The sequence below is a fragment of the Mytilus californianus genome, unplaced genomic scaffold (genome assembly GCF_021869535.1).
Source record: "Mytilus californianus isolate M0D057914Y unplaced genomic scaffold, xbMytCali1.0.p SCAF_1, whole genome shotgun sequence".
NCBI classification, from domain to species: Eukaryota; Metazoa; Mollusca; class Bivalvia; order Mytilida; family Mytilidae; genus Mytilus; species Mytilus californianus.
The window spans coordinates 11,817,631-12,105,988 of NW_026262581.1; the positions used below are offsets into that span (position 1 = coordinate 11,817,631).

General features: G+C 31.5%; 5 protein-coding genes and 1 long non-coding RNA gene across 14 annotated transcripts in view; 2 read left to right on the forward strand and 4 right to left on the reverse strand.

The window, feature by feature from the left end:
* Nucleotides 1-769: 769 nt before the first annotated feature.
* Nucleotides 770-158,011, reverse strand: LOC127698932 (dynein axonemal heavy chain 3-like). 4 transcript variants are annotated; one of them, XM_052202798.1, is made up of 89 exons: nucleotides 157,753-158,011; nucleotides 148,484-148,579; nucleotides 124,045-124,213; nucleotides 115,819-115,924; nucleotides 114,573-114,751; nucleotides 105,880-106,038; nucleotides 105,069-105,258; nucleotides 104,470-104,608; nucleotides 103,818-103,922; nucleotides 102,643-102,773; nucleotides 101,638-101,836; nucleotides 99,374-99,580; nucleotides 98,520-98,537; nucleotides 97,554-97,807; nucleotides 96,734-96,938; nucleotides 96,053-96,256; nucleotides 95,497-95,627; nucleotides 94,230-94,425; nucleotides 93,314-93,508; nucleotides 92,534-92,722; nucleotides 91,411-91,539; nucleotides 90,671-90,871; nucleotides 89,666-89,805; nucleotides 88,951-89,041; nucleotides 88,313-88,380; nucleotides 87,873-88,101; nucleotides 87,358-87,510; nucleotides 86,709-86,847; nucleotides 86,289-86,487; nucleotides 85,607-85,715; nucleotides 85,091-85,210; nucleotides 84,352-84,522; nucleotides 83,493-83,774; nucleotides 83,068-83,232; nucleotides 82,332-82,466; nucleotides 81,393-81,480; nucleotides 80,487-80,617; nucleotides 79,794-79,894; nucleotides 79,303-79,417; nucleotides 78,179-78,312; nucleotides 77,521-77,787; nucleotides 76,019-76,036; nucleotides 74,320-74,464; nucleotides 71,043-71,078; nucleotides 56,733-56,971; nucleotides 56,069-56,218; nucleotides 55,217-55,433; nucleotides 54,680-54,793; nucleotides 53,966-54,115; nucleotides 53,297-53,476; nucleotides 52,691-52,832; nucleotides 52,001-52,191; nucleotides 51,575-51,670; nucleotides 51,004-51,195; nucleotides 50,565-50,716; nucleotides 49,628-49,790; nucleotides 48,742-48,924; nucleotides 48,066-48,224; nucleotides 47,348-47,419; nucleotides 46,617-46,817; nucleotides 45,873-46,028; nucleotides 44,815-44,910; nucleotides 44,323-44,427; nucleotides 43,903-44,036; nucleotides 43,118-43,289; nucleotides 42,763-42,849; nucleotides 41,883-41,999; nucleotides 41,425-41,610; nucleotides 40,481-40,618; nucleotides 40,067-40,171; nucleotides 39,269-39,429; nucleotides 37,163-37,334; nucleotides 36,453-36,578; nucleotides 36,115-36,292; nucleotides 35,336-35,377; nucleotides 29,585-29,661; nucleotides 28,448-28,534; nucleotides 27,281-27,487; nucleotides 26,169-26,306; nucleotides 24,036-24,296; nucleotides 18,510-18,602; nucleotides 14,093-14,119; nucleotides 12,270-12,368; nucleotides 11,488-11,670; nucleotides 10,374-10,466; nucleotides 9,624-9,797; nucleotides 6,894-7,004; nucleotides 6,273-6,333; nucleotides 770-3,255 (listed from the first exon to the last, which is right to left on the reverse strand). In XM_052202798.1, the coding sequence occupies exons 1-89, from the start codon at nucleotides 157,765-157,767 to the stop codon at nucleotides 3,110-3,112; spliced, it is 12,786 nt and encodes a 4,261-aa protein (XP_052058758.1). In that variant the 5' UTR covers nucleotides 157,768-158,011; the 3' UTR covers nucleotides 770-3,109. The 4 variants fall into 4 exon arrangements, with proteins under 4 accessions (XP_052058758.1, XP_052058680.1, XP_052058786.1 ...); XM_052202720.1 differs by lacking the exons at nucleotides 14,093-14,119; nucleotides 35,336-35,377 and adding an exon at nucleotides 34,485-34,592; XM_052202826.1 differs by lacking the exons at nucleotides 14,093-14,119; nucleotides 35,336-35,377 and having other exon boundaries at nucleotides 157,753-158,009.
* LOC127702962 (uncharacterized) lies at nucleotides 60,862-66,325 on the reverse strand. 2 transcript variants are annotated; one of them, XR_007982610.1, is made up of 3 exons: nucleotides 66,141-66,325; nucleotides 64,064-64,254; nucleotides 60,862-61,246 (listed from the first exon to the last, which is right to left on the reverse strand). It is a non-coding gene; the product is annotated as an uncharacterized LOC127702962 (long non-coding RNA). The 2 variants fall into 2 exon arrangements; XR_007982633.1 differs by lacking the exon at nucleotides 66,141-66,325 and adding an exon at nucleotides 65,730-66,080.
* Nucleotides 158,012-169,901: 11,890 nt separating the features above from the next.
* On the reverse strand, nucleotides 169,902-182,107 carry LOC127700762 (uncharacterized). 4 transcript variants are annotated; one of them, XM_052204604.1, is made up of 9 exons: nucleotides 181,967-182,107; nucleotides 181,517-181,544; nucleotides 180,587-180,766; nucleotides 177,448-177,644; nucleotides 176,446-176,493; nucleotides 175,958-176,021; nucleotides 173,650-174,207; nucleotides 172,727-172,816; nucleotides 169,902-171,061 (listed from the first exon to the last, which is right to left on the reverse strand). In XM_052204604.1, exons 4-9 carry the CDS (start codon nucleotides 177,631-177,633, stop codon nucleotides 169,989-169,991), a joined length of 2,019 nt encoding a protein of 672 aa, XP_052060564.1. In that variant the 5' UTR covers nucleotides 177,634-177,644; nucleotides 180,587-180,766; nucleotides 181,517-181,544; nucleotides 181,967-182,107; the 3' UTR covers nucleotides 169,902-169,988. The 4 variants fall into 4 exon arrangements, with proteins under 4 accessions (XP_052060564.1, XP_052060639.1, XP_052060408.1 ...); XM_052204679.1 differs by lacking the exon at nucleotides 181,517-181,544; XM_052204448.1 differs by lacking the exon at nucleotides 180,587-180,766.
* Nucleotides 182,108-190,684: 8,577 nt separating this feature from the next.
* Nucleotides 190,685-240,083, reverse strand: LOC127700559 (uncharacterized). 2 transcript variants are annotated; one of them, XM_052204211.1, is made up of 11 exons: nucleotides 239,919-240,083; nucleotides 224,593-224,632; nucleotides 215,225-215,401; nucleotides 213,182-213,297; nucleotides 212,387-212,531; nucleotides 211,585-211,775; nucleotides 209,394-209,441; nucleotides 208,544-208,652; nucleotides 206,804-207,046; nucleotides 205,390-205,500; nucleotides 190,685-198,149 (listed from the first exon to the last, which is right to left on the reverse strand). In XM_052204211.1, the coding sequence occupies exons 1-11, from the start codon at nucleotides 239,997-239,999 to the stop codon at nucleotides 197,083-197,085; spliced, it is 2,328 nt and encodes a 775-aa protein (XP_052060171.1). In that variant the 5' UTR covers nucleotides 240,000-240,083; the 3' UTR covers nucleotides 190,685-197,082. The 2 variants fall into 2 exon arrangements, with proteins under 2 accessions (XP_052060171.1, XP_052060099.1); XM_052204139.1 differs by having other exon boundaries at nucleotides 190,685-198,152.
* Nucleotides 240,084-251,343: 11,260 nt separating this feature from the next.
* On the forward strand, nucleotides 251,344-252,216 carry LOC127733438 (M-phase inducer phosphatase-like). The gene has a single exon (XM_052243118.1). It carries the CDS (start codon nucleotides 251,344-251,346, stop codon nucleotides 252,214-252,216), a length of 873 nt encoding a protein of 290 aa, XP_052099078.1.
* Nucleotides 252,217-270,395: 18,179 nt separating this feature from the next.
* Nucleotides 270,396-288,358, forward strand: part of LOC127701574 (G-patch domain and KOW motifs-containing protein-like) — a 24,050-nt gene continuing 6,087 nt past the window's right edge. The window contains exons 1-6 of the mRNA XM_052205559.1: nucleotides 270,396-270,592; nucleotides 277,143-277,255; nucleotides 284,984-285,123; nucleotides 285,723-285,826; nucleotides 286,814-287,003; nucleotides 287,989-288,121. Coding sequence (XP_052061519.1) covers nucleotides 270,450-270,592; nucleotides 277,143-277,255; nucleotides 284,984-285,123; nucleotides 285,723-285,826; nucleotides 286,814-287,003; nucleotides 287,989-288,121 — 823 coding nt within the window. The 5' untranslated portion in view covers nucleotides 270,396-270,449. The remainder of the gene's footprint in view (nucleotides 270,593-277,142; nucleotides 277,256-284,983; nucleotides 285,124-285,722; nucleotides 285,827-286,813; nucleotides 287,004-287,988; nucleotides 288,122-288,358) is intronic.

Genomic DNA, 288,358 nt, shown 5'->3' on the forward strand with positions numbered 1-288,358 from the left:
TTGTCATGAATCATATTTTCACCTTTGGCAAATATATTCTTCAGTTACTTCTCGTGTGTAGTACTACACCTTTTCTCTTTCAGTCTGTATGTTTAGCAAAATTGTTACATGTATTCAGATCAGACTTCCTGTTTGAATTTTTCAATATAATGAATAAACTTGTAATTTTTTTTTCTACTGAACAGATTGACTTGATATTTTATCAGCAGATTGACAGTTATATGTTGTAATATATCACTTTTAAGATTTGTCAGATAATTATTTGCTGTTTGCCTGTACTTTAAATATTTCAATATGTTGAATGAACTTAAAAGTTTTGTCACAGTCAGTAGCTTAGCAGTGATGAGTTATAATGTGGATATAGATTTTGTGTATAAGGGTAAACCACAAATTTAAATGTTCAATGAAGTACACATTTTCTGTATTCTTATATGCAGACTTTGGCAAAACCATGAAATCTAATATCCACACGAATACAACTTTTCCTCAAGCCTTAAAGAATTAGGACAGACCAAAATAAAAGAATCTACAGTATTTATTCTGGAGATAACTTCTATCATGTGTACTACATCACCTTTTTAGATCATTTGGATTTTTGTGGCCATTGTGAGATATTACCATCACTTATCAGACACCAAGGGACCATTTCAACCTAACTAAGTGGTTTAAAAAGGGAATTTATGATAACTGACTATGGATGCAATGTTATTGTATAGTATTTCACAAGCCCATTTTATACCGAGGTTCTCAAAATGAACATAACTATGTATAAATTATCTTCTACTTTTATTAAGAGTGAGTCATGTATGTAAAAATGTAAAAAATATATTATTTCTTTGTAAACAAAATTCTATATAAACATTTATCACAGAATACAATAGGACGGTACGATTAGAATCTTTACAACAAAGCTGTGAAAATTACTAAATAAATTATATTGTAATATTTACACTTATTTACAGCATAATACTTCATAAATCACCAAAACAACAAAGATTTAAAAAAACAAAACAAATGAAGTTAACAAAAATATAAATCTAATATGATTGATAACAATTGTTGAATAAAAGTTATACCATAGTTAACTGCATAATACAATTTTCATACTTAATTAAATATTTACTCAAACATGGTTTAAACATGATTGATTGTTTTATGAAATTTCAAACCCAGATTAAATTAAACCCAATGGAAAAGAAGTATGAGCCTTTAAGAGCAGAAACCTTTGAAACAGAATTAATTTCCAAAACTTTGTTAACAAGATATGACATTTGACCATCAAGTCTGGTAATTTTGTTTGTCCAAAATGGCATATCTTTGAATGAACAGACATACAGCCCAGCATTGTACATATATGTATGAGAAATATAATTAATTTACCTACCCTTAATCAAGGGTAAATAATTACTAACCTCCTTCACTTTATAATTAGCAACAGGGGCCTTAATCTTACTACATGAAATAAAATCTTAGATATAAAATAACAGCATTTTAATGTTATTAAAAATATAAAAGTTAACATGATCATTTGATCTAAATGTAACGCTATATGCCTACAAGCATGTAGATAGTCAAACTAGACTAGGAAAACTAAAATAATTACTCCAAATCATTGTCATGGCAACATGAAACTATAAACCAATCAAATTCACAAGAGAAATAAGCATTGATTTGTCTCAGATTGGTCTAAGAACATGTAAAACATGAGAAAAGTAATTGGTTTACAAAATACAACATTATTACATCAAGATCTTATGATTTCCCTCATTTATTAAAAAAAAATTATAAAAAATATTTACAGTGAATATACATTAGTTTGAAAGACTTTGATTTGGCATTAAAATGCTACAACTTATATACAAGATAGAACCATCTAAGTGACTAATAATACAATAAGCTAAACAAAGCTTTATAAATGCAATGATACAATACTAAGTTACAATATATCTGATACCATACTAAGTTACAAAGTATCTTATCACAGATAAGCTTATATAAACATGTCTGCCAATATGTTCTTGCATACTTTTACGTGCTGGTCTGCGTTTCAAAAAATTGTCTTAGGACTAAAATTGACTATTGAATAAAGTATACTGAATTGTTCATGATTTACGTTCAATGTTAGTCATAAGATTTTTATGATAAAGAGGTGATTTGTGGGAGCAGATCTTTTTGGTTATACTTGATTTTAAATTGCATGCACATAAACGAATATAAAACTTAACCAATATATCGCTAGGTGCTACCCAAATGAATCTGAAACTGTATTTTTACCCTAATTTTCCCGCTTTGAATACTGTAAATAATACTTGACACAAGGTTTACATACATTAAACTGAAGCAATTTACATTCAGATTAACATTTTGAAGCAAACTTGCACATAAGACTCTTTTTCTCCTATTGTTTCAATAAATACAAAATAAGCAAAGAAATAGCCGTACATGAAAAATTCCCACATCATCAATTCAATATAAAAACCTTACAACATAAATGTCTAGGAGTATACATTTTTCTGAATTAACTTTTCTCTAAAATACAACATATGATCATGCAATCTAATACAGATACAGAATTATCAGTTTTATACTGGAATTGATTGATTGTTCTATGGTTAACACCCAGTGGCAAATATTTCATGCATTTTACGACAAGATTTATATTTGGATATTGTAGCTCCCTTAAAATAAATGACATGCACCTCTTACTGTCATCCATGAAAGATTTACCTTCAGAATTTATTTTCAAACTCCAAAAAAATTTAATCTTTAATGAGCACTCTGTGAGTTTTTGAATGAATATAAAAATGTATAAAAATGAATGACTTATGATTCCCTCCATTTTCAACTCTTGCACCCATAACAATGTCAAAATGCAAAATGAAAAAAAAAACAACAATTAATGATTATTTGATGATGTCGCCTAATAAATTGTCAAATATATAATTGAAATAAAAACAGTTATTCAATTGTTCTACTGAATGTATGTGAATTCTAATAAATAATTTAGCTTAGGATTAGAAATGATAGCACTAAAATGTTTTCTAGGTATTTCATTTAGCTTCATAAATGTTAGCACTAAACATTTTAAGTGTTACAGTTGTTTTGTTTCTCAGTCATCAAGTTGACACAACAAAGCTACCCCTCTGTTGATCCAATGGTCCTCTGGTTCTGTTGATGGTATAAGAATGTTTAATACATAATTTGTTGAGTGACCAGTAGTTGATAATGTACCTCTTCTTGCACTTGTTTTATATACTGAAAACAGATTGACAAAAGACAATGAATATAAATTGTTGTAACAACTTCTAAAAAATGTAAATATTAAGTAAGCTTTTTTTCAAGCTAGATATCATCATACATTTTGTGTTCAAATAAAACTAAGAGGATAATATAATTTGCTACTTCAAAATTATGTTATACATGTATATGTTCTAAACATTAGTCTGTTAATTGGTTTAGAACTTAAACTGGCTTAACCCCATCACATTTTGAACCTGTACCAAGTCAGGCTACTTGGACCATTTGTTGTTCAATGCTGTTTGTACATCTACATGTGGATAATGATCCTGAGTTTGTGTTGCTCAGTCTTTAGTTTGCTATTTTGTATATAGTATTGTTTGTCTTTGGTCATTTTTTACATTTTTTTGCCATGGCATTTTCAGTTTGTTTTTGACTTATGAAATTGATTATCCATTTGGTATCTTTTCCACCTCTCTTCTATTTTATTGGAGGAGTCAAGTGTTCGTCGTTGTTGTGTTTTGTAGTACTGTTTAATATTTTTTTTTGTAATTCCTGTTGTCCTCGTTACTTATTATAAAACTAGATGTGTCGGAATGACACAAATTGCCCTGCTCACAAAAAAAGCTTGAAGCCATTTTTAGGAGTTGAAATTTGAGAATGAAAGTCCTTATAACTGTTATTTTCATGAAATTTTCAAAGTCCAAAAGCCCATAATTTCAACATAAATCAGTGGAGAGGAACCAGATGTAAACTCAATCTGCAACTCATCATAGTAGACTCACATAAAAAAATCAGCTCAATATGTGAAGGTGTTTAGAAAAAAAGTCAGTATACAGTGCAGTCCTGTGTATCCGTGCACCTAAGACTTTTGGCTTTACTTTGGTAATCTCATAAAACCAGTAATTGGATAATATTCTGTGAACAAATTCATGATATACTTTAATTTCATGAAATTTTCTTCATATATGGTTTCACCGTTAAGATTTTATGTAATGAGCATCCAAAATTAGGGAAACCCCTGTTTTTACAGTTCTTCAAATATCCGGTGATTTTGCACATGCCTTCTAAAAATGGCTAATTTTGAATACAGGAAAGATTTTATACTACGAAATATAGTTCAGTTTGAACCAAACAGACTGCCAAGGATGTGGAGCAAAATTTATTTCATTTTGATAAAACTTGACTTAAAAATGAATTCAATTTTATCTGATGATGTAATTTTTTTTATTGAAAATGACTTAATATGGTCAATCATGGGATTGCAATTATAAATTTATGCTTGAACTTATCAATTTTTATCTTTCTTGTCCCTTTGAAAGACTAAAACAATTACAAGAATGATTCTGTTTGTGTTACATTGCCAATATGATGAAATCAGGTAATGTGCGATATCACAGGCCACGTGGACACAGGGGATTCCACTGTAACTGTTATTTTCACAAAATTTTCAAAGTCCAAAGCCTGTTGTTTTAACAAAAATCAGCAGAGCAAAACCAAACACAAACTTGATCTGTAACTCATTATAGTAGACTCACATACTAAAAATCAGCTCAATATGTGAAGATGTTAAGAAAAAAAGTATGTATAACTGCTATTTTCATGAAATTTTCAAAGTCCAAAGCCTGTAAATTCAGCAAAATTCAGCAGAGTGGAACTAAAACTTGATCTGTAAGTAACAGTAACTCATCATAGTAGACTTACATACTAAAAATCAGCTCAATATGTGAAGACGTTAAGAAAAAAAGTATGTATAACTGCTATTTTCATGAAATTTTCAAAGTCCAAAGCCTGTAAATTCAGCAAAATTCAGCAGAGTGGAACTAAAACTTGATCTGTAAGTAACAGTAACTCATCATAGTAGACTTACATACTAAAAATCAGCTCAATATGTGAAGACGTTAAGAAAAAAAGTATGTATAACTGCTATTTTCATGAAATTTTCAAAGTCCAAAGCCTGTAAATTCGGCAAAATTCAGCAGAGTGGAACTAAAACTTGATCTGTAAGTAACAGTAACTCATCATAGTAGACTTACATACTAAAAATTAGCTCAATATGTGAAGGCTTTTAGAAAATAAACTGTTATCACAGAGAATTGTCTCGCCTTTTTGTAATTTTGATAATGCAAATGTTGAAATTAAAATAGCAATACTTTAACATGTAAGTTATGCAAATATTCAAAGTCGATGAACCATGACTGAAGGTACATGGCTAAACAATCCCCATGGAATGAGATGTGCCAATGCTAATACAACTGCATACCAAATACCATTGACTTATTATAAGTCGTTCCCTTTAAACAAACCTAAACACAAACATTAACTTGTAAACTATGTAAAAGTTTCAAAGTCAATGAACCATGATCAGGGTGGGGCTATATAATCTCCATGGAAACGATACTTGCAAATGCCAATACATTTGCATACCAAATATCATTGACTTAACATTAGCAGTTCATCTTAAACTGATCTAATCACAAACTAATACATGTAAACTAAGCAAAAGTTTCAAAGTCAATAGATCATGACTAAGGGGGCAGAGCCAAATATTCTCCATGGAAATGAGATGTGCTAATGCTTATACAACTGAACACCAATTAACATTGGCCTACCACTAATGGTTCCCCTTGAACTGACCTAATCACAAATTAATACATGTTAACTTAGCAAAATTTTCAAAGTCTATAGACCATGACTAAGGGGGCGGAGCCAAATAATCTCCATGGAAATGAGATATGCCAATGCTTATACAACTGCATACCAAATATCATTGACCTACCACTAGTGGTTCACCATGAACTAGACCTAATCACAAACTAATACATTGTTGACGCCGCCGCCGCCGCAGCCGCCGCCGAAAACAGCATACCTATGTCTCGCTTTTTGACTCCGTCAAGGCGAGACAAAAACTGTATAACTGTTCGTTGCAGAATGACGGATAAGGGTAAAATTATATGGCCTAGACAACGTTGTTGCTGGGCTATAAAAAAATTCAAACAGAATTTCATGTTTGTCTGTTTAATATGACAACTTACCTGGACATGAATATGTTTGCTTTTCCTCAAACTTATGTTTTTCTCCTGGTTTCAACTGTATCTACACAATGATTTAAGGAAGTAAATGGTCTATATGTTCATAATAACTTTTCTTTTTTGTTTACAAAAATGGTTGAGTAAAAAATTTACATCTTCCTCTGTTTATCACAAAAGTTTATCTAAATGTCTCCTGAATACAGACATTGGGTGTGTTGATTGATGCTTAATGTCCAGTGGCAAATATTACATACATATTCAGGATGATAACATATTGACGTGATATGATTATGCAGCATGCCTTTGAAAATGTTCAGGGCATGAATTAAAGTTCTACCATAGTTGTTATAGGCAGGAATATTAAAGTAGATGTAGATCAACTCCCTAGACGACTCACGCCACTGTATTTAATTACAGCCTTTCTGGCCACTGATTTGCTGTATTACAAACCTCAATCACACAGAAATACTTAACAATGATTACTGCTCATGAGCAAATAAAAGAGTTTATCTAAAATGTCATAAATAATTTTTCATATTACTTAAGTTACCAATTTCAATGTTTTTTTTTTTACATATACAGTAAGATGAAGGTATAATACTAGTTTGTGTAAACAAAGGATACAATAGGCATCAGATCATACAGTATCTTTGGTTCAGATTCCACTATTTTCCTCTTTGTCCTACACCAGCGAGCTCCTTCCATGAAAAGCCCTCTGATATAAGCACCATTTGTCTATGGAACAAAAATGTCATGGATCATTATTTTAAGGTAATATATCAATGAATAATACATAGTATAAATAGCACAACTTCAATAGCTTGTTCAAATTCCTTTAAAAAAACCTTCAATGAGTTTTATCAGACTATGCATTTATCATCATGACATGCCACAAATGCTCCCTGAACCATAAGAGAATAGCAACTATAACTACAAGCTTCCCTTTTAGCAAATGAATGATATTATCAAGAAACATCTAATTTTTCTATTTTGAGACAATTCAAAGGGCATATGATTTCTGGAATGTTAATGTTAACAGTTAAAAATGATTTTGACCAGAATTTCATTGTTGTTAGAAATAATGCAAAGTTATCCATTTCTAAGGCAAAGCTAACATTTTTCATTTTGAAACTGTTTTTTTTGCCCATTTGAGACAATTCTAGGAAAACAACTATGAAATGGTATTAGTAGCAACAGTGAAAATCAAATTTGACTTGCATTTTATGCAAGTAAAAATGTTGCATTATCAAAATTGTTATAAGAACTAAAATATCACAAAGCAAGTCTTTGTGATATGTTTATATAGTAAACTCAACCCTTCTTTGGGCCACAACAGAAATAAGGCTTAGAACTTCAAGCACATTTTAATAACTTGCTGCTTATGAGAATTGCAGACAAGACTTAGTGCAGGGGCCATGAAGAAGAAGACATCAGAACTAAGCACAAACAATTAGTTTGTTAGTTCTGTAAATTCTGTAAAATATTTATTTAGGACAGTAGAAGTGTTTCATCACCAGAACCTCATGTTCAGACACCCTTTTCTTCCTGTGTGATCAATATAATTATATATCTAAAACGAGTGCTAAGTGTGATCATTTACAATTGACCTTCAAACTGGATCCTTTTCCTTTTGCATGAACACATTATACATGTACTATATTATATATCACAAAAAATATACTATATCATCTATCCAGAGACCAATCACAAAATTATACTATATTTAACTATCCAGAGACCAATAACATATACATCACATTCAGATATTACTGTTTTAATTTCATCTGACTGGGTGTAGCTAATATTGCTATATAATTAAGGAATCTGAGTAAAACAGAGATATTTTATCATTTTCTAATCATGAGATTAAATTTTCCATTAAAATATATAATGTATTGAAAGCAAAGATTTACAGATTACTTTTCTAAATACAATTTCTATCAGAAATTTGTAACAGGTTTTTAAAAATTAAACCCCTTTCTGGATCAGATGAAATTAATTGATTTAATACATTTTTTTTTATGTAACAGTCATCTATTATCCTTTTGATCCATAATTATAAAATAGTTCAGTCATTAAAGTAAAATTGACACACAGTTTGGATTACACCACAAGGGATTTTATTATTCCATTATCAATAGTGGCAGAGAAGATTTCAAAAAGGGAAGTGGACCTTTTTTTTATACCCCCTCCAAAATAAAGTCTTTTTATTAATCAACAATATCTGCCTTTACATAAGGGGAATATGCCCCCTGTAAATCTGCCACTATTTAACTCTAAAAAAAAAGTGGTATAAATCCATTTTTAGGACTGTTACATTATTGTGCTGACTCATTTCTACAACATGAATAGTAAAGTTATACCAAAGTAGGCAAAATCTGCAATAAAATATTAGGTGTTTTAAAAAAAGTTCTCTGAAATAAGCATTACAGCAGTTGTATCAACCCAGTGCTAGTAAAAGCTGAAGAACTTTTTTTTTTAGTTTAATGGGAAATTCCAACTGTAAAAAGACAAATATTGCTTAGATGACACTTCTCACCATAGAAAACTTCCAGACCAATTATCAAACCATTCCTTAGTACAGAAGCTGAGTTCTATATAACAAAAGTTAGGGATAAATTAACAGACATGGTATTTGCAGTATACCACTGATAGTGGGGGTATAATAATAATGCAAATGAATATAATTATGAAACTTTATATCAAATAATGAAAGCCGGTTATGATTAGGATGGCAAAATTTAGACAGACATGTATACCTTATGATACTGTTAATGCGACATTTGATGTTTTACTTATAATAACTGGACGTTGTGACATGTATTAAAAAACAAAAACAAATAAAGTTAACCACAGGGGAAAAAAATCAGGTCAAAGTTAAGTGGTTCCTATCAGATATTCAAGTAAACCTTTAACTGATTCAATAAAGGGTGTAGAAATTCTGAGAAACTAGCCTTATCATGGTACTTTAAACAAAGCCACTTCAGCCATGAAAATGAAGTCAAGTAAACATTACAAAAGATTAAGATCATAAGGCAACACATACAAAATATGGATTGTCTAGCTTATGTACCATCTTATATTAAAGCTTTGTTCAAATTATAAACATAGTCATCAATGCCACTTGTATATCAAAACCTATTTTTTTCAGTACAGAAGTTTCTCAATTATAAGACCACCTTTTTGAATGTAAACAGTCAATGCAAGCGAAAATTTGTTCAGATTAGGAGAAGGTGGCTGTCTCAGGGAGGGTCTGTTTCATAGAGCTACTACTGTAGCAACATTTGTCACAAGATAGATAAAAAATAACAATAAAAATACAACAGTGTGTTTTCCTGAATAGTCACAACTTACAGGTTTAGTTGCCATGGAAGTTTCTGTTGTTGTTACTTCAAACTCATATCCTAAATGATCGATTGGAGTTTTGTATTTCCTGGCATAGTTCTGCAGTACACCTGTCAGGAAGGACTGCGTGAAATAAAATCCAGAAATCCAGAAAACTGGTGGGGTACCACTGTATATCCAGTCCTGAAATATACATTTTATTCCATAAATATATAGCCCACTCATTCAATAATTTAAAAGGATTGCTGTTCCTAGTAATAGCTGGTTTTTATAAAATTAGTACAGTGGTTCTAAAGGAAATTAAGTAAGTTCAATAGAATTCTTTTATCAGACTGTTACTAGTAAAATAAGTTAAAATAACCCTTTCAAATTATAAACATGTTTTCATCAACATTTTGCAATCTTTCAAACAACAATTTCAATAACAGTAAAATGTACAGTCTGCAAGTATTTCCCCATACTAAAATAATACTCTGATCAATTCAAAATAAGTGACAAATCCATTTACAAATTCTGAAGCCTTTATAACATATTCATATACTGTAAACCACCTTATTTTTGTGGATGCCTTTTTCTCGTTTATCCATTTCCAGCTGAATTGCAGCGATTTCAAACTTTTTTTTTAAGTTTGTTGTTGTAGATCCAACGTTGACAATGACAATTCATATTTACATTGTTTTTTTTTCCATTTGCAAAAGTTGTGTAAATAAATTACTTGTGATAATTAGTTGGTTTACAGTATTAATAATGTTACATTACCTTAAAAAACTGTAATCTGGCTATAAGATCTGTAATATATGACCCCAGTGGCTTCAGAGAGGGATATGATTTAGAAGCCCAGACAGATGGCACCTAAAACAAAATTTACTTGCAGTTTAAATTTCACATGCATAAAATACAAATACCAAACATTTTTTTAAATTCATCATTTACATCATCAAAGCAGTGTCAGTAGTACCTTTTTTTTTCTTTTTTTGAGAAGTCTAGTTAAAAAATAATTTACACTAAACATTTAATATTCTTTAACATAACAGAGGAAAACATTCCAGGTCACAGTTTAAAATTCGTCTCCAAAATAATTCATTGGGGAATAGTAAAGCATTGGATTCAGTGAGAGTAAAGTCCTTAAAAGCAATTTTTCTATTCTCCAAGTGTAATCAAAAGGGTTTTCATATTTTTATCTGATTGTGTAACAAGTGAGTTTTAAACTTTGAAATTATCATCTCATTTTTTACATCTGGAAAACTTTTTATTTATTAGCATAATGCAAGGTAAAAACCGATTTTATATATTTATACAAAAACTGATCTATTTTAAGGTAGTACTCAGCCATCTTGGATACAAAATGACAGCAAATGATCGGTCCATATTTTTAATAGTCAGCAAATTTAGATGTAGGAATAAGGGAAGACCATTTAGGACCTTCCAAAAATATAATTTTAATTTATAATCACGAATTGTATAATTCTTTATCACAGATCAAATTTGTGATAGCAAATTTGTGGAATTCGTTAATACAGATTTTGTAATTTCCTAATTACGAATTAAATTCCCTGACCTTTCCTACCATCATGCTATCAAACACATCCTCAAGGTCAGCTGACAAAGAGATTAAACTTACCTTTCCTACCATCATGCTATCAAACACATCCTCAAGGTCAGCTGGCATAGAGATTAAACTTACCTTTCCCACCATCATGCTATCAAATATGTCCTCAAGGTCAGCTGACATAGAGATTAAACTTACCTTTCCTACCATCATGCTATCAAATACGTCCTCAAGGTCAGCTGACATAGAGATTAAATTTACCTTTCCTACCATCATGCTATCAAATACGTCCTCAAGGTCAGCTGACATAGAGATTAAACTTACCTTTCCTACCATCATGCTATCAAATACATCCTCAAGATCAGCTGACATTACAACCAATCCTTTTATTGCTTTCTTAATATCCTGCAGTGAAGTTCTGACCACTTGTATCAATCTGTTAAATCTAATCAGTTCCTGTAGCAGTACAGTGTTCATGGACTCGTTGTATCTCACTGGGTAACGGTTCTGGGTGGAAAATTATAAATAACATTTTAAGTCCCCTTTTATATTAACCCTCTGTAGTTGATAAACACACATATTCAGCATTATTATTAACTACTCACATGTCAGAAGATGAGTAATAATTTGTGATGATTAAACCTCTCCTAAAAATGTCATTAAATCTTTTAATATCAGGGCATTTTTAGTAAAAAAAAAAACATCTGGAAGATAGGAACATGTAAGTGGTTAATCATTATCTTAATGTTTTTGTCATTTTGGGAATTTGGTGTGAATGGCAGATGTTTGGTCATCTCTGTTAAATTCATTTTTCATCTTTCACTGATTTTAGACAATTTAGAGCTTGACATAGTAAAAGTATAAACACTTGTCAACTGTTGAAGATTGTAAGCTCAGATCTCTCAACGTCTTCTTGATTTTGTTGTTAGGTTACCATTCCATTGACAGATACCTCTCATCACATTTATTCACAAGTGTTCGTCATATGATGGCACTGTCCTTGGTTCAGTCACGAAAAAAATAACCCTTCAAAACTTTTGTGTTAGCCAATCAAAATCACAGGAAATTATATTTTATTAATTACTGTTACACCTTTTTATTATTACCTGCACTTCATCCAAGTTAAAATCTGGTGGAATTTTTGACAAAATATCTGACGCCAATTCTTCAATAATTTCTTGAGATGACTTCCCACCACCTGCAGACTGTTAAAATGAAAGAAACATTTATTCAATTACTGCACTAGAAAACATTACAAATCTGTATGCTACCATAGCCTGAAAAAATATATACAATATTGTTTATAAATATGTTTAATTATATAAATGTGGTTTGGTGAGAAAATGAGAACAAAGATCTTAGCCTAAACTGAATATGCAATATTTTAAACAACTTTTCCAATCTAAAGTGTTGATATCAGGATTTTTCTTTTCCTAATATTTTGTAACAAAAAGAAAATTATGAATCAATAAATTGTACAGGTAACTAAAATCATAACATTACTTTTCAAATTTTAGCAATTTATACTGGTTCAATTACAAACCAAATCTACTTTTATTTTATGTTATGCAATTCTTTTTGTTCTCATTCAGGAACAGCAATGAAGCAAATAGTGTGAGAGTTGTGACAAAAAAATGCTTTTATGCAAATCTTTTTTTTAAATATTCACATAGATATATAATACATATATGTAATCCTTTAACATAATTACACAAATAACTAATATAGTACAGGCTATTTCATATAATATACAGGTGACATATAAATTAATACATATACATGCTAGATTTCTAAAATAACATTTTCTATAAATAACCTCATGGAATAAAATTTTGAAATTCCCTATTAAAAAAAATTCAAAGTATCAAAAATATATAAAGATTTCATCTCAATCAAGTGCACCTAAAATGAGGTAAAACTATTTTTAGGATAAGAATGGATTTAAAAATATCAGTGTTTCTGTTTGTACAAGGACTGTCCTGTCAGTTTACATGTTAAAGAAAACGGGTTAACTGATTGTGTTGGTACACATGAATGCCCACATCAAGCATTATATAGGAAGTTCTTCTAGGGTCAAGTTAAAAGTAAGGAAATATAAATGAAATTAACCTTTATGTAACAACACTGGAAAAATCGGCTTACAGACCTGCCAACTATCCTGATTTATGGGGATATCCCCCATGAGAGGTGTTGACCTGAATTTTGAAATTCTTTATAATAAACTGAACACCTCAAAACAGGCATACAAATGATTTAATAGGGTATTTAAGCACATATATACTCATCCAAACAATATAGAAGTAGATTAAAAACACTTATGACAGTATAAGAGGAGCATGAGGTCCTCTTGCTCTTAAAATCCCCCATGGAGATTTTGAATAGTTGAAAAAGTTTCAATTAAATTTTGAAAGAATGGAATGATTGTCAAGACTGTCTTGAGACCATTAAAAGTTACCAAAATCATGATAATTTACAGCAACTCATAACTGAAAACTTCAGTTAATTCAAATTCAATCTCTCATAATAAAGTCAGTCAACCATGAATTTTAGTATCAATATTGACTTATGTGACCACTGGTACATCAAAAAAAAGGTTAACACCATATAGCTTATATAAGACTGATATATATATCTCTCCCCAGTAATCCATGTACCAAATATTGAAAACTTATTACTAGCAAATTTGTTCCTTGGGTTAACCTATGAAATAGATGAACGATGGCACCTCAAACATACAAGCACTTCCCAAAAACAACGATTTACAACAATTGCCACTTTATTTTTATTTATTGGTTTTCTTCTGATCCAAACATGTTAGCAGGACAGTCCCTGTTGATGTGGGTTAAGAGTATTATTTTCAAACTTGTACACAACATTAATGAAAGGAAACAAAATGGATTTAGACAGGATTTTTCACCCACAGTCTTACTTTATCACCATGTTCATCTTCAAAATCCTGAAATTGTCAAGTGTTTTACTAAACTAATTCAGCTGACAGATACTCAAATATATTATTGAATATGAGTAGACAATTCAAATGTCTAAAATAAATCTGTGTATTACTAAAACTGACAAATAAAATGATTACTACTGAAACAAAAATAGTTATAACTGTGAAAAGAAGTCATCTATAGTGTAATACAATGCATACTGAATAAATATCAATAAAGTGTAATGTAGCTTAGAAATATTTAAGTGCCAAGTGAACATAATATCACTAAGAATCCAATCTGTAAAATTAGGATTTGGTGATAAATTCATACAAATACATGCATATAAATCTCTACATTTCATGCAATTATTATAGATATATTTTCCCTTCTATGTAAGATTAAAGATCATTTAGGATCTAGAGTTGTAATCAAAGAGAGCAATCAAGTAATAAATGAACAATGTTTTCAGCTACGGTGTCCCTACTCACCTTCACTATCTACAGAAACATAAACAGCAAATTCATTAATTAATATTTTGTCATTGATAGTTTTAGCCAACAGCTACTTGATTTTTCCTTTTTGACTTATTTCAACCACAATAAAATGTTATAACAAATTTTCTTTTCTTTTCAAAACAGTCATAATCAGGCTGTTGTTTTTTCTGTTGACTTGAGTCACATTTTGTTATTATTGGGCCTTACAGTATGGATTATGCTCATTGTTGAAGGCTGTATGGTGATCTGAAATACTTTACAACTTTGCCCTTTGGTGGATAGTTGTTTCATTGGCAATCATACACATTTCCCTAATTTTACAAAAGTAATAAGCAGCCAGGCAATTTGTCATGTTATTCATCAAATTTCTCAGAATAGTTTCCCGTTAACATTTTATTCATCTCACTACTTTCAGGAATAAGATTAGAGTGGTTTCTGGTTTCCTCCATCTTAGGTGAACCAAATCTCCAGTTTATTCAGGACTTAATTTAGAAGGTTTCTGGTATCTGCTTAGTAAGTGAGGCTAGTGGCTGGTTTGTTCAGGACTAAGTTAAAAGTGGTTTTTGGTTTCCTCTTTCAAAGATATGTCAAGTACTGTACCAACTTATTCAGGACTTAGTTTAGAGAGGGTTCTTGCTTCCTCTTACTACGATAAGGCAAGTGTCTGATTTATTCAGGTTAACAATACCAGTAAACTGATTTCTAATTTCTCAAGCTTAGACTTTGGTCATTGTAAATTAGAAAGCTAAATATACCAGTAATACCGACCATTAAATGTTTAGCCACTTTGTATGTTCTGTAATATCGGACACTGGATGTTAAGAAACCTGCACATAATATTGGTTATTTGACAGTTATCTAGCACTAGGTAACCATATTAAATGAAGCTTAAAAATTTGAAAGCAAAACTTCAAGGATGCAATCCAGTCACACTTAGTATAAATGTAATAAAGTGGATGAAATAGATTTGTAATGATGAAAAATCTTGAAAAAAGATTCCCAGATTCTCTTTCCAAACCATAAAAAAGCACTGTATAGAAGCAATAAAACTGCAAATAAAACAACTCAAAAAGGTAAAAATAGAAATAAAGAAATGGAGTCATCATAAAGGACAGTTAATTCCCTTTATTTAATTCAAGTTTTCATTTAAATTATCAATGAATGTCATTGTGACCTAATTTAGTGTGGACCTTTATCACTAAACATGATGTGTCAACTGACAAAAACCCCTAAGGGTTGAATGGGGTATAGAAATTAAGTCACCTGTACCTCACCAATCCAGCAGTAAAACCCATGCCCATGCTTAAGAGAGCCTTCTGTTTGACTGTCTTGGATAGGCAAAAACCCAGCCAAAAACTTAACCAAAGTAATTTATGACTAGAGTAAAGATCAATGTCACCTGATTTTTGCGGGGACCTTTTGTCACAAATATGATGTATGAATTGACAAAAGATCACCCCTCTATGAATATTTAATTGCATAGATATGAACCTTAATATAAAACTTAATACAAAATCAATTCACAAATAAAATGAATGTCATTGTCATTTTTTTTTAGTGTGAACCTTTGTCACTATATAGGATGGATCATGGACAAAACATGATTCCTCTGTGAGTTGTAGTTGTTTATATCTGGACCTTAGTACAGAACTTAACCAAAGTCATTCAAGCATAAAATCAAAGTTAGGTTCACCTAATTTAAGTATGGGCCTTCATCACTTAACATTATACATCAAATAAGAAAACATTATTTCTTTATGATTTGTAGTCGCTTTGATCTTAATTTAATACAAACCTTATTAGAAGCTATTCATGTATAAAATAAAGGTCAAGCTCACCTAATTTCAGTGTGGTTTTATGTTAATAAACATGATGCATCACTTGAATCACAGTGATAGTTTTTTGGGCAAAAAGATAAACAAAAGTTCATAAGCAAATAAAAATAAAAGTGAAGTAAAAAACCAATCAATACAGAAATTAGTACCGGGTCCTAGTCACACAAAAATCACACAAACACATACCATGCATGCAATATAAGGGTAAAAAAAACAAAAACAAATAAGTTTAAGGTAAACGATTTACAAGTAATGAAGTAAATAAAATGTTTGAAACAAAAGATTGAACAAAATGATAAACATAGAACAGAAAGAAAGTTCCTCTGTCTTTAACGGTAAAATCAAAAAGTTTAAACAGAAGAAATCTGACAGCGGAATCACCCATATTTTTCTTTTCTAATTTTTTGGCTTAAGAAAATGAGTATAGAACTTATTCTCTTTTTTCAAAAAATTGATTAAACTTTCCACAAATCTTATCATTCTAACAAATCTTTATTCAATTCCCTGTACATTTTTTTCATTTTCTGTGGATCAAATGCTACTGTTAAACTAAGTGATGCTTAACAGTAATATGATACATATATATTATAACATGAAATTATAATTCATCTCATTTAATGCTTCATAATATCTTTTGATTTTTACAAAAATTTTTGTCTAGCAAGAAATACAACTACAAACTGTTTGTACATATATAACTTTTTATAAACATTTTAAATTGAAAATCAATAGACCACTTTTGAGTTATGTCCTTCACCGGAAAAATGTTTGTCAATTATGCGCGCCTTTATGACTTCATTTACCAGATAGGGGGGACCGCCTGTATCCATGCACTATTAAAGTTCATCAAGTGTCTTCGTGATCGTCATTATGCAGGATGAACTAGAAATAATGTTTGTTCTGTAGGTACTTAATCACAATTCCCTAATGACAGCAGTGCTGATTATCAATTTATAAGAATTTAATTTGCCTAATAATTCGTGCAATATAGCATCATATTTTTTCAGCCTCTCGCTCAACATGGGAAGGAAGTGACGATCCCCGAATGGTGTTCACTAAAATCAAAGTTTTTGACGGAAATGCAAAATACCATAATACGTCCCGTAAACGGGCGTATAAAAACTCGAAATTGGTCTATTGAGACTACGCTAAAATGTCTCGCCTGCCAACAGCAATATTTGAATGCCTCTATAAAAGTTATAAAGGTCAATTGTTGACTTGGTTAATGCAAAAAGACACCCTCCTATAGATGCTTATGAAATACTTAAAGTACCAATGCTGTTTAAGAAATAGACATTTTAAAGACATTTACTTTACGATTGGAATACTGTAAATTCAGAAATGTTTGCGATGTTTTTTATTAATGAGAAAATGGCAACAAGATACCTCTGGTGTGGCAGTAATAAACACTCACATTTTAATATTTGATAGTATTATTTGTATGCATCATTTCCTGAAATTGCAATAATCAATCTGGGATTTGTATTGATTGCACAACAATAATAATTTCTGAATTTACAGTATCTAACTGAGTTCAAGGCAATATTGTTTATGTCATACTAATATCTCACCAGTAATTTATGTACCAAATATTACATGTACAGATCCTTCATGTATGGTTTATACCAAAAAGCAGATATCATCCAAAAATTTAACCTAGGTGAACAATTAATGACCTATAGTTGCTCAATTCTATGTCATTTGGTCTCTGGTGGAGAGTTTTCTCATTGGCAATTATACCACATCTTCTAATTTTTATAGAGAATGAAAATGAGATTAACAGTCACATCATTAGTTATTGCTTCTACATACATAATCTGTTTGACAAGATATGCAATAAAAGCATACTTATTTTTTTTTATGCTTGTGGAAAAGTAACATCTTTGTCTCATCTCACACTTAAGACTAATCATTTATTAGAAGGGATGAAAAGCATGTTCAAATTGGTTTTGGTTTCAGCAGATTTCGAATATTATTTCTAGCAATCAAGAATACAAGTTAAGTTCTATATATGGAAAACTTATATTTTTATACAAATAAATACGAGTACAACATTTGGTACAATTACTGGTATATTGCCTCACCTGACGTGGTAATGTAAGAAGAATTCCTTCAAACAACTGCTGAGTTTCTTGTTGGTCTTTAGATATATCTGCATTTTCATGTAAGCCAAACACCTGAAATAATGTATAACTAGAGGCTCTAAAGATCCTGTGTCGCTAACATAGGTCTATGTGCATATTTAAAAAAGGACACTCTCCAACATTGTAGACGAGAATAGAATTCAAGTTTTGTTGATCTTGTATTGCAGATCATTTAATCTGTTTAGTTTCTCTTTATCTTCTTTTAGTTTTTGTTCAAGACACAAAAGAAGGGAAAAAAATCCTCATTTAAGGGCAATCACTCCTAAAAAGAGTGACAGCCTACTAACTATTTTGGCAAAATTTGACTTGTTAGTAGATCTTGACTTGCTGATCATTTTTGTGATTTAAAGTGTCTATTAATCTTTTATAATTTTTATCATATAAGGCAAAACACAAAAAAAATGGTGAAAATCATCATTAAAGGGCAATAACTCCAATAAGGATTTCCTATATATTGTCTTAAATGTAGATCTTGTCTTGCTTATCATTTTTGCTAATCTAAGTATCTATCACTCTATAATAATATTTAAGATAGAAGGCAAAAACGCAAAAAATTGGTAAAAATCATCATCAAAGGGCAATAACTCTAATAAGGAGTCAACTGACGATTTCCATCATGTACTTATTTGTAGAACTTGTCTTGCTGATCATTTTTGCAGTTTAAAGTTTCTCTCTATCTATAATAGTTTTCAAGATAATAGGCAAAAGTGAAAAAAAAGGTAAAACTTGTCATTTAAGGGCAATAACTCCTATAGGAAGTCGTCTGACAGCTTTGACGTATATGGACAATTGGTAGAGCTCAACATTCTGAACATTTCTGCTCCCCATCAGATATTCTCTATTTTTAATGGTTTTCAAAATAATAGACAAAACTTGCATTATACCCCAATGTTCTATTTTTAGCAATGTTGGCCATCTTGGTTAGCAGACAGGGTCATCAGACACATTTTTTAAACTAGTTACCCAAATAATAATTGTGGCTAAGTTAGGTTAAATTTGGCCCAGTTGTTTCAGAGAAGAAAATTTTTGTAAAAGTTAACAGACGACGATGGACAACGGACACCAAGTGATGAGAAAGCTCACTTGGCCCTTTAGGCCAGGTGAGCTAAAAATGTAATCAATCATTACATTTCTTGCAAATTAAGCTCTTAAAGGGAAAATTCGCAAAAAAATGAAAAATTCATATTCTGTTCATTATGTATAAAAAAGCACAAATTCATAGATATTAAAGTTTTATTCTGCAAGTTAAGAGATCACCATCGATTTTAAATTTAGAGTATCAATTCTCCGCATGCGGCCATTTTGACATCCTCCCCGAATATTGACCACGATATTTCTATAAACCACAAAGGACCAAAACAAGCAGTAACCTAACGTAGCCGTAATTGAGTGTCGATATCTTGTCAAGCGTACGGTTGTTTTATCCGACAAGGAAAGCATAAACAGTTTCCCGGGTCACAAAAAAGATTATGAAAGACATGGTTGTGCAACCTTTCCTAACTAACTTGATACGGAAAATGTAATTTTATATATATTATTTTTTAAATAACTAGTACTAATAGTATGGTCTGTCGTTTTGAAACTGTTTTGTTTACGAAGTATTTAAAACAAGAAATTGAAATTAGTTAAAAAGTCAAAGTTATAAATAAGTGTTCCGTGTAAAATTGTTTTTGAAAATCTAGTTTGTTCATAATCGTTTTATGTAATAAACTTTTTAAAATAAATTCGGACCTTCCCTTATCTGATCACCAAAATGGCTAAAGGGATTGTTCACAGAGGTATTGTGAGGTGACACGTACAGGTATTCAAGCGATTTCCTGTCGGGCTTTTAAACTGTTATTACACAATTACATAAAACAAGTTCGTGCATCACTTCTTTTCTGGGGGTATTGATCAGTGTACACGGCCGATAACATGTAACTTCCATTTTGAATCTATCAGGTGTAATATACAACTTTGTATAGCGTATCCGATAGTGATATACTACTAGTCATTGCTAAACTCATACGCTTGTTTATAAATAACATTTTTGGTGTAAAGAATGATATTTATGAAAATTTAAATAATTAAAAAAAAAAAAGATTTGATGAAATAAAAATCTATTTACACATTTTCCAAGGGTAAATTGGGGAAAATGTAAGTATATACTCGTTGTCAATAATTATGGACATTTTGAAACATACAAATATTGATTTAACAAAATGTGCGGCACTTATCGATCATTGGTTTATACGCCTAGATGGAAGGTTTAATACGGAACTATGGATAGTCGCAATATAGAACTAATATCATACAAGTATATTGAATATACGAGAGAAACATCCAGAACCAATCTGATTTAAATACAGGTCGATATCTAACTTGCTTTGGTTCATCGAAGCTATAGACATAGTAAAATCACAGATTTATATTTCAATAAGATTATTTAGAACAGTTTAAGAAATTCGTCATCATCACATTTTCCTGGTCCGACATGCATGTTATATATATATATGCCACTGGACGTGCACTAATGATACCCAAAAGCCTATTTGAAGAAATAAAGAAACTTCACTCCGGATAGACTGATGGTAGTTGTATTAACGTCTGGTCAGCTAGAGGGTTGATTTATTTATTTAGTTAGCTTGTAGGGGATTTAACCACTCTTAATATTGCACTTATGCATTAGATATTGAATGACAGTACCGGTAATTACTATATATATATAAAAATATTAATTTTCGCGAACCATTTAGGTCACGAAAATTCCATTTTTTGCCATCAGTAAGGAGAGTTGTACAAATAATGTGAATACACAGAACCCCGATCCAATTCATCTTTTGCTAAAAATATTTATCATTTTCTGTTTTATATCTCCTAACATCATTCCATTTTTCTCTAATTTCGATTAAAATATGCCAAAACCTGCAGTAAAAATAGATGTATGCCCCAAATAAACATTCCCCGATTGGTTGAACTACTATGGCGTCGATGTAAAGCAACGCAAGCCTCGATGTAAAGCACACGCTTCCCAAGAGTAAGGAGAGTTGTACAAATAATGTGAATTCACAGACCCCCGATCCAATATCTTTTGCTAAAAGTGTTCATCATTTTCTGTTTTGTATCTACCAACAACATTTCATTTTTCTATAATCCCGATTTAATATAAGAGAAAATATAAATACGAAAAGTCGCATATCTGATAGAAAAGGACTCACCATGAACTATAGGATTGTACGTACGATTGTCATTCTAAATCACATAACGGACAGTCATTTAAATGCATGCATGTACGCTGTGATAAAAAGGGGTGTCGCAGTTGCAAAGTATTCATCATAAATCTATTTCAAGGTTATTATTTCCTGTTATTTTTATAAGTTAACGCAGAGACATGTATACACTAGATCTCTATTTAACGACAAGCAACTATATAAATATCTGAATCTGATGTGACTTACCGTTCATCTCTTTCTTTTTTCTCATTTTATTTTTATTTTTGCAGGAATATACACATTGTAAGATATACTGTTCCTCGATATGGGGGGTGGGAGGGGACATTTCCGGGTATAACAGAGCTACTTGTATATTACCTGAATGTGGTTAGGTGACGTCCCATGAGGTCTTACGTATACATGTTCATATTTATAATGGTTTCTGATATAACAATTAGGTTTTATAACATTCACATTTCTGCATGTTCTGTATACCAAATTCGTATCTTTTTTTCAGACCGAATGAGGATGTGAATATTTTCCAGGATCAAATTCATTTCGGGATTTTTTTTTATTTCTTTGTATTAAATCTCAGAAATTTACAGAATATACTGCTTGTCCGCTTTATGAGTTTTTTTTGTCAGTTTAAACAGACGTAGATATGTCTCTGGTTTAGAGTGGGGTTATGAATGAATGATAAGTCTTACAAAGGTACAAGATATCAAGCACATTGAAAATTGATTTCGACGTTCTGTCTCCATTTAAAAAAGGAAAGTTGACGTTAGATTGATTCTGTTAATTTTTTTAAACATCGTTGGTCAAATAGCTTAAGAATTATATAAATACGTTGTGAGATTTATAATATTTTAATAAGGGCATTCCTGATTAGGTAAATGAAGATCGCTTTGGACGACAAAACTATATTTTTGTAACTGATAATTTTCTCTGCACATTTAAATATTCAAGGTTACCGATGATAATTTAAAATAGTACTGTTTTGATTTATACGCTCGTTTTCGTGGGCCATTTATAATATTTATATAATTATTTTATTAAAAGTGATTCAGAATTTCGATGTTACAACAAAATACTCACCTATTTATTTAAAAACTGAGCAAATGCAAAATGTTAAAAAAATATATATATAATTAAGGTATTTTGCCACCATATTCCTCCCTTAATAATTAAAAAAAATCTGTCTCATACCTGCAACGGTGAACCCTTGAGGACAAACACCACTCTAGTGAAGATCAAAGGATTAAAATTACATAATGCTAATCTTTTAATTACCGTGAATTTAACCACGCCTTTACCAGGTGGTGTCAGCATAATACACATGCATTGTATTTACACAGTACTAGACTGAAGCAATGATTTGTATAGTAAGACAAATCCTCGACTGAAGTAATAGGGGAGAATACAAACGTGAATTTCTATTATACTATCAGTTATATATGTTGTTAAAAATATCCGTCGAAAAAAAAATCATAAAAAAATTCTATTGTATGATTTGCTTTTATTACTATAATCATATCAGAAATCCTTAAAATATAAATCGTAAATTTTAATTTAAAAAAATGCACGGCTGATCACTTTTCTTTCTGAATTGTTAGTTGGTTAATAGCTACACCAAAAGTCGTTGATGCGCTTTAAATCGCGTTATTAGATGATTAACGAACAAGACTTTAAATGAGATTAATCCACTCCCGGCATGCAAAAAGACTTAAACTACGTCACATAAGTCAGGAAGTTTGAATAAATAGAATTAATAATTCCCAATTTTCTTCTTTACTAGTTTTCATATCCAGATAAAACTTGGTGAATATGTTTTTAATGGTATTATGAACATAATAAGATGATAAGTAAAACATCGCGAATTTTCCCTTTAACAACTGTCATCTAATAATATAACTGCTTTTATCATATTTATCTTATTCTTGTAAAAATAGACAGATAACTGTACATCAAATTTCTTTCACAAGTGTTAATTTAATTGTGCATGGAAAAAAAACGTTAACATTTCACATTAAGGAAAATTTCCTTATATAGTTATAGTTATAAAGATATTTTAAATAAGGGAGATAAGATTTTGTCACACTTGACCTATTGACACTATACAACAGTCAATTTTGAAATGTGCATTCAAAAACTTTCCCTTGTGACATCAGGATTTTACAGAAACATCTGTGTGTCTTTTTATAGCAGACAATAGCAATAAGGTGTATACTAATGTATACCTCTAGGTGAACAGTAGATAAAGTGAACTCTTACATACCTCAGGATGTGGCATTAGTGGTAATTTCCTGATGTACTCAATATAATTATTGTACGTTCCTTTAGGAGGAGCATAGTACAATCCACTTGTAGAAAACTTATATTCATCATCTGAAATAATCTCTTCACAGTAAAATATTTTCAGCAGACTAAGAATTAACCTTCTGTCAAGGTCATCTGTAACTCTGCCACCATAGTTACACTCTCCTGTTAGATATGTCAGGGCTTCCAATGGTGGTTCATCATAATCATTTACAAACATCTGCAAAGAATAAAATGAGAATTTCTAATTTTTTGCCCTTTGAAAATTCTTGAGAATTAGCTGTTAATTTTTCTTTTATTTCAGTATTAGAGTTGATGGAATGTCAACAGTAATATTGAAATAAAAGGAAAAAATTTTTTATGTGAAAAATGTCATATATAACTAGTTAGTAGGAAAGTCAATAAACATGTACACACATATTTTTTTCTTTAAATACTAAAAGAGAGGTTAAGGATGTTCACTCCTCTTGTTTTTAACTTTTCGTCAGATATTCGGAATCCTCTTGCTTTATCTATATATGTAGTGCCATTAAAAAAATTTACCGCTAACCCCTACTTTTCTTTTCATAATAAAAAGCCATATTTGAAAATCTTATAAGCTCCTTGTTATTTTTCCATAGTTTTTGAAAGAAAAAAGGTGCAAATGTTAAAGGTAATGAAAAATCTAGAGAGATTCATTTACCGCCAAATTTTCAATGGCTTATATCTCGAAAACAAGGACACAGACCTTTAATTTTTTCTGCTTTATTAGTTCCTTTTTTTATATACTATCAATTAATACTTTTAAACGGCTTGTTTTTTTTAAAACAGAATAGCGAACATCCTTAAGTCTTTTACATTGGTATATTTTGTCTGTCAATTTTCATCAACTGTGCTTGAACTGAGGTTCCAAATCCAACAAGAAAAGTTTAACAGAAAACATTTTGGATAATTCAGTTTAAGCCCTTTATGTTTTTATGCACTCAATTGTTTTATATTTTTTGGCTAATCCAATCTTTTGGTCTCAAGAGGCTTTGATAAAGCTATTCCATAAAAATGGGGGACAAAGAGGTATCATATTATATGTATTTCAATAATGTTCCACAGTAATGTGATGTAGCACAGATCTAACTCTTACATTCTAAAATAAATGTGGATTGTGTCCACATGTGGACACAGATGATGATGCCCCCGCTTGCATATCATATAGTTATAAAGGGACATAACTGAAGAACGGTAAAAGTGACGCTACCCAAATTTGAACTTGATCTGAGTTTTGTGGTAATAAGCAGAGTATTTAAGTCTCATAACATTTAGTTGAGGCAAACTTAAGTTAGAAACAGAAACTAAAAATTTTGCAATTTTTCCATTTATAAAGGGGCATTACTCTAGAACGGTTTGAGTGACGCCACCAAAATTCAAACTTGATCTGTATTTTGTGGTAATAAGCATTATTTATAAGTTTCATAACATTTGGTTGAGGCAAACTTAAGTCAGAGAACGGAAACTAAAAATTTAGCAATTTTTCCATTATAAAGGGGCATAACTCTAGAACCGTTTAAGTGACGCGACCCAAATTCAATCTTGATCTGTGTTTTGTGGTAATAAGCATTTTGTATAAGTTTCATAACATTTGGTTGAGGCAAACTTAAGTTACAGAACGGAAACTACAAATTTTGCAATTTTTCCATTTATAAAGGGGCATAACTCTAGAATGGCTAAAGTGATGCTACCAAAATTCAAACTTGATCTGTATTTAGTGATAATAAGCATTGTGTATAAGTTTCATAATATTTGGTTGAGGCAAACTTAAGTTAGAGAACGGAAACTAAAAAATTAGCAATTTTTCCATTATAAAGGGCATAACTCTAGAACCATTTAAGTGACGCGACCCAAATTCAAACTTGATCTGTGTTTTGTGGTAATAAGCATTTTGTATAAGTTTCATAACATTTAGCTAAAACTAAAGTTAGAGAACGGAAACCAACTTTGGGACGTACGTACAGACGGACAAGAGTAAAACTTAATGCCCCCTCCGTTACGGCGGGGGCATAAAAATCCTCAGTAAACAAAGTTTAATATTAACAAGAAGCAAATTTGTTTTTATAAATACCTCAAGTTGTCTGACAGATATTCTGAGATCAGATTCATTAAATTCATATGGTATATTCCAACCTAATGGACCAAACTTCCTCCTCTCTTGTACCAAGCCATGGAAAAAACATAATCCAAATAACAGCTTCTCAAAAATCTGAAAGGATATAATCTATATAGGTAAATTCAATTCATTAAATTGACAACTTTTAAAAATTCCTCATTTGCTTATCTGCCAAAATTATATAAAAAATAAAGTACCCCATTATCAAACAAGTAAAACCTCTACATTTAGAGTATTAAACTACATATGCAATAACATTTTAAAGACTAAAATATGTTAATAGGGATATGTGTGACATAATGCATCAACAGCAATGGTATTTCTGTCATTTCAGTTGACATGCAACATACTGCATCAACAGCAAATGCCGTTTGGTCATTTCAGTTGACAAGTAACACATGTAACATGTATCATAGTCTCAGTACAGTTGTTCAAAAGATAGTTTCAATGGTAGCTCTGTCATTTCAGTTGACAAGTAACATGTATAACAGTCTCAGTACAGTTGTTGAAAAGATTATTTCAAAGGTAGCTCTGTCATTTCAGTTGACAAGTAACATGTATAGCAGTCTCAGTGCAGTTGTTCAAAAGATTGTTTCAATGGTCGCTCTGTCATTTCAGTTGACAAGTAACATGTATAGCAGTCTCAGTGCAGTTGGTCAAAAGATTATTTCAATTAATGCTTGAATCTCGTTTATTAATGAATGAATCATCCAGGGGATCAAAAGTTTAAACCAATAGTTTCTGTTGTTCTTGTTCCTGTGTCGACATTGGGATTGAAGAGCTTTCAGCAATGTTTCAAGATGTACAGTACATCATCATAAACTGATACTTTTTCTGGTCATTTAGCCTTATAGTTCACAGAGTTCTAAGCACCTACATTTTTCTAATGTTATTTTGCTTTCAAAATACAAGATAAAGGAATATCCTTCGTTGACAAAGTTAAATGTAAAAATTGAACTGAGTTAACTTTTTAGTACTAAAGACAAATGACTGTCCATCTTAGTATATTGGTTGAAAAAGAAATGTTCTTTTATTGTGACAATTCATAATATTATTACTTTACTTACCACAGGTTTATTGCACAAATTAAAGAATTCTGGGTCAGAGATAGGATCATTGAGGTACGATCTGAGCAGGTTTGCTCGTAGACCTTTTGGTGGTTCATTGGTCATTTTGACCCCATTCTGTAGTACAGATACTGGGAAGACAGGTGAAGGATAACTGGTCAGCCACAGTCTAAATGATGGTTTGGTTTTTGCTGGATCTGTTATTATCTGAACACAGAAAAGTTTACTTTATTTTGTATTTTCTCCTGATGTTATTTAAATTATCCTATATTTTAAGGTATTACATTATAAATTATGCTTCATCACTCATTTTGCTCTAGAACTGAGTTGATACTACTGCTAATTACTATATAATTGAGGATACCATCTTCCAAGTTACAAGTGCTCTGGAATTAATTTATAAATTATACTTCATCACTTAATTTGCTCTAAGTTGATACTTTTGCTAATAGGTTATATCATTGTGGATACTATCTTCCAAGTTACTAATACTCTGGTAAAGGCATGATCTAAATGATACATTTTCTCAAATTGTACTAAAACTAAAGTTGCAACTCACTCAGGCAAAGTTGACCTTAAAAAGTCATGGCTGTTCAGTTCAGCCCCTTTTGGCAAAAATGTTTTCAAAGTTCAAACCTATTAATTTTTGGTTTTATGAATTTTTGGTCTACTTGATGATAAGTTTTTTGGAAAAAGTTTTTTTCACATAGAAATCATATCATACAATTTTTACTTCTGTGTCATACATGCCTGCAACCAAATATTATTATACAAAGAGGAAGTGATCATAAAAGCCCATGTTCAGTGGAATGTTTGTCAGTGTAATTTATTCAATTAAATGCAAAGGAACTAGAATTGATAATAAATATCATTTTATCATCAAAACGTGGCACAATAATAATATAAAACAACAAAACTGAAATATTTCTTATTAAAAAAAGTTTGTGTAAAAAATATGGGAGTCTTTAAAACAATTTTAGACATGTGTTGCATGCTGTCTCCAAAATATAAGCAGAAATGGCTGCATCCATGTTTTAGTATGGGAAACCACAACAATCACTCAGATCAAAATTAAAACAGCAGGTGAACAATTGTATGTCCTGTAAAAGTGACCTGTATGTGTTGCTACACCTTTGATGTCTAGCTATCTGATAATTGTTTACGTACTGTTTCACAGATTCTCTCTAATTCTCCAAGCCATGATGCTGCTAAATGACAATTCTGTAACACCACCCATGTCCCCTCTTCAACAGCCTGAAAATAGGTCATAATTCTTCAGACCAGTTTATTAAGTTTGACCCTCTTTTACAAGTATTTATAATTTCTGTGCCAAATCAATTAAGTTTACTCAGAAAAATTAACACAACTTTATGTAATTAAAAATTATAGCAGCATACAATCAATGAATACCTGAAATATTTTGGTTGAATGATTATATTGTTTTATAATAAATCGTTATTTTAATCATAATCACTTTAAAATGGAGGCGGTATGAAGAGAGCTTTTAGTTGGCATCTGAAATTGCAAAAATAGTACAAGTCTTCAATCCTTTCAAAATTATGTTGGTTCCATCCATAAATGCATAGATTATATATACATGTATAATATTATATATATATGATTCTTTAAGATATATTTTGATAATCTACTGTTAGAGATTAAAAATGGGGAGGGTTGAGATCTAAAAAACTGGTTAAACCCCACCAACATTTTCATGTGCCCATGGCAAATCAAGAACATGTTAAGCAGTTGTTGTATGTCATATCTTTATGCTTTTTTATCTTTGGAGAATTGGGTATTAATGGCAGATGTTTGATTGTTTCTGTTTAATTTATTCACTTGTACTCAGGACGATTATAGAGCTTGACATATTGTACAGACACTGGTCTATTGTTGAAAACTACAAGTTGCCTTTTAGATGTCATTTGGTTATTTTTAATGTTGGGTTGCTGTTTCAATGAAGTATATCCCAAATCTATTTGTATTCATTCATATAATCTGGAAACAAAGTGGTTTACAGAAACATATCATTTCCCTTGAATGTTAAGTAAGTCAAATGATGGACTGGAACTGTGCCAGCACGGATTATTTCCCTGGTACCGACACAGAAGGAGGATTGGTTCAGTAGGACTCATTGTTGCTTATTTCTGCCAAATTCATACAATTCAGTGTTATTTTTTTTTGTTTTAAATAAATTGGCACAAACAGCCATTATCTAAAACATTAATTTGAACTTAATTGTCCTAAAATGATTTGTCCATCTCAATAGCAAGTTAATAGCCAAATCATAAAAACCTATCATACCTCCTGTATCATCTTCTCTGCTATAGGCCCTTGACCTTGACCTAAAGAAATTGTCTGCAAACCCTTACTGCCAGGAGCTGTAATATAAGGGATACAAGTTATTATGTGGAAATGGAAAGTTTTATTCATGCATTATATTATATAAAGAATAATTTGTATACATATGAATAATTTATGTTAAAAAATGATTGAGAGTTTTAGATTAAAATGCCTGACCCACAGAAAATAAATATTTCATGTTTGTATTTGTATTATATTATATAAATATTAATTTGTATACAAATGAATAATTTGTGTTAAAAAATGATTGAGAGTTTTAGATTAAAATGCCTGACCCACAGAAAATAAATATTTCATGTTTGTATTTGTATTATATTATATAAATATTAATTTGTATACAAATGAATAATTTGTGTTAAAAAATGATTGAGAGTTTTAGATTAAAATACCTTACCCACAGAAAATAAATATTTCATATACATATGTATTAATTTCAACAATAATCCTGAAACCTGATTAGCATTGACCAAATTTTCTGCAATATCTCTGAAATTCTTTAATGAAATCAGATATTATAAATTAAATTTACCACACACTTTAGTTCTTATACTACTTGATAAATAAAAGTCCAAAAAAGATTTTAAGAAAATCTTATTTACTGTATTGCAGCAAAGTGGTAAATTACTCATTATGAAAAGGAGGAAATTTATATAATAAAATAAAATGAACTATTTCCAAATAACAGAACACTTACAGAAATGATATGTTGCATAATAAATAAATTATAATAGTTTGTTGTTTTTGCAATAGCCACATACGCAATTTGGAAAGGCACTGATATAATACCTTGCTACATGTATTAACAAAATCAATATAAAAGGTGTCAATCAAACATCTAAGTTAAAATGACATGGCAAAAAAAAACCTGAAGTACTGTGAGTTTCATAAAACGATACCCTGCCCAATGTATTTATCATACTAAGTACTAATCTTGACCTTGCAGATAGACACTCCAACCATATTGGCAACAATATATTAATAAACTGTTTTCCAAAAAGTTTTAAGAACTGGATCATGCAACATATTATTTCTGCTTCAGTGTTGGTAATATTTGAATTGTAATGTCAGTAAATACTGAGTTTTAATGTCAGTAATATATGAACTGTAATTTCAAAAATATATAAATTGTAATGAACAGTTACAGAAGATATACAAGATTTATTTTGTTTACAAGAGAAATATTTTATACATTGAGTATTAACTCATTATAAAGCCGAGGCATCTATTGTGTATTTAGGTGTGAGAATATATAATGCAGCAGGCAAACATGCAGCATTAGGAATTTTCAACACCTGTGTGATTAATTTTAAAAGAAATATAAAGAACTCAGAATGAATCACTTTGATTTATTCACTAAATTTTATACCTTTGTCTTTAGTTTGATATATATTCTATTTTTAATTTTTTACTTATTAGTTGTTATCATGTTTGAACTAGCTTTCAGTAACTGCTTGTACTCTTAGATCGATACTTTGTTTCTTTTGTCTTTATGCTTGTTGTTTTTTGAGCTTCATGCCGATCTGATGAGTTTAACCATTTCCAACTGATTTTTATAGTTTGTTCTTATGTTGTGCTGTTACACCACTGTGCCCGCCATGTTATGAGAAGGAGGGTTGAGAGCTAACAGACATGTTTACTGTTTAATCCTGCCACATTCTGTATGTGACTGTCCTAAGTCAGAAGCCTGTAATTCAGTGGTTGTGGTTTGTTGCGGTCTGTCATGTTTTTGTTCTGCTTATTTTTTGTCATTGACAATCATACAACATCTTCATATTTCTATTTTCATCTTTCCATAGGGCAAGACCATTTTTTAGCTATGTAGAAAATACCTGCCATCATTTGTAAATAACTTCAATATACCACTATATTGATTGATTTTACATGCCAAAGACCAAATTTTGAGCAAATCTACAGATAAAATTGTTAAAGACTTGGAACTTGTTTCTGTTAATTTTCATGATAGAAAATAAAATGCAGAATATCAATAAAAAATATTTAAGAAAATTGTAAGAATAATATATTTTGTGTACTATGTCAGCAAATTTCACAACCGAACAAATCCACTTATTGAATAATGTTCTTTTATAAAGGAAAAATTTTCTTTAATATGAATGTTGCTAAAAATTAAGTTAAATTGGAGAACAATATCAGGTAAGACATACAAGGTCTACAGCAGTAACTATACTAGGAATAGTAACTATTTATACACATTAAATTTTAATATTGCTGAGCTATTATTATTTCTAGGAGACTAATTTTCAGGAATTTAGAAAAATTTACAATCCAAATATATTATTGCTTAGTATTATACCAACCTATCCACAAAAACTGCCATCAATTAATAAATTACTATTACAGTGTTGTAATTTTTAGAAACATCATGAAATTTTTAAAAGTAATCAAATTACTAGGAATGAAGAAAATTCCATAAACACACATGCAGTTAAATTTATATATGTATCATGCAATTGTTATTATTTTGAACAGAACATGCACTAATATTTATACACACTTTTTTTTTTTTTTTTTTTAAAGAGTTTTGGAGATCTTCTAAAACGACTGAAGTTTTAGTGTCCACTAATATGTATAGTATGTAATTGAAAGGCACTTGTGAATTCACAAATATAATTCAGATATAAGAGTATTCAATAAAATATTAATCTTTTATCTGAAAATATATTGAAGAGTAGATTTTGTGTTCTTTGCACAAAATTCATAACTGAAAATTTGAGTATTAAGTGTTAGATGAAAACTATGACTGCTACATAAATAATCCTTTGTAAGATTTGACTCAGTGTTGTAAAAATAGAAGAAATTAAAACTGACTATTATGACTTTTAGCATGAATCATTTGTGTGTTACCAAAGTATCTTCCTATGTCAGTCATATTTAGATTTAAAAAAAAACTAGAGGCTCTCAAGATCCTATGTCGCTCACCTGTATCTACTGTGGTTTTGGAAATCATGTTTTATTAATAAGGTTAAAATCATAATAAATAGTATTATATACCCTAATAATGATTGAGGCCAAGTTTGGTTTAATTTGGCCCAGTAGTTAAATTAAAACCAGAAGAGTTTTGAAAAAAGTTTACAATTATTACCAAAACATTGCAGAAAATGACTTCAAAGGACAATTACTCCAATAAGATATCAATCGACGATTTTGGTCATGTTGACTTATTTGTAGATCTTACTTTGCTGAACATTTTTGCTGTTTACAGTTTATCTCTATCTAAAATAATATTCAAAATAACCAAAAACTGCAAAATTTCCTTATAATTATCAATTCAGGGCAGCAACCCAACAATGGGTTGTCTGATTTGTCAGAAAATTTAATGGGCAGATAGATCTAAACCTGATGAACATATTTACCCCAAGTCATTTACCCCTATGTTCTATTTTTAGCCATGTTGGCCATGTCGGTTGGAAGGCAGGGTCATCGGACAAATTTTTTAAACAAGATACCCTAATGATGATTGTGGCCAAGTTTGGTAAAATTTGTCTCAGTAGTTTCAGAGGAGAAGATTTTTGTTAAAGATTACAAAAATTTACGAAAAATTGTTAAAAATTGACTTTAAAGGGCAATAACTCCTTAAGGGGTCAATTGACAATTTTGGTCATGTTAAACTTATTTGTAGATCTTACTTTGCTGAACATTTTTGCTGTTTACAGTTTATCTCTATCTAAAATAATATTCAAAATAACCAAAAACTGCAAAATTTCCTTATAATTATCAATTCAGGGCAGCAACCCAACAATGGGTTGTCTGATTTGTCAGAAAATTTAATGGGCAGATAGATCTAAACCTGATGAACATATTTACCCCAAGTCATTTACCCCTATGTTCTATTTTTAGCCATGTTGGCCATGTCGGTTGGAAGGCAGGGTCATCGGACAAATTTTTTAAACAAGATACCCTAATGATGATTGTGGCCAAGTTTGGTAAAATTTGTCTCAGTAGTTTCAGAGGAGAAGATTTTTGTAAAAGATTACAAAAATTTACGAAAAATTGTTAAAAATTGACTTTAAAGGGCAATAACTCCTTAAGGGGTCAATTGACAATTTTGGTCATGTTAAACTTATTTGTAGATCTTACTTTGCTGAACATTATTGCTGTTAACAGTTTAATTCTATCTATAATGATATTCAAGAGAATAACCAAAAACTGCAAAATTTCCTTAAAATTACCAATTCAGGGACAGCAACCCAACAACAGGTTGTCTGATTTGTCTGAAAATTTCAGTGCAGATAGATCTTAACCTGATGAACATTTTTACCCAGTCAGATTTGCTCTAAATGCTTTAGTTTCAGAGATAAAAGCCAAAAACTGCATTTTACCCCTATGTTCTATTTGTAGCCATGTTGGCCATGTTGGTTAGTTGGCAGGCAGGGTCATCTGACACATTGTTTAAACTAGATACCCTAATAATGATTGTGGCCAAATTTAGTTTACAACGACGAACGACAAGTGATGAGAAAAGCTCACCTGGCCCTTCAGGCCAGGTGAGCTAAAAAGTTGGGTATCAAAATCAAAACTGCTCAAGTGAAATGGCTTGATTCAGGCAGAAGATCCACATGAGCAACTTTACTTTCAATGCTGATCATTTATATACAATGCACCTATTCAACTTCAGTTCTCATAAATTGTGTTATGCAGTCTCAGTAATTGCATAAACAAGTGAGAACATAATAAATACATTTTTTAAACATGTAGCAATCATAAGATTCATCTAACTCTATATATATGTGATTATGTCATATAATGTGCATTCCCACCATGTGTGTGCATCTAATTTGGCATGCATGTTTGTAGACATGTATATATGATCTACGTGACATACTCTCACTTTCTATTTTTGGATTAAGTCCAATAATTGATGTAATAAGTCTCATTTTGGATTCGGCCTTGGTCATTGTGACCATTGGTTTAATGATCCTTGGGAGGAGACCTGTTAACGTTAGGATATGTGTTAATAATATGTAACAAATAAATCTTAAAACCATACAAGTGGAGAAAAGATAATAAAAATTAATTTCTATTTAAAATATAATTCTCTAAGTGAGAAATTTGTGCAATATAGGAGCATCTTCATTTTCCCAAAAATTCAATTTATCGATTTTTAATTAATTCATTGAAAATAAATAGTTTTTGATATACGCTTACCATAATTTCTATTTTGCATGAAATAATCCATATTTTATTTAAGAATAATCTTTTTTGCTTATACTCCAATACTACCAAATTTCTATCACTATTTGTTTAAAAATCCCACTTGTATGGCGTACAATGCAACTAAAATTACTAAAAAGCTTTCATGAATTATTTCAAATAACCTGTAAGTAATGTACTTCACTCAACCAAAAATCACCAAACTCAGTGAGCACAATAAAATCAAAATTCATGTATCCCTTAAACCTAAATTGAAATAATAAACCTTTTTAACTCAGTGAGCACAATACAATCAAAATCCATGTACCCTAAAACCTAAAGTGGAATAATGAATCTTTTTAACTCAGTGAGCACAATACAATCAAAATTCATGTACCCTAAAACCTAAAGTGGAATAATGAATCTTTTTAACTCAGTGAGCACAATACAATCAAAATCCATGTACCCTAAAACCTAAAACTTGTGGAATAATGAATCTTTTTTTTCAAAAACAACAGAACAAAAAACCCAAATGTAACTTACACTTAATTTCGTTAAATGTTTTGGGAACATGGTAAGAAACTCCTGTTTCAGATAAATGCAATTTTATTATCATTTGTAGGTATAATGCATTTCAAAAATTTGAACGTATAATAAAAGGATAAAAAAATATAGATTTGTTGAAACCAAACATAAATTTTAAAGTAAAAACAAAAGCATGATTTATTTTCTAACTAAAACAACATCTTCCTTAAAGAAAAGGTTTCAATTAAAAAATTTGAAAACAAATTTTGTGAATTTCAAATCAGCTAAAGGTTTACTTATAATTTAAAGAATTATCTAGTTTGTAACTGAATAATTAAAAAAAAAAACAACAACTAATTGAGAAATTTCATTCCTAAAGGTTCACTAGCTCAATTTTGTTAATCATAAACTATATAACTAGCATCATATAAATTGTGGTTCTATAACTAGCCAATCTTATATTAAAAAACATATTATCTATAGCCTATAATTCTTCAATTATGCAAAACTATATAGATTTAACTCATCACTGTGAACTACGTTGATTTTACAGTGATATGATTAATGAATCAAATAGAATAAATAAAACTAATCTGTACAAGCTTTGAAGCATTAACTGTAATAATTAACATTTAACTAAGGAAGTAAAACGAGGGAAAATTAAAATAAGGCTAACATTTCTGCAAAACTGACTAAATGTATCTTTACGTAAGCCACTCAATTATATTATCTTGAAAAATCACTTCAAAATTTAAATATAGTTCTACTTAGAAAAATTTACATGAATAAAAATATACCTTTCTCTTCTGCAAATCTGTAGAGGCCAGCCATTGGATCAGCACCAGGTGAGAGAACAAATATCAATGGAGTAAAATATGACGAATCACTAAAGCTGAGAGACAGGTCAAAGGTCGGTGGTTCAACATACTTATGTTCCATGGTATCCACAATGAAGTTCTGGATAGCAGGAACCATCTGTTGACAGAAATGACTGAGTTTAAATAAACTGTATTAAGTCTCAGATAAGTGCTTTCAACTTCTTTAAAAGACATACCTTATTTACCAAATTTAACAGGACCATTTGTTTTTATTTATACAAGCCTTATAAGAACTATGAGTTTCTGGAAGTACAAACCTTGTCAGGTCTTAGACAACGGAGGACTATTAGTTTCTGTAATTTATCCAGTCTTTCACACCAAGGCTTTGGCAAATCTTCAGTTTCAGGTGAGGGTGAATCATAGATTTTCTTCCATTGGGGCAACTAAAATAGAGATATTATGTATTACACTTTATTATCAATAAATGAATAAAAAAGTCTTTGAATACACATAATCCCATAGATCCCTGTCTAAATTTGGTTTGTCATTTAATGTAATTAAGAGAAATAGTTTAACATATCACGAATTAATTGAATAATTCTTCATAACAGGTCTACGTCATTTTCACAGACAATTTTTGATTCAAAGTCTTCAATATTTTATGTGAAAAGTGTCATCCTTACTAAATTTCAAAAATATTTAAAAAAGAGTTTTAAATACTAGACAACATTTGAAAATAACAAAAATATTTATAAAAGAGTTTCAAATAAAATAAAATAAAACATTGAGATAAGAGTTCGAAGTAATATGATTTTTTAAAAGGTGTCAGACCACAAATTTAAAATCCCTATATAATCAAATCCTCAAGTTTAACTTCATGAAAACCAGGTAAAAAAAGTGTATACCATAAATCTTATGCCAATTTAAAATATTGAAGTGCCACAAGGTGTTGCGGATTTCACCTACTACTTAAAATAGCACTCTGGTTTTCAAAAATCCTTAAATATGCACACTATGTAGAACATACCAGGCTCTTAAACTGGTCCATAAAACCTTTAAAAGCAGGCAAATCTGAGCATCGCACAATTTCACTCCATGACTTCTCAGGAAGCCATGCCGAAGCAGGATTAGGAAATGGATTCTCCAAAGCCACACCACCAGTCAGTAGGAACCGCCATTCTCTATCATCAACTGTCCCTCTGTGAAAAAATATTTGTTTAACATAAAGATAGGTCATCAGGCTGATAATAAATAACAATTAATTGACTGTCTCATTTCATGAACTTGTCTACTTGAAAAATTTCACATTTATCAAATTAATTAGATTTGTACTTGATCTGAGTTTTGTGGTAATAAGCATTGTGCTTAAGTTGCATAACATTTGGTTGAGGCAAACTAAAGTAAGAGAACAGAATCAAATATTTCAGGAATTTTTCCACATCTAAAGGGGAATAACTCTAGAACGGTAAAAGTGATGCCACCAAAATTCAAACTTGATCTGTGTTTTGTGGTAATAAGCATTGTGTATAAGTTTCATAACATTTGGTTGAGGCAAACTCAAGTTAGAGAACGGAAACCAAAAATTCAGCAATTTTTCCATTAAAGGGGCATAACTCTAGAATGGTATAAGTGACACAACCAAAATTGAAACTTGATCTGTGTTTTGTGGTAATAAGCATTGTGTATAAGTTTCATATCATTTGGTTGAGGCAAATTAAAGTTAGAGAACGGACACGAAAAATTCAGCATTTTTTTCATTTTTAAAGGGGCATAACTCTAGAATAGTAAAGGTGACGCCACCAAAATTCAAACTTGACCTATGTTTTTTGGTAATAAGCATTGTGTATAAGTTTCATAACATTTGGTTGAGGCAAACTAAATTTAAAGTTAGAGAAGGGAAATGAAAAATTCAGCAATTTTTCCATTTGTAAAGGGGCATTACTCTTGAACGGTATAATTTTTCCATTTGTAAAGGGACATAACTCTACAACGGTAAAAGGGACGCCACCAAAATTGAAACTTGATCAGTGATTTTTGCTAATAAGCATTGTGTATAAGTTTCATAACATTAGGTTGAGGCAAACTAAAGTTAGAGAACGGACACGAAAAATTCAGCAATTTTTCCATTTGTAAAGAGGCATCACTCTAGAACGATAAAAGTGATACCACCAAAATTCAAACTTGATCTGTGTTTTGTGGTAATAAGTATTGTGTATAAGTTTCATAACATTTGGTTGAGGCAAACTAAAGTTAGAGAACGGAAACGAAAAATTCAGCAATTTTTCCATTTGTAAAGGGGCATAACTCTAGAACGGTAAAAGTGATGCCACCAAAATTCAAACTTGATCTGTGTTTTGTGGTAATAAGTATTGTGTATAAGTTTCATAACAGTTAGCTGAGGCAAACTAAAGTTAGAGAACGGAAACCAATTTTGGGACGTACGGACGGATGGACGTACGTACAGACGGACAAGGGTAAAACTTAATGCCCCCTCCGCTACGGCAGGGGCATAAAAAAAATAAAATGTAACAATAATCACTGATTCAATCATTGGTTTCGTGAATTTTCATACCAAGTGGAAAAACCTATCACCTGAAATTAAGCAACTATGAATAAAGTTGACAGGGGCATATGTCAGTGAGGCAACAACCCAACAACAAAATGAACCAAATGACATCTTGATCTGTATATCTCGGAACTAATAGGTTTTACTTACAGGACTGAGAAAGTCCTAAAACTATCTTACTGTCCCAGTACAGCCTCAAAAAATGAAAACAACACTTTATAAATTTCATGCATCTTTAGTACTTTTCTGGATTTACTTTCATCAGGAACGCTCAAAGCAGAATATTTGAAAGACAAGGATGTATAACAATAAAAAATAGCCAAATCCATCTAAGGACAATTTTGCCTGAGGGAGTTAAACCTTAGTTTCTTAATAATTTTTAATTTTATAAACGAACAATTTACGAAAGGTTTGTTATAAATCATGTCAGTACCGAAGTACTGACTACTAAGCTGATGATAAAATCAAGAATTAATAGTCCACCAGCAGTGGTATGGACCCAGTACTGTAAAAAATGACGTAAACAACAGTTTATCATTGTTTTTTGTAGTCATTATTTATACTTACTCTTGTTTTTGTATTCCAATACATAACAGGAATGAAAACAGTAACTTGTCTTTCTCAAACAAGGATCGACATACATTGAGATAAATACTATAGGTAAAATGCTCATTCAGGTTGTCTATTCTTTCACTCAACTCTGATGTCTGTTTGCTGTTTAATATAGACTGAAATAAACAAAATTCCAAAATCATTTTATTTGTAATCTTAACAATAAAGAACAGTTTTACCATATACATAATGGAGTGATAACCATAGACCTTATCGCTATTTGGGAATCTGCGTCACTTGACCCGAAAATTTGTGACACTTGAACTAATGATGTCAAACAACAATCACTTTTCCTTTCTGGTGTCAGATGTTTTCTCTTGTGAGTTGTGAAGTCCGAATTTTACGGGAACCTCTGTGATGTCCAGTAACGGTGGACAATAGCGATAAGGTGTTTTTACATAGATCTAAAAATGGTAGATTTTAAAGACCTTATTACATACAGAAATTATGCTGCACACATTAACTCTTGAACATCCTTTATAGTAACTGAGCACCCCTGTCATAATTTCATTAACCCTTATTTGTTAAGCCACTTGTGTGTTCAATTATAAGTAGGGAAGAAGCCTAAAAAATATACCTATAAACTATTTTAATTCTAATATATTTAGCCCTATACAATTAATCTTTAACCTACCAAAGTTGTATTGTATATCCATCATATGGTTCAATAATGTACAAGATATAAATTTGGTTAATGTTGGATAGTTCTTGAAAGATATCCTAACCTAAAGATACCTTGAAAGACATCCTTACCTGGATATACAGATTAATAAACCATGATAGTGAATACTGATACATAGGGTCAATGTTGGCTAGGTCTTGAATCACAAAAAATAATATGCTGCCATGTTTTGCAACCTGCAAAAAGACAATAATATAAATTCAAATATTTTTGTTTATTTTTTTTCTCTGAAAAATATATTATTGGAAACAAATATTCCCTTTTTCTTGCTTCTTTACTTGCTATTAGTAAGTTCCAATGTACTTTGACCTATATGCTGTCAGTGATAATTATGAAGAGGTTTTTGGAAACCTTAGAAAAAATATTAAATACCACTACTTTTCTGGAATAAAGTCCATGCAAGATTTTTTCCACTGTAAGAAGTAATTTATCAATTTTTACAAAGGTCCAATTACCAAATGATTAACCTAATACTATTGACTTACAGGTTTATAACCATCTCTGACTTTGTCAATTTTTTCCTCGGTGACAGAGGCTACTTCCTGTTTCTCTGATATTTCTTGTGATAAGACTTTACTGGAAGACAATATCTCAATGGCACTTTCATCATCTAATATATTACCCTGAAAATACATACATAAAAATACTTAAATCTCAAAAAGGAGTTATCTGTTTACAGCATATTTCTAATTACTGAATGCAGACAAAAACCAATAATGACCACACTTTAAACTTTTTCTTCTTACTTGACCAAGTTGTTTCATTTGTTTTCAACTTTATGTGTTTTAGTTCCTCCATTCCTCAAAAAATTTGTGATGGAGAGGACTAAGAGCACTGACTATTTGATCTTACTATGATTAAAATTTAAAGGGAATTATACCCTGATTAAAAAAATCTACAACCATCCATCCAATTTAACTTGAATGGCCTTGGACCCTCCCTTTCCCTTCTTCCTATATGCTCAATTATTCCTGGAAGCAGCTATTAGGGACTGAGAAAATTCACACAACTAAATTTCAAATACAATCAGTGTTTAAAGACTGCTAGGACATGCTCATAAAGATTACTTATTATCCAAGTGCATGCTTTGGTTTTCCTGTTTGAATTGTTTTACACTAGTCATTTTGGGGCCCTTTATAGCTTGCTGTTCGGTGTGAGCCAAGGCTCTGTGTTGAAGGCCGTACTTTGACCTATAATAGTTAACATTTTATACATTGTGACTTGGATGGAGAGTTGTCTCATTGGCACTCATACCACATCTTCTTATTTATACTTGTGTTTAAGACTGTATATCAATAATTATATGTTCAATAATTTTTAAAAAGATTTACTCTCTCATGCTATGATATTAACTTCTTTCAATGCTTCACAATATAAATTGAACATTGAACTTAAAAAAAAAGAGAATAAGAATAGTATAAAATTATACCTCAGAGGATGAAAGTACTTCTAAAATTTTATCTTCAATTTCTTTGAGTTGTCTTTTATTTTTGGCACTTTCTATAATAAGTTCATTTTTCTTTTCTTCTAAGTCTGGTTTTTCTTTAGCAGCCACAATTCCTAATAGCTGATCTTCTAATCCTAACAGTGTTATCATGAAGTTGATTAATGTAACCTGTAAAATAGTAAAAATTTCACATATTTCCTAAATGAAATAACTGTTATACTGTTTACTCACAATCCTAGATGAAAGATGTTTTGTACTTATTTTTAAGATTCTCATTTCAAAACATCAGTAAAATTTCACCATTTCAAAATGGTGACCAATTATCATAAACAATAGGAAAACCTATAAAATGAAAGTGTTCTAATAGAGTTGCTTTAGCAAACCTTTATGTATACAGCTGTGAGAAGTTATAAAAAGTGCTACTACTGTTAATGTCCTACCTTGACTGAAACCTCTGGAAGATAATGTGGATTCCGTAACCTAGTTGTTATATAGAATTTAAAGTCTTTGCTGTATTCTATGATATTATCTCCAACTCTGATATAATCCATGTTATTCTGAAATGAATAAATTCTTGTATAAGAATCATAAAACCAGACTTTTGGGACAATGTCTGTACAGTGTATTGTCTATTTTTCTCTTCAAATGTTTTATTGTATAAACAGTTTGAGCATATTTCTTTATGCTTTTTATTGTATAAACAGGTTGAGCCTATTTCTTTATGCTTATTATTGTATAAACAGGTTGAGCATATTTCTTTATGCTTATTATTGTATAAACAGGTTGAGCATATTTCTTTATGCTTATTATTTTATAAACAGGTTGAGCATACTTCTCTATGCTTATTATTGTATAAACAGGTTGAGCATATTTCTTTATGCTTTTTATTGTATAAACAGGTTGAGCATGTTTCTTCATGCTTTTTATTGTATAAACAGGTTGAGCGTATTTCTTTGTGCTTATTATTGTCATAAAAGCATAACATAGCTTGTGACAAACATTTTAATTCATCTTGAAAAATAAAAAAACCATAAAAATGTTAGATATTTGTAAAAATTATGGAATGAAGATAATTTTCATGTTATGATAAAATATATAACCATTTCTTCATAAAAACTGAAAAATTTAATACAATTCATGCCAAATAAAATATTTGTTTCAAAAAGTTATTCAAGAGGAATGCGTTTCTAGATTTTTTATCATAAATTCAATTTCAATAACTGCATACACTCACATCAAAGACAAAATTGTCAAGAATATATCACTGCCTTAATAGCAGCATAGAAATCCAATAGTAAGATTAAATCAATGACTGTATACCTGTTTAAATGTTTGCTTTAATAAGACAGGATCCAGTATAGGATCTAATTCTTCTCCAACATTCTCCAATAGACAGGGGTTTCCAAACTGTAATAGTCAATAACAACATTAAGACATACAAATAGTTGCAAAACAGAAATGAGAATAAGTTGTCGTCATAGAACTAAATGTAGTATTTTCAATTTTACTGAATTCAGTTTTCCACATAATTAAGAAAAACATTTGGTTGTATCTGTTGGGTGCTATCTTTTTTATATTCATTATTTTAAGGTCCATTCTTTAGATTAACCTTCAGGTGTAGCATATTATCTGTTTTTTTGGCTATTTTCATTTCATACACCTATATATAATTTACCTGTACACAATTTTCTAATTGTCTGCTGTAGTTAGGATCTGACAATTTGATAACTTCTAATTTATTCAATTTCTCCATGTTTTTAATCCATTTATTGGCTTGGCCTTGTGGATCAATCATAAGAGGCCATCTGTTGGCATTCATTACTACCAGGGCATTCTCCAAAGAGTAACTAAAATGATTCAATAACTAATTATATTGTGTTCTGAAAACTAAGAAATAATTCTTTCATGTCTTGCAAATTCAATTTTGATATCAAGCACATATAACCTATGTTTTGTGGGAATTAGAACAGATATTTGTTTACAAGGTGAAATAAGATATTAATATTAGAACTACCAATAAAAGCCAGCATTTTTTTCTCATCTGTTACTTCTATCCAATGATTTGAAGAAGTCTTTTTTAAAAAGAGTTTTTAGACAAGTTATAAAATATTAAGAAGGTTTTAAAAAATTGAAAGAGGATTTGCTCTGTGTTGATCTTATACATACTTACCTATTGGAGCTTTATCAATCGTTTAGTCTAGTGTTGACAGGGATTTTAATTATAATAGTATGCTGATAGAAGTGTTCAAATTTAGTGAAGATAGGTTAATTCAACATGTTCCTATGTGTCTGTCATAACAAAACAACATGACAATCCCCTACGCTAAAATTCTTACATCACAAAAGCACTATTAAAACAGTGTAATAGTGGCTGTAATAAACGTTCAAGTTTCACAAAATCAAGGGTCAAATGTCAAAGACAGCCGCATAAAGCATTAGGTCTATATATGATGTACTTACTTGTCCACTGGCAGCCCAGCAATCTGCCAATCTCTGATTTTGACAGGGTTACCTAGATTAGCCTGCAGGGAGAAGTTTTCAGATACTGGAATGTTTCTCTCTTTACACATTCTATACCATTCTTTTAGACATTCCTATAAAATAAACAGTAAGTCAATATAAACAAACATACATAAGATCCCAGATGAAAAACTTGCAATCCTTGTCAAATTAGATGAGAGTCGAACACACCTCACCACGAACTCACTGTACATGAAATACTTTGACCACTTCATCACCAGGGCCCCTCAAGAAGATATGAACAATCTCTGTTATTCAAAGGAGACAAAGGATACATGTTAATGCAACAGCAAATATTTCTTTAAATCTGGCTTTAAAATTACTATCTATTATCAGATAACAGCTGGATATATTACATACTTGTCTATAGTCTAAGATGAAGGGACCTAGGTAAGCTACAATACTGGCTGACAATAACACATCTCCTACAATGTTGTCATAGGTCTCTGTTAAATCTTCTACATTCTGTAAAATAAATATGAAAAAAAGATTTAGAGAAAAATACTTTATCAATACAACATTACATCAATTCATGTACATGCTATTATTAAAATAGTCAGTTGGCAAGATATATGGACTTTTCTTTACCATATCAATAGCAATTGCTTACATATTAAAAAACATATAAAATTCATTATGAAAATTAGAATAAGAATTTTAGAAAACCAAATGCAATGAAACTCTGTTCCCAATGTTAAAAACAACCCAAATAACTTTTTTAAAAAATATTACCGGTAATATATGTGTCCATGCCTAGCACTATGACATGTCCATGTACTGTAAACAGTCAAAACCAGAATTTGGCATATTCAAGAATACACATAAGGACTTTAATTAATACAGAAACTCTACCTTTGTCCATCTTTCCTTCTCACCACCAAGTCCACTTATTAATTTTTCTGCTCTGTCTATTTTGACTTTTGTCAGTTCAATATTGGCTTCTAGGTTCTGGAAATAAAAATTTATTTTTATACACATGAAGAAATTTGCATGAAATCAAGTCTATTACAGTTAAAGGGTTTAAACTTCCACCTGCAGCAATCTAGATGAATGACAATTCTTATTCAGGTGTTAAATGGAAATAATAATGTAACCCTTAAACAATTTCCTTATATATTTGATGTTTTGGTTAGTTTCAAAACAGTTCATGCTGTGGTCTCTTTTCTTGTACGATACTGCTGATTTCAAAGATTTCAAGATTTTTTTAGAATTTGTTTTCTTTATAAGGATGTGTCATTTATAGAGAATATTATATAACTTTTCAATATCACATCCCTATCAACCCAAGACATCAATATAATTCCAAGAGCTCTGCTCGAGGGATAATATTTGTTGAGGGTTGATACGGTGTGTGATATTGAAAAAGCCATATCATATACACTTTATTATATACTCGAAGTAGATGTTTTTAGAAGTGACATGATGTAATATAGACTAGGGGTTTGATAAAACCTTTCCAACCGTGACTGATATCAAAGACGTGACGTCATATAGAATAGGGGTGTGATAAAGGCTTTGTAACCGTGACTGATATCGATATCATCACGGATGGCTGATACAGCACGATTGCCATTGATCGTATTACACATACAATTTACATGTATTTACTACTAAGTATATAATAAATACTAATATCAAATCTTTAATAGATTCATCCAAAATAACTGCAACAATATTATTGTGGTGACACAAAATGAAAATAATAATCATGCATCTCACTAAACATCCATTTAACTATCTACTGAATTATTTGCTAAAAATCATCAAGCAACTCTCCGGGATAAAATATAGCAATACAGAGCTCACTGGTTTATCACAAGAGTTTTGCTGCTTTCTGCACATCTACCACAAATCATCTTATTGAAGATATGAACACATGTTGAATATAAAAATTTTGAACATTTTATTACCTCTTTTTCATTTTGATTACTGGCCAGATTGTCTTCTAATTCATTGAGTTCATCAGTAACAGCCTTTAGTTCTGCTCTTTTCTCCTCTAGTTTTGCCATCTGTGTTGCTAATACTGCTTCAGCCGATTCTAAACTTCTCTTTTTAGGGGCAACAACCTGATCAAGTAAAAACTTAGAATTAAACTGAATCCTCCCCGCCAATAAATTTTTTACTAACTTTTATACAAAACGATTTATCTTGTTAATGAAAAATGAAAATCAGACCAAACAACATTCAAACTAAAATATTTCAACCTGATTTGAATAAGATTTCTTTTTGGTCACATAATCTTAGGAAATGACAAGGGACAAAGACGAAGAAAACATGTATGTGTAGCTTTAAAATAAGGCTTAGTCAGTTGTTGGTGTGGTCTGTTGAACTGCCTCATATTTTTGGTAATTCCTGTTAACCTTTTTTTGTGTTATTTTTTTTTTAACTAGTATATTATTGTATAAAACATCATATAGCACCATTATCTGTACAGTATACTTTCGTATAAAACATCTGAATATTCATTACATTAATCATTAGCACAAACATTAAAAATCCCATAATCCTTATCATTCTAATGTCACTTTGACCAGTACATCTATACCAATATTAGTTATTAGTCATACAGTAGACAGCTTTAATCATTTGAAATTATCAGGAGATAATACTTCTTCCAGTTTATATTATTCTTCTGTTACATTGTAATGACTAACCTTTATAACTTTATCATATTTTTCCATTGCTTTAACCCATTTACACAGACCCTCACAAGCAGAGGATACATTTTTGATGATTTGTGGGTCAAAATCTGGGTTGTTGATATAGCTGTCCCTTATTTTCTTGATCACTGGTGGTGGAATATCATCTTTGTCATAGTCTTTTAATGAATCAAGGAACTTCAAATCTCCCAGCATCTAGAAAAAAAGTAAGAATGTATTTATGCTTCTGTTGCATACTTTCAAACTAAAGAAATGTTTGTATTTGTGACCGTTAAATTATTTGGTCAGGAATATGACAGTTGTTTTTTATTCGTCCCTTCATATAGTCTAATGTTTGATTTTGTCACGTTTTATGGACTTCCCCCTTTCTGAATTTAAATAGGAGTTTGGTATTTTTGTTAATTACTTTTTGGGGAGTAAATGTCCTTGAGATCATCTACAGCAATGGGCAGTAACTGTTCTATAATTTTCTTTTTGTTTAGAAATTTTCTAATGTTTAGAAATAAGCTCACTCATAAAACTCTATTGAAGGATATTTTCCCAATTCTAAAATTTTAATACATGTTTCTTTGTTATGCTTTGAAAAAGACAAAATATGTACTAATAGATTGCTGATAACCTATCTAGCAAACTACATGTAATACTGAAAATTTTCCATGATCTTTGTACATATATCCTCAATGGAATATTTCAACTAAAAGGATGTCACGAAGAGGAAACCTTACCCTTTTTGCAGCAGGCCAATAATTTTCTACTGCTTTCCCACTTCCATCAACTTTTTTCTCTGGCTTTATTTGCTAAAAGAAAAGGAGTTTTTATAATTAATTGTGAAGAGGATACACAAAATGTATTTTTTTTTTAATAAAAGAGATAATATTCTTTCTTGACAGCAGGCAATAAATGCAAAAATATCTAAAGATCATTTTTAAAAAAAATAGAAAAAAAGAAAAGTACAATAGACCATGCTTCTATAACAAATATACTTTTAGAAAGACACTTACCACCCTCTCCCATAAGATGCAATACAATTTTCAAATTTCCTATATATTCAATACATTGCATTTGACTGTTTTGCTGCATTTACAAACATTTGAATAAATATATGTAAATCTTTACCATTCACGTAGAAGAAATTGTGTTTTAAAGCTAATATCAATATCACAATTTTACTACTAGGTCAAGGTATAAACTTTGTGTAAGTTGGCAGATAATTTTTTAGCAACTGTTCCATATTACCTTTGTAAATTCAGAAATTATTGTGATGTTTTTCTGGTGATCGTTTTTATTATTGCAAAAAAATTGCAACAGGATTGGTTTCGTTTGCAGTATTTGAATGAGGCATTTACTGAAATAGCAATAATTAATCTCACATTTTTTTCAATTGTTCAACATCGCCATAATAAGTGCATGCAATAATTATGAATTTACAGTATCAGTTCTCACCTTCATAATACAAATGGATTCCATGACCAGTCTAACACCCAGAGGAGGATTCGTAAAGTTTTTCACAATTGTAATGTCATTCTGTTTCAGTGTATCCAAGGCATTTACAGCAGCATTCAGTAAAGGCATGGCTATGTTCAATTGTTCTTCACACTCATCCTGGAAAGAAAAAAAATCATTGATTGATAAATTGTGTTAAATGCCTCTTTCAACACATTTGGCTTCATCATTAATGCCAACTTTTGTTGGTGGAGGAAGCTGGAGTACTCAGAGAAAACCAACATATACGACAGGAAAGCTGGAAAACCTTGTCAATTAAGATTGGAGTCTAACACACCTTGGGAGGAGCCGGTTCTAACTCACAACCTCAAGGTTAGCAGACAAGTGAACAATGTGGGTGAACTTTTTAAATCACTCAGCTATAGGAAAGTAATAAAATAAAACACTTTCTCCTAATGATTAAGCATTTCTGACTAACATTATTTTCTTACAATTGTTTTGAAGTCATTTTACCTTTGGTAATATAAAGCACCATTACTTTTTTCAAGCCAACTAGTAGGTGTGTGTAAGATACATTACATAACATCTTTGTATTTGCCTTCGTCATTAATAATACTTTAAAAAGCACCACAGGTCATTTAATATTTTAGTCACTGAAGATCCCAAAACTGTTTACCTTTATAGCTTTAGCTTCCATTGCTGCTTGGTTAGCCACTTTTTCGTCCTCTTCAACATTAATTTTTACAGCTTCAACTCTTTCCCTTTCCTTTCCAATGACTATTAGCAACTCAGCAACTTGTTTTCCTTTTTCTATCAACTCTGGTTTTAACTTGATCAACATCTCTTGCAAACTATTCACCTATAAGAATAAGAAATACTAATTAAAAAAGAACTCTAGTTGTAAGCATTTTAAAAGTTACCAGTCACCAAAGCAAAACTGATCAATAAATTTATAAAAAGTACTGTAAATTCAGAAATTATTGCGTGCATTTATTATTGCGATTTTTGAAGAATGGACAAAAATGCGAGATTAATTATTGCGATTTCAAGAAAATTATTATTCGCAATAATAAAAACCTCGCAATAATTTCTGAATTTACAGTAATATAGTTCAGTATTGAAGATTTAACCTGACAGGTCTTTGATAGTTTCTGATTAATTTATGCACAATTCTTAGATTCTTGATGATTCAGAGCATGACATATTGTACAAACACTTGTCTTTTTTTAAAGACAGTATATTGCCATTTAGTTATAACATTGGGTTGCTGTCTCACTGATATATGCACAATATCTCCTTTTATTCATAAACATCAGCATTTTTGTATGCATATATAATGCAGAATTACCCAAACTTATTGATGCTTTAAACACATCAGTTTTGTAATGACTGTACCAACCCAAGAAGTATATCAAAGAATTTAACCTACTGCTTACCATTTTTAGCATGTACTACCAACAACTATATATTAAGACAGTTATGAATGATAAATATGACAAAGAGACAAAAATTCTCATGAATGAAAAAAAACCCATAGTTTTTATATCAACTGTGTGTTTTACCTGTTGTTCAGAGTAGTCAAGCTTTTGGAGACCAACTATGTATCTCTCTTTCAGAGTAAGGATTTCCATTCTCTTTTGATCAAGTAATCTTTTAAATGTCTTAATCAACTCAAGGTAAGATGTTGGAGTCACATAGTTCCTCCTCCTCAGTGTGTCATAATACCTTCAAAGTAAAAACAGTCAGATTATATGTGAAATTTAACTTGTCTACACTGGACTCTTATAACAGGTTATTCAATTCGAGTGTTAGTATTGTAGACTCATATTTGTTGGAGAAAATAAATGGAGAATGTGTCTATGGGCCACAGATGCCACGGCTTGTTAATATTTATGAGTCAACTTCCACATACAGATGGAAGATTCACGTTGCTAAGACCGTTTTGTGATTATAAGCATTGTGTATAAGTTTCATAACATTTGGTTGAGGCAAACTAAAGTTAGAGAAAGGAAACGACAGATTAAGCAATGTTTCCATTTATAAAGGAGCATAACTCATGAACGGTAAAAGTGACGCCACCCAATTTCAAACTTGATCTGTGTTTTGTGGTAATAAACCATGTGTATACATTTCATAACATTTGGTTGAGGCAAACTAAAGTTAGAGAACAGAAACGAAAAATTCAGCAATTTTTATGTTTATGAAGGGGCATAACTCATGAACAGTAAAAGTGACGCCACCAAATTTCGAACTTGATCTGTGTTTTGTGGTAATAAGCATTGTGTATAAGTTTTATAATATTTGGTTGAGGCAGAGAATATAACCTACCTGTCAGACAGGGCTCTAACACTCTGATGAAAGTATTGACACATCTCTATTACCTACCTGTCAGACAGGGCTCTAACACTCTGATGAAAGTATTGACACATCTCTATAACCTACCTGTCAGACATGGCTCTAACACTCTGATGAAAGTGTTGACACATCTCTATAACTTACCTGTCAGACATGGCTCTAACACTCTGATGAAAGTGTTGACACATCTCTATTGTTTGATCCCGTACTTCTGTGTCTCTGACCTTATCTTGAGACATCTCTACATACTCCAGAAATTTGTTGGCTACCAATTCTAATGCATCTTGAGGCCATGCCTAATGTAATAAAACTCAATTATTTTATTTATTCTAAAAAAAGTGCATCAAAATGGAAAAAAAATAAGTTAGTACAAAGGTTATTATAATAAGCCTTTTTTTTTTTTTTTTTTTTTTTAAAAGTCACAATCTCGATATATTTTTCATGAAATATTTCTATAATCCATAAAATGAATATGTGTAAATGTAAAAAATAAAATTCTTGCACCGATCATAAAAACATTGAAATACTCTAATGCAAGCAAATTTAATGTGCCCAAAGATTGATACAAAATGCTAATACTTACCATAAACCAATCTATGGTACAACAGTTAATGAGTGAAGGAAACATCCTAATCCTAGCCCTGAAGGCATCTCCTATAGGACTGAAGGCAAGAACAACATGAAGATTTCTTCTTACTCTCTCTATAAACATGTTATACATGTTTAATGGTGTCATCTCCATCTGTAGATTTAACTGTTGGGCTTTTAATTGCATCTAAAATAATAAATTGCAATAAATAAAAGCATTGCTAAAAAGAAATTATTTTTAGATAATTAGCCTAATATATTTCAAAAGAATTTTTCTTAAAGCTAGTTCCTCTGTTCTGTTTTATTCATACAACTTTTTCTTTCATTCATAAAACTTGTTCCTATAAACTCATCATAGATACCAGGATTAGAATAGTGTATGCCAGACACCTGTTTCATCTACAATAAACAAATCGGTGAAAAGTTGAAGATCATTGAGGACCCAAAATTCCATAAGGTTTTGCCAAATACCTTTTTGATACCAACTCTGAAGTAAAGTTTCAATAAAATGTAATTTACAAAGTCAATATGCTAAACATGCAATAATAGATGCATTTTCATCATACCTTTTCAATAATTTCTAATCTTTCTTCATTTTCATACAGGTTAGGAATATCTCCTGTGTTTAATAACATGTTGACGTCTTCTAAAAATGATTCATCCTGTAAAAAAAGACATTTAAATTATAATGCAAGAAAATGAAGTTTTAATACTGATAAACTCACAACTTTTTATGATAAAGTTCATAACCATACTTCTATCTCAGTTCCTGCTGAACTTTTTTTTATTTCCACTAGGTTAATTACACAACAGCGATGCAGTTTGTTATGGTATATATATTTTTATATCTTGAAAAATGATTTAAAAAAAATATGTTCCTCTAATTCAAACATTAAGATAATGTAGCTTAGTAAATTGTAAAAATGCTTTTTGGAATCATACAAAAAAATCATTAGATTAAAGTTAAAAATAGACTCAAATGAAAAAATGACCTTTATCTGGTGATCTCCAAACAGGAATACAGTAGAAACTCCATCATCCCCTGCCTTCCTTATCATTCTTCTCAAGTCATCTCGCCATTCAGCAGCCATGTAATTTTTAGTGATCTCTATTTGAAAAAGTTCAAAATCAGACATAAAGGCAGCAAGCCTTGCAGCACTCTGTCTTCCACTGCCACCAATACCTGGTTGTAAAAGTATATATGTAAAAGGTGTACATGTGGTGAGATTCTTTCTCATAATATCATGTCATTCCTTTTAAAAATTAAAGCTTCACCATTTTCCCTCAAAAGAGTGAATGTAGCTATATCTATTTCATCATTTTAAATTTGGTACTTCTCCTTACCGAGAGTCACTTTTTTGGCTATCAATAATAAAAATATTAATTATATTGCCGTTTATTCACTGATTTTTTTTTCGCCTTTCCTCAGTGAAAAACTAAAATTTCAATATGATGTTACACATTAGGATGCTGCAATTTTTTCCATCAAATCCAGTAAATGAATGGTGGTATTTACATAACTATAAGCATCAGGTTTTCAATTAGATAATAAAGTTTTCCAGTACTATTTAATCCATTCAAAATTTATCCCAAATCAATAATAAAACATCATAATTATTGTAATGACCCTTATAAACTGAAAAAAATTGTATTGGCCTACAAGTAGATGACAAAAAACCTACCAACTAATAAACAGTGACCATTTGGTTGTTTGAGAACTCTGCTGATCCTTGATATATGTTCAATAGCAAATCTAAACATAACTAAGTCCATTGGAGCTTTGCTCATCTCATAATTATAGTCCTCTAAAGACCTTTCTATTGTCTGAAATAAAAAGTCATGATTTAATTTAATACAAAAATGCACCTTACTTCCTTTACAACAGGAATGATTTTTTTTACTCAATTATCCCTTTTAAAGTTGTCACATCTTTTAAATGCAACTAATATTTTTAAATTCATTCATAAAAGAATGATTAAATTGTCTGTAGTCATATAAATATAAAACAAATGACTTGCTGTTCACTTACAATATTTTAGCACTGCGATCTGTACATATTTGTCATTAATAGTATTAGGCAAAATGTTAATACAATTTTGACAGAATTTTTTTTCATCACACTAACAATTTTACCTCATCCTCATAATTAAAATACAGTTTCTTGGAATAGAATTTACTTCATTTACCTTGTTTTTCAAGAAATTGGAAAATCAGATGAACTTTCATGGTGGTAAACTGGTTCAGTCAATGAATCAGATTAATTTAATGGGGTCAATTTATGAATTTACCTCAGTTAATTCCTTTAAGTCCAAAATTTCATCATATAATTTCTCGTCCTTTGTTTTAGACAGATAATCCCCAAATATCAGACTTCTTAAATCATCATCTGTAACCTGGTCTCCTTTCTCTTTCACAAGGTGGCTAAATAAGTTGGAATATTTTTCCTTACAGTTAGTTTCAACACAGGACTGAAATGAGAAAATGTTTAAGTGCCAAAATTTATGTGAATAGCATTATTCCTAAAATACATCATTTTGGCTATAGAAAATGCATTTTCGTTTAAAAAAAAATAAATTCAAAATGTAAAGCATCGTGTGTTATCTTGTCAGATTATAAAAGATTGAAGCCGAGTTCTGTTTCTATTCACTTAGTCAATGCAATATATATATAGAAAGCTAAATATTAACAAGTTAAGTGTGGACTTAGATAGGCCACTCATACAAGTAAAGTCTGCGAATTACTATGTCTTTATCATAGATTAGAATTCCCTTTAAAGGAGTTTAGTTTCTGGTATTTATGACAAAGAGCTTTCTGTTATATTTGCAATAAAAAAGTTACCCCTTTGAAGTATCAACTACTTTACGATACTGATAAAACCAAATATTCTTTTTTGCAATGGAATTAAATCTGCAATCATGTACAATAGAATATTGTTTATTCCTATATTTTAAACTGACCTTGACCATCTGGAAGAACAGCTCTCTGTCACTTTCATTAATAAGTCTGTCATAGAAGACTCTGTAGACCTCATGTACCCACAGTCTTATGATCTTGTGTCCTCCTTCATTTCCCTCTGGGACAACCTCAGGTTTTAACAGTAATACACCCTACAGTAAAAATATTCAAAATATTAAAATATGATTATTGGTAGACTATATGACATGAAAAGAACATTCAAATTATGCTAATCATGCAATTATTTTTTTACTGTATTTCAAATAATTCAAGGAAATTCATTATAAGAATTCAATGAGGAAAAATGTGAGATTACAACTATATAAAAAAAATGTTCTGGACTCAAATATCATAAATTTGTCACACTATTTATTTCAATATTGTTAATCTATATGTTACATGCTATGTTTGTTGTTTGCTATATTCATCTATACAACTCAAGTAAAATCTAAAAAGTTGAAAACATTCTATAATCACCAACTCTTTTCACATAAAATCTTTCATAAATTAGAAATGTTCATAATTTACAAGTATAATTTTACCCGTAAGATTTAATTGCTGTGAAAAATGCCAATTGATGGTATTGTTCAGGGTTACTTGAATTAATTCCATCAGTTTCACAAGTTGTGATTTGGAAGATATTAGCCTGCACAAATCTTCCTTAGTCTAGTTAAATGAAGGCAAAATGTGATCTGAACAAATTTGTCAGGACTTACCTGTACAACTCTGGCAAAGTCCCTCAAGTTAAAGACATAATGTGATCTTGATGGTGTCGGCAGGAATTTGGATATGGCACTGTTGTAGATCTCCATTGTATTGGTTATGATTATCTATAAGTAAAAATAATAATGTTTATTTAAATGTCAAGAATCATATGAGCTTTTGACATCACTTTTTGTCTCCTTTTTCCATAATTAACACAATTTATTTCATTCAATGAATAGATTTACACCAAACTTTAAATAAATGATATTTTTTAAAAGTTTTTTACTCTTCAATAAGTTAGATAGTTTTATGCAAATTGAGCATTAAACAGAATGTCAGAATTGAACTTTTATTCCACCAGAAATTGCAATCTTTGTTTTTCAGGTAAAAGAAATCCATTCAATACCCAAGTCTCACAACACACATAAAGTCATATTACCATTTAAATGAAAAACCAGCACGGTTTTGTTTCCTCTCACACAAATTTCTAACTGAAAGTATTCAGCACATCTAAACTGTCAAAAGCAATTAAAGCAAAAATATCTTACTCTTGAGAATCTCCTGAGACTTGTCTCAAATGACTTAAAATGCCATTCTATGATAGGATTGAATATACTCTTCATGGTATCTTCATCAAAAGATTCAATGGCAATCACATTAAAATGTCTGATAAATCTAGGTGTGACATCATTCCTGCCCCCTCCTGGTGGCCCCATGGCAGATAATATGTTAATGTCTACCAGTTCTAGGATACTAGTGTCCTTTCTGTAACAAAGACATAACATGATTACAGGAAAGTAATATTTTCCAATTCAAATTCATAGAGTAAAATTGTGAAAGAAGATTGATTTGAGAAAGAATATATCCTATGGAATACACAAGAAATAACCATATATCAAAATACTGCATACTTTTTCATCAGAAGTTGATAAATAAATTTAGGTCTAATTTTGAAACGTTTATAGTGATAATGATAAATATAGATCCTACCACTGCACCGAGTGTGATATATTTCTCAACTCAAGACAATTATAGTTTCAAATTTAAAATGCTAGGCCTTGCCAGCACTTTTCTATGTGATGTCATCAGACATGGTCACCTTTTTTAGTGACGTCACAATTGGAAATTCAGAGGAAAGCAAGAAAATTTTAAGTCATAATTGAATTTTGACCAATGAAAAACTAAGACCAAATGAACCACTTGTTGATTAAAAGATAATAATCAAAAGGCCAGGGAATGTCTAAATAGGCTATGAATTAGAGAAAGAAAGATCTCCAATAGAACAGTAATAATTAAAACAATCAGTCGCCCATTCCCAGAGTGAGTCGGAGACTCATGCTTTAACTGAGATGGTTGGAAAAGTTAAATTCCTATGTAGTAGTATTTTCAATAAATGTTACCTGTCAAACCAATATCCATGATCAATCCACTGTCGTAATATCTCTATGGGTGGTTGTGCACCATATTTCTCTTTGGCTGGCATGTTTAAGTCATCCACAAATACCATTAACTTTTTACCAGGAGCTGGACCATGTACACCCTTCTTTCTCCTGACAATGAATTTCAATTTCCAAATTTATTTCATAATTTTTATTTGTAGGCAAAGATTTATCAGAAAAAGAATTGCAACTAAGGAAGGTCAGTTGGTGAAACTTTGTTCAAATAATTCTTTTATGCAAGGGATTAATCTTTCGTGAGCAAGCCCACATACACAAAGCTCCCACACTTTCCAATACAAGGGGAACCACTGTCATAGTTTTTTCTGTTTACTGTTAGACATGATTCTTTTCTGTTATAATTTCAGAGAGTAACATTGTCTAGATTGGTGAATGTATATCTTGTTGTTGTTTGGCTGGCCTCTGAGCTGACTGTTTTGATTCCTTCAAACTTATTTTTCATGTCAAGTTTGGAAAAAAGATATTTTGCATATGATTGGCTGAAATGAAAGCTAAAAAGCTGATACAAAAATTGTAATTACTTGTCAAGTTTGGAGAATATAATATTTTGCATATGATTGGCTGAGATGACGAGCTAAGTTAAGAAGCTCCAAAAAATTATAATTACCTGTCAAGTTTGGAGAATATGATATCTTGTGTTTGATTGGCTGATGTTTGAGCTGAGAAGTTGACATTGGTGATAATGAACTTTTCTTTGGGTAGCTGTATCAGGTAGTTATTACTGATGGCAGACTTTCCTGTTCCTGTAGGTCCAACAAACAACAATGGCTTTTCCTGCATAATTAGTTTCTCCAGGAAGTACTTTTGTCGCTCTGTCTCCACCGTGTTTATAATTAGCTCATTTATCTGGTAATATTGAAAATGGCAAACATTTACCAAACATATTTTAATTTTCTTAATTTCTGCACACTTTTTAATTAGAAAACTACAACATGTGTGATAAAACTAATACATTTGATTAGTAGCAGGAACAACAATGAATATGTGATGCTGGCCTTTACAATTAATGTGTGTAAAATGAACAATAAAAACTTTTTTTTTTTAAATGTCCTTGACACTTTTCCCCTAATAGATCCCCTATTCTGTCTTTCAGGGATAGTGAGAAAACAGAAAGTCTTTAAATCCTCTCAATGTTTACCTGCTGTGTTTTGCAAAGCAATATGGCTTTGTTCTTCATGGCAGTAATTTTTCAATTAGAAAAAACTTAGTACTTATTTTATTATTGTTCATTGTATAGTTACATAAACTGCATAAAAATTAACATAAATGAATCTGCACGCAATAAAAGAATCCTTATTTGAACTGATGTTTTTTACATGTTGTTCCTATCCATTTAAAGATAATCATTAATAATGAACAAAATATTTCATTTATAAAACAGGTTCTAAATAGACAAAATTATGAATGAACTCATGATGAACTTTCGTTCCATAATGAGTCTGACAAATCACAATCATGCTAGAAGCATTACACAAATAATCTTCTCTATCAAACAGACATTTATTCAGGGAAGTAATTTGCCATCTCAGCATACCGTTCTATGTATATTATGCATGCTTTGTAGTGGCATGGTGGCAATTGTGTCCAAGTAAAAATTATATTCAGCTATATTTTGAAAGGGAATTTAAAGAACATATTTGCAGATTTTTTACATACAGTATTTGGTGAGCTTTCTTGTGCAGAGCATTATGCTTATAAATAAATGCTTACTTTGATTTTTGATAAACAGTTTATCATTTTAGGCATTTTCAATAAATGAAAGAGATGCTTCAATACCTCAAGTTCAAAGATAGTAAGTTTCTAGTAAGGTTGGATTGCAATTTACCATCATCCTGTCACATGGTTATCTTAGACTTGTCGTCTGCATGAATTTTCAGCTTAGGGGTAATGTCACATGACTATCAGTAGGACAACCGGATGTGCCTTTTTGGCCAAAATGTGATTCGGCGGCGCTCAGTAGTCCTACGCCGAAAATTGGACTATTTTGCGTCGGCCGACGTCAACTGAAAAATGGCGCGCTTTTGTATTTTTTTTTCGTTCGTTTGCGGCAAAGTACCGACTATAAATACTGTTGATTGTAAGCAAATCTATATGAGAAAAATATATGAATTTACATATTATTTTCATTTTTGAACATTAAAATAAAAGGAAATCTCATTTTTTTATATCTGAACATAGAATTTCGGATATTGATTTTCTGCACTGTAGGATAAAATGCCTACATTAAAAATGGGAACAAAAAAATACCTATCCTTCGATTTAAAAAAAAATTCTACATCATATTCTCGCTAGTTTTTGGCATCGAAATTCGTAAAGAACGTGAGTGTTCAAGCCAGGGCAAAAATTTGTTCCCATTTTAATGTAGGAGTCGCAATTTTTTATAGGTTTTTCCTTGCATGGTCGGTAGATTTAGAAATAGGAAGAGTTTCTGTTTTTAAAGTAAATATTCATTAAATTCTCATGGAAAAGTAATACATAGATATTAAACCCCATTAAAAAATAACAATATGTGTCAATAAATTGTAAAATAATGGATTTTTTTCGAATTTGAAGAAGGCGCCCTTTTCGTCTTTTTATCTATTACGTCAATTGGTCTGCTATAATTATTAACTGTTTCTAAAAAATCTCCGCCTCGATTTTTTTTATACTTTCATATAATTATCTTTGATACATAATGTATATGTTATGAAAAAATTAGGCACTTCTATCGAGTAGAAATGGAGAACGGTCATTTTTATCTTGTATGTTCCCACCATGGGGGCGTGGTCCTCCCTAAATCTTGTTTCTGAAGTACACGATAGCTATTCTTCTCTCAAAAATAATTATCCACTAAAATTTAATGAAACATAACAAATATATTTTAAGACATCAATAAATTCTAACTGCAAGAGATTTTAAGAAGCAGAATTGCCGGAATCTACCTCAACCGATGTTGTGTCAGTATATATATATAGACCAACGTTGTCAATTTCCGGCGCCGAAAATGTCAACGTAAATGTCATTAAAAGTTGGATTCTTTACTTCTTTGTAGCAATTTTGTTTATCTGAATGCCAAGGAAGTCATGCGATATGTTGAATTCATATCAACGTTATACCAAAACAGGCCGAGCTTGGTAAATTAACAGTTTTAGGCCTACATCATCATGGGATTGATTTGTTGATATCGTACTTCGTTGATCAATCCATATTTATTTCGTGAATATTGTTAGTATGTTATCGGCCGGTGAGTTTTTAATGACCATCTAATCTGAATAGGCCATAGAAAAGCTATCGGTTTTTTCATAAGTTTCCTTTCGTTAATACAGTTATCGTTATGTGTTTTATTTTGTTTCTTTTTTAAAAAAAAGGGGGGGGGGGGGGTAATTTTGTCAAAGGCATGTGTCATTTTATTGATTCTTAATTTCTGGTTTGCAGTGTTGGTTTAAACTCTTCATGACTTTACTTTTTAAAAATTCAATGTGCAGTTTCTTAGGGCATTGGTATAACATGTACATGTATAATGACTATTAGACTAGTATTAATATATCTATGCATATGGGGAGGACCATTTGCTATGCCTATTCTAGGTAGGTGGTGGGAAGGGAATCCTGGTCTGTTCGCACTAATACTTGTTCGCTCTGGGTCCTTTCACCCTGTTCTTTTCTTTTATTTTGTCTTGTTTAATCACAAACATATATGGACAGATATACAGTACTGTTCCCAGGTTTAATGTAAATTAGTTGAATGAAGTATGTAAAAGTTTGTTGACAAAATAGTGAATAAACTGCATAAGCCATAATGTGTGAGGTAGTAGGATTTTTTTCTAGATTGACTTTTTATTTGCAGCCATTGGTACACATGCTTTTCTTTCTAAATATATTTTCACTTTTGCATACTCACTGATGCAGAATATTTATTTTCAGCCTCTATTGTGTCATGTTATTTAGGGACCTTTTATACATGTAGCTTACTATGCGTTATTGGTTCTGCTCATTGATGAAGGCTGTCAGAGACCTATACATATATTTATTAACCTTTTCGTCATAAGGTATCTGGTGGAGAGTTGTCTCATTGGCAATCATACCCCAACTTCTTATTTTTATATTGGAACTGTAATCAAGTCTTAAGCAGGCAAACTGAAAGGGAACTGTAGTACCTTTAATAAATAACTACTGACAAAAAATCAATGAAATATTCAAAGGATACAATGAAGCTAGCCATATGAAATATTTTTTTGTATGTTGTGCACCTCTTTTGTCCTTTCAGTGGCAGGGGCTATGTTATATGGTTGGCTGTATCATAACTTGTAATAGGATATAGTTATGCAGTGTTAAATGCCCGTCCCAATGGGACACAGATCCCCAGGCAACCCCAAATTGATAGGGATAAAATAATTAAATTATTTCACTCCAATCTCAACAACAGGGCAAAAGTGAAGGAAATTAATCTAAGCATACTAGATTATTTAAGTATGTGATATGTGATAAATATTCAAAAGTGAGATTATTTGATCAAATCTAGCCTTGTGATACAATTTCTTGAAAAAGTATTAAAGCAAAATTGAGTTCTTCTACAACATATGGGCAAATGTCTAATTTTCCATGAATAAAGTCCAATAATTCTGGAAAGGCAAAACTTGAATTCGCCAAAAGCAAAGTGAGCTTTCTGTAAATTACACTCATACAAAATAAAAGGGAAACACTTGAGGCCAGAGCTGAGGGAAGATATATTTGGTTGTCAAAAGTATACCAGTAAAATAAAACATATGGAATCTTATTAATTATATAACAGTGATATTGCTTTGATTAAAAATTTCATGAAAACAACTTGAGTCAATAATCTGAATGTTTTACTAAATATTGTAACATTTCACTTATGCACATTTTAATGTTTATGAGTCTGTCATATTTAAAAATCCTCTTTTTACTACACTTTGGAGCCCATAGTCTGCTAAAGCTTCATTTGTTTAATCCTGCATTAGTTAAACAAAAATGTCTGCTAATAATCACTTGAACCACCTGAGTTATTTGGTGGGGTTACCATTCTGTACATGAATATATCTCTCTTAATAAATTTCATATACATTTTGTAAATTGCTGATTCCAGGTATTAAATTTTTTATCCTCCAGTAAAATTATTCTTCTGAAAAAAGAAAATATTTTGTTATTAAATTAAGTTTGTTAATTCAATCAAAACGTAATGAAGAATGATAATTATAATATATTGTATTTCATTGTTAAGGCCATCTATGACCCCAATACAGTCTGCTTAAGTCATTCTCTTATCTGAAAATAAAATGCTCCGCTGGGCGCAGCTTGATACAATTGCAGAGGTCGAACCCTGAACAGTTGGGGCAAGTATGGACACAACATTCAAGCTTGATACAGCTCTGAATTTGGATTGTGATTAAATATTTGACACAGCATAGGTTTCTGACACAGAATGAATGTGGTCTATGAACTTAAATTTTTTTAATTTACCTATTATGGTCTGATATCCAAAATCTAAATACATGGTTAGATTCAGCATATCAAAGAATCCAAAGAATTCAATTTTTGATGAAATCAAACAAAGTTTAATTTTGGACCCTTTTGACCTCAATGAGGACCAATTTGATAACGGGGCCCAAAAATCAAAATACATGGTTAGATTCAGCATATCAAAGAACCCCATATATTCAATTTTTGTTGAAATCAAACAAAGTTTAATTTCGACCCCAACTTGGACCAACTTGAAAACTGGGCCCATAATCAAAAATCTAAACAAATGTTTAGATTCAGCATATCAAAGAACCCCAAGAATTCAATTTTTGTTAAAATCAAACTAAGTTTAATTTTGGACCCTTTGGACCTTAATGTAGTCCAATTCAAAAAACGGGACCCAAAATTAAAAATCTAAATACACGGTTAGATTTGGCATATCAAAGAACCCCAATAATTCAATTTTTGATGAAATCAAACAAAGTTTAATTTTGGACCCTTTTGACCTCAATATGAACCAATTTGATAGCGGGGCCCACAAATAAAATATCTAAATACATGGTAAGATTCAGCATATCAAATAACCCCATATATTCAATTTTTGTTGAAATCAAAGAAAGTTTAATTTTGGACCCCAATTTGGACCAACTTGAAAACTGGGCCCAAAATCAAAAATCTAAATACATGTTTAGATTCAGCATATCAAAGAACCCCATATATTCAATTTTTGTTGAAATCAAACAAAGTTTAATTTTGGACCCCAACTTGGACCAACTTGAAAACTGGGCCCATAATCAAAAATCTAAACAAATGTTTAGATTCAGCATATCAAAGAACCCCATATATTCAATTTTTGTTAAAATCAAACTAAGTTTAATTTTGGACCCTTTGGACCTTAATGTAGACCAATTTGAAAACTGGACCCAAAATTAAAAATCTAAATACACGGTCAGATTCGGCATAACAAATAATTTAATGTGGTCAAAGATTTTACAAATCTAATGGGCCATACTGTGCAATTAAAGATTACTTCTTGAAATTTTTCAATATTTGAAATTTGAAAAAAAAAATAATATTTGAAGAATAATTCTCTTTAATTTCTGAAATCTGAAATGAGAAAAAAATTGATCCCCCACAATTTCTTTTTACCCCCCCCCCCCCCTTTTTCCCCCAAAAAATTCTTTCCCTCACAAGATATGGTCATAATCTCAATTCAAATTTCCAATGGAATTTGCAACCATAATTACCCATTTAAATTTACCATAGTGCTAACTTAATCTATTTTATAATAGAATTTAAAATATGGTGTCAAATCTTTCATATGGATTTTTTTGTAAAAAAAAAAGATGCAACTTTGCAGATATTTTTACTGGTCTTCCTTTATAAATATGCATTTCTTTAAACATAATTTAAAAGCAGTGTAAGGGAAGTAATCAAAACGTTGTATTTGGATTACCTCCCTTACACTGTTTTAAATTTTCTTAATTGTTCATTAACCATTACTTAATACATAATTTAAAAGCAGTATAAGGGAGGTAATTCAAATGCTGTATTTGATTTATCTCCCTTACACTGCTTTAAATTATGTTTTGTACTAAAGTATTTGTCCATTAACCAGGACAACCTTGGTTTTCCCCCTTTTTTGCCCCTAATTCCTAAATGATTTGAGCCATAACCCCCCAAAGCAAATCCTAACCATCCCTTTGTGGTATGGAAACTTGTGGTATAATTTCAGAGAGATCCATAAACTGTTCCACAAGTTATTGTCTAGAAACTAGAAAATGCTTATTTTTGGCCCCTTTTTGGCCCCTTATTCCTTAACTATTGGTACCATAACCCCCAAAATCAATCCCAACCTTCCTTTTGTGGTATTTAACCTTATGGTAAAATTTCATAGAGATCCATCCTCTTAAACTAAAGTTATAGTGCGAAAACCAATGTGTCTTCGGACAACACCGGACGACAACGCCAACGTCATACCAATATACGACCGCAAAATTTTTTGCGGTCGTAAAAAAATGGACTAATTCATTACAAACACTTCATTAGGATATAATGCACATCTTGTAAGATTACTTCCCTTGTATTGTTTTAAATCATTTAAATTAATTTTAAATTACTGTACCCTTCATTCTTGAAAATAGGTTTTAAATCCAAATGAAACAATATTGACATTTATACAGCATAGATAATAGAATAAAATCTTTAAACTATTAAAAGTATACCATTTGGCCTTAAAGTCTGAATGATTCCTTGGCCTATATCCTATAAATTTTAAGTTCCAGGCCCAATTTATTACATTGGCAACGTTCATGTCTGACTGTTAAATGCAGAATATTTTTCAGTCTGTTTCCTTATGAAAACAGTTTAAATACCATGTATAATTTATTATGTTTTTGTTTCATATTTGGGGATTGAAATCATAGCACATTGTCAATTTTTGTAACCCTATTAAAACAGACAATTTTGGATTACTTACCCTTAATATATTGTAGTCCTATTGTTTTCTGTTAACAAAAATAATTTTGCTTTCAACATCACTGGACATTCCATTTGATTACTGTTTTCTTATTGTATGTACAGAATATCATAAATGTACAAGTATTTTTGTTTGAATAAAAAGATCCCCTGTTTTGAATTTTTGATCCAGAGTGAACATCTTTCTCCATCCTGTAAATATAAAGCAAATATACATACAATTACTATTAATGTTTATTTACTAAATTATTCAAAGCAAAATTAAACTTTGCATTGTTATTATCAACACATGAATACAAATTTGCCAAATAAATTACCAAGAAAATATATGTACATGTATTTATTAAGTATTATAGATAATTATGCCCCCAGCATTTTTGCTCAATACATGTACATAAAAGTTTCAGACAAAGAAAACATTTCAAAAGTCTTGAAAAATAATTTTTAGGTTTAACAAGGAGCAAATTTATGTTATACCAAACCTTTTGATAACATTTTTGTATTTAATAGTTTGCATAAACATCATAAGATCATAACATGTCTATTATACAATGCAAGCTGAAATTTTATACATTTTGGGGGCACTCACAACCCAGTTTTATTTTAATTTAAATCCTGGAACCACCACTGTCATGACTGTATTGTCACTAAATTGACACCTTGAACTTGACAATATAAATGAAGTTTGAGAAAGTAGTATTGTTAACGGATTATCATTTCTAATTAGATATATATAATCATTGGAAGAATATAACATGTCAGATATAACATGTATTAAGAAATTGTAAATTAATTAGTTTCTGGGGATTCATGTAATGCAAAGCAGCATGTGTACAAGCTTTTCAAATGGGTGGGTGATTGGTTAATTTCAATGTGTAAATTTCTTTTATAATTTCAGAGTTATGATTTAGAGGATGGCTATCTTAATTAATTTTTTTATGCGAAAGATCTGGTACATGTACATGTCCATGTAATCATGGTAATAACCGAACATAAAATAAACATTGCTCTGACAAGAGTGCTGACACAGGATGAACATGAATATTCTGTCCAATAAAAAGGAAAGAACAATTGTGTACAGATTGAAAAAAAATTAATAAGCCATAATAGTAAAATAAGAAGATGAATATAATTCCTCCTACCAACCCACCCACATAAAAATAAAAATTTTCGTATGAGTATGGATAGTGAACCCCCCATTGACAGAAACAAGTGCTTGTGATTGATTTCCCTTTGTATTATATGTTAATATAATAATGAAAGTTTTTTTAAATATTAAATTTTGGTGTATATGAAATGGGACGAATCTATTAATAATAGACCAGCTATAAAATAGCTAACAGTAGAAGTGAATATGTCTTACATTCTAATGATTTGCAGTGGCGGATCCAGAAATTTTAATAAGAGGGGGCCTATAGTCCAAATAATTATGACGTCTTGCAAGACGTCATAATTGTTTGGACTAGAGGGGGCCCGCTCCAGTCATGCATCAGTGATTCCCTATACAATCAACCAAATTTTTCCCACAAAAGGGGGGGGGGGGTGGTCCACCTGCCCCCCTAAATCCGCCTCTGATTTGATAATGGACTTTTGAGTTGAATTTAAGACGGTCCGCAAAATTCATGTGTATTTGGGGGAGAAATTACCCCCCTTTTTAGAGAACTTACAGTCGGCATTACACGTGATCAATCGTGCTTTCAAATTTGATTAATTTTGGTCCGTATTTGCTGTTAGAGGTTTACAACGTTCTATTATCTGAACACGAAATGATAGCGTGAATATTTTCCAGGGAGATTGTGAAGAACACTTTGAACAGTTTGAAAACGGATGTTGACAACTTGTGTGGGTATAATATTCCCGGAGACAAGGACGGATACCTAAGACCGAAATCCGAATATAATTCACCAGTGGTTGGTGTAAATAGTGTATTCAATATATGAAAAGGAAATGGTGAAAAATGGGATTTCATTTTCATGTTTCATATAATTTTACACTTTATTTTTGCCGTTTAAATCATTTTTTTGGGATCCCACTTATTTGAAAATAATTAACTCGGTATATCTGAAATTATCCTTTACCTTTTATGTTGTGTGGCATTAAGTTTTAGCATCCAAGAATGTCATAAATGCATCTTTACTGCGTGGAATGCCAAATCCAACGTCAAACAATGGCCGCCATTACGTGTTGACAACGTCGTCTAGTGAACCGTATCACTGAGCACCGAAATCAATACTCAGGCGCTTCCGGTTGTCCTACTGTATAGATTTGTAGCAGGGTTAGAGGTCCAAACAGAAAGGTGATTGATTAGTCTAAGTGGAAATCTGTTAAAATAATCCCTTATGATTTTATGTTGACTTTGAGGTAGATGCCTTGAAAAATGTCAAATTTGATCAACCTTCATAATGAAATGGCTTATATCTTGGTATTCCTCTACTGTTAAAGCAGACATAAAACTTAAGAAATCTTAACATAATCATAACATATTTCTTAACATATTTTGCACATGAAACAAAGATTCAGTAGAATTTCCAAAACGTATTAGAATATTCTTTTTAAAAAAAAACAATAATGAATTGATCAGTTGAAATCTTGATGCATGATAATTCCCTCATTTGATTCCCTGGGATCAGAAAGTTCAGTAGAAGTTTGCATGCATGAGAATTCCCGTTAGATTAATTAAGATCAGAAAGTTCAGTTGAATATTGCATGCATTTGTTTATCCCCGATTGATCCCCAAAATGAAAAGTTCAGTAGAAGTTTGCATGCATTAGAATTCCCAAGTTTTATCCCAAGAATTTAAGTGCATGTCTTACCATGATCCGTAGCTCATTGTCTTTCTGTAAAACACACAACGTGAAGTGTTAATAAAAATAATAAAAACAAACAAGTTAGTATAAATATTAGCTCGGAAGTGAATACCATTTTATCATATCTGGTACATGTACTATATAATTCTCAAATGACACCATATAACCATTGCAATAGCTTTATTTTTCTCAATAGTTTCTCACAGAATTTGAGAAAATGTGTAGGTATTTAAATTGAGGTCTTATAAGATAATATTTTTATGGATATCATTTTCATGTGCTTTTGTAGGTACCAAAAAATCAATTCGTTTCAAAGGTACAATGCAGATTTATATTTTTCACAGCAATGCCCAACTTGTACTTTGAGAGGTTACTAAATGATTTTCCAGTTCAACAATTCCAATACTTTTTTTTTTCTACAGAAAATTGTAAATGGTCATATGTTTTGTATAGAATTACAAACTAATGGATTAAACTTTGATTACATTGGAATTAAAATGGTATTCGACATTTCAAACAAAGTGATGTTATGTAAATCAATCACAGTACAACAATTTTGATTGATACTTTCACCAACCTGAATACTCTTTATCCACTTAAGGTTCATGAATACAAATTTGTATTTACTGATATTTCTTATTTACAACCATTCTGGTCTTATCCAATTTTCATGCAAGTGGTCATTTCTATATTATCAAAAACTATCTATTTTTTTTTTTCATGTTTAAACCAAAATTATTCAAGTGGAACTTTCTTGAATTTAGGGTAAAGTTATCTGAACCAAGTAGTTTCACCTGAGCAACATTTGATTTCAACATCTAACAATTTTTGAGTGTAGCCGAGTGGCCTAAGTAGTTCATCTAGAGTGATCACTAGCCTGTCAACACTGAGATTCAGAATTTGAATCCCTCTCCCGGCAAGGTGTGTTCAACTCTTGATTTTGAGTTACTAAGGATTGTCTGTTTTCCTGATAAAGTTTGGGTGGTTATTTTCAGGTACTCCAGCTTCTTCCACCAATAAAAACAGACCACCAAAGAGGCCAGAGAGTGACATTAAATGCCAATAATCAATCAATCAATCTAACAATTTTTTCTTCAGATAGACATTGATAATATTTGAAATCAAACTGACCACTTACTCTAAAGTGCCAAAAAATTTTAAAATAAAAATTTTGCATTGTACATGAGTTATAATTTTGGTATGTGTTTTTAAAAGTAAAAATATAATTTTGGATCATAACTTTCTTGTGTGATCCCTTAAATGAACATTTATGTATTCATAAGTATTACCCACTGACTACAAGTAAATAATATTTGGAAATCATTATTATTTGTTGGATACCAATTTTCGTGGATGGTGTGGCTACAGAGGAACCACAAATTTAAATGTTCTACAAATTTCAAATTTTCTGTAGGAATAAATGCTGACTTTAGAAAAACCATAAAATCAAATATCCACGATAATGCAAGTTTTCTCAATCCCTGAAAATTGGTATCCACTAAAATAAATCCACAGTAGTATATAACTTATTTAAAAATATATAGGTGTGGTAAAATAAATGGTAGTACATGTATAAACATTTAGTATGTGACAAACATCTTATAACAGCATAGGTCATGGTAAAGCCAGCATATTTTTTTTGCACTTTCTATTGGACAAGAGTTAACAAATCTTGAGTAAAGATTATATCTAGACAGGAATGCCACCAGACTGCTGCCAAAATCTAAGGACCATAATCAGAAAACATAAATATGCCATTTATCTTTTTGTTAAAGGAAAGTAAATATGAAGCAACAGACAAAAGACCACTTTTTTTACAATTAATATCCTACAACAATAGATTTTTATAGAACAAGAAAGCTTTAAAAAAAAAGTCTAAACAGCCTTGCTTGGGTATAATTGTACAAAACATGCTGACTTTATGAACCTGATGGTATTTAAACTCATTTAATATTAATTTAATACTGTATGATCTCTAACAATAATTATTAAATAAAAAAAATCAATATAACTTTAATCACTGTGTTTAGTAGGAACCTAGTCTTAAATGTAATAGTTAAACTTAACATATAAATTAGAAGTTATAAACAAAGTTAAATTTCAGCCAGTTGTTACCACAAGCATTCTAATTTCTATCATCCAATATGCTGTTTAAGAAAATAATAATAGAGAAAAATATTAGTTCAAATTCAAAAGATTACAAAAAAAAAATCTATATAAATATTTCTTTTTAAAAAAAATGGAAAGAAGTATTATTGATCATATTTTTGTGGTAATTTATTTTATTTTTCTTCAGTAAAATCTTGTAATACCAACCCTAGCAAGTCAAAACTAAGTGCTAGATAATTGCCTATAATTCTACAAAGAATGTACATTCATCCAAGGATTTGTATAGTGAGAAGGATTGGAATCTCGCGGTATATCGACACTTCTCGCATATCGTGAGATGTTGCGTACTCTCACTATACAAATCCTTGATTCATCCTCTATCATATATTTACCGAGTATAGATATTGTTTTATTCAATAATATATTAAAGAATTAAGGATATGGACATGTTAGTGGTTAAGGGTTATATATTTGTAGCAGAATACTATATGTTGTATATATATATATATATGGTGTATTTGACAGAGAGCTATTTCACCATTGTATCATGCATTCTATTTATAGATTGTTTAAGCATGCAATCAGAAGTTAAGGATTCCCATTATTCAAAAATAGTTCAGGGAAGCATTCTATTTATAGAATGTTCAAGCAGTTTTTATAGTCATGCACATGCAATATGTAAATTATATCATGCAGATATTCATTAATAATTGCAATATCTGAATAATTTTTCTGAAAGGTTAAAGTAATTGAAACAATATACATGTACGCCTCATATAGACCTCTAGCTATGTCTAATCATTTTTACAGGCTGAAAGTGAGGCACAAAAAATGTCCCATCTGAAATGTTCACTTGCAGTGAAGATAATAAACTTATTATGAAAGCAACATGATGCTTTTTCAAACTAAAGAGCAGAAAAATGTATGTTTTGTGATCTACTCATATTCTATACCAAGTTTTTACTTGTGATTTCGTACACCTAAGTATATGTAATTCATTTCATTGCAAATTTATAAAAGACATGCTATTGTTGCTATTATAATGAATTATGAGCTTTAACCCTTACCATGCGGTGACCATCATATGACGGGATTACCCAAACTACTGTTATTTGGCTCCAATGGCTCTCCATACTTTTAGAGGTAAACTTTATGACATTAATTTTGAAGTTGATGCATGTTCCCTCAACCTGAGGCTATTTATTGTCATGTTTCTCATGTTTAAGGTGCATTTTCAGCTCAAATATGAATTTGGAAAATTGAAATCGAATAAAACTGTTTTTTCTAGAGGGGTGGGCTTCCCTTCGGTGTCAGACACATGCAGTTAAGAGGCCTAAAACTTTAAGAAATAGTGTAAACCTGCAGGAATATAACTACTGATTGTGTTTATTATTGAAATCCACTTAGAGGAGGACTACTTCTGGTTGCAGGTCCAGTTGAAGCCAAAAATCAGGAAAAATCAAGAAATTCTGGATTTTTGGAGCAAATGACCTTCTTTACACTGCTGTACCAAGATCAGTTTGACTCCGACCTAAGCTTTGTTGTGATTAATGTGTTCACTGGGGTCCACTCTACATGCAGACTACATTAAGATACATCTATCAGCATGCCTCAGTCTGCCTGGTCAAGAAATAGGACGAAAAATTGTTAAAATTGACGCTTTTTGCACCTGATGACCAACTTTGGGGCAAATTCCCACCAAGCCACCACCACCTCCTCACTCCGACCACTCCAACCCATGATCCCATATCTTAGATTTAAAGGAATCAATATGCATCAGCAGCAGGGTAAAGCTCATTTGCATGTAATTTGCATATTTTTGCATATAAAAGAAAATTAAACATTTTCTGAAAACAATTCAGCATGGTAAGTGTTAATATGAATAACTATGCAAAACTGAGACTTCAAATATATCCAGTTCAATGTGCAAACTTTCCTCTTATACTCATCTAACTTTCCCCATGTAAAACTTTGATATAATTTGCAGTAATTGTGACAGTTATAAACACCACCATTCCCATTTTTACAAACCAATTTAAACCTATTCACACACACATCACCTACCGGTAGAGTGGTACTCTTTTCTAAGTTTAATGTTAACTAAAAATACACAATCTACATCTATAAATTCATATTCTCTTCTGTGAGAAAATGATACAGGATAAAAAAAAAAAAACAATTTTCAATCCAAAAAAATAAGGAAGATGGTTTAAACAGTTCATTTTATTTTGTTATTTCCTGAATAACGATACAAAAAATAAAAACATCTTATGATAAAACATATAATGTGATAAATGGTAATAAAATCCTACTGTTTTTGTCACCTCTAAAGTGAAAAAAAGATAAAAAGTGATCAATCTAAGTTCCACTATCAAATAAGATGTGATATGCTTTAGTCATTACAGAGTTTCTATCAAATAAGATAAGATATGCTTTAGCAATAGAGTTCCACTATCAAATAAGATGTGATGCTCTTTAGTCATAACAGTTTCAACACTATGCAAAGTGTTATTGAAATGTGAAATGATTATTTCAGTCCAACCATTTTATAAACATGCAAATTAAAAATACTAAAATCCTACTCATATCACACATAAAGTTGTCAAAGATGAGAGTAATGAGATGATTTTAGTCCTACCAATTCAAAACAACATGCAAAGAAATTTTGTTACAAACACGACTATTCTAAAAACAGGCCACATGTAAAACAGCAGAATAAACACATGCACAATATATTTATAAATACATGCGGTTATTTATTTGTAAATATGCATTGAAATGCATAACGTTACCATTTCTTGTCCTCCAAATGCATCCCTTGGTTTCATCTAATTGAAATTTAGGCAAAATCATAAGTCAATTCTATTTTATGCATATAATTTTTCATATAAACATGAATAAGATGAGTATTCCAAAGACGTGTACAAATATACAGCGCAACTAGAAACAAAAACAATCAGAGATCAATAAATAGCCAATTATTCTATAAATCGGTTCAATTGGTCATTGACCAGTATCCTTGGACATTATTGTTAAAACTCATTTAGTTTACAATTGTAAGAAGAATCAAAGTTCTGTCAACTAGATAGTCAAAAGGTCATTCATATATAATTATTTAGGCTAAGATTCTCAGACTTTTTTTCTATATATAAACCATCTATGATATTTCTTGCAATATATATAGGGATAATGTTTTGTAATAAGATAAATTAACTGGAATTTATGAAGGAGTATCAAGCAGTAGAAAAATACTATTTTCATGTAGTCTGACATTATAAGCTAAGAAACTAATTGTGTATGTATTATGGTAATTTAACAGTACATGCAATTAAAGATGATTTTTTTATTCTTCTTTACGATACAGAACAATGCATGATATATAGTTTCATATTAATTCTACTGCAGTTCACTAGTCCTCTAAATACCCATGCAAAAATATTAAACAGTGCAATATGCCTTTTGTTATATCTAATTTTATGTATAACCCCCTTGCCCATAAATAATAAAAAAAAAAACATTCTGATTATTAAAGTGATTTTTGCATAATTAAATCTGGAAATTATTTGATTTCAAGAAAAAAAGGGGATATTTCAAAATAAAACTGAAAGCTGGAATCCCCTTAAATTTTATGCTGATATATATTTTTGTTAAGCCAACAAAACTGGTACTTTGTATATGAAATACATGAAGATACCAATTAAAAGGGACTTCACTCTTATAGGTCTTGATTGAAAATATATCAACATAATTGCACCAAATTTCACATTTAACAAGATGTATAAATGCCATATGAATTCAATTGGTGACATTAAATACTTTAACCTTATATTTTTAAAAGAATTAGATAAACAGCGTTAATGCACATGTGCACAGGCATGCAATATGTATATAACTAATCTAAAATGATTAAATGTTGGAATATTTCTATATCTTATGTTTATTGTATTTAAATAAATTCCCAGTAGTTTTCAATATCAACAAATCAACGAATTGTTTTAATCAACATTCATTTTAATTCAAACTGGAACGTGTTGAATTTTAAATTATTACTAGTTCAACTTAATCCATACTTTTTTTGTCTTATGTCAGGGGAAAAACCAAAGTGTTATTTTATAAACTTCAGTATTAATGTTATATAAATCTTTTTTAAACAAAAATAAATTGAAAACCGACAATTTCATTTGAAAAATTCAACAAATCAACCAAATAAGTGTGACTATAAAATATTATCTTTTAGCTATTTCAGTCTAAGAATGGTGTTTAATACTTTAAATGTGACTGTTTGAAACACATCTCTTGTTGTTTCAATAATTTGATGTACAATGAAAACACACTTGGACCACTTTTATCTTTTCAAAAAAATATAGACCAGTCCCTCATTCATATGATAAGTCCTTACATCTTCCTGGACTACCCTCAGATTTAACCAATCAAAACATATGCTTTGGGAAAATAAAATGTCATGATGAAAAAAACCTGATACCTTAAAAAAAATTATATTCAGAATGAATATTTGTAATAAATTATATCTTGTACCTCTTCCCAAAGAATATTCTTGTTTTATATATTTATATTTTGACCCTTTCCAGACTCAATATTTAATTTTTTTAGTATTTTTCATTGTCCCTCACCAGAATAATACTTCATGTTTTTTTAATATTTTACATTTAGTTCCTTTCCGCAATCAATATTCCATGTTTTTTTAAATATTTTATATTGTCCCTTTCCAGAATGAATATTCTATATAAAGTACATGCAATATATGATCTAAATTTACCTGAATTGCCTGGAAAATAGACATTAAAAATAAGCAAACGAGCAAACATTTATGCAAATGAACACATAAGCAAATGAATACACATCTAGTCAAAATGAGCAAACATTTAAGCAAATGAAAATTTATAACTTAAGGAAATTACCCATGTGTCAGACATAATTCAGAATAACTGAATTATAAACAAATTAATACTGTGTACAAGTAACAATACAAGTTCTTGTGTTTAAGCATAACAAACAATTTTCAAATATGTAATATCAAAGTCATTGATGAGATGAAATTTTGGGAATATGAAGAAAGGATATATAGAAGAAAACTTTCATGATGTTCACTGAGGTTGTAAGTAATAAGTATCTGGTACTTTTTTAAAGAATAAGAAGAAATAAGTTACACTTATTGGAAATGTTTTTATTAATTTGGGTGCATCAGAAATAAAAAAATGAAGTTCATGTGGTCCAATAAGCATTGCATTGCAACAACAAAAGCTCTGCAAAACATAAAATACAAATTTTCCAGTGAATTTTGGACATTGTAAGAGAAATTGACATGTGTCTTCAATGTTACCTTTGCTTTTTCATCAATACTGAATGGAGTGATCATACTGCTCCACAGATTCCAGGATCCATATTGGCGCTTGATGTAAACATGATCATAAACTGTTCCTTTCTTTGGAATTAACAGGTTGCGTGCAAACTTTAAATCTTTTGGTCTATCATCAATTAAATATGAATTAGTATATCAAAATATGTACATTGCAAAACAAGAATACACTCTACTTGCTTTAATATCTTACTAACATGGAAATAACTGGAACATTATCACTTTGAAAAAAAGGAAATTGTTGATAAACTCATGATTTCTACAAAAGGTATCAGTCAAAAAAATTATTGCAAGTTAAATATTTGTCAATTTAAAATATTTTCTGAAGAGTGATTGTCAATAAAAAATGTTTTATGCGTCAAGTATACACAACCAAAAACGATAACTGTAACTTGTAATTCTCCATATTCTTTATTTCAGGGCTGTTGTGAGGTTTTAAAATTTAAACTTGCACATTTTTTTTTATATCAGATATACATTGCAAATATGGGATACAAAGAATCAATCCGGAAAATTCAAATGGTGAGAAAACAGAAAATTTGATGAATTATAGATTAACATTAAACCATCACAGTGTGGCCAATTAATTTCAGTCACTAAAAATAGAAGAATATAATTTTCTTAATTTTTGTTAATGATTTATTTAGAAAACAGAAATTTTCAAATCATGCAAGTTAGTCATGTTCACAAACAAAACATCCCATGTTAAAATCTAAATACTAAATGTTTGTTAATAAACCACTGATATAAACTGTCGCCAATATTGTTCAATTCATAATAGAACTAAAATGTATATAAGCAAACAATATTGAAATAAAATCTACCACCATCCCATACTTGTAGCTTGAGACAGATTGAGGGTAATATTCAATTATAGGGGATCTGTATTTATAAGCTCAACATTAATTTTAAGTTTCACAACCACTTATTTTACTATAGACATAACTATTTACTACAACACAAGAAGTAGATTTTGTGATTGAAGATACCCAACATTTTCAACTTGTAAACTTTAGAAATACTGTGACTGTGTATGTTTTAGGTCTTATTTTATCAGTAGGAGTCATGGCAACCAAAAGATTCATACACGTAGAAACCCATTTCATGACATCATGAGTATTAGTTCTTACATAACGAAATAATAAAAGTTAATCAAATTTTTTGTACATAACTTTCAGTAGAAATTTGCATCCACTGGATTACAATTTCTACATTCATCATTTGGAATCCAAAGACTTCTGAAATTTGTACATAAAGACAACAACTAAAATCTCAATGCTGACTTGTAGAGTTTTTTACTAGAATTGTTCTTCACAATTCTTAAAATTAAAATTATTCACACTTTGGGTTCTATCTAAGGTAAGTTCTGTTTTAGCTGAAGCATTTACAATTCTATATATCATAGGGATGAATTCATCCGACTTATGCATAAATGTATAAATCAAACTTTTCATCACCTTCTTCACATATTAGCATGTCTTGTGTTTGGACAGGATTTGAGCAGATTTATAGAGAAATGCTTTCTTGCAATAAAATACAAATATGATATCTAACAACTTAAACGCCAGCATTCTTGCCACATGAAGCTTGAACAGACATATGGGAGGATACTACTTATAGCTAATGGGAATTCCTCAATCTACCTCCTCACTGGGGTTCTTACCTAGTCATGCCTCTAACCCTATAACATTTAAATTACATTAAGCTGATTATATAGTGTAAGTGTTAAGTTCCATCATTCCAATGTGTGTCTTAATTTTCCAACTGTCAAAACTGAAATTTAGGACAACTAGATTCTAAAGATTTAGAGCAGAAATGTTCCAACCTTTGTACACATATTTTCTTGCATCTGGTCAAATGCTTTTAATTTTAGTAACAGCTGCTGTGAATTAATATTTATTTGTGAATTTTTGAGGTAAAGGTGAACATTCAATTTTAGCAGGCAACAAAATATAAATTTCCTATAGGCCTACTTAAAGAATTTGTTAAAACCACAAATTCAAGTATCTACAAAACCAATCGGCAAGATTTGATACTCAAAAGGAAATAATTGAATTCACAGCGAAATCATGTAAATATACCCATTGATTTATTGCACTTTATGTTTTGTATGAACAATTTATATATTCAACAGCTATCCCTTTTCAAAAAGCTTTCATTAATATCTGTTTATTTAACCAGTTGCATTTGTACGAGGTTGAAAATCTTCCACTCTAAAAGTTTGCCTTACTCCTTAAGGTGGTGTTACTGTTGTGAGAGCTTTAATATTTAACAGTGATTCAACATTTATGGACATGATATGACTCTGTCATAAATATTTTCAAATTATGTAAGACACAACTTGGAAATGACTAACAAATTTTTGCTACTGCTTTTCCAACAAACAATGCTATCACACTGTATCAAAACTTGTTTTTTTATCTAAATTTCTGCAGTGACCGATATATAAAACTAGATCAGTACAAAGTGACCTATTAATTTTGGTAAATTAAACTTACTAAATAATAAGAAAATGGCCTTTAAGCTGAGGTGACCCCTTCAAAGAGGTGTCCCCAATGGTGAGTTTGACTGTACAGGATTGACAGTATGATTTTAGTTTGTTGGTTAAGCAGTACAACTACAGTGACAATATTCGTGCAGGATAAGGATTTAATAAAGGAATTCAATTCTGTAATAAAAAAATATGTTCCACTAGAACTAACGTCATAGTATTTTGTATAAAAACAGGTATGGAATATATCTAATAAACTAATCACTTTGTAATATGTAATATCAAAATGGATTCTTTAACACATATAGTATTAAATCAAATTGTCTTCAATATAAAAACTAAACATGATTTCAGTTTTTGTGCACAGATAACTTTAGTAAGTCAAATTCTAAACATAGACTTAATTTCTTTATCAATTAACTTAAATGGTACTTTGTAAAGGAGAAGATCTTATTTATGGACCTAAAATAAAATCACTATATTTAATTTAATCCAAGAATTTAATTTAATTTAAAGGAAAAAAGATTATTAAAATAATAAAACTGGAAAGACATAAAACATAAAACTACAAATGTAAAATGTCAAATATGCAGAATTTTATATATGTGTATCAATACTAAACAGACAATTACTTTGGGTATTTGGATGTGTATCAATACTAAACAGACACTTACTTTGGGTATTTGGATGTGCTGGCATCCATCTCACACAAAGCACGGAAAAACTCATCAAACTTGATTCTTGAATTTAAGTCCAATATAGCACCAATAGACCAGACAATGGAAAAGAAGAAGTAACTAACAACCATATTGGTTCTTTCTTCTATCATTTTCCTCTCCTCTTCAGAAGCCTGAGGTTTTTCTTGTTCTGAATCTTCATCTAGATTTTCTTCATCACCTTCATCAATAAAATCATCTTCTTCTTCATCGTCACCGATTTTCCTTCAAAGTCAATATTTCTTAAAGTTTTTATAGTGCAATTCAAATTGAGACTGGGCGCATAAAAGTGTTGACATTATAGTAAATTTCTATTTACAAATCAGATTGCAACTTAAAATGCCATAAGACAATTGTCTATTTAAAGATAAGAAGATATGGTATGATTGCCAATGAGACAACTCTCCACCAGACTAAATGACATATGTTGAGGATCTTAGCATGACCTCTAGATATCTTTTGGCTTTTGGTTTTTGTGTTGTTGGTTGCTGTTTCATTGACCCATTTCCCACATTTCCTTTTATTCATATAAATAAAAGAATAAAATAATAGAAATCTAACTCTATCACCAAACATATCTAATATACATTTTTGAAAAAAATTAACTGATACTAACCTGACATCATCTAACATACATCCATATAATGTCAACATACTCTTTGTCAAATGTAATGGATGACATGTCAGTAAACAGCGACAATACTTTGACACAAAAGTCAAACATGGCGGCAACAACCAGTCAAAAAGTAGCTAGCAAAAACAAAACAGCAAACATTTTCTACATTATCTAGCATTACAACTACTGTAAATTCAGAATTTTTTGCTTGTTTTTTTTACTGCAATAATTGCAACAGGATAGGTTACACAAAAATAAAAACTCTTGAAAGCAGAATTTCCTGACATTGCAATGACTTATATCTCTTTTTTTTTCAACAATCACAATAATAAATGAACACAAAAAATTATGAATTTACAGTTATTATGATTATCAACACAATTACTATGACACAATTATTTTTTACTGTTACATGTACCAGTATTTTAAATCCCAAATATATAGAACTTACTTATTTAAAATATCTTAATTTTGACAAAGACCTTCAAATCTACATTCTATTAAAAAAATTATATTTTGTATGTATTTGTTGGAAAAGGACAAAGGGTACGGTTTCATTGAGATTTTAAGGAAACTTAAGGACTGTCATTGACATAACTTTTCTGATATCTGATCATAAGAGTGCTTGCCATAAACCAGTTAACTTTCCAGTTGCAATTTGATTGTATCAACTGTTATGTTTAGAAAGGCTTTAAGGGGAGTAGATAGTTTTACATACAATTTTCACCCTTGGATACAAAATATAAAATTGACTTGTTGCAAAATATAATGACCAGCCTACAATACATATACATTAAACTACTGACTTTCTCGATGTCTGTTCTTATTTGCAAATCTCTCTTTGTTTAAAATAATAATACAAACTTTCAATATCTATCAATTTTCTTGGATCCTTACCCGATTCAGAAACCAATTAAAATATACATCATGCATTTAGTTGTAATACCTGCATGGTAAAGGTGCTGTTGTTGGTGAAAAAGGCTTCAAATGGATTTTTCCAACCAAAAAAGTATATCAAATCAGGTTAAATTCAAACTTGGATTAAAGTCAAGGTTATTCAGGTAATCCAGGCCAAATCTAGCAAACAAAACCTACACCATCTATAATAAAGTCACATGCCAAACCTGTATTGTTTCTTTTTGTTCTTCATTCAAATTTGGTGGTAATTCATTTTCCATCCAGGATTTGATCAGTGGATCCCAGCCAAGCTGTAATGGATCTAGGTAGATCATACCAACCCTAAAAGCAATGCATAAAATAAATATATGTACTACCGGTATCCTTTTGACTTTATAAATATTGTTTTCATGGGAGAATCAATTCCGAAGGACTTGTGTTTTACATAATAAAAATATTATGAAACTTACTGATGTACACCCAAAAAGAACTTTGAATCTGCAGGGGACATATACTAAAAATTTTCAAAATCTCAAAATAATTGGCATCTTGAATGAAAGAAATTACATGTTTGATTGGGGAAGATTTCTTTTCTTCCAAATTAATCACTGTGGATAAAGAATGCCACTCTGCAGAATAAGTCACTGCTCTACCAACTAATCTACTGAATACTCCAACAGTGTAATTAATGAAGGATGATGCATCCCTGCTAACTTACCTGCTTACTGTAGCTGGAGAGGCCTGTTCTAAATCCTGAGCTTCAAATATCATATTCTGTTTGTTGTTCATCTGTATAATTTCTCCACTCATCAAGCAAAGCTGAAATTTAAATAATGAATCCCATTTGTGTAAAAAGACCAGAATTATTTAGTGATATGTTTTAACTTGAATAAAAATTCTTATACAAGCATATGTTTCCACCTAACATTCAAAACTTACTTCTTCTTTGGTATGAATTAGATCCAAAAGTAACAATTGAAAAAAATTGTAATCTGTAAGAGAACTATCAAAAAAATGTTGACTTCTTTTCTCAATGTGAAATAAGCATACAAGGCCTTACTATTAAGTCTAGAAATAGAAGAGCAATAATTCATCTATTCTAGGAATTAACCAATTTTTCTAGAAGTTAACTGGGCCAATTAACTCACAAACAGAATAAAAGTCCACAGGATGTTTTTGGAAAGTTTGAGATTCTGCTGCCTAGTTAACACATCATTATATTGTAAAATGGAATATTTTGTTTTAATTTTGCTAATTTACAAATTAAGATAAAATCAAGAAAATCTCCCTCATGTAAATTGACCTTTCAGGAAGGTCAGAATAATAGAACAAAAAAATAACATGACTGCCAAACAGGTTGGTCCAAGAACTAAAAATGTAAACTCTACTAAGGTAAACCACTTTGCAGTACCTTTTTATTATCATCCAATACTGTGTTCATGTTCTCAATCCACACTGCATCCACAGGTCCATCAAATATAATCCACTTCCTGTAATCTGACATGTCTGCTGCATGTTCACGGAATGTATTTGCTAATATACCTGTTAACATGGAAAATATTTATTTTCATTCTCAAAAACAAGGTTCTGAAAGAAGCTGACCCAAGCACTTAACATTGTCAGATTAATAAAAAACTTAAAATGGTTTATAGAGTGATCAATAAAGCAGAAGAAAACTGTATAAGCTATAAATGTCTGTAACCTCTGACACAAAACACTTTTTACACTACAATAATGTATGTTCACTTTTGGAACTACTACACAAGTATAAAATTTTATGAAAACAAATTTAAGAAAACATGTGGGCAGAGATTCTGCCAAATTAGATTTTTCAAATGTTCAGGTGTTGATTTCTATGTTAGATATCTTATTCATATAAATATTTGTGTGTTAGGTAAACTTCTTCATTGATACCATATGTAGTTTACTGATGTTGTATTGAGTCTTCTAAAGTTTTCTTAGTACCATACAAGTATACTGTAGTCAAAGAATAACCTATGGTGTCTAAGAAAGTTTTACAGGGGAATGGCTCACATTCTATCCTTATAATGCCACCACAATGCATGAATCATATAGATATAAGAAGATGTGGTATGAGTGCCAATGAGACAACTCTCCATCCAAGTCAAAATTTATAAAAGTAAACCATTATATGTCACAGTACGGTCTTCAACACAGAGCCTTGGCTCACACCGAACAGTAAGCTATAAAGGGATTTTACATTTTTACTAAAACTTATGTATACACTTTAAATATTCGAACTATAACCTGAACAATATATTTATATAATGCTTAATATAATGTTTAGAAAACTGACCATCAAACCATTCATGTGATACAGAATCAAATCTACCATACAGCTGACCCATGGTCACAGCCTTGGGGTTAATTACTCTGTACTTCACCTAAAGAAATAAAATAGAATAGAATAGTATAGAAATAGTAAAGACTGCATGGAATGATATGTCTATGTATTCTTCTGCATGAAATCTATGAGAACAATGTAATTATAGGGTAATACTGTGAGTATAATCCATCCCTAATATTAATATCCTTGACTTCAACCTTATAGTACGTACCTTAACACTAAACTCAAATCTTGCACTTGACTGAACCCTGATCCAAATAGTGTACAAGTTCCAAACTTAATTACTCTTTTTTACTACCGAGGTACTTTGCTAACTAGATATCATTGAGATGGGAGCCATCTCTGTGGGCCCCGTTGTGAATAATGTGTGATAAAAAATTTGTATCTTTATCATTGGACATGGGGTTGTCAACTGAAACCAAAGTTTTTGACCTTGACCTTTGACCTAAGAAGTTGTACATACATTTTGACTCACCCTCTGGTGTTGGTTAATATACATGTCAAGTATAAACTTTGAAATCATAACGGTTCTCTAGATATAGAGCGGACACAATTTGTTATGGATGGATGGACAGACGGACTGATCACTATAGGGCGTCCGCCATTCGGCTGCGCCCTAATTAAACCCTACAATTGAAAGTTATTTTTAGATATATAAACACTAGTTTGTTGCTTTTAAATTTCATTTATGCAAATAACATTTTGCATCATGCCTGAATTTATGACCTTTAAAAAAAATACTTGAAAACATATTGATCATCAAGTGCTCAAATCTACTAGGAGTAAAATCAACATTTGTTTATACTGCAAATGAAATCTGCATGAATTGTGTAACAGTACAACTAAAAAAAAGATTAAAATTTTGTAACATTTACAAAGGTGTCTTACACTGTATTCGTCCATCTCCCCACTTTTCTGGAGGTCACCAAGGGATTCTGCCAACACTTTAAATGCACTAGTTTTTCCTCCTAAAGGATCCCCAACTATCATCAAACCATGCCGCACCAATATCATATCATAAATCTGAAAAAAATAAATTTCAATTTAATATCACACATTTCTAGAAAAAAGTTTTTTTAACTAAGGAATCATAACGGATATACTAGGGCTGGAAGTCATCAAGATATTTGTTTATTTTCTTTTTTAGTAATGTGCAAAAGTGATAAATTTCAGCTGGTCATTGATGTTTTAGGGTATGGTATATTACACATATCTAACTAAAATAGCTGATAACATGCATACTTGTATAAGGGTAAGTTATAAATTCTTTCATCATATTTCCATTTGATCATTTACCCTTGGGAGTTTTAAATAACCATTTAAATTCATTTTAGTTTACTTGTTTTTCTTTTAAAAATTGGTACTTATACACTTCCATACAAAGTTAAAATCATAATTCTTCCATTTAAATGCTATGTCATTACTGGTAGCATTTTTTTTTCAAATTTTGTAATGCATGCAAAATGTGCATTAGATTTCAAGATGCTTGAAATTTAAAACTCTGCATTTCATTCTCAGACTAGATGATTAAAACTCTTGTCAAATCATAATAAGCAAATAATTAGAATTCATATTTCAATCCTTGTAATAACTTTTTTAAATAAAAGTTTTAATATACTCTTACTTGAATAATTTTCTCTATAAACCATGGTACACTTTGTAACTTTCGTTTATGGAGGTTTTCTTTCAGTCTTGTCTCCAAATGTCCATAATCTATCTGAGGTAGTTCTACTTGAGGGAATAAGTCAGATATAATACCCTCAAACAATGGTATGTCATGGGATAAAAACTGTAAAAGAAATGTAAATTAGTTTTTAACAAACTCTAACAAGGAAATGTCATTGGGTATAAGTATGAAAATAAAGAGAGAAGGTATGATTGCCAATAGGACAACTATCCACCATAGTTCAAATGATGTGGACATATAGGTCACTATTGTTAAATTTTACAATTATCATTATAAATAAAAAGATCTCATAACCAAGGCACTCTGGCTTCCTTCAACAATACACATTAAAATCAAAGAAAGGCAGAAAGAGGATAATTTACCTTTGGAAGATTAACATCATTTATAGATTTGAGCACCAATACATCCTCCTGATGTTCAGGATATTTCAGTTTAAGATTTCCGGCTGCTGTCAATACCGACTTGACAGCTCTCATTCCGTAATCGTAGTGAGACTGGGAAGACAATTGTTCTGAACACAGTTTATATGTATCTACTATCTTTGTAGCCATGCTTCGAGCATCAACAAAACCCATAGAATATAAAGATATCTCGGCAATCATTGCGTAGTCCGGTATCATCATTGCTACAGTTCGGAATAACACCTGAAAGGAAATAAATTTAGTGTCAATTACCATTTATATATTCAAATAAATCTATAGTTGACCAATCAGAAATTTTTATTTAATTGAACAGCTAAACTATAATTTCACATAACAATGTGAAAAAATTCTTATAATATAAATCTGAATTTACTAATTCTGCAATTATGGTAGTTGTTGTGTAGCTTTCTTACAGTGCTGAATCTATATTTAAAACAGTTTGATTGCTCATTATTATTCAAAACACACAAATGTTAATTCTATTCTTCAACCTGTCATTCTTTTTCTGTAATATTGTTTGTAGACCATTTTTGTTGCTTGTTTCAGTCAGTTATTGTATACTAAGATGTCTCTTGTTCTTTGTTATTTAAGAGATCTGTATTCATCAATTCTTTTTCTTTCAGTTTTTTGTTTTATGCTTTCCACAATATTTATGTGAAGGATGTATTTTAGAATTTCTATCTATAAACATTACATTTGAATGATTCATTTCATTGCAAAAATAAAGGTGAACAAATATGAACCCATATACAATATTAAAATTTTCTTTTTCATTTGTACACAATATGAATTTAATTACTTTCAAATTATCTGGAAGTTCCGCTCTACCAGCATAACCAGGATTCATTGTAATAAAAATAGTACAAGTTCTATCCAATGATATCTCAGTTCCCTCAAACACAAACATCTTCACTTGTTCTGCTACAGCCCTTTGTATAGTCTGTACTTGTTGTGCTATCACTGATAACACCTGAAATACAATATTTTTTTAATAAATATCAGATATGATGCAATGTCTATGCTCATGACAGAAGGGGTGTCCAAGATTGTGGGAAGGCAAAGGACACAATCTAAAAATGTTGGCATTTCTATTTTCACAATGCAATGTGAGATATTCTGATAAATCTCATATACAATAAATATTACTAATTTTTCAATTTTTTATATAAAATCAATGAGATATGAAACATAAAATTGATACCATGAATTACCAAAAACATTGGACAGGACAACACACCACACAAAACATCAACACATAACTTTTCTGAGAAAATAGACATATAAAGACAAACAATACATGGTCTAGATAGCCTGACTTAGTACAGACACAAAATGTAGTAGCACAAACATTCCCTTTTACCTATCTACGTCATGTGGTAAAAGTAAAAAATGTAAGAGTCTTTCAACTATCATGTGTTCTTTTGTATCCTATTGTAACAAGATGGTTCAGTGGTCAAGACTTTTTCTTTGTGTCTCAATAACTTAAAAAAAGTAATTTCCAATCAAAAGTAAACAAATGAGTTTTAATTTATACTCACTTCCAGTTCTATCCTGTTGAATTCATCAAAGCATGCCCATGCACCAGACTGGGCAAGCCCTTTAAAAAACTTTCCCATGGCTTGATAATCCAAACCATCAGAACAGTTGAACACAACACACTGTGAAAAAAATAATAAAATGCATATAAACACAAATTAAGACTTGAAGCAATACAACATCACAGATAAATAGTATGACTGATATTGATATCATTACTGGGTTTTATGAAACAAACCTTTTCTTTTCTATATTATATTTTAATTAAAATATTTCCATGAGGTCATGATTTCTGTACTGTTCATTACCTTGCTATTTAAAATTGAATTTGATTTCTTTTTCATGGTGTCTTTCAGCATCAAACTATATTTTGGCGGCCAATTTTTATTGGTGGAGGAAGCAACAATTTTGTTATTCCACTATAAGAGAAAAAAAACCAGGGGGTACTCAAATAATTAGTTTAACCCTATGGCATGTAAATATTACACCTTTACATAGTTGTAATTATTGACACCCACCTGTTTAGCCACTGCTTTGGCTAAATCTTTTGACGTTTCTGTTTTACCAGTACCTGCTGGGCCTTCTGGTGCACCTCCTAAGTTCAGCAACAAAGCTCCCATCAAGGTTCTAAAAGCATAAAAATAAAATGTTTTAATATTAATGTATAAAAACAGAATATGATTTTCTTTGCAAGTATTACCACTGTTGGGAAACATTCAGGCATCTTCTAAGGAGAAATAAAAAGCCTTATAGGGCTTACTGAACCTGTTTCCTCTGTTTCAAATACGAAATGAGAGATAACTTTAAAAACATCTGTACATGTCATATTCAATTTAACAATTGAGCTGGAATATCAAAAAAATATCCATTTAACAAAAAAAAAGAAAAAAAAGAGGAAGCAAAAAATGATGCCCTTTGTATAGAAATTGTATTTTGAGCACCTTACCACTTTTTATTTGCTAAAATTTGCTATACTAAACTTTAAGTATGATAGTTAAATAAAGAATAATTCAAAAACCTTCCAAAAAGACATGCAGAATACATTTGGATAACTTAAAATCTCTCAACAAATTACATGCAATAGAATGCATGGATAATTCAAATATATCTGTAATATTGGACTCTATTGTTAAAAACCAATAATTTATGGAATATAAAAATAAGTAGATGTGGTATAAGTCCATTTAAAACAATTTATACCTGTAACACCTATCTGTAAGTGGAGTAATGACAAGACGTCCTGTATTCCCAAGGTATTCGTAGGCATAGGCCACACAGGTTGTTATCATCCGTACCATTACAGACTCCTCCTCAAAGTAGTATCTTAACTGACTGATCCACGAGAAATCCTGTGGACTCCTGATTTCTTTTTCTTTTAAATTATTTACAACATCCCTTGCTGTAAAATTAAGAATATTAATGATCCCAATAATTATTTGGATACGATTACAGTCTACACTTCTAAAACAAAATAGAAAACAACAAATAGAAAATCAAATTTTAAATAAAAAAAGAAGTCTGTTAACTTCAATAAGCAGTTACTTTGTTAAATTTTAGGGTTGAAGGTCACTGTAAATTTATTCTAGAATAACAAAACAACAATTTATAACAAACACTTACCATGGACATCAATAACAATAAGAGCACCAAGTGTTATTCTAGCCATAGATGTCAGCTGACCTCGGACAAGTTTGACCACTTCTTCTATTTGTTTGTTACTTTTAGCTAAGTATGGACCTAGGTAACCACCAGTGATTGCCTGAAAAAAAAATTTAATCAGATATGACATCATTAAAAAATATTCTAATTCTGAACAAACTGAAATGTTTTACTCCTGTTTGCCTATACATAAATTCATTTTCACTAAATCATTATTTTGGTTTTTAACAACAGTCCCCCTCACAAGAAAAGGTTGGCTGTATTGTTTTTATAGAATTATCATTAGGCCACTTGTACAATGATTAAAATGTCAATTAAAAAAAAATCATTACTCTATAATGAGAACTGTCTTTTTGCAAATTTTGATAAAAGTTTGACATCATAGTAATGTACACTTGATAAAATGCATAAACAGCTTGAGTGACCTCTGGTATCTATTTTATTCAACTACACGTCTATACATGTGTATGCATGTATATATTTTTTCTACATCATCCTGATATAAAAGAATTAAAAAATTTGTCCTGACCATTTTTACCTGTTAGATTCAACTCTGACTTTCCCTGCAATTAACTAGTCATCAAATAAGGTTTGCTTTTGCTATTCCTACCTGAGTAACCTCTGATGTCCAGTGTATCTGACTAGCTGCCAAAACAATTTGCCCTGGCCATTCTAACACCCATTCACAACGTGGCTTCTTTGTATATGCTTGTACAGCTTTAGCTGATACTACTCGTAAACTTAGCTTCATCACTTCTTCAACCTATTAAAAAATGTTGTAAAAATGTCAATCTGTAGTGCTGGTCTGATATCAGCTGGTATTAAGATTGAAGATTATATAATAAAACTGAATCTTTGTAATTTTATTCATGTAGAGGACATTAAGTGCCTTGAAAGGTAATTCATCAAAGCCTAATGTGCGGCAGTCAATCTTTGTTCCACAACAATATATAGATATGGTTTTGTTCCTTTCAAGTGTCATATTTCAAGTTTTGCAAAGTTAACAGGAGGAAGAAAAATACCAAAATATTTATACATTTACATATCTTGAAATGGAGATAGGGGGAGGAGAGGTATCACACCTTCACATCTCCTCCCTGTAAGGAACTACTATTTCATACTGACCTGTGATAACCATCTTTCCACCAATCCATTAGCATCAGCTGGTATTATGACCTTACAGAATTCTACTTTCTCTTTCTCAGCAGACTCCATTGCAATGATGACCTTTGCTTCAGTGAAGGACAGTTGGTAAATGCCTTCAAAACATTTCTTGAGATGTGGTTGTACACGAAGAGGATCTTTTGTCTCTGACAATATCTCCAGCAATTCATCATTAGACAAGAAGAAAAACCTATTCATAAAAAATATATAACAATTCTTATGCAAAAAAGGAAAAATTTCAGAGAATTACTGACAATCTACATCTTCTTTTTGGTTTGGTTGTATTGTTTGGTTGCTGTCTCATTAATAAATAAATCAATTGAGTATATACTTCTTTATATATAAAATGAAACGTTCCTTATGTTTTAAAGAAAGATTGGAACCTTGAACTTAATACTAACCTTGGGAAAAACAGTCTCTTCTTTTCCAAATAATCATTCAGTCCCTTTTGGATATCATCTAACATAGACTAGAAAAAAGACAAAGATAAACATAAAATTAATATATAATTGATAGAAATGATTTTTATGTAATAATTCTAGTAAGTAAGTACTTTTTTTATTCTATCCTTACTTATAAATGGGGTACATTTGTGGTGATTAATTGTAAACACAGACTTGCTGATTGGGACTGTCAAAAACCATTATATATCAACTTTTTTTTATGGGAGGAGGGATTACACCATGGTTCTCTACAAACTTGTTGAAATGGTACTTTCAGTGATTTTCAAGCATATCGAATATATATGGATCCTTGCCAAAACTTAAGTTTTATATGGTACCATGTTTACATTCTTTTTCATAAAATTAAAAAGATTTTACCATAATCTTTCAAACTGATACAAGTTTTCTATACTTCCAAAGATTTGATTGCAAGCAGACAGAGATCCACTCAAATCAAAGGTCAAAGTCATCTAGCTGGATAGTCTTATTTTCATCTTATGCACTGCTTGTTGAAAACAGTGAGAGTGGAGGCTTAGCCAAATAAAGAAACGCAATTATGTTAAATGTTAGCAGGCTATCTATCTCATCGTTATTACCTCTGAGCGTTGTAATTTCTCTAACATCTCATCTTGAGAAGTGACCACCAAAGCTCTGCAGTCCTTGACAGCATTCTCCATTATTGTTCTCCTGTAATTGCATAACATTTTCATACTTAACCAAATAATGTTAAATACATTGTCAATATCTATAATCACTTTTATGCTTTTATCCCTATTCCCAAATAATTATCAACTTTAGTAAGCTGATGTTCTAACAACAACTGCTGTCTTTATTTCAAGCATGTTCACTAATGCATATCTATTTAAGAAAAGTTACAAAGTACTTGTAACAAAATCCGTACCTGTTTCTACTGTTTTCGATTAGCTTAGGGACTTTAAGGTAAATATTAAGGGTCTGTATTGCATACCTTACATGTTAATGTCTATATACCTGACTTTAGGCAACTTAATCTTTATTCTATTCAGCAAGTTGTGCTCTTTCAGCTGCAATTTTCTTCACCAGTAAATTATGCATCAATTTCCATTCATACACAATAGATTGTTAGTCATTTTATATCCTGTAGCAAAATCTCTCTTACAAAAAATACTGTAGCATTTATTCAGGACAACACTGAATATATTTTCAATCTAAGGTTTGTGTTATTAATTAATCAACTTATGCTATAATTGGACTATTTCATATTCTTAAATTCATGATCTACTCATTGATGACTAAAATGGTTGCTAAAAATAACAATAAAGTGTAACATACCAGTGTTCATCAACTTCTTCAAACATTTTCCCTTCTACTGGTATTTGATTTCTGATGTCCTGTGATCCAAATATAGGTTCCAGATACAACCAGGCTGCTTGCACCTTTAACCAGGAGTCTAATATATCCTTTATTCTATGCTATAAATACAAGAAATGTTACAACTAAAAACTCTAGTAAGGGATTCTTGTCACAATTTCTAAAAATGCTGACATGCCATCATTGTGAATATCTAAAATTAAAATTTTTTGGCAAGTGTACGTAGCATATTCAGCTAGGGAATTAGCAAGATCTATTTTCACATCAAACTACTTTGTGTTGTAAATGTATTCAGAATGAATCTCTCTACTAGCTGCTAAATACTTTCTGAACTACTCTGTGCAGATGATATCACATATAGATCCACACTTAATTCCTATTTACCTGAACCTTTTATTTTCCTCCATTTTAATATTATCATTATATGGGGCAAGAAAATTATTATAATTACTAAAATTGTGTGATAGATTTTGTTCTATTTTACCCTGTTAACAGCTTTGCTGATTTTGGTTGTTAATGAATTCTTGCATTAACAGACAGCTTGATCACTTTGAAAACCAGGATGTAAAAAGAACAAAATCAATCTATTTAAGTAAAATGGATGTTCTAAACAAACCGAAAAAGGGATCTAATTAGTATATTTTAGTACACTGTCTAAATATGAATCTGCAACAATTTTAATAAAAAAATCTTACAAGGAAAAATACTTGCAAGACATGTACATTTCAGTATGACTTTGTACAATTTTAATTGTCAATTTTTTTGTAAAAGGAGCACAGATTGTTATGCTTCGGTAGTATCCAACATTCTAGATATTCTCTTAAAACTATAAGCTTTGAATACATGTAAAACCTGAGACTTTGACTCTCACTAACTGCAGCAGTATTACTTAAATACTGATGAGTCTTTCATGGTTGACCTTTGACTTAAAAATCAAAAATGTAACACATGAAACTAATCACATACCAGTTTCAAATCCCATTCATTAATTTCTGTTTCAAATGGTGCAATGAAAGGTGAACCTTTCATGGTGGTTGTCTTGACGATATGGTCGTCAAGGAGAACCTGGATTTCATCTGGTGCTGACATGATATTTATCCCTGTATCCTTGTATGGAACAAAAGCAAACAACATAGACTCCCAGTCGTCTTTCATCTTTTGCAAGGCCTGTAAAATATTACAATGAATTAAAGATTTTGTCTCAATGAAAGCTGTGCATGGTGATAATCAGCTAATATATGGGATAGAATACCATATTATGCATTGTGAAGGGAAAATAAATATTTTACTCTGCTAATATTTTTTATGTTTTAATTATTATGAAAATGGAGATGGGATAGGTTTCGCAAAAATAAAAACTTGCACTTCAGTTTCTGAAATCATTATTTGTATGCAGCATTTTCTGGAATCCTTATTTGTATGCAGCATTTTCTGTAATTGTAACAATAAATCTTACATTTTTGTACTTTCTACAACAATCGCAATAATAAATGTATGTAAAAATTCCTGAATATACAATAGCCTATGTTTTATACATTGGTGTTATCTTTCTTGTATCCTTATCACTGATCACTGTTCTATTTTCTATGGCTTCTTCCTTATTTGTAAATAGCCTAAATTTTACTTTATTATGAAAAAAGTCAAAATCCTTTTCCTATAGCAAGAAATATTTTAGATATCCTGCACATAAATAACCAATATTTTACCTTTTCCAAAGCATATTCCTTGCTGGCTTGAGCACTGATGGCCTGTAGCTGTTCTACATATTTGTCTAGACCTAATGCCAGTTCTTCTTCTAGCGTAGTTTCTTCTGTAGGTGTCATATTAAACCCAACCTAAAGTTTACCAGAGGAAAAATTCATTATGATATAGCAAATAAAGATTCATAATATCAAATCTATATAAACCTTCTATATAAATGTATGCGTAGAGAAGCACCAATGTACCTAGTTCAAAAGTTTAAACTGAAATCAGATAATAATCCTTACTCCCTGAGAGGCGTCACTCAAGGTAATCTGATAGTTCCTAAGCCAAAAGCTGAGCTATTTAAGAAATCTTTTGTTTATTCTGGATCAGTGTTATGGAATGGACTACCAAACAAAATGCGTAAAGCTCAAAACACATATACTTTTAAACAAAGTATCAAGAAGTACTTAACACAGTCCTGATAAGATTATGTTTTCTACAATGTATTTGTATTTTCTTTTATTTATATTTGTATTTGATTTTTTGACTACATGTACATCTTGAACAGCCTTATATCTTATCATGTTAGTAATATTACATTGAACTAATTGACTGTAAATTAACTATGTGTAAATATCTGTTTTTTGATTGTATTGTAATTTGTATGTGAGGGCCTCAGGGAAGATTAGTTTATTGTAACTAACTGAGTTTACCCTCTTTAAATAAAGAATTTATAATCAAAACAAATTACAAGTCTAATTGCGTCCAGAATTTCCAATTAATATTTTAAGAATAAATAACTGAAAATGTTTTAAATTAACAGTTAGTACTTATTGTGGCCAAATACCATATCATATTAATTATAAATCTGACCTTTTTCTTATAGTAACTAGTAACTGAAAAAAATCACAAAACTTAACACTGATCAATGAACCATGAGGTCAAGATCAATAGACTACATTCAGATTCATACATTTTCTGGTACATTTCTGATGTCACAATACTGATGTTATTATGTCACAGTAAGAGTGGCTTGTTGAATGCTGTCATTTACAGTAATTGACCTTGAGGTCAATCAATGTAACTGATTCATAAAAAAAGAACTTGAATTGCTCAATTTCCTTTCAACAGTTATTAACTTACTTTCTCATTCATCATATCCCAATGTCTCTGTTTGATTCCAGGATTACAGATAGCATTAATTTTAGGCATGTTAATCCTAAAGTGCTCCAAAGAACTTTTGATACTACGTGATGCCTGGAATGCTCCTTTTGTAGAGGCTGTGTTGAACAGTTTGGTTAACTTGTATGAAGTCTTCCACAAGTTTTGTACCTAGAACAAATTGAAATTTATTTCATTAATACAGATTTATAAGAAACTTATCACATGAGTATATCTGTATACTGTAGTTTCATTCTTTTCTTGGTTCCATTTGTTGTGGATTCAGGTAAATTGTATTTGCATAGAAACTATATTTAGCTGTTTTAACAAATTCTGCAAACAAGCCTGTAGGAAATTTATATTTTTGATTAACCTAAATCTATGAAAATAAGTACCTGACATTTAATAAATGAATAAAACATATAACATATTACATATAACAAACAATTTTATCACCTAAAAGTCAATCAAAATATACACAATATATTTGCAGTACAGTACACTCCATATCTCAACAAATATCAAAACATCCTCATGTATGAAAATATCTTTATCTTGTACAACAAAGGAATGGTAGTTATGATTATACACAAAACAAAACATGGTATTGAAATGAGAACTCTTTTATGAGTAATAGTGTCAAAACTTTTTGGGTAAGTTTGATAGCCAGTGATGACCAGTGTTGGTTCCACAGACTGTGTTAAATCTGGTGTTCATTTATTAACAGAACTTTTTCTTTGTAATCATGGAGAATTTACATACCTCCTCCTCAACCTCCTCAGAATTGACTTTGATAACAGGAGATTTCATCCATGTTTTGTGTTGTGCTCTGAACTTGACAGCCGTGGACCATAACTTCTCATACGGTTCTTTGGCTGCAGCTATTTCCTGGATCTCATTATAAGGTGTTATGGCATCAAATTCAAGTAACAACTCCTCTCTGTTTATCCTGGCTTTCTGTGTAGTGAAGAAAAAAACATTTATTTATCTTACTGGTTTTAAAGTAAACCTGACCAAATGTTGGCTGTTTAAAAAGATTTGATATCCAACATGTTTTTTTGCAATATTCAAAACAAATTCAGATTAAACGTTTTAATGGTACTTACTGTCATGATCTCTACGGAATTTTTCAAGTAAACTGGTTACAGTACTTTTTAATCAAGTATAATACAAAAGCAATATTTCCCAAATCAGAGAGTACATGTCATTTTATGGTTTCACTTATTTGAGATACAACAATTCCTAATCTCCATAAATATTTTCCTTATTTTACCATGTTTCTCAAAAATCATCCAACAAGAAGGGATTCAACCACTATTTCAAAAGGTAAACCTCTTATATTGGGCTTATCTATTTTTTTTCCAATATTTTAAGAAAAGTAACACTATTAAAAATTTGTTGCATCTGAAGTGCTTTTCTGGATTTACCTTTATAAGGAACGCTCAAACCTAAAAATTTGAAAGCCATAGATGTAGAAAAAAAACCTGAATACGTAAGGAGCTTTATGATCAAGGGGACCTAAAAAGAATAGCCTTTATTGTCAATTTTGCCTGATGGAGTAAGAATCTTACTGTCTTAATAATTTCTTAATTCATCAATGGACAACTTTCAAAAAAAAAATTTTAAATAGAGAAATGTCATATCAAACATAATATTGTTGTCTAATTTATCAACAAACCTCCTCTGTGAATTCCTCAATATCTCTGCCAATTTGCTGTATTTCACCTAGGTATTTCTCATCCTCACTCATTTTATGTTTGACAGTGAATCCCTTGACCTTAGCTGCTGTGGAGTTCAATGATTCTTTAAATGCCTTCTTTCTGTCTTCTAGTCGTTTCTTGTAAATGTCACAGGTCTTTTGCAGTTCATTGTCACTAGAAATACAATATTCAAACATTTCAAAGCTGACTATGCGGTATGGGCTTTGCTTGTTGTTGAAGGCCGTACAGTGACCTATAGTTGTTAATTTCTGTGTCATTTGGACTCTTGTGGAGAGTTGTCTCATTGGCAATCATACCACATCTTCTTTTTATATTTTATCATTTAAAGACAATGATTTCATAAACTACTGTTAATTAAGAATTATTGCGAGGTTTTTATTAAAGGGAATAATGCGATTAAGTGAGTATCGCAATAATAAGAACTTGCATTCTGATATCTTATACACATATCTTTATGCAGATCATCCTGAAATCACAATGAATAATCTCGCAATTTTGCTATTCTTTAAAAATCGCAATAATAAATGCATGCAATGTTTTCTGAATTTACAGTGATTCAAATTCTTGGCATACTTATAGCTGTTAATGATAGATGAATGCAATCGAATATTGTTATCAAGTCTACTTACAAGAAACAAAATCTATACTATCATAAATCTCAATTCTAAATTCTTTTTTCTTAAAACCCTCTAGTAGTATTAGTAGCATAGTGAATATAAAGGTGCTATTAATACCGACATATTTTAGACAAAATAAACATATTTGTGATTTGTTCAAATTATTTTATTCGTTATTTTATGAATATTTGATTTTATGTCACAAGAAAAAAAAGTTTGATGTCTTGGTGAAAAAGTGACCGTTGTATGAAGTCAGTTCAACTGTCACAAAGTGTCAAGTGTGGTAAAATGCAGAATAGCAATAGGGCCTTGTGGTTATAAAAATGTTATGTACAATTATGGTACTCAGACTCAAAAGTCAACCAATCAAATTACTGGATTTGATGTTTCGAGCACAATTTTTGTATTCCCAGTACTGAGTAAAGTTTTATGACGGTAAGTTAGGGTCGATAATCAGTAATTTTATTGGCACCACTAACTATTCTTGTTGTGTTTACAATGCAATCTTTTTTAATACGATAAAAAATGGCAGGTAAATAAGCTGGTATTTGTGTACTTTACCATATTTTCTTTATAAGATTAATAACTGCTAATAAATAAGACTTACCTATTGATTATAATTGGAGCTATTCTGTCAGCCCAACTGAAAGTGTTTGTATTGTGTCCAATGTCCTCTTTAGGTAATTTTGCATAAGTTAAGAGGAACATAACATTGCCAACAGCTACTTCTTGTTTATCCTAAAAATAGAAGGTAATTTGCATATCATTCTAACATTAACACTTTTCTGTTTTTACAGATTTCTCACAATCATATTTACTTAATTAGTAAAAAATATTTTTATAGTCCAGATGTGCTTATAGAATAACCTACAAAATTTTACTCTAAACCATCAGGTAGATAGTATAAAGGGACCCTTACATCTAACTTATTTATTTTCAGAAACCATTTAAATTCTACCTGACTGTATTTATTTACTATTCATATGGAGTAACATGTTAGAAAATTAGTGTCAAATTCCTGATCTTATATATTTTAAGACTGAATAGCAGTGAAGCAATAAAATCCAAAATAGTAATAAAAGTCAATAAATGGTATGAAACATTTAGTCTTACAGAAACATTTAGTCTTACAATATTAAAGTGCTTTTAGATTTCTGCCTCACCTTTAATTGTAAAAGTTCGCCACATTTGAGATTTTCCACATAGTTTTTCAGTCTGACTAGTTCCTCAGTGTTTTCAGGATGTACAGAAACCTTGGTCAGAATTGTGTTGTACTGCTCACAGATTCCTGTGTTGAATGTCTTACTCATCTCCTTGATGTTGGTTACCATGACGTCTGTTAAGAAATTTACTCGTTCTATCAACCACTGTAAAAAAAAATATTGTTTAAAATATTTTGATTTCTTATACTATTAATGTGCCTTAGTATCTTATGGTATTAGTGATATGTTGTTAAAAGAATTCTACAGAAATTCAAAGAAATAGAACATAGAAAATCTTCTAAGTTTTGAATTTCTATCTTATAGCTTTCGCAAGCACATGTAGCAAATTTCCATATGTATTGTGATAAGCAAGAAAATGCCCCTAAAATGAATTATGTTTTTTCTGTAGGCAAAAAAATGTATCATATTTATGCAAAAGTAAAGCAATGAAAAAGCTTTTCATTTAAGTGGAATTAACCATTGCTATGATAAAACAAAACTTAATTAACTTTGATTTTCATTCAGGAGATATTTAGCCATGAAATTACCCTTAATATTTGCAGGAAAACAAAACTAAAATTGTTTTGAGGTTTTTGCCTAAAAAATAACAATGTGAAAAGTTTGATTTATAAATGTGATAACCTTGTTAATCTTTGTACAATCCAACAGAAATAAATGCATAGGTATCAAGACAGGAAGTGATGAAACTTCTGACTTTAATTTTTTCAGCTTTTCTATCTCTGCAACATATTCTCTCAATGACTTGTCCCTATGTATGAACCTCTGAACTTTTGTTTTGGAATCATCTGACACTAAATGCAGGTAGGGTTTGTATGTTGCCTTGTATCTGAAAATAAAGATTTATATTTTACGCCACATTTAGACAAGTATTCAGGAAGATTAAGGATTTCATCTACCATTATGTTTCAATTGTTTGAATATGTCTTGTTTTCAATTTCATTTCTATATTACCCCTATTTTGTGGTTTAGTTGAACTTGTGAAGTTTAAGGGGCCTTAAGTTGTTGAAATACCAGACTTTTTTCTAGTGTTTCTTATTTAAAAGTGTCTCGTTTTTAATATTGCTTGTTTGAAAACCTGTGTAATATTCAGTGTCCCTGAATATCTAAATATTTGTCTTATTTTCAGTGTTTCTTAATATTTGAACATTGCTATATTTTCAGTGTTGTTTGTCTAAACATCTTTCTTTGTTCATTTAGAAGTTGTTTTGTCCTGTATTGTCCCGTAAAATGTGCCGTTTTTTGTAATTTTTCAGGTTTTTAAATTTTTATTGGTTAAATCAACAATTAATTAGAAATTTCAGCAATCAAGGTGTTTTATTGGTTAACTTTTAAATTAAGTAAGGACATGATTTAATGGATTTCCAAAAAACATCTACTGACATAAACAACAGATGTTGTAACTTTTTTTTTTAAATGGCTCCATAACCATTTAAATACTTACTTTTCTGGCCCAAAGCTATTTGCTGTTATCATTTTTTGTATCCTTTCTTTTGCAATATTGACTAATTCTTCGTCTATTCTAACTGTTCTAATATAACTTTCCTCCAGGTTTTCAGGAGTTTGGAACAATAAACTGTCTATACACGGTAACTTTGATACACTCATAACCATAGTGTCAATAATTAAACAGAAAAAGTCATAAATATCTGGGAAAGAGGGCAGAAACTGTAATCCCACTTTTACGGTATCTTCTATCTGTAAAAACAGTGAAATGTATCAAAGATAAAGTCACATTAGCTAAAGATGGTATTTAAATCACCAGTAAAGAATTGATATTTTAGTATTGGCTGAAAAAATTTCGCTTCATTTCTTTGCAGAGTAAAATTTTTCTAAACACTGGTTATTTTTACATGTTTCAGACTTGTATTTTGCTTGTTCTAGGTTCTTCGTTGGTTGAAATTCTATAAAAACATGAAATTGCAGGTGTTGTCATGCTTAGAATACTCCCCCTCATAATTCAAAGTATCTGAAAACAGGAAGTGACTGTTTTACACGTCTAAAAACAGCTATCACATTACAATTCATCACTGTTAGGCTGCTGACCAAATATGAAGTCATTTTTTTCAGTAGTATAGTAAATTCAGAATTTTTGCATGCATTAATTTTTTCGATTGTTAAACAACCAACACAAATGAGAGATTAATTATTGCGATTTCAGAAAATGCTTCATTCCAATAATGCTATCAAAATTCAAAATGTGAGTTTTTATTTTTGCAAAACCTATCCTGTTGCAACAAACAAATAAACATGACATCAATACCCATCTCCCAGTTGCTGAGTGCTAACAAATGAAGTGATAAATACAATCCATTTCCATATGTTTTGTATAAAATTAACACTCATGGAATAAATTCTTTATTTTCTTTTGTTCACACTGAAAAATATATTCCCTGGTTACCATGCTTACCTTAACTAGATCAAATTCCTAATATAAACAAATTATTCAATGCTACATGTTTCTCATTTATGGAGTATGGTATATTTTATAGCTTAGATAATAGGGATAACAAAATCATTGAAAAAAACCTTCAGACACATGACCATGTCACAAGTTATCAAAACTTAATGGTGATATAATCAAACTGGAATAGCACCAATGTGTTATGTACATACTGATATCAAAAACCAAAATAGGTTCATCTGAGCAGTCCTTGATTAGGCAAGTATTTGTTGCCACTAATGTAGCAAGTATCAATGGTCTATCTTTAAAACTTCTTAAGGAATACAACTATCACAAGATCGAAATTTAAACAATGTAAAAATTTGAATGAAACACACACAATTGAGATGACAAGGCCTCATATTCACTTTTAAACTGAGATGAAATGATATTTGTGCAATGGTGCACAAAAAATTTAAAGGTCTATATAAAAATTAAAAATATTACTGATCATTCTGAAATAGAACTAACCAATTTCATCTATTTTACAATTTCTTTTTTAATGAAGACAGTTCAAGAAGAGTAATAGCAATTATGCCTTCACACCAGAAACATTAGTCAAGAGTCATATAAAGTTCTTTAGTTTCTGAGGTTATGGTGTTTTTTATAAATATTTCCCTTATCCCTTCTTTGTTTTTGTTTTTGTTTTTGTTTTTTTTTTTGGGGGGGGGGTGTGAGGTGCATACATTTATTAAAAATAAATTTGATGAAAAATTGACTTGATAACTCCAAATATTTGTATTCATAATTTTATTTAACATATCTTCTACAGAACAAATTCTTTGAAAATACAGAAACTATTAACCTTAACTTGGACCTACCATAAAGAAATGAACAACGTGTGGTTTTAAGGGTAGTCCAAGATCTTTCATTATATTGTAGGCTCCCTCATAGTTATTTCCAGTGAAATATTCTTCCACTAGGTCTACCAGATCATAGATTGACTTTTGCACACAACTCCTGAGCAAGTTAGACATTAGAGATGACACACTTTCAAAGAAATGTTCCATCTTTTCTGTTCTCAATTCCTACAAATATATATATATATATATATATACTTATAAAACAATATCTTATATAGTTGCGTTTATACAGTCTCTCCATAAGGGGACTTAAGTTCAATTAAAGATTCACTAAAACAATAGCAATCTAATATAATAACATTTCAAGCACCAGTGTTACATCATTTTTTATCATAAAAAACAGAAATGGGTACCCTCATTTTTTCTTTTCATTTCCTAAAAGGCTTTGATGAAAAATAGATTCTTCTCCAAAAATTAACATAAATTACTATTTATAAGGTTTTGTTTTTCTTCACCTAAGAATAGTTTTCTCTATTACAATATTTACATAATAATAATATTCAGAATCATGTATTCCTCGCAAACATATTTTTTAAATCAAATTTTGAAAGTATATATATTAAACTCTCTTTCAAGGAAATTTAAGAAAACTTATGGTATACCGTATATCAGTTTTTTTTGCATCAGCGTTTTTTCCCGATTCGATGACAAAATGGGCAGGTTAAAGTTTTACTGTGTATAATTTTTCGCTGAATGGGAAAATACACACGAAAAAATAACTGTTTCGTATTGTTAAAGCTGTAAACAACATAAACTTGATTAATTAACAGGTAATGGAGTACAAATAAATATGAGTACTATAAACGAAAATACACATAATTCAGAGAATTTTCAAGGAACTTAAATTATGTATATAGGGGCATGCTAAAAATTGAAGGTTTTGATTATTACAGATATACAAATATCCTTGTAATTGTGAATTATTTTTTATTTTATTTTTATATTTTATGCAAAATATTTGGGTTATGACACCAATCAACAGATCGTCTAAATAACAATTGCTAACATGTCATTGATTGCTGTGTTGTCAAAAGGTGTGACATGCATGATTAGCCAATTTAATCATTATGAAAATAGAGATCTTAAAGTCATATGAAACTTTAAATTAAAAAAAGTTGAATATGATGTATATACTAAAATGGCTAAGTTTTACTATGACACAAGTGTATGTGAACTTTCTTGTAAAAGAAAATCCTTTATATTATCAAAATCTTCATAAAAGTATTGCTATTGAATTATTGTATTCCCGTACACTAAATTGCCAATATTTTCCCTTATGCAGTGACCTTCACTACGATACCTCTCGATAGAATTTCGACCACCGCACAGCGCAAGTGCGAGGGAAAAACCGTGATGAAAGAATGTGAACAAAAGTACATTGGAAGGTAAATAGTAATAACTGATTCTTACAGAACAAATTTAATACATCAAATCATTTAACAACTGTTAAGGAAAAGTTTAAATAACAAATGGGAATGCATGGAAAATATAAAAAAAATATCAAGGCTTTATAAATTCACTTATTTTTCATGTGCTCCACTGCACTGATTTGATTATTTATCAATGTCACGATCCGTTAAATTTCGGCAACAAACAAGAAAGTTAATAAGCTTGCTATCAACGATCAATGAGTAAAATATTATTTGTCGATAATACATTATAGATTCGTAATAAATATAAAAAATGTGCAGTTTTGTATACAAATGTATATGCATGCATTGGTTCAATAATTCGATAACATTAAAATTACAAGAAACTCGTTTCATATGACTTTAATTAAGTATGCCCATTCTCGTGATCTGTAAAACAACACAAAAGATTCGATAATTAACAGTATAATGATAATGTATGAAACTTTCAAACAACCATCAAACTTTGAATTTGCAAGGAAATTTTTGCGGGGTCAAATTTTTGTGTTTCTTTAACAGCCGTGAACAAAGCAAAAATTAAACACACGTGAAAAAAACCTGATGTAAGGTATTAAAACGTCTTTCTACCTACACTTAATTGTACTTTTCGAGAGCAATTCATATATATTATCTACTACATATTTCATGAATTTGTCTGAAAGTCAAGTAAAAACTTGTAATCTGAAATATCTTTCATTAAATAATCTTCCATTAATGATGAAGACGATTTGAAATATCTGTAGTAATTAGTATAAGTTAACCTTATTTCAAACTAATAATTTGAACTTTCATCCACACAAAATAACCTCTGACCTGATTGTCTTGTGGCATCCAATCTTCAATGGAATCCCTGAGAGTATCTATGCTATCACAGCATTCTCGTAACCACTCCTCCTCTAACCTCATAGCACCGTGCTCACTTGATGTCTTCACATGTTTATAAAATACTTCCATGGTAACAGGCATTTTCTTCCTCAAGTCAGGAATATCTATCAACCTAAAGTCACCATACCTGAAACAAAATATTATTTAACGATGATGTATATTATATTTTTTTTGTTTTAAAAGTTTGCCGACTCTGATGTATTAAGTACTCTCTTTTTAGTTTTCTATAAAAAACTAATAATTGCCTTAATTATCGAACATATACTATTTACAGTGATATATTTCCCAAATGTCTTCTTCATGAAAATTAAGCGGCTGATAATCAAAACACACATACAAGGCTATACAAAGGAAATTCTGAAAATGTGATATAAATTTATCTCATACTGGTATCCTTATGTTCAGTGCAGTTACTGCAGTACCTATTCTTATTTATAAAACATATTTCTACAGATGTATATATTTCTTCTCATGGCTCCTCATTCTGTCAAAAAATTCATGAGGACCTTTCTTTGACATTGAATAGCTATAAGTTGTTGCCATATGAAAGTAAACTAGCCCAGTATCCAAGTCCACAGTCAGGAACTTTGTCAGAGGTTGTCTATGAATATCTTAGTGTTTATCCTTTCGGAAGTTACTTTATTTGACCTTTTATAAACTTTTTTGATTGGAATGTCACTGACGAGTCTTTTGTAGCCAAAATGAGTGTTCATTTTAAGCCTGGTATTTATGATGAGTTTATTAAAGAACCTAGTGTTAATGGCAGATCATTGAAAGTCCCTCTTAAATTTATTAATGTATTTACAGTTGGTCTAGACAATTTGGACATATGGTATAAGCATTTGTTGTTATAGACCCTATGCTGACATTCATTGATTTGTTGGGTTGCTATTTCAATGAAGTTTTCCCCTAATCTTCTTTATCCAAACTTACTTTGTTTCAAAGTCGTACAATATGGTGTACATGACAGGATGTGTGATATATACATCTGTCTTCATAAACTCTCTCGTCTCATTGACCATGTTATGCCAAGGGTATCTATGTCTACCTGCTGAGTTTGACTCCTAAAATTATAAGATAGTATACATTAGATAAGATAGTATACATTAGATAAGATATTATATGTTAGATGAGATAGTATACGTTAGATAAGATAGTATTCACTAGATAAGATAGTATACTTTAGATAAGATAGTATACATTAGATAAGATAGTATACGTTAGATAAGATAGTATATGTTAGATAAGATAGTATACATTAGATAAGATAGTATATGTTAGATAAGATAATAAGATAGTATATGTTAAATAAGATAGTATACATTAGATAAGATAGTATACATTAGATAAGATAATATACACTAGATAAGATAGTATACATTAGATAAGAAAGTATACACTAGATAAGATAGTATAGACTAGATAAGATAGTATACTTTAGATATGATAGTATACACTAGATAAGATAGTATACATTAGATAAGAGATAGTATACATTAGATAAGATAGTATACATAAGATAAGATAGTATACATTAGAAAATTTCATGTAATATGAATGCCTGAAGGATTATTTAGGTTATTGGTATTTGCATGGTAGTTTTAAAGACTATCTTTCTAATTATTTTTCTGTAAGGTCCTACATAAAACTATTTTTAAAATTGAATGTCTGACAGCGACGTTTTGTCAAATTATATAGTGCTACTCCTGTTTAGACTGTTCCCCTGTCCTTCTGTTTCACTTCTAAACTGATGTGACAATCCAGTTTTCACCAACTCTCTTCTTCTTTTATCACAATGAAAAGCATGTCAAATTTTCAAACCTATTTTATAGGAAAGTTACTCAGGAGAAACAAAAGAGAACAAAACTATTCTTCTGCTAAAACAAAAGCAGCACTTTTTTTTAAAATAGCTAAAATTAAGTGAAAATGAAAAAAAAAATCTGTAATAAGAAAAATATAAAAACACCATGACAAATCTGGCTTTGACTACTTCAAACTGGCTCAAATGTTCTAGTAGATGATCTTTTAAGAATGTTAATTTTATACACAACAACACACAAGACGTTACTGCAAAAAATATGCAAAATGTATGATTTTTCATGACATACCTTATATGGAACAGGAACACCCAATCTCTCTTGTTCATCTTCATCCTGCAGTATGTAGTCCAGCATTCCTTTCTTTATTGCATATCTTCTATCATTCTTCATTTCCTGTTATAAACAAAATTCTTATATATAAAGGGTCATGAAAATATGCAACAGTTTTTCAACACATGTATATAGGGTGGATTTTCATTATCTCAAAGTTGATCATTGACAAAAAAAATTTGAGATGTAGGAATTTTGACATATCAGGAGTAAATTGTAAATCAAATCTACCATTGTGACAGACATTTTACTTTGTAATAAGGAATTTTGAGATAAAAGATTCTGAGATAAGAAGAGTGAACTGTATACATATACATTTCCTATTTTTGAATACTTGTAAAGTTGTTCAAATAAACAGATCAAAAAATGTTTTATCTTGATATCTTAACCCAAAATTATAAAGCCAGCAATAGAAAAAAAGAATATTGATTGCAATCCCTTCAAACGGCTAATTTTTATGAAATCATTTTGAAAGTATTCTAACAAAATGGTTATTTTTCTCTTGTTCAAGGCAGTGTAGTATATAATAGAAAAGCCCTATGAATTCCATCTTTTATCATTAAAAATTATGCCATACAATTCAGAAATTAGAATTAGCTGATCAACTTACAATTATAAAGTCTCTAGAAGCCTCAGGATTGTCTCGTCGCAAGGATGGAGGAACAAATTTGAAAATGCCTTCTAATGTTTCTCTCTCCAATAGAGAAATCATATCATTGTCTATTGAGTCGTCAATCAGTTGGTAATACCTAAAATTACATTGAACATCAATGAAACAAATATTCAAAATTTTTGTAACTTTCTTCATTCTAACAAAAAAAGGAAGATTTTTTTATCTGTTTTTTATTATGAAGCCTTTGGTTTTGCTTAACCAATTTATTGATATATCTTATTGCTCGTTTTCATCATTTCTATCAAACACAATAGCCTTGTCTTATGTACATAATGACCAAACACCTGTCTATTTTTTTCCTCTCTATTCCTTACATATGACAAAAAAATTTCTATAATTCCCCTTTGTTTTGTCCTGTTCCAATGCACTAGATTCTTTAAAATTGTCCTGAACTATATGCCATTGGACATAAAAAAAACAAAAAAAAACCAACAACAATCATCAAGAAATCAATAGCAAATAACCCGGTATGTTCCATAATCCCTAAATTATATGATTTTATTTTATTAGGTTACTTAGTTGTGTATATTTCCTACCTTTGTCTGTCCTCCTCATCCGGAGTTGGTGGTCTGGAGAGACCATGTGTCGAGAAGTAGAATGGCGGAAACTCTACATTCAGTATATCTTTGCTGTACTCATCATGTAAATCATAGAAATTATTCTTCATGTCACATGTCTCTTCTTCATTTTCTTCTTGTTGCTCCTCCTTCTTTTCTTCATGGTCACCTATAATAATCAAAATTAAGAAATTATAAACAAGTGAACCTGTGAGCTACTGCTCACTAATGATACGCCCACGCCCACCCCACTAAAAGTATAAGGTAAACAGGAAGTTGTTGAGTGATGAATCTAAAAATGCATCACATGGTATAGCTGACTCATATAAACCCTGAAACCAAATTTCAGAAATCCTTGTCAAGTAGTTCCTGAGAAAAATGTGACGAAAATTTTCAACTTGGCTATCATGTGTAAAATGATACAAGTGTTCGTTAAACAGGAAGTTGTTGAGTGATGAATCTGAAAACGCATCACACGGTATAGCTGACTTATATAAACCCTGAAACCAAATTTCAGAAATCCTTGTAATGTAGTTACCGAGAAAAATATTCATGGGACAGAAGGATGGACTGAAGGACTGACGGATGGATGGACTGACGGATGGACAGACAGAGGTAAAACAGTATACCCCACTTTTTTAAAGCAGGAGTATAAAAAAGAAAATTGTGCATATTCTGAAGTACTCACAGAAAAATCTTGTCAAAGATTTTTGATAACTAATAATGACACTTGATATAGATTTTTCTACTGTAATTACAGAGAACTTTGTCCTCTATTAACAATGTTTACCATGTTCTGAAGGTCTCTCTGAGATAGTGTCCATATCTGGCATATAGAAACCTGAAGGTGGTTTACCACTGTCCACACTACTAACATGACTGTACACAGCTGATTTGGCTAAGTCATCATAGCCATTCTGTCCAATTGAGTAGTCCCCATTACTTATTCCTGAAATAAAATTTTATTTTAGTACTTAAATTATTAGTTCTGTGAAACCTCAACATTCGCATTCAAACAGTCATCTATGCCAAGGCTCATTTAACAAGAAGTTGCACAGGATGCCATGCAAACTATAAACCACTTTAAACTGACAAAATATTTCACACCAGGCTAGTGATATAATTCAAAGTATCTTCAAACAGAAAGTAACAGCCCAACAGATTTGAAAAATCAGTTACACTGTTAAACTTAAAATTATCCAGACCATATGTTATATCATGCGTTAATACAGAAGCTGAGTAATATGTAAAGAAAGTTATGAATGAACTGGCAAACAGACAAAAAGGACAGATCAATGAACAAGGTCATAGTAGGACACCTACCAATCTATGTGTTGGGATATAATTCAACACATCAATGTGATACGATTGTCTTGGAGTTCATTGGTTTATACCGTATAGCGGGTTATTTTCGCGGGGTGTTTATTTTCGCTTATTTTGGCGGACACACGAAAATCTCGAAAATAAATTCCGCGAAAATTAATGCATACTTTGGGTAGTTTCGAAGTTAACATGGTTAAAGGATTTTGTAAACGATCTATTTTTTCCTGTCGGAAGGTCAATAACGGTATATGTTAGTTTTAACAAGATAAATGCCAAAGGGCAGTGTACATAAATGTTTTTTTTATAAAATGACTGTCTGGTGTGTATACCCTTATTAATAAGTGTCAATTAGAATAAGAGTGTATGGTACTCTTATCAGGTAATTAATTACCCTTATTAATTAGTGTCAAACTATATAAGAGTTGTAAAGACTCATGATAATTTTGTAACCTAATTAGTAAGTACATCAAAGGTCCGGTCAATTTCGTAACTAATCTTTGTAAAATTTACAAGATGTCTGAATACTGTAACAAATATCAGAATCTAAGCAATAAATAAGAGGTCATTCCGGTAAAAAAATCAATTAACCTTAACAATATTTAATTGGGATTTAAAAATCCACCAAAATAAAAACCACCAAATTTTTCGTATACTTTGTTGCCCCTAAAACGCGAAATTTTACACCAGCGAAAATAACCCGCTATACAGTATGTCCAGTAACCAACGAAAAACAGAATATCGAAAAAGACAAAGACATTTATTTTCTTTGCAGACATAATTGACAAATTTAATGCTCTTTTATTGATTCTGAACCCAACCCAATCTAGCCTCTATTTGACTTATAAATACATGAAATGTCTTATATGAAGCAGGATACTGTTATACCATTCAAGAGAACCTGATATCACTGTCGCGTGAAGCAGGGTATGGTTAGCCTCCAAGGTAACCTGTTATCATTGTCATGTGTAGCAGGATAAGGTACCCCTTTAAGAGCATCTGATGTCATTGTAATGTGAAGCTGGATATGGTCATCCTTCAAGGTAACCTGATATCACTGTCATGTTAAGCAGGGTATGGTTAGCCTCCAAGGTAATCTGTTATCATTGTCATGTTAAGCTGGATATGGTCATCCTTCAAGGTAACCTGATATCACTGTCATGTTAAGCAGGATATGGTCATCCTTCAAGGTAACCTGATATCACTGTCATGTTAAGCAGGATATGGTCATCCTTCAAGGTAACCTGATATCACTGTCATGTTAAGCAGGATATGGTCATCCTTCAAGGTAACCTGATATCACTGTCATATTAAGCAGGATATGGTCATCCTTCAAGGTAACCTGATATCACTGTCATGTTAAGCTGGATATGGTCATCCTTCAAGGTAACCTGATATCACTGTCATGTTAAGCAGGATATGGTCATCCTTCAAGGTAACCTGATATCACTGTCATGTTAAGCTAGATATGGTCATCCTTCAAGGTAACCTGATATCACTGTCATGTTAAGCTGGAAATGTTCATCCTTCAAGGTAACCTGATATCACTGTCATGTGAAGCTGGATATGGTCATCCTTCAAGGTAACCTGATATCACTGTCATGTTAAGCAGGATATGGTCATCCTTCAAGGTAACCTGATATCACTGTTATGTTAAGCAGGATATGGTCATCCTCCAAGGCACCTGATATCACTGTCATGTTAAGCTGGACATGGTCACCCTTCAAGGTAACCTGATATCACTGTCATGTTAAGCAGGATATGGTCATCTTTCAAGGTAACCTAATATAACTGTCATGTTAAGCTGGATATGGTAACACTTTAAAAGCATCTGATATCATTGCCATGTGAAGCAGTATGTGGTTACCCTTCAAGAGTATCTGATATCACTAGATTGTGAAGCAGGATATTGTTACCCTTCAAGATAACCGGATATCTCTGTCATGTGAAGCAGTATATTGTTACCCTTCCAGAGCAATTGATATCACTGACATGTGAAGCAGCTGGATATGATTACACTTCAAGATCACCTGATATCACCGACATGTGAAGCAGGATATTGTTACATCTAAAGATCACTTGATATCACTGACATGTGAAGCAGGATATTGTAACCATTCAAGAGCACCTTATATCAATCTTTTTTTCTGGGAGTTATTGTATAAATCATTAAAAAGTGTCTTATTTGTTAATACAACTGTCTTTTTTGTTTTTGACTTTTTTGTTTGTGTGTTGTCCTCTAGAAACAGTTTCCAATTTCATTATACATGTAATATAGCTGGTTTCACTTCAAATAATTACTATTTACTTGAGTGTTTTATTAATACATTTAATGTGTTAATACTTTGATGAACTCTTTACAAGTAATCCCATATAATACTGTTATAGTCAATCACCTAAATCTGTACAAATATTTTAAAGTTCATTTAAATCCATTTAGCCTAATACCTTCAAATGTAATTCATTTATTGTATGAAATTTAAAAAGACAATCGCTACTTTCATGTTTAATTCTTCACAGTTTATTTTGGATGCATTCCAGTTTAATATGAAGTATAAATATGTACTGAGGATATTATTTATTCCAATCTTAATTTTAATGACCCTTATACATTGTCCTTTGGCATTAATAAAGTTAAAATAATGAATCTGCATATTAATCCATAAACTTGTTGTATGCATGTCCAATATATATATATATAACACAAAACCAATAACTCCAATCCAACATTTCTGTATTGATGTTTCAGATTCAATTCAAACAATTTCAACAATACACAAACACAGCAGATATGAAAGTTCAAAAGTTTCAAGAGAGAGAAAGAGAGAGATTTCCTGTTCTGCACATCCAAATTTTGTTATGAATTTTACTTAGAAGCTATACTAAACAATTTTTAAACAGGTTGGGACCAGTATCTCAAAATGGATCATAATAACCAGTTTGGGATATAATAGCCCAAATGGGATAGAAATTTACTGTGGAAAAAAAAATATTTAGGGTGTAAGGAAAATATTACAGGGTGCAAATGATTACATAACAAAGCATTAACTTTTGGTTATAAGCAACTTTTCTGTATGCTTGATTGTACGAGTTTAATCCCACGGAAGATGGTGGTTCTCAGAGGATCTTCTTTAATTTTTTAGAGCTAGATCTAATATGGGTCTTCTATTATTTGTTCAGAGCTAGAGCTAGACCTACAAAGAATTTTCCATTATTTTTCCAAAGCTTAATCTTCTATAATTTGTTCAGAGCGAGACATAAAAATCTACACAGCTAGATCTTCCAATGAAAAATTTGTTCAAAGATGACTAACCTACGATACCGCTAATTTTTTTGAAAGCTTAAAACAATAAATGGAGAATGTGTCCCCATGGACACAGATAATGCCCCGGCTTGCATACAACATTATAAAGGGACATAACTCAAGAACGATAAAAGTGACGCTACCCAAATTTGTACTTGATCTGAGTTTTGTGGTAATAAGTATTGTGTATAGGTTTCATAATGTTTGGTTGAGGCAAACTTAAGTTAGAGAACGGAAACTAAATATTTTGTAAATTTTCCATTTATAAAGGGGCAGAACTCTAGATAGGTTAGAGTGACGCTAACAAAATTCAAACTTGATCTGTATTTTGTGGTAATAAGCATTGTGTATAAGTTTCATAACATTTGGTTGAGGCAAACTTAAGTTAGAGAACGGAAACTAAATTTTTTCAATTTTTCCATTTATAAAGGGGCATAACTCTAGAACGGTCAAAGTGACGCCACCAACATTCAAACTTGACCTGTGTTTTGTGGTAATAAGCTTTGTGTATAAGTTTCATAACATTTGTTTGAGGCAAACTCAAGTTAGAGAACGGAAACCAATTTTGGGACGTACGGACGTACGTACGTAAAGACGGACAAGGGTAAAACTTAATGCCCCCTCCGCTACGGCCAGAAGTAGACCTATTGAGGGTCTTCTATTTTTTTCTGAGCTAGACCTACCAAGAATCTTGAACTACATATATTTTAACTTTATTTTTTCTTTCAGTATATCATTTCATTTGTCCATCAAACACTATAAGTATCTTACCAATCACCTATTCCTGATAGATTTTGACAGAAATTAAACATAATTACATGTTCTAGGTATATAACAACATTTAAATTATTTACAAGGTAATCTTGAGAAGGAAAATTACTATTTTCTCATGAATATGATATTTGTTTACTAGTGATTATCTCAAGCTGAAATGAAATAATTTAAAAGCTATTACTCAACATATCCAAAAATACACCACATGTAAAAATAAATAAGTTCCATTAAATAAAGAGTTAATGACTATTTTTAAAGCAATTTAAATAACTTGAATGTGATTTTGATATCCTTATGAAATGCAGATTAGCTTGAGACATATTTATACCCTATGAATTTTTCATACTGTTGCCTTGACACTAATGTCATACTGTGGGCCTTCTTTTACTTGGGAGGTCCCACACCTACCCACAAAAATAAAGGTAACACATAGGTATCAGAACCTCTTAGTACAGTTTACAGCTTACAATAATAGAGAGTTATTACCATACCAAATTCAATCAATGCATTCTTATGAAACTTGGACAGTTGACTCCTTGTTTTAAACATTTATTCTTTCTGTTGAAAAAGTACTTATCATTTTAAGAATACTTTCAAATTCAGTATCAAAATTTTATAGAAACAATTGTCATAACAATTTGTCTTTTCAAATGGAGGTTTTATTTTCATCATATGTAGCCTAATATATAATTAATATCATCAGTAGAGAGTCAAAACTAAAAATATTTTTCTCTTCAAACAGTCTTCCTTGTATATTTAAACTCTAGATTATTTTAAGGTGCTTGTCACATAGATAAAAGTGCTTACTGTGCATGATATAATATACATTTTTTAATTTAACTTTATCAAGTGAAATAAATATTGAAATACAAGAAATGTTTTGAGTAAATATTTATTTTATTGTTATATCATATGTAGTTTTTGTTTAATTTTCCAAATCATAAATTACAAAAAAAAATAAAATAACAAAAACTTCACAGTTTTATGCATAGCAACATGGACCCACCTTATTTAGCCTTAACATGATGACACTAAACATCGTGAACTTTCTAAAAGTACAATTGCATTAAACAAAGACTAAAAACAAACATAGTTCATGTTGTACACTTCAGAAGATATATATGTTACTCAGGAATGGAAATTGCTTTAGATAATTAGGAGCACCTGTTCAAATCCTCCTAGTAACAACACACAATCCGGCAATAAAAAGACTTACAAGCATATAGTATGACAGATATTTATCAAAATAAATTCTACATATATGTTGAATTTCTTAACCTTTTGTCAATTAGTTAAAAGTGTTTATGTTTATGGCACTTATGTAAATAGACTTTTAAAACAAATGATCCCTTAACAACAACTGATTCATATCATAGACTACTGTCGATTGACATTTATTTTCGTGGATAACAATTTTCGTAGATTGAGAATAAATGGTATTTTTCATGGATATTGGATTTCGTGGTTTTGTCTGCATACAAGCGCATAGATAATTTCTACTTCGTTGAACATTAAAATTCATGTTTTAACTATACCCACAAAAACCACAGAAATTGTTCTCCCACATATAATAATGAATCCACAGTAACTCAAATTAGAAATATTACCGATCTAGATAAATGTAGTAAACCATGCTATTAATTAAAAGTTCAGGAATGTAATTAATTTGTATTTATCTCTTTTCTAACATCAAGAGTTTCATATGTTCCTGGTTTGAATATTGTTTACATTCAGTCTCACACAAGTGGGCTAGATCTAGTGGTTGTCATTGGGGTTGCTGTCTGTCATATTTGTATTGAGTCTTTTGTTTTATCATAAATCAGGCTGTTGGTTTCCTGGTTTTAATCATGCCTTTTATAGTCTACTATACATAACGGGCTCTGCTTGTTGTTGAAGGCTGTAAAGTGACTTAGAGTTGCTTACATCCACATCCTTCATTCATACCACATCTCCTTATTTTTCATATAGATGTTATTCCATGGGTATAATCTACCCAGCAATAAGTGCTTTGACACACACAAAAAAATACCTGTTATTACACGATGCATGTATTTAATAGTTAATGTGGATTATACATCAATGAGACAGCAACCCAACAACACAAATAACAAAAAACATCTAGAGGTCAACATACAGTTTCAACAATAGACAGGTTTCTATACAATATGTCAAACCCCAATTCACCCTAGTCTAAAAAGTCGCAAGTTAATCTAAAATAGACTATCAATGATCTGACATCATCCTCAAAATTCTGCAGATAACAGAAAAACCTATATTTATAACCTTATTAGCAGGGAAGATAGGACCTTTTTAAAAAAAAACAAAAAAACTCCAAACTAAATACTATCAATATTGATCTAACTAAGTTAGGTTGTTAAGAACTTGTGAGACCGTAGTTCTGGCCCTCTTGCAACACAGAAAAAAGGATGTTAAACAATAAAATCTTCTTTATCTGGTAATTTACTTATAGTTGTTACTTTACATGATTATAAGTTATTCGTAGGTATTCAGATATTATCTGTTTAACTCTGTTGCATCCCTTAAAGTAAATATTTACATTTGAGCTACACACTTTCTACAAACTATTTAATTTAATTGTTACCCCGTGAAAAATTACCAACAAAAGGGTGATTGTACTTAATCCTTAGTTATAAGAGAAGTCAATATCGACAGCAAATACATGTACTAATAACTTTATAGTCATTCCTTTATTGTGTTGAAAAAATTCAATTTATATTTCTAAACTTAGCCATAGGTAAACAGGACTCTCATTACCTGTTAATAAGTTCAATTTTATATCTTTTTGATATGATTTTAATCAAAAAAAGAAAAAAAGAAATACTTTTACTGACACTTTTGTTAAAATATTCAAACTTTATAAGAAAAAAATCAATGTATTATTTTCAGCTGTTTAGATGTAAATATATTGAGTAGCTTTTCCAGAACAACGATGTAAATCTAATTGGGGAAGTACAAATATAAAATGATTATTGCTAAATTATGCTTATGACACATACAAAATGTGGGGTAATTTACCAATAGAAATGTATGAAATTTAATGACTTTGACCAACAAATATTTAAAATGTAAATATATCTATAGAAAACAGATAAAAAAATTACTTAAGAATCCATTTATTTTCTCAAACAATTTAGAAATGTTTATTTGACTGCCATAATACCCCAAAATACATTTAATAACCATGTACCAAAAATATTTAGTCATTGAATAAAATTCTTGGGAATTTCATAGCACAGAAAAATGTTATTACATAGAATTGAGAATGGAAAAGGGGAATGTGTCAAAGATACAACAACTCGACCAAAGAGCAGAAAACAGCCCAAGGCCACCAATGGGTCTTCAACACAATAGATAAATCCTGCATCCGGAGGCAGGCTTCAGCTGGCCCCTTGATGATTATGTATACTAGTTTAGCGAACTACAGCATACTTCCGCAATTCTTGCAAACTAATTTTTAAGAAGACAATCATATTTTTGTTTAAAAATTATCATATTTTAAAGAGAAAAAAAAAACAATCAAAATCAGAAGATGATAATTAACCTGCATGTAACACCATTTTTTATGTCTTTCTGTCCTATTTGGCTTCAATCACAAGATCTGTCTGAAGCTTTATCTGTGCCAAGGAACGTAACATTAAAATTTGTAAAAGATCAGAGACGAAAACAAGTCTTTATATTACAACACTAATGCCAATGACAACAAACCCATCATTATAATATAACCCTTACTATAAAATCTTGATAATTTGTCACAAGACAAAGGTTTCAGATCACCAATATGTAGTGAAATTATGACAAATGTAGTTGAGCCTTCCAGTTTTTGTGGTTAAAATTATCTGCAACAAAACCTGTAAAACAATTCAATGCAAGTAAAGTTTTTATGTATCAATTATAATCTAAGAAACTTCCTAATCCATGATATCTATAATTTTATCACTCAATGTAAATTTAATGCCCCATCTATATTAAAGTAGGTAGGCATTATCTGTCATTAGTCTGTATTTCTTTTTATTACATGTACTTCGACTTTTAAACCTGACAAACTATGTAAGAACTGAGCATACCATTTATATAACTGCTACTGTCATAATCACTTTGTATTCCTGAAGAATTGATTGGTGGAAGTCTGGTATGGCCGTTAGTGGCACCATTCTGTTGTCTCTGTGTTACCCTTGGTGATAGACCAAACCTTTCTACTGGACCTCCAACTTTGTCATCTCTACTAAGCAGAAACTCATGGAGGCTTCAAATAAAAAGTTAATACAAGTTATTATTTTACAAATTACTGCATAGTCTTATATATATGTAAAGTTCTGATAAAATTTACTTTTCACAATTTGTTGCCCTTGTAAATGCTGAAAATATGATAAAATTGGAACTTTATAACAATATTTTCTATAATAATTAAAGAAACAGAATATAGTTAGTGATTAATATATCCTCCTGTAAAATCCAAACTACAATTAACCCAGACACAATTTCTTTGTCTCAAATCTCCTGTATCCTTGGTTTAATACACAGGTACGGATCAAGGACTTTGAAAAAGGGTGGTCAGCTGGCAAGCCAATTTTTGATACCTGTGAAAAGTCTATGCATTTATCATATATGAAGCTCCATAATGCCCTCCCCCTCCTTAATTTGCCTCTGATACAGTTTGATTTTAAATACAATGCAAGATTCTGCTTCATTGACAGTACTTTCAATTAAAACAAGGAATTATTTGAATCTGGAATAATTTTGAACTCTGGAAAATTGATAAGAAAGTATGATGAAAACTTTACCCAACTTTAGTGGGTTAGCCATGCATGCATGCCTAGATTCAAGTTACTTTTACATATATTTCAGTATGAACTAACTAACACCCCCCCCCCCCTTTTTTTTAGCCATGCATGCATGGCTAACCCTATTTACAGTCAAGGGTCATATAATAACTTAAACAAGTTATTAAAGAAAATAATAGGCATACTGTTATTGTGGGAATTCTGCCAGAGTTATCTCCTCCTGTCATGAATTGTGTTGAAATAACATTACAGACATTGTTTCTTTGCACAATGACAGTATACCTGATATTTTCTGTGATAACTTGTTTAAGATATACCCTTGACTGATTTAGTTGGGTTAGTTTTCACCAAAATTTGTTATCAATTTTCCACAATTCAAAATTATTCCAGATTCAAATAATTCCTTGTTTTAACCACTTACATGGTACAAATCAACTTATAACCCTTCTTACGTTCAATCCAAGGCATATATAAATGTAATCAGTACGCATGGAATATAGTCCGACATCATCTAACATTATTGAAATACCTTTTCCTTCTAGGAGCAGGAAGTGACTGTCTGAGTCTAGAATCATCTGGACTACTTGGTCTTGGAGGTCTTGGAGATAAAAAATAGTTTTCTTCTGTTGTAAATGCTGAAATTAAAAAAAAAGTAAACTGAGTTTGCTACCACAACATTCAAAAATAGTAACATAAGATTACTATTTCATGTTCAAACCTTGAACACTTGCCCATGACAAGTACAATTTAAGCAGGGACTTTGATTAAGTAGCCCACTACTGGACAAGATCTATATATGTCTGTATAAATCAATGGGCCAATGTCTTATAAGGGAAGTATATGTCACAAGGAACTTGCCCATTTGTTAATTAATGTGACACAATACTTATTTCTATGCCTGTCTTCAAGCTTTGTTTGAGACATCAGACAACAAAACTTTTCACAAAATGTTATAGTATTTAGAGCTGTTGTGACCTCCCTCCAATTGACTTTTCCATCTAAGTTTTGTAAGAATTAATTGATTGACAGTTATTGTTTTGAGTCTGAACTGTGATGTCAGCATGTACAGATTGGTTGATTGTTGTTTACTCTTCCTTGCAAACCTAGACAGACCACATTTTGTTCCTGTACCAAGTTAGGCAATCTGGACCATGTGGCCACAGACCACAATTAAATTCCCCTATTAGTTCTTTATAACGTTTTGTTTCATTAAAAACATTGCACCTTGCATTTTTGTCAAATCTTTTGTGTGTGTAATGTATAGTACTAGTCCAAAAATATATCCAAAATTCAGAAAGATTGAACCAATGACTCTTACAAATTTAGCCAATACACATCCATACCCCTATGGACAAGTCAAGAGATGTTCCGAAAACTGTAAATATCACCTTTTTGCTCCTGGCCTAATCACTCTTTCCATATCAAAATCAGTTAAAATACAACATCCAAAAGTTTATTTCACCTCTCTTCTTTTATTTCCACCCACAAAAAACTAAGAAATGAGTGAGGAAGGGAAAGAAAAAAAATTAAGAAAAAATACACTCTAATTAAAAGGAACTATATTCGTGGACAACGAAAAGCGGGATCATTAATTGTGGTCTTGGGCCTATTAGGGGTCTAAAACTTGACCAATTCTAATAAAACTTGGCATGATTTAAGCTTAGTGTATTATAAAACAGTTTACAAAGTTTAAAAGCCATATGATACCAATTATAAAAAATGTGGCATTTTTTATATCTGAACTTTGGGTGCTGAATTGTGGCGTTGAATTAGAACAATTTCAACTATCAAATTTGGGCTTCTAAAAACCAAAATATACCAAAACTTACATTTTTTAATGTTTCTATGTATAAGTTATCACCTATTAAAAGCAACAGATAGCATACTTCATGTTTCAGACTTATAAAAAATGGCCAGAAGTAAATTTTATATGAACCTGTGCCAAAAAATAGAGGTTTTCAAATGATGTGAGGCCTTATATGAAATGTAATATTTTTCACTTACCACAATTTTCTGAAGTTGTTAAGTTATAAAAAAACCTTTTACATGTTATAAATGTACTTTTAATGGAAATATAAGTTTCAAATAGCATAACACATGTGAATAAAATTGTCTTCAGCAATGTCAAGCTTAAAAAAACAGGTTGTCAATTTAGGTCGTTCCCCACATTTGCATATTAAAAAGCATATAAATGATATGGTAGATAGAGATATGCTTCTTTTTGCTCAAATCTTTGTTTAGATATGATAAAACATGGAGCCTGGATGTAACATGACTGTCACTTTCAACTATATATGTAGACAGTATGATTTGAAGCAAAGTTATTTACTTTACTTTTTAAAACCGGCATGAAATTTCAGCCTCAAAAGGCCAATATTTTAACCACTAGCTATCAAACAAAATAAAATAAAGGTAGTCTGTGAAACAGACAAGGTCAAACAACCAGTAATAAGTGCTTTTGATACAGATTCAGTGAAATCTGCTAAAAGGAATTCAACTTGTATGTGCATAGAACCTCATTTTTCACTTGCTTCATACTGACCGTTAGACTAAGACCATTAAAGCAGCACATTTTGCACTCTTATTCTGATTTTATCTACTTTTTTTTGTGGTCAGTGTTCAAAAATGAGTTAAACATCTACATTAGATACCACAAACACAAATAGAAAACCAGAAAAATCTGTCAGAGAGAAAGTAAGCATGCTACTTTTGTAAAAATATTGAAACAACTGAAAAAGTTCAATTTTGGGCATGTAGGCTGAAATGTCACTTTTTTACAAAATTTCTATCAAATAAAAGTGGAAATCATTTATTCTCATGTAGTTTGACAAATTAATACCAATGGATCATTCAGGGAAGTTGTCAAAGTACAAATTCAATATTTCCTGAATTCACCTCTTAGGCCACAGACCACAATTAAATTCCCCTATTAGTTCTTTATAACGTTTTGTTTCATTAAAAAAATTGCACCTTGCATTTTTGTCAAATCTTTTGTGTGTGTAATGTATAGTACTAGTCCAAAAATATATCCAAAATTCAGAAAGATTGAACCAATGACTCTTACAAATTTAGCCAATACACATCCATACCCCTATGGACAAGTCAAGAGATGTTCCGAAAACTGTAAATATCACCTTTTTGCACCTGGCCTAATCACTCTTTCCATATCAAAATCAGTTAAAATACAACATCCAAAAGTTTATTTCACCTCTCTTCTTTTATTTCCACCCACAAAAAACTAAGAAATGAGTGAGGAAGGGAAAGAAAAAAAATTAAGAAAAAATACACTCTAATTAAAAGGAACTATATTCGTGGACAACGAAAAGCGGGATCATTAATTGTGGTCTTGGGCCTATTAGGGGTCTAAAACTTGACCAATTCTAATAAAACTTGGCATGATTTAAGCTTAGTGTATTATAAAACAGTTTACAAAGTTTAAAAGCCATATGATACCAATTATAAAAAATGTGGCATTTTTTATATCTGAACTTTGGGTGCTGAATTGTGGCGTTGAATTAGAACAATTTCAACTATCAAATTTGGGCTTCTAAAAACCAAAATATACCAAAACTTACATTTTTTAATGTTTCTATGTATAAGTTATCACCTATTAAAAGCAACAGATAGCATACTTCATGTTTCAGACTTATAAAAAATGGCCAGAAGTAAATTTTATATGAACCTGTGCCAAAAAATAGAGGTTTTCAAATGATGTGAGGCCTTATATGAAATGTAATATTTTTCACTTACCACAATTTTCTGAAGTTGTTAAGTTATAAAAAAACCTTTTACATGTTATAAATGTACTTTTAATGGAAATATAAGTTTCAAATAGCATAACACATGTGAATAAAATTGTCTTCAGCAATGTCAAGCTTAAAAAAACAGGTTGTCAATTTAGGTCGTTCCCCACATTTGCATATTAAAAAGCATATAAATGATATGGTAGATAGAGATATGCTTCTTTTTGCTCAAATCTTTGTTTAGATATGATAAAACATGGAGCCTGGATGTAACATGACTGTCACTTTCAACTATATATGTAGACAGTATGATTTGAAGCAAAGTTATTTACTTTACTTTTTAAAACCGGCATGAAATTTCAGCCTCAAAAGGCCAATATTTTAACCACTAGCTATCAAACAAAATAAAATAAAGGTAGTCTGTGAAACAGACAAGGTCAAACAACCAGTAATAAGTGCTTTTGATACAGATTCAGTGAAATCTGCTAAAAGGAATTCAACTTGTATGTGCATAGAACCTCATTTTTCACTTGCTTCATACTGACCGTTAGACTAAGACCATTAAAGCAGCACATTTTGCACTCTTATTCTGATTTTATCTACTTTTTTTTGTGGTCAGTGTTCAAAAATGAGTTAAACATCTACATTAGATACCACAAACACAAATAGAAAACCAGAAAAATCTGTCAGAGAGAAAGTAAGCATGCTACTTTTGTAAAAATATTGAAACAACTGAAAAAGTTCAATTTTGGGCATGTAGGCTGAAATGTCACTTTTTTACAAAATTTCTATCAAATAAAAGTGGAAATCATTTATTCTCATGTAGTTTGACAAATTAATACCAATGGATCATTCAGGGAAGTTGTCAAAGTACAAATTCAATATTTCCTGAATTCACCTCTTAGGCCACAGACCACAATTAAATTCCCCTATTAGTTCTTTATAACGTTTTGTTTCATTAAAAAAATTGCACCTTGCATTTTTGTCAAATCTTTTGTGTGTGTAATGTATAGTACTAGTCCAAAAATATATCCAAAATTCAGAAAGATTGAACCAATGACTCTTACAAATTTAGCCAATACACATCCATACCCCTATGGACAAGTCAAGAGATGTTCCGAAAACTGTAAATATCACCTTTTTGCACCTGGCCTAATCACTCTTTCCATATCAAAATCAGTTAAAATACAACATCCAAAAGTTTATTTCACCTCTCTTCTTTTATTTCCACCCACAAAAAACTAAGAAATGAGTGAGGAAGGGAAAGAAAAAAAATTAAGAAAAAATACACTCTAATTAAAAGGGACTATATTTGTGGACAACGAAAAGCGGGATCATTAATTGTGGTCTTGGGCCATGTGGTGTTTGTTGTTGTTTGTCTCTGTGCATTTTGTTTTTTAAGAGTTGAGTGTTGGTGGCTGATGTAATTTGTTTAGTTATTTAGTATGTACCAGACAATCTAGTATTGCCAATGACAGTGACTTTCTTCATGTTTAAGGACTCAATGTTTGCTTATTTACAAAAAGTAATGTTTGTTACTAGTAATTCATGAGAACAATTTTTTGTATTTGATTTAATAATGGCCACTGGCCTCTGTACTGGCCTTGAACTCGGTCACAGACAAGAAGAAACATTTAATCTCAAAACAAAACTAAAACATAGCACAGGAAGGATTCGTCTACCATTAGCATTCACAATCGCCTTTGGTCAATTCCAAAGAAAATGATCATAAAATGTACTATTTAAATATAAAATTAATGTTTTCTGACTTTAAAGTTAAATTATTTAGATAAATAACTACTAATGGTCAAGTTTTGTTATGAATGTTGAACCAAGTTATTTACTTGGAACACTCAAAAAATTGGCAAACATTGACATTAATTTGTTAATACATTTAAATATTTGTTCTTACTGTAGAGCACAACAGTGAAAGTTAAGACATATTGTAAACTATAAACTCTAAAGCTATATTTGTCAAACCTAAATGTATGAATGAAATAAGAGATGTGGGGTAAATGTTAATGAGAAAGCAAACTGTTACACAAGCACTTCCCCCTGAAAAGATAAATTAAGGTCAAAATGAATCTTCTTGTAGGAGTTTGGTGATGTAGGTTGGTGTGATCTGTCATACTATCCACTGAGAGCTACAACCTTGGACAGGAAAACACAATCTTAGTCAAGTAAGATTGGAGTCAACGCACCTCAGTCTTGAAAGACTTGTGATACAGTAGTTGAACTACTAAGACCACTCGGCCATCAAGGCCCCTTTCAACAATACTAATTCCTAAGATATCTTATGAAATAAATGGTCTTAGCAAAAAAGGGTTTTTCTATATAGTACATGGGAAAACTTTTAATTTTTCTACTTTTCAGTTAAAAAATAAATAGGAACAGAAAACTTAGAAGAAACATTGAAAAGAACTTCATTTTTCATTATAAATAATTAAATCAAACTGAAGTTATGATCGGGTATATTTTTTAAATAAACAAAATTTATTCTTTGGAGAAAACCACAAATTCTAGAATCTGTTAGTACATCAATCTTGATTAAAGTCCACATCAAATGAATATTGGCAGTGTTAATTTACAAGTTTGCAACAAAATTTAAATGCCATATGCAAAATAATTTTCATCACTAAGATAAATCCGTATCTTGAGTAGATTTTATTAATAATTGTACGTCCATTTTTTCTTTTAAAAAGCTCTTTTATTTAAAACTTGAATTTATATTCTCAAGCGATATCAAGTTACATTTAATTTCAAACTGCTTATGTAATATTTACTACCATAAAATTGCCAGTACTTATAAATATTAATATAAGTATTGTCACAATAAACTTCACTTGATTTAAAGAGCCTTTCACAATACACCTAAAACTTTATATAAAAAAAAATCATTATTCTTTTTTTTGAAATGGTAATAATATGAGATATACTTGAATTAAAATGAACCCTTTAACACAAAAAAACTTTATGAATTTTTGAATACTAATAATTATAAACATCAAATTATATATAATTCTAAGGCCTCCTGGTGATATCACTTTCAAGTGCAAGTTAGACAAACAGATCAAAACATTTATTTAAACTTATATATTGTATTAGTGTTTGCCTACAATAAGTTTTTAACATTTTGAAGAAAAAATAAGGTCCAGATTTTTAATGTAGTCATGCACAACTATATGATTTAGATGATCTGTCCTCCACAAGGGTGAAGGTATGATAAGCAGCTTGTTTGGACCTTTGAATTCAACAATCAGAAAGTATTAAATAATGTATTTATATAAAAAAAAATAACATCCTTTAAATGTACCCAAGACTTGAGATGGGTTTTTTTTATAAGTATTTATATTTTAAAATTTTCCTTTACATATCTGCTTTCGACATTTAAATTTCATAAATTTAAGGAAAACTGAAAAAAAAATCATAAATAGTGTCATTTTCTATTTTGTATTGTATATGAGTAACAGGCCAGAATTTTTATCTGTAAGACGTCTTATTTCTAAGAATTTTGTGTGGGTAAAATATCTTTCTTGGTAAACTGTTAATACTCATATCTGATTTAATTTAGTTTCATCCTTGTTTAGACAAAATGTGCTTGATTCATGAAAAGATGCCCATCCCCACCGTCAACTATCAACTACCTTATGAGAAGATATTGCAAGTTTGATTATCTTTCTTTCAATAATCAAATTATATTCATTTTGCTTCATTCATATAGTCATCTGGTGTACTACTTTTTGCATGGTTTTATTGAAGTTCAACTAACAGTTTAAGACAAGTTTTTCTCACATGACCCTGAGCAGATGATCTGAGGGAGTGTTGGACATTCGTGGGGGGTACAACATAAATTTCTCATGAAATTTTTTAATTCACATAATTAAATGTCTTCTGTGGCAACCTATCCATTTAACATTTACCCTTTATTGAATGTTAGTATATCAAATCTATATTTTAAATTGATTGCCAATAAACTGAATACAGATAAACACATTATCAGTTTGAACTGTCGTTTTAAACTTCGGATAATAGCGTTATTGATGGGCGACTCAACAGCTTATAAAATTGTCCATACCTATTTGTGGGGTACAGTGCTTGTATAAAGACCTTTATTAACTACCACAATTCAGTGGATATAAGGCTGTTTATGATATACAAATATTTATATTTACATCATATATCATATATGTAAGGACATTAAGTTGACACTGCTTTACTGACTTTAACAAAATCTTAACTCTGGATCAATAATTATGTTTTATGCTTATGGTAAAATGTGTTATATGAAACATTTGATCTAAAGTTAACAAGTTCTTAAGTGGTTATAAATATATTTTCTGCACATGTAAATAAGTAATAGTCTGAATTGGACATGTAAAGCGAAGGTAGTAATCAGATCTAGACTCAGTAAAATAATGGGTCAAATAACGTTAAATTTTGCAGATTATTTAGAAGGCCAAATTTCAATGAAAAAATTATCTAGTTTTGATGATTCTTGATATTTTTTCAAACTTTAAAGAAGCATTAAAGTTTATTGCATCTCATGTTCAGCAAAACAGGACCCATAATTTCTAAGCACTTGTTACCAGTCATAACTTGTTTAACTGTTTAATTGTTTGTATAAAAAAAGACAAACTGAATTTTATACAATGGAACAATAACATCCATACTCCTCATGAAGTTTTTGACAGAACTAGTTTGATCAAATAAACTTAAACCACATTATAATTCATGTTTGAATAGCTATAACTTTCATGTAATATAAAATAAAATAATGCATAAAGATTTTATTGCAATAATCTCTATTGTTGTGTACCTGTTTTCTTGAAGGTAAATATTTTTAAGACAAAAATAGTCATTTTGATCTAAATTGATTTGAAAAGTTTATATTTAGTCTATGATAGTTAGCAGTCAAGTTTACCCTTCCAATGGTAAAATATCAAAACTGTTATCGTGTATAAAAATTCTTCTGAAGATTTTTCTGTGATATTTTCAATTCTTAATCTACTTACAAAATCTGGTTGTATCATAGATGTAAGACGTAGTTAAGTTACGAGCCTGTGGACTGTAGTTATTCCCAATTGAGTCACTGACAAGCCGGAAATGTTTGTGCTCTTTAGCAGGTGCTGCTTTTGTAAATGATCCTTGCTGTAAGATTTTTGGTTTTCCACTATAAGCAGGCTGAAAAAGACAAGACATTTCCATATTACAGATACACAATCTATGTTTCAATGTGTGGTAAACACAGGTCAAATATGAAACTATGAAAAAGAAGTGATATAATTTGGGTTTGACCACTGAATTTAACCAACAGACTTTTAGCTTACATAATGGGAAGTTATTCAATGCCGTATTTATAAAAACTATAGGGCTAAAGGTATAGGGCTAAAGGTTGAAAGAAATAGAAAAAACTGCACAAACAGGAAAATCAGAATTTTGTTGCTAGAAAAGGCAAAACATCAACAAACAACAACCACTGAACAACAGGTTCCTGACTTAGGACAGGTGCAAACAAATGCAGCAGATTTAAATGTTTTAACAGGTGCCAACCTTCACCCTAACCTGAAACAATAGTGTAACATTACAACATAGAAAATAATGTCTTGATTAAGAAATGTCATATCTTAATAGATGGAAGTGGTAGAATCCATATTCAGCTATATACACACCCTATTACTGGCTATGCTATCGTCAGGGCAGTTATAATTGGATCTGTGTTCTCGATTGCTATTAAAAACTTGTTTTTGCTGTCGTGTACAGCAGATTTTTGTCTGTATTTCCGATTCCCATTGCTATACAATAGGATTTGCAATCGTGTTCTGTAAATTATGATCTGTATTATACCTATTGCAGCTGCTGCACCATTAGCCAGTAATAAGGTGTGGTATGACGAAAGTAATTGTTGTCATATTACATCTTCATCAAAGACTTTAGACAGAGAAATAAATTAAACAGAACTCTGTGATAACAAATTTTATTTTTTTCCTTAAGACTGAAAATGACAATGTAAAATTTTTTGGAATAATTTACATTTATCAATAATTAAATCTTATTTTCTATGTTTGAAAAGACAAATTGAAAATTGCCCACTCTTAAATAATATCATTAAAACTATTTTCGGTTTTATATTAAGAGCAACAGGACATTTTAACTGTAATTATAAAATTAATTTACCAATCATTCTCATATATTTCTACAGATATCCTTTTATCTATTGATTAATTATGACTATTCAGTGTCTCAGAAGATTTATGTTGAAGTCTTTTACTGATGTCAGTGTGCTCTCAGTTAGAATCAAAACACTATCATAGGACTTATTATGTCAAATTATACATCCATTTTCTGTCATTATAGGGAAGATTACTAATAGAACACAATTATAACCATTTAATTAATTCTAATTAGAATCAATTTTTCATAATTTCATAGTTTTGATTCTCATTTTCACAAATAACAAATGAATAATGTTGATTTCAATTAAATCTTCTGATAAGACTTCATAAAACCTGTTAGGAATGTTTTTTTTTATCTTTTGTTTTCTTCAGCATTTTTAAGTATTCAAGCAACAGCTTTTGGTACCTTAGCTTAGTAAGGAGCACATTTTGACCCTGCTTTCCAAATTATGTGCCTCCTTTTTTTTTTCTTTGTTCAAGTTAGATATCATCCTGTTGGTAGCTGCACTATGCTGGTTTTTTTATTGTGCTTTCCTTTTATGACATGATGGTCTAGAGAGCAAAAGGGGGAGGATTGTGTGTAGGTAAATTTTGTGTCTGTATCAAGTCAGGTTATTTACACAATGTGTTGTTTGTTATGTTTGTATTAATTTGTACACCTCCTTTTAAGGAGGAGTCAGATGTTGGTGGTTATAACAAAAATACTGAACTCCGAGGAAAATTCTAAACGGAAAGTCCCTAAGCAAATGGTCTGTCATTTTATTGTTATAGTCATCTGCACAAGGCTTTTTGTTATAAAACAGAGGAATACAGTTTTATCTTATAAATTATATTTGAAATAACATCAAGAGTTTGCAAAGGACACATGTTGGATGGTTGACTTGACCAAAAGTTAAATACATTTTTTAATTTGAGGTTAACTAATTATTACTTGTCAAGTGAAATGCATTGTAAAGGGCCATGCAACATGAACAATTAACAGAGTGAAGATTTAACATCCCATAGGTAAGGCCCAAATCTTGAACAAAACCAAACATGAAAAAAAACCTGATACACTGTATGACAAAATATAAATCATTGAATAATCATATTCTTCAATAATGTAATGTAAGTATCGTTTTACATGAAAAAATATAAAAATAATTAGATATATATTCAAAACTTCTATATAAAATCATATTAATCTTTTCTTATAAAAAGATCCAAAACATTTTAAAACGGAACACAGCACGGACGAGTGACATCCATAAACTTATCACACTGAGGGTGATTATGTGACTATTCTGAAGATATTAAAATTCTAATTTATGCCAACAAGGAACATAAAATATCTTAAAATAAACCATATCGATCAAATATATTGAATAGAAATTTGTAATTTGCAATGATCTTCGAGACCCATTCAAACAAATTATCTATGTGAGGATTGATAAAGGATTTTAACTTTTCTTTATCATTAAAAAAAAATGCTAATTTATAAGATTCTAAAACTACAAGTTTGTACACCTTATTTAAAAGTATAGAGAGTTTTCGGGGTTTTTTCTTCATGACATATGTATAAGACTCCATATATTAAACAATTTAACATTTATTTAAGGCCCCTTTCCATTCTGTCTAAAATGAGATATGAATTTCCACAGGTATTAATCTTTAAAAAATCTTCCAATTGATTATAAATTTTCATATTTATCATTTAGATTTTAAGTATTCCTGTACTGTAATTCATGATAAACTACCGGTAGTTGCTTATTAATATTTCATATACAGATTTAAAGCTTAAATTTACCATGTAAACAACGATGTAATTGAATAAATTTCTGAGTATGTTGCTAGTACATTATTTATTATACTAAAGGAATGGGCCATGATAATAGCATATGATAATAGCATAATCACTGTGAGTTGGTGCTTTGATATAACTGACATTTTCACTTGAAACTTTTACTACACATTCAGTTATTGAACTTAAAATAAAGGTATATTTCCCCTTCCCAAACTTAGCTTTAGAAGGAGTTAAATATTTAGTTTAAGCCTAGTTTGGTCTTTATGCTTCAAATAATTTATTTGTTTTTCCAAACTTTTGTCATCAGGCACTGTCAAACTATATAACAATTAGAAAACTGTCTGACTTAAGCTATTAACATCAAACGATAAATACTCATGACTGATAGGAACCAATGATAAACCATCGAACCACATACCCACAAAGAATCTGGCAGGGTCAAACCTGTTTGTGATTGCTCAATTCTACCTTGACCCCTACCCACATCCACCAACTGTTTTACTGCAGAGCAACAGCACATTATTAAAACAAACTATAAAATCAGCTTAAAGGGGTTTGCCTGACATAAGTTATTGTATGTACTTTTGTCTGAAGATCAAAGAACAAAGTATTTCCTATTTTTAATCTGTTTAAAATTAAATTCTAGTGCGAAAATTTTTAAACACTGGAAACATTGATTAATCATTTAACCAGAAATTATATAATATGTAGCAATTTGGAAATGTTCCCAACCACAAATCACATGAAATACAATATGTGTGAACTGATCCACCCTTACAAACTGGAGTGTAAAGTCTGTTCCATATTACAAATTTTATAGGTGACAAAATTAATCCTTTATGCCGAAATATTGACCACATAGTCTTTTAGTCCCTTTAATTAAAAGTATGTGTTTATAATGTACGAAAAGTGTAGACCTTTGCAATTGCTGTCTCATTATCAATGTGCACACTATTTGATATATCAAACAGCAAGAAAACCTAAGAACAGGTATTACTTATATTACTTATTGCTAGCCTGCTAAATTGTCCCATCTCATTGTCATTTCATTCGAGCATATAATACTAAAGATAATGGTAAATTAAGGAAATACCCAAAATGGTGAACACCACAAAATACCACAAGTTATAGAGATATTATTCCAAAATACTGTTTCAGAAGTTTTACAAGTAAATTTGTAGTTTTCTGAAATATTTTCATAAATACTGTTCTTCCTTCCTGGTCTTTTAAATGACAATCACATAAAATAACTAAATCCTGGGTCAGACAATACTGAAGTTCATTATTTCCTAGTTACAACATAGATGTAACATTGCAACATAATTGCATGTGCTGTAGCATGATTTACAAAAATCTACCTGGTAAACTTACAAATACTGATGAAAAAAAATTTCATGCTTATCTATTTTTTTTTTTTCATTGTGAAAACACCTTATAATATTTTCAATGTGGTTTCAGTTACTTTTCTGCTCTTGTCAGATATTTTCTGTTGAACTTCTAGGCAAGTATGAATTGAGTCTCACCTTTAAATTCCACTCTTCCAATTAAAAATAATTACATCTCAATATTAATTTATTGAAATATCGTACATGATACAATTTTTAGCTTATCAGGTTGGTGTTTTAGGCATGTTATATTGCCTCAACTGTACTCAACAATAAAAGGATTCATCTTGAAGGTTACATGGTAACATTAAGCTTCAATACATAAAACAGTTACTATGTTAAATAATTGAACACAATCTAAAAATCTGTTGCTCTACTAGATTGTTTTTCTAGAAAGGTTTTTTGGAGATTTTTAATTAAAGAAAGGTGGCATCAGTCCTATACAATTGTGTTCACAAATGATCGATTAATTTATGACTGCTAATTTAACTGAAGTTTTAAAACATTGTGATAATAAGAATCATATGATCTTAAAGTTTTGAATATTTAAGATAAATCTCTTTGATCCCATTAATCTTTATTGTATAACAAATCACTTAAATATATCATTACTCAATAGAAGAAAAAAAAAAACATATGTAACAGACATACCATTACATAATAATCCTAGCTGTAAGTTCAAAGACTAGATAAACAATATCATTACATACTTATCCTTTAAGGTGTCTGATCAAACCAGTTCAAAGAATAATTAAAAAAATACAATTAAAAACTAATGCTGCAAGGTGTCTGATCAAACTAGTTCAAAGACTAAATAAAACAAGAACAATACCAGGTCTGGAATGCTTCGATGCAATTAATTGATTGAGGTGACATGTATACTGGAGCATCACTGATCATCCCCGATCACTGAAGCCAAGAAAGCTTTGACGAAAATTTTTCCTAGTACCATGAATGTTGTAAAAATTTCAAACTACCAGCAAACAGGAAGTGACTAGATGTAAAAATTGCTTACTCCCTACAAATTAACGTTATCAAGCAAACAAAATATCAAATCATTCCCTTTCATAGAAGCCATGAAAACTGTGCCGATAGATTTCTTTCGGATAGAAAGACAGACGGATGGACCAATGGACCGAGTTGAGTGGTTACTAGACCTACTTCAGCCTTTGGCTACACAGGTAAAAATACCAGTAAACACTAATCCTGTAAGGTGACTGATCAAACTAGTTCAAAGACTAGATAAAACAAGAAATGATTGTAACAGGATGCTGTAAAGAAGGCTCCCAAACAAATCCCCATAAGTATAAACCCCTAAGGACTCCCCTGTTATTTTATTTCTCCAATTTTTTTGTCGAGCCTGCGACTTTTGTCGCAGAAAGCTCGACATAGGGATAGCGATCCGGCGGCGGCGGCGGCGGCGGCTACGGCGGCGGCGGCGGCGGCGGCGTTAGCTAACTTCTTAAAAGCTTTATATTTTAGAAGATGGAAGACCTGGATGCTTCATACTTTGTATATGGATGCCTCATGTTACGAAGTTTCAGTCAGTCACATGTCCAATGTCCTTGACCTCATTTTCATGGTTCAGTGACTACTTGAAAAAAAAAGTTCAGATTTTTTGTAATGTTAAATTCTCTCTTATTATAAGTAATAGGATAACTATATTTGGTATGTGCGTACCTTGCAAGGTCCTCATGCCCGTCAGACAGTTTTCACTTGACCTCGACCTCATTTCATGGATCAGTGAACAAGGTTAAGTTTTCGTGGTCAAGTCCATATCTCAGATACTATAAGCAATAGGTCTAGTATATTCAGTGTATGGAAGGACTGTAAGGTGTACATGTCCAACTGGCAGGTGTCATCTGACCTTGACCTCATTTTCATGGTTCAGTGGTTATAGTTAAGTTTTTGTGTTTTGGTCTGTTTTTCTTATACTGTATGCAATAGGTCTACTATATTTGGTGTATGGAATGATTGTAAGGTGTACATGTCTAGCTGGCAGGTGTCATCTGACCTTGACCTCATTTTCATGGTTCAGTGGTCATAGTTAAGTTTTTGTGTTTTGGTCTGTTTTTCTTATACTGCATGCAATAGGTCAGCTATATTTGGTGTATGGAATGATTGTAAGGTGTACATGTCTAGCTGGCAGGTGTCATCTGACCTTGACCTCATTTTCATGGTTCAGTGGTCAAAGTTAAGTTTTTGAGTTTTGGTCTTTTTTTCTAATACTGCATGCAATAGGTCAGCTATATTTGGTGTATGGAAATATTTTATGATCTATATGTCAGTCACGCAGGTTTTATTTGACCTTGACCTCATTTTCAAGGTTCATTGCTCAGTGTTAAGTTTTTGTGTTTTCGTCTGTTTTTCTTAAACTATAAGCAATAGGTCAACCATATTTGTTGTATGGAAGAATTGTTAGCTGTACATGCCTGCCTAGCATGGTTCATCTGACCTTGACCTCATTTTCATGGTTCATTGGTCAATGTTTAGTTTACTTGGTTAATGTTAAGTTTATGTGACAGTTGTAATAAAGCTTTATATTTAGGACTATCAACATAATATCAATGATTAGTAAAGAAGGCGAGACATTTCAGCGTGTGCACTCTTGTTAAATATTTTGTGTAAATTGAAAAAATATGATCAAGGTCAAAGGTCAAGGTTATAAGTGACCATTGACCTTTTGACCTAAAGAAGGCCATATGTTCCCATGGTCATTATTGATGACCCCATGTGTCTATCGCTAACTATATTCAAGTTATAACCATTTGAAAATAAAAACATTAAAAAAAAACATAGGGTTCTGTAGTAAACCCCTCCCTTCTTTTGACCCCTCAAAGTACCCCTTTATAGAACCCAATGCACAAACGAAACCTTGATGGCACCACTGGACATGTTAGTCTTACATATTTTGGAACCTTTTAAAAAGTAAATCTGACTAGCGGTTTTGGAGAACTGCTGCGGATAAGTTCAAATACTAAAAAGCAGAGGAAGAAGAGAATAAGGCTATCAGTTCCCTTAATTTGTTAAGCATGTGTATGCTATGGTGATCATTTCCCTTAATATGTTAAGCATGTGTATGCTATGGTGATCAGTTACCTAATTTTGTTAAGCATGTGTATGCTATGGTGATCAGTTCCCTAATTTTGTTAAGCATGTGTATGCTATGGCGATGATGGCAGTGCGACCCATTTACAAACATAGTTTAAAGATGACCATAGTATTTAAATTGGAGGAATCTTTTATTGGTTATTAATAATCAATAGACTATCAACTCTCCTGGACTTTTCGTTAATGTTAACAACCTAATTACTTATTAAAATACAATGAATGGTGTTTGACGCAAGTAAAAAAAAATGCTAAGGTTATCTTATTATAACATGTTTTTTTTATAATTAATCATGCCCAATATGACAGTTTTTGTACATAGATTCAGTTTAAATGCACTGTTAGATAGTTATCTATAGAAATTATTTGTCAAAAAATTTAATTTCTGATGCACCTCCAGATATGATTAATCTATTTAAATCTTTTATCAAGAATCAAAATTTCAGTTGTGACTTTCAAATATTTATTGACAGAAAAATTACATTCAAAAGTCTCCTGTGTTTATCATTTTAAAGCATGATTCATATAAATACTCCAAAAAATGCACTTTTACTTCATAATTTGATATCTTTTTTTAAGTGTAAAAGTTATGAATAAAAGAGACGTAAGTTAGACTTCACTGAGACAGCAACCAAACAAGACAAAAAAACCCAAAGACACCACAGGTCAACATACCAACTTCAACCATAGATGAAGAATCTTTGTGATATGTCTGTCAAGTTCTAAATCACCAAAATGTGTTATAAGTTGCCCAAGTTGTAATAAAAGTTGTGTATACATTTATCAGAGGATACCAAAGATTTTCTATCAATGATAAATTCAGTAAATGACATATTTTTCCAACCAGTTGTTGATTTCTCATCTTGAATAAACAAAAAACTAGTTGTTGATTTCTCATCTTCAATAAACAAAAAACTTGTATACCCAAAAGCGTCATTAGGTAATTCTGTACTAGTTTATGCTGAAACCAAGTCTGATTAAATTGTTCACTAAGGCCTGCTTTTTTGAAGCAAGAGTACATCTCTTATCATCATCATGCAGACACTCAATGAGAAGTTTATAAATGATGAGAAAAATTTAAAATCTTTATAAAAACTAAAAAATCACAGTTACGTAACTGTTTTGTAAATGACCTGCAATGACCTGTGCAATATATGTATGTGATACAATACCTTCAAATGAGCTAATTTGTCTTTAGTTAAATTGTGAAATATTGACATGTAAAATTCATTTAAACAATCTCTTTATTGTAGAAGTTCAGAATTGTAACAAAATCATATGCAGTCTAACAAGGAACATAGGGTTTATATGTCCAAACAACCATAAATTACATTAAAGGAACCAAACTGTACCAGGGAATGGATCAAGATGACAAACTATATAAACTATACATTGGTTATCAATCAACAACATTTTTATAACAGTTTTAATGAAAAGCTTATGAAAGACCAAGGACTAATAGTTTATGAGTTTTCACCCAGTGGTAGCTGTATATATATATATATATATATATATAGTAGGTTTTATACCATATCTGACCTCATCAGGACATAAGTGAATTTTCTATAACAAATTATCTATCATCAAATTCTTAATTCATTTTACATCTACATGCAACGATATCAAAAGACATCTTAATTTGATTTTAATGCATGTGAAATCTCTGATTTAATTTTACTTTATTTCAGAGATACAGTGTCATAACAATACAAAAATGTCTATCCAGATATGAGATTTACCAAATTATAAATGATTTTTCAATCCTTGGGAAGACACCTGAAATGACCTATTAAATTTGTCAAATCAATATTAAATATATTTTATTGATTACTCTGAAGATTATAAGTTTATCCTTACAACAACAAGACACCTTTCATGGTATGTTGTGAAAAGTCTGTGTTGTATGAAACAAAGCAAACATATTAGGATTTAGAGTTACAATGGAGAATTTTATTAAAAATTCCATACAAATTTTTAATGAGTATAATAAAGGAAAGATTTTATTGTTTATAAATTGTATTATTCAATAGCTAAAAGGAAAATAAGCATGTACAAATAAAAACTTGATCTGAACATAATACTGGTTTTATAGCAAAATGAAAATCTGTACCACCTTCCGATTTGGATAATGAAGATAAATGATAGCAATCTAAGCACCACACAATAGAATTTTCGTATTCTATTACTTACAGATAAATTTAGTCAAGTTAAGACAGTCTTCCTTTTGGAAAATAAGCTACAAAGACAGGATATAACTAAAAACTGCTGGACTATAAAACAATTTAATTTATCATGTTTTGTTTTTTAGTACAGAATAAATATAAAATTATAGGATAAGAGGCATTTGGACACAAGATTGACCTATCAAATCAATGTAACTGCTTTATTTATACTAAGGCTAGCACATTACTTGTAAGACAAAGATATTTATTCACAATTGAGAATTATATAAAACTAGAACAGTAAAAGTGACAACGCCAAAATTCAAACTTGATCTGCGTTTTGTGGTAATAAGCATTGCGCATAAGTTTCATAACATTTGGTTGAGGCAAAGGTAACGAATAAATTCAGCAATTTTTCCATTTGTAAAGGGGCATAACTCTAGAACAGTAAAAGGGATGCCACCAAAATTCAAACTTGATCTGTGTTTTGTGGTAATAAGCATTGTGTATAATAAGAATAAGAATAAGAATATTCATTGAATCCAATTAAAGGGCCCGTTTCCGAGCATATACATATATATATATATACCGTAGTATTAATTATAAAGTAATTTTTAAGATATATTACATTTAAAATAAATGATTAAATAACTATACTCCATACCAGATTGTGTTTGAAAATAAATAAAATAGAATATAAACCCTCTATAATACATACAAAAAATAAACTACATCATTACTACATTTATATTTAGTTTTTTATTTGACTTTTTATTTACCCCTAGAATGTATCTGTAGAACTTTAAACTTAAGTTTTTGCAATGTAACTTACTAAATTTTTTCTCAATTTCAAAGAGGTATACTAACTGTATAAGTTTCATAACATTTGCTTGAGGCAAACTAAGGAAAGAGAACAGAAACAAAAAATTCAGCAATTTTTCCATTTGTAAAGGGCATAACTCTAGAAAGGTAAAAGTGATGCTACCAAAATTCAAACTTGATCTGTGTTTTGTGGTAATAAGCACTGTGTATAAGATTCCTAACATTATTTTAGGCAAACTAAAGTAAGAGAACGGAAACAAAAAATTCAGCAATTTTTCCATTTGTTTAGGGCATAACTCTTGAACGATAAAAGTCACGCCACCCAAATTCAAACTTGATCTGTGTTTTATGGTAATAAGTATTGTGTATAAGTTTCATAACATTTGGCTGAGGCAAACTAAAGTTAAAGAACGGAAAACAATTTTGTAACGTACAGACATACAGATGGACAAGGGTAAAACTTAATGCCCCCTCCCCTACGGCCGGGGCATAAAAACAATTTGCAAAACTGATGTATTTTTTTTCAGTTAATTGATGTAATAGAAATTATGATTATGACCAAAACAACTGTATCAAGATATATCAAGCTTGGCTACTTAGTTCAAAACTGTATAAACCTATTTAAAGGCAATGGTTACTATATATATACTGTTTTGTATTGTCAATGTATATTTGTTCCGCCTAACAGAAGTTCCCCTGGAAACTCTGTTATAAATAATGCCATAATATATGTTCCTGTCGGAACAAATATTCTATACCCTTTATTCCATTAGTAACAAATACTGCTATATTTTTTCCAGTGGAAATAATATCATGGAATGTTTCTTCCACTTGGAACCTATATTATGAAGGAACTTCTATTTCATGACAGTATGATGTATGACACAGTTACGTTTTTAAGAGTAAACCAACTTTGTATATCCAGATAATTATTTTCAGATTCTTAGCCAAATAGCCATCATAATTAACATTTTCAAATCTAAAGAAAAAAAGTTACCCATAAATATGTACAACTTTAAACGGTTCAACTCAGTAAACAAATTACTTTTGCCTGGATTCATTTTATGTGACATCCTCTCAAATGTAAACTTTTAATTTGAAGTAAAATACTTCAATTATATTTCGTTTGAATGCAGTAAAAGATTTATCTTTCAGTTCATAAACTTACAAATTATCATAAAACTTTCACAATTTTTATCTTTTAAGGAAGAATTTCTGCTTGGATGGATCTTCTTCAGAAAGAATTAATGTGAAACAAGTAATGAAAATAACATAAAATTCTTTAACGGTTGTTATTAAATGGTTTACACCCACCTAATACAAACATGTAAAACTATTGAATATTTCGACTTAAGTTCTTTTTTAAAATCTCTGTAACTATAAAGTGTATAAGTTTAACATGTTCTATATCTATCACCAGTCTATTGTGTGAAGACTGCAGTGTTGATATGACATCAGTTACAAACTAAAGATACTTTAATACTATATCATTTATTTCAAACATGATAAAACTAGAGGCTCTCGAGAGCCTGTGTCGCTCACCTGACTCTACTTTGGTTTTAGAAATCATGTAAAGATAGATAAAAATCATAACAGATACCCAAATAATGATTGAGGCCAAATTTTGATTAATATTGGTCCCGTTATTTAATAAAATATCCTGGTGGCCATCTTGAACAGTAAATCGGCAACAAAGTAGCAACACTTGGTCAGCACTTCATAAGGAACATTCATGCCATGTTTGGTTTCATACCATTCAGTGGTACTCTAAAAGAAGACATTTGTATGTATTTCCCATAGGGTCCTATGTTAAACTAAGCCCCCCGCTGGCGGCCATCTTGGATGATGGATCGGCTACAAAGTAACAACACTTGGTCAGCATCTCATAAGGAAGATTCATGCCATGTTTGGTTTCATTCCATTCAGTAGTTCTCTAAAAGAAGACATTTGTATGTATTTCCCATAGGTCCTTTGTTAAACTAAGTCCCCTGCTGTCGGCCATCTTGGATGATGGACCGACTGCAAAGTAACAACACTTGGTCAGCACCTCATAAGGAACATTCATGCCATGTTTGGTTTCATTCCATTCAGTGGTTCTCTAAAAGAAGACATTTGTATGTATTTCCCATAGGGTCCTATGTTAAACTAAGTCCCCGGCTGGCGGCCATCTTGGATGATGGATCGGCTACAAAGTAACAACACTTGGTCAGAACCTCATAAGGAACATTCATGCCATGTTTGGTTTCATTCCATTCAGTGGTTCTCTAAAAGAAGACATTTGTATGTATTTCCCATAGGGTCCTATGTTAAACTAAGTCCCCCGCTGGCGGCCATCTTGGATGATGGACCGCCTGCAAAGTAACAACACTTGGTCAGCATCTCATAAGGAACATTCATGCCATGTTTGGTTCCATTCCATTCAGTGGTTCTCTAAAAGAAGACATTTTTATGTATTTCCCATAGGGTCCTATGTTAAACTAAGTCCCCCCCTGGCGGCCATCTTGGATGATGGATCGGCTACAAAGTAACAACACTTGGTCAGCACCTCATAAGGAACATTCATGCCATGTTTGGTTTCATTCCATTTAGTGGTTCTCTAAAAGAAGTCATTTGTATGCATTTCCCATAGGGTCCTATGTTAAACTAAGTCCCCGGCTGGCGGCCATCTTGGATGATGGATCGGCTACAAAGTAACAACACTTGGTCAGCACCTCATAAGGAAGATTCATGCCATGTTTGGTTTCATTCCATTCAGTGGTTCTCTAAAAGAAGACATTTGTATGTATTTCCCATAGGGTCCTATGTTAAACTAAGTCCCCCGCTGGCGGCCATCTTGGATGATGGACCGACTGCAAAGTAACAACACTTGGTCAGCATCTCATAAGGAACATTCATGCCATGTTTTGTTCCATTCCATTCAGTGGTTCTCTAAAAGAAGACATTTTTATGTATTTCCCATAGGGTCCTATGTTAAACTAAGTCCCCCGCTGGCGGCCATCTTGGATGATGGATTGGCTACAAAGTAACAACACTTGGTCAGCACCTCATAAGGAACATTCATGCCATGTTTGATTTCATTCCATTCAGTGGTTCTCTAAAAGAAGTCATTTGTATGCATTTCCCATAGGGTCCTATGTTAAACTAAGTCCCCGGCTGGCGGCCATCTTGGATGATGGATCGGCTACAAAGTAACAACACTTGGTGAGCACCTCATAAGGAACATTCATGCCATGTTTGGTTTCATTCCATTCAGTGGTTCTCTAAAAGAAGACATTTGTATGTATTTCCCATAGGGTCCTATGTTAAACTAAGTCCCCCGCTGGCGGCCATCTTGGATGATGGACCGACTGCAAAGTAACAATACTTGGTCAGCATCTCAAAAGAAACATTCATGCCATGTTTGGTTCCATTCCATTCAGTGGTTCTCTAAAAGAAGACATTTGTATGTATTTCCCATAGGGTCCTATGTTAATCTAAGTCCCCCGCTGGCGGCCATCTTGGATGATGGATCGGCTACAAAGTAACAACACTTGGTCAGCACCTCATAAGGAACATTCATGCCATGTTTGGTTTCATTCCATTCAGTGGTTCTCTAAAAGAAGTCATTTGTATGCATTTCCCATAGGGTCCTATGTTAAACTAAGTCCCCCGCTGGCGGCCATCTTGGATGATGGACCAACTGCAAAGTAACAACACTTGGTCAGCATCTCATAAGAAACATTCATGCCATGTTTGGTTCCATTCCATTCAGTGGTTCTCTAAAAGAAGACATTTGTATGTATTTCCCATAGGGTCCTATGTTAAACTAAGTCCCCCGCTGGCGGCCATCTTGGATGATAGATCGGCTACAAAGTAACAACACTTGGTCAGCACCTCATAAGGAACATTCATGCCATGTTTGGTTTCATTCCATTCAGTGGTTCTCTAAAAGAAGTCATTTGTATGCATTTCCCATAGGGTCCTATGTTAAACTAAGTCCCCTGCTGGCGGCCATCTTGGATGATGGATCGGCTACAAAGTAACAACACTTGGTCAGCACCTCATAAGGAACATTCATGCCATGTTTGGTTTCATTCCATTCAGTGGTTCTCTAGAAGAAGTTCAAAATGTAAAAAGTTAACGCCGACGACGGACGACGCCGGACGACGAAGGACGCCGGACGACGGACGCCAAGTGATGAGAAAAGCTCACTTGGCCCTTCGGGCCAGGTGAGCTAAAAAAAGAAACAAAGAGGCATCCGATACCAAAGGGAGAATCAAAACTCATAAGTCGAAGATAGAAAGACAAAATCATGGCAAAAAAGAAACAGACAAAATACAGACTACAAAACACTATATAAAAAACTAAAAACTGAGCAAGGGTGCAATCATGAATCATAAGTCAAACCAAATCAACCAATTTATAAATCTTTGATAATTATTTTCAAATGTTCTTTTTAAACTTATGTGCAAAACTTTAATGTTTAAAATTGAAAGTGGTGTCTTGTACAGGTACACTCAACTAACTAAAGATTCTACCACTTAGCAGTCACATTGCAATTAATCATGTAAACTTCGCAAGTTCGGGTAAAACTACAACTTGAGTCTTTTATAGCTAGCACAAAATAAAGGTCACTGTGACCCTATTGTATCATTACAACAACATTGGTACTTAAAAACTTCATCCACACGAATTATAAAGAATGATTGCCAATGATACAATTCTCCACCAGAGATCAGATGACATTGATATTAACAACTATAGGTAACCACACTACCTTCAACAATGAGCAAAATCCATACCTCATAGTTAGCTATAAAAGGCCCCGAAATGATAAATGTAAAAGAATTCATATGAGAAAACTTGGCTGAAATGCTGCTTTGCACAAAAAAAATAAAGAATGTCAGTAACCAATAAATTTTTTCTAACCAATTAACTAATTTAATTCTGATTTATTAGTTCTTGATTAAAATCTTAGTTCTAAAAGCATAGCTTAATCTGTTCCAACATCCAAGCACAGATGTATTATTGTGTACTGTTTTGTATGGGCAATAAAAAACAATGTCAGAAAGAACTGATAGGTTTTTTATTACCTAATTAGGGTTATTTCATCTGTAATTACTGGTTATCAATAAAATATAAACTACAAACAATCAATTTCACAATATAATTTAACGGAATCGCACACCATTGTCATGCAATGTAACAAATTATTTGAAAAGGCTTCATTAACCTGGGACACAAAACGTTTCAATGTTAGCATCACATAATGAAATACTTTCCTTTGATAATAGAATTAAGTGATGTAAGTCCTTTAATACAATTAAATTTGCACTACTTATAAAAGAAATCATTAATAGGAAAAAGATGTGTGCAATGAAACAAAACAAAAAAACAATGATGCAATTTTAAATATATTATTACTAATACAGTAGAGTATTTCAAGTCGGAGCAGTTTTAAATAACTGCATTTAATTGACATCTTCGTAAAGGGTAATAATGGACTGTATATAACAACAGTCCTCCAGACTCTTGTCTTCTTACTATCAGAAAATACTTTCTTTTTTTTCAACAAACAAATCTAATCTTTTTATTTGCTGCTCTACTATAAAAAAATCTATATTAGCAACAGTATTATCAATGGTTGACATCTGTTAAACATACAACACAGTTATTTTATTTAAAATTTTTGGCCATGTATAGTTTCCTGGAGGTACATGAGAGCATGTTTTACTCCTCATCAAAGTGTTCCATGTTGTCACAGTGAGTCTACAGCTTTTATGTTGTGAACAAATTTTCTATATGAAAAAGAGAAACCATATCAAACTGAAAGTAAATTTTTTTTTTACATTTTTAAAGTGGGCCATATATAGTGATAGGGGAGGCCATCAGTCTGCCTGTCCATTCATCCATCTGTTAATTTGTCCTTCTGTCTCACTTTTGTTTTTAAACTACTGCTCCTGAACTGCTAGACCGAATTTTGTGAAACATTTCAAAGAATCTTATTAATATGATTTACTTTTGCACCTCCTATTTCATTCCTCCATCTGAATGATTGTTGCAGTTAACTTTGGGATGAAATGGACTTCATCATATCTACAAATTGTAGTACACATTTGTATCAGCTTATTCCTCTTAACCCCTAATACCAATTTAATGAAACTTTCTCAGAATCAGTTTATGCCATTGTGCACCTCCTATTTTGTTGTCTTTTTTTGGTCTGAGATCATTTTTTTGGAGTTTCCAATACCAAAGAATTGACTTTGCCATTGCTTTATCTTTAGGGTATCCCTTTTTTATCCGCAACTAATTCTTTACTACTTACTGCAATTTATTGAAAATTTCTTTAAATCTTAACCATATAATATATTTTTCAGAATCATTTACAGTTTTTTTCAGCAAATCATGTGCACAATAATTACATTACATGTATGTTTCATTATAATACGTTATTTTGATTGGCTAACAGCAATCTCACATCATTCTAAAATTAACCTTCATTTCATGTTCATGAAGAAACGAGCTTCCACAATAAAGTGCACTAGTAAATAAAAAAAAAAGTTGATAGACATTATGTTATCATGATCTTAGCAAAAAATGTAATTATAAGTATTGACTGCTTCTTTTAGTAATTTTATAGGGTTGTAAAAGCGATGACCGTGCGCACATTTTTAGAATGAAGCGCTTTTGCGCTTCATACAAAATATACTTCGGTCAACGCTTTTACACCCCAATAAATTTACAAAAAGAAGCATTCAATTCTTAAATACAGTCACATTTATATTCGCTTCTCATCCTAACCTAAACCCTTATCAGAATTTGATGAAACTTTCGAAGAATCTTCACCAAATAATGCTGTTGTACACCTCCTATTTTTGTTTTATATAAAAATAAAATAGATGTGGTATGATTGCCAATGAGACAACTATCCACCAAAGTTCAAATGAAGTGGATGTAAGCAATAAATCTCTTATTTTTGGGGTCCTGACTACCAAAGCATGGACTTTGCAAGGGGAAGGGGTATAATTATGTGATCTTTGCTCGCAGTACCTCTTGTTTGTTTTTTTATTTCCTTAATTTTGTTAGTATTGGTCATGAATTGGAATTATCATTTATTTCTGAAAAACTAGGAGTTTTATACACAAAATTCTATTCATTCTATTACCACCCTATTTACTGTTTAACTATGAAAATGAATCTACTTTTCTACACTGGGCGTTAAGCAACCAACAATCAATCAATCAATACTTTTCTACACAATTTCATTTATCATGTGACCATAATGTTTTGTTTAACTATGCTTAAATGAATTTATGCATGTTTTTCTTAAAATTTTCTGCACAAATTCTTCTTATCACTTGACCACCCTATCTACAACTAGTTTAATTTAAAATGAATCTGGACTAAATTGCATATGAACTACTTTTTAAAGAACTAGGACGGAGTTTAAATATGTAATTTCCATCTGTATTGTTCTCACTGAGAATTATATATGGTTAACAATTGATCGAATTTTTTAAATCAAGTTTCACCCAAAATAGTTGATTTTTCTTGCTTCATTAGTAAAAGAATGTTTACATTTTTTCAAACACAAAAGGGAGGTAATTATTGTGACAGAATCAATATGACACAATCAAGAATTAACAATAGAGTTCATTAGTTTTCGCTAATTTTTACTTGGTTACAAAGTAGTAATTGGCATGTCACCCTGCATGACATTATATATAGAAAAAAAATTTGTTACACAACTTATGAACAATGAATCAAAAGTTTCATCCAGAATGACATTTAAGAGAAAACTTGGTAATTTGATGAAAGAGAAAACATGAGAACAATGACCATGAACCAAAATTTCAAAGTGTCAGTAAAGCAACTTTTCAAATGAGTCAAAAACTATACCTTCCATAAACTTAGAGACATACAGAGGTGAATATTTTGATGAAATTAATGATAAAAATGTTTATTATTTAATTAAACCGAATAATTTAGTCCCTCCCTGAGATCAACTTCCTACTTGTGATGGCCTAACACTTTATACGATAAGAAACGTGTCACAAATCCAGGATTTTTATAGGCACTCTCTGAATGAGAGAACCAATCTGCTGGTAGTTTAATGTTATTAAGATAGGTAAATTTTGAGCTAATTCAAAATAATCTATTGACGATTTATTTTGACTAGGCCTGATGTAGCTATCATAGACCAGCTGAATATAACGATTGAATTATTCACATTGTATATATATGTGAACATAATGTCCACTGTTGAAGACACCATGAAGACCTCTAGATTTTTATTTTTGGTGGGTTTGAGTTGTTGGGTTACAATATTGTTAGTGTTTACCACCATCTCCTATATTTATAAAATGTCTGTTAAGTCTCATAGATTGATTGGTATTTAATGCCACTTTCAACACTATTGTGCTATTTTGTGACGCTCCACTTTTATTGGTGGATGAAGCCAGAGTGCCCGGAGAGAACCAGGACCTTCGGTAGGAAAACTTACAATCATAGTCAATTAAGATTGGAGTCGAGCGCACCTACCCTGTGCAGGATTTGAACTCACAACATCAGTGTTGACAGGATAGTGATACAGTAGTTCAACTACTTTGACCATTCAGCCACCAAGGCCCCCCTGTTATAATTATTTCTAGTTTTATGGATTTCAGTGTTAATTTGAGTTTCAAGGTTTGAAATTCACATTTCTTTGATGACCCAGGTGTAAATATATTCTGTTACTAAGATCAAAGACAAGACTTAAATGTATGACCTTTCCATTCTTTTATTGTAGACTTTGGAATTGTAAATAATTTTCAAGTGAGTGATTAAATGAATTATTAGCTGTCACCGGTCTATTAAAATGTTCAGTCAATTAAAAAAATTAATCAAATTATACGCTAAAATTCTCCAATAATTATTGAACAATAGTAAAAATCCGCTACATTGACAGATATAAAATTTATGATTTTTTAAAAATTCAAATTAAAAGTAAAATGAAAAATTTGTGCAACAAAAATTTCCACTTGTACAAAAAGAATTATGATACCGTAATTACTCTGCATATAGGTGTATTATTCTTCAACATATATATCAACTTACACTCGATTCGTGTGAATACAACTATTATACAACCATACTTTAAAAAAAAAACTCTACTTGTTCACCACACCTTAATCTCCTATTCTATCTAAGTTGTGAAATTGCTCATTCATGTTTTAAAATTAAAACTGTAAACTGAAATTTTGTTATGTCAAAAAACTCAAATCTAACAGTGGTAGTCCCTACATCTATGTAATATACAGACATTATATCACAAATAACCATATCAGTTTCTAAATGATAGGTATAAGTAACAAGTATGAACAAATTCTTAATTTGAATTTTAAAGTGTCAGTTTTTTTAATCTTGATGTTTCCTGGGGTATAAAATTTTGCCTAAATGAATAATTATACAAGAAACTTTAAATGGGGAAGGATTGTGTCCTATTTTATCTTCAAGATATAACATAACAAACACTTTAATGAAAACAACTCTATTCTCAAGCTTGTAACTATTAGAAGGTTAATATTCAGGATCACTTCACTTTAAGCTGGTACATGTGTTTGTACCACAATTACTCTCATACAATATCTACATAGTCCTACATCCATTACTTACAACCATGAAATCAGAGGCAAATGCTGTACTAGAGGTCATGGGATTGATCCTTGACTTGGTCAACCCAAAGACTTCAAATTGGTATTTATTAATTCCTTTTCTATTAAGTATGCAACATTTAGAGAAAAAGCATATGTCAGCTCGACATCAGAAAAATGCAACTAATTACGGTGAACATTTCTTCATGGTACATGCTTACCTAATGAGCTAACAAATTTAAAAATATGCTTCAAAGTTAGTATATTTGTATGCTATTGACTCATTATTATGTAATCTTATTGCAAATCCATGTAATATTTGCAACTGAACATTAAGTAGTCACCATGCATTCATCATGTTAATTTATATTTCGTAATTTTGAACTTGACAATGAGATATATTTGTACCATTGATATTTGAGATAATTTATAAATCTACTCTCAGATGTCATTGAATACTGACTGTCAGTAAACGAGCTTTTGAAGATTTATCACTTATCAATCATGAACTTATTATAAATCAGATGAACTTTGAGGCTTTGAAATGTTCGACAACAAAATCTAATAATAATCACTTTGAACTTATATAACATACATATCCATGTACCTATCTTTATTGACACAGTCTAAAAAAATACATTTCCGACAAAAGACGATGACATATTGAGAACTTCGTTTAGAAACTCAACTGAAAGGAATTCATAAATATATCTATTTGATGATATTAACTACTGAAATGATATTTAAATCTGCCTGTGAAGAAAAACCAATCCTGAAAGATGAATGAATATTTTCATGGATCAAGAAGAATGAATAACAAATACTTGCACTGCAATATGCAATAATAATATTGGATAGTACTCAAATGTACTGCAACAGAAAATATTTAGAAGTGGGTATAAAAATACTTGTACATGGGTAATTTGAATTTTATTTTAATATTATAATTCATGACATCAAACCTAAACAAACTGAACTTTTCCACTGAATAAACATGTTCAGTAATTAGGAAGTGAGACACAAGGAATTTTCACATTTTTTGGAAGTTATCTGTTCTAAACAGAACTACAGTGCAAACCATAATCAATTCATTGTTTCAAAATTCCACATTATTGTAGTTCTTAACATTATCACAATGATGTATTAAATTCGGTCAAAATTCAAGAAGTTAAGCCACAGTTATTGTCATAATGAAAATGTGCGCTTAATTCCACAACTTCATGGTAAATTACCTTAAACAAAAACTTTAACATAATCAGTAAACCACAGAATTTGGGTAAAAACTATTAAATGTTGAAGTCGTAATTAACATGTGTGGTAAGTTTAAAGTTGATGTGACCACAGCTATATCATAAACTACCAAAAGCCTTAATGTTAACCTGGTACAGGACTCACAGACAGACCGGAAAACATAATATTCCCCTACTATAGTATGCAGTTCATTTAACAGAATACGAAGCTTTTAACAAAACTTATCAAAATGATATTAATTATATGAAAGAAAGGGAGGGAAATGGTGTTAATTCATGACACAAAATCTATGACAAGTTTCGTCATTTGTATTCAACTTCCTCAACCTTCTTGTGTTTGATGGATAGTTGTCATAATATATATTCCCTTTTTATTTTATCTTAAGAAAAATAAAACTTTTCACACTTTTTAACTTAAAAAATTATAGACCTACATACTTCAAAGATGACACCAATGTTAAAAAACTTCTTTGGGTTACCAATTCATTGTTAAGTTCTCTTTCTGACCTTAACTTTTGACAGTTTTTAGTAGCCTCTTGTGAAATACTAAATTCTTTAAACACTATATACACAATTATCATATATTTGTTAAGTTTTATTGCTTTCAAGGTTCTTTGATAAAAAAAACACTGGGGGTCAACGTAACAATGTAAATATACTTTTATAGAATTAAAATGTTTTAATACACAACTAAAGTAAATAAAATAAATTGTCCAAAAGTCTTTAAATGTTCAAAAATTCACGCTCTTGATCAATCTTCTTTACTTTGTGAGCCTTTAACAGTGGACATTAAGTGAAACTGAGAAAGAAATTTATTTCAAGGGCACTTTTGTGTCCAATAGTTTTGTTAACATTAACAAAACAATATTGCTGTTATATCATATATGTGACATTGCTAATGGGACAATATTCAATGGTTGATTTATCCGTGTTTTGGGGTTCCCTCAGCAATAGGAATCTAATTTTGATATGGCCATTTTGACACATCCTCCTAAAATAACCATTGTCCATGTTTGTTTGTATCTATCCATATACTTTTAAGAATATCATGCAATAACTTTTTACTTTAATGAATCTTTATGAAATTGTATACAATGTGTAGTTTTAATTAGACATGCATTTTTTCAATTTCGGAATTTAGTGTTAAAAGTTGAGGGACTTTAATTGGAAAAATTTGACAATTTAAAGCATTTCTTTAGATAACTCGAGTTTGCTTTATTGGGTATTTTATAAATTTTTCACGCATTGCTTTGTTCCATAGAGAAAAACTCTTTTCAAATTCCCAAGTTAAGGGACTTCATCAAAATATGGATAGGTTTTCAAATGTCTAAAGAAAAGTCCTTTTTTCTAGTATGAAATTTTTAACAAAATTAAAACCTGTAAATTTTATTTCTTTCAAATGTTTTTGGATTTTCAGATTGGTTGTTCAGGAATTATGGGACTTCAATGATTAAGGGGGATGGTCATATCATATGCTTATGGTACAGCTTGTAATTGTATTTTGTATTAATCCAACTAGTAACTTATCATGAATTAACTTGAACTTTTTAAACAGATAATCACAAAATTTGATAAACAGTTTTAAAGAAAAAAAATTATAACGTTTTTGAAGATCTTCATGTTTCTATCAAATTTGTCATAAAAATTATTCTTTCAGTGCAAAACATGACAAAGATTAATTTTTTATTCGTCAAAACAAAAATGGACCTTTAGTTACTTAATGGAGATTACATTTAATGACATTAATATGTGTTGACAGTTTAGAAAACTTATTACTGCTGGTCATGAACTCATTTTAATTTCAATTCTCATATGGTTTGTAATGACAACCTGAGTATAAACACAACAAAAACAGAAGTCTCGCTAATTTTGAAGATTGGCTTCTGTAAAGCTCAAATCAATGATTATGTACACAGTAAAGAATAGAAGTCACACAACTTCCCTTGGACGACGAACTTCTACTGTCTATGGCAAACATGAAGGGGACTGAGTGTTATACATTTAAAATCACTGATGTATTTACACTACTTTACTAATATAAACACATATTTAATGAATTATCATATTACTGAGTTACAAACACTTCCCAAAACCAATTAAATATTTAATTTACATTTAACATCACACTGGTTGTGGTTTAACGAATAAAATGTGTGGATAAGACTTAAATCTGAAAGTCCAACAAGTGAACACATTATATATTCAGAGATAGAACAGGTTAAAATGAGACCTACATTTGTACATCGGTATTTTTACCAATTGAGAAAAAAAATTCAGTGCCAAAACATTATTTTTATAATCTATTTGCTTTAATTAATGACTTTGCAATTGATAGCGGTTTTCAAAATATGGTAATGAAAAATATCATTTCATTCCATATTACTGTGGTTTAAGGGACTTCAAAAACTGATCAAATTACTTCTAAGGTCAATCATTAAATATAATTTTTGGGGTTAGTTTATACATTGCTCTTAACCATGGAATGTTTACAAAATGATGTGCAAAAAAATTTATCTTGATGGTGTTGAGTGATTCACTAACATTTGACTAAACCAGAATAATTGCTGCTGACCGAAAGTGACATTCTCACATTTCTGACTCTGTCATGTATCAATCGTATGTACACAGTGAATAACACACAACAGACAGCATATACTCAGAAATATCAGCTTCCGAAAGTGCATTTTGTAACTTCTGTTTATATTGAACAGTGAGTTAAATTAGTCTTTATGATGATAACTTGTTCAATTTTACTTTCACCTAAAAACTTAATAACATCTCCTAATTTTTATAAAAATGTCCGTCCATTTCACTTAAAGACCACACATGAAAAGTAACATCATGTCTTGAGCCAATATTTTAAACTGCATTTTGAATTCCAGTCAGAACAGTTTAACCAAATAAGCCAGTGCATATACTAAAAAATTTAGGAGATGTGGTATGGTTGCCAATTAGAAAACAATTCACCAGAAACCGAAGGACAATGATATTTCATGTAGCAAGATCTTAACCAATCCTTCTAAAAGTGCAAAAAACATTGTTATAACTGACCAGAACACTGATATAGCACACCTGAAAATAGATAAAACACATCAGAATGTCTTGTTTCCTGTCACCCTTTGTCAGATATACTGCTACATGACTATGTGTCACTTACCTCTTTAGCACTCAAGGGAGGAAGATGTGCAATAACAGCAGGTCTGTACTGCTGTTCAAATTCATTAGGCTGTGATATTTTAATTCCATGTGCCCTCTAAAAAAAAAGCAAACAAATACAAAATTATGTAAGAAATAATATAATACTGTTATATTTTGACAATATGGAATTCCTTTTGATCTAGTATCAGTTACAGTGAGAAATTCATTTTTAATTGATATTGTATATCATGAACTCTGTTTGTAAATATTGTTGTAACATCTAAAGGGAACCAAGTATGAGGTTTACACACTTAATACATGTTTTGTACATTATCAATTGCTCAGACTTTAAATCTTCTAATTAGCAAAGTAAAACAGGTTACTTAACTAGCTTTCAGTAACTGTAAGTACTCTCAGATCTGTACTTTGTGTCTTGTGTTTTGTGTTGAGGTTTTTTTGTGCTTTTGTAACGATCTGATGAGTTAAGCTCTTTTCAACTGATTTTCAAAGTTTGTTCATATGTTGTACTGTTACACCACTGTCCTTGGTTAGGGAAAGGGTTTGGCACCATCAAACCTGTATAACCCCTGCCACTTTCTGTGCCTAAAATAGGGGCCCTTATATCAGTGGTTGTTGTTTGTTGCTGTATACCACATTTGTTTTTCGTTAATTATGTTGTACATAAATCAGGACGTTAGTTTTCTCATTTGAATTGTTTTACATTTTTCATTTCGGGCCAAATTTATAGCCCTCTATGCGGTATAGGTTTTGCTTATTGTTGAAGGCAGTACAGTGACCTATGGTTGTTAACTTTTACATCATTTGGTCTCTGGTGGAGAGTTGTCTCATTGGTAATCATACCACATCTTCTTATTTTTATACTAGTAATTTTTGAGTGGTATTTTAATGACACAGGATCAGTAACTGTAACTTACCAATCTAGCCACTGCATGATAAGAAGTTTTCATTTAAATCAGGACATTAATGTCATGTTTTGTTTGGGTTCTTTTTTGAAAGAAGAGAAGAAGGTTTTCCAAATGAACCAAACTTATCTTCATTCTGGAAATTTAATTTTGAAGCTTCTCTTCTTCCTCCTCTAAAAATCTGAACCAAACATGAATTCATTTCACTTGAAATCAACAAGTTAAATTGTATCGAAGAGGAGCTTAGGTGTTTAATTTTGAAATTTAAAATCTTTGTAATGCATTTGAAAGAAATTTTTAGTCAAAAGCATGCTTAGATACTGCTTTGTCTGAACGCAACAAAGTTCTCACATATTGAAGTTTTCTTTAAGGAAATAAAAATATGTGTCTGTAAATAACAGCAGTTTGTCATATTTATGCAACATATCTTTTATAAAATGGCAGGTTACTGTCCCCCAACCAGTATAATAGTTTATTGCAATGATAACAACCGAGGTTTTAATATCATATCTTTCTTTTGATACTTCATAAATGTATTTCACAGGAAAATTATAAAATTATAATGTTAACTCATGTACAATCAACCCTCACCCCAAAACATGGTTTCTATATATTTAAAAATGAAAAAAGAAAGAGGGTTAAGGTAACAAATAACTAAATGGACAATATCTCAAATTTTTACGAAATTTTGTGTTGTTCTAAAAGTTTCTTATTTTAACAAAAAGTCTTTTTCCATTACGGTTGCTTTCATATTTAAATGGCCAAAAATAAACAAATCAATACCACATCTCCTTATTTTTATAAAGAAAAGTTTTGTATTACCTCCTAGAGGTCAGGTTAATAGAAAAAAACAGCAGAAAATAATGTAAAATCATTCTTATATATTCTTTGTATTATGTCATGTCTACTCAAAATAAAAGGAAACAAAACACTTTTATCTAAATACTACAAATGACATATTCAATTATTTGAATGACAACACAGGTTTAATTAGAAGATAATTAGCAGACGAACAATACAAATGAACCTTGCCCATATTACACCATAGTTTAAATTACAGACCTACAGCACAACATACATGATTAAAAGATTCCCTTTTGTCCAATATTTTTTATCATTTTTCAATCACTTTTCTAATTCAGTGATTTTCAAAACTTGAAATAAGTCACACTTATTAAAGTTGAATCCTCCATACCAAATATCAGAACATTTTAGGTATATAAGTATACTATTTTATTGAACATTTTAGGTATATAAGTATACTATTTTATTGAACATTTTAGGTATATAAGTATACTATTTTATTGAACATTTTAGGTATATAAGTATACTATTTTATTGAGAGAGATCAAGAGTTATTTTCTTAAAAAGTATTTTTCAGACTTAACTTCACCTTTTTATAGAAGTTTTTTTTTTCTGTTTTATGTATGCTAAAGAATAAAATCCAGTCCAAAGCTTAAATTTATTTTGTCTACATGTATCTCATGTATTATGAAATTACATTTCATTTCATTTCCTTATGAAGTCATATATTTCTTCCCCCATAATAATCCTATTAATTATACTTTCTAATACAGAAATGATTAATGGTCTGGTGTTGCAGGCTTTTTTCTTTGAATAACTTGGATTTTTTTTAATTTACAAGATAGTAAATTATAATAAGGAAGGCACCACAGCAAACAAATAAAAATAGTCTTTCAAGACATCATAATTATTTGGACTACTACTGTACTGTTTCACCACTGTCCAAGGTTAGGGGGATGGTACGCCAGGGTATGGCACCAGCAAACATGTTTAACCCCCACAACATTCTGTATGTGCCCGTCCCTATTCAGAAGCCTGTAATTCAGTGGTTGTCGTTTGTTGCTCGTACCCGGTATAGGAAGCAAGTTAACTCGTACCATTGCAAACTTATACCACTAAAAGGCAACTTCTATCAATGTTAACTTGTACTACTGTGTAGTCGTACCATTTCAAACTCATACCATTAAAAATATATGCATTGTTTTTTTTTTAAAAATACAATTACGAATGTTTGATGAATAGTTTTTTCAAGTCTTTATAAAAAAAATTGAATTTCTTAATTACCATTCCTTTGATTGTGTTATTGTGTCTTTAGTTAACTTTATCAACTTGTTTAATCCAATATTATTAAATTATGATTGGTGCTATATAATTTAACAGCTTGGAATGCCTATTATCAAATAAAGTTCCTGATTATCAAAATGAAACTTATTGTTAGTTATGTTATTAAGCATACTGGTTAAGATACAAATAGATGCACCACAAAATATTTTACACAGCTAATGCTTCATATGGGTTAAGTTATTTGATAAGCTCATTTGGTAGTGTATTTTTTATATTAAGAAATTTCAAACTTTCTAAATTTTTTCATAAAAATTTTAAACTTTTCAAAACAGGTTAAATAATATCTCTAAATAAATAAATTTACTTTTAGAAACAAATTATAAATACCAAAATCTATTCAATTTAACTAATTTGTAATGATTAAACATTAAATCATATATTTATCAGTAAAAGTTAAATAATCGAACTCAGTTCAAGGGAGACAACAAATCAAATCTACTACAGTTTTCTTTATTCAATTAGCCAAGGATAAATCAGCTACAAATTGGTCATGGTGATTTCAAATTATATACTTTTTATAGACTTATGAGTTATTTAGTGAAATTTAAATATTTATTCATATTTTAACACCATTTGAATGAATTTGAATAAGTTGGTACGAGTTTGCAATGGTACAAATTTCCCGTAGTAAGAGTTTGCAGTGGTATGAGTTTGTTTTTAATGGTACAAGTTGACATTGGTACAAGTTTGCAATAATTCCTCGGTATATCATATTTGTTTTTCTCTTATCATTTTATACAAATGATAAATCAGGCCTTTTTTCTCATTTGAATTGTTTTACAATGGTCATTTCAGGGTCTTGTTAGAGGCCATACCGTCACTTATAGTTGTTAACTTCTACATCATATGGTCTCTTGTGGAGAGTTGTCGCATTGGCAGTTATACCACATCTTCTTATTTTCATAGTTATATATTCTGAACACAGGTACTTGACTCTGAAAAAAATACCTATATATACCTTAATATTATATTAAGGTATATGGGGGCTTTTATTTCAGAGACAAATGCATGCGCTATTCTGAACAGCTGAAGTCTGTGTTGTTGAGTGTGTACCTTGTTGACGATAGATTTGTGCAGTTCTTTTTATAAATCATGTTGATCTTTTCAGAGCTTTATCATAAAATATCGTATGCGTATTATTCAATTTAAGTAACGGGTATTTTTTTTTAAATCTTCATTAGTTTCGATACTGCCCAGCTGTCCTCAATAGGATTTGATGTCGTAAAGTTGCTGATGTCGTAATTTTACGACATTTTTTTTTTTTTTTCACAGTGTATATACTATATTTAACTTGCGTCTTTTCTTTTATTTTTCTCTTTTCTTTTTATTTATTTGTTGTCGCTTGTGGTGTTTTGTTTTGTTTTGTTTTATTTTGATTTTTCGCCTTTTTTTTAGGGGGGGGGGGGGGGGGGCTAGAGTATACTGTTACCCTGATTTTATAATTATTTTGTATCCTTAAAACGGAAAATTATGTGAGTAAAAACGTATCATTTTAAAAGCAGGGTGTTGAGAACCAGGAGTTTTTACAGATAGTTTTTACTGACAAGTTTCTGATTGAGTTTACGTACATTCTATACAATATTGGAACATATCTACGGATGTTCATTCAATAAGATGTAAGCAGAGACATATAATACAATTGTATTATATGTCTCTGATGTTAGCAAGTAAAATAGTTACATGCACTATTTATTCGATTTCAATTAGAGTTCAATATGCCTAAATTGTATGCAAACTTTTGCCAAAATCCGTGACATGGCCATTTACTGTAACCAGAGACATATAATACAATTATATGTCTCTGCTGTTACTTTACCATTATGGGGTATCACTGTGAATGGACAGAAAATCACAATATTGATAGGACAAAAATAATAAGTTTATAATCATTGGAATACGTAAAAAAAATCGTGTATTCATTTCTTTGGACCGAAAATAAACTAATGCTACAGATTATATGTCGAACTTCAGTGTTCATTAGCATTCAGTGAAGATTTATCAAACTTTAACCATATAAAATACTATGAAAAATTTAGAGATGTGGTATGATTTCCCAGGGCGGATCCACTGAGGATTTTAGGTTAGGGGGGCGCGCAAACTTTAATTTTCGCCGAGCGGAGCGAGTCGAACAATATTTTGATGTAAAATTATCGAAATATTCTTTATTAAGGTAAGGACAACCCATGCTTTGCAAATTCTAAGGGGGGGTGCACGCCCGCCACGATCCCGCCTGAATCCGCCCCTGTAATTCCAATGAGACTATCAACCAGAGACCAAAGGACAAAGATGTTCTGGTAAACAACTATATATTGGGCACTGTATGCAACAATGGACAAAACCCATGCCTTATAGTAAGCTATAAAAAAAAACCCTGGCATGACCACATGATAAGCTGTAGTGATTCAAAAGAAAAAAACATCAGCCTGATTTTTGCTAAAAACAAAAAACGAAAAACAAATACGACGGGCAGCTAGCAACCAACAAAACCATTTATATTAAGGCTCCTGGCTTGGGACAGGCGCATAAAGAGTATGGCGGGTTTAGGGATGTTTGTGAGCGACCAACCCCCTCATATAACCTGGGACAACATAAGAAACTATAAAAATCAGTTTACAAAGATTTGACTTATCAGATTAAAAGACACAAGGTACCGATCTAAGAGTACAGCTAATTCAAATCCAATCAGTTCCCACTAATAAATAAACCACGTTGTCAAGACTAAAACTTGAATCAGTACACGTCCAATAGATTAAGTGTAAAGCCATCATAAACAGTATGAGAAAAGCATGGCTTTTTGCAATACCAAAATACAAGTATCGACAGGATGTAGACCAAAAGCGTTCAAAACTGTATAGCCACACATAGTCTATAGATATAGGAAGATGTGGTATGAGTGGCATAGTTATTACTGATGAAGACAATATTCAAAGATCTTACTACAGTGTTAACAATTAGGATGTGATATCCCGTTTGTAATGAGATTTCTACAGGAACCGTCAAACTTCCAAACCAAATCTGTGTAGCTATGACAGAATTTAGTAAATGATTTTAAGTAATGTATGATAACAAAACTTAACAATTAATGAGTTTGGCTATACACTGAGATTCATAACAATTCAGGAATAAGTCTGCTATTGAAGGGGCGCATAAGGTACCCATAGGAATACCTATAACTTAATTGCCGTAACGTACATAGATGTTGTAAAGGACACAATTAACAGCTTTAATTATCTCATATTTCAGAAGACTTTACATGAGTTGCAGCAAATGATTTTGCAAAGGACTATTTGATTAAACATAATTATAGCTTTAAAAGATTGTTTGGAAGTGTAGTGTAGAGAGTAGAAAAGTGAAATTGTCAACCGATTAAAAAGAATCCTCAAAAGCACGTAATTTATCTTTCCATCAAAAGAGTTTTTTCACTCCAACAATAATGCAATCCATCATTTCCCCCCTGCTTTATTAGAAAAAATAATAATAAGATCTTTAATTGCAGTCATGGAAATACTAAACTGGACTTAAAGGTTGTGGATAACTTACTAGAATCCGAGATGTACCGACATTTTGACGTTTTTTTAATGTAGTTTAGGTAGCCGACACAAATTTAGAAATTTCTTCAGAGGAGATCCTAAGCTAAGATGTGATAATGATATGATTGTTAACTATTTAGTTAAGGCCTTTTAAATAGGAGAGTTTATAATTTTATTCTTAAGAGCTTCCGTGTCTGCATCGATGCCTGTACAAACAGTAAACATTTTGCGAGTACTCGAAGTCTATTTTTTGAAGTCTAGCAATCACCATGCTATAGCCATATATATACTTGATCAAATCACATTTAAGTCAAGTATGACTTGTCAGAAGGACATAGAATTCATAAATCAAAATCACATAGCACATATTGCTGATCTTTCATTCATAGTTCTAATGGAACACATCTAAGTCTAAAAAACAAACTTGACCAGTGCAGCATTAACATAATGATAATTAAGACATATACAACACTTCAAATGGACAACTATAAGAGTAATTGTTTCTATGCCATGATATTGACGCCAAAAAAGAGATTTAACTAAATGATACTAAAAGCAGTTTACGGCTTCATGTCATCCAGCATTTCCACTTTTTTTCAACAAAGAACATTGCGAATAATAGGATTTTGTACTAAATAGCCCTGTAACACTTTACACGCATATATATATATAACACTCCATTCGCGTATTTGACTGCCAACCCATGCACTTATTTTCGCGGAAAGGCTATATGCAAAATAATATTAACCAAAAACTTATTGCATGATATATTCGCGATCACCAGTTCACAGTCTGAATGACATTTATATCGTCTTAGGATTATATATACTGATTGATAAAAATGTATCACATAATGTAAATTCTGACAAATATTTCAAGGGCATTTAGTACAGTTTGTTCTCATGTTACTTGTTTAAGACATGCAGATAGATGCACTTTAAATCCGACATGTACATACTTAATAGATATTATATTTGTTTATCGCAACATATGCACATTTGATAAATAATGTCCTCACACAGTGATGCTTGAAATTATGAACACTCATTTATTAACCTCATTAAGTTTTATTTTCAATGATCCTTGCCACTCTTCTCTGTAAGATTTCATTCTAACTTTTTATGGAATTCAGTGTAAGGGTGCGATCTGAAGTCGTCTTATTTGAACCGAAAAGGATCCAGATAGCTTGCCTACCGTTTAATGTTACATGGCGGCAGTTTTTGCTAACTGGGGCTTGTGATGTTGGGTTGTCTAATTTTCGTTTTAACCCATTTCAGTGGCGGATCCAGAAAGTTTCCTAAGGGGGGCCCACTGACTGCCTAAGAGGGGGCCCGCTCCAGTCACGCTTCAGTGATTACCTAAATAATCAACCAAATTTTTCCCACAAAAGGGGGGGGGGGGCAGGGCCCTGGAAAACCCTCTAAATCCGCCTCTGCATTTTACCGTTGTATCACAATTGTTTCAATTATTAATGCATTTACTAATTTCATTTTCAATTTTCATTACTTATGTCATTATATTTTAAAGATTTTCTAGACACAAAAAAGATCTGAATCATGTTAAAACAACATCTATAAGAGTGGGATTCAACGTACAAAAAACAGTTTGCTTGTTTGTCTGACATGATTCCGTGTGCACAACATGTGTGTCTGGAACAACCCCCATCAAATAAGCTCGAGATCATTAGTGTGGAAAGCCAAAAATATAACATGTTTGGAAGCAAAAACACAAAAGGGCCCATCGAAACAGAACAACCCAAAAAGTCTCACGGATCAACTCTGTCGGATGGAATTGCAACATTAGCTTAAGCACATAATGTATTTTTTGAACTTGTAATTTCAACACCTATTGTATCATTTGAATCGTGGCAAATACTGGCACTGAGGAGTTTGTTTCTTTCGGGGACAGAAAATCATCCTGCATTGCACTCAAAATATTTCTGACTTTGATTTTCGTTCGCACAACACGTGTTTCTTGAATTAAGTTTGTCAGGTAATGTAGATGTTTGATAATAAATGTTTGGATTGTCAAACATATAAAACAGGAGGGAGAGCAAAAACCAGAAAGGCCAAAAACAGAAAAATCAACTGTTCTTATTTGTTCATTTGTTGTCATTTAATGGTCCAACTTTCACGAAGTGTGTTTGTCAGTCGTGGGGTGTACCTTGTTACTGTAAGAGTTTAGCTCTTCACCTTAATTTTGAAGTCAGCACTGCAACGTTGAAAAAAGGTTTGTATTTCAAAGGTACACCCACCCATGCCCCTTCCTTACACCTGAGACATATAATACAATATACATGAATTGTATTATATGTCTCTGATTACACATGCACTTATGAAGATGTTACTGAGAAAATTTGCGTAAATGACAAGATGATGTATAAAGTAGGTATTTATGTCTATTTTCCATTGGCGTGTCTATGTTCCATTTTATAACACACATGAACAGTAGGGGCGAGCTTTTTAAGGATTACTATATTTATCAAATGTATTCTGAAAATTCTGTTAATTTATCATTGGAGAAAAAATGAAGAAAACAAATATTTATTTTCAGATCTTTAAAAATGAAGATAGTTATTCATTAACAGTGTAATGCGGCTTTTATCGCATATTTCAGACATTAAATAATACTTAAGAGATTTAATTAAATACAGAAGTATTTGTATTCTGTCCATTTAAAGTCCCTACCTGTTTTAGCGGCATTTTTATATAATTTACTTTTTCCTTTCCATGAATATATATTCCTTCTTTTATTATCCAATAAACTATATGTACATATAAACACTTAAAAATCCACTACAATTGCGTCAACTTTTTTCTTCACATTTTTGTAACTTTCAGAAGACTTTTTTAAATCCCAATGTAGTCAAAGTTCAAAAGTGAAATTTCACACTAATAGCAGTTCATATGCAAATGAGTTGCTTTGGTGACTGTAAACAACATGGCGGTAGGGTTCGATGATCAGAGACCAAAACTTTCTTCACACCTGTTAACACGTTGATCCAGTAATACTAATAAGTTGAAATACAAAAGACTTTTAATGTTATTTTGATCAAAATGCGACGATCAAAACAAGAAGGATCGGGTGAATCGATCGATTGTGATAGATAATATATCCCCAAAGCAAACAAGAAATACTTTATTTCAGAAGTCATGTACACCGAATATTTAAACACTTCATTCATTTAACTTTTAAACAGCTACCAAAAAATTGTGTAAATTTGTTTGCTTTTTTTTTCAATTATAGCGACGAAAGGATCATTTTGACCAATAAATCTTTACAAAAAATAACTTGATTTCGAAAACTCAAATACTATTTTTTTTTTGGTGTAGCCCGCTCTTTTGCGATTCAGCTATATGGGTTGACTGGGAGATTTTAGTGATTTTTGTGTTCCTTGGTTAAATATTTCATTCTCTGAGACTTTTATCTATGTTGCATAAGGACGTTTTCATGGATTTTAAATGTGATTTGTTAATTGGTCGATCTGACAGAGTTTCTTGAGATTTTGTATGAAAGCAGAGCATGCAGATAAATATCGGAAATGTGAAAATATGAAACTTACGTTTTATTGATATAATCGAAGTAGTTAGATGAATGATCTATACGACAAAAAGCGAATGCGGTGACCCCAAAGACAATTAATTCAAAGTGAAATTATTTTTTAAAATTCGATAATAACGTGCATCCTAACATTTGCACTTCTATCTGCAGCTTCTTTGATTTTATTCATTTCGGAAAGTATGAATTAAGGCGACAGTAATTTACCGATGTTCAAAATATACTTAAGTATATATATATTTTATATTCATATGCAGTTTTACGTGTTCTATAGTCGCTAGCCAAATTTCACGAAAATCCGTGAAATCACCCATTTAAGTACTAGTTACTTCAAAGAAGGGATGAAAAGGCAGATGGGAGAATTAACAAACTAACAAACAATTATTTACATGCACGAACAATCCACATAACAGTGATACGTTGACACCATAATGGACTGCCAATAATCAGGTTAGATTTGCTTCGTCAATATTTCTTACCAATTTAATAGCACAAGTTCTTACTAAGTTTAACTTGCCTTATACAGGTTGGGGACAACCCACCAATTAAATGGGGAACTTTCCCCTTAGTGAGTAACTATCCCTCAATTGAGTTATCATTTGTTAGTGCTGAAAACAAGATTTCTTAGCTGAGTCTTTTAACTTAAAATGACACAAATCTATAGAAATGGAACAACTTCTTAAACAAAAACATATTTTTATTGCAGGTTTTTAAAAAGTTAGTAGCCTTGAAAAGGTATTTATAGCAAAAGGCTTGTAAATTCTCAGTATATCAGGTTAGGGCTATTTATCTTTTGGAAACAATGCAGCATTTTTTTTATGAATATGTGTGATTTCAAGTTCAAAATGTGTATTAACAAATTTTTTTTCATACAAGAGATCGGACATTAACGACCATGCTCAGGCGTTTGATTTATACTCTTTTCGATAATAGAAGACTTTATTAAATTTTCAGAAGGCTTATGGAAAATTATACATGAAACAATTAAAAAAATCGATGTCCTCAAAATTCTTCCCGCATTTTGAAATATTGATCAAAGGGACACCATTCAATTCAATATCGCTGTATATTTTGTGTCTATATTCATTGTTCAACTGAGCTTCGGAAACCGTATAATGATGAAAAATTGTATGATGATGAAATAAAAATGAAATTGCCATGCTAAAGTTTTGAAATAGAATAGATGATGTAAGATTAAATAATAGATAATTCGTATTTTTGATAACAAAGTAAATCTTATTTCTAGAGTTCTTTTGATCACACCTTTTAAGGTAACGTTGAGAATTCAAGTAAATAATCTGTCATTTTCTTAAAGCATTTTAAAACATGTATGTCATTTGCCGTAGGAAAATGATAAATTTAAAAGTGTTTCTATTGTCCACTAAAATAATCCTGTAAATTAATTAAGTAATAATGATTTTTCCATTAATTGCTTTTAATACATAACTAAATAAAGTATACCGTTTATGGCTAGGCATCAAGATGTTAATCTTTTTCAGCAAGATAACGCTCGTGCACACTCCGCACGACTCACAACTGCGTTTATCAACAACAACCATGTTCAGACATTACCATGGCCAGCCTTTTCGCCGGATTTGAGTCCAATTGAACACTTATGGGATCAAATTGGACAAGCCGTTAGACGACGACAGCCACCACCAGTTACGCTGCGCCAACTCGAAATTGCATTGCGGGAAGAATGGACAAACATTCCACAACACCGTATCCGACGTCTGGTCAGGTCAATGCCACGTCGTTGTAGAGCTTGCGTTGCAGCACGCGGTGGACACATTCGTTATTGAGACTGTGAGTTAGTGAACTGTAGCGTTGTGATGCATAACCGTATTGCATTCGAATCGTGGCAATTGAACATTTTTGTTTGACTTTTATCTTTAGATAAACCCTTTAACTGTCATTAACAATTACTACATAGAAAATATTATTTTGTATAAAAATGTTATTTCTAAAAAACTTAGTGTTGCGTTTTCATTGGCACTCAGTATATATGTCAATCATATAAATCTATGAAATTAAAATAAGAATAATTGATAAATAGAAAGTTACCTAAGAACATTCAAAATTGACGTTGAAATTTCAGAGGTGAATAAAATAGTTCCAATCAGCATGTGATGTTATGTTTTTAAAAAGGGGAAGTCCGCAAACTCCCAACATCACATATCACACTTCAATTTAGATTGCTGTTTGGAATAAATAATTGAAGCAACATTGTATTTTATTCACCATGTTTGTAAATTGTATAGTTTAAACCATTTTCAAGTTCATAGCTATAAATTAACTGTTAACAAAACTTTGAATTTTTCGAAAATACTAAGGATATTCTACCACATGAATAGATTAACATAATTGTATTTTGAAAAACCTGTAGGAATTTTGGGTCCTGAATGCTCTTCACCTTCATTCTTTAAGTTTGGCCTTTTGACTTTTTTTATCCAAGCGTCACTGAGGAGTCTTAGGTAAACAAAACGCGCGTCTGGCGTACAAAATTTTAATCAGGCCTGGTATCTATCACGGATGAGTTTATTCATAATAAAGATTTTCATTAACATAGATTTGTTAGAAATAAAGAATTTTATTCAAATTCATTTGATCACATATCACACTTCAATTTAGATTGCTGTTTATAAATCATTAAAACAACACTGTATTTTATTCACCAGCACCAGATCTCGAAAGAACACATGTACAAGAATTCGTTCGGTCTTTAATGCGCATGCGCTAGTAATTGTCCACAAACGGCGATTAATTTTACTATAGATTTGTATGGGCAAATAGTTTTTATACCCGTATTACTTTATATTAACTTTTGAATATCTTCTTCGCGCCGTTAAATAAAGTTTATTAAAGGTTTAAACTGTGTAATGATGTAAATTTTATGAAAATAAGATATTTTAAACATCCGTCACTTTTGATTTAAAATTTGCTACCATAAATAGCGAAGTAGCCCGTTTAATGTATACAGAGAAGGCATTGTTTTGCGAACCCCTGACATCTATTTGTTTCAATAACAAATAGTATTCGTTATTTTCTTATTTTGTCGTCGATATTTTTATAATCTCCAAAGACAGGGAAATAAAATGATATTTTTGCCTAAAAATTAACTTTTGTAATTCTCCCGTCTTTTTATGGTTGAAAATTGAAAATTCTTTAATATATTTGTCATGGAATAGAGAATTTTACACGCTTGGTTACGAAGTCATCGGCAAACACTTATACTTTTATGATTCGGTATGATTATATCCTTTAAGACTTTGATAAACAATATAATTGTGAATGTATACATGTTTACTCTACATTAAAGTAGCAATACTTGCAAAACACAAGGTATATGTTTTTGTTTTTTTTGTGTTTTCCACTTTTCAATCATGAGAGAGGATGAAGTATACAATGGAATCATTATGTTGAAAAGTGAACTTCCAACAATTAACAATCTTAATATATTTTTCATTATTATGACAAAAATAAATTTGCTAAAAGCTTCAAAGAAAATCTTTGACAAAATACCGTGACACGTATTATATTATTATAAGGTTAGACTGGTGTTATTGTAGCGGATGCATGTGGAAATTAAAATCCTTCGGATTTATGACATAAAAGAAGAATCTTCATCGTTATTCCATATATCGTGACCATATAAAACATCAATTGGATTAGGTTCTTTGGTTGCACCAGCTATATTTTTAACACAACAAATGACATGATTTTTTTTAATTATTAAAATTTCAATACTAGTAATTATTATTCCATAATTTTTCCATAACCATAAGCTAACTAACAATAATATCTTCCCTGAAAAACACATAAACTTCCCAATACTATGATAAAGTTTAAAATATGTTTTTAACAAAAATATTTACGAATTAACTTTTTCAACTACATGTACTGCATAAACCTACACACCCCGGGATACCAACATTGATTTGTGTGATTCAAGTAGCTAATTAAGACTGTTCTCCACAGGGAGTGATGCGTGTAATCTGACCGTATATATATTATTAATTTCTCACACTTTTCTTATCATTTCAAGTTGAAATCTTTCAGAGTTTTATCTTTGACGAGTTTTTGATTTGGCTAAGTTAGCTGCATGTATTTGGAAAATACCCCGTGTTTACTTAATACTTTGTCATAGTTCACGGAGATCCGTTACATATATTCCTTTAGAAATAAACATAATTATAAAATGATTAATTAAAACGAATATGAAAATAAATAAAAAATACTCGAAACTGTAACATATTTTGAAAAGTTTTAATTAAAATAAATCGCATAATGGATTGTTACTTGATTACACAACGACCGAAATCATAAAGTCTCGCAACATGCATGGAGGTTTACATCTACTGTGTCAAATAAAAGATACACACACGTATTCCTCATTATCAATTTAAAGTCTAAGTAGACTTATAAGTCCACCTTTTTTTAAGAGGCCATAGTAAAAACAAATGTCTTGCTTTAGGAACGGACAAATCATATTTTAAAAAAAATCTTAATTCGACAAAAATGTTGAAACTGTGAAACTGACATGATGTTTGATTTTTTTTTATTGACCAAATGTTTTTTTATTATTATGTTAGGTTGACGTTTTATTTTCAACTGAGACCATATGCAATTCCATTAGAAATAATTATGGTTCTCTTTTCACCGACATGTCCCTTTTTTTAACCAAGCTAATGTTTAAAGCTATTGCTTTAAAGTACATTGGAAAATTCCATTATTGTATGACAAATATTCTACAAATCATGATTTTGCATGGACAAGACTTTTGTGCCAGTGTGTGGCTAGTTAATTTATCATATCCAGTATAAAAATTATCCCAAGCAATGGAGTATAACATATATGGACTTCTTCCATCTGGCAGTAAATGGGTATTCTTTATAGCTTGCTGTTCGGTGTAATATATATATATACCCTTGCAACAACTCTTTCAGTGGTTTGATGGCAAACAATTCATTTTCGAGTTGCATTCGAAATTTCTGTTCTTCATCGTATTCTTCCTAGTCGTTCCTCTTATCATGCTTATTGAATTATTGCTGATTTGTTCTCGTTCCGAATATGCATGAACTATTTGTCACTCGACGCCAAGCAAAACCGTCAATCATATCCGCGCATGATATAAAATTAATCGTTTGCACCTTAAGATGCCGAAAACTTTGCAGTAGAATGTAAAAAATTTCTCATTTGTATTTCAAGGTGCATTCACACTAAAATTGTTCATTCTTTTTTATGTCTCAACCCTTCATGGGAAGCTTGTATTAATTCAATGGACAACCGACTGAATAAATCAATAGCATCACTAAACGCTGTTAAAACATGATCTTTCAAAGAATGTGCGATGGGTGCGCTGAAGGTTAGAAAAAGAGTTGAATTGAAACGGTATTGAATAAAGACTACGAGCTAGTGGTTGTCATAGAATGTGGACATACTGAGTGTTTTAAGTCAAGAAAATAGTTATAGGACACGGTGGTACTATCTGGATGCACAAACGGGAAAAGTTGAGATATTGAAATATAAGCGAAAAAAGGTTAAGTTCCGCTTAACTTCTATAAAGGAATTTAGCCTAACTAAAAAAAATGAGTGTTTAAACAATCTCTGCAATTGTTTAGTCATGACACAGTCTTTCGGATCAACTTGTACTTATTATGTCTGCTAAAATGTAAAATGAAATTAGAAAAAAAACTTTTCCAAATGAAAAACTTTGGGATTCATGTCTAACATTGACAATATCACTTCTTTAATGATTTTGATGCGTCCAAAGTGCTTTTCTGTATTTACCTTTATTTTGATATCCAAAGTTATAACACACCATACAATTAATTGGTTAAATGTGTCTTCTTAAAACTAAGGAATATAAGTATGAGTATGATGGCCATAAAATCAGTAGGACATCATCGTTTTCGAAGCAATAACATAAAGGTGTTAATTCTGTTTATTTATGTTTATCTTACTACCTTTACATATAAAAGATCATAGATTTGAAATAGATATTTAACCAAATTTTATTACATAATACTTTTTATTTATTATTAGTGGCTAAAGTTATGTATACCACATGTATTGAAGAAGTGAAATCAATTTTGTTTTAAATCGTTCTCTATTTTAAACTTAGATGCATTTCGCCATCTTGAAGTTCAAAGATGAAAAAAAGAAGCAAACATTTCACTAAGTTCGTTAATAGTTAAATTGAGTTAATATGAGTTTATAATTTTTCTCTGTACCGATGTAATGCATTGTCTGTATGAGAATCAAAATATATATAGTCATTCAACCAGACATGGCAAAATTCAGTATTTTAGGTGGGCAGATTTCTTTTTTTTTTCTTTTCTCTGTTTTTTTATTTATTTTGTCTTATAAAATCAAATACTTCTATTTTTCTTAACAGAATTTGCATGTTTAGAAAAATGTTCAAAGATTTAAGAAAGAAATTTTTTCAATAGATACGCATATATAAAAATGTATAATAAAAACTAATTAAAATTATTATATTAAAACCCTAATAATTCTAATTTGATTCTAAACTCGGTTTCCTATTAAGTTACAAATTATTATACTATTGGATTAAAGCGTGAATATCGATCATCAAACATTCAAAACCTGTTGTGATCCGATATTTAATTATTTATGTACAAGTTGGCGTGCAAAAATCAACATGTTCCTCGGAAATACTGATAAACTCGTTTCCCTTTATAAGAACATTGAGTTACCTCCCTTTTTTGAGTACGAGTTGTCTTTCTTGACCGAACTAATAGTTCAGTATGAAGTGTCCAAGAAGATGGACACACATGAATAGGGCATAGCATAGACAGTGAGCTAGAATTCCCCAGACCACCGAAAGATGCTATAATCCCTAAAAGCAGGAAGCCATAAAATAGTCCCCAAGCAAAAACAGTCCAATCCCTTACCAACGCAAGAGAGATATTTAGTTTTAATGTTGTGGAGGGAAAGGAGAGACAACTCCATACGAGCATACTTCAACTGCATTTTTGCATACCATATTCGTGTTTGTGCTTTAATACATTACTATCTTCCTCTTTCAATTTCGAGGCCAGGGAACTTGTACGGAATCTTTTGATAATTTGTATATCTGTTTTAAAACCTACTGTTAGATAATTTTTCAATTAAAAAAATGTTCATTCCACTATTCATCATCACTGGTTAGTTTTTCTCCCCATCATTTGTACGAAATTTAACAATAAATTTTCCTCTGTGGTATTTTCTCTCCTAATTAAACAAAATGTTTCTACTCTTTTGATTATGATAATATATTTGAATTTATATGGATTTGTATATGAATATTCTAAACATAAATGTATATATTTTATTATTGTCATATTGTATTATTTAATATGGGAAGCATCATTTAAAACACGTCTCTTCGTTTAGTATTAAAAATGCTCTTAAAACGCAATTAAATGTTAATTATTATCTTATACCTTAACCAATAGTAAACTGTTCCTGTCCCAAGACAGAAACCTCTCTAGTGGTTTATTTTCCTATAACTTAATGTTTATGTCTTTTCAGGAAGTAGGTTTCGATGACATATTTTTGATAGCCTCTTTTCAAGTTACTCTCAACTTTTCTTATCTAGAGTCGGTCGATTTGAAGTTGGACATATTGTGTTGAAACTCTAATTTTGAAGACCATGTGTTAACCTCTAGCTGTTTGTTGTTGCTTTTTATCTATTTTAAGGTAAAATGCACAGAATTAACATACATAGGTCTATCTGTGGTATCCTTTATTTCAAATTCAGTTTGAGATTCAATTTATAGAAGGTTACTGCTTACAAGTAAACTATTGAACAGGGCAGTTTTGTTGCTCTATATTGTAACAAGGGTTTGCATTAACAAAGGATTAATGTAAAAGTATGTATAACAAAAAAATAATCTATAAAAATAGATATACACACGATAAAAAATGGATAATTTACTTAAAATGTAACATATTTTAAGATCTTTTAAAAATTGACGTAAAGTTATTTGGAAACCACAGTTATACAAAGAAAAATGTGTTAAACTATGTTATTGCAAAATGATCCACATTCATAGTGTCTTATTTTCATTATCTATCGCAATAGGCCACTCCAAATTGAATGCTTGTTCTTTAGACTTTTATGTACACAAATTGAAGCGAGCGAGCGAATGTTTTATTTTCAATTTTTTTCTCTCCAAAATCAATAATTTAGCAAGCAATACCTGAAATTTTATCTCCCAGTTGATACGACATTGCAGAGCTTACATTTCCTATCACGATTTCCTTGATAGAGTGTTGCTGCTTACAAGGAAACTATTGAACCTAGTGTTCCAAGTTGTGAAGTTGAAATCATCCCTTCAAACATTTTACGGACGCAATCACGACTTGGTTTACCATTATAGAATATATGTTTCACAGATGACGACGCTTATGTTCCAATTGTCGTAACCGCAATCCCATCCTCTTTTCCTCGAATGTGACCTACCGAATTAGACTATTACCGGGTTGGCACTTGCATAAGCAACAATACGGATGCCACATGTGGAGCTGAATCTGCTTACCTTGCCGGAGCACCTGATATCACCCCAGTTTTTGGAGGGGTTCGTTTTGCTCAGTCTTTAATTTTTGCCATGGCATTGACAGTTTGTTTTCGTTTTTTGCCATGAAATTGTCAGTTTGTTTTCGATTTTGACATGGAATATCCCTTTTGATATCTTTCGCCTCTCTTTTGAGTTTTATCCTACAACTAAAACAGTTTTCAGGAGCGAGACATTTTTTTTCACACCAAAAAGTTCGGAAATTTACTGTGAATTGATTTGTTATTTTTTTCTTCTAAATGGAGCGTTAATTTAGAAAGTATTCAGAAAATGGCTGTAAACTTTTTTAGGTTTCCAATATTTTGGAGCGAGTGAATTTAAGAACTATAAATCAGTTTGGAGTGGTCTTAGAGACTTGTTAAGAACTGATCTACTGACACAAGAATAGGAAAAAACATGTACACCCAAATCTCTAAATATAAAAATAAGGAGATGTGGTGTGATTGACAGTGAAACAACTACCCACCAGATACCAATTGACGAGGATGTAATCTTTGGTTTGGAGAACCAATGATGATATAACTGTTCAAAAAGCCCATATGATGCACCAGACTAATTTTAGAATCATGTTATTTTGTAAGTATGATAGTCGCCATCACAAAATTAATTGCCCGATACAATGTGTCTGTGCCTAAACTCACTGACGACATGTTTAAGCGGTCGTTTTGGAGTTTACAAGACATTTCCTCACTTATAGTTTGCAACCTTGATTTGGCTTCTTAGTCGATTGCTGAGATTTGAACATCGGATAACAACTGTTGCCTTACTTAGATCTTTAGATACCAGAATAGTAGTCTTATCCCTGTAATTTTACCGATTGTGTCCGATTCCCGATTGTGACATTTTGTTTGAGTTTGGGTGTGCATGGCGGGGTGATGAATGCATAGAAGTAGAGGCATTCCTTGTCGATCCATCCGGTCTCGCTTATTTTGTAGTTCATGCGATTCTTTCAGTGTTTGTTTGTTACCATGATTTGTATCTTATTAAAATTGGTAACGTACAGTTTAATTATCTTATCTAGTAATGTTATATATCTATGATGTATGTTTACACAGTTATGGCTACTTAATCCCAATTATTGTCACGATAACCAATTATGTCTGTTTGTGTTGCTGACACTGTTTTTTCAATAAAAGGGAGCTATGGTAGTGAACTGTCATATAAGTGAGAAGTTAAGCTACATGCAAAAACCAGGTTGATCAACCATATTCGTCCATACCAAGTCAGAAATATGACAGTTGTTTTTCAGTTGTTCCTTTGGTTGATATAGTCGAGCATTTGGTTTAGTAAGTTTTATGGACTTCCCTATTTTGGATTTACCTTTGATTGGGATATTTTTGTTACTCATTTTTTGCATAAATTTTGAGGGTCGGTTGAAAACAAAACTTTACGACAAAAGAGATGATTTCATCTTCCCGATTGTGAACTGTCCATTTCTATGTACAACATTCCAGCAGCGCCTGCATACGGAGTATATATCTCCCAGTTGATACTATATTCCAGGGCTTGTATTTCCTATAATGATTTCCTTGATAGAGGGTTGCTGCTCACAAGGAAGCTATTAAACCCAGAGTTCCAAGCGGTGAAGTTGAAATCATCTCTTCGTAAATTTTACGGACGCCATCATGAGTTGGTTGACCGTTATGGAATATCCGTTTCATAGATGATAGCGGATAGGTTCCAAATGTCGTAACTACAATCCCGTCCCCTTTTCCCTGAATGTGACCTACCGATTTAGACTTATTACCGGGTTTGTACTAACATGAGCAACACGACGGGTGCCACATGTGGAGCAGGATCTGCTTACCCTTCCGGAGCACCTGAGATCACCCTCAGTTTTTGGTGGGGTTCGTGTTGCTCAGTCTTTAGTTTTCTATGTTGTGTTTTGTGTCCTATTGTTTGTCTTTTTCTTTTTTAGCCATGGCGTTGTCAGTTTAATTTTGACTTATGAGTTTGAATGTCCCTTTGGTATCTTTCGCCTCTCTTTTGCAGTCCTCTGCGGCAGAGTTTTCCTAATAATGTTACGGAATAAATAAATAGCGTACTGCTCCGATTTACTAAATGCTGTAAACAATAAATATATATCTATTTAGTAATGTCCTCATAATTAATTCTGGTATTTATACATCTGTTCTACCTATCATTTTGAGGTCAACGTAAATGTGGTATATTTCCCTACGTATACAGTCTTCTTTAAATATCTTAGTTAATATGTGAAAATACGTGCACTGGGTAGATTGCACTCATCGTTGACTTAGTCCCAGATGGGATCTTCAGCTCAGTAGTCAGTGCTTCGGTAATGACATAATTCATACATTTTTTTTCTTAAATTCTCCATTGATAGACTTAATAGAAACTACTATGAAACTAAGGTTGCAACTTTCTCAGACAAATGTTACCATAGATGTATTCAGCTGTCCTTTTTATATTCCTTTTTGTGTTGTTTTCATTTATGAAGACGAATTACACACACCTAATAGTTAGATTTATGTATGTTTTAGTTACAGACGTTTTTGTTTTCTTCGATGTGTTTGTTGTTTGTTCGTTTGCATACTGTTTTTTTTTTATTATTATATTGCCTTGTTTGTTTATTACGATAGCTTTTTGCCATATATATATATATATAGATAGTCATTTCCGCAAAGTTTTTGCACGTTTTTCATATGGTTTAACTGGTAAAATAAGACATAACGAAATACGGTTGCAAATTTTTATTGACTATAATAAGGTACACCAGAACGTCAAATTAACATTTTAAACCATTTTAGAAGTTAATTTAAGATTCAAACGCTCTGACCACCCAAACTTATGGCTTCATCTTCTCGACTTAACACTGCATGTTGGCAGCGAGGCTCCATACTATTTTGGTAGCATGGATCCATCATCCTCTTGTTTAGATCATATATTTGTTGATGTAAGTTCTGGCTCAAAACATCGTCATTGTTAGTATCACTTGGGGCTTTAAAACTGAAGTTATCATTCAATAAATAACAGTTCTGTAATGTTTGGTGATATAAAATATCTGTAATAGCAACAGCATTATTGTCTTCGAATGAATCCTGTCTAAGTGTGTTGCCTTGAATGACGTTGTTTTGATTATGCGAAGTTGGCGAAATGTGTGCATTTATATTGTAATCAAGGAAAGATTCATAGCTTGGTTTTTTACAATTTACACTTTCAAAAGAATTAAAGTCAATATCAATATTAGATTCACACTGCAAATTGATTCCAACATTTTTATTCAACGAATTGGTACGTTGTGTTTCAAAATTTGATGCTGTGGCGATGCATTTAGTAAAATCTTGCCCTTCTGTGGTGGAAGACAAAAGATCTGCAAAATACCCAATACTGCAATAACCGACACGACGGGTATCCATCTGATGTATTTGACATATTAACTCGTGAATATGTTTGGGAATCAAATAGTCCGCTCCTGTGTATAGCTCGTCCAGAGTAAAGTTATCAGCAGTGTAACTAAAATGTACAACTATGCATTTGAAAGGATTGTTAACATTAATAATACGTTCAGTTATTTGACTGATTGGTGACATGAAAAAATCAAATGTTTGATTTGGGTCTGTTGAGTTGCCACATCTGTTTTCCTTGTTCTTCCAGGATTTAAATTGATGGTAAGTTAGGTCAGAGTTCACAATAATGACAAAATCGGCTTTGTCAATTGAGTTGATGACCCATTTAAATTTATCATCTAGATATTCACGAAGACACCACGGAGTATAAATTACGTCGCAGTGGCATTGCACATCTAGAAATTTAGCAAAGGCTTCAACAGCTTTCACATGTGGTAAATGGTCTTCTGCATTTACAATGTATACTTTAGGTAATTTGAGGAGATCGTCTGAATAAAAGAAAATTTCAAATAAATTCAGATGTAAAACAAAATTAGCACGACTAGAAATAACAGAACAAGAACAGGCTTGGGGTATCGATTCCCCACCCTAGTTTAGTTTAGATACTAGTATCTTTGATTACCGTTTTTTTTTCCATCGTATGTTAACATTTGAAACAGAATTCAATTTGTAAATTGAAATCAGACACATCCGTCGGATTTACTTAGGACACATTGCAAGAAAGTGCAAACAGAAAAAAATGCTGATATGGGAATGCCAACAGATAAAGGTATTAAATAGCGTTCTTGTGTCTCAATAAAGTAACTTTTTAAATAACGGTTGGTAATTGGTGTTTTTCAAAGGAATAAATAACACCCGTTTCATCGGTTGGCAAAACATACAAATAACCATTTTAAAACACTTTATCGATTGACCCACACCAATAAACCGTTTCTCTGTTCGCGGCTTATTCCGTACATTGGTATTGATATATAGAATTATAAATTACTCTCTTTAAAGTTGATGATAAATATAGTGGTCTAGAAACCGATGATACTACTCACCCAAATTCCGAAACTAAATATGTCGACTTCCATTCTCTCATTAATTCATATTTAAGTTGGTCTTTACATCTAATAGTATTGAAATGTATTTGAAATTTAAGTTACTAGAGATACAAAAGAATGGATCTATACCTAGAATTTCTTTTTCTTGAAACCGATGCCGATGGACGACTGAAAACGAAGCCGAGGGTTCTGAATGATTACGTTTAAGTCATCAATTTGGAAGGTTTCAAAGCATTGGCCCTTCAGGAATATTCTGGTAGTTAATGCCTCGAGTATGTTTCAAATGTCATGGTATAATCGGAGGCAACATGTCACCGAATTGTATTTGCCATGAGCAGCACGATTGGTTTCACTTTTAAACAAGAACTTTATTTATTGCTATCTTAGTACCTTCCCCTTTTTAAGCTCTTCTGGTAACTGAAACTTGATTCTCAATATGATTTTGGCATCACATAGTGGAATGATGTATGTAAATATGATTTAATTTTGGATGTAACGCGTCTTCTGATTGGCTGACGTTGTTTTGTTTATCAGCTCATAGACATAATTTTGTCATGTGACCGTGACGTCATCAACGTTTTTTCATGGTTTACTCCGGTTTAAAATGGAATTTAGAATAAAATTATAAGAAATGACTGTAATATTTTTTCTGTCTATTCGAAATAACATAAAAAATGTGGTGCACACTTTAAAATAACTCGCTAGGCGGGTTATTCAGTGTGCACCACATTTTTTATGTTATTTCTTCATAGACAGAAAAAATATTACAGTCATTCCTTAAATGGAGTTCCTCTCCTAACAACCAACATGGTATAAGTCTGTTTGAAATATATCGAATCTGGGAGACATGTGTGTTCTCGAGTGTTTGTTGATGGCTGATTATGATACTTTAACTGACAACGGTATACTAGCTCATAATTAGAATACCTTCATCAAAACAGTAAAAATGAAATTAATTATATTGCAAGCTGAAGTAATGAAATTTTCAATCTTTAGTTTTCTGGGTAGTGATTTATGCACTGTTGTTTTTTTTTTCATGATATTGTCTGTTTTTCGTCGATTTTTGAATATCCCTCTTTTTTGGCCTACTGTATCAAATCATCTTACCTATAGTTTCTTTAATGACAAACGTTTTAATGGTCGAATCGGAGGGTTCGTCGCATTCGGCAGGCCTGTCTGGATCAATCTTTCTAAGTTCTGAAAAAGTTGGGTTGTAAATGTATGGTTGTTACATTTACTAAGCTCAAGAATTATTTAGCATTATATCAATTTCAAGTATTTTGAGGTTTTATTACAAATTCTCATTCCAAATTAGATGAATACTAAGGAAAAACTTAATTCGAAAATATAAATAAGTATGCACACTAACTTTTCTCCTGAAAAGGAAAGTAGGGAATATCTTGTAACTTCGATCGTTTTGTCGCGCGAGGTCATGTAGCATTTTTTCGGTAATATATGTATTGACAGATCTCATGCATAACTAACGTCATTCACTTTTACCAAGATTTTGTCAAAAATATAAAAGTAAAATCCTTCTTTTTGTGTAGATGTACTGCTGATAGGGTACAGGATACTGAAACTGTAATTATCATTGTATCGCTAAACATCCATGTTTTTTTTTTTATATTTCTACGTACGACACTTCCATAACCTCGTGTATAATCCTACTTCGTAAATCTAGCCTTGTTTTGTTTAGCGAATTAATCAACTCTGATACAAACCGATTTTAGCACGAGTAATAAAGTTAGTGGTTGAAGTAGAGTTTGAATGTCCCTCTGGTATATTTCGCCTCTCTTTTAAACTGTATTGATATTCGATACCCAATCCTGTGCAAAATTGCACCGGTAATATTTCTGTAAAATCTAGAATATGCTCATCTTTTCGGCGAAAGAATGTGTCAAATCAAATTAACATTTCAAAGTATAAAAACCTTGGTGTGTAAACTAGCTATTATCATAGGCAGAACACTGTATACTGTACAATATTTATATAGGGTATTTAAGATTTTAACTCTATGCTATATAGCTTACCATGCTTTCTTTTTCTACTAATGTACACAGTGTAGACCAATACGAATACCAACAATAAACCAAAAAAGGTTCCAAGTACAGCGCCAACAATCATTCCTGGTTTCTGATTGGTCCATGAAGCTGAACTCATCGACGTTATCTCCCGAGTATATGCAAATCTTAATGAAGCTGCAGTACGGGTGTTGTCAATAGTGGTAAAGGAGTTTCCATCAGATGCTATGTTCTGTGCATGTACCGATGACAAAGTAGTTTTAGCAAGGGTTGTTTCTTTTTCGGTATATAGAATTTCCTTTGATGTTATTTCCCCTGTATGTGGAACTAACAACAAAGTTGTAGTCTGGGTGCTGTCAGTAGTGGCATCTGGCTTTCCATCAGATGCTATGTTCTGTGCATGTACCGATGATAAAGAAGTTTTACCAAGGGTTGTTTCTTTTTCGGTATATAGAATTTCTTTTGATACTATTTCCCCTGTTTGTGGAACTAACAACGAAGTTGTAGTCTTGGTGCTGTCAGTAGTGGTATCTGGTTTTTCATTTGATGCTATGTTCTTTGAAGGTACTTTTGTAATAGTAATAGTAATAAAACGTCACTATTAGTAAGGGTAAACGTTATATCTACTAAAACTAATGTTTCGCCAGCTTCTCCAACACAGAATATTAATGCGTTCTGTGCGAAACTGTCTTGTCTTTAGGATAATATTTTAACTGGAAAGGCTTTAATCGCTTTCTTTATATCTGTGATTGATATCAAGAATGGCCTGTTAAGACTTATCTGGCCCTTGTGATTGAATAGAACTTTTCTAATTTAGTTTATTAAGCCTTCAATCATGGGTTTCAGATGTATCATTTCTCAAAATTTGCTAGCAATCAACCCTTCATCATTTACAGAGATGTTTCCATAAAAGTCTTCGACAAAGTTTGTAAAAGTATCAGTGGCGAGTTGGACATTGCAGTCATCATTCATAACTTAATATTGTAAAGTAATATTTACAAAAAACAGAGTGGCATTTTTTTTCCTTTAAGCGATTTTTATATACTATTTCATCGAATTTCTAGTCCAATTTTGTTAAGTTGTTTGGCAGATAATGGTTGCAGCCATGTTTGACGGAAAGTAGATAGATACTAAGGAAATATATACTTGAGGTAGAAAAACCTTAATGTTTCAACTGATTCAATACTTTATTTACAGAAAAAAATTAACATATCATTGATATATCATGTCAACACGAAGGTACTGACTGCCCTCGTGGACAAAACCTCCAACCGACAGTGGTAACGACCCATGCAGTGGTTGTAAAAACCCATCAAACTAACAAGTTTGTACGTCTGAGACGTGCGTTTCGTCTACATAAGACACACCAGTGACGCTCGAATCAAAACAGTTGGAAGGCAATATTTAAAGTAGGACTTTGAAGATTATTCAAAACCGAAATTCTATAAAGTTGTGGTAAATAATGCCTAGTCATCTATACCTTTATGGATAGAAAAAACCTTGTTGAATCGTATAATTCAACAGTTTGTACATAGTAGATTTACAGAACATATGAATGATATTCTATGTCAACACAAAAGTGCTGACTACTCGGCTAGTGTAAATCACTATATAATTTGGATAGGTTCATCAGGCAAAATTTTTAAATTAGATCCCTTAAAGATGATGTAGACTACTTTTATCAATGTAAAAGATGTAAAATAAAGTACGTCTCTGTAAGCGTACATGAGTACCTCCTAACAGAAGTTCCTCTTCGGTATAAAGTATTATTACATCTGTTTCTATTGGAACAAATATTCTATACAAGTTTATTATTATCCTATCGGGGACAAATACTGTAATTTTTTTTCAGTGAAAATAACATTGAAAAATAGTTCTTCCATTTTGAACTAATTTTATAAAGGAACTTCTATGCCATGACCACTTAACACACTATAGACAGCGTATATAAGCGATAGCTCACAGTGGCTCTTTGAGGGAAGTCAGTTGTGTCAAAGCATTATAATATATTAAATTGTATTAGAAAGCTGACTGTAACAAACAGGTTGATAATTTATGGTTTTGGTGGGGTTCGTGTTGCTCGTCTTTAGTTTTATGTTGTGCTTTGTATACTGTTGTTTGTCTTTTGGTCGTTTTTCGTTTTTTGCCATGGTATTGTCAGTTTGTTTTCGACTTATGAGTTTGGATATCTTTTGGTATCTTTCGCCTGCCTGTTAAGTTCATGAGAAATAAAATAATACATATATATACATATATAGTATTTCAATATTTTAAAGTAAGTTCTGGTGTCTATAGATGTAACTGCTTAGTTACTTACTGCTTTCTATTGTTATAGGTCTTGTTGTAATTCTACCACAGGAGTCGCAATTTTTTGGTTCAACCTTAACAAAAGAAAGCCAATTAAAAGTTTGATAAAGCTCAACTAAAAACGTAAAAAAATAAAATTATTAAAAGGAAAATAAATATCTATATGCTTTTTGTGAACATCTCATAAAACTCCTGACAATATATCTATATGTTCTACTCTCCTTCTTCTAAATTTTAACAAGTCACCAAAACATCAATCTACTTCTGTCTTATTAAATACAGAAAAGAAGGTATGAATATCCAATTTTTAGTATGATTGATTCTAAAATTACAATCATATGATCGTTTCGGATTTTTGACTTGTTTCATTCTTATATTGTCCTCTAAGTTTTGCTTTCTATTGATCTCCTTTTTAAAATAGTTTGTCTAATATCTTTTTATCATTATTTCGAATATAAAACCATGAATTTCAAATTAATTTGTATATTCTGTACTTACTGTAACTTTATATCGACCTGGTTGTAAATTGTCAAATATGAATACATTCTAGAAAAAAATCGTATATGTTATGTAATGATAAGTATGATATGTTAATTAATATACCACACATGCTTTATGTTTGTTATGTCGAAATATTTCTTCGTACTGAAATGACAACGATTTTTTTGCCCCGAGTATTGCATAGTAAATAAATTACGAACACTGAATACTACATGAGTAAATATTAAAAAAAAAATCAATTTGGATTTAGCTTCATCAAGAACGACCAAAGCCGAATATTTGAAAGCCTAGGATGTATTAGTACCAAAACACGTGAAGGTTTTAACCGTATAGGCCTAGTTACCTGAACGACTTAATATCTTTAACACACAAAATATCATATACCTCTAACTAGATCGGTGTGCCTACCTTTCACAAATCTTCGGACCTAAAGGACACTCTGTGGCGAAACCAATAAAGCTTGCAATGCAATTTTATCTTATATTTTGTTTATTTGCACTCCATGTCTTGATTAGTAAGGCAGAATATTCCGTACCAACAGAAAAGACTCAATAGAACAAAATGGGCAAATAATTGGAGCAGGATATCAGAAGCATATATTTATTTAGCTGTCCGTTCGTCAATCTCTGCTGGCTGATAGCAAGATACAAGATAGTGTCCACAAAGTATACATTATGTTGATATGAACTTGTGTACAAACCTTTTATCTTCAAATGCTTTGACAAAGAAAATTGAAAGTGGACTTAACGTTTGAATTGTTTTACATTTGTCATTTTGGGCCTTTTATAGCTGACTATGCGGTATGGGCTTTGCTCATTGTTGAAGGCCGTACGGTGCAAATTAACCATCAGATAACATATCCAAAACGTATGAAACGCACATGTTGAATTTGATATATTAAAACAGTTTAGCAAAATGTCCATATCGTATCTTTAGTAGACATAACGTATATAAAAGCTTTTGTAAAAAGATATATAACTGACAAAATATAATATATACCTGTGATGTGCTGTCAGATATTACAAGTTTCACATCCTCATCATCCTTGTCAAGCTCAACTAATCGTACTTTGAATTCATGGAAACCCGTCTCTTTTGTTGGATTTTGAATTGTAATGTATATGCATTTATCTTGACTACTGATATAAAATGATATTCTTGTTGTCCATTTAACAGATGACATCATATCATGTATATCTGTAGGAAGATAATAGGTTTTGAGTACAGAACAAATAAAGATTATAACATTGTATGTTTCAAAAGTGATGATTTTCTAAAAATTGTTTAACATTTCACAGTGGTATCATACTTTAACTTTGTTTAAACCTGTTTATTTACTTTTGATCTTAATTATTTATCCCTTATAATTTTTATTAAGTATGTATTTGCATTCAGGTATCACAGATCAAATTTATTCGTTCAATGTGTGTTAATTTACGTTTATTTATTGAGTTAAGCCTTCCAGTTGATATTTTATAGTGTGTCTTTCTATGTTGTGATGTTATACTATTGTTTCAGAAAAGGGAGAAGGTTTGGTACCATTAAAACGTTTAATCCCGCTGCAAATGTTTGCACCTGTCCTAAGTCAGGAATCTGATGTACAGTAGTTGTCGTCTGTTTATGTAGTTCATACGTGTTTCTCGTTTCTCGTTTTTATATAGATTAGACCGTTGGTTTTCCCGTTTGAATGGTTTTACACTAGTAATTTTTGGGGCCCTTTATAGCTTGCTGTTCGGTGTGAGCCAATGCTCCGTGTTGAAGGCCGTACCTTGACCTATAATGGTTTACTTTTATAAATTGTTACTTGGATGGAGAGTTGTCTCATTGGCACTCATACCACATCTTCCTATATCTAATTAATTCAGAACTATATTATGCAATTCGATTCAACTAATAAAGACACAGATTTAAAGAATCATTCTCTCAATTAACATACACGTATCTCGTTTGCCTTTTCCGTGTCCAGGAAAACTGGATTCAAATAAATAAAGATAAAGATTTTACAGTATACAAGAAACAGAATGGTAAAAGCCTTAAATAAAACACACCGAGTTTGCTGCTTTCATTTTTGTTTGCTAGGCGCGAATCGTCATTTACTGTTACTAAATATTGGAAAGGGTTCCATAGAACTCAATGTATCGCTAGCGATTGCCGCTGTCGGTGTAAAAGTATAGTGTTGACTGCCAAAAAACTAAGTTTATTTATCAGTAAAATACGTAAAACAAAATTAATTAAAAACATTTTCAGAAGCTATTTCTGGACCTTGAAGAAGCTTCTGTCTAAGTTTCGAAACATTTCATTGATGTATAGAACTATAACCCTAAATTGAATATATATGTTAACTATAAATAATATAAGTCCATCTATCAGTAAAAAGTAAAATAACAAAAATACAGAACTCCAAGGAAAATTCAAAACGGAAAGTCCCTTATCAAATGGCAAAATTAAAAGCTCAAACACATCAAACGAATGGAAAACAACTGTCATATTCCTGACTTGGTACAGGCATTTCCTTATGTAGAAAATGGTGGATAAAACCTGGTTTTATGGCTAGCTAAACCTCTCACTTGTATGAAAGTCGTATAAAATTCCATTATATTGACAATAAAAGACTGAAAATGAAAAATATTTGATTTAAAATTTTTACTTAATGTGTTACCTTTTAATCATGAAAAAGCTGCCTTCAAAGTGTCATAAAATTCTGTGAAGGCTTGACAAGGTTAATGGTTAATATTTTGTAAAAAGTTTAATCCCAGACTACTTATAAACTATAAAGCTAAAAATCGAAGACCATTTATCTATAGAATACGGAAAAATGAAGAAAAATGTTTCTAAATTTTTGCTCTGGTGCTGTCTTTCGATTTTAAATAAGCTTCTCTCAAAGGTTCGTAAAATTCTATGAAGGTTTGACTCAGTTATTAATGTCTTAAAAACTTTCATCACAGACTGGCATAAGTTTTGACGACACAGAATACGAAAAGTAGGATCGCTATATAGTTAATTGTGTCGCTTCCGAGGCTTACATCACAGGCCCGACAAAAAAAAAATAATTTCAGATTGATTTTCTTCCTTAGTTTAAGGCATAAAATACGAGATAAGCAAGCTAATAATTTATCTAAATGAACGTAATACTACAATCGCCAATTAAACAATGAAATTTGCGTATAACTTGCGTGAAACTTGCTTATAACTATACGAGAAAAGGAACGATTTCACCTCTCAGTTATGAACTTTCCATTTCTATGTAACAATATTCCAGCAGCACCTGCATATGAAGTATATATCTCTCAGTTAATACGATATTCCAGAGCTTGCGTTTCCATTCATGAGTTCCTTTTTGGGGGTTGCTGATTATAAAGATGCTATTGAAGAAAGGGTTCCAAATAGTGAATTTGAAGTCATCCATTTGAAAGTTTTACGGACACCATTCCTAGTTGGTTGGCCGTTATGGAATATCTGTGTCACAGATGACCACAAATATGTTTCAGTTGTCGCAACCACAGTCCCGTGTTCATCGATTGTGACATCACCAAATCAGACATTTCACTGGATATAAACTTGCATGTGCAAAACGAATGGTAGCACAAATGGAGCAGGAAGTGCTTAACCTTCCGGAGCAGCCCTTTTATTTTCTATGTAGTGTTTTGTAGACTTGTTTTTCTTTTCTTCGTTTTCATTTTGTATGGTGTTGTCAGATTTTCTACGACTTATGAGTTTTTAATGCTCCCTTAGTATTTACCGCCTCTTTTTTTTACCACTGTACGAATTTCTTGGTTAGAATAGATGGAAAGGCACGATCAAGCACTCTTATTTCAGATGTCAGAACATTTCAGTACTACTTCTTTTGAGACAGCTTGAAAACTTTTCAATTTAAAAAAGATTTGGAAGATACCAAGGGGACATTTAAAATTTATTTGTCAAAGAGAAACTGGCAACGCCATGGCTAAAGCGAAAGGATACGAAAGACAAACAAGTCCTCATAACACTACATAGAAACTAATGCATGAGCAAACACAAACCTCACCAAAGACTTTGGTTAAAAGCTTTTTTTTATTTTTTTCGAAATATCAGTTTAATATGAATTCTCTAGAATAAAATATACGTCTAAAATTGTAAAACAAAATTAAAAGTAGGTTAACCTCTGGAGCACCTGTGTCTAATTCCAGTTTTTTGTTGTTTTCTTGTGGGATTCTCGTCTCTCAGTCTCTTGCTTTTCTGTGTAGTGTTTTGTGAGCTATTGTTTTACTTTTCCTTTTTTGGCGACGATGTTTTTTTCTTCGTTTTTGGATTTTCGATTGTCCAATTGGTATATTCTTCCCCTTTTGAAATATACTATCAAATTATTAAATAGTAAATGCTTATGACAGTAAAGGTCACAGAACGCATATTTGAGTATATTTTTTTAAACCCTGATTGCTTTGATGCATGATGTTCAAAATGTTTGATAATCAGAATTGTTTACGGTGAATATTATGTTTAACGCAATTATACATCAGACAGATAATATTGAAAAAAAAATGTTATCTTAATTTATTATTATGTTATAAGATATTTTTGACGGTATTATATACATTTTTTACATACAGTATATTTATATTATCATACGTAAACACTGTATATTATTCTTATCGACCGACGCTTTCACAAGAGTCCTCGATGATTTCTGTATTAAGCAACTCTTATTTTAACTCTTTGAACCAGATTATGAAAGCGAATTTGTGCACCCTCTCCGAACAGACATTGAAATTAGTAACACGATCTTTTTTCTAGCAATATGAGCATACATACCATGCGCATTTTTTTTCAATTTGAAAATTCACAAATATCCATTTAAATCCTTGTTATAACAGATAAAATAACCCTTAATTTGGTGGACAAAAACTTGCTTGATTTGAAGGGTTAAATATATAAGATAGTTAAATCACTTATTCTTTCATCTTAGAACCAAACATATTTCACAAAACTATTGATTCATTGGACATTTTAACAAAGGTGTATGTCCTTTATGTGCGTGGATTTATCTTTAGGAAATATTCTGACAAATGATAAATGTGGATATAAGAACTAACCTGTTCTTATTATGTCTATCTTATCCATCTATGATGAGTTTAAATCCATAGCATTCATCAATTGCAGCAAAAAACAATATGAAAATATTGAAATATTATGCATATCAAAATAAATTAATTACAATATATTACTACTAGGTAACAAAAGGTAAAATAACAAAAATACCGAACTCCAAGGAAAATTCAAAACGGAAAGTCTCTTATCAAATGGCAAAATCAAAAGCTTATACACACCAAACGAATGGAAAACAACTGTCATATTCCTGGCTTGATACAGGCATTTCCTTATGTAGAAAATGGTGGATTAAACCTGCTATTATATCTATCTAAACCTCTCACTAGTATGACAGTCGTAACAACATTTCGAATAGCACAGAAAACAAAAAACAAGTGGTAATATGACTCCGGTGATGGTTCTTTTCTTAAAATCTCTAGAAAAAGAGTACTAACCTTAATGTTTCCATCCCGTAGTTATCAATATACATCTGATGTATTCGTATAAACCACTTCATCAATTTTTTAGTGTAATATATTAGCTATCTGATGAACACTTGAGTACATGTCAAAATTAACTATCTGGTGTACACATGCGTACGTGCGCTTTTGAGCAGACATATTAATTTTCATTTGATCAAAACTTTTCAAGACGAACCTATGACAAGTAGTAGCTATAACAGCTTTCCCATGTAGAAAATCTAAAAGTAAGTCTGCCAAAAAAAAAAAATATGTCTCAATGCAAATTAACGTTAGACATGTTAGAAGCTAGGAAAATAAATAGAGCAAAAAGCGGGTATGATTCACATATAAGACAATGGCCATACATTTCAGTAAATAAACTCATCATAGATACCAGGATTAAAATTTTGTACGCCAGACGCGCGTTTCTTCTACAAAAAGACCCATTAGTGACGCTCGAATAAAAAAAGTTAAAAAAGCCAAATAAAGTACATATTAAAGAGCACTGAGGACCCGAAATTCCGACAGGTTTTGCCAATTACAGCTAAATTAATATATTCCTAGTGTAGAAAATCCCCAGTATTTCGAAAAATTCAAAGTTTTGTAAACAGTTAATTTATGATTTTGACCATATCAATGATAATTTATGTCTACACAGAAGTGATGTCTACTTGGCTGGTTATAACCTCAGGGAGGAAACTTTAACCAGCAGTGGTATCGACCCAGTGGCTGTAAATAAACTCATCATATATACCAGGATTAAAATACAGTAAAGAAAGTATACTATACATTTTAGTTTTAAGGTAACTTCTAGTCTTTTGTTTGGGGTCAAATTTTGGAAAATGATGCGCGGTATATTTTGATTCTCATGAAATGCGATGCTGTTCTTCATCTTGATTGTTCATAAACCGTTTAATTCATACCTAGTTGCTATTTCTAAACGGCATCTGGGATCGACTTGAAACCCTTGGCTTTGAAAAATTAAAAAAAAAGTTGAAATCTGTCTCGTCCACGTGTTCACGCTCTTCCTAATTTTAAATTGAGTGTACAGTGAAAAATACAAGAGTTCCAAGTGGTGAAGTTGAAATCATCCCGGTTGACCGTTATTGAATATCTGTTTCACAGATGCGACGGATATCTTCCAATCGTCGTAACCACAATCCCGTTCTCCTTTTCCCCGAATGTCACCTAATGAATAAGATTTATCACCGGGTTTGTACTTACATGAGCAACACGACGGGTGCCACATGCGGAGCAGGATCTGCTCTCCCTTCTAAAGCACCTGAGATCACCCCGCTTTTTGATGGGCTTCGTGTTGCTCAGCCTTTAGTTTTCTATGTTGTTTGTCATTTGGTCTTTCCCCTTTTTTTGCCATGGCGTTGTCTGTCTATTTTCGACTAATGCGTTTGAATGTCCCTTTGGTATCTTTCGCCTCTCTTTTAATAAAAACACAACATACGTGATGAAGTATACGATCCGAATAATGTCATTTAAACCCTCGAAACATGGCGAATAGAACTTCCTTATTTTTCCCCTCAACTTAAATAAATTTGAAGTGGTGCAATTCAATTTATTATCCACTTCCTTAAAATAGATTTTAAGCACTAAAAAGGGCAAAGTACTTGTAATTAATGTCCTTAGGTTCTTTATGTTAAAAAAACTTTACTCTCTTAAACAACCCTTCGATTAAATTTTAAAATCGCAAACTGTATGGTAATGTTTAGAAAAAATACTCCAACAGAATAACATTCAACTGTTCTATATATTTGCTGAGCTAACAAATTTACAAAAACGACAACCACAAAAATTGTGTGCTTACATAATTCCACAGGCACATGTATGAATTCTAAAAATTGACATCTCACTGTGTTCTGACGAATCATCGCATTGTTTTACTTTATTTGATAGTTATAGCATGGAAGTATTATATTGGCTATAATACTTCCATGGTTATAGCGATGGAATTTATTGATAATGCCTTTAAATATTTGATATGCATTACAAACTGAGGTATAGGAACCAACCATGAAATCTAAATTTTACCAAAAAGAACAATTTTACAGGAAGATGAAACCATGAACTTAAATAATTAATCACCTTTGACACGCTAAAGTATTATTTTGATCTATAAAAGTATATGTAATATCAAAAAGTTAATTTCACAAACAATAAGAAAAAATGATAACGGCTTAATTACAGTTTGATCAACCTGGCGCACGTATCGTCTAGAAATAACTCAACAGTGGTCCTCGAATCAAAGCTTTCGGAAACAATTGTGACAAATATGGCTGAGGCTATTTGTGCCTGTTGATAGAATAAACTGTTAACACAGAGATATGTCTCGCCGATTTGTTATTTTGATAATGCAAATGTTGAAATTAAAATAGCAATACTTTAACATGTAAGTTATGCAAATATTCAAAGTCAATGAACCATGACTGAAGGTACAGGGCTAAACAATCTCCATGGAAATGTGATTTGCCATTGCTAATACAACTGCATATCAAATACTAGTACTATTGACTTTCATAAGTTGTTCTCTTTAAACAAACATAAACACAAACATTAACTTGTAAACTATGTAAAAGTTTCAAATCAATGAACCATAATGAGGGGGTGGGGTTATATAATCTCCATTGCAATGAAACTTGCAAATGCCATTACATTTGCATACCAAATATCATTGATTTAGTGGGTCATCTTAAACTGGCCTAATCACAAAGTAATACATGTAAACTAAGCAACAGTTTCAAAGTCAATAGACCATGACTGAGGGGGTGGGGCCAAACATTCTCCATGAAAATGAGATGTGCTAATGCTTATACAACTCCATACCAATTATCATTGAGCTACCACTAAATGTTCCCCTCAATCTGACCTAATCACAAACTAATACATGAAAACTAAGCAAAAGTTTCAAAATCAAGACCATGACTGAGGGTGCCAAGTAATCTCCATGGAAATGAGATATACCAATGCTTATACAACTGCATACCAAATATCATTGACCTACCACTGGTGGTTACCCATAAACAGACCTAATCACAAACTAATACATGTAAACTAAGCAAAAGTTTCAAAGTCAATAGACCATGACTGAGGGGTGGAGCCATATTTTCTCCATGGAAATGAGATGTGCTAATGCTTATACAACTGCATACCAATTATCATTGGCCTACCACTAACTGTTCCCCTTAAACTGACCTAATCACAAACAAATACATGTAAACTAAGCAAAAGTTTCAAAGTCAATAGACCATGACTGAGGGGGCGGGGCCAAATAATCTTCATGGTAATGAGATGTGCCAATGCTAATACAACTGCATACTAAATATCATTGACCTACCACTTGTGGTTCAAGATAAACAAGACCTAATCACAAACTAATACAATGACGCCGCCGCCAACGCCGGAAACAGCATACCTATGTCCAGCTTTTTGACTTCGTCAAGGCGAGACAAAAACCTTAATGTTTTGAATAATACTTTATAAATGGTAAATGTACAGAAAATGACATATCAATAATATTTCATACCAGCACAAAAGCGCTGACAACTGTACTGGTGATTCCCTCGGGGTCCAACAGCAGCAGTATCGATCCAGTGTTTGTAAAGTAGGGTGACAGTAGTTAACTGATTTTCAATCTCGTAAATTGGTTAGGAAGAGACAAATCAAGGTAATAAACGAAAACCGCAGGTATCAGAACTCCAAAGGGCCGAGACCGGTGTGTCAACAGGGTATGCGTCTCCTCCTATGGATGCCTCAATCGCTATGCGAATTCACACTCAGTCAAAATGTCACAATCGGGAATAGGACAAAATCGGTAAAATTACCGATCAGTCGACTATACTGGTATCTAAGGATCTAAAATCGCGAAGACATGTCGCTAGTGAGTGGAGACACCGACACATCATATCGTATCAAAAAAAATCATAAAAAATACCAGGGATATAATTTGGTACGCCGTACGCGTGTTTCATATACATACGATTCTTCAATGGAGCTCGATTCAAAACATTTAGAAGTGTAAATCAATAACGAAGTTGAAGAGCGCTGAAAGCGAAATTGAAATTCAAAAACGTTGTGTCAGATATGAATAAGGCGATCTATGACTTGAAGTAGAAAAACCTTAGTATTTCAAATAATTTTAACGTTTCAAAAAAGATTAAATTACATAAGACGAGGAATCATTGATATTGCTTACTAGCACAGAAGGGCTTACTGCAGGGCTGGTGATACCCTTTTGGAAAAAGCGTCCAACACCAGTGTATCGATCTAGTGGTTTTAAAAACTCGTCGAAGATACCAGGCTTAGAATTTGGTACAACATATGAATTAGATTGTTCATTAATACTTCTATCAAATTAGATAAAATTCTATGAATGAGACTAAAAGCTGGGTGCAGCCGGAATTGTAAAATATTAAATTGCAATTCAAAAGAAATTGATATACATGCAAAACAATGAAAACAACACGTTATAAATTTCTGGATTTACCTTCATCAGGAACGCTCAAAGCCGAATATTTGAAAGCCAATGATGTATAAGAACCGAAACAGTTGAAGAGCTATATGACCAAAAAGGACCTAAAAAATAGCCAAATCCATCTAAGGTAAACTTTGCAATTTTTATGACCTGCTGAAATTGACACACATCTAGCTCATTTTTATATACTGGAGGAAAATATTAATAATATCAACAGCTGTAAAACTGTCTAATTTGATACCAATGTGTTTACTAGAAAAGGGTCAAGATACTTAGGAGACCATACATCATAGTGGTCTAACTCATTGGCTGAATGATTTCAAATCATATTTAAGTCTTCCATTAGATAAGACATTTACTTAGAAAAATAAGCAATTTTTTCAGCAGAAAAATTAACTTCATGTGTATCCATTTCAGCAGGTCACTAAATATGCATAGCAGTTTCTTGTGAATAGCAATTCATATTTTTATCAAATCATGTTCCCAGTATCAAGTTTTTGAGTTTATATTTTTCAAATAATCAATAATAATAACGGTATCAATTTGACTAAACCAATTGCGCATTTCACATTTCATTGTTACTTAATTACTGGTTAATTACAGGTGACTAGCACTGATTATTTCTCTAGATATTTGTAGAGCAGGGGTCATGTTAAACGGTATCGAATTTATATTCTATCAGGCCAACAAATGATGTTTTTGCTCAAATAGTACCAACAGGCTTTCACAGAATATATATGCAGATTTTTAAACAATTTGTGATTGTATTGTCCATCACAGAAAATGTTTAAATAACTGTACAGTATCAACATTGACAACAAAGCAAACAATTGTCCTAGACTTGTGTTTTCATAAATGATGACAACTCAATTCATCTGACTTTATCGTGGCATCTCTTTTTTCTTCTGTTCATATAGCAATGGATCAATTCAGTGAACCATTTTTTCTTTACATTTCCTGACAGCATTTTTTAAGAGGTAAATTTTTATGCTATCAATTCTTTTTTTTCTATGCACATAAAACTGCTTTTCCTCTGTACAATCCATGTCATTATGAGAATTTTGCCAAGTTTCTTGCTTGAAAACAAACACGGTGACCTTTACTATTTATCATAATTTTCAAAAAAGCACCAAATGAATTTGGCTTTGCTTTTAGGTCCGGTGTGTTCATATAGCTATTCACGTGTTTAGGTCTGGCTTTTAAAATGTTTGGGTTGGAGCATTCAGAAGTGCTTCTGGCTTATGAAATTAATAATGTGTTATTCTCATTTAAACTACGTTTTTGCAAATATAAAAATAATTCTGTCATTTATTGTTCATAATCCCAAACTACCTTATCATCTGGTTGCAATAACGTTTCTACTTATGATGGGGAAAGAATTAGGACACAATATCTGGTAAGTAAGAATATAGTTTAAGCTATTTTCGGCTTGATTTTGCTGTCATGTTTAACGGCTTGATTTTGTTGTAACGTTTAATATCTTGATGTTTAAGCTCAAGTACGAGGCTCTTTTTCAGGCCCTGATTCATCAGATTTACACCAGCAGAATTAGACAAGAAGATGTCATAGATAGCTACAGGAAACCAAGCCTGTTAAGGATCATTGTAAAACACCATAGGTACAGGGTACTGTGATGTCTTTTGACATACACACCATGATCAACAGCAGGGTCTGGGACCAGCAGTGGTTTACTATATGGCACTTCAAGATAACAGTGGTCATAATACGCATGTGGAACATCCCAAGGATTTGTAAAGTGAGTCTCACTATACAAATCCTTGAACATCCATAACTAGCCATCAGTCATTTCATGACTGACAGATAATCAGAAACTAATTTCACAGGTCAGACCAGCTTAATGATTAAGAAATGAATGATGACTGATGTAAATGTTAGGGGATATTTTCTTACCATTGGGGGCAGGCGCATGCTCAACCTTATATATTTCACTGTCACAGGTCATTTATTTTTTATACATGTTCAACCATCTTAATCGCCATAACATGTCATTAACTATGACCTCTTTTAAGTGTGTGTGTTTTTGACGGACAACACAGAATACCTATGGAAGCCAGCGGTAAATAAATTTGAATGAAGTTTAATTGATATGGTCATTATTTTAAATTCATTCAAAACAAAACTTTGAATTTTTTCGAAATACTAAGGATTTTTACCCAGGAATAGATTACCTTAACTGTATTTGTCCAACCCAGTCGGAATTTTGTGTCCTCAATGCTCTGCAAATTTGTACTTTATTTGGCCTTTTAACTTTTTTGATTTCAGCATCACTGATGAGTCTTTTGCAGACAATATGGGCGTCTGGGTTGCAAAATTTATAAGTCTGGTATCTATGATGAGTTTATTTATGTCACATCAAGGTATTATTCAAAGATTTCTGATACATATTTAACTCAACCTGAACTTTTGTTATAAGTTCAACTGACTTTCCTTTCCTGGCCCTGATTTATAGGATTGGTATAATATTTGATCCAATTTATCTAAATATTACCTTTTACCATCAAATATTTTGACACCAATTTCTATCACCTTGTTACTAAGAATTCAAGAAAAGCAAATACGAATAAAATGCTCCCACAGCAGGGCTTGCTTGATACGACTGCAGAGGTCGAACCCTGAACAACTGGGGCAAGTATGGACACAACATTCAAGCTTGATACAGCTCTAAATTTAGATTGTGATTAAATATTTGACACAGCATAGGTTTCTGACACAGGATGAATGTGGTCTAAGAACTTTTGAAATTTGACATTTACCTATTATGGTCCAATATCAGAAATCTAAATACATGGATAGATTCAGCATATCAAAGAGCCCCAAGAATCAAAGTTTAATTTTGGACCAACTTGAAAACTGGGCCCAAAATAAAATGTCTAAATACATGTTCAGATTCAGCATATCAAAGAACCCTATGAATTTCAATTTTTGTTAAAATCAAACTAAGTTTAATTTTGGACCTATCATTCACTTTACAATTTTAAAATCTCATGACATGAAGAGTCTTAGAGAGCAAAAATCAAAAACCTTACTAAATTAACCACAAGTACTTTGTATCTTCTGCCTCCTTTTTTTTTGCAATACTGTAAATTCAGAAATTATTGCGAGGTTTTTATTTATGCGAATAATGCGAATGGATGCGTATCGCAATAATAAGAAGTCGCATTATGATATCTGATATATATTTCTGTCGGCAGCTTTTCCTGAAATCGCAATAATTAATCTCGCATTTTCGTCCATTCTTCAAAAATCGCAAAAAATAAATGCACGCAATAATTTCTGAATTTACAGTAAGTAGTTCTTAAGGATGTAGTTAGGTCAGGTTTAGGAATTTTTGTCAGATGTTCGGACTCCTTGTATTTTTTCCTACGATAGAGGGTAAAATATTTTGCCCCATACCACCCACTTTTCTTTTCATAGAAGACTTCAATAGCTCATAAAAAGGTCATTTCCAAAATTTAAGCAGATTCTAGATTTTTTTTCTTACCATTTGAGACCCCAAAAATGCCAATGCTAAATATAAGGTAAAAGTCTGAGTCAGCCTTTTCCCGCCATTTAAAAATAATCAAATATCTCAAAAAGGAGTTCCATAACCTATCAATATTTTTAACTTATTTTGTTCCTTAAATAATACTCTTCTAACTTATAGTATCAATTCTAAATAATAGATTTTTTTAATTTCACCTAAGTACATCCTTAAAATTCATTTTAAGGAAGTATTAATAAATTAGTTGAATAGTACCACTTGGAACTTAATAAAGTTACAGGAACAAACAAGGATTTTCTATTGGCCAAGTTATGAGGATATTAAACAAGATATCATTTCTTTGGGTCATATTCTATAATGTAGCACGTCTCTGAGTGCTACATTAAAAAATATGAAGAGTGTGCGCACATGCATGAAAGAGATATTATTACGGCTTGTATGATTTGAAACTGTCACGCAATTTAAACTAGAAGCTATCTAAAACTCACTGTAAGTTGTGATCTAATTAGTTCATGTTGAAGGTTTTTACCCCTAAAAACATTTGTTTACCTAAAACAAAATAGCTAAAACATGCAGTTTAATTCTACTGTATCTCTCATACATATGGCTGTTTTTTTTTAGAGTGAATCATTCCCACTTTGACCAGAGCAGAAACATTTTTTGGAACTTGACAGAGTTTTACCACAAATTTCATTTAAACTATAAAGAAATAAAATTCTACACTAAATAGATATTCACTGTTTTATTCTTAATAAAATCTAAAGTTGTGCTCCTTAAACAAGGAGCTGTGATTATCAACATTATTGGTGAAACATTTACAAACAGGTGAATTATATCAAATTTAGCTATTCAATATGTGTAAAAATTGCAAAATGTCATGATCCACCAACTTATTATTACATGTGATATGAACTTTTATATATCTGAAAATGAAACATTTTAAGTATTAAGGACATAAAGATATGTAATAATTGGATGTGCTCATTAGAATGTACATAAAACAAATGTCAATATATCTATAAAATTTTCAAAATCATAACAATAAAAAAAACCAGAATAAATTTCAATTAATGAAGAATTTAATCTGTCTGTATCAGATAGTTTAAAAAAGAAAAGAAAGTACTTTGAATAAGAACTAACAATTTCAAATTCAAATAGAAAACCATTTCTCTCTACCTTTCATTTTCATTAAGTCATCATCCTGTTACATTTCAAACATGTACTATCATCAAATGGATTTCTGATTTCATGGTATTGCCACAGTCTGCATACAATCCTATAGAAAATTTGTGCTTCTGTGAATATTTAAATTTGTGGTTTGCCTTTACCCACAAATATGAACAAATTTACATATTCAATTTATATAATGTAAAATTATTGAAATTAGTAACCTTAAATATTAAGTAAAAAAAATAAAACATTTATGTTAAAAACAGAATAAAATTAAACATTGCCATTTAAATGTACAGAAATTAAAAGAAATAATTAAATGAAAGAGAATAAGTAATATACTATATGCCACATGGAAGACAAGATATGCAACTGTAATATAAGATCTATATATCATAATATCAGCAAAAGTAAAATATATAAATTTGTCAGTACAATTATAAAACATGATATAAATATTTTCATTTTGATAAATTAAACAATCTCATAAATCAACAAAAATGGAAATAAGACATATATTTTACTATTTATGTTTTAAAAGGATCACTGTAAACATTCAAAATTTTGTGCACAGATTAATTTGACTTAAATTGTGATCATATAAAATGCAAAAGAAATATCCCCCATGTGAATGGTTGAGTAGAAAGCAATAATATTGATGAGATGGGGAAACATATTGTTGATACCGGTAAGCGAATTTAACCCCCATGTATCATTATTAGGCATTCAAATCTAGAAAACTACAACCTACAAAAATATTCACGTTTACAGACAGTTATCTGATTGTTCAAGATTTTTAAAACACCCCAGCTTGTAAGGAAATAATTTGGAGCAAAACAATTTATCAACTATTCTTATGTTTCAGAATAGGTATAAAAAAAAAGAAATATTCAACTCATAGGAATGTAACTTTCTCTTTAATAGGTAATTTCATCTTAAACCATGAAAGTATTATATTATACTTCCATGCTTAAACTAAGTACATAATTTTAAGGCTCATAATGATATAATACATGTAGTAAAATAATCTACACAGAAATGAAAGAGCTTATCATAACACAAACTTTTGACAGGGGCTCATTAAAAAATCAATTTTTTGACAAGAGTAAAACTAGATGTGTGATCACTACATTTGTTTTTGGAAGGGTGTTAAACAACTTTTGATTGACTGCTCAATTTCTTGTGTAAATTTGCATAAGGAACTGAGATGCATAGCTTTCAATACGATCATTGGTCTGTAAGAGTTACTTCTTTATAAAGGCATCAAAATTTAACATTCAGACAATGTAAACATTCCAAAATTATTTGAATCAAAACTCTGAGGTGGCCTCTCATACACTGCTATAAACTGATATGAATGGATAATTATGCAATAACATATCTTAAATAAATGGTCAATCATAAGTATGTGTCCAAAACTAGAAAATAGTCCCCTTTTACGTAATCAGACATAAGATGTTATTTCTCTAGCATAACAATCAACACATGAAGACAATCCCCGATAAAAGAAGGTCTGGAAGGGTCATTCATTTAAGTATTCTTTAATTTTTAAGGCCATTTTTCTCTATTCAATAGTCATTTGCCCATTTTTCTCTTGTCTTTATTTGTTTGCCCATTATATTCTCATCTGTATACCCCATCCAGACCCTCATGAACAACATTCTAAAATATTTCCTGACATTTTTTTCAATATTACATACCATCAGATCTTATATCATTTGAATTAATCTAATTAAATGAACAAGAAAAAATTACTGGTACGTACATAATCAACATTTGAAAATAAAACAGACTAATAATTTAATAAATATGGCACATAAAAACTTCTTATATTTATATATTCTTTTAAAATATTCTAAAAATTTAATTTTGATTATTTGATTATTTGATTATATTTTTATATACAAGATAAAATATTTTGTAATACTGTAACAGAGGAATTCTAAAAACAACTTTGGTCCTGCAATTTTAGACAGAAAAAATATTACATAACAAAGATGATTATGTTTCCATAGGACACCATGCCTCATCCACCGGCGGCAGAAGTTGGCACTTTTTGATAGGACATTTGCGCTTTTTTTAATGGACATTTGCGCTTTTTCTATAGGACATTCGGGCTTTTTCTACAGGACATTGGAGCTTTATAAACATAACATTTCAGTTATCATGGTTAAAAGTTTAAAAATCATTTAACATAAAAAAAAAACAACAGCACATTCATTTATTTATATACAGCTTAAAGTTGTCCTTTTCTTTCTTTAGTTGTTGTGTTACTTTTCACTGACCAATACCCCACAGGATTCTTCTGTTTTGGGGGAAAAATTAATTTCAATAAGTACATGTGAATTTTGAAAATTACATATACATATAATTCAGTAAGTGAAAAGAAAAAAAAGTAATATCTTTTATTTGAAAAAATCAAGTAACTCTATTAAGTTTAATTTGTGAAATAAAAATAATCTACTGTGTAACATATAACAATCACACTTTAAACATTTTTGATATCACTACTTGCCGAAAAAGACATATAATTCCTTTTTATTAGAGATAAATGCTTATGAAGTTTCACATCAGACACCTAGAAAGTCTGAATTATTAAATATTTCTTCTTACAACAGCCATGAATCTTTCTTCAAAGTCAACAAGAACAGCATGTGGTTAAAAAATTTAATTCCGTCTCCATAAATCGAAACAATCTCAAAGAAACTATGATGGAAGAGTTCCACAGACATAGTACGAGGACTACAGTTTCCATTTTTATCATCCCTCGACTTTGGTAAATCTGGTTAAGATTACAAGTAAACTTATATAGGTAAAAAGCGCAAATGTCCGGTCAATTTGGTTCAGGTGTATCAAAGTTTAAAGCGTAATTGTCCATATTGTTTGAGTGCAAGTGTTCTGTTGTTTTACATGTAAAAAAGCCGAACAACCTGCGCCCTCACTCACACTATATTTCCATGGTCAGTGAATCGTGAAATCAGGTAAGAGTCCTAAAATGGCATATGATTTAAAAAGTTTACATCATAATGAAAATTTGAACTAAGTTTCAAGATGATATGACAGTAAGTTCAAAGTATACTACCTAAATCAGACAGACAGACAGAGAGACACACATATGGACATACCAAGGCTTCCAAAATGGTCATATTTTTTAAATATAAATTTATCATTGTCCGACTGGGTCAAGCATGAAACGGACATCCTATGTGGGTTTGCCATTTCAACGTTCACGTAATTAAGAAAAATCAACCATTTTCACTTGACCTTGTGCCTTTAACAGTCACATTTTTCCGGTCATAAAAGTGACAGTACTCTATAAACAAGCTCTACTATAATCCCCTTTCATTACAATCAAGGTTAATTAAGTGTCTTACAGGTGAGATTTACCTGTGATCACCTGTCAGGTAGACTATTTGTACCGGACATCAATCGATCTTTTTGGAAGTTATTTTTTTATCAAAATTAAAACATTACTGGTTTTTTTAATCTAACTACTTTTTAGCAAAACAGATTTAGACTCTCAGAAAAACGTATTTAAAACGATCAAATCATAATTTACAAAGGTGGTAAAAAAGTTTAACAGACAGAACCATGTAGATTGAAATATTAGAAGTGTGTGCATGTGCTCAAGTGTGATATTTATTATTTAATAATGCCTTCGAATTCATCCAAAACGATAAAAATGTCATTTATACCATTATCTTACATTCATCTCAGGTATTTTCCCCAAGAAATAACGTAGGAAGAACTGCTTAAACTCAATAATGCTAGATAAAAATACATGGATTTTGCACAACCGTCTCTGTTCCGCGTTCTATCGTCATCAAGTAAATATCCGGTATTGGAAAATGTGTTTATCAAATAACTAAGCTGGTCCTCGACTGACTAATACTCTCGTCCTTTAATAGTTTAATGGCTTTATCATATGGTTATGACCATCTTTTGTTATGGGGTAACCTGTCTAAAGGGATAAAAATGGGATTGAAAAAAATGTTCTGGCTGGCTCAAATATTTTTTGGAAGCCCTGAGACATACAGATATATATGATGGGTAACAATTGCCACAGCATCAGCACCATGCTATCTCAAATAGCAGTAAACTTAATGCATGGCATATTCCAAAATAACTAATATATGAATAATAATATATGGCATCTTTCACAAATAGCACTTCTAAATGGTGTAAAATAATTAAACTACAATTAAATTTGTACTCCTAGCATTGACATAATAATGTGTTAAAATCTTAGATTGTCGTGTCTAAAGTAGTGATAGTACATTTTCTGTACATTGTTTTATTCCTGCAAATGGATTTAAGTCTGATTTGTAGAACAGATACTGGTATTTGGATTTCACAAGTTTGGTTCGAGATTTGTCAAAGTTTCCTTTAAGGTCATTTGCAAAAGTTTTTTTTCAAAATGCATAGATTTGTTTCTTTTAAAAGCATTTTGTTGGTCAAAGTTTGGAAAAAAAGCACATCTCACAATGAGCATGTGTACTACTTTTAAGTTGATTTGAACACAACTTCAAGGTAAACTACATAAACCAAAATCCTTAACCTAGTACTGGACAGACAGACTGACAGACTATCAGACAGATAGATGCACAGATAAGAAAACATAATGCATTATGTTGTTAAAAGAAAATTTATGACAATGAATGTCAGATTATGATCATAGCAATTGAATATAAATTTTAACAGTAATATAATAAACTGTTATCACAGAGAGATGTCTCGCCTTTATTTAATTTTGATAATGCAAATGTTGAAATTAAAATAGCAATACTTTAACATGTAAGTTATGCAAATATTCAAAGTCGATGAACCATGACTGAAGGTACATGGCTAAACAATCTCCACGGAATGAGATGTGCCAATGCTAATACAACTGCATACCAAATACCATTGACTTATTATAAGTCATTCACTTTAAAAAAACCTAAACACTAACATTAACTTGTAAACTATGTAAAAGTTTCAAAGTCAATGAACCATGATCAGGGGTGGGGCTATATAATCTCCATGGAAAAAAGACTTGCAAATGCCAATACATTTGCATACCAAATATCATTGACTTAACATTAGCAGTTCATCTTAAACTGATCTAATCACAAACTAATACATGTAAACTAAGCAAAAGTTTCAAAGTCAATAGACCATGACTGAGGGGGCGGGGCCAAATATTCTCCATGGAAATGAGATGTGCTAATGCTTATACAACTGAACACCAATTAACATTGGCCTACCACTAAGGGTTCCCCTTGAACTGACCTAATCACAAACTAATACATGTTAACTTAGCAAAATTTTCAAAGTCTATAGACCATGACTAAGGGGGCGGAGTCAAATAATCTCCATGGAAATGAGATATGCCAATGCTTATACAACTGCATACCAAATTCATTGACCTACCACTAGTGGTTCCCCATAAATTGACCTAATCACAAACTAATACATGTAAACTATGAAAAGTTTCAAAGTCAATAGACCTTGACTGAGGGGCGTTGCCAAATAATCTCCATGGTAATGAGATGTGCCCATGCTAATACAACTGCATACCAAATATCATTGACCTACCACTAGTGGTTCACCATGAACTAGACCTAATCACAAACTAATACATTGTTGATGCCGCCGCCGAAAACAGCATACCTATGTCTCGCTTTTTGACTCCGTCAAGGCGAGACAACAATATCAGAACAATTAGAATATTATTTGTTTTGTATAACTCTAACTAAAGTATTCTTTAAAATATTTTCTGGGTTCTTTTGATTTTAAATATGATTTTTTTATCTAATCTTTTAATGAAAGACCTAATTTCACTTTAATAGGTAGACTTAACAAACATTAACAACTTTTTGTCTGACCTGACATTTAGCAATATAAAGGATAACAAATACATAATAAAAACATGGATTTCTAGATCTTCTCTTTCTAATTATAATTATTAAAGCTTTAAACACTCTGTCCACCAAGACTTTGGATTTCCTCTTCTTGACTCATTCCTCTGAATACTATTGATGGGTGATATGGAGGTGCAATTTCATTTTGATATTGAGATTCTAGTGCTCTTCTGTTCAAATCGTAAATTTCTTGTCGCAACTGCTGGCTGAGAATGTCTTCATCTTCAATGTCACTTGGAGCTTTAAAAGTGAAATCGTCACTAGAAGGATCTGAGGTTCTGAGTGCTTGACGAGAAAAGTTATCAACTATATTGTTATCATCAAATGAATTTTGCCTACTATTGTATCCCCTGATATTGTAATTGGGTGGTGATGTTTGATGAGAATCTTTAACATTACCATCTGATGATACATCTGAACTTCGTTTATTACCTGTTTCTCCACCTAATGAAGTAGATGGACTACTTATACCAGAGTCAAATTGCTCCGCATTTTCAAAATATTCATTGAACCAATTAGGATTTTGTTTTTCAAAATTTGCTGCCAAGGTGATGCACATGGACAAATGCTGCCCATCTGAAGTAGATCCAATAAGATCTGCAAAGTAGCCGATATTGTCGTAACCAGCACGACGATTATCCATCTGATGAATCTGACACATTAACTCATGAATATGTTTGGGAATCTGATACTCAGCTCCTGTGCATAATTCATCCAATGAGAATTTATTAGCTGTGTAATTAAAATGCACAATAATACATTTGAAATGATTGTTTACATTTATAATACGCTTAGTAATCTGACTGACCGACGACATATATAAATCAAAAGTTTGACTTGCATCTGGTGATTTCCAGAATTTGTCTTCCTTGTTCTTCCAGGATTTGAATTGGTGGTATGACAATTCAGAATTCACAATAATAACAAAATCTGCCTTTTCAATTGTATTGATGACCCATCTGAATTTACCATCGAGATATTCATGAAGGCACCAAGGGGCATAAACTACATTACACTGACAGTGAGAGTCTAGAAATCGTGCAAATGCTTCAACCGCATTCACATGATACTGGTGATCTTCTGCGCATACTATAAAAACTGTAGGTATCTTGACCAATTCTGCTGAAACAAATGAAATCATAATGATTAATGTCTACTGCAAAAAAGTGCTATTTTCTGTATGAATTTCCATTGAAGGCAATATTTTGTTGCATCAAAAACATTGTAAGTAGTCCGTGAACAGAGACTATAAAACAGTCCAAAGTTAAAGTGTATTTGTGATATTTCCTTTTTGATAGTTTAATTTCATACTAATAAACTTTTAAGTAGTGTGTTGAAGCATAAGTCTGTACATAAGTAAAAGATGCACTTCACCACAGAAAGATTTTTGGTCTGTACATGCTTCCAATGATGCAAAAGAAAACTCTTAAATCAAGGCTTAAATCAGTCAAGATGTCATTTTCCTCCTCAGTTATGCAATGTCTAAAGAAGATTTATGTGATAAAAGGGCTGACCACAAAAATTTGTTGACAGCTCAGAGTTTTTACAATTTTCTGTATTCTATTAGATCTATGGGTAAGCGACACTGTTTGTCAATTGAAAGTCAAAAGGTAATTGTTACCTTACCCATTCACATTTTCTCAACCAGGAAAACTGACTGCCATTTAATTGTACAATGATAGAAAAAATAAATTGCTTCGCCGAGCGCAGCTGGATACAACCGCAGAGGTCCAACCCTGAACAGTTGGGGCAAAAATGGACACAATATTCACGCTTGATACAGGTCTGAATTTGGATTGTAATTAAATATTTGACACATAAAAGGTTTCTGACACAGAATAACTGTAGTCAAAGAACTTAGAATTGGTTATTTGATTTGAATTTATATTCAATTTTTTGCTTTTGTGCAATACACTTTGCTGTTGCGAATTGACCCCACTCCCCCCACAAAAAATAGATATAAAATTTACCATCCCCCCCTTTTTTTTTGCTTTTGTGAAATACACTATGCTGCATAATTACCCATTTAAATTTACCACAGTGCTAACTTAATCTATTTTATAATAGATTCAAAATATGGTGTCAAATCTTACATATGGATTTTTTTGTAAAAAAAAGAGATGCAACATTTGCAGATATTTTTACTGGTCTTCCTTTATAAATATGCATTTCTTTAAACATATTTTAAAAGCAGTGTAAGGGAGGTAATCAAAACATTGTATTTGGATTACCTCCCTTACACTCCTTTTAAATTGTCTAAATTGTTCATTAACCATTACTTTATACATAATTCAAAAGCAGTGTAAGGGAGGTAATTCAGATGATGTATTTGAATTGCCTCCCTTACACTGCTTTAAATTATGTTTTGTACTAAAGTATTTGTCCATTAACCAGGACACCCTTGTTTTTGCCCCTAATTCCTAAACGGTTTGAGCCATAACCCCCCAAAGCCAATCCTAACCATCCCTTTGTGGTATGGAAACTTGTGGTATAATTTCAGAGATCCATACACCGTTCCACAAGTTATTGTCTGGAAACTAGAAAAATGCTTATTTTTGGCCACTTTTTGGCCCCTAATTCCTCAACTGTTGGTACCATAACCCCCAAAATCAATCCCAACCTTCCATATGTGGTATTGAACCTTATGGTAAAATTTCATAGCGATCCATTCACTTAAACTAAAGTTATTGTGCGAAAACCAAAGTGTCTTCGGACGACGACGAGGATGACGCCACCGTCATACGACCGCAAAAATTTTTTGCGGCCGTATAAAAACTTAACAATGATAAAAGAACAGAGTTCCAATGTCCCCCATGTTGCACATATTTTATCTATCCAAGGTACAAGGGCAATAATTAAAACAAGAGGCTCTCAAGAGCCTGAATCGTTCACCTGTTATTCTTTGCTTAAATCTTTCATCAATGATTATTTTTGCCATTACACTTTCTCTCTATCTATTATAATATTAAAGATAATAACCCACAACAGTAAAATTTCATAAATTTAAACTATTTCGGACAGTAATCTTACAATTGGTGGTCCAATTGGTCTGAAAATTCATAGCAGATAGATTTTGACTTATTCATCACTTTAACTCCATGTCACTTCTGCTCTAACTGCTATAGTTTTTGAGCCAATAAAATGCTCCGCTGGGGCGCAGCTTGATACGACCGCAGAAGTCGAACCCTGAACAGTTGGGGCAAGTATGGACACAACATTCAAGCTTGATACAGCACTGAATTTGGATTGTAATTAAATATTTGACACAGCATACATGTAGGTTTCTGACACAGAATGAATGTGGTCTAAGAACTTAAATTTTTTTAATTTACCTATTCAAACCATATCATTATTATTAGCTTTTATATATAAATCAGAAATAACCAATTTAAAATGGAAAATTTTAAAGAAAAAAAAGGGAAAAAAATCCCCCCCCCCAATTTTTGAACCCCCTTATGATTCATCACCCCCAAACTCAATCCCAGCCTTCCCTTTGTGGTATGGTACCTTGCAGTACAATTTCAGAGAGATCCATACACTTGAACACAAGTTATTGTCTGGAAACTAGAAAAATGCTTGTATTTTGGCCCCAAATTCCTAAACGTTAAAAGCAATTACCCCCAAACTCAAACCCAGCTTTCCCTTTGTGATATGAAACCTTGCAGTACAATTTCATAACGATCCATACACTTACACACAAGTTATTGTCCTGAAACTAGAAAAATGCTTGTTTTTTGCCCCTTTATGGCCCCTAATTCCTAAAATTTTGAGAGCATTACCCCCAAAATCAATCCCAGCCTTCCCTTTGTGGTATGGTACCTTGCAGTACAATTTCAGAGAGATCCATACACTTGAACACAAGTTATTGTCTGGAAACTAGAAAAATGCTTATTTTTGGCCCCTTATTCCTAAACGTTTTGGGCAATTACCCCCAAACTCAATTCCAGCTTTCCCTTTGTGATATGGAACCTTGTAGTACAATTTCATAAAGATCCATTCACTTGCACACAAGTTATTGTCATGAAACTAGAAAAATGCTTGTTTTCAATCAGTTTAATTGAAGTCTGGAGCTGGCATGTCAGTTAACTGCTAGTAGTCTGTTGTTATTTATGTATTATTGTCATTTTGTTTATTTTCTTTGGTTACATCTTCTGACATCAGACTCGGACTTCTCTTGAACTGAATTTTAATGTGCGTATTGTTATGCGTTTACTTTTCTACATTGGCAAGAGGTATAGGGGGAGGGTTGAGATCTCATAAACATGTTTAACCACGCCGCATTTTTGCGCCTGTCCCAAGTCAGGAGCCTCTAGCCTTTGTTAGTCTTGTATTATTTTTAATTTTAGTTTCTTGTGTACAATTTGGAGTTTAGTATGGCGTTCATTATCACTGAACTAGTATATATATTTGTTTAGGGGCCAGCTGAAGGACGCCTCCGGGTGCGGGAATTTCTCGCTGCATTGAAGACCTGTTGGTGACCTTCTGCTGTTGTCTGTTCTATGGTCGGGTTGTTGTCTCTTTGACACATTCCCCATTTCCATTCTCAATTTTATTTCCCCCCCTTTTTGGCACCTTATTCCTAAAATTTAGAGGCAATTACCCCCAAAATCAATCCCAGCATTCCCTTTGTGATATGAAACCTTGTGGTACAATGTCAGAGAGATCCATACACTTACACACAAGTTATTGTCATGTAACTAGAAAAATGCTTGTTTTTTGCCCCTTTTTGGCCCCTAATTCCTAAAATTTGGAGGCAATTACCCCCAAAATCAATCCCAGCATTCCCTTTGTGATATGAAACCTTGTGGTACAATGTCAGAGAGATCCATACACTTACACACAAGTTATTGTCATGTAACTAGAAAAATTCTTGTTTTTTGCCCCTTTTTGGCCCCTAATTCCTAAAATTTGGAGGCAATTACCCCCAAAATCAATCCCAGCATTCCCTTTGTGATATGGAACCTTGTGGTACAATGTCAGAGAGATCCATACACTAACACACAAGTTATGTTTGGAAGTTACAAAAATGCTTATTTTCGGTCCCTTTTTGGCCCTTAATTCCTTAACATTTTGGGCAATTACCCCCAAACTCAATTCCAGCTTTTCCTTTGTGATATGGAACCTTGTAATACAATTTCAGAAAGATCCATACACTTACACACAAGTTATTGTCTTGAAACTAGAAAAATGCTTGTTTTTTGCCCCTTTTTTGGCCCCTAATTCCTAAAATTTTGAGGCAATTACCCCCAAAATCAATTCCAGCATTCCCTTCGTAATATGGAACCATGTGGTACAATGTCAGAGAGATCCATACACTAACACACAAGTTATGTCTGTAAGTTACAAAAAGTGCTTATTTTTGGCCCCTAATTCCTTAACTGTTGGTACCATAACCCCCAAAATCAATCCCAACCTTTCTTTTGTGGTATTGAACCTTATGGTAAAATTTCATAGAGATCCATACACTTAAACTAAAGTTAGAGTGCGAAAACCAATGTGTCTTCGGACGACGACGACGCCAACGTCATACCAATATACGACCGCAAAATTTTTTGGCCCCAAATTCCTAAACGTTTAGGGCAATTACCCCCAAACTCAAACCCAGCTTTCCCTTTGTGATATGGAACCTTGTTGTACAATTTCATAAAGATCCATACACTTACACACAAGTTATTGTCCTGAAACTAGAAAAATACTTGTTTTTTTGCCCCTTTTTGGACCCTTAATTCCTAAAAATTTTGAGGCAATTACCCCCAAAATCAATCCCAGCCTTCCCTTTGTTGTATGGTATCTTGCAGAACAATTTCAGAGAGATCCATACACTTGAACACAAGTTATTGTCTGGAAACTAGAAAAATGCTTTTTTTTGGCCCCTTATCCCTAAACATTTTGGGCAATTACCCCCAAACTCAATTCTAGCTTTCCCTTTGTGATATGGAACCTTGTAGTACAATTTCAGAAAGATCCATACAATTACACACAAGTTATTGTCATGAAACTAGAAAAATGCTTGTTTTTGCCCCTTTTTGGCCCCTAATTCCTAAAATTTTGAGGCAATTACCCCCAAAATCAATTCCAGCATTCCCTTCGTAATATGGAACCATGTGGTACAATGTCAGAGAGATCCATACACTAACACACAAGTTATGTCTGTAAGTTACAAAAAGTGCTTATTTTTGGCCCCTAATTCCTTAACTGTTGGTACCATAACCCCCAAAATCAATCCCAACCTTTCTGTTGTGGTATTGAACCTTATGGTAAAATTTCATAGAGATCCATACACTTAAACTAAAGTTAGAGTGCGATAACCAATGTGTCTTCGGACAACGACGACGCCAACGTCATACCAATATACGACAGCAAAATTTGTTGGCCCCAAATTCCTAAACGTTTAGGGCAATTACCCCCAAACTCAAACCCAGCTTTCCCTTTGTGATATGGAACCTTGTTGTACAATTTCATAAAGATCCATACACTTACACACAAGTTATTGTCCTGAAACTAGAAAAATACTTGTTTTTTTGCCCCTTTTTGGACCCTTAATTCCTAAAAATTTTGAGGCAATTACCCCCAAAATCAATCCCAGCCTTCCCTTTGTTGTATGGTATCTTGCAGTACAATTTCAGAGAGATCCATACACTTGAACACAAGTTATTGTCTGGAAACTAGAAAAATGCTTTTTTTTGGCCCCTTATCCCTAAACATTTTGGGCAATTACCCCCAAACTCAATTCTAGCTTTCCCTTTGTGATATGGAACCTTGTAGTACAATTTCAGAAAGATCCATACAATTACACACAAGTTATTGTCATGAAACTAGAAAAATGCTTGTTTTTGCCCCTTTTTGGCCCCTAATTCCTAAAATTTTGAGGCAATTACCCCCAAAATCAATCCCAGCATTCCCTGTGTGATATGGAACCTTGTGGTACAATGTCAGAGAGATCCATACACTAACACACAAGTTATGTCTGGAAGTTACAAAAATGCTTATTTTTGGCCCCTTTTTCCTTAACTGTTGGTACCATAACCCCCAAAATCAATCCCAACCTTCCTTTTTTGGTATTGAACCTTGTGGTAAAATTTCATACAGTCAGGATTCTACTTCGTCAAAATTATCTCCCCATTACGCCAGTTCATTTTTACAATCGTAAAAATGGAAGCCATTGTAGGGATGACGCGCTGCCAATTTAGCTCTTGAAAACCGATAAATTTATCCGCATAGCACCATTACGATCCTTATATGCCAGTTGTATTTTAAAAGACAAATGTATCAACTAGCTTATGAGCATCAGTTAATGTACTTGTCTGCATTCAGTCAACTTAAAACTATTGTCTGATCGGTTGTCAGGTGGAATTTTCGAAAATTCATAAACATTTAAAAAAATTCTCATTTAATATTTCGTGGAAGGGCAGACTAAAAATTTTCAGTGGTTGAAGACTATAAACCCTAGATATCACACACAAAAAATGAAGTTTTTTGGAAGATATGCATTTTTAAGATCCAACTTAAAAGTCTGTCGTCAAGTACTTTTAGTAAAAATTTGCTATTCGAACACACCTACTCTGTTTTTGTGATTCATTAGAAAGGTATTTCACTTCACCTATATATTTTATTTTTTTAGTACTGTGAATTTTCGATGTTATAAAGTCAACCTGTAGCCTTGATATATAAAAATGATAGAATCTGAAGCGAGATGATGTATCAAATACTTTTGCTTTTTACGTTTTCAAGACAAAATATTCAACTCAAACACGCCCTAACATAAAAAGGTGCCCTTGATTTTCTCTTTTCGATGCAATTGTTACCCATTTTTTGGAATTTTTTCTTGAGTCACATAATGGAAGGGCAGAAACGAAAATTAAGGAACAAATAGATTGATATGTTCTCTGTCCGTGGTAATTTTTTTTGAAAAATCGGAGGTTATGCATTTTTTAGATCCAACTTAATAGACACCCATGTCGTCGACCTGATATCTAATTGTTCTGCTTAATTATGTAATAGATAAATTGAAAACTTATGCTAATTGTGTTTTTATGATGAAATATTTCGTAATTTAGCCAAAAACTGTCATTTAATTTGTTTCTATTAACTTTTAAAATTTGAGTTACTACAGTAAACATTACAGTAATCATTTATCGCCTTCTCTAACAAAGAGCTTCGATTCTTTTGTCCTATTTCAACTGGATTTCCGCCTGTTCATAGAGATCCATTCACTTAAACTAAAGTTAGAGTGCAAAAACCAATGTGTCTTCGGACGACAACGACAACGTCATACCAATATACGACCACAAAAATTTTTTTGCGGTCGTATAAAAAAGGAATATACAATTATGTAAGAAGCAAACACAAATTGTCTTACCAGTGTAGATGTGATAAGCATTTTCTGTATTTTGATAAGTTGGCTCTGTAGGTAGATATGAAGTTTTAGGAGCATGATCTTCAAAAGGATCTGTTTCAATATTTTCTGAATCTGAAAAATTAATTCATTTGCTATTTGTGACAGAAAATAATGACAGAAATATTAAATTCATTACCGTTCAAACAATTTGGATTAATAATGTATGCAATGTAGGCAGGTCATATGTGTAACTTTGAACTATATTTTAGTATGTTTTATGTTGACCTCTAGACATTGTTGCTCATTTTTGTGTTGTTTGATTGCTTTCTTGATAGTCTTAATCCCACATTTACTTTTACTCCTTTTAACATTACACCCATATTGAAATGAAGAATCAACAGTGTAAATATGCTAAAAATGATGCATTTTTTATGTATTATAGAAATGTACATATCAAAAAGTTTACCTGCATATTAAAGGTATTTTACCATGTCAAAGTCTATCTTTTGCATTTCTTTCGAAAGAACACATAAAATGACATTTCAAATTGCACTACACCCTTTTGAACATAATTTGACACTTTTTTTTATTAAACAAGGGGAGACAACAAACTTGAACTGATATCAGATAATAATCCTCACTCTTTGAATTGTGAGGGCTTACTCAAGGTAATCTAATAGTTCCTAAGCAAAAAGCTGAGCTGTTTAAAAAAATCTTTTGTTTATTTTTTATCAGTTCTATGAAATGAATTCCCATACAAAATGTGTATAATGTCCAAAACAATTTTTACTTTTACACAAAGTATTAGGAATTTCTTGACACAGTCCTGATAAGTTACTGTTTTTACTATGTATCATTTTGAATTGTATATTATATTTTTTTAATTTTTTAACTACATGTACCTCTTTAACTGTTTTATCTATTTTTAATGATACATTGAACTATATGATTATAAATCAACTATATGTGATTATCTGTTTTTGATTGCATTGTATGTGAAGGCCTCTGGGAGGATTAGTTTGTTGTAACTAACCGTTTTTACTTTCTTTAAATAAAGAATTTATCATTATTATTATTATGTAATTATAAAATGTATTTTACCAATCTCGAAATTGTAATGCCTTATCACGAGATATTTTTCAAAGACAGATTTTAACATAGTTGTCAACCTCCGGCAATGACAAGACATGCCAAAAAGTGTGTAAAATACATGTCGATTTTTTTTTGCCAGTCTTGTCAGGTCACCCACTTCTTGTCCTGTTGTAGTAATATCTATGAATTTTGAGTTTCAATTTGAAGGTCACCTTCCATATAAGGTCGGTTTTCTACGATTCTAAAAGTGACTTTTATTTCAGGTTTGACTATTATTTTTGTAAAGTTTGTGTGAGACTTCATAGAAATCTACATTTAAATAACCAACACATAAGTATCTTACCATGTTTTTTCCTCCTGTTACTGTAGGCAATGAATGCTAGTATTCCTACCAGTAATAAGCCAAGAATTATACCAAATACAACAGCTACAACCTTCTCTGCATTGGGTGAGTCTGGCCCAACATCAACTGGTGATGGTGTATAGGTTGTAAAGCTGGTATCTGGACCAGTAACAGTATTAGTGGTGGCTGTAATAGCAGAAGTGGTTGTTGTAGTAGAAGTGGTGGTTGTACCCAATGTGTTTACTATAATGCAAAACAATGAGAAAGAAAATTCTGCTTTAGCAAATCCATTCACAGGTAAATAAACATATCTGTTGATTTTTACATATCTGTTATTCTCTTTCTTGAATACCCCAAGACGCAATAAAAATTTATGTCTTTGGATAGGTTACATGATCTTCTTCACAGTACTAACAAATGCACATGTTTTTTTTAAAAAGACAATCAGTTTAAATTTCATATTCTAATGTACCAATATATAAATCATTGTAAGCTTCATCATCTAAAATCAGAAAAGACTTACTTGTAATCTTAATAGAAGCTGCAAATAACTATAGCTAAGAAAAATAAATAGGGAATGTGTCCATGGGACACAGATGATGCCCCCGCTTGCATATCATATAAAGTTATAAAGGGACATAACTGAAGAACGATAAAACTGACACTACCCAAAATTGTACTTAATCTGAGTTTTGTGGTAATAAGTATTGTGTATAAGTTTAATAAAATTTGGTTGAGGCAAACTTAAGTTAGAGAGCATTGTGTATAAGTTTCATTACATTTGGTTGAGGCAAACTAAAGTTAAAGAACGGAAATGAAAAATTCAGCAATTTTTCCATTTGTAAAGGGGCATAACTCTAGAACGGTTAAAGTGATGCCACCAAAATTCGTACGTAAAGACAGACAAGGATAAAACTTAATGCCCCCTCCGCTACGACTGGGGCATAAAAATGTGTTTCTATATACATTCCGTATAAAGATGTAGCAGAAGATAGGAACAATGTTTTGTGATTTTTGTATTAGTTTTCTTGTATTTAGAAGTATATGAAGTATTAATTATTAAGACTAGAACACAAGCATGTGTACAAACAGTACAATCTTAGATGCCCTTGGTTTATTATGGTTATAGTTTGGCAATTTTTGGCTGTTAGCTAAGTTCACTATTGTAGCTGTTAAAGGTAAACTGTATTCCTATTTGATATAGCTTCAGTTCAATGATAGAATAATTCCTTTTCGTAAAATATCTGTGGAAGACCAAATCAAAGGCATTATTTCTTATCTTTGAGTGTCATAGTCACCTGTCTATCACTTTTTGTGATGTTAGATTTAATTTTGTCTGCTGAATATTGAATTTGACTTTTGACCATATTTTTGGAAACCCATGATTTTTTTTAAAACTAATGATTAATATAAGGAAGAAAAAATAATGCCTTAATATCACTGAACTGTCAGGAAAGAAATTTTAAAATAAAAATTAGTAAATTTTTAAATTATTGCGGGATATTTATTATTTTGTTTATTGAAGAATGGACAAAAATAAGAGATTAATTATTGCGATTTCTGGAAAAGCTGCATACAGATATATATATATCAGATATCAGAATACAAGTTCTTATTATTACAAAACTCACCCAGTCGCCTTATTTGCATTATTTAAAACCTCACAATAATTTCTAAATTTACAGTAGATAATTATGTTTTTATGAATTATTCAATGAAAAAATGTTCAAATCTACTTACAGTTCTCTATAATGATAGGCCTGGTAGTTGTCCTAGCACATGACACACAAACACCATTAGTATTAAAACAAAAACACTGTCCACTTGCATAGGAACTCTTGGGTTCAACCTGTAGAAAAAAGTAAAAAACTTATTATTTTCACAACCTGCTTTTAATTTCTTTATCAACAGTATCTATTTTGCATTTTCCTATTAATTTTTCAAAACACAGAATTATTTATAAAAAATCCATATTTTAATGATAATTTTACTAGCAATCTTTCTAAGCACATGTCGAATGTCTATATCAAACATTGAACATTGAACAGAGCACAATTAAGCTGACTTGAAAATCTACCTCATAATATCATTACCATTTCATTTTTTTGTGACTGTAAATGCTGTCAATGTTGACTACCATAAAACTAAGTTCAGGGTTTGTTTTCTCTTTGACATATTCCCCATTTCCATTCTCAATTTTATCAGTTAGCAGTAAAATACAAAGGGTTATCTTTTGATCTTGAAGAAGCTTCTGTTCAAGTTTCATAAAATTCTATGAATATTTGACAAAGTTATTGATGTCTAAAAACAATAATCAGACAGAATTGGTTATTCAATTTAAACACAGCTTATACCCATGGGAGGCAGAAATTTTACAGATGACCCACTAATTCATCCACAAACTCTAAAAGGTTCAATGTCTCCAGTAGTTGTGAATTATAATGCCAAGTTTCATTACCCAACATCAAGGGGATATAAAGTTAGAGAGCTCAAATTTGATGTGAAGGTTTTTAAAAAAGCTGATTACTACAGGCCTTCAATGTTTAAAAATATAAACATAAATATTTTTCTAACATAAGCTTGTACTTACTTTTACTTTATATCGACCTGGTGGCACATCATGGAAATAATGTTCATACTGAAATTAAAATATCTCTTAAAAATTAGCACTACCTTGTACAATGTAACCTTGTAAAACAGATGTTTTATTTATATTTATTTAAAAATTATGAAAACATGCTGTTGGCTTGAAAATTTTGTAAATAATTCAGCGTTAAGTAACTTATAAACTGTTGACACAGAGATATGTCTCGCGTTTTGTAATTTTGATAGTATAATGCAATTGTTGTAATTAAAGTGGCAATACTTAAATATATGTAAACTATGTAAATCATTCAAAGTCAATGAACCATGACTGAAGGTGCAGGGCCAAAAAATCTCCATGGAAATGAGAAATGCCAATGCTTATAAAACTGCATACCAAATACCATTGACTTATCATAAGTGGTTCCCTTTAAACTGACCTAAACACAAACTTTAACTTGTGTACTATGTAAAAGTTTCAAAGTCAATGAACGATGATTGAAGGGGGAGGGAGGGGGGACAAATAATCTCTATGGAAATTAAATATGCCAATGCTAATACATCTGCATACCAAATTTCATTGACCTATCACTAACGGTTCCCCTCACACTGATCTATTCACAAACTATTACATGTAAACTAAGCAAAAGTTTCAAAGTCAATAGAACATGACTGAGTGGGCGGGGCCAAAATTATCTCCATGGAAATGAGATGTGCAAATGCTTATACAACTGCATACCAAATATCAATGACCCACCACTAATGGTTCCCCTTAAACTGACCTAATCACAAACTAATACATGTAAACTAATCAAAAGTTTCAATGTCAATAGGTCATCACTGAGGGGAAGGGGACAAATAATCTCCTTGGAAATGAGATGTGCCAGTGCTCATACAACTGCATAACAAATATCATTGACCTACCACTAGTGGTTCCCCGTAAACTGACCTAATCACAAACTAATACATTGTTAACACTGTCACAACAAAAAATAGCACGCCTAAGTCTCGCATTTTTGGTCCACTCAAAACAATAATCATTCATCCAGAATGTAAGAGATTTATGTGGAAAATGCATCTGAAATCAAACAGGAAGGTAAATCATTTTTTAGCCCAAATGTATAATCAGAATACAATAATATTTGCAAACTTCTTGTGTGACAAATCTTTCTAGTATCTGTTTATCCTTCCTAATGAACAATGACCTCACCAAGTGACCTCTACCTGTAAAGACTATTTCAACCTTTCTCATTGAATGTTGTAGGAAACTAATGACAAACACTGAGAGACCTACCTTTACAGCTTGTTTTAGACTATATGAATGAAAGGAGATTTGGAGTATAAGTTAATGAAACAACAACTCAACAACAAATATACTGTAAATTCAGAAATTAAATTCAGAGATTATTGCATGCATTTATTATTGAGATTCTTTTAGAATAGACAAAAATGTGAGATGTATTATTATGATTTCAGGAAATCTGCATACAAATATATGTATCATATATCAAAATGCGAGTTTTTATTATTGCGACAATGACTTAGTTGCATTATACGCTTAAATAAAAACCTAGCAATAATTTATGAATTTACAGTAACCAAAAAATATCACCAATAGCCATTTCAAGCTAAGACTGCTTACTGAATGTTCTAGCAAGTTGATTGACAGCTACTTGTACAGATCACTTTTAACAGTATGAATGAAAGAGCTGTTCACTTTTGTATTTAAATTGAATGTATTTTCATCATTAACAGTTTATTTTTTTGTACTGCCAAATTAATCAATGAATGATTTGTTTTTCATGGAGAAATTTGAAATTCCCATTGAAGAGGGGATAGACAGGTGGTCCCTGATTCCCACTTCCTTACCCCCAAAATCCCATTTCCCACCCCCTCTTCTCTAAATTCCCTCCCCCTTCCCTCCGCCTATTCCCAGACGAAAATCTTTAAATTTTATTCCAAGAATATGCCTATTTTTACTCCCCCTCTTCAACTTGGTTCCCTACCACCTGACCCCTGCTTCCCACCCCCTCATAGCCATGTTCCCTTACCCCTGTCCATACCCTTGTTGAATGAACTCCAGAGAACAATAGCTTTTGTGTTATTACAATGAGACAATTCATGTTGCAAAAATTCAAATACTCAAATGAGCAGGTACTGATTCTGAGGAAAGGTGTCATTTCTTTAGCAATAATTACCTGTGATATTGTTACATTTTTGACAATTTTCACATCATTGTTATGCTGATCAAGTTTCCACAAATTTACAACAAACTGTGTGAAATTATACTGTTCAGGAGGTTCCACAAAGCGAATATATATCAACTTGTCAACACTACTAGGATAAAAACTTATAGTTGTAATCCAATCTGCTGAGGGTTTACTTAAATCTGAAAAGACAAAAATATGTGTTTGCTTAGAAAGTTTATCTCACCACAAAAATTGCAGTGTAAAAATTGCTTAAGATCTGCTCTAAAACTATTTCAAGCTTCAATTCTCCTGCAAATGGCGTTCTTTGACTATGTGATGTCTCATGTAAGGAAAGAGCCACAAAGAACCCTTGCAAAATCTCCGATGGGTCTTAAGTTGCTTCTTGCAAGGCAAAATTTTCAACACACCCATTTTTTTGTAGCAGTCCTAATTCCCCTTCCCTTTCATCCTGGCTGATCCATTTGCAGAAAGATCCTATTAGACCTCTTGTTCTTTTGTTCTTGTCCTTAATATACAGGGTAATGAAATGGTTGCCACCAGATGTTAAGCAATCAAGTATAACAAGAGGATGCATGAGTTGTCTTGCTTAACATTCCATAACATGTAAATCAAAGTACCAAAACTAATACATTGGCATGTCCGCAGCCAGAAACAGCAAGCCTTTCCGAATTTCGTTGAGGCTCAACAAAAAACTTTAACCACAGACTGAAACTAAATATAGATGCAGGCTCAACAAAAAGTTTGGTTCCTTTGAATGTAAACAGGTATTTAGATCCTATGATTTACTTACCATATCTCATATTCATTGTAACAGTCTTTATTATAGACATCCCATCAAGTTCATTCTCCGGAGGCTTGGGAAGGCTAAAAACTTCAAAATCAAAGAATGTCTCAATCTGTACAATTATTGCCCAGATTCTAAACTGGATTTCAACCTAAAAAATAAAATAAAACAAAACTACATATTGGATATTCATAATCTTGAAAATGACTCCACTCTTGATTTTATTTGTGAGAGGTAAAAACTAAGCAGAAGTCAGGGAAAAGAAAACCTTGGAGACATGACATAAACTTCTGTGAAACTTTTTTAGATTTGATATTCATAATGACCATGAGTTGGAAATGATCCCTACTAATTTTAGGATAAAACTTCAATTTTCTAATATTACACAGATTAAGGACATTACTACAAGGTAAAGAAATGCAATACATATAATAGCAATCTTCCTTTGATCAGAAGTCAATTGCTAGTCCTAGATATGGCTTCTACCTTGCTATACTAGTTATTTCCTAACATCTAATGGAATTGCTGTCTCTGGTAAATTCACCACATAAATTCCTTATCTTTTAGGAAAAAGGGAATGTTTAACTGTTATTACCTAATTAGCACAATGAGTTGATGGTAAAGGAAGGTCTCTGGTCACTTTAACAAGCTATAAACTGCTTACCTGGTGTTCATAAAACTTAATGCACTAGAATATTGTAGATAATCCTATTTGTTTGTAATATTATAAAATCATGAAATTAATTAAATTGAAAATGCTTGGCTAAAATGGACATTCAGTCAAGGAAGAGTTCTACTTACATCTTTTGTACTGGCATTCAACTGAGAACCATTAAAAGAAAAAACAAAACATCTAGTATCATCTGGATTGGTTGATCTTCCTATCAGCTCAAATCCTTTCACAGACTTGAAACTTGCTAAAATTATTACAAAACAATACTATTAATTAATAGAAGATAACAGAATATTACTGATAGATTCAACGAATATTTCAAATGAGCATTCCTTCCATAAGATATTAATGAAATAAAACTTTCATAGAATAACTATATATATCACAATCTGTTAAGAACTATTTTGGTGAAAGGGCTACAGGTCAATTTCTTAGATACTGTGGATTCATTTATTTTTGTGGGTACCAATTTTCGTGGATTAAGGAAAACTTACATGTTCGTTAATATTTAATTTCGTGGTTTTGACGAAGTCTGCATACAAGCCTATGGAAAATTTGCTATTCGTTGAACATTTAATTTCGTGGTTCACCTGTACCCACGAAATCCACGAAAATTGGTATCCAACGAATAAGAATGAATCCACAGTAATTGATTTACTGTGGATACATTTATTTTCATGGGTACCTATTTCCCTAGATGTGAAAAAATTGTATATTCCTGGATATTTTATTTCATGGTTTTTGTCAAGTTTGCATATAAGTATGCGGAAAAATTGTACATTTGAATTAGCGGTTTATTTTTTCCAACGAATTCCACGAATAATAATGAATCCACAGTATATATCAAAAGCACTTGGGCTTAACTCCCCCCAAAATATCCATCAGCACTGATTGTCTAACTCTTCTGTGATCAGATGTAGATCCAGGATTTTAAAAATGGGGGCCTGCACATGCCAAGAAATTGCCTCCGTTGAAATTCTGCAAACATCCAATAGAGCAAATTACATGGATGATTAATATTGACCATTTGGTATATGGCCGTGTTCTAAGCGACACGTACATGAAGGTCATAAATTATTTTGTTGAATGAAATCAAATTTTTAGCTACTAATGAGTGCCGTAGGAGGTAGACCGGAATTTTTAGCGAGGATTTCTTGGCATGTTACAGATAGAAAACTCAGGGTTAGAATTCATAGAACAGAAAAGGGGCAGTGGCAAATATTTCATCATGGTATATGTTGAACACAGAGAGAATTACCCGGCACCCTTTGCAAAAAAAACCATTCTTTTTCTTATTTGTGCCTTCAGACTTTATGTTTTTGATTGTAGTTTCACTTTCCATATTTGGTATTTATTCAAATGTAAGCTCCACGTGGTAAAAATCACGTGATGCAGGAATATAGTATCTTGGAGTTAGGCTATTTCTTTCTTTTCGTGCAGTGACTCCAAGCAAACAACATGCATGTGTATAACGGCACTGCAGATTTTCGTATTAAATAAAGAAAGTTGCCGGTCCGGTACATGAATAGATTGGTTAGAAAGCAAGGTTTTAATTTTAATTAGATTGGAAAGCTTAATTCGAGGGTTGAAAATAGAGAGTACAAAAAAAGGGGGGAGGGGAGGTGTTCCACAGGGAGTATTTTTATCTTATGAACTCTACATTTGAAAGGTTTATTATTTTTTTTATTTCATTAAAAAAGAGAAAAACAAATGTAAGACAAATTGTGAATGGTCTTTCTTCCTTTCTCCCATGCCAAGAAATTGCCTCCGTTGAAATTCTGCAAACACCCCATAGAGCAAAATACATGGATGATTAATATTGACAATTTGGTATATGGCCGTGTTCTAAGCAACACGTACATGAAGGTCATAAATTAATTTGTTGAATGAAATCAAATCTTTAGCTACTAATGAGTGCCGTAGGAGGTAGACCGGAATTTTTAGCGAGGATTTCTTGACATGGGCCCCAAACTAGAAAAAAATTGGAGTGGAACAGGTAAAGTCTGGATTAACTATAAATGTAACTCCATAAGCCCCCCCCCCCCCCCCCCCCCCCCAGCGATGGGGGCACATAACTAGATCTTACCTAACTAAAAGATTTGCCCCTTACTCTAGATCTTGGCAAAATAGGATTTTCACGGCTTGTGACTGAAAATAAATTAATATCATACCATTTGGTGGAACTTTGAATGTAACATTTACTCCAGGATACATATAATGTTTGCCTGTAGATTTGTCAGTCCATTTTTCTTCAATTGGTATCAAATCAAACAAACTAGGTTTGTCTGGATAAAGGCCATCTTCTCTCTGGTAGAGTTCTGGAAAATTAGCTGATAAACTTGCACAATCTACAAAAATACAAAATTACATTCTTTTTTTTTCAGTCCCTATAATGTAGATAACCTATTACAAAACCATTAAGGCATGGTGGTGGATGTCATTAAATGGGGACTCCTTTTAAAAAGTTCCAATTTCAAACATTTCTCCTGCAGATCATGTCTGCTGCATGAAACCAAGAGCAAGCTGAATTCAGTGGTCGATTTAAGAACATAAAATATTGATATCTTTATATCTGACAGGTGAAATAATTTCTGCATGGTTTGTTCCTTTCTGTTCTCAAATGGAAAAAAAGGCAAGAAAAAGAAAGGCAAAATGAAGTTTTTCTTAGGGTTTTAATGTAAAGTTTGACCTCCTTTAAAGGCAATATTGAATTCTTAAATCAGCAGCAAAGTAATAAAACTACATCTACAACTTAAACCATTCATTCATCCAAATAGAACAGTATTTGAGAAACAGACCTATAAATCTTAGAAACTCAACATTGACCAATGTCACATGAAAAAGTGTTCAAAACCTGATGAACAATGTCAAGACAGACATGCATACCTTCATTCATTCTATACACCTAATATAGTTCAGCTGTTACAAATAGTACCTGTGAAACAGTCAGAATCACCATAACTCAACATTGATCAATAAATCATGAAAATGCACTTAGATGAACCCTGTCAGGCGGATATCTACAACTTTAAGTACAATTATTCATTCATCCAATATAGATGCTCTAATTTAAACAGTAGTAGAGAAACATCCCTATCTCCAATAATTAAAATTAATCAAAGAACCATAAAATGAGCTCTTTTATGTTCTAACTTCTGAAATATGAAGGTTTATACACAGAGCTGAAATATGAAGGTTTATACACAGAGCTGAAATATGAAGGTTTATATACAGAGCTAAAGCTCTAACTTGGTAGGCATTTTAAGTCTCACATTATGAGGTATTCTTTTCAGGCTACACACAAAACATTATTATAATTTATACCAATAAAGTAATTGATTTTTAATTTGGCAATAATAGAATTTTTTTTTCTCTTAGGTGAATATCTGTTAACATTTGCTTTAGGGGCATATGATACAGTTGCAGGGAAGGTAATGACGTCGCTCACGTAAAATGTTATTTTCACGATGTCAAACTGCAACATATTGAAAAAAGATGCATTTTTTGACAGATTTTAATCATTAGCTTGAAAATGAGTACATGGACCCCTCCTTTTTTAATGACATTGGGCTTGATTATGTATGAAGATTATTTGTACCAATTTTTTTTTTAATTCACCATTTTTTTTTTTATTTAAATAAATATATGGCAAAAAATTGTGTTTTTTTTCTACAATATTGAAAATTTAATAAAACTGAATTATTTCCATAGTATTGTTACACAAATTTAGAGCATACTTATGTAAAAAAAAGATATTCCAAATGTCTAAAATTTTGAATCCATTTATCTCTAAAAGTAGCACATGATGGTATATTTTTTATTACATATTTGCATTGACAAGGTGAAAAATACCTTGTATGCAAATTTTTGTCAAAAAATCACCGTGGGATCAAAACTGTATTGGATGCCCTGAAATGTAGTTCCTTACTAAGTAATTACATTCAAGTCATGCAACAATAGCACTGATATGGTTTGATTAAGAAATAACTACAAAAGTCATGACTTTAAACACGGAACGAACTCTGAATGTGCTCAAAAATAGAAAAGATATAAAGCAAAATACTTTATTAATTTCCTGTATTCCTATCTATTTTTCATACATAGACATATATCTTTATCATTTAAAAGAAGTATAAATTGATAGCAATATAGGATAAATGTATTCATTAAAGTGTTTAAATCATAAATTGAATATTTTATGCTCCCACAGACCAGAAAATATTAACAGCACTAATTTATTCTTTAACAAAATTAAAGTGAAAAACTGCTATCTTTGATATGTTGCATTTAACAGTTTTAACAGTAAATCAGGGATGTCCCAAATTTTGATAATTGAACATTAAATAAATACACAATGTATTGGAAAAATAATGTATTTCTTTCTTTTATCTTTTAAAGTATGTTACTAGCTTAAAAACAGATACCCACTTATGTGGAACATACATAAAATTGGTGAAAAAGATTTCAAAAATGTAATTTTTAGTTCTTAAATATCTATCCACAGATTTTACGTAATTCATATTGCTAGAAGAAAAATTTCCAATTTAACAATACAAAACAAGCATTCTGAGGGTACTGCATTTGCGATTAAATGTCCTTTGTTAGCAAATAGGGATTGAGCTTACTGTTACATGTATATGGGACAAACATTTGAATTGGTCAAGTGCATTTTTAAATCAAATTGGAAAATGTTGTTACTGTTGTAATTCAAAGTATCAATCAACAGGAACAAAACTAAACTCAATCAGTAATTTTTCTTCACATGACTATATGAAATTTAAGATCGATTGTTTTAAGCATTACAGAAAAAAAGTGTAGAAAACTGATATTTTCAAGCAATTTCTTATGTTCAAGTGCCACATTATTGTCCACAAAAATCATTTAACAAAAAAAAAAACTTAAAACTTTTAATTGTTAACTTTTGTGTGATGACTACATATATTTACCATACATTTATCAATACATTGAAGCAGTACAGAATAATTTGAAGAAAACTTATGTGTGACAGAATGATGGTTGAATGTGACTGACTGACTGACCCAAGTCCCTAGGGGATCTATAATTATAACTATAGAACCATAGTGAGCATCTCAAAAACCCCCAAACCCCAAGTACTTTCTAAAATGCAGCTGATTAGAAATACTATTCAGAAGAGACTTTGGTAAAGCAACATTTTCTATAAATCTAGTTCACCCAAGGAGTTGATATAAGAAAGAACATTACTGTAATGTCCTTTTTATCAATTGAGATAACCCTATATTTGCCCCTATCAAACTCTATATATTCAGATGAGTTCATATTTTACAAGGAAATATTAAATAATGACCTAAAAACTGAAAAAGCCTCTAAAATCACAAATCTTACTCTGATTCATTGTAATATTCCTGTTTTCTTTTTAAAAAATCCTTCTGTTGAACAAATCAGAAACAATTTTCAGTTACTATGAGCTTGACCTTTAACTCAATATGACTATATATTTAAGTTTGGTCCCATTCTAAAGAAACGTTTGTGAGTAATTATTCAATTTCAGTCATTTCTAAGTTACATTAACCTTAATCTTGGATACATTGACATAATGAACTATTAACACAGAAATGTGTCTGGCCTGTTCGACCTAATCACAAACTTTACCAATATTGTTGACAGTGCTGGCCCTAATGCCATAAAAAGGGTACCTAAAGTACTTAAATATAGCAGTGTTCTGATCAAAGCAGCTTCCAGTAACCATATCAATCAATCAATTAAAGTTCAAAATGACCTAGTTATATGCAAATTTTAGAATAATCTGTGGCATTGCCCATTGACTGTACTTTGAAAACAAATTTTACTTGGGATAAATATAAATTCCACAAATACTCACTGTAATTGCAATCAACCAATCACAAATGCTTAAAATTGTTTCTGTTAGGTATATGTTTAACTAGAGGCTCTCAAGAGCCAGTGTCGCTCACCTGTATTTACTGATGCTTTGGAAATCGTGTAAAATAAGGTTAAAATCATAATTAATAGTATTAGATATTAGATATTATAATGATATCTAAGATAATAACAACAAGAGTGCACACGCTGAAATGTCTCGCCTACTATACTGACCATTGATTTTATGTTGATAGTCCTACATATAAAGTTTTACTACAAGTATCACATTAACATTTATGATCCAAGAAAATGAGGTCAAGGTCAGATAAACCAAGCTGGAAATACATGTACACCTTTAATACAATCCCTCCATACACAGAATATAGATGACCTATTGCTTATAGTATAAAAGAAACAGACCAAACCATGGAAATTCTATATTGACCAATGAACCACGAAAATGAAGTCAAGGTCATTTGAACCCTGCCAGACAGACATGTACACATTAAAATCATTCCAAATATAGTTGACCTATTGCTTAAGGTATCTAAGAAAAAAAGTTAACCAGGAAAACTGAACATTGACCAATCAACCATGTAAATGAGGTGAAGGTCAGATGATACCTGTCAGACAGACATATACACCTTACAATCATTCCATACACCAAATATAGTTGACCTATTGCTTAAAGTGTAAGAAAAACAGACCAAAACACAAAAACCTAACATAAGCAATGAACCATGAAAATGAGGTCAAGGTCAAATAAAACCTGCTAGACTGACATGTACATCATTAAATATTTCCATACACCAAATATAGTTGACCTTTTGCATACAGTATTAGTAAAACAGACCAAAACACAAAAACTTAACATTTAGCAATGAACTGTGAAAATGAGGTCAAGGTCAAATTAAACATGCCAGACTGACATGTACATCGTAAATATTTCCATACACCAAATATAGTTGACCTACTGCATACAGTATTAGAAAAACAGACCAAAACACAAAAACTTAACATTGAGCAATGAACCGTGAAAATCAGGTCAAGGTCAAATAAAACTTGCCAGACTGACATGAACATCCTAAAATATTTCCATACACCAAATACAGTTGACCTATTGCATACAGTATTAGAAAAACAGACCAAAACACAAAAACTAAACTATGACCACTGAACCATGAAAATGAGGTCAAGGTCAGATGGCACCTGCCAGTTGGACATGTACACCTTACTATCATTACATACACCAAATATAGTAGACCTATTGCTTATAGTATCTCAGATATGGACTTGACCATGAAAACTTAACCTTGTTCACTGATCCATGAAATGAGGTCGAGGTCAAGTGAAAACTGTCTGAAGGGTACGCAAGGTACGCACATACCAAATATAGTTATCCTATTACTTATAATAAGAGAGAATTTAACATTCCAAAAAATCTGAACTTTTTTTTCAAGTAGTCACTGAACCATGAAAATGAGGTCAAGGATATTGGACATGTGACTGACGGAAACTTCGTAACATGAGGCATTTATATACAAAGTATGAAGCATCCAGGTCTTCCACCTTCTGAAATATAAAGCTTTTAAGAAGTTAGCTTACGCCGCCGCCGGATCACTATCCCTATGTCAAGCTATATGCGACAAAAGTCGCAGGCTCGACAAAAAACTGCAAAATTTCAGTAAAATCACAAACTCAGGGGCAGCAAGTGCCAGCAACCCAACAACGGGTTGTCGGATTCGTCTGAAAATTTCAGGGCAGATAAATCTAAATCTGATGAACATTTTTGCCACCTGTCAGATTTGCTCTAAATGCTTTAGTTTCAGAGATATAAACCCAAAACTGCATTTTACCCCTATGTTCTATTTTTAACCAAGTCAGCCATGATGGTTGGAAGGCCGGGTCATCGGACAAATTTTTTTAAACTAGATACCCTAATAATGATTATGGCCAAGTATGGTTAAATTTGTCTCAATAGTTTCAGAGAAGAAGATTTTTGTAAAAGATTACAAAAATTTACGAAAAATTGTTAAAAATTGACTATAAAGGGCAATAACTCCTAAAGGGGTCGACTGACAATTTTGGTCATGTTGACTTATTTGTAGATCTTACTTTGCTGAACATTATTGCTGCTTACAGTTTATCTCTATCTATAATAATATTCAAGATAATAACCAAAAACTGCAAAATTTCCTTAAAATTACCAATTCAGGGGCAGCAACCCAACAGGTTGTCAGATTTGTCTGAAAATTTCAGGGCAGATAGATCTTGACCTGATAATCAGTTTTACCCTATGTCAGATTTACTGTAAATGCTTTGGTTTCAGAGATATAAGCCAAAATCTACATTTTACCCCTATGTTCTATTTTTAGCCATGGTGGCCATCTTGGTTGGTTGGCGAGATCATCGGACATATTTTTTATACTAGATACCCTAATGATGATTGTGGCCAAGTTTGGTTAAATTTGGCCCAGTGGTTTCAGAGGAGATATTTCTGTAAAAAGCTAACGACGACAACGACGGACGACGGATGCCAATTGATGAGAAAAGCTCACTTGGCCCTTCGGCCAGGTGAGCTAATAAAATGGAACTTTTTAAATGGTTTCATGGTTTAGTAGAATATTCATTTAAAAATTAATGGAATGACATAAAAATCAAGTTTGTGAGACATAAGGGAGCTACCATTTGATTTTTATGGGGGGTTAGGATGAAAAATTCTGCCCTGCCTTTTTTTCTAGTTGTAATCTCTGTCCTGCCTTTTTATTTTTCACTCTATTTAGTCCTGCCTTTTTTTTTTTATTAGTTTATACTGACTTTTTTTACATGAATTTTCATCCTGCCTTTTTTTTTTTGCCAAGTTGCTCATCCTGCCTTTTTTTTTTACTCAAAACTCCTGTCCTGCCTTTATCCAAGTCCCCCCCCCCATAAAATCAAATGGTAGCTCCCTAATTTTATCATCAAAACATTGATTTTCTCCATATCTAAATTTTAAACTCTAGTCATCAATGAATTGCAGCCTCATCTCATGATAAATAAAAGAACAGTGTTCCAGTGTCCCCAGGGTTGCACATATTTTTTCTATCCAAGGTACAAGGGCCATTACTAAAAACAAAACACTTTTTTTTTGTTCTTTAAATATTTTATAAATATCTTAGAGAAATGAAGGCTTCAGAGCAATTACAATGTGATTTCCGTTACAATTAATATTTCCATGCGGCATAACTCATTAAAAATATTTGATCAGCACTTATTTTCGAAAGTGTCAAAGACATTGCTGATATAAACCTATGATAAAAGTTTTATTAAATTCTGGCAAGAATTGTACACATGAGATCGCTAACAATGCAATTTTCCATATAATCAATATTTCAAAGTGCATAACTCTTTTAAAAATAACTGATTGGCACTGATTTTCAAATTTGTCTGAGACATTTATGATATAAACCTATTACATAAATTTCATAAAAATCTGGCAAGAATTGTACACATGAGAACGATTACAAGGCAATTTTCCATAAAATTATCATTTCCAAGGGGCATAACTCTTTTAAAAATAATTGATCGGCAGTGATTTTTGAACTCGTCAAAGACATTGCTGATATAAACCTATGATATAAGTTTCATAAAAATCTGGCAAGAATTGTACACATGAGAGTGCTAACAATGCAATTTTCCATATAATTGATATTTCCAAGGGGCATAACTCTTTTAAAAATAATTGATCTACACTGATTTTCCAACTCGTCCAAGAAATTGCTAATATAAACCTATGATACAAGTTTCATAAAAATCTGGCAAGAATTGTACACATGAGAGTGCTAATAATGCAATTTTCCATATAATTAATATTTCCAAGGGGCATAACTCTTTTAAAAATAATTGATCGACACATTGTCAGTTTTCCTACAAGATGTCCATGGTTCTCTATGGGCACTCTGGCTTCCCCTATCTATAAAAACTGACTGCCTCAAAATAGCACAATAGTGCTGAAAGTGGCGTTAAATACCAATCAATCAATCTATTTTAACAATATTTAGTAGACTCACTCAGAGTTAAGTGTTATTTTTTTCTTTGTTTTATGTTTTTTTTATATACATTTTTTATTCCACTGGTAGGCTATAAAGAAACACGGATTATAGATCTTAAAAAAAAGTTTAGCTCCAGCAAATATTTGTACTGGTTCTTTGTCAGGAAGCTTGTTGGAAGAGATATTTGGTCTTTGCTTTCTAATAACGTCTTTTGTCCTGCAGGGAATTTGGTGTTGATGGTAAATCTCTTATAATGTTTATAACATTTATTCTCAACATTTCTAGACTCTGGGCAATATAGAGCTTGACACATTGTTTTAGACATTTGTCTATTGTTGCATGAGGTCTGTATGTAAACCCATATGTGCCTCTGGTTTTTGTGTTGTTTGACCTATATACCTAACCTCTATTTTAATTACTATGGTAAAATCATATCAATAATTGTGTAATAAGACTGAACAATTGGTTTGTTTTTTACCTAATAAGTAATAAAAAAAAATAGTAATTTTTGAAAGATTAAAAAAGTAAAGCAAAATAAAGTTTCGACGAGAGCTTTTTAAACTTATCATAAAAGGAAATAATTGATTCAATTCTATCCATATACCTTTGTCATATGTATAAATACTTCACCATAACATATATATTTCCACAAATATTTACATTGCATAAAGTTTAAAAAGCTATCTACAGATCAAAATACCTTACTGTAGACCTACATAAACCTAAACGATTTTTCAATTTGTTCCCACACATCTCATTAAAAAGAGGAGCCGTACATAACATGTCATCAAAAAGTAGACCAAGAAATGATAGATTTATTTTCACTATTTTTTCAAGAACTCCAACATGTTTAACATAGTAACCTACAAGTTTGTGTCATTCTGTATCATATGCTTTAAAGGAAAGCATAACTTGTAGAAGGATTGATTTTAGTCTACAGGAGGGTACTTATTACTATAATGCTAAATAAGCTTCAACAACATGGCGAAAATTAGAATTACTAAAACAAACATGCACCAACCTTTGGCAGCTCATCAGGTAGCACCTGCCTCATATTATGTTAAAATGATTAAATTTTAGAAAACATTGTATATACCAGTACGTCATAGTAGCTTAATTTGCCTTGGAAGTTGACCTACTCACAAAGATGCATCTTTTCATAATTTAAATGATTTTCTGACCAATAAAGCATTTAATCTTAGTCATCGTGACCTATTTCTGCCATGATGCTAAGCTACTGCCAACAATACATCTCTAAATAAATTTAAGATGATCCTTTTATTTATATTTACCAAGATATAAACAGATGAAAAACGTATTGAAGGTCAATACAGTATGAAATGCAAGTTACAATGACATATGTTTACCTGGATGCTGACCTACTCTCAAAAATGTTTGAATATCTACTTGAGATTATTCTATTACTTATACAATGTATATATATTTACTGAGAAATGAACTCTCAGGTTAAACTTAAACATAGTCAAGGTAGAGAGAAATGTAGATTACAGTGATCTATTTTGGCTTGATGCTGACCTATTCCCAATAATTCATATTTACACAAGTTTAGATGATCCTATTATAACTACAGATATATGAAATGTAGACCACAGAGTAAAAACAGATGAATCTCTTTAGTGCATAATTACCTTGTTTAGAGCTGTAAGACACAGTACATCCAATGCCAGCCTGTAATTACAAAATTACAGTAATCAATTAACTTATATTCTCCTTATAGAAGTTATAAGATTGAAAGTCTCTCACAATTCACTATCAATAACAATTTATAGGTAAGCATTGTGAGGCATACAAAAATAGAGTAGGTAAGACTTTCTAATTAACATTGTTTTTATTTGGGCCTAAACATTCATTTACACCACTAACTGCTAACATTGAAATGGAGACAAGACAAGGTCGCATTTTTTAAAAATATAAAGATAAAAATATTTTAATTAGAATCAATGTATATGTACATTGGTTGATGCATCATTATCATAAAAAGGTCAGTTAATATTGAATATTATGTAAAACTTATGATGTAAAAGATGGTTACTGTTCAGGCCAAAAATAAAATTTAAATTGTTTGATGCTGCCTACCTACCCTACTAAATAGCAGGCTACCCAAAAAAAAATTTATGACACAAATGAGTTCAAATTTTTTTTGAAAGATTTTTTCCTGCTCTTACATCGTTTTCTTGTCTAAAACATGTTACTTATGTTGTTGGTCAAAAAAATAAAATCCCTACCTACCTACCCAAACCTACAAGGCATGGGTAGGCAACATCATACAAAGAATTTTTAAGGGTGGCCTCATAAAGATTTATACCTGTAATGTAGTTAGTCATTTAGTTCTCCAATACTCTTTCTTTGAGTTTGATAACTCAAAAATCAATGTATTTTCAAGACAATGTTTCAACTTGGATTTTTAGTATAGGGATAATGCATTGCAATCTACCTAATGAAATCTCTCGAAACTTTACATACAATATATATACTTCATTTTTATAAAAACAAAACAAATGGGGAATGTGTCCATAGGGACACAGATGATGCTACGGCGGGGGCATAAAAAATGGCATTCTTGCTTATGAGACAACTCTTTACTATAGACCAAATGACGTAGAAGTTTAGCAACTATAGGTCATCCTAAGGCCTTTAACAATGAGCAAAACCCATACCACATAGCAAGCTATGAAAGGACCCAATTACAAATGTAAAACAATTCAAACGAGAAAACTAAACTACAGGCCTGATTTATGGACAAAACAATAAACAAAAAACAAATATAATATACAGCAACAAATGATAACCACTGAATTATGATTGTTTATCTCAAAATGTAAAAAAATACATATTTGCTTAATAAATAGGTATGTATCCATTTTGTGACATACAGTAAAATCATATCCTGTTTCATACAGTGAGACCTAATTAATACATTATGCATTTACTATAAGACTAACCATCTGTTTTTACTACATATTTTATTTTCATAAAACTTCCTTATTGGCCTAGCTTATAAGTTAAGTTTTAAAAAAACAACTGCTAATGAGTGTCATTCTGATCTCTACAAGCATTTCCTTCACATATTCAATGATAAAAGTCCCTTCACCAAATGGAGTCAAGTGGAGAATATAAAATGCCACTTATACAATTAACTTTACAGCAAAGAAGGAAGAAACAACACACTTCAGATACAAAGTTAATTGGATTATTAATTGATGCTCCTTATGTACTAGAGCATCATATCGTAGGTGGCAACACAAATGTCAATAAATCTCCTCCTCGCAAGAGTAAACAGAAATCAGAGTACAGCTGACATTATTTTGAAAAAAAATCATTACATTTCAAATATCTCAGAGCAATATATTGTATCATAATTGCTGAAGAGAATTACATTTCATTCTCATGCTTACAGAGAAATTAATCTCTTTTATTTTTGAGCTTTCAATGTATAATGGTGTAGCAGGTTTTTCTGACTTTTATTGTCAGTTAAATTGTATTTTTACGACCAAGCACATACAGATCTCATTTACTTAATTATTAATACAATAGATAAAGTACAACCATTCCTTATATAAAAAGAAAATAAATCAAGTTCAGTTATTCCTAAAATTTCAATGTATCAACGATAGATAGAAGAAACCACATATATTTGGAAATATTATCAGTATCTGGAATATAAACACTTACACAAGACACTAAATGTCATCAAAACAAATTATCTTAACTTCATATTTACAGTTTATTAAGTGCAATCATTCACTAACTGCAATCATTAATTACTGTATACTGACAGTCAATAAAAAAAATATATACTAAATTACAGTAAACTAACAGTCAACAAAGAACAATTACTAATTACAGGATACTGACAGTCAATAAAGAACAATCACCTACTCATTATAGTTATTGTTTTACAATAACAGTCAACAAAGAATAATAACTTATTACAGAATACTGACAGTCTATAATTAAAGAACCTTAGTGAGCACGCTCACATACCCCACGTCCCCACATTGTCATTGGAGAAATTAAATAAGTGTAACAAAAAAAAATTGTATAAGAAAAAATATTGAATAATAATTTCCTGTCAATATGCACATCTACATAGTATGTCCTTCTTATTTACAAAATTTCGTGAAATTCTGTTGTGTGGTTTCAGAAGAGTGGAGATGACAACTGTTGCAGAAGTACATTGAAGCAAATAAGTTCAAAGGGGCGTGACTCCTAGAAAAAAAAAAGAATCGTAATTTCCTGTCGATATGCACATCTACGTAGTATGTTCTTATTATCTACAAAGTTTCATGAAATTCTGTTGTGTGGTTTCAGAGGAGTTGAGATGACAAACTGTTGAAGTTGTACCTTAAAGCAAATAAGTTCAAAGGGGTGTAACTCCTATAAAAAAAAATTGAATCGTAATTTCCTGTCGACATGCACATCTACATAGTATGTCCTTATTATCTTAAGGGGTTTCATGAAATTCTGTTGTGTAGTTTCAGAGGAGTTGCGATGACAAACTGTTGCAGTAGTACATTAAAGTAAATAAGTTCAAAGGGGCATAACTCCCAGAAAAAAAATTGAATTGTAATTTCCTGTCTATATGCACATCTACATAGTATGTCCTTATTATCTAAAAAGGCTTCATGAAATTCTGTTGTGTGGTTTCAGAGGAGTTGAGATGACAAACTGTTGCAGTAGTACATTGAAGCAAATAAGTTCAAAGGGGCGTAACTCCTAGAAAAAAAATTGAATTGTAATTTCCTGTCGATATGCAACACTACATAATATATCCTTTTTATCTAAAAAGGTTTCTTGAAATTCTGTTGTGTGGTTTGAGAGGAGTTGCGATGACAAGAAACAGGACTGACGGACGGACGGACTGACGGACGGATGGGTCAAAAACATTATACCCTCCGCAACTCATTGCGTGGGGTATAAAAACAATCACTTATTACAGGATACAGACAGTCAATAAAGAACAAACTTGCATTACAGGATGCTGACAGTCAATAGAACAATAATTCATTAAAGTACACTAACAGTACAAAAGAACAATCACATATTAAAGGATACTGACAGTCAATAAAGAACAATCACCTACTCATTACAGTTATGTAAAACTATCACTTATTACAGAATACTGACAGTATATAAAAAACAATCACTTATTACAGGATACTGACAGTCAATAAAGAATAATCATTCATTGCAGTATACTGACAGTCAATAAAGAAAATCATTCATTTCAGTATATTGACAGTCAATAAAGAGCAATCACTTATTACAGGATACTGGCAGTCCATTAAGAACAATCACCTACTCGTTACAGTTATGTAAACTAACAGTCAACAAAGAACAATCACTTATTACAGAATACTTACAGTCGATAAAAAAAAATCACTTATTACAGGATACTGACAGTCAACAAAGAACAATCATTCATTACAGTATTCTGACAGTCAATAAAGAACAATCATTCCTTACAGTATATTGACAGTCAATAAAGAAAAATTATCTATAATAGGATACTGACAGTCAATAAAAAACAATCATTCATTACAGGTGACTGACAGTCAATGAATAACAATCAGTCATTACAAGATACTGAGAGTCAATAAAGAACAATTACTCATTTCAATGTATTGACAGTCAATAAAGAATAATCATTCATTTCAGTATACTGACAGTCAATAAAGAAAAATCGCCTATTACAGGATACTGACAGTCAATAATGAAAAATCGCCTATTATAGGATACTGACAGTCAATAATGAAAAATCACCCATTACAGGATACAGACAGTCAATAAAAAACAATCATTCCTTACAGGTGACTGACAGTCAATGAAGAACAATCAGTCATTACAAGATACTGACAGTCAATAAAGCACAATTATTCATTACAGAATACTGATAGTCAAAGAACAATCATTCATTACAGTATACCAACAGTCAATAAAGAACAATCACTCATTTCAATGTACTGACAGTTAATAAAGAACAATCATTCATTACAGTATACTGACAGTCAAAAAAGGAAAATCACCTATTACAGGATACTGACAGTAAATAAAGAACAATCATTCATTACAGGATACTGAAAGTCAATAAAGAACTATCAGCGGTTACAAGATACTGACAGTAAATAAAGAACAAACAATTATTACAGGATACTGATAGTCAAAGAACAATTGTTTTTTTACAGGATATTGACAATCTATAAAGAGTAATTGTTCATTACAGGATGTATTGACAGTAAAAAAAAGAACAAACAGTCATTATAGGATACTGACTGTCTATTAACAAGAGTGCACACGCTGAAATGTCTCACCTGCTTTAAATTACTGAGCATTGATTTTATGTTGATAGTCCTAAATATGAAGTTTTACTACATGTATCACATAAACTTAACATGCTCCAAGAAAATGGGGGCAAAGTCAGATAAACCAAGCCAGAAATATTTGTACACCTTACAATCATACCATACATCGAATATAGTTGTCCTATTGCTTATAGTATACAAGAAACAGGCCAAACCTTGAAAAATTTATATTGACCAATGAAACCATGAAAATGAGGTCAAGGTCAGATGAACCCTGCCATACAGACATGTACACCTTACAATCATTCCATGGGTCAAATATAGTTGACCTATTGCATATAGTATCTAAGAAACAAACTTAACGAGGAAAACTTAACATTGATTAATGAACCATGAAAATGAGGTCAAGATCAGAGGATACCTGCCAGACAGATATGTTCTTGTACTATGAACAACAAATATATTTATTTTGTCAAAATATCTCGTACTCCTAACAACCAAATTATTATATTTAAATCTACCTGTGTACGTTATTTTATTTAACGCCATTTTTTCCAAGGTTATAGTTGTCTTTTTGACATTGTGTCATAGATCAAATTTATTCGTTCAGTGTATGTTTTTTTGTTTTTATTAATATGTCTTTTTGATTGAGTTAAGCCATTTCAATTGATATTTTAAAGTGTGTCTTTCTATGTTGTAATGTTACACTACTATTTCAGGTTAGGGTGAAGGTTGGTGCCTGTTAAAACATTTAAACCCGCTGCATTGTTTTTTATATAGATTAGACTGTTGGTTTTCCTGTTTTAATTGTTTTACACTAGTCATTTTGTGGCCCTTTATAGCTTGCTGTTCGGTGTGAGCCAAGGCTCTGTGTTGAAAGCCGTACTTTGACCTATAATTGTTTACTTTTTACACATTGTGACTTGGATGGAGAGTTCTCTCATTGGCACTCATACCACATCTTATTTCTATTTACACCTTACAATCATTCCATACACCAAATATAGTTGACCTATTGCTTATAGTTTAAGAATAACAGACTAAAACACAAAAACTTAACATTGAGCAATGAACCGTAAACAATGAGGTCAAGGTCAAATAAAACATGTCAGACTGACATGTACAGCCTAGAATATTTCCATACACAAAATATAGTTGACCTATTGCATACAGTATTAGAAGAACAGACCAAAACACAAAAACTTAACTTTAACCACTGAACCATGAAAATGAGGTCAAGGGCAGATGACACCTGCCAAGTTGGACATGTACACCTTACAATTATTCCATACACCAAATATAGTAGACCTATTGCTTATAGTGTCTGAGATATGGACTTGACCACGAAAACTTAAACTTGTTCACTGATCCATGAAATGAGGTTGAGGTCAAGTGAAAACTGTCTGACAGACACGAGGATCTTGCAAGGTACGCACATACCAAATATAGTTATCCTATTACTCATAATAAGAGAGTAATTAACATTACAAAAAAATCTTAACCTTTTTTTTTCAAGTAGTCACTGAACCATGAAAATGAGGTCAAGTACAATTGACATATGAAAGACGGAAACTTCATAACATTAGGCATCTATATACAAAGTATGAAGCATCCATGTCTTCTACCTTTTGAAATATTAAGCTTTTAAGTAGTTAGTCAATGCCGCCACCGCCAGATCATTATCCCTATGTCGAGCTTTCTGCGACAAAAGTCACATGCTCATAAAAAAACAGTCATTACAGGATACTGACAGTCAATAAAGAACAATCATTCATTACAGTATACTGACAGTCAATAAAGAACAATAATTCATTACAGTATACTGGCAGTCAATAAAGAACAATCACTAATTTCAGGATACTGACAGTCAATCAAGAACAATCAGTCATTACAGGATACTGACAGTTTATAAAGAACAATCACTAATTACAGGATACAGATATTCAATAAAGAACAATCACTCGTTACAGGATAATGATAATCAATAAAGAACAAACACTCATAAATTAGTGAACATTAGTGATTGTTCTTGATTGACTGTAGGATACTGACAGTCAATCAAGAACAATCACTAATTACATGACACTGACAGTCAATAAAGAACAATCCATTAAAACAGGATACTGACAGTCAATAAAGAACAATCATTCATTAAAGTATAATGACAATCAATAAAGAACAATTATTCATTACAGTATTATCCGAAAGTCAATAAAGAACAATCGTTAATTACAGGATACAGACATTCAATTAACAGTCATTTTTTTTAGTATATAGCTATATATAGGTAGTTATTAAAAATCATTACAGTATACTGACAGCCTCTAAAGACAATCATTAATTACAGGATGTTGACAGTCATCTTGCTTCATTAATGTTGGTTAGACCCTAAATTTATCTTTTCAAATACGCATAATTCAGTACTTGAACCACTTATCTCCTTTTTCACTTTCAGATTTTATTATTCATTGTAATACAAATAGTTATATAAGGCATGTTCCACTAAAACAATATATATCTACATCATATCACTTTTAAAAAAAAATCTCTAATAACCATATTATTTTCTATGAAAAGCTTGTTATAGTTAAAAGACATGTTCCGGTAAAAACAATGTCAATGAACCTTCATCTACATCAAATCTCTTTAAATGGGCATTTCTCTAAAACCCTATATTTTATATGAAAAGCTTATTGTTAATTATAAGGAGAAATTTATAAAGTGTTTTCAGCCAATTACTTGCACTTCATTTTCTAATCTTCAAGAATAAATATTGCTATATAAATATGTCTTCATACTATTTTAATAATATTGGATTTGCTTACTCAATCAACAACAGAAGATAGATACCAACAAATTCGCATGGAAGATTCAAATTAATAATTTGTGTCTTTAGAGATGAGGGTCTGGATGGGGTGTCCTTCATTTCTGTATTCTTAAATTTTTTCCCTATTCTTTAAATTTTTACCCATTATATTCTCTTTTCTTCATATTTTAGCACCCCATTATTCTATATTCCTCATTTTTTGGCCCTTTTTCTATTTTCTTTTATTATTTTTTGGGTCTATTATTCTGTAGTATTGGCCCATTATTCTCTATTCTGTAAACTCCATATCCATACCCTCAGAGATGAATTTACAGAAAAAGAAAATCATTGTTGTTTTCAATTGTTTTTGTTTTCAACTGTTGTTGAATAAGGTTGTACAAAAAACCCTCATAGTTCTTGTACAAAAGAATTACTTCATAATATCTGACTGCATTATATAGAGATAAAGAACAAATTTTTACACAATGTATTATTCAAATACACAACAAAAGTCTTTTGTGGATACATGTATTTGCATGAATCAACTTGTCAAAACTTCCTGATTGAAAAATTTAATTGACTTGATTGTTTACATTTCACTACCTCCTTTCAAACTGACATCTTTAAAGAAAAAAATCAAACTAGTAACCTAAGAATTATTGGATTTCATATCAATTGATCAGCAAACCTGATTTCAATAGTTAGAGGGGATTTAAATTTTATTTATTTTCAACAACCATATTCTTTAAGGCCTCTAAATGTACAAAAAAAAAGAGCATAAATTGGTTCATCTTTATTAAACATAGGACAAAATTCTTTCTTAAATACAAGTGAACAAGAAGAATTTTAGGGGTCCAGTCATATGATAATACAAGTATGAGTATCAAATATTTACATAAAGCATATTAAGGTATTAAATTAAATCGTTGCTGTCCAGTATAATGTGTTATAGTATTTCCTGATTTTAGCAATGAGATTGATACTCATTTTAGTCACACTGGACACTAGTCTATTATTCTTTATGTTGAAATACTGCTATTATCACTAATACCCTGAATCATTAGTCTGTATATTCCAGTGCTCTTAGATGGCTATTTCACAAGTATAAGAGGTTGATTACCGGGAGATCTGAATATTTTTCGGGTAATACACCAACTTGCACGACTTGTTCAGACGATGGACAGTACCTTCTGTACAGTTTAAACGCAGTACCACTTAATGATTAAAATGTGTTGGATCAATGAGGTGTCAGACTAAAGGATGGGGTGTTGGAATATCAGGGCTGCCACACTCATGACCCTTCTTTTTCCAGCTGAAATTAGGGGGTCACCATTCACAGCTGGTCTTTGGGGGAAAGGAGGCATTCTCCAAATTGAAGAGGTTATCACATGAATTCATTACTGGTATATCATGTTTGACTATTTTATCCCTGCAAATGCAGAAAACCTTTCATGGAAACCAATATGAAAAGTTCAATGGTCATGTAGGTCAAGAGTATTTCAACTACCGGTAGACAGAAACTTGTATGTCAGCTCTTTTTCTTAACTTATATTTTTATAACATTGTCTATAATTAGGTCAAAAGTAGGTCAAGCACAACAAATACATGTACCTCATAATACAACAATTATAAACCAAAAAAACAGCTTAACATCTACAAAGTACAAAGAAGAGGCTTGAAAATGAAGAAGAAAACTCGGTTAATTCTAGTGAAATTGTTGAAGTCCAATGTTCATTAAACTAGGTTACAAGATTGTGAATTAGAAAGAAACACATTACATTTGTATTATAAAATTGTTAACCAATGCAAACTCCTCACTATCTACACGGCAGGCTGAAAAAGAAATTTTCTGATTTCACGTGCCCCTGCAACCTTTGAAATACTTATTAAATAACTATAAACTGAAAATATGTATGATATACATATTTTCAAAGAAAGCAAAAAAATACCTTTTTGCATATCTCTTAAGACTATATTCAGTGACGAAGGTTATAAAGGTTGACCAGTAGGAATGCCAGGAATAAATCTGGAACTACGTAGACATCCTCCGGATGATCATTGTCAAGTTGATAACCTATTTTTAAAGGTCAATCAGTACTCTAAGTTCTTTTTATCTAGAATACTACATATGTTTACAATCATCTTCCTTTCAACTGATAAACTACTTTTTTTTATACCAGTATTATATGCCAAAATAAACCAAATTTTGAAAGAGTGATTTTAGACCTTGATGGATCTGGTATTTAATCTAATATCAGGACAAAACTTCAAAAATCTCCTTCAGTCCACACGTACAGAAACAGAAAAACTTGAGATTCTTTTCAGTTAAATTAATGGAGAATTCTTTTTATTTTAGTCTAATTTTTTCTTTTTCAATCTTCAATTCTGAAAGATTTCAAATCTAGTTTTCTTATCAAACAATCAAAAGTAAATAAGAGCTTTAACAGAGAAAAGTTTGATCAATTTAGTTTACTTTACATGCATTGTTTCTGACAGTTTGTCATCACAATAAACACTTTTTTTTTATATTATCTAACACAGATTTGTACTTGACTTTGTAAATATCTTCCCTTTACATGTACAAGTAACACCAATTTTTGTGTACAACAGTTAATGACAACATTTTGACATGTTCAGTTCATCAAAACAAAATGTACCTTTAATCATAATCATTATAATTCAGCTGTTGTACTGTCAAGAACAAAATATATATTCATCAACAAAGTTTTATCAGCATAGACATGTACATGTTTGTCACATTTCAATCCCCCATCTTAAAATCTAAATATCTGTCAGACTGTCTATCTAGGAACAGACAGTCTTCTTTTATCTTTCACTGGAGGTATGAAGATTTATTAAGGACACTCATCTTACCTCTTGTCCATAAATGAATAAGATTAACAGTTACTGTAGTTTACCATTCAGTCTATTGTTCTAAACTTGTACATCCATTTAGAATATATTGACAAAGAAAAAAATCCTGAAGGAATTTCGTAAACTCCAAACACAGTACAACCATAATATCATATTATAATTTGTTTGTCTACCTGTCTGTAATGTTATTAGCTAATGTTGATTCATGTATTTTCGTGGGTACCAATTTTCGTGGATTGAGGAAAACTTGTACATTGGTGGATATTTAAATTTGTACTGGTAGTTTTGCAAAAGTCTGAATGACAAGCCTATAGAAAAATTATACTTCATTGGTCATTTGAATTCGTGGTTTACCAATACCCACAAATTGATCAAAAATTGGTATCCCACGAATAATAATGAATCTACTGTATCTGACATTTTCCTTTTATGTACAGGGGTCAAAAAAAGAAGTCTTCATGGCAAGCTGCGAGATTGATATACAGGGCAACCTTAACCCAAGATCAACTTGCATTTTTAGAAAGCTACTATGAAGTAATTACTATTTACGGGGTTCTAACTTTTGTTGATTTCATGGGTACAAAGAAACCACAAATTTAAATGTTCAAAGAATTATAAATTGTCTTTAGGCTTGTATACAACTTTTGCAAAACAACGATATCAAATATCCACTAAAATACCATTTTTCATCAATCCATGGAAATTGGTATCGACAGTAATTTGATTGATTTACACTATTTAAAGCTAGAAGATGTACAAGTACATTTTATGTTAAGAAATTTCTTAATATTTATAATAAAAGTTATTGATTCAAGAAAATTATTTGATTATGGTTATATTATCCCATTGATAGATTATTGTTGTACTGTTAGGAGTGGTTGAACTAAAAAAGAGCTAGAAAGAATAAAGAATTTTTTGAAAAAGGGAGCAAGAATAATTTTGTATGATGAACCACTTTCAGCCTCAGCACCACTGTTTAAACAGCTTGGGTTGATGACAGTAGAGAACAGAATCTCATACCATAAATCTGTTTTGATTGATATTAAAGCCCCTATATATTTAATCAAAAATTTTATTGAAATGCCAGAAAATAACCAATATTGTTTGAGGAATAAGTCTTTCCAAAAATTTCAGATTCCAAAAGCTTAAACAGAGCTGTATACAAATCTTTTATCTATTCAGGATCTTATTTATGGAATAACTTACCAATATCCATGAAAGAATCAACCTGGAGTATAAGTTCTCTCAAAAAAGATTAAAAAAATTACTTGTTGGAAAATTAATATGCTGTGTAATATCATACATGTATGCATATTTGTCACACACTTGAACTTTGAATATTGTTGAGGTAATTTAAATGATTCAATACTGTATGAATTAATCATCTTTTCCTGTTTTAAAAATGGTATATTCATTACAATTAGATTTATTCTTATGTGTGTGTTTGTTGGATTATTTTTCTATTCTTTAAAAATATGAGGAGATGTGGAATGATTACCAATGAGACAATCATCTATCAACCAGAGTAAAAATGAAGTGGTAGTAAGCAATTAGCCCACCATACAGCCTTCAACAATGAGAAAAAGTTAAACTGTACAGTCTGCTATAAAAGGCTCAACATTCAAAATGAGATGAAAAATGTGAAACAAGAAAACAAGAAAAATAACGGCCTCATTTATAACAAAACAATTGATGAAAAACAAATCTGTGTTTGTTATATTTTAATGTATTTCATGACGCCTCAAGGAATACTAGTTTTATACATGTACCTAACAGTGTTACCCTCTTTAAATGAAGATTTATTATTATTATCATTTAGGGAAAGTTAGTTGCCCTCTTATTAATATTCCTACTGTTGTATAAATTAATTATTTCCATATTTGTTGTCTGATATGTGTAAAGTACATTTTGTCATGAATCCCTCTAATGTTCATGCAAAATTTGCATTCAAACTTTAAAAATAGTACTAACAGGATAGAACTTGTAATGATTTGTTTGAGAAGTTATATTAACCGCAAAAACTATTTACCCAAACTTGGTAATTATACTTTATTTGATAACTACCATTTTGATGTGCTTCAGTAATTATCATGATTATGTCTCCCACCGATCTTTAAAATCTATTTTTTTTTTGTAACCAATAGTATTTACTTAACATCAAATCAATACTAATGCCTATAACAAAACTGTACCTTTAAAGCATTTTCATCATTTAAATCTGAGAATAGGTAAATAAAATATGCAAACATAAACAAAGAAACTGTTTATTGTCAGTATCAAATATACTGGCTAATGGAGTGTATTTCAATTACTTTTTTATGTTAAGTTTTAATGGTTTTTCAATTACAATATATTAATGTATTAACTATTATTTGAGGATGTGAATGGCCTTAATCCCACAAGCTTCCATTTTTAGAAACTTTGTGGGTCGAATGAGACTGGAAGTTCTATCTTCATTCATCATATATTCTAAATATGAGCTACCCTAAGGGAGAAAATCAGAAAAACCATAATTTTACAAAGAAAATCAATTCATTGTAAACATGTGCCAGTACTAAATTTCAGCAACAGTTATATTCAGTTTTATCATGATCATATATATTCAAACCATTCCTCCTACACCCCCCCCCCAAAAAAAAACAAACAAACAAACAAAAATATTGATATTCCTTTCTTAACAAAAATATATACTGTACATTTTTAATCAATAATTGAAATCAGGTTAAATGTCTGATAACAGAAATTTATAACATGAATTACTTTTTGAGGAGATATAAAACTTTGTTTTTTTAAACTCAAGGTACATTTAAAACTGAAGTCAATGTAAAAATACTTTTTGCTAAGGAAGACAACAAAAATTCAAACTGTTTTATTTTATTGACAAACATTCAGGTGCTGGTAATTCATCACCATTAATACCTGCAGTATCTATCATGAATAAATGTATGCACATAACATATTTTCATAAACTGTATAAAGTAGTCCTTCAACTTTTTGGCCAGACAATGGTTTTATAAAATTAGACAACTATTCACCATTGTCTAGATACTGTGGATTTAATTAGCAACTATAGGCTTCAATACAGCCTTCAACAATGAGCAAAACCCATACTCTATACAGTATACTTATGAGCTTTAAAAGGGAAATACAAATGTACATGATAAAATGTGAAACAATTCAAATGAAAAAAACATTTACCATACTTAAAAAACATTCCTCGATCAACTGTTGTGTATACATGTTAAAAAGTTTCATCTTCAAACATGTGATATTTGTAGAATTCTTTTGACATCCACAAAAATTCACTTACAGAGGGTGACGCTAGTAGTATCACCCTTATGACAACCACAAATTTTCTACAATGTACAAGTGTTCTTGATTTGATTGAAAATTTATTGTCATTAAATTGGTTGTTGCTTTAAAAAAAGTTTCTTTGTGGCAGATATTGTATAGATTTTACATACATACATGTATGTCACATTCCTGGTTACTTCCCTGATTTTCTTAAATTCTAGTCATTAGGCATGTAAAGTTTATCAAAAAAAGCAATAACAGGGTTCTTAATGGATTATTGGATGGACAATGTTGGATATCAATAATTGTCAACTTCATGAAAGTTGGCCATGGTTTCCCAAGGTAAAGCCCTTATGAAATCAACTCTAAGAAGTTTACAATTTCAGGATGTCAAAACACCATAAGAAATGTATGAAGGCTGTAATGTATATGTCTCACACATACAAAATAAAATTAGCAAAAGTATATTATTATTTGACAATAATTAGATAGGTACTTGCACTCATTCATGCATGAACATAATTTGAGTTATATGTTTATCAATATAAAAGCCCTTATGCAAACGTTAATACATGCATGAACACAAGTTATATTTTGTATATGTTATCAATATAACAGTCCTAATGCAAACATTATTACTACAGCATATAATATTGCAGTTACAAACCAGAGACATGTATTATATACTGTACATGTATGTCTAAGTCTACAGGAACCGTATGTCTAAGTCTACAGGAACCGTATGTCTAAGTCTACAGGAACCAAACAAGTAATCAAGAGAGAATATCACTGAGTTTAATCAATCCAAAAAACCAAGGGATGCTAAGGCCAGTGTGTTTTTTTCTGATCTGACTGCCCAATTAGAAAACTGCTATGGACTCTAAGTGGATTAGAATAGAAACTAATAAGAAAATGTGAATACATCAAAAGTTGTTTTTTGGGTTTTTTTAAGGGTGTTGTACCTTGTGCAAGTATTTTGGACTGAATAGTACAGTCAGAGACATATAATTTATGTCTCTGGTACAGTTTAAGAGCTTATGATAATTGATAATTAAAAAAGAAAATATATATATTTGAATAAATGAACTTTATTCTCATAAAACTACATATCATAGTTACAGAGAAAATATATCTTTACAATTACATATATCTATATATAAGCATATTTAGTTGATACAGAAATATATTGTATTGTAAATTTTCTTCAAACTTTGTCTTTGGTTCACAAGCATTTGTCTCTGAAAAAACCCTATATAATTTAATGTTTAATATATATTAAAGTCTATAGGTAATTATTTTCAGGAAAAAGTGCCTGTGCTTTGGTTGTCAGTGAAGCTTTCAAACATGAAATGAGTTATGTATACATGTAGATAAAAAGATAAAAAAATATCCTATTTATAGATCAGGATGAGTGATCAACCAATTGAAAATCTTAAAATTTGGGTTTTCCACGATGTTCCTTGTGCATGTACAGTATAACATGGATCAATTTTTTAATTGATACTAAATAATGAACTGCTTTAAAAAAAATCAATTTAAAACATTTTGTCTGATATATAGGATTTTAAAGAGCTTGTGTGGCAAAAAAGTTTATATAGTTTTCGTTATCGAACAGTAAATTCTCTTTGATGAAGCGCGACCTTCCCTTTTCCGATTGCATGTTTACATTAACTCTTACCTTGGAGTAACACGGTTTATCCTTAAAACTGGCTTTGCATGTTATCCAGATAACAATAAGATAGTTGATATAAAGTGACATCTTAAGTTTGTAAAGTGTGACATTTCATATTACGTTGATTTCACTTGGTGACTTCACACGTTGTACTCCTACTAATGTTTACATTTGTTACGTTCCGAATGATCCAGCACCTTCGGAAAACAAAAAGTGACATATGGCGGGAACAGTTAAACGCTGGCAAGGACGTCTAACTAACATCTAATATACGTCCTTGATGTGGGATTATCTTAGGACTCACCACAATTCCTACCATAATTCTGACTTTTTATCAACTATTTTTTGATAGTTTACCGTTACCTTGATGATATTTTTGCTTTAAATTATCAAGAATTCTCTAATCGTAATATGGAATAGAATAGAGAATGGAAACGGGGAATGTGTCAAAGAGACAGCAACCCGACCAAAGAGCAGAAAACATATTCTGAAAGGGACTACTTAACATTTAACACTGAAACATTTGAATTAAAACATAAATTAATATGTATTGCTATGCAGGCATTAACACTTACGACCCTACACCCTGTCAATACTTATATTTGGTATTGTGCAAGGACGGTCATGTTTTTCTCGGACTGTGTATAACTAGAGACATATAATATAACGACGACTTTACATTAAATCTATTTGATGTTTACTGATTGATATTTTGCCTTGAATCACATGTTCGTTGTTTATGTTGTCATGTACTAGCTTTGAGTAACTGCATGAACTCTCAGATCAGTATTTTGTTTCCTTAAGTCTTTGTTTAATTAATCGTGTATGTGCTTTGCTTCGATCTGACAAGTCAAGCCCTTTTTCAACCGATTTTTACAGTTCCGTACGGAGACCTATAGTTGCTAACATTTACGTCCTGAGGTCTGGATGGATTGTTGTCACATTGGCAATTATACCGCATCTTATTTTTATGATGATCTGGATGAGGTTTATAAAATAGAGAGTAAAGAGCCCAAAGATTAGAGAAAAAAATTGCCAAAAATTAAATAGAGAAAGGGGTTGTTAAATATAGAGAATAGACAACAATGGACAAAACATAAAAAGAATAGAAAAACATCTCTTAAAAATCTAAAGAATACAAAAATGAAGACCCTATCTATACCATCTGGACTACTACTAGTACATGTATTTAGAAATCTTCAACCCCTTTCATTGCAACATTTCAGAAGCGCCTGCATATTGAGTATATATGATGATGTCTCTCAGTTTGTAAGATATTCAAAGTAAAATAACAAAAATACCGAACTCCAAGGAAAATTCAAAACGGAAAGTCCCTTATCAATTGGCAAAATTAAGAGCTCAAACATATAAAACGAATGGAAAACAAATGTTTTCTTTTACTGTAACTTGACTATAGGTGTTGCTGTTTACCTTTACCTATTGTTAAACCAGATTGTAAAATTTACAATACAATTGGAACATTTACAGCAGAATTCATTGAGTGTGTAGGTAAAGGTAATATCTTTGGTTAGCTTGCTTGCTAGCTGAACCGTGAAGTCATTATTAGGTTAGGTAAACTACCCTCCTTTAAGAGTAGACTAGTCCGACAGATAACCAAACTAACTGACTGTAGGACTAGACTACTCCGAAAGGAGGGTAGTATACCTAACCTAATAATGACTTAACGGTTCAGCTAACAAGCAAGCTAACCAAAGATTCTAACCTTACCTACACACTCAATGAATTCTGCTGTAAATTGACCAGTTGGTATTGTTAGAGTTGAGTCTACCTTGATGCTACTTGTACTGTTTTTTATTCACCTAACCCAACCTTACAGCATGCTTTTTTCCTGAAGCTAGTTTTTTCTTCACCTAGGGTTATTCTATTATAAAATTGATAGGGAAGAAAATATTATTGGTTTTCATTGTTTTAAATCCCCTATATAGATGATTTATCTAATTTTGAACCAAAAATCTAAATCAGTATAAGATGTATGAAAATTAAAACTGTTTTTACATAATAAATGAATCTTTAAATTTTTAATCCTTATACATAGTATTGTCCAGTTGTCAGTGAAACCAGTAAGAGCTATTCAGGTGTTTTCAGTTTCAGTTTTCAGATGGATATGTTATGCATTCTTCATATGTCCATTCAAATTATTCATTTTGGAGTATTATTCGCAGTGTTTGAAATCTATTGGAATCAATGTGCATAACATATTGGGATTTATTTTATTTGAATTCACTTCTTAGATGCCATATGATGTTGCTTTTTAAAATGTTACTTGTTTTTTTTACAAGAATGGATTGTCATGAATGTATCAAGGAGTAAATAATTCATTCAAAATGTTTTGTGTGGCTTATACATGATGATGTACATGTAAAGTACATGTAAAATTCGAAATAATTTTGGAGTATATATATATACCTTGCAGTGTTTATCTTTGAAGTTTATAAGAATTTTTGTGCATAAAAATACTGTGTTCACGCAAGGGAATTCACTTTTTATAAGATGGGGTTTAGTTAATCTAAAAGGTAAAATAATTCAAAACTGGAATGCAAGTAGGAGAAATCAGTTCTCCAACATGTTTCTGGGGCTTTTAAATGTGATTTTGAAAAATAATCATTATAAAATTCTGGATCTAATATGAAGATAATTCACCTGTTTAAATGGAATATATATCATAGAAAATGAAATAAAATGTGAAATCAGTGGATATAGTCAAATCTAGTGATAAAGTTAAAAATAAAAGTAAAATATTCCAAAAAATTCATAACATCAGAATAACAATTTTGAATGTGATACCTTTGAAATAATCATTATAGAATTCTGGATCTTATATTGTAAATAATCATTATAAAATTCTGGATCTTATATTGGAAATAATCATTATAAAATAATTTCTGGATCTTATATTGTTTAAATGGGACATATATCATGGCAAATGAAATAAAAACTGAAAACTGTGGATATAGTTATTTCAAGTGATGTAGTGAAAGGAAAAATATTCCAAAAAATTTGAGTAAAGTGAGGATAATTATTTTGAATGTGATATTGGAAATAATAAAAAATTACAAATTTCTGGATCTAATATAAAGACTCGGCACCTGTTTAATTGGGATATATATCATGGGAAATTAAACAGAATTCTGTGGATATAGAAGAAAATCTAGTGATATAGTGAAAAATGTTAGAAAATATTCCAAAAGCCAAAGAGATAAAAGAGATCTTTTCAACAATATAAAGGAAATCCAAGCAGTCATAGTATTTGGCTATTAAAACATTAAGAGGAAATGTAGTGCATTATATGACATGCAATTAAATACCCTGCAAGAAAAAAACATATACATTTTGTTCTGGCTTGCTTACTCCTAATTTTTGAATAACAATAAACAAAAATCTTTCTTTTTCCTTCTAAATGTTGTGTTCCTTTGGCAATTGTTTGGTCAATTACTTCAAGGAATACATTCATTTCAACGAAAAACAGACTGTAATTACAAAGTTTATTTCCTTTACTTGTTTTAGGATTCTCTAATGAAAAACATTGGGAGATGAATTTTTAAAAAATCTGTAGTTTTTAACAAATATGAGAACATGAAATAAGTTTGCATCTTGTGGTCATACTCTAGCTTTATTTAGAACATACTCACCCCTTCTCGTCCAATGAAAAGTCAGTGTTTTCCCCTCTAATTTTCATAGTACATGGATTTCCATGCACTATAAAATGCTATACATGAATGACTTTTCATTGTAGATTAATTATGAAGGTGAACTCGTAAGAACTACACTAACGAAGTGGACAATTTCCTGAGGCATTTTCCTTGGGAAAATAGCCTACTGATTAAGATGAAAGAGAAAAGAATAAAAAAAAAAAACATTTTGAATTTTGCAAAAGTTATGTTTATACATTTTGTAATGGTACACATATATATAATAAACAAAAAATGAAATTGGGGTAAAGATGTAGGTAAAATGATATTTATTCAATTTATATACCGGTCATTCGAGTCAATTTTTTTTTCTTTCAAGAAAACAATGTCAGACTGCTGATATATAAAACAAAGGATTTTTTTTTCGAAAAACACAATACATGTACATTTATCAATAAAAAGTAAGCATCTAATGTTGAATGGTTTGAATTCAAATATTTATACAGTGAGTTTTATAATTATAAAAAAAAAAAATCAATTCAAAAAGCGGATTTATATAACATTGTGTACTTTTTAAAATAAAAAAAATGAAGATATATAAGTATTAAATTTTACCTGAAGCAGAAGAAAACTCAAATGTTTGAATAATTCATCCTTTTTGTCCTCACAAACTATGTCAGTGCTATTTCATTCAATCCATTGAAATGATCATTACCTATGTTATGCATTCACTTCATTATTAAAAGTGAACTCTTATTTATGTTTGAATATTACAATGGGAAAGGATAATTTTGTAAGGTCACTCGAAAGTGTGAATATGTTCTAAATTGGTCAGACAATACTTGTCTAACCTATAAGTGATCATCTATTCATCAACTCTAACAATACCAACTGGTCAATTTAAATGTCTCAATTGTATTGTCAATTTTACAATCTGGTTGAACAATAGGTAAAGGTAAACAGCAACACCTATAGTCAAGTCACAGTAATTTTCCAGAAAAAAAGAAGAGTTGCTGTTTGCAATGAATTTGCTTAGAGTAACTGACAACAACAGTCATGATATACGGTGGAGTTGGTTCTTTTGTCGAAAGTCTTACGATTGCAATAATGTCTTAGTTGACCGTTATTAAAAGTCTGTCAGAGATGATCACGAATATGTTACTTTCCTTAATAACATAATCCCGTCATCCTGAACTTTCACAAATACGGCTTATCGCAGATTTAGTTCGTCATAAAATACAAGTTGGAATACCAGTGGAAAACTATATTTACCTTCTGGAGAGTCCGAGTTCATATATTCTTTGTGTTCGAATCGTGTTTCTTTTGCTTAATGTTTGTCGTTGAGTTTTCATGATTACTTGCATGCTTTTCATTGGATGTTGGGTCTTTTTGGTCTATGGTATTTTCTATTATTTGTCTTGTAAAAATGTATGTATTTCTATTCGAATCTGTCACATTCAGTCATGTTTAAGAAAAATCCAAACAACCCTTGATCAGGAACAACATGTGTACAGAAGGGATTAGTAAATTTCATATTGTTTTCAGGTGAAGCAAGAGAAATATTTTACTAGACCGTTATGTCAAAATTCGATGACAAGTCCGACACTTGATCAGCGAATTTTTACATGAGTAGCACAACGGTTCACTGATGGAGCATAAACTGTTTATCCCTCGGTTGGCTTTTTTCTAGCTGAAAATATTTTTCTATAGTTTTCAAGTTGTCACTCTATTCACTGTATTTTTAGCTCACTTGGCCCTATGGTATGGGCCAAGTGAGCTTTTCTCATCACTTGGCGTCCGTCGTCCGTAAACTTTTACAAAAATATTCTCCTCTGAAACTACTGGGCCAAATTTGACCAAACTTGGCCAAAATCATCCTTGGGGTATCTAGTTTAAAAAATGTGTCCGGTGACCCGGCCAACCAACCAAGATGGCTGCCATGGCTAAAAATAGAACATAGGGGTAAAATGTAGATTTTGGCTTATATCTCTGGAACCAAAGCATTAAGAGCAAATCTAACATGGGGTAAAATTGTTTATCAGGTCAAGATCTATCTGCCCTGAAATTTTCAGATGAATCTGACAATCCGTTGTTGGGTTGCTGCCCCTGAATTGGTAATTTTAAGGAAATTTTGCCGTTTTTGGTTATTATCTTGAATACTATTATAGATAGAGATAAACTGTAAACAGCAATAATGTTCAGCAAAGTAAGATCTACAATTAAGTCAACTTGACCAAAATGGTAAGTTGACCCCTTAAGGAGTTATTGCCCTTTATAGTCAATTTTTAACCATTTTTCGTAAATTTTTGTAATCTTTTACAAAAATCTTCTCCTCTGAAACTACCAAGACAAATTTAACCAAACTTGTCCACAATCATCATTAGGGTATCTAGTTTAAAAAATGTGTCCGATGACCCGCCCGCGAACCAAGATGGCCGACATAGCTAAAAAATAGTACATAAGGTAAAATGCAGTTTTTGGCTCATATCTCTGAAACCAAAGCATTTAGGGCAAATCTGACAAGGATACAATTGTTCATTAGGTCAAGATCTATCTGCCCGAAAATTTTCAGACCAATCAGGCAACACGTTGTTGGGTTACTGCCCCTGAATTGGTAATTTTAAGAAAATTTTGCAGCTTTTGGTTATTACCTTGAATATTATTATAGATAGAGATAAACTGTAAACAGCAATAATGTACAACATATCTATAATGAACTTGGACCAGTAGTTACAGTTTACAAAAATTTACAAAATTTATGAAAATTGTAAAAAATTTACTACAAAGGGCAATAACTCCTTAAGGGGTCGATTGACAATTTTGGTCATTTGACTTATTTGTAGATCTTACTTTGCTGTACATTATTGCTGTTTACAGTTTATCTCTATCTATAATAATATTCAAGATAATAACCAAAAGCTGCAAAATTTTCTTAAAATTACCAATTCAGGGGCAGCAACCCAACAACGTGTTGCCTGATTGGTCTGAATTTCAGGGCAGATAGATCTTGACCTAATGAACAATTTTATCCTGTCAGATTTGCTCTAAATGCATTGGTTTCAGAGATATGAGCCAAAAACTGTATTTTACCCTATGTACTATTTTTTAGCCATGTCGGCCATCTTGGTTCGCGGGCGGGGTCATCGGACACATTTTTTAAACTAGATACCCTAATGATGATTGTGGACAAATTTGGTTAAAAGATTACAAAAATTTACGAAAAATGGTTAAAAATTGACTATAAAGGGCAATAACTCCTTAAGGGGTCAACTGACCATTTTGGTCAAGTTGACTTAATTGTAGATCTTACTTTGCTGAACATTATTGCTGTTTACAGTTTATCTCTATCTATAATAATATTCAAGACAATAACCAAAAACGGCAAAATTTCCTTAAAATTACCAATTCAGGGGCAGCAACCCAACCATGGGTTGTCAGATTCATCTGAAAATTTCAGGGCAGATAGATCTTGACCTGATAAACAATTATACCCATGTCAGATTTGCTCTAAATGCTTTGGTTTCAGAGATATAAGCCAAAATCTACATTTTACCCCTATGTTCTATTTTTAGCCATGGCGGCCATCTTGGTTGGTTGGCCGGGTCACCGGACACATTTTTTAAACTAGATACCCCAATGATGATTGTGGCCAAGTTTGGTTTAATTTGGCCAAGTAGTTTCAGAGGAGAATATTTTTGTAAAAGTTAACGACGACGGACGACGACGGACGACGACGACGACGACGGACGACGGACGCCAAGTGATGAGAAAAGCTCACTTGGCCCTTTGGGCCAGGTGAGCTAATGAACAACATTTCATTTGCTAACAAACAATGTTTATACTTATTCCAGAAATGACTATTTAAGTAAATAAAAAAAAAAACGTTTAGGAGTCCCTAGTTCAAACATTCAATACATTCATAGATAAAGTCTACACATTTGTTGAAAATGAGTGTATCTCTGGAATTAATGCATGCATTTCAAACACTTATAAATGCACACAAAAATTTAAGAGAATTACGAAATGCCGCCATATAACTTGGATTTCGCCTCCCAACAAAATCCTTGAAACTCAAGAAAATACGATTTTCAGTCGGATATTCGATGCATCTTTCATATGTCTGAATTATTTCACATAAAAACATTCTTTACTGATGGAAAATTGACTATATTACATGTTATGTTTATGGTTGTTTTGGGTTTTTTTTCCTGGTTGTTAAGTTAAAAACTTTTGACTTGACGCAACATCAAAAACAGACAAAGGAGAAAAAAAGAAAGCAAACAACAGCAACAGGAATGGTCTATTTTTGTTCATTGTTCTTTTGGTCTTTTTTTGTTCCTTGACATGACATTGTCAACTCGTTTTCGACTTATATGTTTGACTATCACTGGTATCTTCAGACAAACAGCTTGTATTGGCTAAAACTTCTGACATTATGCGTAGGACAATAACTCGTTTTTGGGATTTAATTTATCTTTAAAACAGACGTCAAGATATTTCTCTTCAAACAAGGTTTTTCTGGTACTAGTATTTGTACCAGTGCCGTGAAATGGTCGGCATCCTTTTACTTTTATCTCAGATCTTCCCATTACCTCCTGCGGAAACATTCGTAGCTTACGTTGAGGCAACTGAGGCGCAGTTGCCTCGGTAAAAAATAATTAAAAAAAAAATAAAAAACTGTTTTTTTTCACAAAATGCAGCAGACTCGCTACTAAACCAACTTGTATATTCATACCGTTTGAGAGTTATGCAAGACTTGTGGAAACATTTCCCTCTGGAAATCTCGACCCCTTTGCGGTAGTTTTCTAAATATGTCAGAGTCAAAAGAAATCGACACAATTGAAGCTGAAAAATTTTAATCCTACCCCAAGCAAAATCAGTAGAATAGATGATGATCCATTTCACGAGCCGGTAAATTATTAATTTTGTGTGAGAATAATTCCTAGAATATGAAGGTCTGAATGAGGTTTACAGAATACAGAAACATGTCCTGAAATTTTATAAACTTAAAAGAATAGAGATTTAAAATGGTGCTTAAATATAAAAGAAAGGAAATCAAATTATGGACAAAAAGGATTAAAATAAATATTTGAAGTCCCCCATTCAAACCCTCATATTTAACCGGTTACGTCTGCAATTGAAACATCGTTGTGTGTTGACATTTTCCCTAATACGTGTAGTACTCCAATTAGTACAGAGTTTCATTGACTTTGATATAAATTAGAATAAAATATACATTAATCAATATGCACAGAATAATGATTTGAATGTTGTTCTAAAGTGTTATTCTCGCTTTTTAAAATTTAGTAGTTTTTCAATAGCAGGGAATTTGAAATACTTGACGGAGTCATTTATTCCAGCGACATATATAGTAAATGTCTGTTTCTATATAAAAACTTCAACCAAATACTGTTTTCATTTATTATGAAGACTTCAGAAAAACGAAAATGTTTCCGTTAGTACTTTAACGGTTGTCACTTTCACAATAATAAAACCATGAATTTGAAGACATTCCAAGAAATATCAGGGCGAAACACAACCCACAAAAGTGCCGTGGTGCGTTTTACATGTAGCATGTGTCTATTTCTTAGTTTATCAAGAAATGGTGCTAGCGTAATGTCTGGTAATGTTTCTGGTATAAAAAACCTGCATACAGCAATTCCAACCAAGAGCATATTATCATCATTGCAGAGTGCACGTTTTGAATCTTGCTGTTGCGTCCACTTGTAAAGCGCTAGCTGAAATCTAATTTTTTTTTACAATTCCGTACGTAAGTTGACATGGTTACTTAGCTGTATTGTTTGACATGCTGTGTCATTTAAGTATACCCCATATCCATCTCCTTTTATTCTCAACGAATTTAAAATCTGAGTTCATTTTGAAATAGTGGTAAATTTATTTGAGAACATTTATGTATTCATCTGAACTGTTGATTGAAAATGATGTAGGTACCAGTAATCAACTAATAAATCTGTAGTATAACTTAGTGTAAGGCATATTAACATTATTATGATGAAATTAAACAAAAGAACTGTTATAATTTTTAATAGATTCTTCTTGTTCAAATTGCAAAACCTCAACAGCTTCTGTGGGGCTGCAACCCCAGACCCCTGCCTCGGTAATAACAGAATGCAAGCTACGCCACTGGGAAAAATCTAGATTGTTCTGACGAAAGACTTGTAGTGCCACATTCAAATAAAGTTACAAAAGGGCCACAATTTCAGAAAAAAAATCTCTTTTCAACACTTTTCAAGCAATATAGACAGAATGTCGCAATTTTACGAAATATACAGAATGAATGCATGTAACCAGTCTATCACTGTCTATTGCATGGTTGGGTATAGCACACTACTGTGTCTTCTATCACTTCTGTTATTTCTTCCGGCAAGGCAGGACTCAAGAGGAAGTTATAGAAATGATAAAGCCTTAGTCGTACACATTATGTCATATCTTTTTGAAGCTGAAAATAGATTTTAAGATTTGTTTGTGGGAGGGGGGGGGGGGGGTCCATCATCTTCTTTTTAATGCAATTTTCATGGAGTATTTGCTTAACTTAAAGTTGATCCATATTTCATAACAGCTTGTTGGGCTTACAGGGTTTTAAACCTTTAAATTTGCAACAGTATCGACCCCAGGATATACTTTTTACGGACAAGAAGCATTTTATTGTTTTATTCCATGTCAGTTTCGAGAAGGATCTTTGCTTTCTTACAGATTTCAGTATCTGTAAATGATCAGAACATCGACTTAGTATGTAAATATTTTTTTTCAAACTACCAAGTCGTTGCTCTAAATGGATGACAATTCCATCTACTTCAGACAAGAGAGAAGTACAGTTAATAGCTTTGAAAATAATAGCTGAGGTTTTTAGTTTTGGAACTTAGAAAATCATATATTTAAATGTAGAGGGATTTTTTTTTTTAACAAATGTTATTCTTTTTTGTTATTATCATTTCTTTTTTTATTTACGGTTAAGATCATATGTGCTCTTTTTCATCAATAATATGATAATCGATTTTCATTTGAATTCAAAGAATTCTCTTATATTTTATTTGAATTAAATTTCTTTTATTTCATTTGAATTAAATTTCTTATATTTCATTTGAATTAAATTTCTTATATTTCATTTGAATTAAATTTCTTATATTTCATTTGAATTAGATTATTTATATTTCATTTAAATTCGATTTCTTATATTTCATTTGAATTTAAATTCGATTTCTTATATTTCATTTGAATTTAATTTATTTCTCTTTTATTTCATTTGAATTTAATTTGTTTCTCTTTTATTTCATTTGAATTTAGTTTGTTTCTCTTTTATTTCATTCAAATTAATTTGTTTTTCTTTCATTTCATTTGAATTTATTTTGTTTCTCTTTTATTTCATATGATAAACAAATCTGCTAATTTACATTGCTTGAAATGTAAAACATCATGTGAATACTTTTCAAATTGCTGTATATTAATTACTCTGTGTCGTAACGGCAATCAACGGCGTACTCTTTAATCAACAAACACATCTTTTTAGAATTAACAATTTCAATGATTGGCATTGATTGGCAATCAATCCAATAATTAAAAAAAGTTTTGCAATTTCGACTTGAGTTGAACACTGCTTGAATGGTTCGAGTAACGAGATGAGTACGAGTTTCCAATTAGAGACCGGTGTTACTTATTGTCAATTCAAAATATCTACTATAAAAATTCATAATACTTCAAATATCAGTATTAAACGTTCAAATCGTTATACTTAGCAGTCAGAATTCAGAGCAACCATTATTATGCTTTCAAGGAGACTGTTCGAAATAATAGTAGACGATGAATTTGATACAATTCCAGCATTTGTATCTACTCTGAGTTTTGAATCTACTCCAGTAAAGGCTAATGACCTTATGTCTGTGGTGACTTCAAACAGCAAACAGAATCTGTTTCTTGATGATGACGATGATTCCGGTCTCGGTATGGACGACCATATTACATCGAGTGTGCCGAAATCCGCCAAGAGACGGCGTGAAGAAGACGAAACGCCTCCCCCAAAACGTCCAAAATTTTGTTCAGATATAAAGGATGTGGTAACCAAACTTGAAGAGAACGACGACTTCATAGCCGATGGTAGTAGATTACATACTTTACCAACTGTCACTGGAAAACATTCTGATTTGAAAAGCATCACTCCGCAGACACTTGCTGATGTTATTAATGGACACTACAATGACGTCATCAGTGACTACAAGATCATCGACTGCCGATACCCGTATGAATTTGAAGGCGGACATATCAGAGGAGCAGAGAATATGTATTTGCACGAGACCATTTTGACTTTGCTTCGGCAACCAACTAAAGATAAACAGATTGTCATCTTCCACTGTGAGTTTTCGTCCGAAAGAGGTCCTAAAATGTTACGATTTCTCAGAAGCAAAGACCGAGAACTCAATAAAGAAAACTATCCATCACTGAACTTTCCGGAAATTTATTTACTAGGAGGTGGTTATAAGTCATTCTTTAACGAACAGCCTGATCTTTGTGACCCAGTGAGCTACCGACCAATGCTTCATTCTGACCACTCAGAAGATTTGCGACATTTCCGAGTCAAGTCAAAGTCATGGACTTTTGAAGAAAAACGAAGATTTGCCAGAAAGGTGATGAAATTTTAGGACTGTAATGCAAATGGTGATTACAAATAGTGTTTTCACTCTGTGATAAAAGGAAACTTTCAGTGCTTTGTTTTAGACATACTTTTTTATTGTCCTTGTTAGTTATATACACTTATTATTGAGATATTAAAGGTTACAAATAATTATATTTCATTTTTTTTCTTTATCCTCTTAAATACCATAGTATAGTGCTACAATGTGTAATATGATTTAGCTGGTACCATGAAACATTTCAGATTATTTCCAATATGTCAAATATATAACAACAAAAATGTAAAATGATTGATTGGTTGGTTAAATTATTTTTCTGAAAATGTAAAAATAACATTAACACACTCCATATCCCAGTCCAAGTCATAATTAACAAAAACACAATAATGTTTATATCCCGTTTATATCCCTTTACATTCAACTACACGTGCTCTCCGAGGCGATTTTTCTTCCGACGTGCTGTTACAACCGTTAAGGAACTCATTGTAGTATATTGTGAGAAAACCGCCAAAGTTTACCAATTTCTGGAGTGTAACAAACATTTTTGTAAAAAAGTTACTTTTGTTTGAAAGCATTTGTTCTCCGTTGACAGTTACCATTTCTCTAGTCTTTATACTACACTCCCATAGTAATTATTCATCTATCTATCAAAATGGCCTTTCCCATTGGTGCATTCGTTACAATTACCTTTTCAGTAATAGATTATCATGACAAAAAAAAATACAAATCGGAAATTCGAAATTCGAAGAAATGACTGAAATGTAATGCATTAGTCATTTTCTTTTGGAAATATTTAATATGAAAAAGTTAAGGAGTTTTATATGATCTTGTATGATTGCCAATGAGACAACTATCATCCGGACTATGACGTGGATGTGAGCATTTATAGGTCATCGTACGGTATTCTATACTGAATAATACCAATTCAAGTTACTGTTTGAGTCAACTAATGAAAAGACAAACAACAGTTAACAAAACACTTCATAGAAAACTAAAGACTTGAGTAACAGGAATCGAACAAACAACCGGGCAAGCACTTAATTCCAATTTCTGAATTAAAGCAAATAAAGCGATAATACCTATAGATTTTGAATTTTGAATTTCGCAAATAATCAATAGATGTCTATGCATGTTAATATTTTATGTTAGGTTGCTGACCCGCTGACTTTTAACTAATTATCTCCTTATTCATATATTAAATATTACTATTTAGTATAATAGAAGGTTTGACTCTTTCGCCCTCCCTTTATTAACACGCAACCGTTTCCCCTTTTTAATAGTTCCATGATCAGCTACTGATTAAACAAAGCGAACCAATATATGCTTCTGTGATTTACCTTTTCCGTTTGAATAGTTCATTAAGACAAACAAAACAATTTCTGTTATAAACATGGTAGATATTACACGAATTTAATATGGGCATGTACTAAAAGGTGGAGTGGAGTGGAGTGGAGTGGTGGAGTGGAGTGGTGGAGTGTTGGAGTGGAGTCATGGAGTGAAATACTTAACATATCCAACAATCAATATTTGATTTTTCATCAAAGTTGGACAATATTTTGGGTAGCATTTTATGACAGCTTAGTTGGAGGTGGGATTATAATGTCTATCGTGTAATTTTCTGTACTGTCCTGAATTGTAGTGTATTTTTAATAAGAAGGGGGAAGCAAAGGCCCAATAACCTATGCAGTTAAAATTGATTTTGGACGAGCTCACAAAACTTCTATTAAAGTACACATAGTGCTTATGTTAATTTCCAAATTGTGGTAGGTTTAGTCCCTAGTTAAAAAATGTATGTCGTATTCCCGGCAAAATATGTTAGAATCAAACAGAGGCTAAAAAATCATCTTGTGATAAAAATATTAAAATTATTCATATTTTTATTAACAATGGACTATGATATTATAAAATTAAATTGTCAATCAACATTTTCACTTAGATTTTATCTTACATGTTAATTTAATGACTGTACTATTTAAAATAGTTTGTTTCTTCCAATTAAAAATAGATAAGGAAAATGTATCTAGCCACCATCGCCTGTCCACAGAACCAATAAAACTGTCATTACTATAACCTCAGAAACTAAATAACTTAAATAGATGAGAAATGTTGTTGTTTTTGAGTAATTTGATAAAATAAACAGATGTTAAATCAGTACAAACCACACACTATATAGGTTCTGCATATTAGGAAAACAAGACTGTCAAAAAGCATAAATAAATTGATATATACATGTATATATATTTAGATATACCGTAAGATATAAGTATATAAAGAAAACATTTTCAACAAATTTTATTGTAAAATTAAAGCTTTATCTATTGTCCTGAACATTTAACGTTGAATTCCTAGCGATTCTAGTAAAAGCAAATGCTCATCTGATAAACTTTGCTTTATTTCGTTATGGATTAAAACATCTTTGAATTCAAACTGAGGATCCTTTTTTCTTGCACAGTCAACATTTAAATGAAAATATTTGTTTTGTAGAGAAACAGATTGTTTCAAGATTTTAGATCTTGGACTTAAATACATTCTATGATCATATCTTTTTAACACAAGATCATTTGGAACATTTCTATGCTTATCTGAAAATGATTGTCCACAGCCGTAACATTTTCTTATTATTCCAGCTATGAAAGTAAGATGGAATGGTTGTTTATTTAAATCAGGTCTTTGAACTTCAGTGTCTTGTCTATACTCATTCACCTCTAATGACTGATAGACATTATAATCCCACCTCCAACTAAGCTGTCATAAAATGCTACCCAAAATATTGTCCAACTTTGATGAAAAATCAAATATTGATTGTTGGATATGTTAAGTATTTCACTCCGTGACTCCACTCCAACACTCCACCACTCCACTCCACTCCACTCCACCTTTTAGTACATGCCTTTAATATGTTATGCACTGGTGGGGTCATGGCATGACTAAGAAAAAGTGAGTTAATTAGAAATATTTAAAATTATTCAAAGATAAAAAAGTCTACGCTGTGAAGTATTAAGGTAAAGGGCAACACACGCATACTGTTTACACAAGCAAGAGTTACACGAGTATAGAATTATAGTCACTTAAACTTACCAAGTATTGTATTGGGGAAGGGTGTCTGTTTTAAACACAATCACGTCTTATCGAAATGCATTGATTAAATGTATTATCCAGTCTTCAGACAGTGCAATACACATTTAAGTTTTTTGTTGTCACTTTCGACCCTCTATGCCCTCACACCCTAGACAATTGATAACATGTTAAATACTTGTATGTTAAAGTTTTAAAAGGGGCTGAAATGTTTGATATTTGACTTGAAAAAGCAACTGCTAGTCTACATGGATACATGTTTTAATTTATTCGCCAGCCATCAGATCTTGGGTTCATCCGAGTAAATATCACGTCAGTACTTTAATTTCATATATATCATAAGACAACAAAAATGAAGACGGTGATTGGTTCATTGGAATAACATTTCATCTACAAACAGCATTTTTAGACACTTATTCGAGAAACTATTTGAATAAATTAAAAACAAAAACACGTTTTCGACACCTGTTACATGCATTCTATACACCTATAGATCTATTACACACAATTCTCTGGAAGTATTACGCTTCGTTTTTTTGACATTTAGATGCAGTTCATAGAGTTATAACTCCATACAAGATTTCGAAGAATTACCATAAAACGTGGACCTCGCTCTAAACAAAATCTTGTGAAAATCAAGAAAATAAGATTTTCATTAGGATATTCGAACATTGTTTATATGTCCGAATTAGAATGAATTTCATAACAGTGTGGACATGGACACCTGATATTTAAGTTATATCGTGCCGGTCACTGGCTGTCGACAACAAAGACTTCACGCAATTACACATGTCCATTCAATTAATTTTTTTTTTGCATGAAAGTTTATAGGAATTTGTTTTGAACATATTTATATACTCACAGCAAAAAGTAAAATCACAAAAATACTGAACTCCGAGGAAAATTTAAAGAAGAAAGTCAAAAAGTTTCTTTTGAAAGAATGATTATCACCAAGTAATCGAGAAAAAAAAGTAAGAAAAATTCTTTTCTGGCAATAAGTGAAAAATTAAGTAATGTGTCAGTTATAGACAGTAGTCCATCATGCATTGTAAATCATTCAGTGGATAGGTCAATAGCCAAAATAAAAAAAATGCTTTATTTGTAAACACTAATACATAAATTTGTGTTTCAGTATCTATCCATGAATTAAATATGTTAACAATACCTTTTATACTAGATTATCAAACGAGTACACCCTGTTTAAAAGTTATTATTACACTGTTACTGTTATGTTGACATAATAACCTGTACATTATCTCGTGTTACAGTTGACCAGTTTAATTTTGTGCACATGATTTATTATTCCAAAACAGATGTATTGTGAACATATCATTAAATTCATGGATATATATTGAAACACAGAAACTGAAAAAGAAGTGAGTCAAATTGTAAGGGGGCGACCATTCCTGATTTAGTTAAAATAAGGAATGGCTATGCAAGAGGCTTTAAAGTTTTGAAATCAGCATGAATAAAATTGCAAATTAACATTTATGCAGAATTGTCTCAAATATGCGCCCTAAAAAAAAAATAGTTGAGTAAGACCAAATTCATTGAAATTACCTGCTTAATTTGTAGTAAAAGAATATAGATCCCGTAACTTTTGTTATACGTGTTCAGGTATAACAAAATCTAAAATAAATACATGTATCAATGTTTCCACAAAAGTTACTCTGACTCCAATCAACGCAAATTTTGCACACATGACCGGATTCATATGCATATGCTTCTTGATATTTTCACGAATTATTTTTTGTTTGAATGATATTTAAATCTATACGAAAATCTGATCGTTGGAGTCTTCGATGGGAATTCAAATTTGTTCCGTACAAAACATTATGCATCACAGAGGACTATTTTTTATGAAGGTCCGGGGTTCTTATTACCAACAAAAATAATCTTAGTATGAATAAACTCATCATAGATACCAGGATTGAAATTTTGTATTTGCGTCAGACGCGCATTTCGTCTACAAAAGACTCATCAGTGACGCTCGAATAAAAAAAAGTTAAGTTGATCGTAGGTTACTCTATATCAACTCGTACGAATACATGTTTTCTTATTGTTTTCAAGGAGCCACAGAACGTTTGTGCAAGAAATAAAAACATAGCGTTTTTTTTTTATTACTTGGTGATATCACCTCTGAATATACTCATTCTGACATAAGAAACTTTTTATTGTGAGTATATATATATATATTCAAAACAAATTCCTATAAACTTTCATGCAAAAACTTTTATTTTATGAATGGACATGTGTAAAGATAGTAATTATGTATATCCCTATTGAGAGGCCCCTGACATACTGTAATTGCGTGAAGTCTTTGTTGTCGCGGCTAGTGATACACACGATAACATTTAATTACTATGTGCCCATGTCCACGCTGTTATGAAATTCATTCTATTTCGCATATAACATTCTTTACTTATATGTAGTAGGCTGTATAACATGGTTAGTTGATGTTTGTGTTTTTAAGTTGTTTGTGGGTTTTTGTTTCTGGTTGTTAAAGTTAATAATTTTGACGTAACGCAAAAAGGAAAAAAGAGACGAGAAAAATGAGCAGAAATAGGAATGTTCTATTTTTGTTCATTGTTCTTTTGGTCATTTAATCGGTTTTTTTTTGCCATAGGATTGTCAGTTCGTTTTCGACTTGTGAGTTTGAATATCCCTTTTGTATCTTTCGCCTCTCTTTTTGAGACAAACAGCTTATATTGGCCAAAAAACGTCTTTTAAAGAACAATAACTCCTACTTGGGAGTCAATTTATCTTAATTCAGAAGTCAAGTTATTTCTCTTCAACCTAGTTTTTCCTGATACTATACACAGGCACTTGTCTTTGAAAAAAACCTTTAAACCATAATATCATGAGTGCCTGTGGTACTATAGTATTTCTGTTAGGGTCGGGAAATGGTCAGAAAGCAGGATTTTGGCATCCTTTTAACTCAGATTTTCACTTACCTCCTGGGGTAAACCATCTCTGCAAGTAGTCTCAATAATGTTCTGATGTATAGGACTTGCATGACTACGGCAACATTAAGTTAGAAAGGGCCTTCATACACCAGAACATTCTGGGGTTCAATTTATCTTTATACAGACGTCAAGATATTTCTCTTCAAAATAGGTTTTCCTGGTACTAGTATTAGTGCGAGTGGCGGGAAATTTCAGAATGTAGGATCTGGCATCCTTTTATCTCAAATCTTCCCCGTATCTCCTGCGGACTAACTATCTCTGTGAGTAGTCCAAGATTGGTCGACGAAGGACTTGTAGGGCCACGGCCACATCAAGTTAGAAAAGGGCCGACAAAGTCAGAAAAAAACTCTATCCAACAATTTTCAAGCAATATTGACCAAATGTCGCAATTTTACGAAATATACAGAATGAATGCATGTAACCAGTCTGTCACTGTCTATTACATGGTTGGGTATAGCACAACATAAATCAGAACATCGACTTAGTATATATATATATTTTTTAAACTAACAAGTCGTTGCTCTAACGGGATGACAATTCCATCTACTTCTGACAAGAGAGAAGTACAGGTAATAGTTTTGAAAAAAATGCTGAGGTTTTTAGTTTTGGATTTTTAGAAAATCATACATGAAAATATAAAGTTGTTTTTTTAACAAATGTGTTTGTTTTTTATTATTATCATTTTTTTTTCTTTTACGATTAAGATAATATGTTTTAGACTTTTTAGGTATATATATATATGTATCATTCTCTGTAACTTTGTATTTAGTTTATGAGAATAAAAAAAGAGATTCTGTTCTTTTTCATTAATAATATCAAGCTTTTGTTTTATATATTACTAAAATGGTTGACACTAAAATTAGCAAAGAAATCAACAAAGTGAAGGACGAATTTAAAACAGAAGTGAATACTGTAAATAAAAGAATTGACAGCATTGTAGATAAATAGAGAGTTGACTTTCAAAATTTGAAAAGTGACGTAACAGAGCAAGTGAAACGCAAGGATTATGCAGGAGTTGTAAGTAACAATCAAACACAAAACGTCACAAACATTGTTATCAAGATGCTTAGTGAAAGCGAGGCAGAGAAAACAGACCCTGCAATTACCAAAAATCGAGTTTGCGCTATAAAAAGAAATGGTCTGCGTATCCATGATGTGAAAGTTCTTTCGGTTGAGAGGAAAGAAAGTAGAGGAAGAAATCCTGGTGTGGTGGTAGCGTCAGTAGAAACTTCAGCGCAGAAAGATAAAATTATGAAAAACAAGAAAAAGCTCAGACAAACACGGGAATATAACAAAGTGTACATAGAGGATGAACTCCCGAACGAAGCACAAGTAAATCAAACAAATATGATGGCGATTCTCAAGGGTATGGGACGAGACAGAGACTTTGTGTTTGTGAATGGGAAAATAAAGAACAAAGGAAACACACATCGACGTAATGAAACGGAACGTACACACGCACAATCAGAAAGAAATGATAGGAACGAATGGAGAACGGTACGTGGAAGGAATACTCGTGGTAAAGGTGGACGAGGCACGCGTCGATATTAGCTAGGATTTAGCGCTTGGTGTCTGGAATGTTCGTGGATGGTCAACACGCTAGAATGACAATGATAGTTTGAGAAAACTGATAGTATATAACTTTGATTTTGATATTTTATGTCTATGTGAAACTTTTTTGAGGAGCAACGAAAACTTTGAAATTGAAGGGTATATATGTTTTTGTAGAAATAGACACTCAAAAAATGTAAATTCCCGAAGAGGTTCGGGTGGGGCAGCAGTATTGATTAAGAATTTAAGGTAGAGATTTTAAATGATGATATACAGGATATCATGTGGTCGAAATTTAGTAATTAGATGTTTTTTGTATATGTATTTGTTACTTACCCCCTGGAAATTCTGTGTATAATGACTCTGTTTTCTAAAACAATATGAATATAAAATTGAAATGTAAAACATCATGAGAATACTTTTCTAATTACTGTACATTAATTACTATGTGTCGTTACGACAATCAACCGTGTATCCTTTAATCAACAAAAAATCTTATAGATTAAATTCAATGATTGGCATTAATTGCCCATCAATCAAATAATTAACAAAAATTTTGCAATTTCGACCCGAGTTGACCACTGCTTGAACGGTTTTGAGTAGCGAGATGAGCACGAGTTTTCAATCAATAGAGACCGGTATTACTTATTGTCAATTCAAAATATCTACTATAAAAATTTATTATACTGCAAATTTCAGTATTAAACTTTCAAATCGTTCTACTTGGCAGTCAGAATTCGGAGCAACCATAATTATGCTTTCAAGGAGACTGTTCAACATAATACATGTAGTAGATGATGAATTTGACACAATTTCAGCATACTTTACCAACTGTTAATGGAAAGCATTCTGATTTGAAAAGCATCAGACGCTTGCTGGTGTTATTAATGGATACTTCGATAACGTAATAAGTGACTACAAGATCATCGACTCCCGATACCCGTATGAATTTGAAAGTGGACATATCAGAGGAGCGGAGAATATGTATTTGCGCGAGACCAATTTAACATTGCTTCGGCAACCGACTAAAGACAAACAGATTACCATCTTGCACTATGAGTTTTCTTCTGAAAGAGGTCAAAAAATGTTAAGATTCTTCAGAAGCAAAGAGAGAGATCTCAATAAAGAAAATTATTCATCACTGAACTTTCCGATAATATATTTACTAGACGGTGGTTATAAGTCATTATTTAACGAAAGTCTGAACTTTGTGACCCAGTAAGCTATCTACCAATGCTTCACTCTGACCACTCAGAAGATTTGCGACATTTCCGAGTCAAGTCAAAGTCATGGACTTTTGGAGAAAAAAGAAGATTTGCCAAAGAGGTGATAAAATTTTAGGACTGTAATGCAAATAGTGATTACAAATAGTGCTTTAATTAATCTGTGAAAAAGAACTTTCAGTGCTTTGTTTTAGATACACTATTTTATTGTCCTTGTTAGTCATATTCATTTATTATTGAGATATTAATGGTTACAAATAATCATATTGTATTTTATCTTTTGTCCTAAAAAAATACCACAGTATAGTGCCATGATGTGTAATATAATTTTGCTAGTACTGTGATACATTTCAGATTATTTCCAATATGTCAAATATAGAACAACGAATATGTAAGATGATTATTGAATGTTTAAATCATCTTTCCGAAAATGCAAAAATAACATAAACACACTCTAGTCCAAGTCATAGTTTGAAAATGAAATTTACCCATCAAATTAAATGGCCTTTCCGATTGGGTGCAGTCGTTACAATTCCCTTTTCAGTAATAGATTATACAAAATCAAAGTACTGAAGTACTGAACATCGTTCCTGTGGATGGTCACAAGCACTGACTTGTCTCAGAAAAAAAAATCACATCTTTATACCTGAAAGTGAGGTTAATGTACAGATATACTTTTTCTGAGACAAGTTCGTGCGTGGATGATGAATAAATGACAGGGAATTCAACCTCACCGTAATAACTATTATATTGTAGTGATACAAATGAGTATACTCTGGTTTGTTGTTATATATTATATTAATATTTGTATATAACAGTTACATGTATATAGTATTTTCATCCATTTGTATATCATTCTATTCTAATATTCTAATAATAGTGCAGTGCAAGTGCATGGTGGACACTCTTCTGTAATAATTCGATTTTTCTAATAAGATTGAATTTGAGTAGGCATTCATATTTTCCCGCAAAACGTTCTTCAGATATTCTTCCGCATGCGTTAACACAATTTTTCTGTATGTGTTCAAAGATATTAATGATTTTTTACTAATATATATATCATATTATTAATTTATGTTCTAAAAAAAATATTTTAATGAGTATTCATTGAAGAAATGAACTTATAACAAGCGATAAGGAATGTTATTTTGCACTCGATAATGTCCGCGTATTTATAGATCGGTTACCAGTCAAAAAACGAAAGTTACGTAAGTAGAAATTGCTGTGGCAACAATACATCGGAATGCCCTCACGGTCATCGCGATGTAAAAATGCAAATTGAAAACTCGAAGTAATGATTGAAATGTAATGCATCAGTAATTTTCGCTTGGACATATTCAATATAAAAAGAAGGAGATGTGGTATGATTCCCAATGAAACAACTATCAACGTGACAATGACGTGGATGTAAGCAACTAAATGTTACCGTGAGTCAGCTGACGGCGTTATACCATCAAGTAATTGGCAATCCGATGGAACTAACGGAGGTTGCCACTATTCACTGCAGATTTATTCCTAACAGTGTAATGTAAAAATTGATGACAAAACTGAATATATAGATATATACAAATCAATGTTACGGAAACTTTTGAAATAGAACATTGAAAGATATAATTGCCGAGGTTTTTTTTGACAGTTGGAATGGGCTAAATATAAGCTGGGACTATTATACTCAATATAGTATTTCCCAGTTATAAGATTCAGTGATGGATTATTTTTAAGACCGCATGTATAAATTAAGGTAAAATAAATTGAAGATCATTGAAATATAAAAAAAAAATTATAAAAAAATCTTAAACACAACAACAAGAACAGAAAAAAAGACAAGTTTGACCAGTGAGTTTGACCAATGATTTGTATAGTAAATCCTTGGTTTGACCTGAGACTACTATATAACACAGTTATATAGTAGTCTCATGTTTGACCTTTCATGCAAACTTAAACTGCTACAATGTTTGCCCAAGGATTAGTAAGGCTAGTAAGTCTTGCTATACAAATCAATATGGTTTGCCAAGTAATTTTGCTTGATATCAGGGTTGAGATAGGATTTACCTAAACTGGACCCCTGTTGTGTTCACTTATCGCTACACTGACGAAGCGAAGCTTTAGATGGAATGGCGGACCAGTCTGTAATCTGTATAATAAATTCTGCCAGTCAAGGCACACCTCCAAGTCTAGCTGGAGTGATATCCACCACCATCACGAATATATATAAATATCACACAAATAAAAGTTCCATCCACCAGAGTATTATATACACAAACTGTCAGTTTATAATATACGCAATAGGTTAATTTTAAAAATCTAAAATTATCTAAATAAGAATTGATAATTTGGACTGTCTTATGCTGAGTCACTTACATAACACTTTAACTAACAGTCTTAAACTTTCCTTCTCTTTTTCGGTTGTTTACTGTCCAAACCGAGTAGTCTATATCTTGTTGCATGGAGTAGGTGGATCATTTTCCTGCATTGCAGTTCAAGAATTTTCGAAATATTATCCAAAATTTGATCGTTGTTATTATTGCAGTAGTTGTAAGGATCACAATTCAGTCTTAGTAGTTCTATGTTATTGACACTATTGCTCTGAGAGAAAATTCTACTAGCCGTTATCATTATTCTTTCTAATATGGGTTTTCTTATAGCATCTAAAGTTACACATGTAAGCAGGAAATGAGATAATGTTTCTTCTCCATTTTTGCATAGTTGACATGTTGGGTCCACTACATTAGAATCATATTTGGCTTTTTGGGATTGTAGGATGTATCCTCCTGTAGCGATTTTCACTCGCGGTGGCAATTTTTGTACTCGTTTAGGGTCAGAAGTGGATATACTGACCAACGGATGACAATGACCAAGTCTGTATATTGGAGCTAAGTATTGTAAGCTATTGAAATTTTCTTTCTCATCCAAGATCTTTCTATGCCAGTATGTTTTAATTTTGTTGACCATGCTTTTTTTCCATGTTTCTTTAGTTGTTACAGTATCCATAAATTCTACAGGATCTGTTAGTTGGTATTTAAAACAGATTTTCTTTGCATCTATGAACCAGCTGTTGCTTTTGCACGATTTAATTTTTAATTGACGATTGGCAATTTTCCATTCAACGGTTGATTTGTCAGAACATAGAATATTTCCAAGTAATGTAATAATTTTTATATCAATTTCAGCATTTATGGGTAGTAATCCAGATAATAAATATATAGCTGGGTCTGCAGTTGATATTTGTAAAGATAAGATTTGTTTAATCATATTCATGTAGAAAGATTGTAATATTTTCAAAGATTTGCTGTTGGTCATTATAACATCCAGTCCATATAGTAGGATGGGCATAACATAGGTTCTGAAAGTGGATATAAATGTAGATGGGTCTAGTCCATTTTCTCCATGCAAGCCACTTGCCATTAAACTGTATAAAGCTCTTCTTGCCTTCTTAATATTTTCCTCCGCTGTTACTAGTTGTGTGTTGCAATTTGATCTTTGTATCCCAATATGTGTGGTTTTATCAACCGTAGGCATTTCCCTCTCATCCATTAGGAGTGTCATATCATTGTGGGTAATGGTGTTGGTTTGTATAGGCAGTACAACGCTTTTAGTAGGTTGTATAATATATGACTCTCTTTTGCTGTAGTCGTTAGCTATGTTGACTAGTATTTGAATTCAAACTGAGAGTTACTTGTTATGGTAAGATCATCAGCGCAAGTAGGCGCACTACAGTTGATCGTTCCAATATGTCCTCCAAAACCGGTGTTACATATTTCGTTTAATAGATTGTTTACATAAACTTTGTAAAGGTCGGCACTAAGTGCACCGCCTTGTCGAACACCTTGTTCAATATTGAATGCATTGGATTGTTCACCGTTCCATTTGACACTGGATCTTGCATTTTTATATAGATCATCAATCATGAGTATTTCTTGCGGTGTGAGTCCCATATGAAATAATTTATGTATAAGGCTTGAGTGTTTTACTACGTCAAAGGCTGCCTTAGCATCTAGCATGACAAATATTGTTTCTCTTTTCAGATCTTTGTTCTCTCGTTGAAATTCCTCCATAAATTAATGAGCAATATAAAGGAGATGCGTTTTTGGTAAAGCCTGATTATGTAGACAGATAATTTTGGGATTGATGCGAAATTTAAGTACAGTTTCTATGTTTTTTGATAGAGTTGGAGTTATTGTGATGCCTCTATAAGGTGTTAATATTCCAAATTTGATAATATCAGGTATAAAGCAGAATTCAAAAGAGCTGTTTAGTAGAGTTTGTATATATGAGGCAAGTATTTCTCCACCATGAATTAAAATTTCAGCAGTGACTCCATAGGTATCTGGGGATTTGTTTCGATTAAGGCTTTTAATGGCATCCTTGACCTCTTGCTTCTTCACTTGAATGTGCTTGAAGTCATGTTTACATATATCTATAATAGTAGCATATTCGTTGTCTACCTGTTCAATATATGTTTGGTCGAATTGACTATTATCACTTTGTTCAGCAAGATTTGCAAAGTGTTCTCTAAAGCCCTCCCAGATTCCCCCTTCAGTGTTGTATTTTTGTCCGTTTACATTTAGCTCATCAATATGCATACTAGATCTTCCTCTTTGACGTCGGATAAGTTTGAAAAATAAATTGAGGTTGTTACTTTTGACATTAATCAGTTCAGTTTTCCTTTCTAGTTGTTGTTTTGCTAGTGTTAACCTGCACTCTCTTCTTAGGTTACAAGTTGTTACTTTTTTCTTCTGTAACCACTGATTATTGGGATCATTAGGTCGGTTGGTCTGTTTCCAATCAAAGTATGCATTTTTCTTGTCAGTTATAGCTTTACGAATTTCTGGTGTCATTACTTGTAGTTTTGGTTTCTTCTTCCTTATTCGTCTGGTTGGTCCTGAAGTTGATGCCGCCTTGGATAATAGTTGATTTAAGTCTATATAAGCAAGTTCAATATCTTGTACAGATTAGAGGTTTTTGTTCAATTCTAATATGCCACTTTCTATTGTTGAATTATATTTCTCAATATCTACTTTGTCCCAGTTGATTTTCGGAGTCGGACATATCCTTTGTTAGGTTTATTATGTATAAAATGGTCATATTTAATTCTTGCTACGATAGGGTAGTGGTCTGAGATTTTTCCAGGTATGTTTTCAAGCTTGATGATTTTAACAATACTCCTGCTGAAATTTTCGCTATATAAGAAGAAGTCAATGCAAGTCGAGTCGCAACCATTTGGGTGTATAAAGGTCGGATCTAGGTCTTTAGTTAAAAGATTATGTTCTTTCATAAATTCCTGAAGATGTTTTGATCTTTTACTATTAGAAAATTGGTTTGCATTTTCATTTAGATCTCCTCCAAGTAGTATGATGTGAGTATCTTTAAATTGTGAGTATATTTCGTGTAGTAGATCTATACACTCCTGAAATTCTTCTATACTGTCTGATGACCCCTTACAAGGCAGATATACTGAAATGGTTAGAAGTGGTTCTGCTCCCCTGAATTCAATGCATTGTATACGTTCGTTCCCATCTGGAAGTTGTGTGATATAACTATCAAGTTGTTTTTTCCACATGATTGCGACACCTCCGTGACCTCTAGGCATATGTGTTGGTGGGATTGGATCTTTTGAGTCGACGGCTTTACCAATTCCAATATATTCTTGGTTTAATTCATTAAGCATATCCATTTGACAGCTAAATAGCCATGTTTCCTGTAGCAAACATATATCCGCAATTTTATTTACATCATTAAGTAATAGTCCGCAAGTATTTACATTTTTACAGTTAAAAGATAAAACATTCAGACACTGTCTACTTTTTACATCTGTCTTTTCATCTTCGCTACTTTTTATCAGAATGGCAGCTGTCTGAGGCTTTTTTGGTATAAAAAATGTTCTAAATTTGCTTTCTGATTTTTGCTTTGATCTCTGTAAATAATCGGTTGTCCCTCGGTATGTAGAGCGTTGTACTTGCTCAATCCTGTAAAGCCACACTGTGGAGTTTCTGAATGACGGGCTGTTTGTATATTATGATCATGTGTGGAGTTCTGAGTTGTTTTGAGTTTGTGCTTGTTGATTCTTTCATTCTGTTGTTGTGAATGGTTCCTTCCTTTATCAATATTTCCTGTTTCTTGTTCTAATTGTACTGTTATGAGGTTGCTATTATTACTATATTCTTGATATTCTTGATATTCATTACAATCAGGATAGTAGTGATGGTTGTATGACCAGTTATCATGTTAATAATAGGGGTAATGGCAACTCTGCTGCTGACTGCTATAGTAAATGTCTTGTTGACTATGAGTAGGAATAGAGGGATAGTCATAGTATCCATAGTTGTATGTTTCAGCAGGAGTATTGTTTACATTTTCTTCTAGTCTTATTAGACGATCTATTTCTTTGTCTACCTTTCTTAATATATAGCCTGAGACTTTTTCCTTTATAGCATTGGCTAGATTATCGTTGTTGCTTCTTGTTGAGTTTGAGTCTGACCTACTACTCTCTTGCGTTACATTGTTTCTGTTCATTGTGTTGTCTTCATTGTTGATCTTGTGATATAGGGACTTGACTGTTTTTTCAAGCTCATTATTTCTTGCTTCAAGTTTATATATCATGTCGTACAGTCTAGTTTTGTCTTTGGATTGATCATTTACGACAGCTTCTTTTAAACGTTGTTGTTCCTCTTTTTTTTCAGTTTAAGTTCTTGTTGCTTTAATTCTTTTTGCTTAGTTTGTTGTTCTTGTTTGTTGGTTAACATTGGCGTAGTAGACATACTTTCTTTCTCTGATGTGACTGTTTGTGGTGTATTGTTCACTTGGTCACTTGCTATCTGTATAGTCTGTTGTGGGCCACTGCAGAAGTTGTGATTGCTTGCTATAATGGTTGTTGTGTCATCATGACTTGCATCCGTTTGGTGGTCAATAAATTCGTCGATATTACTTTTATTTTCTACCCGTGTTTGATTTTCACTAAGAGTTCGTTGTTCTTCTATTGCATGGCAGCTGTAACATTGATCAGAGTTGATGTTGAAGCACTTGTTATGAGAAATGTGGTTGCATGTTGGACAGGCTTGTTTGTCATCCGTCATTTCATCATTGCACACTAGACATTTTTCATCATCTATCGTCTCCTCTCTTAATAAAACTTCAGCAGCCGTGATAGCATACGGTACAGTAAAAGGTTGCTTGCTACATGTTTTACAACAATATTCAATATGTGGTAGGTTTTGAATTTCTGTGAGGGATAATTTTTCACAAGAGTAATGTACACAGTGACCATTTATACACTGTACTGCCCTAGTCTTGCAATTACGTTTACATTTCAAGCATTTAACAGGGTTAGAGTCAACAGAAGTTGTATTGTTAGCCTCTACATTGCTTAGGATATATTCAAGCGTATCTGCCAGTAATTTATTGAGGTTATCTTTGTCTATTTTTATGCCTTTCAGATTTGTTTTCCTCATGATTGTATGGATTTTTTCAAGATCTTCCTGAATAAAGTAATTTGTCTTTTTGCCATTGACTAACATAAAGCATCTAGTTGTATATAGATTGATTGTATAACCTCCATTATTGCCATCTTTAACCATGAATGTATATTGTACTATGTTGCCACCTTTATCTTTGCTTATGTCAATGCGAACATTTGACATGTCATTGTAAAGAGTCTTGCAAGCAAATAGAAGAAGCTCAAATGATATTGCGTCAAGCTCAGCGGTCAGACCACCACCCGTTATTTCATAAGATATTTCTGTGCGTTTTGTAGCATCAAGTTTCTTTTTCAAGGCTTTTTCAAAATTCAAGCTGTAGCATTTTGTGATGGTGTCAGAGTCGTGTATGTGATCAATAACTTTGTTACTAGTGTTGATATTGGGAGTTTTTGTAGTTAGCGCCATAATAACTGATTTTGAGTATGTGCGTTCAGATACAGTTAGCTTGGAGTTCCCATGCAGACCGTACTGAAACACTATCGGCAGTTATTCAGTTGCTATTTCTTATTACTCCACTGTTCACGACCAGCAGTCAGTTTTGACTCTCTCGGAGATTTCACGTAGCCAGACTAATGCTAAATTTTGTTTTGGATGGATTCCGTCACTGTATAATGAGTAATTATAGTAATGGACTGTTTCCGTACGAGAGCGAGTACGACGTTTCGAAGAAACCTTCAGATGAATGGAGAAATCAGGGGAGCTTGTGTTAAGTTGGGTGTTCAAATGTCTTATATGTCCATTGAGCACAAATATTTGGCGTTCAAGTTCTTTATCTAAGGTTTTATATTCTTGTATTAGATTGTTGTCTGTTGATTTATTATACCCTTTTATAGAATATACTGTTACTTCTAAAAATGTTAACTTTGAGCTTGGATATTGACTTAACAGTTCAATAAATGTGTAAAAGTATTGCACAATATAATCAACTGTTTGATCTCCTTGACTGTTCAGTGTAATCTTTTTCTTGCATTTAGTAGTTAGATTGCAGGTGCCTAGCCAAATATAGATGTGAATTTTTCCAATATTTTTAATTCTACCAGAGACATATAATACATATATGTCTCTGATTCTACTATGAATGTTGTTATTGAGCCAGCTATAACTGTCTTGAATTTTGGAGCCACTTTTACACCACCATTTTATATGTCTATCTTCTGGAGTTGTGACTTGAATTCTTAAACAAAATCCTTTGCTATCTGCTAATATTACAGGTGTGTATTTTAAACTACCATTGACAGGTGCAATAGGTCTCTGAAGATACTTTACTAATTTTGTCTCGGACATATATATTTTACAGTTTAAAGCTTTCTAAGTCGTGACGATGAATATTGATGACTAGAACTATAAGATAAGATAAGATAAGATATTTTTATTTCCAATTATGGGCCCCAAAGGGCATAAACATTACAACATCAATAATTTTTCATAATACAATACAAACAATGATATATGTTAGATTAAAATGTTTATATATATATATTTCAGATATCTATGCGTGCATAGCTAGTGTTGATGCATGAAGCGGCGTACTATATATGCATGAAGCGGAAAAGCAATGTTATTATTACTGCAGACAGAAAATGTTATTATTTGCTATTCAGTCACTCAATATGAATACTAATATGAATGTAGATAAGTTGGATGGTTATGTTTGGGACTCAGCACAAAACTTTTCAAAATATGGCGGCCATTTTTTCATTGGTCGGTCGCTATGCTTATTGGCAGTGATACAAAGTTTATCAATTTAAAACCATAAAATCATAAAATTTCGCACTGAAAGTTAATAAATGGTTTTAAGAAAGTCAATTGGCCACACCAGTTTAATTTAACCAGATTTCTCTTTTTTTTAACGACTGAATTGCAATCTACTCGGACTCTCCTGTATTGAACGTACGTAAAACGTACACTTCCTGTTTATAAATCAAAATCGACGAAGATCTCAAAATCACAAAATGGAACAGAAAACAGTGTCCTTTGGATTTTCAAAAATAAAAAAGAACAAGTCTTTGGGAATATCCAAAATAAGCGAAGGAGAAATCGAAAAGAACGACGAGGCAGAATTCGTAACCGAGGTAGATGAGAACTTTGCTAAAAGGTAACAAAAGCCTGAAAAGGTGTTGGTGGTTGATGTATTTTGTACTGTGCTTTAAGCTTTAAATAATTTATATGAGGCAGGTGTTATATGTACCTGTGAATGGGGACGAAGTCAACAAACCTTCAGAAAACTTAAAGATATTCAATTAACAGCAGATTTATACATATAAACAGGTCAGGAATAACCACCAATTGGTGGATTATACCTCAATTGACGTATAATCCACCAATTGACATATATTGGTATAGACCAATTGACGTATAATGCATTTTTTTAATTTAAAATGCTAGTGTGAGATAGGAGCATCATTTTGCAACTTACAACCTATTTTATGACCATTATTGAGTCCTCCGAAAGTTTCAGTTTTGTCAAAGCCTGCTGCATCTCTTGAGAATGCATGTGTACAACAATTCTTTTGTTGAAACATCTGTACTATTGACCATGATTGACTTTTAATAATGAAAGTCAAGTATTAACAAAGAGCTCCATTCACCTGTGGAGTTGTACTCATAATCACATGACTGCAGACAGTATTGATGTCCATTGACAATAGAAGAAACTGCAAATACAATTATTGATTAAATGCAATATGTTATGTCACTATACTAAACTAGGAATGTTTGACATGTTTTCATACAATAATATGGTTTTAAGAAAACAATGCTCCATTTTGGTTGAATAATTTGCTTTGAAAAACAAAGAAGAATACGCCAATTGGTCTATACCATTATATGTCAATTGGTGGATTATACGTCAATTGAGGTATAATCCACCAATTGGTGGTTATTCCTGACCTGATAAACATTTAGGATTAAATTAAAATGTTGTTTGTTTGCAGTTTACCGACCGACCTTTGAAAATCCGCCAGACTGTGAAAGTTTTATTGCTTTTAATTTGAAGAAATTATTTTTAATACTTCTATTGACTCAATCCGGAATTTCGGGTCGATTCCGTAATTTATTTAAAGTCTAAGTCAATTACACGTTTGAAGTTCGGTTTTTCTTCCTTTCCTGTCAAGCATTCATCTACAAGCCTTCATCAGACCCTTTAATGGTAAAGCACATGGCGAATGTTTACAGGTATCCACGAAGTCATGGAGGAGTACTTTATTCTGTTGTCTTCTGTCAATTTTAAGACAAATAATACACAGAAAAGTTTCATAGTAAACTGTTTATACTGATTCAGGCAGAATTGCACATGGAATGATGTCTTCGATGATATCATTGACGATGATGCAGCTGATATTCATAAAACTGACACGATAACCGTTTCTGTCTCAAACAAATCGGATACAGAATCTTTTGAGACTGACTTTATGGAACCAATATCAGTGGTTCAACAATTCGACAGCAGCCTGAAGTATGCCATATTTTCTTTAAATCGTTGTGAAGAGGACAAAGATGAAACCACTCCTCCATGACTTCATGGATACCTGTAAACATGCCTGTATGGTGGAAGGGCGCATTTGAAATGTTAAATCAATAAGAAGCCACACAAACTACACAAAAATGTAGAGAAAATGAATGGTTGGCTTGAGAAATAAATATATTCTCTCTGTATCAAATCTATCTTCGATTGCAATGAGTATGCTCCTTTAGGATAAGGGGGGCTGCCCCACTCATTGCAATTATTCCACAGTCTCTCTTACAATATTAAAAATGTTAAATATACCCAAACTGTGGCCTGTGTGAATTGAATGGTAACATGTCCTTAGGAGCTATGCTGCCAATTTTTATACGACCGCAAAAATATTTTGCGGTCGTATATTGGTATGACGTTGGCTTCGTTGTCGTCGTCCGAAGACACATTGGTTTTCGCACTCTAACTTAAGTTTAAGTGAATGGATCTCTATGAAATTTTAACAATAAGGTTCAATACCACAAAAGGAAGGTGGGGATTGATTTTGGGGGTAATGGTACCAACAGTTAAGGAATTAGGGGCCAAAAAGGGGCAAAAAATAAGCATTTTTGTAACTTCCAGACATAACTTGTGTGTTAGTGTGTGGATCTCTCTAACATTGTACCTCAAGGTTCCATATCACAAAGGGAAGGCTGGGAACGATTTTAGGGGTAATTGCCTCCAAATTTAAGGAAAAAGGGGCAAAAAACAAGCATTTTTCTAGTTTCATGACAATAACTTGTGTGTAAGTGTATGGATCTCTCTGACATAGTACCACAAGGTTCCATATCACAAAGGGAATGCTGGGATAGATTTTGGGGGTAATTGCCTCCAAATTTTAGGAATTAGGGGCCAAAAAGGGGCAAAAAACAAGCAGTTTTCTAGTTTCATGACAATAACTTGTGTGTAAGTGTATGGATCTCTCTGACATAGTACCACAAGGTTCCATATCACAAAGGAAATGCTGGGATTGATTTTGGGGGTAATTGCCTCCAAATTTTAGGAATTAGGGGCCAAAAAGGGGCAAAAAACAAGCAGTTTTCTAGTTTCAGGACAATAACTTGTGTGTAAGTGTATGGATCTTTATGAAATTGTACTACAAGGTTCCATATCACAAAGGGAAAGCTGGGTTTGAGTTTTGGGGTAATTGCCCAAAATGTTTAGGAAAAAGGGGCCAAAAATAAGCATTTTTCTAGTTTCCAGACAATAACTTGTGTTCAAGTGTATGGATCTCTCTGAAATTGTACTGCAAGGTACCATACCACAATGGGAAGGCTGGGATTGATTTTGGGGGTAATTGCCTCAAATTTTAGGAACAAGGGGCCATAAAGGGGCAAAAAAACAAGCATTTTTCTAGTTTCAGGACAATAACTTGTGTGTAAGTGTATGGATCTTTATGAAATTGTACTACAAGGTTCCATATCACAAAGGGAAAGCTGGGTTTGAGTTTGGAGGTAATTGCCCTAAACGTTTAGGGAATTTGGGGCCAAAAAGGGGCCAAAAAACAAGCATTTTTCTAGTTTCCAGACAATAACTTGTGTTCAAGTGTATTGATCTCTCTGAAATTGTACTGCAAGGTACCATACCACAAAGAGAAGGCTGGGATTGAGTTTGGGGGTGATGAATCATAAGGGGGTTAAAAAAATTGTGGGGGGGGGGGGGATTTTTTTCCCTTTTTTTTCTTTAAAATTTTCCATTTTAAATTGGTTATTTCTGATTTATATATAAAAGCAAATAATAATGATATGGTTTGAATAGGTAAATTAAAAAAAATTAAGTTCTTAGACCACATTCATTCTGTGTCAGAAACCTACATGTATGCTGTGTCAAATATTTAATTACAATCCAAATTCAGTGCTGTATCAAGCTTGAATGTTGTGTCCATACTTGCCCAGCGGAGCATTTTATTGTATGCAGTCAAAACATTTCAGTACAGACCATTTACTTTTAATGGGGTACTATGGATTTCACACCAAAGCTGGTCTTAAGATTTTTGTTTGTTTTAATTAAAGCCTGGCATCAACATAACTTTCAAAATATAACCTTTATAACAGTCAGATGTCTAATATATATGTTTTTTAAGTTGTCTTTTTTTTCTATTGAAGATTCAATGGTTGATATTTTTTTTAACACACTAGAATCCTACATTGTCTTTTGAATCTTTAATATCTACATTTTTCTGATGCAAATACTCTACTCATGAAAACATTCTAGTAAAGATGCAGATATGTCAGTGAATATGTTTCTTTACAACAATTCTAGTCATTAATCCTTGTTTATAAGTGTTTCAGTATTTCATAATTCCATATTTTTATGTCATAAATTGTATAATGACACTATGTTAAGTTTCAGTTTTGGTTAAAAAGGTTTTTACCTGAAATGCCTGTTCATTTCATGTTGGTTTTCAGTGTTTGTTGTTTTAAAATGTTTTTTTTCTTCACAAGAAACTTGGTTTGTGTAACTGCTTGTTTAAACTTTATTTTGGCTGATACTATAAAATATTTTTCCTACCTACCGACCCTGCAGTCTGAAGGTACATGTACAGTCGGAAAACTGCAAACAAACATACATTTTGTATTTTTAAGGTTGGCCTAATTGTAAATTATTTCCAGCATAATTTCTGGTGAAAAAGTAAATGAATAGAGCACTTCACGGTTATTGCAGCCGTATTGAATAGGGCTCAAATTTTCACAATGGAGGTTAAAATGCTTTGAAATATACAGGAAAACATCATTGAAATAGAACTGTTGCTTGGAAACATGGATAGGTTCACCATTGTCTCGTAATTTCTTTCTATTTCCACCTCGATTCAAAAACCTGCCCCTATTCAGTATGGCTGCCCTATTACAGAAACTTATTTGATGTTGGTCCTATTGTTAGGAATTTTATATATGACGTCATTTTCAATGTAAACAAATAAATAGTCTGGGCTCCTGACACAATATATTCTCATATTCTCAATACTGTAAGCAGATTTTATTTGAAGTGAAGCTTGTGAAATTGAAAATAATTTACCAGGATGCCAGGTTATCAAAGAAACACTTTCTTCAGGTAGCACTTTTTTCCCATTTTCAAGTATAGTTTAATTAAAAACATAAAAAAATTATACCTAAAAACAATGAATATACATTAGTACAAAGTCGGCTTCTTACTGATCTTTGTACAGATACAAAAATCTGCCTGATTGATCTGAGGTGAGTTTCCACCGAGAACTCATTTTGTTTGCTCTAAAATCATATGTTGAACAAGCTCTAGACTCATTTTATTATGTTCACAAACATAATAAATTGAAAATGTTCATTCTCATTATTCTTTTGGTAATCAGATATACAAATTTGTGGGAAATCATACAACTTACAACATGGCAGTGTTCGTCAACAGAACAGGAAAAGGGATATGTGCAAGCTCAACTGTAAGAAAAAAGTAAAAAAGTTAACGATTTTGAGTTATTAGAATATTGATTTTTGTTTTATCGATTTTCTTACTGTTATTGGGGATGAAAAATTCAGGCATAGGCTATTCCTGTTATCCCCTTTTATGTGTTATGAGGCAGGTTTACCTGTGAAAAAGGGTGAAGTCTGTATAAATAACAATTTAAATACTTATTTTTGCCAAACTAAAACTTCAGTAAAACTGTAAAACTGTAAAATGGTCATGATGGTTATGAATCATACATGTATTACTAAGGCCATCAATTATTGTAGAGCCTGCAACTTCTGTCGCAGAAAGGAAGACCTAGGGATAGTGATCTGGAGGCGGCAGTGGCAGCTTTACTAACTGTTTAAAAGCTTAATATTTCAGAAGGTAGAAGACCAGAATGCTTCATACTTTGTATATAGATGCCTTATGTTATGGAGTATCCGTATGTCATATGTCCATTGTCCTTGACCTCATTTTCATGGTTCAGTTACTATTTTATAAAAAAAAGTTAAGATTTTGTTTTAATCTTAATATCTCTCTTATAATGAGTAATAGGATAACTATATTTGGTATGTGTGTACCTTGCAAGGTCCTCATGCCTGTCAGACAGTTTTCACTTGACCTCAACCTCATTTCATGGATCAGTGAACAAGGTTAAGTTTTCGTGGTCAAGTCCATATCTCAGATCTGACCTTGACCTCATTTTCATGGTTCATTGGTCAATATAAAGTTTTCATGGTTTGGTCCGTTTCTTGTGTACTATAAGCAATAGGTCAACTATATTTGGTGTATGGAATGATTGTACGTTTCTTTGATCATGTTAAGTTTATGTGATACTTATAGTTAAACTTTGTATTTAGGCCTATCAACATAAAATCATTGGTCAGTAAAGCAGGCGAGACATTTCAGTGTGTGCACTCTTGTTTTTACATTTTACAAATTATGACATTTAATACATAACAAACCAAAATCATGAATTTTTGGGATCCCCTACATGATTGGCTTTGAGATAAGATATTTATTAGTGTAAAATCCAAACAATTGGACTGCTACTAAATACATGAGATAACACATATAAACAACACAAATATGTAACATTTACAAAAAAACATGTGCAATGTTGGTCTTGTCGTTATGATTTATTTATGACATCATTTAAATGTAAACAAAGAAAAGCTATCTACAGGTAACATTTCTTTTTCTTAAAGTATTATTTGATTAAAAATATAACTTGAATAAAAGCTGAAGAAAAGCATTTTATTACCTAAATCCAGACCACAGCAACATTCCAAGTGATATACATGTATAACATTGTATATCTTTATGCATGTTATTATATATATTTAAAACTTTTGACTAAATTGTATGAAATTGCTAATCAACAGTTGAACTAATTCATGTGACAGATTAACTCCCTTTAGGAAATAAAAATCATATTTGGACATGCTGAACTTAACTTTTCTTATAGAACAAGTTAATTATTACTTTATGATCAATATGAAGACAGATGCAGTACTTTATGCTTACATTTTTTTTTTTTGCAGATTAGTGCAAACAAAGATCATTAATGTATTCCTATAGTTCCTAAGAAGCAAAGTTTTTCAACAGAGTGTTATTCAATATTTCTCAAGTCTTTACAGTTGAATTTTTAGTTTAACTTGTAAAGCCAAGGGAAAGTAAGGTAATAGGATATTCTCCATTTCAATATTAATTTATGGTTTTATAATTGCAGCACAAAACCCAAAGCCAAAGAGTATGTTATACCTTTAATTAAAGAAAACAAGTGGAGGGTTAATGCATCTGGAAATCAAATTGAGGACAGTGCTGTTCAGGAACTGGTAGAAGGTAAACTTAATCTTGTAACACAAAGTTCTGCACCAACAAACAAGTGTTCGTATAAAGGGCACCACAGATCGATTGATTGATTGTTGGTGTTGAACACAAATTTCACACTTGGCTATATCATGGGTGCTAAGTTATTAGTGGAGAAAGCCTGAGTACGTGGAGAGAACACAAACCTTTGGCAGATTGACGTGAGATATATATATATATATGTATATATATACACAATTCAACATCCGACTGAATAACCATCGGTCATTTGATACAAAAGAAAGAAACTGCCCAATCACAAGGCATCTTTTAAGAGAAGGGCATGATTTTGAAAACGTCACATTTCAAATCATTGAGAAAAACCAAAATTGGGACATGCAAGGGAGAGAAAGAGAGGGAGATTGTGGATGCACCAGTTAAGGACTCTTGAACCTGATGGACTCAATGAGAGAGACGAAAAAGATTTAAAATAAATCAAAACAATAATCTTGAAATTCTTACAATTTATACAACATCAATAAATATGTTAAACTTTTATTCCAATTGTGTGTAGTTTAAGCTACAAAAATTTTGTTGTCATGTATCCAATTTCACCTGGATAGCTGCATACACCTGATGAATCTAGTTTGTCTATCGAAATATTGCATATATCTATTTAAAATCTAATACAACTTTTTAGCTCACCTGGCCTGGTGAGCTTTTCCAATCATTTGGCGTCCGTTGCCTGTCGTCCGTTGTTTTTACAAAAATCTTCTCCTCTGAAACTACTGGGCCAAATAAAACCAAACTTGCCCTAAATCATCCTTAGGGTATCTTTTTAAAAAAATTCATCCAATGACCCCGCCCATCAACCAAGATGGCCGCCATAGCTAAAAATAGAAAATGGGGGTAAAATGCAGTTTTTGGCTTATATCTCTGAAACTAAAGCATTTAGAGCAAATCTGACATTGGGTAAAAATGTTAATCAGGTCAAGATCTATCTGCCATGAAATCGTCAGATGCATCAGACAACCCGTTGTTGGGTTGCTGCCCCTGAATTGGTAATTTTAAGGAAATTTTGCAGTTTTTGGTTATTATCTTGATATTATAATAGATAGAGATAAACTGTAAGCAGCAAAATTGTTCAGCAAAGTAAGATCTACAAATAATTCAACATGACCTAAATTGTCAATCGACCCCATAAGGAGTTACTGCCCTTTAAAGTCAATTTTTCACAATTTTTCGTAAATTTTTAAAATCTTTTACAAAAATCTTCTCCTCTGAAACTACTGGGCCAAATTAAACCAATCTTGGCCTAAATCATCCTTAGGGTATTTAGTTAAAAAAAATTATCGGATGACCCCGTCCATCAACCAAGATGGCAGCCATGGCTAAAAATAGAACATGGGGGGTAAAATGCAGTTTGGCTTATATCTCTGAAACTAAAGCATTTAGAGGCAATCAGACAGGGGTAAAAATGTTCATCAAGTCAAGATCTATCTGCCCTACAAATTTCAGACACATTAGACAACCCATTGTTGGGTTGCTGCCCTTGAATTGGTAAGTTTAAGGAAATTTTGCAGTTTTTATACGTCCGTTTACGGGACGTATTATGGTATACCGTTAACCGTCTGTCCGTCCGTCTGTCGTCAACATGTCGGGCATCAACTCAAAAAAGCTTTAACTAATATGCATGAAACTTTGGTGAATTGTTTATATCTATTGACGTGAGCTCCCTTTTGTTTTTTATAAATTTCAGATTTACCGTTTCTGAGTTTTATTCATTGAAAAAGGGGGAATTTCCAGTTTTCCGACAATAACTCAAGAATGCTTTCACCAACTTACAAGAAATTTTGGTGAATTGTTTATACCTATTGACATGAGCTCCCTTTCGATTTTTTATAAATTTTAGATTTTACGTTTCCGAGTTACAGGGTTTTATTCATAAAAAAAGGGTGATTTTCCAGTTTTCTGACAATAACTAAAAAATGCTTTCAGCAGTTCTCATGAAACTTTGGTGAATTGTTTATATCTGTTGATGTAAGCTCCCTAGAATTTTATAAATTTTAGATTTTACATTTCTGAGTTATGGGGTTTTATTCACTAAAAAAAGGGGGATTTTCCAGTTCAGACCTGTATCAAGCTTGAATATTGTGTCCATTTTTGCCCCAACTGTTCAGGGTTGGACCTCTGCGGACGTATCCAGCTGTGCTCAGCGAAGCAGTTTATTGGTTATTATCTTGAATATTATAATAGATAGAGATAAACTGTAAACACCAAAAATGTTCAGCAAAGTAAGCTCTGCAAATAAGTCAACATAACCAAAATTGTCAATTGACCCCTTTAGGAGTTATTGCCCTTTAAAGTCAATTTTTCGTAAATTTTTGTAATCTTTTACAAAAATCTTCTCCTCTGAAACTACTGGGCCAAATTAAACCAAACTTGGCCTAAATCATCCTTAGGGTATCTAGTTTAAAAAATGTATCTGATGACCTCAACAACAACAAAGACGGCTGCCATAGCTAAAAATAGAACATGGGAGGTAAAATGCAGTTTGGCTTATATCTTTGAAACTAAAGCATTTTGAGGCAATCAGACATGAGGTTAAAATGTTCATCAGGTCAAGATCTATCTGCCCAGAAATTTTCAGACGCATCAGACAACTGGTTGTTGGGTTGCTGCCCCTGAATTGGTAATTTTAAGGAAATTTTGCAGTTTTTATGCCCCTGCCGTAGCGGAGGGGGCATTAAGTTTTACCCTTTTCCGTCTGTACGTCCGTCCATCTGTTCTCTAACTTAAGATTGCCTAAACCAAATGCTATGAAACTTATACACAATGCTTATTACCACAAAATACAGATCAAGTTTCAATTTTTGGGGTGTCACTTTTATTGTTCTAAAGTTATGCCCCTTTACAAATGGAAAAATTGCTGAATTTTTTGTTTCCGTTCTCTAACTTTAGTTTGCCTCAACCAAAAGCTATGAAACTTATACACAGTGCTAAGTACCACAAAATACAGATCAAGTTTGAATTTTGGTGGTGTCACTTGAACGGTTCTAGAGTTATGCCCCTTTACAAATGGAAAAATTACTGAATTTTTTGTTTCTGTTCTCTAACTTAAGTTAGCCTCAACCAAATGTTATGAAACTTATACACAATGCTTATTACCACAAAATACAGATCAAGTTTGAATTTTGAAGGTGTCACTTTTATTATTCTAGTGTTATGCTCCTTTACAAATGGAAAAATTGCTGAATGTTTTGTATCCGTTCTCTAACTTAAGTTAACCTCAACCAAATGTTATAAAACTTATACACAATGCTTATTACTACAAAATACAGATCTGGTTTTTTTTGGGGGGGAGTCACTCTTATTGTTCTAGAGTTATGCCCCTTTACAAATGGAAAAATTGCTGAATTTTTCGTTTCCGTTCTCTAACTTAAGTTTGCCTCAACCAAATGTTATGAAACTTATACACAATTGTAATTACCACAAAACTCAGATCAAGTACAAATTTGGGTAGCGTCACTATTACTGTTATGTCCCTTTATAACTTTATATGATAGACTAGCGGGGGCATCATCTGTGTCCCATGGACACATTCCCCATTTATTGGTTATTATCTTGAATATTATAATAGATAGAGATTAACTGTAAACACCAAAAATGTTCAGCAAAGTAAGCTCTACAACTAAGTCAACATGATCAAAATTGTCAGTTGACCCCTTCAGGAGTTATTGCCCTTTAAAGGCAATTTTTCACAATTTTTCGTAAATTTTTGTAATCTTTTACAAAAATCTTCTCTGAAAATAACGGGCAAAATTAAACCAAACTTGGCCTAAATCATCCTTAGGGTATTTAGTTAAAAAAATATATCCGTTGACACCCGCCCATCGACCAAGATGGCCACCATGGCTAAAAATAGAACATGGGGGTAAAATGCAGTTTGGATTATATCTCTGAAACTAAAGCATGTAGAGCCTATCTGACATGGGGTAAAAATGTTCGTCAGGTCAAGATCTATCTGCCCTGAAATTTTCAGACGCATCAGACAACTCATTGTTGGGTTGCTGCCCCAGAATTGGTAATTTTAAGGAAATTTTGCAGTTTTTGGTTATTATCTTGAATATATAGAGATAAACTGTACTCAGCAAAAATGTTCAGCAAAGTAAGCTCTACAAATAAGTCAACATGATCAAAAATGTCAATTGACCCTTTCAGGAGTTATTGTCCTTTAAAGTCAATTTTTCACAATTTTTCATAAATTTTTGTAATCTTTTACAAAAATCTTCTCCTCTGAAACTACTGGGCCAAATTAAACCAAACTTGGAGTTATTCCACTTTATGGACTGGGCCAAATAGAATTAAACTTAGCCACAATTTTCGAAAGGGTATCTTGATTTAGAAATGTATCCGATGACCCTGCCATCCATCCAACATGGCCGCCATTGTTAAAAATAGAACATAAGGGTTTACTATAGAAGTCTATGGGAAAATTGTAAAAAAACAATTTCAAATGGTCACAACTTGAAAACTAGTTTAAATAATGATAAGGGGTCTTCAGTAACTATTGTAAGACTACAATGATGATCTGCTTTTAATTTAACTACTGGGCCAAATTAAACCAAACTTGGTCTCAATCATTATTGATGTTTCTAATACTATTTTTTATGATTTTAACCTTATTTTACATGATTTCCAAAACCACAGTAGATACAGGTGAACAACTCAGGCTCTTGAGAGCCTCTAGTTTAATATATCAATTAGCGTGTTTAAGTTATATTCTTAGACATTTATATAATTTTAATTTAGTAACTGTATCAGTTTATTTTCACAAGCTGATCCACGCCTAAATGGATTGATTGTTGATTGTTGCTATTTTTAGACATTATATATACATGAAAATATAAACAAGTCTAAATTTAAAACAACGTTCAAACCTATGATTGCGTTGGATAAAAACCACAATTTTTATACATGTGCATGCAAAACAAATTTCTTGGTAAAGGAGTCTTATAATAATGAATCCTGTCGAGGGAAGAACAAATATTTGCTTCTGCAAATTTGCAGATTTAACATTGTTGTGCTGATATTATGAGTAATTATGAATATAATATGTGTTTTCAGCCATGTATCACCTTTACTGGTGATCCAATGGATGGATCTGTCATAGAGTTGTCACTTGGTTAGACAAACTTATCAAATAATTATTTCTGTGACTGCATCTTACGATCCTTTACAATAGATAATTTAGCTAATCTGCAATCAATTCCATCTTCATGCCTAATATATCATGTACTGTGTTACAACTCTAGATTCTACAGTTGAGGAAAGGTAACACTAGGCCACCAAAAGCTGAATTTTTAGTTCAGTCTAGGTGGCTGATTGGTCAAGAGCGCTGAACACAGTGTAGGTGTGTTGTCTCGTAATCTCAATTGCATGAGTTCGAATCCCGTCAAGGGAAGAACAAAAATTTGCTACCGCAAGTTTGCAGATTTAACGTTGTTGTGCTGATATTTAGAGTAATTATATATATATATATACATGTATATAGGTAAAAATAAGGCTGAAAATGCACTAAATATTTATATTCAATATGAATAATCACATTTTGTCTATTTAGACATCAAATTGTCTAAAAAGTTCTGCAAAATTTCCTACTGGAGAACATTTTAGAACAATTTGATGTCTTAATAGACAAAATGTGGTTATTCATATTGAATTTAAATGTTTAGTGCATTTTCAGTCTTAATTTTTTCCTATTTTATGCACAGCTTGGACAAATTTTATAACTTTTCAATATATATATATACAAGTCTAAATTGAAAACAACGTTCAAACCTATGATTGCGTTGGATAAAAACCGCAATTTTTATATGTGTGCATGCAAAACAGATATCTTTGTAGAGGGGTCTAAATACAGCACAAACAACATTTTCCAAAAGACCAAAAAAGAATATTTTATCTAAACGCAATTGACTAGCAGGTAGCACAACGGATGTTCTTAAACTCTGCTGACTGCCATGGCGATTGCCAAATAAACGGATCACCGATGTAATAAATGGATCTTACTTTTAAATTTAATACTAAACAGAAAACAATAAACTTGCGGAAAAGATGGTATACCGCAAACATTGAGGTGCAAAAATTTGTACACCATATCAGTATTTCGACAATTAATGTCTCTTCAGTGATGTTAGGAATCGAAACGGTATTTGGAAGGCCATATAATTTACCTCAATTTAGGATTGACTCTTTAATTTTGAAGAGTCGAAATAGGATGAACGGATAATATAAACCTGAAGGCAAATAAAATACAAGCCCAAACGAAAAAATATAAACAAGTCTAAATTGAAAACAACGTTCAAACCTATGATTTCGTTGGAAAAAAACTGCAATTTTTATATGTGTGCCTGCAAAACAAATTTCTTGGTAGAGGGGTCTAAATACAGCACAAACAACATTTTCCAAAAGACCAAAAAAGAATATTTTATCTAAACGCAATTGACTAGCAGGTCGCACAACGGATGTTCTTAAACTCTGCTGACTGCCATGGCGATTGCCAAATAAACGGATCACCGATGTAATAAATGGATCTTACTTTTAAATTTAATACTAAACAGAAAACAATAAACTTGCGGAAAAGATGGTATACCGCAAACATTGAGGTGCAAAAATTTGTACACCATATCAGTATTTCGACAATTAATGTCTCTTCAGTGATGTTAGGAATCGAAAAGGTATTTGGAAGGCCATATAATTTACTTCAATTTAGGATTGACTCTTGAATTTTGAAGAGTCGAAATAGGATGAACGGATAATATAAACCTGAAGGCAAATATAAAACAAGCCCTAATGAAAAAATATAAACAAGTCTAAATTGAAAAAACGTTCAAACCTATGATTGCGTTGGATAAAAACCGCAATTTTTATATGTGTGCCTGCAAAACAAATTTCTTGGTAGAGGGGTCTAAATACAGCACAAACAACATTTTCCAAAAGACCAAAAAAGTATATTTTAACTAAACGCAATTGACTAGCAGGTCGCACAACAGATGTTCTTAAACTCTGCTGACTGCCATGGCGATTGCCAAATAAACGGATCACAGATGTAATAAATGGATCTTACTTTTAAATTTAATACTAAACAGAAAACAATAAACTTGCGGAAAAGATGGTATACCGCAAACATTGAGGTGCAAAAATTTGTACATCATATCCGGATTTCGACAATTAATGTCTCTTCAGTGATGTTAGGAATCGAAACGGTATTTGGAAGGCCATATAATTTACCTCAATTTAGGATTGACTCTTGAATTTTGAAGAGTCGAAATAGGATGAACGGATTATATAAACCTGAAGGCAAATATAATACAAGCCCAAACGAAAAAATATAAACAAGTCTAAATTGAAAACAACGTTCAAACCTATGATTGCGTTGGATAAAAACCGCAATTTTTATATGTGTGCATGCAAAACAAATTTCTTGGTAGAGGGGTCTAAATACAGCACAAACAACATTTTCCAAAAGATCAAAAAACGCATATATATTTATATAGGTTTAAACGTTGTTTTCAATTGAGACTTGTATATTTCTTAATGTACACATAAGCTGTTTAAATCGTTACTGTACACATATGCTGTTTTAAGTATTAAATAAATAATTTTTTTATGGTGATTTGTTAGTAAATGAACACACAAAATGAATAAAAATATGCAAATAAAAGTGTATATGTATACTTAATTGACATTTTTTTTCAGATGCAAGAAAGTTCCAGGAAGCTGAACAAGGAAAGGGGAAGACAGATATGGGATTAAATATACCTCTCTTGATGCAAAATAAAATTCCAGAAGGTTATGAAACAGATGACAAGTTAGATGTAGGCTTAAGACCTGATGAGGTACTTTATTAATATAATTAGAATTATTTTATATTCATGTAGTTCCAATTAAAAATATTAGATATTTCATTATTTGAGCTTTATAGTGAAAACTAGTTGTTTAAGTAAGTTATGTTGTAGGAATTATTACAATTTCAAAGGAGTTTATCCGTGTTATTCTTTTGACTTAGTCACTTAGGCACAAATTGAAAACAGGTTTGAATGACTTAGTATACAATTATAATTTAGCAAAAGGTCTAGATAACATATATTTTAATTAACAAAAAATCAGGCCAGTGTTTTTTTCAAAAATTATATTGACCAAAAATGATTGCAAATACATATATCTAGAACTATATATACATGTATTTAGAACTGCTCATGACTTACAGGTAACTTTTGTGAAACAGTGACCAGAATAATATATTATAAGAAAAACATGATGATTTCATCCAAAGCAGAGTAGCTATTTGAAAATATACCATTGTCATTTCAAAATAATCTGCAATATGCATATATTTATATGAAAATACAGATACTTTTCAGAAAAGATATATGGAAGTACATGTTAACATAAAAGTTTTACAATCATACTTAATTTTTCATTGATATATTTTTAGCCTGAAGAAAATGACTATGAAGAAATACCTATAGACCAGTTTGGGTTAGCTATGTTAAGAGGAATGGGATGGAAAGAAGGACAAGGAATAGGAAAAAACAATAAGTATGTAGAATCAATAATATAAATGCTTAATCCATTATTATCACTCACTATCAGTGTTTCATTTAGGTAAAATCCAATTTGATTTTAATTCCCTATCACCAACTGTCCAGGGCATATAGTTTTACCCAAATTAATGCTTCTATTCTTTCTAAATAATACAGTTGTCTTTTTTATGCCCTCGCTGCAGTGGAGGGGGCTGTAAGTTTCACCCTTGTCCGTCTATACGTCCCAAAATTAGTTTCTGTTCTCTTACTTTAGTTTGCCTCGACCAAATGTTATGAAACTTATATACAATGCTTATTACTACCAAACACAGATCAAGTTTGAATTTGGGTGGCGTCACTATTGCTGTTCTTGAGTTATGTTGTCCGTTTGTAAATTGGACACATTCTTCATTTATTATGTTATACCTTTAGATATTTAGAGGATTTTGGGATAATTATGAGTTACAAATCAAATTCCTGTTTTGTTTTGTTCCAGACAATTTATTTTCTCAGAATTTCAGCCCTTTGAATTTGGCATCAGGCTGAAGCTTTTATATGGTTCCAACATATCTATTAGATGAAATTGCTGGGACCAAATATAGAAAAGCAATTAGATGAAAGTTGCTGAAATATTCAATGAAAAGTAAATCATGACACCATGATAGTTTCTGTGCACAAACTTAGCTCTTTTATTCTGTCTTCTTTGTAAATGAAGTCATCAGATGCAAGACAAATTCAGATGATTTAAAAAAGGAGATATGGCAGGATTGCTGAATATATTAACACTGTGGTTTACTGCTCTCAAACTTGTAAAATTTTCATGAACATATAGCCTACTTGTGGCAATTATCCATTAAAGCACATACTGCCGAATGAAACATCTGTATTCTGGAAAAGAAAAAAAAATTAATGACATATTGGTTTTTTTTGTAAATGCTAATGTTTGAAAAAAATACAAAAGTGAAATATTTTTAAAATTACAATAATTTCTGTTGTTACATAGAGCTGTAGCTCCTGTGAATGCTGTACTGAGACCAAAGGGCCTTGGATTAGGAGCTGATAGATCACAAGCAGCCCAGTTGAATGATTCTAAGAAAGGATCCAGAAAAAATGACGACGAGGAAGCACTAGTTTTGAAGAAGGGAGCTTACTGTGTTCTTCTGAAGGGAGCAAATAAAGATCTTTATGGAATTGTAAGTTGTGTGAAAGTAGTATAAAGAGAAAAGAACAACACTGATAGACTTCATATACCTGGCTTCGAATCTGTAAGCTACTGTGGATTAATTATTATTCCTTAGATACCAAATTTCATGGATTTCATTGGTACAAGGATTTAATTGTTCAATGAAATACTAATTTTTTATAGGAATGTATACAGACATTGTTAAAACCACCAAAATGCAAGTTTTCCTCACTGCACTAAAAATTGGAAACCTTGAAATTAAATGAATCTACAGTATATAATGAGGCATGTTTTCAGATTCTCATATGATTACTCTCAGCTTGTTAAATACAATGTAATATTCATATGAAAAATATTGGTAATTTCTTCTCAAGTGTTAGTTTTCATAGGTTTGAATATGTCTGTTCAGCAGACTCAATGTCTTGTCATATGTATACCTCCTATGACATACTTTCAATTTGTTGAAATTGATCACTACCAGTAGATAGATAAGTAGATAGCTAATATGGGGGGGGGGGGGGGGGGGGGGGGGTAAATAACTAATTAATATTTATACTAGTTTTGCAGTTGATTTTTCTGATATTTGTTTTTAAAATAATGCCAGTCTTAAATTTAGGTACATGTAATATGCATCTCAGTGTTAATACAGTAGCTGAGTAATTTGTTACAATAGTAATTGTGGGACAAATGGGGATGGGTTGACAGGTGGTTGCTGTTAACAAACCTGTTTGTGAGTGGGGGTGTAATAATAGGAAAATAAGCATCTATCCATGCGAAAATTTATAAACAAAGAAAATTTATAAACAAAGATAATTATGCTAGTTTTGAATTTGTGCATTATAATGCATAATAGTGTAATATAATCATGATTGTTTTTTCTGTTTCAAAAGTTATTGATAGTACAAAAAATGTAAAAAGAAATTTGAGCAAATAAATGAAAATCTTTTGATTTTCAAGTTGTATACAACAATTTCTTTCTTATTTTTTATTAACAGATAGAAGGTTTAGACGAAGACAATGCAAGAGTGATGGTCAAGCTTACATTGACTGGGAATATGGTCACACAAAGTCAATATGCAATCCGACTTGTAGATAGCCACGAGTATAAAAAGTATTCTAAATATCTTAGTAAGTAACATCAAAATGATGAATTTGAGGACTAACATTCAATCTAGACTTACTGCTGGTACCAAACACTATAAAGGAAGACATTACTCATGCAAAAATGCTTTGTATGTACAGTTTGTATTTACAGGGAACACCTACAGTCAGGTCTTCAAGTAAGACAAGATCTACAAATAAGTTGATACTACTGAACTTGCTAACTCTTTATAGGAGTTTTTGCCATTAAATGAAAATTTTTTA

Bases quoted from the DNA above. Each gene is read 5' to 3' on its own strand.
- LOC127698932 (XM_052202720.1), bottom strand. The intron at 106,039-114,572 runs GTATGCTCAGTT...ATTTTATTTCAG, and splicing joins CAGTAGCAGTTATATAAATG to GAATAAGTAATGGGGACTAC. The intron at 26,307-27,280 runs GTAAGTAAAGTA...ATATCCTTTCAG, and splicing joins ATTTGTGCAATAAACCTGTG to ATTTTTGAGAAGCTGTTATT.
- LOC127700762 (XM_052204448.1), bottom strand. From the start codon at position 181,544: ATGGATAAGATAGACATAATAAGAACAG. The intron at 172,817-173,649 runs GTAAGCTATATA...CAACTTTTTCAG, and splicing joins TAGTAGAAAAAGAAAGCATG to AACTTAGAAAGATTGATCCA. The intron at 171,062-172,726 runs GTAAGATGATTT...TCTTTTATTCAG, and splicing joins TGTCATTAAAGAAACTATAG to ACGATCTCCTCAAATTACCT.
- LOC127700559 (XM_052204139.1), bottom strand. From the start codon at position 239,999: ATGTCACTTTATATCAACTATCTTATTGTTATCTGGATAACATGCAAA. The intron at 211,776-212,386 runs GTAAGTAAATCA...TTGTCTTTTCAG, and splicing joins TACAATGAATATGAGATATG to ATTTAAGTAAACCCTCAGCA. The intron at 205,501-206,803 runs GTAAGATACTTA...TTAATTTTTCAG, and splicing joins TAACAGGAGGAAAAAACATG to ATTCAGAAAATATTGAAACA.
- LOC127733438 (XM_052243118.1), top strand. From the start codon at position 251,344: ATGCTTTCAAGGAGACTGTTCGAAATAATAGTAGACGATGAATTTGAT.